This window comes from Papilio machaon, chromosome 5 (genome assembly GCF_912999745.1).
Source record: "Papilio machaon chromosome 5, ilPapMach1.1, whole genome shotgun sequence".
Lineage (NCBI taxonomy): Eukaryota > Metazoa > Arthropoda > Insecta > Lepidoptera > Papilionidae > Papilio > Papilio machaon.
Window position 1 is genome coordinate 2234047 of NC_059990.1, and position 236229 is coordinate 2470275.

A 236229-nucleotide genomic window follows, 5' to 3' on the forward strand; every position below is an offset into this window, starting at 1 on the left:
TATCGGCGCTGAACCTTTCCAAGTCACTCCAGCTCGTAACAGATGGTACAGTCGCAGTACGCACCATATGCATAAACACTGTAAAAGGGGAAGGGCATGGTATAGGTGAGAGAAGAATGACATATGATAATAAAAGGTTTAAGTAATTTTAGGGTATATCAGTAGGGACAGGCTTAAGTAAGATGGATAGCGCGAAGGGTGACAGAATCATAAAGGAAGTGACGTGAAGTGTCGCATAATTAATTTGGAAGATGAAAATCTTTTGTTACGTCATGGTCATTCACAATATATTAGCATATCACCATCTCAAAAGCCACCAACACATCTGCGGTTCCTCTGGTCGTCGATGAACACCTTAGTGTTCTCGCTGTTCATTTACCCCTTTATTTATATTTATTAAACAAAATTGAAAATGTAAATAATACTACTTACATTAAATAAAATTCGTGGTATTAAGAATGATATCTCAGCTTTACACATGGCGTCGAATTGCTGAAAAAAAAATATTATTGTATAAATAACAATGTATTGAATATAATTTATCGATTTTACATTCGGCGTCGTACTTTGTACTGATTTCACGGAACTTTATTATTCCTCAAGGATACACTTGTAAGGTTCAAGGTGGAACAATTATTTCTTGGTTCAATGAACAATATTTCAAGGTTATTATTTTACACCAGAATGTATTATTTTCAAATGTTACATTTATGAACCATAGTCAGTCTCCACGCTTACAGGTACCGTATTTAGCAAAAGTTAGTTTTTCACATTTTTTATGAATGTGAAGTAATATAATGATTTAGTTTTTAACTTTTTACATAATATATTACATATATGTTGAATAACCTTTCCTGTTTTCACTAATGCACGGCTGAAAAATGCTAAAACCGTTGAAAAGTGCTAATAAAAATTACGTTACCATAATTACTATTTTAATAAAACGTTTCGAGGACCCTCACAACTTTATTGATAGTAAATATCAGTTGTATTTTTCAATCAATCCACTTTAAAGATATTGAAAATGCTTTTATTTTTAAAAATCTATTTACTTTTTACAATACTCAAATAAACTTTATTTTACAGTAAAACATATTATCGCATGTGCATTTAAAGATTTGTGTCGATTATCATATGAAATCTGTACTAAGGATCTCCTCTCTCAGTACCAATTAACAGCTCTGAGTGTATAAGTGCTGTGGTCCGTGAATTGTAATTAATTTTAATCCTTTGTTAATTAAAGAAGCTTTGTCACATGAGTTTCGTGGCTGCGTAAAACAGATGTTGTATAGTTTCCGTTTGTTCGTGCAAACGTGTTGATTTAACAGGAACATGGCACACACGTATGTTGATATAGCTTTGGGCAATATTGTTAAGGTTGGTAAATATGTTCAATGTTTGACTACCGTTAGTTGAAAAGGCAAGTTGTTTATCGTATTAAATAGTTTCTAGAAGAAATAACTATAGTTGTAAATAAGCCTTTCATAGATTCGAAATTTAAACACACGAGCTCTCTTTAGTCTATCTTGTATTTCTGTATCAATTAGATAGTTGGCAATTAGGTAGTGTGTTAAAATAAAATTCATTACAATTTGGTGTTCAATAATCTCTTACCTCTCGGTCTTACCTTATTAACGTGATCTCTAAGAATATTAGAGTATACCATGGCCATCGACTCTAAAGCCATGAATGTCATGCAGCCTACAACCCATGGCACCAAGAATGCTACGTTTTCCTAAAAAAATATAATTTTTAAGTATTTATTCTCTTTCTCAAATTTAGAAATACATAATATTAAATAAATAACTAAAAGGTATATATTTCTTTTATTCGAAAAAATTATAATTTAATAATATTCTTGTAACATAAATCGTAGATTGTAAATTTACGATAAACCTTTGGACTGTAAGTTACGATAAGTAACGACAGTCGAGTGCCAATTACTGATAATAAGACATTTTATCTCAGCTACAAAAGGTATAACGTTGTATCATAAATCTTTATTGAAGATAGGCATAGAATTTTACGGCCTCTGGTATTAAAGTATTTTTATTTTTTAAATAATACCATCGATTAATTAAAATATGTTTCTTATGTTACTGTGGATTTCGACTTCCGTGACCTTGTATTGACACATATGTCTCTGTTTTGTACAATTAGAATGTGAGGGATGTAAATATGTGTTAATACAACTAGAGTACATCACAGTCGAACCTGGATAAGCGAGAATCCTCTATAAGCGAGATTCATTGTCCGGTCCTAACGGACGACCCCCGTGACCGAGATAGGGTTAGAGAGTAATCTTTATAAGCGAGAAAAATATCATGGTCTCTAGGAATTTTGTTAACCAGGTTGGATTGTAGTTATTATCATAATAAAACTTGTTAAGGTACTGTAACTAGATTGTGTAAAGGGAATCTTAAATATGAACTGTTTAAATGTCATCCGAGTTTAATCAGTTTTGTGGAGTCTCACGTAAGTTGATTGTAACTGAGGACAGAAACAATCGAATTAATATCAAGCAATGGGAAGGAATATCTATTCACCTGATAGAAATAATCATGTAAAAACACTTACTTTGTAGATTCCATAAAAGAGAAAGATGCTGAGTAGGATCATCAACATCTGTGTTCCTATTATTGCGAAATATGCTATCTGTACACCTGTAACAAAAATGACTGAATTATTAAGAATCATTGTTATTATAAAATAGTAAAATTATTTAAAAAAAAAATTAACTGCTCTCTTTATTTAACGAACAAGACTTCATTAAAATAAGACTGTGCTGTTGTTATGATCTCAAACAGTAAGTACTGCTTCAAAAATTTATTGAAGAGAGAGTATTTTATTTGTGTACTCTGGAGCAACTCAATTATTATATTTGACAGCGGACTGATAGAGGCGGCACAACACGAATCAATTAATTTCATCCCAACGGAATAATAAATACACCGCTGTCTTGTAAAATGGCTCAGAATCAATAAAAGGTTTCATTTAGTGGTTCTTTTAAATGAACATTAAATAAGACAAAAGCAAGTTGTGTATATTTTTTAAAGTCTTTACTTTAAAATTGCAACTGCTTTATTATAATTTACAAGCTATTGCTCGCCATACTCGTCGCGCCGAATTAAAAAAAAACTTAATAAATAGCGTATGTGTTCTTCCAGACTATTTTCTACATCTGTGCCAAATTACATCAAGATGCTTTGTGCCATTCCGGAGATACCATCTAAACTTTCCCATTTATAATATTAGTAAGATATCTACAAATGTAAACTTTAAAGAATAGAAAGAGTGAAAGAGGTTGCACGGAGAGTTTTAACTGTCGTAACACCTGTATAACAATAATATTAACATCTCTCTCTATTCCATTTGGACAAAAAAGATAACAATAATGTTTGTTACCGAAGTTGAAATTATCGTTAAATAAATATAAAGTGAATTCTAACCATAATAAACATCGTCTAGTTCCTTATATCTTTTCGCGTTGACGCCGATTCTCCAGCTGTACAATAACACCACCAGTATCGATATGTTCTGCGAAAATAAAACTTATTATTATTACGTCATAAGAACTATTATTCCATTCTCTAATTAGATATCGTAAACATCTGACAATTCGTTATCATTTATAGTGTTAAAAAGGAGAACTTTCCATATAAATTATAAATGCAAAGAAATAGCATACAACCATTGAAATAAAAAGAGAACTGGTAAAGATAATCCGGTAAAATGATCGTGGACGGATTTTAAGTGCACTATCGTGTGAGTGCCCTCACTTCAACGACATAAATTCAAGCGGCCTCAATCAAAATGAAAAGTAACATATAAAAGATAAAATTATAATTTCAAAGAATGAAACTCAATTCAGACATTTGTATATAGATAAAGTAATAAAAATGTGTTAATAAAACAGGTATAAACTTTCATGAGAAATTATTATGAAATAAATAAAACACACTCAGGTGTAGTTAATTTAATACAAAAAAATTAATGCTTATGTTTATAGTACGTACATATTATGTTTTATGTTTTACATAATGTTTGCAGTAGTCATTGCCTTGAATTAAATTATTTAAACTTTCTTGAGACATTATCATAAACTAATATATAAAGGGCTAAACACTCGTATTTTGTCGGGTCTCGGCATCGACTAGTTTCGAACCCATCGGAGGCCCTTCATCAGGGTGGTTCCCGGACGCGGCCAATGCTTAATGGTCACTCGATGCCGACACCGGACAAATACGTGAGTGTTTAGCCGTTAATTATTTTCAAGGTTTTATGGTAATTAATTAGTGACAAACAATCATTATTTTTATTAACAGTTAAATTATACTATGTGAAAGTGTTTGTTATTATTCGTTCATATAAATTATATCTTATATTTTTTAATATGTAATATGTAAAACATATAATATACATATATAAAGCAAATAATTACATTTCAAGCTTTATTAGATATTATTTGTAAAGTATCTTTTCAATAATAAGATTTGTTTTCGTTTAAACGATAAAGTTTTTGTTTTTCAAAAGAAACTTTGAATAACTCATTGAGAATTAATGTTTAAGTTTTAACTTATCAGAGAATTAAGTTATAGAGGCTAAGTTAACCTCTTATAGTTTCAACTTGGATTGCCATCACTACGTTCAGTTGCGGCTTCAAACTTTACTTTAAGTTTGAAATTTGTAATTTAAAGTAAGTGCATTCCCCTTGAATGCACTTTGCTGTAATTGCAGAAATCCCGCAGTTGTAATTATTCAAAGGGGAACAATTTCGGTGTGAAAAGTTAAGTCAGCAATTTATTTACTTAATCCCGTCTGGTTTCAGAAATTAAGCTGACTCTTTTTATTTTTTTAATGTTTACTTATGTACATGTCTTTAATAGTTTATATTATATGGATGTTAAAATAATATAATGTAACGTTATTTACTTAATTTCGAAAAGATCGGCCAACTTGCGACTTTATTATATTGAAGTTATAAATTTTAAATAAATGACGGCTCGGGTCAATTTTTAATCCGTTTCGATAAAAATACACTTTATTAGTAGGCTGGTAAGCAGTTTTGTTTACTAAAGCCGAGAAACCTTATTTAAGCATTACGTTTGACGTTAACTAAAATATAAGTTAAGAAGTTTTAAATCTTTTACATTTTATACAAATTGAATATATTAAAAGTAACAATTCTAAATAATATAACATTAAGTTACAGCACTATACGTTAATAGTATGTTGTATTTTTAAATATCGTATAGTGCAACACATGGTTCAGCCAATGGAAAATGAAATAAATACATAATACGCTTATGTACTTACCAAGGTGTAGAGGGCACTAGCATATGCAGCATGCTTCACGTGTAATGTTCGACAGCACGATAGAGACGTGTCTTGTTCGTGTGCGGTCCACGCTTTCATCTAACAAATATAAATCACATCACTTACATCATGTTTAATATTCTTATTACCTTGAAGTCGTATGGCATTAAGTCAAGATGAAAATTGCTTTATGTTGAGATTGTTATGAATCATTTTGTATTTAATCATTTCATATAAAAATTAACGAAACTCAAAAAAATTACTTGAGAATATATTTATTATCATCGGCAAATATTAAACAAAGTCAGAAATTTACATAAAATATATATATATAAAAAACCATACAGTTCATAAAAGATATTTTGTTTTTCTATAAAATACGACTCACGCTACGTTACGTTTTTAATAATGCTGAATGTTTTACAATATACCTTGTTAATACGGCTTTTCCTTCATAAATCAAATTAATTTCGAAGCGATCGCGTTACATTTGTTTACTTTCGTAGCCGCTGGCTACGACGTAGACGTGCCTCTCGTAGCGCGGTTGCGGACTTACTGGCTGATACTTCACAACAATACCGTGTAGAGCTGCCTTCAACCCAAATGCACTAATACAAGAAATATATCAAGCAAAGTTTAATTTAAGTATTAATATAATAATCTATTAAAATATCAAGGAGAGTCCAATACCACACCTAAATATGCTTCTCTAACATTTATAAATAATGCCAGAAATTCAAGGTGATATTTAAAGGATTTAAGTACAAAATATGAAGTATTTTTTAAATTTTAGTCCTCTTTCCCTTCCAACCTTTTCTTAAAAGAAAAGGATGAGAAGGGGAAGTGGATTTCATGGAGGAGGGAATGCATAGGAAGAGGAAATATTCTCTTTCTGCGCGTCCCCTACTCCGTCGATTAAGGGTGGGCAACGCATCTGAAATTACGGATGTCTATGGGCAGCGGTCGCTTTTCTATTTCGGCGAATTCAGATGGCCGCTCGCTTGTTTGCCAACATATGATATAATTTTTCAATTAGGTTATCAAAGTACTCTTTACAATAATTAAAGTATTAGTATAACATAGTACAAATCATGCCTACATCTTCTATATATATAAAAGAAAGTCGTGTTAGTTACACTACTTATAACTCAAGAACGGCTGAATCGATTTTACTGAAAATTGGTGGGCAGGTAGCTTAGAACCAGGAAACGGACATAGGATAATTTTTACCCCGTTTTCTATTTTTTATTCCGCGCGGACCGAGTCGCGGGTAAAAGCTAGTAGTTACTAAACAGAGTTGTACTAACTTATTAATTTAATTAATCTAACAATCCTCTGATATTCGAAATAAAATCCTGCTAAACTTTATTCAGATTATTTCGCTAAACAGTTATAAATAAGTAGGGAGGCAACGGGCGCGGTCGTCTAGGTGACTAATCTCCTTAGATTAATTAGCAGATGCGATGCGACACTCCTTAGAAATTTAATTGGAATTAACTGTGATGTTAATACATTTACTCTTCTGTTAAAGAATTTTACTAAAACAATGTAAAAAGATGAAGTCTACAACATAAAAAATGTACCTAGTTATTAGCATAAAACATAATTAATAATAAAATATATTAAAAGAACAAACGTATTAAACGCGAAAGGCAAAAACACAAACAATCCAAAAAAGACTTGGGTAACGATTTAACTTATTATATTTACGAATTTAAATCGTATTTAAAAAAAAGTTGTTAATTTGCGTATTTAACTATAGAAAGTACTGGAAGTAGGACAGATGTGTTGTGTCGAATATAGGGCACGAAATACGACTTTAAATTATACAGACAATTAAAATGTTTTATTATGTAAACGTTAAAGGACAAGGTTAAAAACTGTTATGTGCTTAATTTTATGGCTTACGTGTAGTTGTTAATGTTTTGTATAGGATTGAATTTTGTTTCTGAATTTAATATTAATATGTTACAAAAATAACAAAAGAAAATGTGACAAATTTGAGTAGAAATAATAATGGAGGTCGCTATGGCCTGTCAATTATCTATCAGTTTGGTAAAGCTCGTCTTGTCCGGGAAAATGTGTAAGGAAAATATTATCAAACATTTTCCTGCGAAATTACAAGTATATTCAAATATATGATTATAAAAAATATTAGCTTTACGTGCAAAATTCCGTTTAATTACTGTATGGTTTTACAACAGTTGTCAAAACTGCAATCTAAGCTTGTTACGCTACATTTTTCATTACTAATATTTTTTTATTTTTATTATTGAATAAGCTAGCGCTTAACCACGATCCCAACTGATGTTAAGTGATGATGCGGTCGAAAGATGGTACGCGCTAGCTTTATAAATGTCTATTCACTCTACTCTTGAAGGCCCCACATCATTACACATTCTATTGAAGTACATTATTAAAGAAAATATTTGCCGCTTTCACTTTGTAACGGTATAAATAAATATACGATTTTGTTAGTGAATCTGTGTTTTACTTGTTCCACAACTTTAAAATTACAACAACTATACTGTTCATGAACAGAAAGATTTTTTTTTATTATTTATACAAAGGCCTATGTGGCAACATTTTGTTTATGGTTTTTCTCTTTACCTATGACATTTTCGTGCAATGGCGCCACAAAGTTTGTAATATCGAAGTTTAAAATGTTTGTAACAAAAGTTTATAATATAAACAACAAACGAGTTTATGTTCTATAAACAATAAATAAAGTGTTTATGTACTATACATATATAATACAATATTCGTACAAGCTAACTGGCCTGTACAAGTATTTTCAAATTTCAATCCTGTATACGTAGATATAGGTACTCTAGCGAACAGTTCCAAAAGATTTAAGAGAGCGGACAGTAAAACTTTAGTAAAGGAAGACGGTACGGAAATAATAACATTTACAATTCAGATGGCGGTCTGGTTTGTCCGCCATTTCATTATGGACCCGAGTTTAGTCTGACAAAAAGAGGTCAAATGTAAATTCGACCTCTAACAGTTCGTAGTTTACCTTTAAGCCACCTTAGGATCAATGATAAAGGTAATAATTTGTCGTCTTTGACGACATATGAATATTTCAATAACGTTATTGGGAAGATATAGATAAAATGTAATACCTACAAAAACTGTTATTAGATATTATAATTCTAAATTACATAGCTTAATTTTTTTATGGTTAAATAAGTATAAAAGATAAGAAAATTGTTGATCCTCAACCATTCGTGTCCCAACTAGTTTTAGATAATATCGCTCTGTCAGGTTAGACGTGTTTTGTTGACACTTGTAACTTTCACAGTTAACAAGGACAAAGCGAACTCGAGCAATTGCTCACTGAACTGGAATCAAACGACTAATCTTGTTAGTGTCACAGTCACTATTTACAAGTTCTCTTCAATAAAACATTAATATGTACATATTTTTAGTACGATTAATTAAAGGAAAAGTTATATTACAGTATACCGCTTTAAGATGATAAGTACAATGGAAGAAGAAAAGATTTAAGACGAATATAATTTTTGACCCTTCACAGCCCTTAATAAGTTATGTAATTGAATCTATAGCCTATTTACATTTATTACTTAGAAATATCATGAATTCTAGGTATATATGTTTTCTACGATAGATATAATAGATACATTTGTTATGATGAAAAAATTTACCAGACAAATAAACATAACATACATTTCATAATCTAATAGAACAACATTTCCTATATTTTAACTTTATGTTTCTAACATTTATAAATTTTCGTATACTTTTTATCTCAATACGTTACAGGGATTCGTAAAATTTGACAGTAAAAGGATAAGAAGCTCAAAGTCATCGCTGTAACTTTCAGAACTGATAGGATCCTACCGTTAGCTAACAAGCAATTTATCAATGTCACAACTTTCTCACTAAACTTTATTACGCATATGTGACACTGACATAGACTTTTTTTTAATAATTTGTTTTTACATTCAAAATATATAAATGTATTTAAACGTAAATCGCACAATTATCTAACCTACTAATTACTAGCACTTTTTATACGTAAAATTTTTAAATCAGATTTTACTTTATTACTATGTTACGTTATTATTTTGAAATGTAATTGAATTGAATAATAATTTGGTTAAGATTTAAATTATTTATAAATGAAAAAATGTTTTCATATATTTAAAATGGTTTCATACATTGAAATATCCAATATCCGGGTCATTAAATATCACGAGTAAAGTAAATCTTACTTAAGTTAATTTTACACTCCATAAATTATTCAAAATTTACTCAATGACTATAGTATTCATGTATTATACAAATATAAAACAAAAGACACATGGATACATATGAAGGTAACAAAGCGCCGGAACATGGAATACGACGCAGACAAATTATACATTAGGTGGTGGAGCAGTCCATTTATATAATCAACATGAAATGTGGGCCTGATGCGCAGTTGTTGATTAAATTATTTCCCTTGTATATTTTAACTTACAGTTTTCACACCAAAAATTAAAATTAATTTTATTAAAATTAAAATAAATAATGTTTTATACTAAAAGTACAGAGCTAGTAGCTATGTACTAGACTCTGTACTACTATAGTCTTACTAATATTTTAAAAGCGAATGTTTGCATGGATGTAACTCAAGAATGTATCTTCAGAACATGAAATTGGATCTCGATGAAAATTGGTATAGATGTAGTACACAGTCTGGAAGAACACAGAGACTACCTTTGATCCCGGAAATGTTTACAGTACCCGTGGGATACCTTTGATTTACATATTTACTCGATAACTCTGTTACGGTACGACATATTATTTTACACAGGTATAGAAAATAGTTTAAATTCTGTTTTTTTTTTATAAATTATGCGCGGACAAATTCGCGGGCAAAAGCCAGTTGAAAATAAGTTACTTTTTTATCTAGATACTTGTAATCAATTTAATTTATTTATTAAACCATGTTCACTTTTAATATTTCGCTTTAGTTTTCTAACGTTTTCATATAAAACTACATGAATGTATTCGTTATTCGTCTGGTTTATTGCGCGATTCATAGAGTTCGGATTTCACTGATTCTTTGGTTTGTGTAATATTATTGATACTCCAAAATATGAATGTAAAATCATTTATTTTCTATTTTCTTTCGTTGAATTTAAGTATATTTAAATCTTTTATACATAAACGATGTCTATGAAAAAGTTAAGATCTCTTTACGTACTTCTTGCTGCCTTCAATATTTAGTACTATTTGAATTTGAATGAAAAATGATGTCATTGACTTATGGTCTTTATGATTATGTCAAATGATTAAATGTCAGGTACGCTTCTTCTTCTTGAGGTGCCTCTCCGACTAGCGAAGGTTGGCGGTCAGTTCTCCATATTTCTGTTTATTCCTTGCGAGGCGAAACAGTTGGGCGGCACTCGCAATTCCAGTCCACTCTCTGATGTTGCGCAACCACGATTTCTTCCGGTACGCTAACGACATTTAAATACCGTGGATTAGAGTCTTGAGCTTTTCTGATTGTTTTAAGTTTATTATTATTTCCAAAAATATGTAAATAATAAAATCTTGAGCGGTTGTTTCAAGATTAACCAAGGCGATGTATCAATTATTTTTTTAAATAAGAAAAAAAAAACAGCAACATTCAGAAAACCAAACAGTAGGGTAGACTTATATCAGAAGTCAATAACATCGAGACGTCTATCGCAACGCAGGAATGCAGACACTATGAAATGTTACAAATGAAATGTACAAAGCTAATGTAATAATAATGGAAATAACAAAAGCTGTTCGCCAGACACAATCTTGACATAAACTACTTTAAGATTTCACAGTCGTGTAAGCTATTTTAAACGTTTAATAACAAAATCTTTATTAAAATAATGTGCTGCAAAGTTAAGAGAAAATACTCATCGAATATACGAAATACATTGAATAGACAGACGTGATGTTTACCCTTCTCACCCTTTCCTTATAAGTGGTTTGACGAAGAAGGGGATGGATAGAAAGGGGAAATATTCTCTTTTATGCGTCTCCTACGTCGATTAAAGCTAAGCAACGCATCTGCAATTGCGGATTTCTATGGGCAGCGATCGCTTCGTTATTTCGGCGAATTCAGGTGGCTGCTTGCTCGTTCGCCACCTTATGATATACAAACTTATACATTACTAGCTGTCACCCGCGACTCCGTCCGCGCGGAATTAAAAAAAATCTTAATACGTAGCCTATGTGTTCTTCTAGATTATGTTCTATATTTGTGTCAAATTTCATCAAGATCCGTTGAGCCGTTCCGTAGATACCTTCAAACAAACATCCATTCATCCATCTAAACATTTGCATTTATAATATTGTAAGAAGTAACATAGGAAGTATTTCGTAGTAAGTAGTAGTCAGAACAGGTATCGTCAAACAATTCTCCTACTATGCTTCTATTAATTGTATTGTGAAACGTACGTTATGAATTATAAATCTAAAGAAAGATGTTTAATGTATTCTCTAACCAGGAATAGCAAAACTCGTATAAAGTTAATATCCAAACAAGCTCCTTTTTTTACTTATCATCGAAAGAGCAGACATATAACATAGTCGATAGGGCTATTTTATTTGTCATTAAGTCCGTACAAGGGCGCCCTTACAGCATTGATTAAAGCTATTCTGATCTATTATGGACAGTGGAGGGGGCTATTAAGGTCGAACCGTAATGTAGTTAGCAAGGGGTTGTTTATAATTAGTAACATTTTCACGGTCAGCGCAATAAAACAGTCTTAAGCGAATAAAATGTACTAGTTGTTAATCAAGCTTAGGTCTAAATTTTTTTTGTTGATTTTCGTCTATGTACGATACTTACTAGATAAACAATGATATTCAAGTTTTATGGCACAAAGTAAACTAAATATAAAATTGACAATTTTGTCGTAAATAAATAAAAATATTCTAATTGTTTTAAACGTTATATAAACCTCATTTATACATATGAATTTAATCTAACATATAATATATAAGCATAATGTGATAACATAAAACCAGAGTTAAAAGTTTGGTCAAAAAGTGTATTTGAAATAGAACTCATACGAAAATACTAAATAAAAGTTATTAACAAACTGCTAAATTTAACTAATTCAAACATTGATTTATGTTGTATTTTATAATTTACAACATTTTGTTATACGTTCAATTTCATGTCCAATAATCGGTGTAATAATGATTTTCAAAAATTTTTTTTATTCACATCTGACATCTGTCAAAATTTAACAGATGATATTGGTATCATGAGAATAAAGTGAGTTACGCAACGAACTCTAAACAAAAAGGACCGGGCAAGCATTCTTGTTCAAGATAAGCTCGTTTTTTGCTTTTTGTTCTTCGCTATCATTTTTGTTCAGACATCGCCTTCGAAGACTTATTTCTTTTAAAAAAAGAACAGATTTAGGGCTTTTTTATAATGCCAGTTTCATTATATTATTTTTTGTTCTTTATTTTATATTATTTTAAAGAACGTAAATATTAAATAGCACTGTGGACAAGGAGATGGTTCAAAAATTTAAGTAAAACTAAGTTGCAGCTGACGTCTCCACGTTCCACTGAGAAAAACAATTTGTTTCGGAACTGGTATGTACAGATGTGGTATAAAGTAGATAGATTACAAAAATATTTTACAAACAAAACACCTCAATAAAATCTTGTCACGATTTCAATCAAAGCGATATAACGAAATTTTCAAAAACGTGACTGAGATATGAAATTCACTAGTGTATTTCTATTGTAGCTTTATGTACATAAAATCAATTTATTTTTCATATATATTTCTATGTTTCTAAATATCTTCAAGAATTCAAATGTAACCGGGCGACTGTTGTAAAATTAGTAAATCGCGTTACCTTAGAGAAATAATAGAATTACGTGACGGAAGCTTAGTTGCCACGTCTGTTATCAGTTCCTGTCGTCGTTGGTTAAATTAATGTCTCCATTAATTCCAACAAACTACAACGCAAAGTAGGTCAGGATCTGCTCTAAGCTCAGCACTAATTGTGTCGCACTAGTTACTGCAATTGGATTTGAATCGTATTATACCTCCAAGTTTGACGTGACGGTCTTACGTACTCTCTTTAGAGTACAGTGAAATTACTAACTAATTAACGAAAAAAATTAACTAGCGCGTACATTCTTTACACCATATCACAACTATATCAGGTAGGATCGTGTTCAAGCACTGGTTTATTACTTATTAAAAGTTATTTGAAATTCATATCAATCTTTAGAGATATCTACAAAGAGTATTGATCTTTTAAATTTGTTTGATCAAAGAGTACCTACGCAAATATTATTTATGCATTTCAAATACAGATGATAGCTTGATTAATTTTACATTTAACTACTGTCTTCTGCCGCGTCTACCTCTGTTTGGATAAGAACGGCTCAACGAATCTCGTTGAAATTTAGCACAGATGTAGAAAATAGTCTGAAAGAAGAAGGCTAAGTGAAAAACTTACTTAGTTTTTTAATACAGCACGGGCGGAGTCACGGGTGACAGCTAGTTATTTTTATATTATTTATATATTTATCAGGATTTGGTAAATTGTTAGGATATTCCGATTGTGTACGATCCACATTGATTAATTGCAGACCCTTCTCGAAGTAAATCTCGTAGCTTGTTAGCGGTCGCATACCTGACCAGATCCGAGTTTCCCTCGTTACCAATATTTGTCAACCTATAAATTGTCCAATTTCGTTTACATTTTCGTAGGTGTCGCTTTCTAAATTTAACCCATATCCTAACTTTATCAGATACTCTTTTGTTAATATTTAATTTCATTGTTATACAGTGAAATAATAACTAAACCTTACAAGAATATAAGAAATCAATAAGTTTCGCCAGTAGGGAAACAAGGAATATTTTCAACACTTATAAAAATACCACTAAATCTATTGTACTATTTGCATGTAGAATTGTTTTTTTTCCATATTAAATTTTTTAATAATAATTTGGAAAGTCGTGATTAATATTTGGGACTCAGTTGGGTTTGATTTGAGCGGTATTGCATATTTATTAGGATTACAATACCTTACTCGGGGAATACCAACATCAGCATATTGAAATTACGCGTAGTATATCCACAAAGGTTAATTGTACCCAACCCTTTCGCGTGCCAAATATTCTGGTATAATCAAAGCCGCAAATGCAAACCGCTTATTTCGTATGTGACCGAATTTTGAATGTTTAATCATTTTAAATAGAAATTCGCTTAAATAAATCGTCAAATTATTTCAGTTGTTACTTGAAAATATTTATTTATTTAAATATATAATTCTATATATTTCATATCGATCGTTCCGCAACTACTAAAATGTTACACTACTAGTATAATAAAGTATGGGGATAATTCTGTCACTTTATTTACGTTCTCACAAAGAATCAAAGCTTATTCACATACAAAATGTATAATAACAAAAGATAAGTGATCTTGATATATAAAAGCGGTCACGTTCTCTGAAATTTCGCCAAAACATTCGAAACGTTGATACGAATAACAATGGCGTTGTTTGTTGTTTTTTATTTACAAATTGAATAGTTTATGCAAGGGCTTTTATATTTCAGTTTATTTTACTTATTGTAATGTTTACATTTAAATAAACTTTGAATCAGTTAAATAATAACTTAAATTTGATTATAAATTTAATTTAAATTCAAAATGTAATTTGAAATTTATTTAATCCAGCCTTTACGAGTTTATTACAGAATCCAGAATTTTCGATTTGAACTAATTTATGAGATGTCACTAATCAATCGGAGTTCTCGGATTTAAATTAATTTTTAGTATTATTATTGCATTAAACTCTCATTCCAAACAAATGGACACTCGCCAAAGATTTTCGAGGGTATTGAAATCTTAAGTAATTGTTATTTCAATAGAGACGATGACGCGGTTCTACCATCTGTCTTGAATTTTGATTAATAAAATTTAATCTTAAATCAGTCATTCAATTGTTATATTTGAAGTTATTGTAGTCACCTAAACTGACAGGTTTACCTCAGCAAAAGAATGAAATGTAAAATATTTAAAACTAACTTTTGCCCGAGACTCCGTCCGCCCGGAATTAAAAAAAAAACTTATAAGTAGTATATGTGTTCTTTCAGACTATGTTCTACATCTGTGCCAAATTTCATCAAGATCCGTTGAGCCGCTTCGGAGATACCTTCAAACTAACATCCATCCATACATCTATCCATTCCTATTTATAATATTAGTAAAATTACATAATTAAAGAAATAAATATGCGTAATGAAATAGGAGAATTTAAGTATAAAAATACCAATTATGTACAGTCTGCAAAATACAATCCGTGTATGGTCGCTATTCAGGTTAACAAGTTACTTTTCCAAATGTTAAAACTCAACAACTGTTATAAAAAGTTTAGTATTTAGTCAAGAATATGTTATAAAAGTTCGAAGCATTAAATGCTGCAGTTAAGTTGAGAAACAAGAAAAAAGTCATTAAGCGAGCGAGCTAACTACTGCAAGTCAGGCTACAAATTTCCTTTGCTAAAAATACAGTTGAGTTGCGAAAAAAATTAAACGCTACTAAAAATAACCTGAGACAATTTTTATACATATTATGGGTTTAGTTTCAGTGTACTATAATAAGGTATTCTTTTAAATATTTATATTTTACTCCAAATTATCAAATAAGTCGGTGACTTTCCATTTTAGAAAAAAATCTCACACCTTTTAATTTTGTCAACTTTACCAAATATGGGACAATTTATTATCTGTCGGATTGATATCTCCTTAACCTTTTCAAAACATACATAATAAAATAATTAACTAAAATACGTGTTACATTTCAAAGTCGTTCTTACTTTGTCATTACCGTCGATAAATTTAAACGGCAGCGGCGGCCCACAAAAAGCTTTAGAAATCGTTACGAATTAAGAACAAATGGCGCGCGTGAATTTATGTCCGAACCCAAAGTGAAAAGAAAATTACTCTGGGAACGACTACAATTAAGACTTAGCTCATTTAAAACTCTGCGCAATGTAAGCTTAATGAAGGAATTCATAGCCTTTGCTTATTAGACACAATTTTATTTACTTACTAAGTTATATAAATTACCAGCCTTAGTTTAATTAGGTGCCTAATACAAAAATATTCGGATTGACTCTTCATTATCTCGATAAGTAAAACTGCTGTTTTATTACATAGTTTTTTTTTTGACGGTTTGCCGTTCAGGGCACTTCTTGCGTGGCAAGAAACTTTATTTTTCGGGTTGCACTGATCTGTTTGTTGCAGTTTCCATTCTATTTGGTTCGGCAGAACCTGAGGTGATGATGTTTTGACTAGACATAGTTTGATTTGTCTAAATCGTCTTGATTGACTTTCTAATTACACTGACTAGATTCTGAACTACCAAAAGACAATTACCAACGTTAGCCAAAAACCAATCTCAGTCTAGATGTACCCTAATTGGATATGCCAGTCTGCAACATCAGTTTTGGATGTACCTATACGAACGAGAATTGTACGATGAGTCAATTATTACTGCTGTAGACGATTACGGGTGCAGATAAAGCGTGGTTACAATAAAATAAAAAAATCCAAACTTATTCATGAATATCCATCTTCCATTTCTGAATGTTGCAATATCATTAAAACTTTTATTTATTTTTAACAAAACTATAACCAAACGAAAATATTTATATCATCGGTACGAACGAAATTTTGTATTAGAAGCCACTTTAATTTAACACAGAGACAATTTTTTTTATCGTATTTTAATCGAAAAGTGTTAAAATACGCGTATTATTTTTGTCAGTATTTTATGAGGGATCCAATTTGGCACGCCTTTCATCCATTTTCATTTCATTAAGAAGACAAAAGAGGGATATTGATGTGAAATTTCAATTTAACTTGAACAAAATGTACAGACAACAAGTAACATAATTCAGGAAATGAGCCTGTATTACCAATTTAATCAGATTTAGTATAAAATATTGTACAATTATTATTTTTACAATCTTCATATTCGGTATCATATTTGGTAAAATGTCTTAATTTTTTTTTTTGTTAAAGATCCACTGTAGAAAGTTGAAAGTGTATAAATTTTCTATTGCATCTTTCCTAGTTTTGTGTCATATTATTTTATACTAGCTTATCCTTAAGACCTCGACCACATGTTTCTTCTGTATAAATCAATAAAATTGGATTTTAAAGTATTTGAAAATAATACCAATATAAGCAGCGATATTCTAAAAGTAGAAAAATAACAGATGTCTCAAAGCAATTTATATAACAGCAGAGCAAGAATATAATGCAAGGTACAAAGAGCTTAAGGAACTTGCAAAGTTGTTCTTACTGGAGAAAAACGTTACGTAGTATTTTATCTGTCTAACTTTGTGGAGAAATTAAAAATTATTGAAATGAATAAGTACTTTGTATGAGTTTGTTATGTACCATCAGAACAATTGTTTTTTTTTTTTCAGCTGCTTCTCCTACAATTATAAGCAGTCCAGGCATAAGCTCACTTACAGTTGTACTAACTCAGATAATGGTTATTAATATATACGTGTGAAAAGCCACATACTTTGTTAATAAAATAGCTGTTAAGACCTAAAAAAAGATAGTGTTCAATTACATTTTTAACTAAAACGTATGTCACACGCTGATATTAGATTTTACCAGAAGTAATGATAATTCAAATATAATTACGCGTTGGCTTCCAAAATGCGATCATGACAAATGAACAGAGCACTTGCATCGATAACATGTTTCCACTTGTTTATGGATAAATACACTTTTACAACCACGTCGACATTCATAATATCAATCACCGGTGGTCAAAGGGTTAAAACACTTGTTTAACTATATAATGTCTAAATTTTTTTTTGAAATTATACAATTAACATCTGAAGAAAAACTAGCTGTCACATTGAGTCCTTAACTGGTCAATAGGCTATCGTTAGTATTAGCTTTAGTATGAATTTACACCAACAGAAGCCATTAGTATGTTTAAAACGTTTGTGAGTGTGGCAATAAGAACTGAAAATTATGAAGAAAAGTACACAAAGATACAGGAAGAGATAGGATATAGAGATACTAGCCGTCGCCCGCGACTCCGTCCGCGCGCAATTAAAAAAAACTTAATAGCGGTATGAAAAATAGATGTTGCCCGATTCTCAGACCTACTGAATATGCTCACAAAATTTCATGAGAATCGGTCAAGCCGTTTCGGAGGAGTACGGGAACGAAAACTGTGACACGAGAATTTTATATATTAGATAGAGTATAGCGAATCATTGTACGCATAGAATAACACTGCAAGCAGAAAAGAAGCAAGAATTAGGATAGCTGAATGCATTAATCCCAAAGCCATGGCTTGAAGAGATGAAAGTTTATCAAAATCCACTACTGTTTCTGAAAAAAAAACATATCTTTTTTCTATATATTAAGTAATTGAAGTTATGTCGGAAAACAAATTAGCTAAAAGATAATTATCGATGTCTTGGAAAAAATTATCTCCTCCGAAAAAATGTTGCTGGTTCATCTTACATTGGATTCTATCTTAATTACTTACTCGTATATTAGCAACGCGAAGAACTGGTGTTATTATTACGTGTAAATCGTTCTAAGAATTTTCCGATAAGTGGTTGAAATATGTTCCGTAAATATAGGAATAGATTAATAATAGTTACAATATACAATTTATAAGATAGACTACATACCCGGAATCGTATTTTTTTCATCCTTTTGTTCTTATCATTGAATATTTGTAAAAAAAATTGGATTTATTAACAAATAAATAAAATTCATTTCGATAGCTCAATACTTTATGAATAGTGCAATGAAAGGTACCAATCTAGAGTTGTTTTGATTCTACAAAACTTGGGTATTCTACAAGGATCCGTGAACTGAATACTAAATTTATTCTGTTCAGAACATGCTATTGGAAATAATGCTTCGAAGTCTAAAGGCTAGCTTTTCTTTAGCTGTTTCGTATAAATCTTTTTATACCAATTGCGTGAAAAAAATAATCAAACATACACACCCTTCACACCCCTTGTGAATTCCCTTGGAAAAAGAAAAACACAATTTCTACTATTTTTCCACGTGTTTTTATCGTAAAAGAACATTTCCACATTTTCTTATTTTAAAGACATTTATACAAACTGCAACCGTTACGAAATAAACGTAGCGTCAAATTTATTTTCCGCCCACAAATGAGATTTTCAGGAAGATTTGGTTGGCCAAGAATAAAAAGAAGTGTGTTTTTCTGCTTTGTGTGTTAATTTAATATTTTATTAAGTTGTTAAATTATCTTATGTTTCTCAGCATATTCATAACATACCAAAACAAATTATTAAAGTAGACATATCTATATATATAAAAGAAAGTCGTGTTAGTTACACTATTTATAACTCAAGAACAGCTGAATCGATTTGACTGAAAATTGGTGGGCAGGTAGCTTAGAACCAGGAAACGGACATAGGATAATTTTTACCCCGTTTTCTATTTTTTATTCCGCGCGGACGGAGTCGCGGGTAAAAGCTAGTATTAAATAAAATAAATTTATTCAATGTCTATAATTTGCAACTACCATACAAAAATGTTTGTGCAATTATAATATTAAATTTTGTACGGAATAATTAGTTTACAAAGAAATATTAAATTTCTCTTTGTGTGTACAGCCCTAATTCAGGAAACATGAGAATAAAGGAAAGATAGATTGACAGCCTTATTGAATAAACGCCTCGCTGCGGCCTCTAAGGAAAATTGAAATCAGTATTTATTACGGCGTAAACTTTATCCAAAATAGACATTGACATTTATAAAAAGTATTAATTTTTTCGTTGTACGCATCAGCAATTAATGAATTCATTTATCAAATAAATTGATGTATTACTCGCTGTTTAATGGAATAAAAATATTTATTATTATGTCCTAACAAAGATAAATGAGGCTTAGCTACTTTATTGTAAAACAAACTTTGCACAATAATAACGAAAAAGCTCACTAATGAGGTTCTAAAAAACGAAATATATTTTTATCCAATTTACTGCCACAAATAAAGCCGCCAGTCTAAACAGATTATGTCTTCGGATATTAAAGACAACTTGAATATTAATCCAATCAGAATAACTATGAACTAAAAGACTGGTTGGAAGAGGAAAATATTGATAAACTAAGGACAAAAACGGCTACACTCACTAGGTAAAAACTATTTACTTCAATATTTGAGTAACCGCGTGCCAAAATTACGTACAAATTATTGCAGAGTGAAATTTATGTAAAATATTCGCTTTCTTGCTTTAACGAATCAAATAACATAAAACATTTTAAAGTATTTTCTAAATAAGAATATTTTCAATCGTTTTTCAATTTAAAATTGAATACCTATGAATATAATTTCTATTTTACAGCATTTGAATGTAGGACTTAAACCACGGTTACTCATAAAATTTAACCTAATCCTTGTTAATGGCCGTACTTGCTCGTATGTTAAAATTATTCGGCTTCGAATATTCCAAATGGCACACATGGCTATGTTTGCTATAAATCAAGGAGAAAGTTTTGTGTCTGACATAGTACACAAATTGAATCCTTAATCAACATAATAACTTAATATTAAATAATTAACCGTGGGTTTCTGAGACCAAAACCTCCGTTTAAAATGCATTGTTATCTCTATTTTGATTAAGATGACAGGGATGACTACATATTTTATACAGTGATTTAAGTCTCAGAAACCTACGGTAAGTCAATACATTAAGGTTTATATAACCTTGTGCCGACCTCACGTGGGATAAACCAGAGAGATGATGATAAACTCAAGTGATACATACTCGTATTTGTCATCTTTTTTCAAAAAATTATCCAATCGTTAATTTTACGTACTTGCTGATGAGACGTAAGCGTCTCGTTTATTATAAAATAAATGATTATAATTATAGTTACTTAGATGTATAACATGGTTCTCAAATCAAATGTTACATTTATCCGCTCAAGTATTAAAAGTAACGATATAAATTTTCTGTTTAACCGCTCAAGTGGACACAGTGTGCGTCGACTTTGGACGTTAATCGGCACATCAATCTTCCAACTTAAATCCAAACTTACAAGAACTTTGGACCAAGTATTGACATTTTGCCTGTTTTAAAATAACGTAATGATTAAACTTTTACCATAAAAAATAACCATAGAGTGCCATTTAATTTTAATAATAAAATTAAAATAAGAAAAAATCACGACTTTTTAAATTTAAGGCAATGTCACTTTTTTCTTCATTCATTTATTGAAAAGGCTTTGGGGAATAAACACAAATTGATCACCAGCTCCGTCGGTGATTTATCAAATAAAGTTCACTGTACACCACAAGAAATCGGTTCAGAATTTCAAAGGCTACCAAGATTTATTGTTTAATCACAGTTGGCGAGTTGAATCCACAAAACATTTTGCTAACAAATTTCATTTATGTGCAAAAACATTATAATAGACTTTTGTACCAAATTTTTAAATCTTTTTTTTAATTTTTTAAGCAATGTATGATTTATTTAAAAAAAAAAATATAATATGTGACCAAAACAGATTTCTAAGAGCCACGAAAACACGATAACCTGTCATGGGCACTTCAGCGACGTTACGCCGTAAAGAACAGTAGAATGACTATGAAAATATCGACAACGATAATGTGCTTGCAACGATTAATGCTTGTCTATTTTTTTGCACGGGAGCTGTTTTTTTTTTAAATTAACTGGATTGAGACCAGGTGTATTTAGGTAGGTTAAATTTAAATCTACAATTTGGAGTTGTGATAAGGAAAAATATTTTTCTATTTTTTTTTTCAGTCTTGTCACTTTCTTTTAACATTCTTCGCTATAGTTGAAAAATATTAAGTTATTTCATGATTTCTTTCTCCCTTATCTGCTGACCCTTAGTTTTATATTTGAATAAGAAATAAACAACTTTTAAACTCGACTTACATAACTTTAACAAAGGGCCTCGGTTGCGTGAAGATAAGTTTTTACTTTTCTTTTTGTTCTTATTCAACATCTTTCATAACATTACTGCAAATTTTGTTTACATTTTGGTTGTAAAGAAATTTAAACGACTTGGCATATAAACAAGTATCCTCTTATTTGGCCATTAAACCTTTGTAGTACACCTAGAGTCAAAAAAGGATATCAGAACCGGTGAGTAAGACATTTTTTGATATTGTCTGCGGGGCGCCAGTGAGCTGTCATAATTTAGTTTAACTTATTTCCACCACCGGTTCAGATAGCCTTATAACTAAGTAAGTAACATATTTTACTGAGCAATCACTGAACATGAAAAAAAATTATTGCTCTTCCTCGGTAAGTCATATTGCTAAATTCTATCTATTTAATGTCTATTTAAATATCTTCTATCTATTTAAATAAATAAATTTCAAATTATTTTTTTTTTCAAAAAATAAAATAAAATCAACTTACTTTAATAAATTACTGTAGTTGAGAGTTTAGTATACAAATTGAATTCAATTACAAAACTGTATTTATTCTTGTGAAATATAGCGCTTCGGATGAACGCAAACACTTCACTGGAAGCTATTTCGATACCTCTGAATGAGTTTCAGAAATGTAATCCATTAATTTCGTTATGTAACATTTAAGAAAAACTTGAATAACAATGATAATGGTTTTATAATAAAATGCCTTTCATACTTTAAACGTAATATACTGTCTACTAGATATAATATTGTGAATAAATCCGTTGGATAAAAATCTCTTCTTTAAAAACTTTACAAAAATAAATCTTACTTGAACGTTTTTAACGATATTTTGGTAAGGGTAAATTACAAACAATTACAAAATGGGTGATATTTCATTTAAGTGAATAGTCAAAGCGTTAATATTAATTATTAATTTATATTTTCTATATATTATTACTTGGTATGTTATTTGAGTCTTGTGATGTCTTTCATTTTCCAATTCCGAAATTAAATAAAAAGACCTTTAAAACTGATTGAAACTGAAAGGCGATATCGATTTCGAGTGCTTAGCTAGTTGATATGTGTTCTTGCCTAAATTGGAATTCCCGATCCTTATATTTCGAGCCTCTTTTGTCTTCATAATGAAATGGAAATAAGTTCGAGGCGTACGATAAATTGAAAAGATCTCAATTTTACCCCAAATAGGGTATTAGACTAAATAGCTTTATGATTTACTTTTTTTAAAGACCTTTGGGATATAAAAATGTTAGAATCGCTTGATTGTTTGCCTTTACAACAAATAAAAATGAATATTATAAGGCATAATGTAATATTAATAAAGTTTTAGCCTCAGTAATGAAACAGGCGTTAGGCTCGATCCGACATCATTACATATTTATGAGAGCCTATTACACGATATTGAACACATTTACGTTGTTTTTGTTCAGTCACTTGAATTAATAAATGAATATTAAACCCTTATCATAGTAAATGTCTTCAAATAGTTTAAGCCACAAATTGGAATTGCTTGTCAAAGACGACCGCGCGAAGAGTGTTGCAAATATTGACCAAATACTTCTACGTTGCTATATTTATAATACTGGCATCATTAAAACTAGAATAGGAAAAAAATGCTGGTAACAATTCAGTTAATTTACTTAGTACATAGACTAGTTAGCACATAGATTTAGTTACTACATAGACTCTCCAAATGCTCATAGAAATGTTTTGGCAATACGTAATCAGTTAAACCTGTATTCGCTACACTATATTATTAATTAGTCTATTTCAAAAATCAATAATACAAAGCACGGAATACGGGCTTCAGCACTTGTCAAAGCTATGTTTAGATTTATGGGTATCCACTGCTAAAACATAAGTTCATACATTTGTGAAACATTATAAGAAACATATATTCATCATTGTCTTATCAAAGTGAATTAGAGGGATGACTATACGTTTTGAACATATGTTCTAGCATTGAAAACGCACGGTTTAAATGCCGTATACATATTTAGAGCTTATACAATGTATTCAATAAGGTTAACTTCTTTGACTATTCTTCTTTGACTATCTTAAAAGTAGCTTCTATTTTACAAATTATATAAATGTTTTGAAATTGAGCAAATTGGCTGCATAATTTTACAACACGAAATCTTGAATAAGAAATGAAAACCACTTCCTTCCAGTACCGCAAATTCAATTACGAAACGATTACATAGGATCGCACGTCACAAACTTTTGCTTCAATTAATAAGTTAGAGTTTAACACGTGCGAGCTATTAACCAAAGTTATTGATCGATCCCAAATGTTCATTTACAAGTATTATTAATTTCAATATTAATATATAATAAGCTCCCTCAAAATAAAGGGGAAAATTTACAAAACCATCACAAGACCTGTCATGATGTATGGATCCGAATGTTGGGCTGTTAAAGGGATGGTTGAAAAGAAAGTACTTGTGTCGGAAATGCGAATGTTAAGATGGATGTATGGAGTAACAAGTGTGGATAGGATACGAAATGAGTATATTAGAGGAAGTCTGAAAGTAGCACCGGTAGTACAAAAATTTAGAAGTAAAAGATTAGCGTGTATGGGTATGTTATGTATAGGGAATAATCGCATGTGGCAAAGAGAACGTTAAGTATTAGTATTAGATGGATGGATTGCGTGAAAGGTGACATGATCAAGAAGGAGGTGACAATAGAGATGACGGCAGACAGATTGATTTGGAGGACGGAAACCTGGTGCACCGTCCTACCGACCCTACGTAAGTGGGACAAGATCAGGGCGACGATGATTTATAATAAGGTGTCTGCGCCAGTTGTTATAAAAAATAGTTCAATTCCATCTTTTACTATAACATGATAAATTTAAAATTTTGGATGGCCTAGCACGAATATCTCTGATAATCGCTATCGTATCGTTAACGTCAATTATGTCTCATTTAATATGAGATTTTTGATATACTTTACGTCCGATATTTTAAACACTGCACAAATATTAATACAAATTTTGTTGATAACGGTATGATGGTGATTGTCAAAAATATTCGTGCTAGGTCCACTGAACACTTGAATGGATCTTAAAAAAAATAGTATACAGAAAGTATTACAGTCTGGAATAGTATGTTGACTATTATATATAACATAGCAACTAACGCTTAATTAAGTAATTTATATAAGAGAAGGCGCTGCCTCCCGAAACACAGTTTTAACTAGTTCGGGAGACAGAGCCTTACTAATTTTGTGAAAAATGGTTTTTAGTTAAATAAAGAATTTTTTTTTACTATTAACTTAAAACTTACGCAGATGTAGTCGTACAGCCAGTAACTTATTTATACCTAAACTACCGAAATAATTAAAACTTCTAATGTATAGACATCATAACATTACGTGCTTTTAGCAGCTTAGCTTTTTTGAAAAGATTAAATAAAGTAATAAAGCTTAGCGTTATGGTGGCGGTAGAAAATATCTCGTATTATTTTTTACTAAAAGATTTCTGGCTGATTAAGCAACGGCTTCGAGCGGCTCGGCACAGATAATAAAGGGTTATTCGTTTTATGAACCGACAATAGATAAAGAATAGATACTTAACTGGTATATTATTTATATTTTTTATTAACTTAAAATCATATTTTTTTAAAGATTTTCTATTATTTTATTTTTTAAAGAATCATTACTTTTAGTTGAGATGTCAAAACACTAATTGCTTTAAATTTAATCTAATTAAATTAAGAAAAAAGTAAACGAAGGTAAGTGATGGTAAATTTAAAATTAGAATAAAAACCCGACTTACTGTAAACCCTGGTATATACCAGGAAAGAATAGGATTCGAATCTCACCTCAAACGTTTAAGTCGTTTAGCCTCTAGATCACAGTGGATCTTACGCACACACAAACGGACATACATAAAAAATACGCGCGAAAATCATTACCCTTCTGTATCAGTTGGTTAAAAAGAAAAAGCAAATATAAAACCGAGAAGTTTTAATTAACTTGTTTCAAAAACCTTTTAGCTTTTAACGTAAAAGGTTCTAATATAAAAATACTTAACGTTACATTATTTTTAGTGAAAAAAAATCTCAATATTTGAGAAAAATAATAATAACAAAACAAATATTCCTGGTGTAATTAAATCCGATGCTTTATTATACAAAATAAAAAGCACGTTTTTACATTTTGTAGAAGGCATTAAAGAAGATCAATTTTTACGTAATTTTTATTTTATTTGTGTTTTTTAACAAAATAGACTGTGTATCTATACTATTGCGTTAGCATCGCAAAAAAAATCGAAACATCTTGTATTTATAAACCTTTCTCTTTAAATCACAACCCCTTTGCATATCTCTCTGCAAACGAGACAATCCAGAAATTTACGGTCCACTATAAAAGAAATTTATAAAGTTAATTACATTCATTAGTACCTTTAGTTAAAGAAGGGGCAATAATTTAATACGAAATTCAATATTTTAAATTACAATTTGTTAACAATATTCTCTTATAGCATTCTTTCTTTTATTTGCAAATAATAATAAAAAGGACGGTTTAATACTTAAGCCGGCGTTCATTTATTACTTTTAACCGCACTAGCTATCGCCGAGCTGTAACTCTTCCTAACAAATGTTGTTTCCTTTGGCGTAATTTGTAAAGGATTAGAGCCAGACTAGAACAAAAGCAATTGGATAAAACCGTTTCATAAAACAATTGGTTTTTCAAAGTTTTTTTTAAATTATTTTATAAATTGTCACAAAACTTTTTAGGTCATTTAATATCTATTAGTTTTTTTTAGTTTGCTACTGCAGATTAATATTTTACGCTTCAGTAAGGAAAATATAGTCAAAAGTGACCCGCCATTACTCTTTGGTGATATCGTTCAATATGATAAACTGCTTCTGTCCGATATTGTGGCCGGACAACTAAATTGATGTTACTTATTTATACAGCAGTTGCTGTATAATATTAATATAACAACTTTACGTAAATTTTATGTATACTTAACAACCAAACATGTACAAAACAAGTAGCTTTTTTCACCCATAGCTATATGTTTCCATGTTATACAATGTTTCCAAAAATTAAAAAAACAATCAGTTAATCACTTGGCACTTCCAAACGTAATTAAATCAACATTACCACTTTTGACAGCCCTATCTAAGCTTCATTTACAGACTATTTCAGAAAATTTTGGTGAGTTATAAACACACAATTAGTTATTTTTGTAGTTCAATATCTGAAATTGATGGCTCTTTTGATAAAGTGAAACTCATATATTTTAGCTTAAAACGCTTAAATAAGGAAACACAATTATCTATTTACATCTTGTTTATTTATGACATTGTCATGGCAACCAGTATGGACACATCAGAAACAAATGACCTAAATAAGTAAAACATACCCCTTTGCAAATTTACAATTTTCTCCACATAACTTAGGCTATGTTAATCCCAATCTCGATTCGGTTTGAGATGAATAACAAACAGGACTTAACTAAAGTCTTATTGGAAACGTTCCAGTGTAGCGTTAATGCGCCTAATAAGTGGACCGGCTTAGACGCTCCCGGCATCAATCTCGTAAACAAAGCTAATCCCGGCTAATGCGCTTATCTATTTTACTTTGTAAATCAACTTACCATAAACTCTTAGCTCTGAGGGTCAAAATACTAAAGCTTATGGAAATTCGATGCTCTGATACTTTGCTATTAAAATCTTTCACTTTACATTTTACACTAAAGTTAAGTAAAAGAAACTTAATCGTAGGAACCTCTCGAGTACAATTGGAAAAAAAATCCAATGGATGTTTAATAATTAATTATTTTAATATTATTTTTTAGGTATAATTGTTTTTTAATTTATGTAAAAAATTGTATTTACATTTATTGCTTAGGTGGCTGACCTTAAAAATTAAACCAAATCATGAAGGTTTATAAAAACCTTGTTAACCCCACATGAATGGGATAAGTCATGGAGATGATGATGAATTGTATCTTTTTTTATATCATATGGTGGCAAACTAGCGAGCAGCCACCTGAATTCGCCGAAACAGCGAAGCGACCGCTGCCCATATATACCCGCAATCGCAGATGCGTTGCCTACCTCTAATCGACAGAGGAAGGGACGCACAAAATGAGAATATTTTCCATTCAAACATATTCAAATAAATCCACTTTCCCTTTTTTGTCACAATTTTGTAATGACTATGAGATCGAGTCGACTGTAACTTACGGCAAAAAGAGATTTACATTAATAACTGCAGGCCTTAATCATTGCCTTTTTAACAAAAATTCAATCTGATAATGGTTCATTCAATTCAATCTGTTGCGTTAAAGGAAAAATTCAATTACAGCTTTTTCATGTCTTCCATAATTAAATATTGCAGACGTAAAACATGCATTAATGCATGTCATTTGTAGGAAAAAATGCATTGTTTTGAAAACGACATGTTATATAACAGTATTTGAAATTATTTTCTAGACACTATTTTAATTAAAGTTTTAAGGTTACCAGTGTTGGAAATGGCTCAGTACAATTTATTTAACGCTGCCCGCAACAAAGCGCGGGGAACAAAGAGCTTATTGTATTTGTTAAAGGGGAAACTAGTTTTTACAGTCTGTAAGAAAATATATTTTTAAATGTAGAGAAATATTTGATTTTTATTATAGTATACTAATATTTTCTAAAAAGACAATTCAGTAATAAAATGGTTCCTAGCCGAGATATACGAATGATAACATTGCGATACGATTTATTTTGTTATAAACAAAAAAAGGTTCAATCATGAAATTAACGAATAACATTTCCTCATACCCATATATAAATCTAACTACAATTACGATATCACGTAAGAAATAGGGGAAAAGAAAATTGCTGAAAGATGATTAATGGTATTGAGGGAAATACTATGTTGAGCAAAAACATTGTCCGATCAGTTTTTTACATTACAATTAAAGAAATAATGTGTTTAATTTTTCAATTAATTGCAAACATAATAATTAATGTTATCTCACACTCTAGAAAAATATAAATAAATTTAAAGAATAAGTGGTAACTCTCACAAAATATTTATTAAGAAGCCAACACACGATCCGATGTTGAGTTATGTGGCAAGGTTTCAATAAACGTGACCGAAGTAACGCGTCTCGAAACGTAGAATAAAACATTTATATTCATGTGCACGTTTCATACGAGTGTTGTGTTATTATAGATAAACAAAAATAAATGAAAACACATATCTTTGTTTACTTATTATATGATAATTCTTACCATAGCATGTTTATATAATCTATCAGTCACGTTTTTTTATTTAAAATTTATGGTATTTCAAGTAGGAAATTCTATTTAGTCCACTATTCTTTTGCATTGAAATCATCACTTTTGTGATAATCTTACTAATATTATAAATGCGAATGTTTGAATGGATGGATGGACGGATGTCTGTTTGAACGTATCTCCAGAACGGATCTCTAAGAAATTTGGTATAGATTTAGATCACAGTCTGGAAGAACACATAGGCTACTTATTAAGTTTTTTTTTAATCGCGGCCGGACGTAGTCGCGGGCGACAGCTAGTAGTAGCATATAAATAAATGTGTCATGTTAATAAACACACAATTTATACCATAGGCGTACTTAATACTAGACGATGACAGCTCAAAGCCGATAAAACTGGTCGAAATACCCTTCGTATTGTTCTACGTGAGGCTCATCCATGCTTGCTGCTACACATAGATAAATGATGTACTATCAAAATTTAAAAAGTATTACCTTTCTCATTACTTTACATATTCTGCATCAGGCTTAAAGATTGGATGAGTTTTAAAAAATTATTTATGCATGCAGTAACCTATATTTTTACTCATCGGGCGACTGTTTTTATTTACTTAGAGTGTCAGCAAGTGGAATTTTTACTATTAATTGCACGTATTTTTTCGTAGCGCTATCGATTATATATTGGCTTTGATAATCTTTACCTACTTTATGAAAGATTAACTAAAAATAAAAATTAAAACTAAAAGTCTAGAAAAACAACCAATTGTTCTAGCCGATCATAGCAATCAATGTACATACGTAAAACATAACGCAGTGTTTGTTATATATAGATCGCAGAGGTTTTTGTCAATGTACATAGATCTCTCGTCTGAAGGTGGTGGTACCCTTGTACTATATGTACCTGAAATCTTTCTTTATTAGAATAAAAAAAAATCTCAAAAGTATGCAATGAAAATATTTGTTAATAAATAGATATATTGTTAAAGTCTTGACCTTTCGATATCGTAATCAAGTTGACCCATCGGACCTTGCCCGTAAGTCCCTTGAGAGCTTAGCACTTCAGATGAAAATTTGTTAAAGCCGGCCTTTATTTAAAACACTATCTATTTGTATATGACATTGTATAATTAATAATGACTTATATTATTACATTAAAGATTTTAGTTTTTAGCCTTAGTATTTATTAAAGGCACATGACAATTTATTTGCTCATGTTCAAAACCTAAATCAAGAAAGCGTCAGTTATTAAAATATTAAAATCATCTTATTTTAAAGTACATGTCTGTTTCAAAGTAAAATAATATGAATGAATATAAAGATGCACAGAAATGTACAAAATGTAAATGATCTCATACAAGTGAACGAGTATATTCATGAATCCGTGTAATGTTATTACCATCGCCCCATTTGACGATATATTGTCACGATCCTAACGGATTACCAGAAACTGCCCTCGCAATATTCTTTTCATGTAAATTCCAACAATTTTCTTAAAAGGTTTCTCTTGTTTCTGATTATTATAAAATGAAACTTTTATTCTTAACAATGAAAATCCAAAAAAAAATCTTAAGTAAAAATATGGCAATAAATTGACATTTTAAGCAAATGCCAAGTCTCAGATGAAGATGTCGAGGACAGGGCGAGGCGGAGGAAACTGATTGGAAATGCCGACCCCACCACCATGTTGGATACGAGCTAGGCAGAGAGAGAGAGAGAGAGAGAGAGAGAGAGAGAGAGGAGAGCATTATGCAAATATCGAGTCACTAAAACATTAGTTTTTTGTGTTAAACTTACTTCAAAATTTACTGGGACTATAGATAGTTACATATTTGATCGTCATATAGAATTTAAAATATACGTTTTAAATTCAGACATCTTTTTTTTTTGTCGTAGAGCTGTCATAAAAAGGATTATTTTACACTTTTAAGAGCTGAAAATTCTAACTTCATTTTTACCTTTACTTCAAACTATGCTTCTATGATATGAATACTACAATACTGAATTAAGACTCGTAGTAATCTTCTACTTACAAATTAATAAATTGAATGGAACACACATATGTACGTACATGTATGTAAGTCTTTTCGTAGCTCGTAGCAGCGTGCAGCGACTGCATCTAGCATTTCTTTGTACTTTTCTAGGGTTTTAAAAGCTAAACATTGTCCAGACCATGAGTTCGTGTAATAAAGCCTCCAGAATATAGATTCTGGAGGCTTTATTATTTATTGGCTTTATTCTGTGCGATGAAGGATACAGATCCTTCATCGCACAGAACGCTCTACGCATTCAGTGATTAATAATTTTCAAAGCTTTCTTTAACTTAAATTGAAGTTAATTCACCCTCGTAGAAACATCTACTGCAGTGAACAAATGTACGTGTTGAGAATTAAAACTGAACGGGAATCTCTAAAGAAATTTATTTTAATGTGGATTTTAGTCACGTCTTGAGCAGTCCGTAGCGGGTGATAGTGTTGGTGTTCTTAATGTAGCTTTTTATTACAGCAATTTGTTAATCTGTCCTAGCAATTACGTATACCTTATTATTTTTATTTCTATTGATAATAACTGTCTGGTTGACTGACTCGTGAGGAATATTTGAATTGGGGAAAATGGGGGAATAACGCTCATTTCATTATTACGTTCAAGAACCTAAACGACTAGACCGGTTTGGAGAACCAGGTGTAATTGTGATTCATATTCTCTAGTATACAATAGACACAGCTCTCTTATGTAATTTTAAAAAAAGTATTTAAGTTATTTAAATTTATCGGTAATTCGATGTTCCGTTAAATTAAATTTATCGCGGCATAAACTATACTAACCCTCCTCTTAATTTTTGATAGATTCAGTTCTAAGCCGGCTTATTGTAATGGGTTTTGTTCGCTGGATCAATATCTAAAATTCTATACCGTGTGCCAAACTTTTTGATAAGCCGTAACTACTGGATAACAATAACTATCTTACTAATACGAGTATTATAAATGCGAATGTTTGGATGGAAGGATTTGTTTTAAGGTATCTCTGGAATGTCTTAACGGATCTTGATGAAATTTGGCACAGATGTAGAAAATAGTTTGGAAGAACACATACTTATTACGTTTTTTTTTCCGCGCAGACGGAGTCGCGGGGGAAAGCTAGTTATTCAACAAAACCACTTACAGAACAATTAGTGCCAACTTAACTAATTTTTTAATTATTTATCCTATGCAAAACTAACACCTCTCTTGTTTATTAATATTCTAAGATATAAGAATAATAAATATAGCACAGTATAATCCCCATTGTGAAAATATTTGCAAGCTTTTCTACTCGATTTATGTAAGCACATAAAAGTAGAGAACCATTAGATTACTTGTGTAAGTTGCGTAATGGTTATACTAGTTTTATATAGGCTTTTAGTACACGACAGAATCCATTATGGAAAGCACCACATTAAGATCGTCATATGCTGACAAACTTTGCTGGCTCTTTATGAGAGTATAGTTGGTTGTTTTTTAGATGAAGTTAACTCTCGAACCCAGTAATATTAAAAAAATATATTTTTGTTTCGGTTAACGATTACCTCGAATCCTCGCCGCTATCAATAGCAACAAAATGGCCAAAATAAATTGACACAAAATACCATGGCTCGTATCCTGTCTGGTGGATAGATCTCGTAGAAGATTCTAGAATTTTTCTTAGTTTTATTTTTAGAAGTTTTATAAAAAAAAATTGCTGTAATATTTTTAAAAGATCTTTAATTTAAATTGGGATTTAATCTGCAATAGGATTTGTGATTTTAATCCACTTTTCCCAATTTATATTTGAGACTGACAACATTTACAATTCACAATCCCCTCAGGAATAGACCCAGATAGATAGAGCAGTACTCTAAAGAGAAAAGGTTATAACTGTTCAATGTATTAATTAAGAAGAAGATATGTATTTCTAAAAATATAGTTCCGGTTTATGTTAACAATATTTCAATAAAAAACTAAAAAAAAGTGGTTAAAGAAGATAGTATTGTTGTATTATTTTAATCAATAAAGGTAATAGTTACCTGCGTGAAAATCATACGTAGGCTTTGCAATAATTTTGGTTCACATTAAAGAAGATAAAAAATATAACCACAAAAACTACGGAGTACAAACATTTTGAAACAGTCGTAGCGTAACAAAATTTATGTTTCCCACGTGAATGAGAATTCAATGGAATAAGATTTCGAATCCAGTAACAATAAAATTGTATTCGATTCACGATAGATATTCAAGTTAAAATTTGAAATAGATGTATTTACCAAATGAAAATCAGCACAAACACATTTTTTTTAAAAAATGAAAAAAAAAAACTTTGCTACATTAAAAATAAAATAAAACAGCACGGAATATAATGCCGTAGAGTCTCATAGTATAACTTAAGGAAAACCAGTTGAATTTGTTTTATTTTTGGTATTTCGGCTTGAGCATACTAATAACACGCAATCAAGAAGTAAAGAACCAAAAACACGAAGTCCTAAATAAACAACCAGTCTTTTGTGAATTAACATGCAAATAAAATTTAAATCTTGCTCAAAAGTAAACATTCGACCTTGTTAGTGTACTTTGAAAAGTTTATTTCTTAAATAAACATTGTTTAAAAGTCACAGAAAAAGGTCACGACTTTTCCTATTTCACGCTGCATTATAATTTTGACATAGAAATAAAAACAGAGCACCTAGCACGAATATTAGCGAGAACGTTTTAGTAACCGAAGTTACTAAGGTCCGTATCACAAATATTCGTGCTAGGCCCTCTGTTTCAGAAGTGGAAAAACGAATGCTGCACAAAAAGAGGTTTAAAGATTGTTAGATATAATTTAAAGAGTGTCCTGAAAGTAAAACGAATCTATATATATAAAAGAAAGTCGTGTTAGTTACACTATTTATAACTCAAGAACGGCTGAATCGATTTGACTGAAAATTGGTGGGCAGATAGCTTAGAACCAGGAAACGGACATAGGATAATTTTTACCCCGTTTTCTATTTTTTATTCCGCGCGGACGGAGTCGCGGGTAAAAGCTAGTTTAGAATAAATTGTTACGTATTACTTCAAGTTTTAAGTAATTAGCCATTTTAATATACTGTTCGTAAGAAACGGGATTCTTACCACGATTAGGCTGTTTGAATTCCCGATATTTCATGCGCCATGTTCACGGGTTGAGTCAAACCGTGAACATGGCGCATGCAACTGTGCCGAAATATCGGGAGCTCAAACAGCCTAATCGTGGTAAGAATCCCGTTTCTTACGAACAGTACATTGGTAAAAACCACGAAAGTTTGAAGTTAATTAGCCATTCTCTCGCTTTTAGAAGTCTGTGCTATTCAAATCTCCAAAGAGAGCTCGACATAGAATTATTAACTGAAACTTCGGGCCAGTCTGCTGCACATTTAGAATAAATTAAACACATAATGGAGCTTTTGTGAGCAGTTGACACAGGCAGATGTGCGAGATACGCTACCATGAGTGCTCTTTGATTGCCAACGTATTTAAATTAGTATACTGCTATATACTGCTAGTATACTGCTGATTTCTATGACCATTTTTTTAGAAAGATAATTTTCCAAAAACTCTTAAACATAAAAACTTTTAGATGTCAACCCAATTTGCATTAAAAAAATACGAGTTGAAATATTAATGTTAACAATTTTATATTATGACATATTGAATTTTCCCCCGATGAAAAAGCAAAATCCTATTACGCGTGTGTTTTTCTAAAATTGTTCCCGGCAACAATATCCATCTTTTCTCTTAGTAATAAAATAAAAACAGATGAGAGTGGAAATATTGGTTCGATAAATTGAATTACGCTTAAAACGTTCAAGAGGATAAGATGGAATTACAAAGATTTGGAATGAAATAAATGTCTTTTTATTTCATACAACTCAAGATATATTACCTTAATGGATACCCCATGAAAGAGTTATTTCTGCTTAATTTAATATTCACTTTTTATTTAGTAATAGTGGATTAGGTTTTTATGTGAAATTTGAGATTGAAAATTAAGTGCCGTTGAGTGAACTAAGGGGATTTTTTTCTCTATATTAGTTTACTTTGGTTGGTAATTTTGCAGAAGTCCAAAAGGTTATATTTTACGAGTAAAAGATTCAAATTTATTTTCGTTAGTATAACTATACATCTCAATCATTATTTTTTAATAAATTAACTTCAATATTATCATATAAATTGTAGAGCAAAAGTTATTTCGCATAAAATTGAATACATGGAGTGAAATTCAATATATTCTATTATTTCCAGCCGTTTTCATCCTAACGATAAAAAGGAATATTGATGCCATTCAATTTGAACATGAACACGAGTATTCAGTTTTGTTTTATCTAGTTCAAAGCAAACATGAATCTTAATAAGAAAATAAATCTGGCTGGGGTTAAACAAAATAGAGCCGAAAAAAACGAAAGAAAAAATATTTTAAAGTAAATAATTGAAAATTACTGTATAGAAATTAGACTATGCATTCTTTTAATTTTTGTAAACCAACCGACTTGTTGAAACTTGGTAAAATTTTTATTCAAAACATTAATTGCTTTAGGTCAAAATCTAGATATCTATTTGTTTTAATTCAAATGTCTCCATTGTTTCGATTTTCGATTTATATATGTACATATCTGCGAAGAACTTCAAAGATATGTGTGAAGTCAATCAACCCGCACTGGGCCAGCGTGGTTGACTATGTTGTATGACTATATTGTATTCGAACACATGAAATAAATTTTTATATTGATTCAAAATAAGAGTGGGGAACCTGAGACTAATTTACGTATCGTTTCTGATCATATTTTTTCCGATCCTTGATTTATGTAGAAAAGTCATTCAATATTTCATACAATTATTACCAGAATTTAATATTTCTTGACCAAGATTACACACTTTCGATTATCATTTCAATTTTCGAATTGTATGTGATCTTACAATTGATTTAAGTTGTTCTAAATTTAATCCAATCTACAGTTTATTGTTTTTTATGTTTATTCTTTCCTTTTGCAATCTATATAAAATATAGTAGAGGATATTTGTTCGGTACAAAAGGGTTCGGTCTACAGTAACGTAATATGTTAAGGCTAATGGCCAAATATTCAATTACCATCCCCCATTTATATTGAAACCCAAAAATATTATTTTCACGTAAAGTATATGTACGTGAAAATATATCTTATATATATAAAAGAAAGTCGTATTAGTTACACTATTTATAACTCAAGACCGGCTGAATCGATTTGACTGAAAATTGGTGGGCAGGTAGCTTAGAACCAGGAAACCGACATAGGATAATTTTTACCCCGTTTTCTATTTTTTATTCCGTGCGGACGGAGTCGCGGGTAAAAGCTAGTTTGGAATAAATAACATAATTTTTAAATACCAGAATTTTAAAATAGTAACAGGTTATCGTCGTCAAAAGTTTAAAATCTTATGTAACATCTATCGTTGGTTTCTGAGACATAAATCTCTCCATAAAACATATCGTCATCCCTGTCATTATCTATGAAAAAAAAAACTGAGATAAAAATATGTTTCAAAAGGAGATTTTGTTGTCAAATATCCACGGTCAGTGGCATTACTTTAATAAACCTTATAAGGTAGACTAGAGGAATTTACTGTAATACATTCCATTTAAATAATCTAGTAATTCTAGACCATGTCACTTAGGCCAGTTTTCTTTACAATGTACAACCACTTAAATTAATTAACAATTAATGTTACCATCTAGAGTGTTTGAACCCTGAATGCTCTAAATACTATTTAATTACATTTAACACAATAAATCTATGACACTTACTAGTATTCTAGTGTAATGTAACTTGGAATAATATTGTTTAAACAATTCCATTTGCAATCATAAGCACATTAGTGGCAAGTGACAACAAATTTATATAGCTTAAAATGTTTTACTCTCTGGCATCATTGAATCAATTGATTAGTTCAGACATTGAACTTCTCACGTTCCTAACTCTCTTATTAATGTATAGCAGGACTGTATACTGTATACGTATACATACTTGTTATACATGGATTTATTATTTAGGGAATGTAAATTTATTTATTTATTTATTAATCATAAAGTTATAATCGAGTTATATTTGTCACATATTAATTAATTAGTAATAATCATAAAATTATAATTAAGTTATAAAAATATCAATAACTTACCGAAAATGAAACATCGATTTCGGTTTATATACGGATTAAAATCTATTTATCTTTGGACTATATCAAGGGACTAGCTGTCGCCCGCGACTCCGTCTGCGCGGAATTAAAAAAATACATAATAAGTGTCTATGTGTTCTTCCAAACTCAACACATCTATGCTAAATTTTATTGAGATTCGTTGAGCCGTTCTAGAGATACCTTCAAACAAACATCCATCCATCCATCAAAACATTCGCATTTATAATATTAGTAAGAAATAAGATTGGTTCACCCTAACATAATCCAGATATTTTGCGGCAATTAAAATGAGCAAATTCTTAATTGTAGTAATTTACAGTGTAATTATCTCCATTCCCCTTCCAAATTGGAGGTTAGGACATTAATTTACTTGCGCCATTTGTTCTTAATTTGCAACGATTCCGATAGCTTTTGTAGCTTTTTCGTGTCGATAAAATTTATAGCTTAAAGCGAAAACATAATAAAGTAATATATAGTAACTACAGATATATAAAGTGTGTTATTTATTAATGGCTTCTCTATTTTATAAATTAATTACTTGTTCTTACAAGTGCTACAAAACATTTTAAAAAACACTTTACTCGGCAAAAGTTAATTACGTAAAGGAATTTGTTCAACATTAATACGCGAACCACACGCGACGCACGTGCAAAATAACTGTTTCTATATAATTTACTTTAATTAAGACCACCCTAAGTCTGGATATAAATCAACAGGCAACGTATTTTGATTAATAAAGTGAATAAATAATTACTAGAAGTAAAATCTAAAACTCATTATTAAGATTGATGTTATATTTTCAAATTGAATCTTTTATTTAAAACTAGCTGTTTTGATTTAAAAATTTTAATTTTAAATAGCTTTTACTCGAACACGGAAACGCGCGGAAATAAAAAAAAATATTAGTAGTATAGTAAGTACATACTTAATCTATGACAAATTTCAGCGAGATCCGTTGTGCCGTTCTGAAGATACGTAAAAACAAACTTCTATCCGAACACTGCAGCCTGTGCCCAACAGTGGGCAGATAAAGACTGTTGATAACGATGATGATGATCCGAACACTCGCATTTATAATTTTACAAAGATAAAATATACATTTCAAGATCGAATGTTAACAAGCTTGCAAATTAATTACTAATAATCATAACAGTAAACTTGAACTCACACTTTATTCACGGAACTTTATTGATTCATAATTACTTCATTATCAATGTTTCTTATCGTACGTTGAACGTTAAGTATGAGTGTGGAGGGGTACACCGGTAGAGGTAGGCCTAGGAAGAGGTGGATGGATTGCGTGAAAGATGATATGATCAAGAAGGGGGTGACAATGGAGATGAGGGCAGATAGCTTCATTTATAGGACGGAAACCTCGCGCACGAGTTGATGATGGTCAATGTTTCTTCACAAAACTATTACTTTTAATCGTACTGTCATATATTTAGTGCAAGGCTTGTTGTCAAAACTGTCTTGTATAATACTGTAAGTTTCCCAACGGAAGTTTGACTACATTGTTTTGATTTAATTGTAAGTTTCCTGACTGTTCAAAGTATAAACTCTATTTTAACCGATTCTTGCCATCCTGCGACAAAATTACAAGTTTATTTTACAAATAGCTTTTTCAAGTGTGATGTAATTCTTACTAACCAAAGTGAGGAAACGAACAATATCTTAATCTAATATGTTTTGATTTTACGGATAACGCTTTAAAAAAAAAACTTATAAGTACTTACCATAAATAGATTATACATAATACTAAAAGGAAATCTGTAGTAGTAATTTATACCGAATATATTCAAATAATTTCTGGCTTACTTCTGTTTCCAGGTGACCTGTTTTAAATATTAAAAGAACGGAAAGTACACGATACCGCCATTTGAATATTGAATACTTTATTTCCAAAAGGCTCAGAGACTAGGCCACCGACTGAAATTCATAGAATAGTTCTAGAATATTCAGTATCAATTTCAAATAGATAACAGATTTTAATAAACATATTAAAATTTAAAGTTTCTGGATCCTTAGTTCATTTTAATCAGGTTAAGTATTTTTTTTTTCTTGAAATTAACCAACATCCACAATATCAGTATTAAATCAGTATCTTTTACAATATTTTAAAAATACGATTAAAAATTTGAACAGAAAATACAGTTAATAATTTTAAAATGAATACTTATGTTTTATTTGTCACTAACTGTCACCCGCGACTCCGTCCGCGCCGAATTAAAAAAAAGCCTAATTAGTATTACATTAAATGCTAATTAGTAGCATATGTGTTCTTCCAGACTAGGTGCTTAGTTTCATCGAGATCCGTTGAGCCGTTTTATAGATATCTTCTAAGAAACACCCATCCATACATTCACCTAAACTTTCGCATTTATAACATTAATAAGATTGACATTTACCAAGATTTATTTTGTTTATTTTTACATTTTACTAAGGTACATTTAAGACTAAGTGATCTTTTCGAAGGACCAAAAATCTTCAAAGTAAAGGCTTTTAGAAGTATTCTGTTAATACTCAACAAAAAAAAATAAACTTAAGCAAAAACAACTTACATTTTCTAAGACAAAAGATGCTTTGATGGAATAAATACTTTTGTTTACATAATGCATCCTTAAAATAGAGATTTTCTAACATTTATTTTATTTTCTTGTTAATTTTCTTGCCAATTGAAATTCTCTACGCACATAATGACAGTACTCTAGGACGTTTTCCTACCTCACTTAAAATTATTTTTAAAATTCTTCCAAAGCAAAGTGAAACCCACGAAGAATCTTACCAATAAACTTTTTCGTGTCTTTCATAGAGATGAAGCAGAGGCTATTTTTTTCCTTAATTACTAATTCAATAAATAACTTCTATAGTTGGCAAAGTGTTTTCTTGATATTATTTCCTTTTCGTACAAAATAATCTTAAGTTATAATTTGTAGAATTTCCCTTGTTTAAGATATATGTCCGTTACGATTTCTCCGACAAGCTATAAATTTAACCAAAGCCCGCATGAATAAATGTTTCCCATCTTATGTGCACATTACGCGATTTTCACCACTTATTTTGTACGCATTTTATTATTTGAAAAATTACCTTTTAAAGGTACAATGACTGGTATCTTCCCAGCTCTACTACGCAGTAAAGATTCACATTTCATGATAAAATAAATACGACTAATGGATAATTAAGAAGTAAGAAGATCTTAAACAATTCCTATTTAGGTGAAGAAAGAATAGTATTGTTTATTAACTTTTTTAGTAAATATATATATCTTAATATATATAAATTTCGTGTCATAATGTTTGTCCTCAATGGACTCCTAAACCACTTAACCGATTATAATAAAATTCGCACACCATGTGCAGTTCGATCCAACTTGAGAAATAGGATAGTTTAAATCTCAAATTATAGTCACAATTTTAATTTATTGCTAATTATTTTTCTGTTATTATTTGTCACAATTATCTGTTAACTCCAAATGATTCTAACAGATGTCGATACCTTTCGACTGGGTTGAGTAAGTAATCAATAGATGGCGCTGCTATGGTAAATTTTTTATTCCGCGCGGACAAAGTCGCGGGCGACAGCTTGTAATTAGTAAAAGACGTTGAAAAATCAATGCAAAAAGTATACATAATTTTGAAAGTATATTTCAATTGTTATTGTAACTTTATGCGTACAAAATATGCATGTGCATATCAATCTACATATTATAGAAATTACTGCACACGAAAATAACGAACTCGGTCATAAATTTGTTAAGACCATGCGAATAAATGTGCTTGCCCGTATATTCACATTTCCCAGTTTCCAATATCCAAAATTGCTCAAATAATTCTGCCCAGGCACTGGAGCGCAACTATGTCGTAAATCATTTTGAAAACGTATTTATGAATGTACCTACTTCATATCTGTATTTCATACCTACCTATTGCATATCACTTTGTTTAAACAAAAACCATTTTTAACTTAAAAAGCTACAAAATGTTTTGAAGAATACGGAGCAAATATAGTTTTTAATATACTCGTAACTTCTTCGAATTTAAACAGGATATGTATAAATTTAAAAAGCTAAAATAGTTTATTGGTTCATAATTTAAAAAATGGCATAAGTAATGCGACATGTGATAGTAGAACAGCTTAGAATTTTATATAGATATACAGAAATAATGAAGTTAGAAAAAATCTTACACAAACAATTTCACACTAGACGAACTATTTTGCATCTGGGCTTGTACTACAATAAACAAGAAAGACTTGGTGTAATAAAACAAAGAGAAAGTATGTAATTTTAGTTTTACAAAGAAACAAAAGAGCACTTCGATTTGTGGAAATAACGCCGGCAACACACAATCTAACCGTCACACGTGAACAAACGAATTTTCGTAGACTCCAACTATATTTTTGAAGCATCTACGTACGAGTAATTCCGCTTTACTATTTCACCTTTCATTTCAAAACTCTCTGAGATATGTTCAAACTGTTACAATATTTCACGACCAACGTGACTGAGTTTATGTTAGCCAAAAATATTGGTCCAATATTTGCATCCAAATGGAAACTTCGATTGTTGGACGCGAGCCAGATAGATTTTCGACGCAAAAATTCACGGACAAGATGAAATTTAAAGCACTTTGTACTTTTAAAGAACCAAACTTAAATTTTATTTAAGGTATTGAATTTATTTATTACATTTTTTGTCTTTTCAAATCTAACAGCTAAATGTAGAAGCTAATTATAACTCTAAGCTCGCCGTCAGGTTCAAAAGATAACTTTAGACTATAATATTCTTTTAGTGTTTATTACATCTTATTTTATTAGACATTATTAGAATAGTTAAGGGTAAACTAGGATCAGTTTCAATTAAGAAATATACCTGAAGGTACAATTCTATGCTTTATTAAATTTTTATAAAATAAATTCCTCATATGTGATATCAAAGTATTCCTAAATGTGAATTGAAATCGTATCACGAATTGTTAGTCTTTAGCTAATAGAAGCTGCCGCGCTCCAGTATTTTTTTTTTCAAAATACATTTTAAGTTACGTTTAAATGAAACACTGTTGATGTATCATATTTGTATATACAACAATTTCATAAATTACGTATGCTCGAAGACAAAAGAAAACGGTGACAAGATTTATTTTATCGCGGGATATCTACGGATATATCTGCAATTATATACGAAACCGCAGTCCAAAATGCAGTGCAAAGATCTAACTCATCCGGATCTTCCACATTCATGGTGTCTCCTTCTGTGTGGTGGAACCAGAAATATCTTTCATTAGCATTATGGAGACTGGCACCGGGGACACCGTTTTTAATTATAACGGCAATATCTGACCCAGGACTATCTTCCTCTACCAATGTGGACGCATTTATAGATTCAAACAACTTTAGAATTTCCGCAATAATGCATTTAGCTTCTTGGGTGCCTGCAACTGCCAAACCGAGAGGCGCAAAAGTCCCCTCGTCAGACTCCATTATAAAATTAATATTAGAAAGTTCATCTTTATGATTCTTTTCATACGCATATGCTCCAACCAATCCCAGTTCTTCAGCTGTCCAGAAAATAGATCTAATAGTTCTCCTTGGTCTTAAATTTAAGCGTTTAAGAATGACAGGAGCTGCCCAACTAACAAACAGACCACCTCCATCGTCCATGGCTCCCTGTCCCACATCCCAACTATCAATATGTCCAGACACAATAACAAGTTTCTCCGGCTTTTCAATACCCTTTAAATCGATTATTGTATTTCGTGACATTCCAATATCAAATGTTGAAAACATTTTAATATTTAACTCGATAGTTTCTCCTCTATCGTATAATCTTCTTATTAAGTCAGCATCTTCAAGAGTAATAGCAGCTGTTGGAATTTGTGTTACATTCTCACCATACGTCTGAGAGCCGGTGTGTGGTGAATTTATAGAAAACGGAGCTATCGATCTTACTAGAGCTGCTACTGCTCCTTTTTCTGCTGCTTTTGTAGCTCCTTGTGATCTGTAAACGACCGTTTCGCCGTAGGTTGTGAAAATTGGATCATATAGTACAATTTTTCCTTTGATATCTTCATATTTTGCTGCATCCAACTTTTCAAAACTGGACACAACTACAACTTCGGCAGTGATTCCTTCTTCTGGTGTTGTGGCACTTCTTCCAAGTCCTAATAAAGCAATATTTTTTTCTCTAGGTTTGAGCATAGTAGCAACTTCTTTTCCTCGAACCCAATGCGGAACCTGATGTCAGAAAAATACAATGAATTTGAACTTATAATATAAGCGTGTTATATATAGGTATTAAATGTCCATTTTGTTCATTACCTCTACTTTTTCTGTGGTTATGTCAGTAATATCCTCCTCTTGGGAAAGTTGAATCATGTAGTCAATAGAGTCTTCTAAAACTTCAGAACCTGATGGACGAGCTCCAAATTTATCTACGAATTTGGCTAATCTGTAAAAAATGTAATGGAACAGTAATATCTTGATACACGTACAAGTACAAGTACAATTTTGTCGTTCTAAACATTACATACATCAGCATTATATGACAAACTAATAAGTGGTACTTTTAATCACAGTAAAAAGTCGCCGTAACACAAATCTCAAAATTACACAATCTTTATCTATGTTCGCTATAATAACAAAATTCTGTACATTCATTGCTTTAATATAAAATTGACGTATATACTTGGGACCCTGAAAGACTATTCACGTACTTACTCGTCATAAGTTTTACGCTTAAATTCTCCCTTCATCACATATTTAAGAATCTCTTCTTTTACATTTTCATAAGATGCAATTTCATTAACTAATTCTTCACTTAATAACGTCTTACAAATGTCAGAAGTTTTGGAAACGTGCCTTGCATGGCTCACGACAAAAATAAAAAGATAAATTAAAATTTGAAAAACAAGCATCTTTCGGATGTTGTTTATGGAAGACTAATATTTTGTAACATACAAGTCCTATTTAAGCTGATTTTGAAGAGAGGTATCTGCACAAGAAGATATAGATTATCACGTTTTGCTTATCAATTCATTCTTGAATGCTACATTTCAATATTCAAGCATTATTATAGGGAGATAGTAAATTTAATCTCAAGTATGTGTATTTGTATAAAAAAGCGAACATTTAAGAACAAAGATATATAATTCTGCAGTAATATTATATTATTTAGACTTCTACAAAATCTTATAATTTGGTTAATGGATTTTTCTTTATATTTATTTTATCTATAACAACACTCAAAGGACTAAGACCAATAAGAAGTAAAAGACCTCAAATTTTATCACAAAACAAAACACAAAGATAAAATATCGCACGTCCTTTGACAATCGATCTTAAATAGCTAAGGGCACTTACTCATCATATGTTTTCCCTTTGAACGGTCCGGAGACGTATTCGATAATATCTTTGACGACGGTATCATAGGAAGCAATTTCATCTGCCAAGCCACCAATATCACAAGACCTCAACTCGGAATAAGTTTTCTTTTTAACCACAGCGCAATGTAAACTGGTCACGAAAATTAAAAATAAAAACGCTTTCAAAACAAAATACATTATTAATAACTTTTATTTATTGATTTTATAAGGTTATTTTTTTAGTTACGTCTGTACGCATTGTATGTTTATAAAAGAGTGATATGGCGCAGTGACCAGACCATATTCTCAATCAACCATTGTTGACCAATAAAGTTGTAAATAGGACATATATAACCAGTGTGAATGAAATATATATTATCTTTGGAGACGTAGGTAAACAAACAATACTCAATAAAATATATATTTATAGTCTAAGTACGTTTTAAGTAACAAATTTAAAAAAGGAATAATACATATCTTACTAATATTATATATGCGGATGTTTAGATGGCTGGATGTTTGTTTGAAGGTATCTCCAGAACGGCTCAGAACAAAGTCTGGAAGAACACATAGGCTACTTATAAAGTTTTTTTTTCTTACCGCGCGGACAGAGTCGCGGGCGACAATGTAAAATATCTTTGCTTTCTTTAATCAATATCATACAAAAAGGTTAATAATAACCTCCTTATTTTTTAAGTCGTCTAAAAATACTAATATTTTAAGAATCATTCGTAAGGGACGAGCCCTTAAATTTGGAATCTGATCATTGAAATGCTTTAAAGGTCAAAACTTCGGCTTTTACAAATTAAAAAAATTGCAACGCCTTCACACCACACATAAAGTTATTATAAATAAAATTGTTTTGTAAAGAAATAAACATAAAAGTATTTTTATGATATCAACGTTTAATAACAAAAGAATTACGATCGTAGAGTGTAAACAATAAAATAAATCATTAAATAAATAAATACAGAAAACATCAAACACTATTTATTTTGAAGGACCAAATACAGAATTGCTTCAGCCTCGTCAAATACAACTGTGAATCGTGTAATGATGATTACAAAGCAATCAACGCGGCAACACCAATAGCCCTCATCCGTTGTCGCACCTACATGCATTTCAATGCAATTCAATGTTTGTATTGTACATCTAACGAACCAACCAGCTTTGCTATTTCTGCTATTAAAATATTAAGTCGTCAAAACGTAACAGATTTCTCTTTTTATTAGTCCAAACACCTAATAGAAATGCGCAAAACTTGTTAGTATGTTAAAAACGTTGTGCTCCTTGAACTTATCCTTTAGTGTGAAACATGATAACTACACATACTCGTATATGAATACTGATAGTGTTCCTTCGCTTTTTGTTATTGATATTAGTACTGTATAGGGAAAAGATTGTCCAGGATAGAAGACGACATTGATGACAAGATGTAAAGGTCTAAAAAATCAAAGAAGGTTAACTAGAATATAGTTAACCTTCTTTGATTTTTGCTCTCTTTTCTCCGTGCCTTTTCTCATATTATGGACTGCTTAGAGTAGGACTAAATCTTCTGTTTTTTTGTCGGTTTCCACTACCGAAACACATATAGAAAAAAAAAAACATAAAATTGTCCCTCTCGATGTCTTTGTCAGAAAAAAAAAAAATTATGAATATGTTTTTTAATCGCATCGTCAAACTGGATGTGGTCACCATTAGTCTTGTAAAATTATCTTATTTTATGATTAAATTTCCTAATTCCTATTTTCCTATTTCCTAATAGTGTCAGTCATCTAGGAAGATGGCCCTCTGTTTAAATTGACACTATCACACGTATCATTTGCAACCTGCAAGTATTGCATAAATCCTTGTACCAGTTGAATAGTCGATAGTCATAAGAGACTTTGAGATATTACGTCGTAATGTCATCTCGAGTACATCTTATCACGATGTTAAAATTGATAAGAATATTTTGATGGAATGATAACATAATGTTTCGTCGCACAGTTAACATTAATTTTGTAGTTTTATCATGCAATAATATTTATTAAAAATCATTGAATCTCCCATATTATACCTTATATACTTTGGTCTTATAATTTAAAAAAATAATTTTGTATTGATTTTTTTTTTCAATAGCTAAAATAATTATTTTAAAACATCAAATCCATCTCCGTAATCTACATCTTGCTTTCTACTCTTTGACCTATGCTCCAGATCGGTTCAATACAAAGTCGATAAAACTCAGAGTTTAGTTGTGTTACAATAATCGTAAAGTAAATGCGTCGAAATGACGACGCTAATGTTTACAATTTTTCTATTTACACAGTATTATAACGTTTATTCTTATATGACAATAAATAAATATGATCTCAGTGATTGTGTTTTAAATCCAAAATTAGTACAAGAAATAGCTTCTTATAAGAACATTACGAAGACAATTATGAATGAAGTAGTAAATAATGGTGACACATTTTACAATGAGTAAGTGTATTATATTTGTATAGCCTTATTAATATTTACTTTAGATGTCTATAATAAGTACTAATAGGTAAATAAATCAAAGTGATCTGACTATTGCAATAAACAATAATACATTACATGGTGCTATCTTGCTTTGAGATACGAGTACATTGTCCCAATGTCTGAGAAAAATAGTTATTTGTAAAAAGAATTGAACATCTTAATCCTTTCAATTTTTATCCATTTGATCAAAATCTTTAAAACTCCTAATAATAATTAATGTAACCTTTTAGATACGCAAATTTCATTGATAAATTTGGAGCGCGACCCGCTGGTTCAGTCGTGTTAGAGGAAGCGATAGACCATATGATAAATCTGACGAGAAGCAACGGCCTAGAAACAGTTACCACTGAGGATGTTATGGTAATTATCAATTTGTTTTTTAATTTTGTCTCCTTGATCTACACATAAAAACAGTACGTAGAAAAAAATTAAAATTTTATGTTCATTTTGCGTATTGAAAACCACTGTAAAGTCGTACGACAGAAGCTAGACACACAGAGATCTCCAACTAATATAGTTACAAGTAAATGTGAGACTTGATGTCCTTTCTTTCGTATTTATTAAAATGGTTAATCATAACGTAAGTATCTGTTCCAAAACGCTTCAATTTTCTGTTCTAAGATTATGTTTGTTGGTTATATAACACCTCCTTTAATGTCTTTTTCAGTCTCCACACTGGGTTCGTGGATCAGAAACGGCCACGATGATCAAACCTAGAATCAAACCAATAGCTATTCTAGGTCTAGGTTCCAGTGTTAGTACACCATCTGGTGGTATTACAGCTGAAGTTATTGTTATGCGAAATTTTAATGAACTAAACGAAACCATAGAATCAAATGTTAAAGGTAAAATTGTTGTATTCGACGCTCATTATACTTCGTATGGAGAAACAGTTGCTTATAGAGTGGAAGGTGCTACAAAGGCTGCGGAAAAGGGAGCCGTTGCATCATTGATACGAAGTGTTACACCATTTTCATTATACACAACTCATACGGGTTCACAAGAATATGGCAGTAACGTGACAAAAATACCTACTGCAGCTATAACACACGAAGATGCTGATTTATTGAGAAGACTACAAGATAGAGGTGCTACTATAGTCATGAGTATAAATATGACCAGTACACTAGATTACAAAACTTCCAGAAATACTTTAATAGATTTAAAAGGTTGTGAAGATCGCGAAAAACTAGTCATAGTATCAGGTCATATTGATAGTTGGGATGTAGGTCAGGGTGCTATGGATGACGGTGGTGGCATGTTTATCAGTTGGTACGTACCTGTTATTATACATAAATTAAAATTGAAACCTCGAAGAACACTTCGTGCAATCTTGTGGACATCAGAGGAACCCGGCCTTGTTGGTGCTATCGAATATCTTAATAGACATATGAATGAATTGAACAATATTAATTTTATCATGGAATCAGACGAAGGAACATTTGAACCTTTGGGCTTAGATGTATCTGGATCACAAAATGCAGTTTGTATTGTTGCTGAAGTATTAAAATTATTTAAGCCAATAGATAAACTGAAAGTTAGCTCAACTGTTGGGTCTGATATAACAATTTTTAATAGTAAAGGTGTACCGGGAGCTTCATTGTTAAATAAAAATGAACGATATTTTTGGTATCATCACAGTAATGCGGACACAATGGACGTACAGAATAAAAACGACGTTGTTCAATGTGCTGCTTTTTTGGCGGCGTTTTCTTACGTTATATCTGACTTGACAGAAGATATTCCTCGCTATTAAATGTTGAAAATTAATTTCATCACAAAAATTTGAAATAACTTATGAGTTAAATAAGAATTATTTCCTATCCTATTACCAATAATATTTTCAGAAACATAAAAACATCCTTCACCGAATATTGATGTTAGTACTTTATTTTTATAATACCGTTATCGTTACTGAAAGTCTATTATTTTTATTATTATATTGTAAACAAAACAAAGAGGTTATTTCGTGCCTATATTATTTCTAATGTTGACTTTGGTAATAAGTGTTCAAAGCGCTTTATGTATTATAGCTTTGTTTACATTCATAGCGATTACCTTCGTCTTATAACATGCGTGTATTGTTTAGACATGATAATCGTTGTTGTGTTTACATCCTTCAAGTTTTCCCGCGCTTTAACATTTACGACGATTTCTTTTATGTTATAATGTTAGCAATGTGTATAGCTATTACAGCAGACAAAGATTTTCAACCACTTTATAAAATAAAAACATTTCTAACTTTAAGAATTTCTAGCTAGAAGAAAAGGGTTAAATTAAAAAGTTTTCAAAGGATGAGTGTTGTACAACGACCGAGAAACTACAACAAATTTTCCACAACAAGCGAGCATCAGATAATACTAAAAGAAAAAGTACGAAAATGTTCCGAACGTTGAAGAGCTCTCATACCTAACCCATGTCGGTAAAACATGTTTGCTTCGGTAACAGGATGCCGAAAACATTACCCACAAACACTACTCAAAGCCTGTGATACACGGTCACTGCGGTTACTGAACAAAGCAAAAACGCTCCGCAAGAGCAAGCACGCCCACACAATGTTAAGTTGTAAATATTTATTTACTTACAAGATACCTAAGATTAGGGATTTGGGAAAAGGAAAAGTGTAACGATCATCATTGACTCTCATGCTTTCATCAAAATGCTTTACTCATTAAACCTAAAAATAATCACACTTGTTTACCACCATCAAAAGTGTGAGAGCATTTCTGAACCTAAAGTATTTTTAAATGATTTCACGATTATGTAACTCACTCAATTTATATATTAAGTTTTTAAAAAGAGAATACATGCACGACAAAAGTGCGGGCCGTGTGTCACTGGTTCTTGTATCAATACACTTTGTTTGGTAATAGGAAACGAAAATGAGAAACGATGGATCCCACTTTTATTGCGTACCGACGTATTGCGACGTTTTCTTGCAAACAAAAATTTCCTATTTTACATATAAATATCTTTATATGAGAAATACAAAGGCAGGGAATCGAAATGTCGTATATGTATTATACTTTAAAAGCATGTTCCATTAGTGAACTTTTTTAAAATAAATGACAATAACACATTTTTCGATTTGCGAATACTTTTCCGTATTCGGAAATCTGAATAAATAAAATCTAATTAAAACGGAATCAATATAATAATGGAATAATTCTCGTATTTTGCGTTTCGAAAGCAAACCGAAACATCCGAATGCAGAAAACAAACGTGTTTGCCTAATCTCTTGGAATTCCGAATACAAAAACGTATTCGGAAATCATGTTAAAACAGCATTTTACAAGTCTTGATTGCAACTATTTACAACAACAAAACTCACGCTCATAAACAAAGAGGTGTACGCAGACACCACAGTCTTCCAATTGGCGTAAATTTTTTAAAACAACTTAATCCTTCGTTAGTTTTTAAAAAGATAGTATTTATTTTAGAAACTCTGGAATTATTCTTATATAAATAAAAAATATTACCAGTGGCATAATGAAAAAAAAAAAGAAAGACAAATTTTTGTAGAAAACAAATTTATTACGATATTTATTACTTAAAATATCTAGAAAAATATTTACATTAAACTCTTGGCTTATATCTTACAAACGTCTTGTAGAATTGTCTTTATTGCATAAGACGCGATGAACATAAATATTTAAAGGAATAATCAACCCTGTAAAGTACTGATTTGGCAACAATTAAGTAATATTGTAAACCCCGTTTTCACTGATTTTTTTACAAGAATCAAGTTCATAATACTGAGGTATTTATGTGATGACCACGGCTAGTGAAAACGGTCATTAATAATATATATCTTATAACGGAAATATTATAATTTAATATACTACATGAAATACGGCATCCACTCAACTCTTAAAAATAACATATTATGTTTCACAGGTAACATAGTCTCTTAAACTATAAATTGTCGGTAAGTAATTTGTACCACAACACATCATGTGTCTCATGTCGTTGTCGTTATGTCGTCTAAGATAAAATGACTCGTTTTTAGTAGCGAATTACACGTATTGTCAATTATTTTAATTACGTATTGAATTTAAGATTTTTTAAATTAATATTAGCACTGATTTGATCGTTATAATTCTGCTGTTTTACAAATTACAGCATGTTTTCTTGTAAGAACTTCTCCAAAGCGTGGTAAAGATGTGGTCTGACACCGACCAATCCGTGATCTTCGTCGGTATAGCTCTGAAATACAAGGAAACATTAATAAAGAAACGTTACGAAACAGTATACGTTCGTTTATGTTCTTTGCGACCTAAGATGATAAATCTAGTACTTTTTCTTCCTAAAAATGTTAGGTTTATCATTCAGATATTTAAACTGTTTTTTTTTTAACTGGAAAACTATGTTTTTATAGTCTTCGCAAATAGACAGTAAAAATAATAGTATCAAAATCGCGAAGAGAATAAGAACAATTGATAAAGAATAGGGAAATATAAAAATTTTCAAAAAAAGTTGAACAAATTAAAAGTAAACAGAAAAGGTAAAAAACATTATTATTATTCGACAAGCTTTTAAAGAATCTATCAAAGTAATAGTGAAATGACTAAGATTCAGATTTTCGACTACTAATTACTAAGAGAATTTTTTACTGTTACCCTTTAAATCTTAGAAACCATTAAGGTACTCTTGAAACGCCAATAATCTTATAGTTATCGGTACGGACTACCTATAACACGGTTATGGATTCAATTTCAAAACCAATGAATTTCAAATCATCTGTTAATTTTTTTCATAAAGACGTAAAAAAAATATCTGATTGTGCCAGTTACTAATGTAAATAATACCATTTGCGTGAAGTAGACGTCCTCGCGTTGCAGCAGACGGGAGATGAGCATGGCGTGCTGGTAGTGCACGTTGTCGTCCGCTGTACCGTGGATTAGGAAATAGCGCTTGCTGCGGTATGCTGACACCTGGAATGCAACATTCAATGCCTTTACAGTATCACCCCTCTAAGCTAAGCTTCTACCAATTAAATCTACGCTTACGAGGTTTTTATATGCTTCGAAAAAATTTATCCTAAGTGAAATTTAAAAACTACTAAACTTTAATGATTCTTTGAACGATAAACTTTTTTGTAAAAGCCCTGTCATAGTCCGAGCTAGTTGACTATAGTCAATATTATGTTTATAAATCTCTAACGTATATTTTACTTACCACTTCTGGGGTGAGAAGTGATGAATTAAGGTAAGCTTGAGGATTATTCTGTGGCGTGTCCATGTACCTTTCGGTATAAATTGTATCTGAAAAATAACAAAAATAAAATGTTCTTTTTTTCTTTTATTTGAATATCAAATATCTTCCATTTTCCATTGTGTCTACATCAAGAATTTACTACCATGTTTCACTTTAATATCTCTTAACAATATCTTAGTAATTATTTGCTCAAATGAGCTCACAGTTTGCTCAGATATTTTGATGTATCTAATTATATAACATTAAAGTGATGAGACACTTACCATAGAATCTCCAGTCGACCACGGGCGCAACGGCGGCGGCACAGCGGAAGACATCAGCGCCGCGCGCCAACGCTAGCGAGGCCGCGTAGCCGCCGTACGACCAGCCCCAGATACAGGTGCGATTGCTGTCCAGCCACGGCAGCTGCTGCTGGAGTGTCCTGGAAAAAACACCTTCTTCCTTCAATGCCTCTTCACTATCGGCGGTAGGGTGTTACCTAAGCGTATCCATCCCTATCATGCGCTAAACGAAACAGGTCTGTGATTTTGGACATATTGGTCCACTCTCTGATATTTCTTAGTCAATATAATTTACTATACATTCAATCCTCATACAAATCTTACGAAGCTTACTTACTTGAGAAGCATTTGATTGAACAATGAATAAATACTGTAAGTATCTTGGCGTCCTGTACCAGATCCCATATAGATGCAGAAAAAAAAGAAGCAAAACACTCCGACCTAAACCATAATTTTTCTAGGTAAATTTTACCTAACCTTCTATATTTCTGACGTACCTTGTAACGGTAACCTGATCATCAATCTCGTCGGTGCCAAGTCGTCGGTTGATAGCAAACATGTTGTCGATGCCGCGCAGGCCAGAGCCGCGGCCGTCGATGTGCGCCACCGCAATGCCCCACCGGTTGACAAGGGATGTGCCCCAGTCCAGCGTCCATTGCTTCGTCACTAGAGCAGTGTCGGGGCCACCGTACCTGTAAACGAACAAGCCGTTACTTATAACCAATTCAGCTATGGTAAATATTTTAGTACTTATGAAAGCTTTGTTGAAAACTAATCCACATTCTTGTTGAAAAAACTTACACGTAAATTAATAAAGGTACATTGGTGCGCGACAGGTAGTCGGTCGGCGCTTGTATTTGCACGTCGGCCTCGGGGAAGCCCGCCGCGACGGGCACACTCATTCTCAGCGTGACCGGCAACTGACGGTCCGTCAGTAGAGCAGATGTCTCCGCGTTGTCATCCCACGTTTTGAGCAATGTACCATTCTGAAATAATGGCATTACAAGATTTTTAGCGTTTCAATCGTTTGATAATTAGAACTAAAGAGTATCGCTGAGCATTATTCCACAACGCAGTTATTTGTGGTCTTAACAGGCATACCAAAAGATTGCTTGCCATCAAAATAGTAGTTAGTAGTCAATAACAACAAACGTTTCGGGATATAGAATGTAGGGTTAAAAGTTTTTACAGCTTAAGAATTTAAGATAGAAAAATAATAAGTATGAAATAATGCAGTAAGAACAATAATGCTGGTTATTCTCATGAGTTTCCTTCTTTGGCATCAGTTTCTTACCACGTCATAAATAAATATCTGGGGCAGGCTCGGTCCGGCGCAGTTGATGGCCACTCGCGACGTGTCCGCGCTGATGAAGGCGTCGTTGTAGAGACACTGTCCGCCGTCCGCGCGCGCTATACTGCACGTGAAGCACGTCACCTCACGAGCGGCATTCACTTTGTAGATGTGTTGCTCCGCTGAGTCGTTCACGTGGGTAGCTTTGTACCAACTGGAATGCCCAAGAGTCACACGGTGGAGTATTTCCGTAAGCAACGACGTAGCGATTACCCAATAAAGTGAGTGGTAAAAAGATCATCTACTTTGTTTTTGTTTTCTAATGCAATAGAACAGGTTGGCGGTGTAATAAGTGAATTACGTTTGAAAATCTATTTACTTACACAACATCATCATTGGTCCACAATAGAATCTCGATAACAGTGTGCGGTGTGTTTGTGCGACCGGCACCCGTCCACTGGTTGGCGTTTACATCTGATACTTGCACTATTTGCTTGTATAGAGTACCGTTAATAGACTGCAATTAGAAAAATTAATATCGTCATACAAGGAATAGTAAATCAAATAGAGAGAAATGGTGTAGATAAAAAGGAGGATAAAATTACAAACCTGAGGAAGGATCGTTATAAACGAGTTGCCAGCTTCGTTAAAGAATATGGGAATATTATCAATCCAGCCATTAGGTTCTGCATATTGGTAGATCTGGAAATTATATTAAACTTCATCAGAGACATTGATAGGTACCATGTTCTTATGGAACTTTTCTAAATAAGTAATAGTAAAGTTATGGTGAGATCTTCTGCTGTGATACATGTTAGTAAAGCTGTACATGTCAATTTTAAACAAATAAAATAATTTAATAGAAAAAATTCTACCCGAGAGCAAGAAGTCTCGTTTTGCATGCAAAGTTCAACTTGCAGTGAAGTCTGAGCACGGTTTGTCCACATTAAAGCAATCTTGGTGTTGTCAACGAAGTTAACGGTCTTCAAAATAGGCCTGAAGAAAGAAAATTATATTAAAGTTACTGATTTATCTGCATTGGTTGTGTTATTTATACTAATAGTGATCATATATCATCTATTCTGACTGGAATACGTCGTATGGCGTCACGGAGAATTAAAAACATTGTAAAACAAACAACTTTGTTTTGTTTGTTATATTGATAGTGTTTAAGACGAGAATTTTCTATTACTTTATATATGATTTAAAATGGGTATACTTACTCGTTCAAGTCAGTGGGTGGATTGTACACTGTCTCCGTGCCTGATGTAATGTCACGTAGCGTCACTTTCACGGTTGGGTTGGTGGTGCCCGGCTGAAAGTTAGAAAATTGATTGCTTCAATATCTTGATGAAATAATTGGTTGTAATAATTTTTAAATTATACATTTCCAAGATTTTAACATATATGCTGCTATAATGCTATAATACATTACATATTTTAAAAAGATAAACATTTTAACTGTACATATGACAAACGGTACACTACTTAACGAAAATTGTTGCAGCTGTTTCAACTCGTAAAAGTTAGTTTGCTCCACATATCATTACATTGTCCAACGAAATCGTGTATTTATTATTTCTGAGAGTACTAATCTAAAAGACATATGTATTATTATCTTTGTCTTTTATTATTGAACCCTCATTGTCTTAGTAACAGTTAAAGGAATAAAAATTGTTTTATTTCTTTCAATCTACACCTACAATCATATGTAGCGATTAAATCTGTAGTCACTATAAAAATAATAATCATTATATGTTTGCGTAAACAATCATCGCAACTTACATAATCCCCACAAACGTATACAAACAACTTGTACTCCTATAAACTTCTGACGAAACAGGATATGACGCAATCGTAATACCCGGCATTAACTCTCACTGGTTGCAGCAAAAACTTAATGCGAGTGAACTAAAAAAACTGGAATCCACGGAAAGGTAAAGTAAATCGAACATACTAGTAAACAAGATAACCTGCGTTCTTCGTTAACGTTATTAAGACTTGTATAGTCTGTAAAACAAGGAAACTAATTTCAAATTTTTCTTATTAAATTAGGTGAAAGAGGGAAGAGCAAAGAGACCAAAATCTGATTTTCATTACGCACATTTTCTTTCAAACGTACAGTGATACGTGCATGGGCAAAATTATAACATACTAGCTTTTACCCGCAACTCCATCCGGGCGGAATAAAAAAAATGCACACAAGATAAAAAAGTTCCTATGTCCGTCTCCTAGTTCTAAGCTACCTCCCCATAAATTTTCAGCTAAATCAGTTCGACCGATCTTGAGTTATAAATAGTGTAACTAACACTTTCTTTTATATATAAAGAAGAAGAAGATCATTTTAGATTGACTTGTGTCGTAAGATTTATATTAAGGATTTTTTTTAAAATTATGATTGTCATATCTATCGGTTAACAACGGGCTAATATTATTACCTTAGGATATCTGATCTCGTGGTGCTGCGTGTACTGATAGTCAACGGAGCCGGGAACTCCGAAGTGCGGCACCTTCATGACGCGCACGTTGGTGTCGTCAAAAGTCGCATACGCCAGCTTGCTACCGTCGCGAGCGAACCACAGCGCATTGTTAGACACGAACACCTCCTCTGGAAATAGTGCAGAAATCGTTTATTATTAGGAAATAAAGAATAAAACACATATTAGTACAATAGTCAGGTGAATTGCAGATTCATTGCAACTATTCATGTAGGACAAAGGATAATTAAATACAATGGGATAGACACAGAAATTTAGGTAAAACTGATTGAGATTTCATCAAGCAATATCAAACCTCTCCCACTACATGCTGGTAATAATATTTTGTAAACTAAATTAAGTAATTGTAAACAATACAAACCTTCATAAACCCAATCAGGTATTCCGTTATAAATAACATTGACTTCCCCATTATTCGTGACCTGTTGTGGTAGACTGTCCAATGAGGCTTGGTAATAGATATTATTGCGGTAAACGAACGCTAGAGATGTTCCTGAAGGGCCCCACACGAAGTTCTGTAGGAAAGCATCTTCCGGCCGTACGCCTGGTGGCACTATGTCAATAGCCTGGCCAGAAGAGATATTGACGGCAGCATAGCGTCCCAGGAAACTATATCTATACACCTGAAAATAAACAAGTAAAAATAAATTGAATGAACCAATAATTTTTAATAGAAGAAGGACATGTAGAGAAGCAATAAAATGTAGAGACAAGTAAAATGGTGATTATTGCAATATATTTTTAATAGGTTTAGGTTTAGGTTTAAAGAATTTATTCTCAAAAAGACAAACAAAAGTCACTTACATGAGAACAATATCGTACACTATACATAATTACAATATGGTCGCCGTTTTAGTTATCAATTTACCTTTTTACAACAATCCAAAATGTATTGAGTTAGCTTTGATTTAAATTGATTACATGAACTTAAATTTTTAATTGATGAAGGTAACGAGTTATAAAGTTGTACTCCTTCGTATGTTATATTTTTTACACCGTAGTTAGTTCGCACTTTCGGCAGAACAAGTAGACTTGCTCGTCGAGTGTTACGCTTATTAATCTGTGATAACTTTAGAAACGATATGTTAGTGTTGATTTGTTTGTTGATGATTTTTCTAATTATATTGCATGTACTGTAGGTATATAGTTGATTAATAGTCATTATTTTCGTTTCATTGTAGATCTTGTCAGTACTCGTTAAATATGGATAATTGAATAAAGCTTTTACTACTTTATTTTGCTTGATCTGTAGCTCATTAAGTTTAGTTTTCGAAGCACTGCCCCAGACCTCAATCAGATATAGTAGATGTGATTTGATTAAAGAATTATAAATCGTATACCGTATTTGTTGAGGTAAACATCTGTTTATGTTGTGCAGTGAACCAATTAGTGAAGTAAGCTTATTTTTTAAATAGTCTATTTGTTCAGTCCAAGTCAAATAATTGTTCATTCTCAGTCCAAGGTACTTTTCGTTGGTCTTGTGTTCTAAAGGTATGTTATTGATTGTTAGTAAATTGTGTATTGGTATAGCTTTATTTTTAGGTTTAAATATTATATAACATGTTTTAGTTGTATTTATTGTAAGTAAATTGTATTGGAACCATTCAAATAATTTATCTAGATCTTCCTGTGCCTGTATGATAATATCATGTATATTGGACCCAAAGTAGAATAAACATGTATCGTCTGCATATAATGTTAAATGACCATGCAGGCCTATCTCTGTAATGTTGTTAATATAAATAAGAAATAGTAGCGGACCCAACACAGACCCTTGTGGTACGCCGAAAGAGACTGATGCTGCCTTGCTTTCATAATTTTCTATTTTGACTACTTGTGATCTGTTATTTAGATATGATTTAAGTAAATTAAGTACGTTGCCTTTAATACCGATATTTTCTAGCTTGTGCAATAATATCTTATGACTTACTGTGTCGAATGCTTTTTTAAGGTCGATAAAAACCCCTAGAGCAATTTGCTTTTTATCAATGTTGATTTTTATTTTTGATGTAAGATCAATTACAGCAGCAGTTGTATTGCTCTTACTTCTAAAGCCATATTGCTTATCTGATATAAAGTTAAAAGAATTTAAATATTTAACCAATCGAGTGTAGATAATTTTTTCAAAAATTTTAGAGAGTACTGGCAGTACTGATACTGGGCGATAGTTACCGGGGTCTGTTTTGGATCCAGATTTATAAATTGGTGTCACCTTAGCAACTTTCAACGAGTCTGGGAATTCACCGTTAAGCATCAATATATTGAAACATTTAGCCAAAGGGTCACTTATAATGTGTTTTAAACATTTGATAGCTTTGGTGTTAATTTTATCTAAGCCAGTGCTTGAGTTTATGTCTAAATCTTCAATGATTTTACTTACCTCGTGTGAGTTGCATGGTTCTAGTTTTGATAGTTCAGGAATAAGTTTGTCTGTTTTAGTTATGAGATGTGTTGATATGTTATGGTAATGATCCGGTATTTGTTGTGCTAGTTTTGAGCCTATTGTAGAAAAGTATTGGTTAAAGATCTCACAGATTTCATTTGTATTGGTAATTAATTCAGAACCAAGAAGAAGTTTTGAAGGAGCACAACTTTGTTTAATTTTATTATTAGTTATATTATTTATAAGGGTCCACATTTTCTTTGGCTTCTTTAAGCAATTTTTGAAAAGGTTTAGATAGTAAGAATTTTTCGTATCTCTAATTTCTTTTGATAAAGTATATTTTTTCAGTTTGTACTTTTCTTCTAGAGATTTATTGTTAGGGTCTTTCTTATGCATTATCCATAAATTGTTCCTTTCTTTAATTCCATCCAAAATGTTTTTATTTATCCAATCTTTCTGGGGTGGATTAAGTACCTTAGTTTTAGTTTCTTTGTTATCCTTAATATATTGCTTTATTTTTTCTTCTAAAATGGTGTAATTATTAGTAGCATCTATGCATCTATCCGATTTTACCGATTCATATAATTTATCGTAGTTAATTACTTCGTAGCTTGTGCGTACTTTTCTGGGTGGTTTAAATTTATTTACTTGAAAGTATATTTGTTTATGATCAGACATTGGAGAATTAACAATAGCGAGATTAAAGTTGTTGCTATTGAGGTTGGTGGTGACGTGATCTAAGATTGATCTTTTTGTGGTCGAGTCTCTTGTACAGTATGTTCTGTTAATTTTGTTAAGTAATCTGTAACCGTTTTCTTGAATACTTTTTTTATACATTTTATGTTTTTTGTCCTTTGTTAATAAGTCAATATTGAAATCACCAAAAATTAACGCTCTCTTTCTCTGTTGTAATTGGGTTTCATATGTCTCTAAAAAGTCCTTGAAATTTGTATCGCCTGGATGGTACACTACACCTATATCGAGCGCATATCTTTGTATTTGTATCCATAGAAAATTATTTCCATCTTTGTAGGTTGATTCAATTAAGTCGTGTTTTAAGTTATTGTGTACATATGCAGATACTCCTCCACCTCTAATATCCGATCTATAATTGTAATAATGAGTGTAGGATGGGATCTGTAATTCAAGAGCTTGATTTTCTGTTGCTATCCACGTTTCTGTTAATAAGATGATATGGACAGTTGTAGGAATTGATTGAATGATGCATTTTAATTCGTCGAATTTACCTTTCTTTCGGATACTTCTTGCATTTAAATAGAGAAAAGTTAGCCACGATTTTTCTGTTTGTAAGTCTTGGTGATCATTTACTATTTGATAAGTTATTGTGTCGTCTATAATTTTATTTACTATTGATTGTTGGAGTTTTTTGAAGAAGTTTTGACTATATTTGGTATTCCATTAATGTATTTTATGGTTATATCTTTTTCTCCGCTACTTATACGATGGTTTAATTCAGTTTTTGTTTTTTGAAAGTAATCTCGTTGCGCTGGTGTTTGGTCGGAGAATATTTTTATGCTTGTAGATATTTTATTTTTGCTGCGTAGCACTTGCAAGGCTTCCTCAGGTTTATCAAAACAGACTTTAAGACCTCTCATTTTGCCCGGGACAAACTTGCCAATCCGAAAAATCTTGGTGGGCTTCGAAATATTTTTATTTATTTGAGATAGAATATTGAACACTTCGGACTCATCTTTGAGGGCTTTCTGTTCAGCACTTGAGGATGTTTGTTCTGGTACACCTGCAATAATGATGTTGTTTTCTCTTTTCTTCCTTTCTTGGATCTCATGTATTATCTGTTCATTAAGAGACAGTTGTTTGTTTTGAGATGACTGTGGCATTAATTTGAGTTCTTTAAAGTCTGACTCGAGTGTCATTATCTTATTCTCACCATGAGTTATTTTTGTTTCTAGTTGTGACAGTTTATTCTGCATTTGACTCTGTTCTGATGCTATTTTAGAAGTAGATAATTTAATCTCTTGGATACATGAAGTCATTTCCATTATATTAGTATTGATTAAATTTCTGGTTTGTTCATGGGCAGTTTTTAATTCACTTATTTCACCTTTGAATTCCACAATACTGTTTTTCATTTGATTCATTATTTGTGTGTTTGTCTCGACGTAGCTTTCTAGTAAGGAAGAAATACGTGTTAGTTCATTCCGAATTAAGTTAATATCACTTGAGCATTGACAGTCGCTGCGATCTGGGTGTTTTCGCTTGCGAAAAGTAATTTGCGAGTCAATCACCTCTCCAGATATTTTTGAAAGATCAGGCTGAGATTTACTACCGCTGTCAGTAGCAGTTTTTTGCGGTGACCGCATAATATTCATAGTTAGTCTTTATAATATTCGTATAGTGAGCACAGTAATAAATGGCACAGCAACAAAGGCCCACAATAGTGCAACAAGCGTCGATAAACTGCGATCGTTGAGAATAACGTCGTAAGCGCCGTGCAGATGGCGGCGCTTACGCGTTTCGAACTAAGCTACTTTCAATATTGAAGATGTCGGTACTTAATAGTTGCAACATTTATTTACGCAATATATTTGGTCACAATTTACGTATTATTAGTAATTAGCAGTTAATTTATCGCTTATAGCTTGACACAGTCTTAACACTTTCACTATATACACATTTAAGTTCACAAAACGCACTTTAGATTGGGTTATTGAGTATTTTTGCGGAGCGGTTACAATACGCGTGTTATTAACGGCGACCACTTGCACCAAAAAATATATTTTTAATTAAATTGTTTAAACTTTCGTGAGACATCATAATTAATTAATTAAGAAACGGCTATATTTTTAATTACTGTGATCTCTATTGAATTTAAGGTAACATGACACAATACTATAATAAAAAACGTCTATTCCCCTCTTGAGGGTTACGAATCTAAATCACATATGGAATTGGAACTGTCGTAGTTTACATGCGCCAACAACGAACAGTTCTACAGTTGGCATACAAATAAGCCATTGTATTGACTTCCGTGACTTAATTGAACTGTTTCGTTACTGCATAGCGTCGAAGGCTTAACCATACCTTGATGGTTTGAAAACTAAGTTACGTTCAATTTTGTTTTTTCAAAACTCAAAATCAACACCTAATATAACCTTACTGTTGTTATATTTTAATTGTTTGTTTCACGTTATAAGGTGGCAAACGATCAAGAGGTTACCTAAGTTCGCCAAATACAATTGCGGATGCGTTGCCTACCTTTACTCGACGGAGGGGACGCACAGATATTTCTCCTTCCTATGAGCGTCCTCCTCCTTATAAAAAAGGTTGTGAAGGGAACGTGGACTAAAATACCTAATTTTAGTCCACGTTCAATAAGTCCGTTACAGCACACGCACTCATCAAACGAATAGCGAAATTGCTTCCACATCACACCTGTCTTCTCTGAGGTCGTGGTACCCTCGTCGAGCCGGCCCTCTCGTGCAACTAACAGATATTATTACTGCTGGCTGTACTACTGCTAATAGTACACTGTAAATAAACGATAGACTCTTACTTGGCTGAGTAATAATCAAAGTTCATCCGATTCTCGATTCATAAAAACGCAATTTAAGGACAAGCACGGTATCCGTAACTATTACTCGTGCAGATGCTATGTAATTAACTTAATATCAGTTATGTAACTGTCTCTTTTGTCACTTTCTTACAGCTGTTTTATTTAAACAGTTAAATGAAAACAAATAAATACCTACAAACTTCCCTCTGGTAAAGGTTTCCTACCTTTAGTTATGAGCTACATTTATATGTAATCTGAACACAATAAGAACAAGGTAGGAGGTGGAATACCTTTTACAAAACGTACTCGTAAAGCGCTATCAACAATCGTGATTGCCGGAGGCTGCGTGAATATAAAGTGTATCATTAAATGTCTGCCGGAGAGTTATATTGAGACGCGGACTGAAACGTGTTATCTTAAATACTTCCGTCCTAAACAAATGTCGAGTTAAATTTCTTATACGATCACCTACTTGTAAATTAATTTTACATGTACGTATTTATGACAACAATTTTTTGTAAAATAAATATTAAAATATTACCATTTATTTTTATGCGATTAAAAACGAAAATGTTTTTCGATAAAATTTCCACCAAATACTAGAATTTAAAAATTCATAGCAGTTTTAAGGAATAAGAATCAAATGTTCTCAACTTTTTTGTGTTTATTAACTCAATTATTACGGTAAAGCTTTCGCTTTTACGGAGCTTTAGCGCTTCGAAATTTTCTTCGGTGACATTAAAAATTTATAATAACTTAAAAATATCTTAGGTAACGTTGAGTAAAAGCTTTTTTTCATCTTTCTTTTAATTCTTGCTTTTAATTTTTCTTTTTATTACTACTTTATTGTCCTTTGTGCGAATGAATATGTACTCACAATAGTAAACGCCTTCAAGTTAACTTAAAAAGTTTAAACTTTAAAGTCATAATTGGATAAGCTCTCGTACAACTAAGTTATTAACACTATAACATTGTCTTTTACGAATTTTTAATCGTTTGTTCATAATACAGGTAGAGCGTTGTAAAAAGGTTGACGACCTTGTAGCCCAGCGGTGAGCGTACCTGACAATGCTAGTTCCGGATATGAATCTCAATCGTGCATACTACTGTGTTATATATTGTACTATCTTGCACAATATAATATAGTGAAGGATTGCATGCTTCGGAGACGGATTCTTATCCGTCTACGCTTTACAGCTTAACATAACTGTCAAGGTTTTTCTAGATAATTTGAATAGATGACATACGTAATAATTAATGTTTCTAAAGAAAAAAATGGTTATTGTGAGAAAACTATAAAAGATAGATATATGCTAGCGCGGACTTTTATTTAGCACATTTAAAGAGCTACAATTCGCCATACATCATTTTATGTAGGTCCTATAGTTTAGCCTACGTAAGCGCTGAAAGCAAAAATGTCCCTAATTTCCGCAACAAATTTTGAAGCTATATTCAAAATCTACTAGTCTTCTAGTTATTTAAAAAAAAAAACAAAAAAATGGGACCCACCTGCAAGCACTTCCTTTCGATTAAAATAATTTTTATCAAAATCGGACCACCAGGGGCCGAGTTCCGCGGTAACACACATAAAAAAAAAATACAGTCGAATTGATAACCTCCTTCTTTTTGAAGTCGGCTAAAAAGAGGTGACCACATGAAGTAAAAACAGTTAATACAGCGATACGAATGTCTTAAATACTTCTCAAATTATAAAAAAAACGAAAAGTAAATGGCACAAAACGAATCAATAAATAGTGAACTTACAGGAACAACGTTGTAAGACAGCACCACATGCGAACTATCGGGCGACAGCGCGGTTACTCGCGATGATTGCTGAAGAATCTGGAATAAGTTACATAATACGATTAACTATAGTTAAATAATTATTTGAGGGCATATAATTCGACTTTACATAATTACTATTGTTATTTGTTCATAACGTTTATCTAACAGTGTATTTATATTTTCTAATTACTAAAACTTTATCCTATTATTAATTATTCTACTCCGCTTTACATCTCTAGACGCTTTTATTAATTTCAAAATTTTCTCAAGATGTAGTTAATAATATAAGTAAACGTATATCGTAAATTGATTAGCAATTCCTTAACTGCTAGCTTGTTTATAAGTTACCGACAGGTTTGTCCTAGTTTGTATTTGCAATTTCGTCAGCGGTGAGGTTTCACGACGAAGCTTATTGGTAAATAGATTTTCTCGACTCTCGACGTTAAAATCAGCTTAGATTAAATTTAATAGTAAAACTTTAATATATTTTGAGCACTGAATATTATGTATTTATAAATCAGTTAGATTAATTTTAATTGCAGGATTAAGTTTTTATCCTTTTATATTTCCAGATACTTCCAAATTTATTTTTCATGACTTGACATAGTCGAAGTATTTTTTTCATACAGCAACGTATAAAATATACTTATTCAAAATTCGAACACAAAAATTGACATACCTGTGACGAATTGGAAATAAGAACGGTCGTGTTGTCTGCATCCACATGGTACAAAACCAGGTCTCCGTTAACGTTTCGGAATAGCACGTCGTTAGCTGTAAGATCATAAACGTGTGATATGGTTTACAATATTTGCTCATTCACAAATAAACATATTACGTGTCTGTCGCCCCAATGTTCTCCTTATCCACTGTCTTCTTTTTTTCAATAAAGAACACTAAAAGAATTCTGAATTAAAAAAAACTTACCTGTTGTCCAAGTACCATTGAAAGATGGCGCTGCAAATACTCCGTTAATTATATCCTCTAGATCTATTGGTAAGGTATCTGGAGGTGCAGTTATTGGTCCTTCGGTTGTTGTCGTCGTGGTTGTTGTTGTAGATGGGTCTAACGTTGTTGTTGTTGGATCCACAGGCGATGTTGCTGTTGTCGTTGTCGTCGTCGTTGTGGATGGATCTAATGGTGATGTTGGACCTTCAGTTGTTGATACGATAGGTTCAGATGGACCCGCCTCATTTCCGGAGAGGACAACAACTAGAGTTATCACAACCGCTATCACAGCCACCATTGCGATGAAGCCAATTATATACGTTATTGTTTTCTTCTTCTTCGTAGCAACCAGTACCTGATCATGCAAAGGCAATTTTAATTTATAATATATTTAATGTTTTTGATATTCTTGTCTAAAACAAAATACTAAGGTAACATTTAGATGAATGGATGGATGTTTGTTATCAAGTAGGTATAAAGCAGATAAATGGTTCTGAATGAAATTTGACCCAGAGATATGTTACTGCGTGGAACAGCGTATGGGCTACTTACTAAGTTTTTTTAATACCCGAGGACGTAGTCTAAGTAGGCATAAGCTAGTTCTTAATACATTTAAAAATAAATCACGAAAAATAGTTTAAATTTTTTATCCAAAAAATTTCATTTCACACAAATAATAATCTAACATTATCTTTGAATGATATAAACAAGTGTACCTCTTATTTTACGTACTCTACACAGCATTCATTAACACAATTCACAGATAACAAACTTATAACAAAAACTCAAACACACACGAATATCGAGACATTATTCCGTAATCAATATCCGTCAGCTACTGAATAATCTTAAACAGACAAATGTACTTGAGATAATTTTCTGCCTACAATACGTTTCGCTTTGTTACTATCACATTCATCTCGACACAAAGCTACAAATACAATACATTTTAAACTTTAATCCCATTCAATAAGATTGACAACTGACAATCATTTCTCATTGCCTTTAAATATAAAAAACAAAAAGCGCGAGATTCAAGAAGTGATTTATTTTTCAGAATAAAATAATACTTCCTAATGGTATGCTCGCAAATATTACTAGTCATTTAAGGAACGATATAATTGTTAGCAACGACTTTTATATTTTTGAGTCCAGGAAATTAGTCAAGGCCGAATAAATCAAAACATTAACGCAATCACAAGCTTAGATTGATATCATTAGAATCTTTTAAATAAGACAAATAACTACGGTTTGTAATTAAATAATTTTTAACATTATTTTTAAAAATAAAAAAATAAATTATTGAATGCTTATAGTTCTTTTATTAGCAAGAAAACATTCAACGTATCAATCATCTTTATTATAACACATACTAGCTCGCCCGCGACTTCGTCGGCGCGGAATTAAAAAAAAAACTTAATTATTAGCCTATGTGTTCTTCCAGACTATATTCTACATCTGTGCCAAATTTCATGGAGATCCATTGAGCCGTTCCGAAAATACCTTCACCAAACAAACATCCATCCATCTAAACATTCGCATTTATAATATTAGTAAGATAGAACTTATAGAATATTTTCACCGATTTATATAATAATGTTTAATAGATTAAAAAACTGTACACCTTTTTTATATTTGCAATTAATTAAAGGTTACGGTCACCACTTAAATGTGAACCACTAACTGGTTTCCTTATCAATTATCACATTAAAGCATTCACACATTTAATATTAGTTATAAAAAAATTACCTGATCACTGGTCCCCATCTCCAATGTGGAGTTACTATTTTCTTGTGCCATTTTTCTTATTTATTTTACCTGAAAATAAAAAATTAGTTTACATTTACTGCAATATTATATTGTAGCCTTGTGTTTGATTTTCTTTTAAATTCGCAATCATCAGGATAACAATTTCAATCACGCAAAGATGGTTAAGGAACAAACAGCACAAGGACGGAGAAATTAACTGTTTAAATGATACAGTAGCGGAATCAGCTTGTTATATTGTAGCAAAACACACCTGAATATTTTTTTTATGTTATAATTTTCTTCTTTTATCTTACTTAAAAATATAGTCTTAAAAATTCGGAGTCAAATTACATCCATTCACTTCATAACTTTACTTTAGCATCCTAGTTGTACTTAGCATTCTAAACACGTAACTAATTTTGTACTTTGTTTAACAAGTGTCGTCAAAATAGTTGTAAACTTCGACCCAAATAAAGTCAAGTCTTTATAAATAAGATCGTAAAGCCGGTAAGTAGGCAGTAAATAAACATAGGCTAAAAGAACTAAATCTAACTCGCTTACCTCGACATCTTACCTATGTAGGTCGACGAACTAAGATGAAATTCGTTAAATTTTTAGGGATATTCCAAACATGTTAAACTTTACTATGAAAACAAAAGCCTAAAGGGACACCTTTTAATGATATATTTTAGTTTTTATATTTTATGTTATATTTAAATTAATTGTATTTAGGTTTTCCATCCAAATTGTTAATGCCATATAAAGTTATAAGTTGATACCCTTGTGGTCTGTGAACTGATCATAGCCTTCATAAACTTCATTAATTTTAATTGTTTTAAACTGATTGATTGTATTTAATTATTATGTCTCAACTTAATCGTAGTCTATTATTATTATTGTTTCTTTCCTTTCTTTTTAGTTACTGTAGTTGTGAACAACGATGTTGGGTACATAATTACATTGTATGTGTTATATTATAGACATATATCTATTATGTAGTCGATAGTTGTTCCAAATAAATTAAAAAAAAAAGTTGATATGAAAACAATATTTACTTGTATTAATTAAATATTGTTCCTGTATACTTTAAAACTATTAAATCCTATGCCAAGTTAGCTCTAGAAATGGTCCCTATTTTTTAATTCTTCTTTGTATTAAATCGCATTATTCCATTCTTTTAAATATGATATAGGTATGCATAATTTTTTTGACGTAAATAAATTAAAAAAATTAAATACCATTATGTTCAATTACTGACTTCAGATTATCACATTTTACACTATTTATTATAATCACAAAACTGTTTGATATCTCAATAATATTATAAGATGTAAAATAAAGAAATTATCATAATCTGTTGTGATAACGCCGACTATATCTTTAAACTGTAACATATAATCGTAAAACCAGGTACAAACTGTTATCAGTATATTCATATCACCGAAATTGTTGTCATAAATTTCTTTATAATAAGTTAGATAACCAATATTAAAACAGCCATAAACATAATCTTTAACATTTGAATAAACCGAACGGAGTGACATATTAATTGAAGTCTGTTTTTACATTCTTACAATGAAAGTAATATTTGAAATTTAGTGGAATTATAAATCAAAGAAAGATTTTATTAAAAACGAATTTTTGTACAGAGAAATAAAATTTACGGGACACAGTTTCACCATTCTTGCCTTTGTTTGGTGAAAGATACTGAAGACCATTTTCTATTATGTTCTTTTTACTAACATTAATTTTAGTAACTAAAAATCACGATTGATAATTATTAAAATCCAACAATAAATACTATTTAAAAGACGAATGAAAACAGACGAGGGAATATTTAAATCCGATTCGAATTTCGAAGGCACCAAAAGATCTAAAACTCAATAACGTTCTAAAAGCTTTTTTACTTTATACATATACGACTGTCAATATTGCGTATCCTTAAATAATAATCCAAGTCCTACAAAATTGATGCTTTTAGGATATGTTTTGAAGAATTATAAAAAGCCATGGAAATACAGTAAAGTTAAATTAGTAATTTCAATGTCCATAAACTCTTATGTTACTAACAATATTGATAAATTTGATCAATTTATGTGACGATGTAGCATTTTTCATGTAGAAGTTTTATTCAGTCTTAAACTGTATGTTACGCAGTTTTGTACAATACATCATTTGTAGGTATACTACAAAACAGTCGAAGTTATAAAAACGCAATGGATAACGACAGCGATGTAAGTATATTTCTAGAGACCCTTAAAACAGTGACCCTGATACGATGAAATTAAGATGTCTGTATCCAGGTCATGGTTGACAAAATGTCTTATTAGCTTTAGCTTAAGTAAACAACTAAGTTCTAAGTTAATCACATGTTAAGTTTACTCACCGCACGCTATTAAAATTATAGGAACACCGGCGCGCGGCGGAGTCTCCACCGCACTGAATATTTAATACAGTATCAAGATTAAGACAGTTGAATATCGTAGGAAACGATAACTATATTAAATAATCCTAATCGTTATTAATAAATGAAGGTAAATGATAAGAAAAAACTACGATTAAATGTGTCAATTATAATACATAGAATACATCTAACGTAGCAAATAATAAATTAAAATGTTTATTCGAATTCGTAAAAACTAAAATCATTAACGAAAAAATCTTACTCATATTATAAATGCGAATGTTTGGACGGATGGATGATTGTTAGAAGGTATCTTCAGAATGGCTCAATGGACCTCGATGAAATTTGGCTTAGGCTACTGATTATGTTTTTTTTAACTCAATGCGGACGGAGTCGCGGTGACAGCTAGTACGTAAATAAAACTAAAAAAGGGAGTCATCATCATCATCGTCATGGGCAGTCTTCTGCTGGAATTCCCTTCCCTAATGCCTACCAAAGCATGCGATTATCTACTTCTTATTAAGTATAAAAAACCTATAAATTAGTTGTTTTATTTAAAAAAAAAAACATATTATAGAAAAGAAAGAATAATTGTAGGGACTCGATTGATCCATTAGATACGCACTGGCAGATTTCCTATTTCCGTATCACAAATGAAGCTCATCTATACCAATGTGTCCCTCTCCGTGTCACAGCGCTTTCATTTCCGCTTTACAATGTATCTGTATACAATAACGTTAATAGAATACAGTTCCTACAATACTTTATCTCCGGACCAAGTGATTTCTATCAATTTACTATCGGGAATATGTTTTTCCACCATCCGTCTGAAAAATGGTAAGAGATGACAACAAATTATTATTTATTTGTAAGGAAAGGAAATATTTGTAGGCGTCACCATCCCCGGCTAACATACATAGGCTATATTTATTTCTTGTTTTTTTTTTTAATTCATGAAGTTACGGTTAAATGCTACTCGCCATATAAAACGCATGATATATTTATGTAAAATTCTATAAATCACCTTCAATTTTTTTTGAGTTCATCATTTTTTTTGAGTTTGTTACACTCTACTACAACTCAAGCATTTAGGTCGACCATCACAATCGTTGCGCAACATTACATAAGTTGAATTTACGTAGAAAGTGATCACGTACATTGCTCGTTTTGATACCTTACGTGTTGTAATTATTAATTCTGGTCAGCTCGCTTCGTAGCGTCGTGAAGAAAGCAACTTGGACGAATTCTCCATTGGGGGCCACGCACGTGACGTCATGCTTCTTTAAATAAGGTCGTCTGTTAAATTAGGGTAGGACAGGACTTACTTCCTCAGGATCACCGGTCTGGATGACACGGTGACCACTGAGGAAGTGGCGGCCCAACTGGCATCGGTCGGCGGGTGTCCCCCCAGCTCCATGAAAGTAGGGAACATCAGACCGAGCTTCTGGGGCGGCGGCTCCGCCCTGGTCAAGTGCCCAGCGACTGCCGCTAAGGCAGTCGTTAAGGCGGGACGAGTGGCCATCGGATGGACGATGGCCACCGTCAAAGCAGTGGAGGCCCAGCCATTGAGATGCTACAAATGCATGATGCTGGGCCACACTCGCGCGCTATGCCCAGCGGAGGCAGAGAACGGGCGTCTCTGCTTCCGCTGCGGCAGTGAAGGGCATAAGTCGGCAGAGTGCGAGGCCCCCTGCAAATGCACCGTGTGTGCAACGACGGGGCGCCCACACTCACATGTGATGGGGGGTGCCAAGTGCACACCCCCGTCGGTGAAGGGCAAAGCCCCGTCGTCGAGCAGAGTGCCTCGCACTCAGCCCCAACCGCACGGCAGCCGTATGGCTGAAGAGGAAGAAATGCAGATATTTTAATGCCAAGACACCTGCATTTCGACCTACTACAGACGAACACCAACCACTGTGCCCGGGCACAGGACCTGCTCATGCAGTGCCTGGCAGAGTGGAGAATTGCTGTTGCGGTCGTGGCTGAACCCTACTTTGTCCCCCCCCAACCCAGTTGGTTCGGGGACACAGAGGGATTAGTCGCCATAGTGGTGCCGCCTTCGAGCCCACAACCCCTCTCCCTCAGGGAGCGAGGAGCGGGCTACGTGGCGGTGAACTGGGGAGAAGTAGTACTCATAGGAGTCTACTTCTCCCCAAACAGGAACCTCCGGCAATTCGAGAGGTTCCTAGATGGCCTAGAGCCGGTTGTGCAGAGAGCATCACCGGCCCAGGTCATCGTGATGGGGGACCTCAACGCTAAGTGCGCAGCGTGGGGGTCCTCCATCACTGACCTGAAAGGGGCGCTTCTCCGGGACTGGGCCGCCATGATCGGCTTAGTTCCGGAGAACCAAGGCAACGCCAACACGTGCGTGCGCCGACAAGGGGGATCAGTCGTGGACGTCACGTTCGCGACCCCCGGCATCGGTGCACGCATATCGTGTTGGCGTGTCCTTGAGGAGGTGGAGACCCTGTCCGATCATCTGTACATCCGGTTCAGGGTCTCCACCGCGCCCCAGGAGTCACAAGCCCGGACGGCGGCGACAGGACAGCGAGGCGCCCAGGGCTTCCCAAAGTGGCAACTCTCGCGCCTCGACCCTGACCTGGCGGAAGAAGCCGCCATCGTCCGGGCATGGGCGGAGGAACCCCCCCAAACGGTGGGGGTCGACGAGAGGGCGGTGAGATTTCGCCGTGATCTGACCGCCGTCTGCAACGCCGGAATGCCCAGGGCGCGACGTGGTTTCGCGCCCCGGAAAGGTGTGTACTGGTGGTCGCAGGACCTAGCCGCCCTGCGCTCCGCCAGTAACGCCGCCCGACGGGCATTCACCCGGTGCCGCAGACGGCGGAACAGAACAGAGGAAGAGCTGGAGCGCCTTTACACCGAGCTGAGCTCGGCAAAGAAGGCGTTCTCCAGTGCGATCAAGGCCGCCAAGGACTCTGCCTATGCGGAGTTCTTGGCGACCCTAGACGCAGACCCGTGGGGGCGCCCATACCGCATGGTGCGGGCGAAGCTGAAGGTGGCGCCCCCCACGGAAACGATGGAGCCGGCGGTCCTTAGCGCGGTGGTCGAAGGGCTGTTCCCGGATAGCCCCCTTTTGTACCACCGCGCATGACAAGAGACATGCCGGCGGACATCGAGCCGTTGAACCGATCTGCCGCTCTCGCCCCACCCCCGATAACGAAGGAGGAAATGGCCAGGGCGGCGGGCCGGCTCAGAGGGACCCGCAAGGCCCCGGGGCCAGACGGAGTGCCTGGCAAGGTATTGCACATTGCGCTGGAACACCTCGGGGAGCGCCTACGCACACTGTTTAACGACTGTCTGGCGGAGGGGCGTTTCCCCGGGGTGTGGAAGGAGGGGCGACTGGTGTTGCTGAGGAAGGAGGGTCGCCCCGTCGACTCTCCTTCCGGCCACCGGCCGCTCGTGATGCTGGATGAGGCCGGGAAGCTGCTCGAAAGGGTATTGGCTTCCCGGATCATCCAGCATCTGGAGACGGAAGGGCCGCAGCTCTCCGAGAACCAGTTCGGGTTCCGGTCCGGGCGATCCACTCTGGACGCCCTGACCGCCCTGAAAAGGTTCTCGAAGGATGCGGCCGAGAGGGGACAGGGAGCGATGGCGGTGTCACTTGACATCGCCAACGCCTTCGGCTCCCTCCCCTTCGGAGTAATAGAGGAGGCACTTCGGTACCATGAACTGCCCCTCTATCTCCGGAGGATTGTGGGACACTACCTGCGAGAGCGGGTAGTGTCCTACATGGGGAGGGAGGGAAGAGAGGAGCGGCGGATGGCCTCCGGTGTTCCTCAGGGGTCCGTCCTAGGACCCCTGCTGTGGAACATCGGCTTTGACTGGGCCATCCGCGGGGAGGTGCTGCCCCGGATGGCTGTCATTTGCTACGCGGATGACACGATGATAGCCGTCCGGGACACCACCTGGAGGAAGGTCAAGAGGAGGGCGGAAGCCGGGGCCACCCTATTGGTCCGGAGGATCGAGGCGCTCGGACTCCGCGTGGCACTCCACAAAACCGAGGCCCTTTGCTTCAAAGGGCCGAGGTGGAGAGTGCCCGCAGGAGCGACCCTCCGGATCAACGGGGACGAGGTCGAGGTTAACGCCCGGATCAAATATCTTGGCCTTATCCTCGATGGGGGTTGGCGTTTCGGAGATCACTTCCGGACGCTAACCCCCCGACTCGTCGGCGCGGCTTCCGCCCTCGCCAGGCTCCTCCCGAACCTGAGAGGTCCGGGCGTGCAGGTCAGACGACTGTACGCCATGGTCGTTCGCAGTATGGCCCTGTACGGCGCACCGATATGGGCAGAAGCCCTTGACGCGCCAAACAGGGCCCTCCTCCGCAGGCCGCAGCGCATCGTTGCGGTGCGCGCATGCATGGCCTACCGCACGGTTGGCCATGCAGCGGCCTGCGCTTTGGCCGGCACTCCCCCGTGGGAGATAGAAGCGGGTGTGCTGGCCGAAGCGTACCGGGAGCGGGCCGAGCAGAGAGCTCGAGGCGAAGCCCCGGCTCCAGAGGAGCTCGCCCGGTCCCGGGCGGAGAGAAAGCGAATGACCATAGAGCTGTGGGCTGCTGGCCTAGCGGACGCCAAATACGGCGCCCGCACCATAGAGGCCATACGCCCACAGCTCTCGGACTGGTGCGGGAGGCGCCACGGCGCGATAAATTACAGACTTTCACAGATCCTTACAGGTCATGGCTGCTTCGGGCGGTACCTTTGCCGAATACAAAGAGAAGAGACGACGTCGTGCCACGAGTGCGGCGCTGATGAGGACACCGCGCAACACACCCTTCAGGTATGTACAGCGTGGTCCGAAGAGCGCCGCACTCTGGTAGCGGCGATTGGTGATGACCTCTCACTCCCAGGCGTAATTCGCGCCATGCTGGGCAGTGAGGGGTCATGGGAGGCGGTTTCCTCCTTCTGCGAAATTGTAATTTCGCAGAAGGAGGAAAGGGAGCGAGAGCGCGAGGATAATCCCCTCGCGCCCCCGCTCAGACGCAGGAGAGTGGGGAGAAGGAGGCGGGGTTTCGCCGCCGTACTTCTCCCCACAAACCATGCGTGAGAGGGAGGCCCCTTCAGGGCGATAACGCAGGCGGGGCCACGGAAGAAAGCTAAAGCGTTCCCGTGGCGCCCGCCATAATGCGTTAGAGGGCAGTCAGGTTTTAGTGGGTATTCCGGTCACCTTCTGTGGCCGGCGAGTCCCACACTCCCTACGCCATTGCACAGCCCGGCGTAGGCGTGCGTAAACGCATTTCCTGACTTTAAAAAAAAAAAAAAAAAAAAAAAAAAAAGGACAGGACTTACTTGCGTATTTATTTTCAAAATTTTTTATAGAAAGTGTGAAATGTTCAGAAATGGGTTCATCTTGATCTTGAACGGAATCGAAATATTTGAAAAAAAAAAATATTTGAGGAAAACCTTTTAAATGTACTTTCATTAAGTACTTTTGTTTAATAATTCCAGGCCAATTTTCAAGTGATTTTTCTTAAACACTGTCAATTAAATTTGTTGAGAGATGTTTTGAATTTTACAATTTTTTTTGTAAGATGGTATTACAGTCAAAATCACTGTCGTATTACACCATGTACTGATCGCATAAATAATAAAACTTAATGCTGAATAACAAAAGACATATTAAATATCTCGTTAAAAAGTGACATCATAGTAAGAAATTGATCCAGCACGCATGGCACATATCAATTCACGTATTTCACAACAAGTACCAGAGCTCTATCCTCATTGATGTGAAACAGTTGGCAGTTGGACGCTGTGACTTGATCGCACCATTACATGCTTAATTTTACGATGAAAATAAATTAGTTGATATTTTAACTAAAATACGATTACAGCAAATATAATGAAGATAGTCTTATACTGAGATGTAGGCGAGAAAGTTTTATGTATCCAAGATAAATTTAGGTTCCTCAGTCAGTCAGTCAATTGCTCCCTCTAGTACCGTAAGTACATATATCAATGTAACGGTGTCTTCGATCTACTTAATTTCCTTAAACATCGTGAATTTTCACAGAACAATAACCGATAAATAGAAAAAAAGTTGAATGCACACAAAGTCCGCACATATTAGTATTGTAACTAACGATCAATATTAAATCTCTAGATAATGTAAAGATAATCAAAATTAAACTTACACTATTTCAATACCAAATATAGTGCGCGTGAGCTTTTTATTAAAAAAAAAAAAAACAATTAGAATTCATAAACGCAATGTTTTTGAAATTTATATTCATCTGAATCGAAAACTGTAGCCCTTAAGAACACAATATAGTAGAAATTAAATAAATAAAGTATTTATGTATTGGATTTGCTCATCAGCGCACTCAAGCGCTAAAGTACTTCAAAGAATCGCCGTTCAAGTTGGATCCGAGAGTACTTTACGGAAGTAAATTATTGATATTTTTAAAATTGGCTGTTTTGATATAATTTTTATATTTCTCTGAACCTTTCTTTAACCTTATAGCTTTGTAATTATAATATTATAATTTTGAATTACCATTAGAAAACATTACATAATATGCAATGTGGAATCTTTGAGTGATAGAGTACATAGGTGATGAAAAAGGAAGATCCTTGATATTACCATGTAAAAATTAAACTTTCGTATATAAGCTAAATACAAAAACAACCCAAAACGAATAACAACTTTTCATAAATTATCATTTAGCAAACTACTTAAAAATCTTTAAAATTTAATAGCTTCGATAAACTAACTTTAAGATTTAGGTTAAGAACAAGAGCAAGTCAAAGTTCAAACTCCGAGACGCAGTGAATATTAAACTAAAGGTAAAGTTTTGAACCTCGGCGAACTCTCAAACTGGTATCTATTATCCAAACTTAGTACCCATTATCTAAACTAGTACCCATAAAATTTGCCATTCATCATGTACTGAGTGAAGCACAAAGGAAAAGGTGTGTAAAGACTCGAACACGCTATACATTTTACCGTTTCAGCAAGTGTAACCTTTAACTATTACCGCACAACAATTGTAACAAGATTTTATATTAGGCCGCTTCTAACACTTTGAATATTTAGCACCTAAAATAACGATGATAATTTTTCTTTTTAAAATCTGAATAGTAACCCATTTATGGATTGTTAAGTCATACGTATTACAACATCTTACTTCATACTAATATTATAAATGCGAATATTTAGATGGATTGATGTTTGTTTGAAGATATCTCCGAAACGGCTCAACGGATCTTGATGAAATTTAGCTATATATAGAACAGAGTCTGGAAGAACACATAGGCTACTTATTAAGATTTTTTAATGCCGTGCGAACGGAGTTGCGGGCGACAGCTAGTATTCTATATTTTTAAATGGTATATGATGCATGATGGATGTACAAACAAAATCCGACCGTTAAAAAACAACATATCTACACAAGTTAGTGTACTTAATCACAACATAAGCAGCCCTATACTGCTTATCTATTAACGTTATTGTAACAAAATGTAAATGTCTTTGGCTATTGTACTTATGAACTGGTTCACCTTGATCTCAAAACAAATGCAGCGTGCCAACGTGAAAATTGTATCAATCCATCTTAACTGTGACGTAAGAAAATTTAATCATGTCTCTCGGAACAGAACCTAAGATATTAAAAACAGCAAATGGCGATGAAAGCCAGATTACTTTTTTTTAGATTATTTGCGCAAATTAATTTAATTATCACTTATTGTAATTCAATATTAGACATGACGTAAACGACATCTCAAAATATTCGATTGACTCTTGTTAAAACCAAAAAAAAAAATTATAAATATCGTGCCGCCGTTATCATGTTCTCCGCTGTGTTCCAAAATATTTTTTATATAATTTCATTTGAAGGAGTACTTATTATAAATTGTCATAAATATTTATGTCTGAAAGTAAAGCTATAGACTTCATAAGTACACAACTATTCCTAGTAATTACAACACATACAGTACCGTACCAGTTCGAGACTGACCTAGTTCATTAAATATCGAAGATGTTTGACCACACGAACATTACGCTAATTTTACGAGTACTACGTTTTCAACTAAATTAATAATTGATGATGAATTTTAAAAACGTACCATGTACCTTTCAACTTGTCTTAAAAGTAATCTTTTTATTTATTTTTTTTCAATTCCCAGCAAATGCAAAAAAATATGTTTTACAAATCACATTTTTTCCGTGTAAAAGAAAACACGATTCCGTTAGCACAGTTTCAATCACAAATAAAAAAAACCAATTTAATGCTTGATTAAAAATAACTTGAAAATAACAATAACTGTCTTGGAGACAGTTTTCCAACACACTGGGTAAGCATAACAATTTATAAAAAATATTATTTTTAAAAAATTCAGAAAATAACAAAACACTAACGTTAATTATTTTTAATTGTGTTAATTGATTGCACACTTTTAGAATTATTATCACTTACACTTACAACTGAAAGTTAACACTTTACCAATTCAAGTATAAACTTCGGAGAACTGGTCGAAAACAATTTAAATAAAAACTTTTTTCACTATTTCATACGATTCCTCATATCGGTGCGTACGGTGTAAATCGGTTCGTTCATTTTTATAAACAAAAAACTACACTTTTCGTAAACAATATCGCGATAGTAGTGGCTCGAGTGGTGCGTTGTGGAGGAGTGTTGTTGGTATACTGGCGCGAACAGACAGCGAAAGTAGGAGAATTTATTACTAAGGCGGAAGTTACATTAGATATATAATTCTTTAGAACTAGACAAAAACAATAAGCTCGACTGATTCTTCAAAATAAATTTGACATCCACGCATCAAATCTCAAATTGAAATTGAGAAAAAGTCAAATTCGATTTCTTATTCGGACTGCAAAACAAAATTAGCGACTTAAATCTGATCCTATTCTGGTAAGTATTTAATAAGGCCTCAGAGTCGGCTAACCATAAATTTTCACTAAATAAACTCACTTAAACAATAGTATTGTTATCTCAGATTTACCAAAGATACTCATATCCCTTGACAACAACATGAAACATTTGGAAACATTTATATCCTTCACAAGGGATGAAATAATGTTTTCATACAAATGTTTCCGCAGTGGAAACTGGTGATGAGACATTATATTATCTGGTAAAGCTACGTTTTCCTCAGAATTGCAATACATCAAGTTTACGAGCACTCATCTTTCATAAACCACACCACCGTTAATCTGAGAATATAAAATTAATAGTGAAAATTTGACTTTGTTATAATCACAACACGAGATTATTTTTAAATACTTGTAATATGCAGATATAATATTGTTTTTGAATTTTACTAACATGATTTGCAGTATGATAGCAGTTGCCCGCGTAAATGTGTAGCTTCCTAATAGAGAAATAATTGTTTAAATCGGTTCAGTAGTTTCTGAGCATATACAATGCAAATAATTAAACAAACAAACAAATCATTCCTCTATAATATCCGTGTAATGGAAAACTTGACTGCAAATGCTGGTAATTTTACACTTCTTTCTTATTAAAGACGTAATAACTTTTACAAACGAATCAAAGAATCGCAGTACAAATATTGTTTTCATTATATTATAATAATCAAATAACTTCCTTATTTGTTAACTGGCTTGTTATAATAGGAAGAAAGAATGTGACTAATCCAGTAGGAATTAATTGTCATCATAGTAATTGTCTTTACGAAGTATTGTTCCTTTCTCATGATAATAATGCGTGAGACAAAAAAAAATTGATAAAGAATCTATTGAATGTTTTATAAGCTGCATGATTAGCACGTGACCAATCTGGTTACTTTTATATAAAACATTTAATCGAATGCGATGTTTAATTAACAATCTAGCTAGCTATCTAGCAGTTTACAATCTAAAAAATACAATCAGCATCATCATCAGCTCACTATACTCCCCACTGAGGGGCTCGGAGCCTACCCCAAGTTAGGGGTGACTAGGCCATAGTCAACCACACTGGCCAAGTGCGGGTTGACTTCACACATATCTTATCAGATATGTGCAGGTTGCATCATGATGTTTTCCTTCACCAGAACGTCGGATAAATGTACATATGTAAATCGAAAAACCCATTGGTACATGGGGGGATTCGAACCCAAGACCTGCAGATTGCAAGTCAAGTGTTTAACCCCTGAGCCACCGATGCTCTAAGAATATAATACTGCAATAGTTTTCGCATAGTTTTTCGCATTTGGCATGCTACAAAAAAGATAACTTCAAACCTAATGTTTAAAGCTTTATTTAGAATGATTTGCTTAAGTTTCAAAAGTAATACTTTTAAGGTCATAGTCCCTTTTAAAAAATGTAGCGCAAGTCAATCATTGTACGAAATGTGTTCGCTTTACACAACAATTAGACTTTATTGTCTTCTACGTTGGTATTTAAACTACAATTAGTTACACTAATTTTGCAAAACAATCATCAGATTAAATACTGAGTCATAGCAACATCACTTGTAGCATAAATTAACGTAACATCGTCTTGACTTGCGAGACATTTTAAAACACAAGCAATATTTTTTGCCTAGCTATTCAAGGAACTGTAGCATCAAATACCTTATGACACTCCTGGAAGGAACACAAATCAAATGACATCCCACTCTAAAAAAGTAGTTAAGCCGTAACAAGCTACAATGGAAAGTACTCATATACACACACCCGAAAACATCTCTCCCCCAGAGACTAAAATCTCTGTATAAAACATACCGTTATCCCTGTCATTATCTTTGACCAAACAGAGATAACATTATGTTTTAAATAAAGATTTTTGTCTCAGAAACCCACGGTCAATACATAACTATATACACTCACATAAATCGAAAAACACTCTGTAAAAATTAAACACTACGTAATTTTCCTGATAAATCCTCATTTACACAATTAATAAAATTGGAATGTCTTCATGTAATATATATTAAAATTAAATTAAATTTCGCAAAAACATAAAGTTTTGGGGTAACTTAATATACAATATTGATCCAATATTTTTATCCGCAAAGCTGCGTTTGTTCCGAAACAGCTACCTATTTTGTCAAGACTTGGACCTAAGGTAGCTTATGTAAGCGGAAGTAACTTAGGCTATTTTTGATTCCGCGCTGACGAAGTCACGAACGATCGCTAGTTTAACATAATAACAGTTGTATCAACTTGCCACTAACAATGTACGCGAGGTACAAATAGACAAAGATAAATTGTTTTTACTTCAACTTTACATAAGTTTGCATTATTCACTACATTTCTAGGTATTTAGAAAAACGATCGACATCAGAAAGCCATAACTATGATGGCGTTTTCTGTCACGTTTTGATATTTAAAGATTCTGTACGTTCAGAATTTAAGATAATATACACTTTTCTTATAGTTATACTTAATTCTGATCAACTTTATCTGAGAAGGCAGGTTAACTCCTTTTTACTTATGGACTACTTACTAAAGTACCTTCTTAAAAACCAAACATCATGCAAACAAAAATCAAAAAATAATGAACAAAATGTTCCTCGTTAATTGAGATTTCGTTAGACCTCCAAATAGGTTGTTTGCAGATAATTACAAGTTTAAATGAAAACATTGACGAGCGGGATCGACAACCTACATAATTACTTTTCAAGACTTTCGATAGCTGATATTTTGTATTGGATGAATAGCAAAGCTCGTAATTAAATAGAATCAATGATTGAAACCTTTATAAAAAAGAGAATAAAAATAAATAACCAACGTTAACTCTTACAAATCTTGTTATCATCAATTTGCAAAAACGATGTCTTGAAGATGATGATTTAAATAAGGAATACGGATTCCTGGTTTCTATTTTTTTTTAATTATCTAAGTCTAAACATAATTAAGCTAACATACTCACCTTACCAGGCTTGGAACATCTTTAAAAATGATCACCCTAGTTATCCAATATAAATTCCTACACAAAACAACAATAAAATAATAATAAACATTAAGAAAGACAAACAATCGATTCAAGTGACGACTGCATTGTTCGGGACAATACGATGATCTGTAACTACGAGGATTACCATTTGTACTGTTGCTGGAATGACAAAGGATTATTGTAAGGATACGAAGTTGGCTTAAGACCCCTTTTCCACTAGCGCAACTAGCACGACTCTGACCGACAGCAATTGCTATTATATCATTGACCGTAGATAGCGACCAAAGCCGCGTACCTAGTCGCGCCAATGGAGATAGTCTTAGCAGAACGTGTGTTATTGTCATTGTTTCCTTGATGTATTCGACTTAATTTCGTTGTCGTTATTCTTTACCTATGTTCTTCTTTTTAGCCGACTTCAAAAAGAAGGAGGTTATCAATTGGACTGATTTTTTTTTTTTTACAATAGTAGTGTGACGTAATATTTTTAACGTTGTTATAAAAATATGTAATTTTAATTGTATTTTTACCCAATAAATATGGTAGTGAGAGTAAAAATTGTCTTAGATGTTAGCAAAGACTTGATCTCACAATTGACTAAAACGGATATCCGTAATTACATTCTTCTTTCAAAGTGGGAAAAAATACAGATTGTATATGCATGTGTTTATTTCTAAGTTATTTATTTTAACTAAATACGTGCAGAAAAGTCAACATGTTTGTTGAATTTTAATTTAAGAATTAGTATAAATAAATCTTTCAAGTAATAAAATGATGTTTATTGATACAAATCGAGCACCGAACCCATGTCACCAGAAGTAAAGACCAACGTTTAACCACTGACTCATTATATTCAAAGTCATCCAAGGAATTACTTTAAAAAAATCATTCGTAGAACAAATAACAGGTGAATGACACTGGTTCCGTTCTATTTGAAACTGTCACACGTTACCCTTGGCCCAGAGACATACGTATCCGTGCTGACATGCTGACGTGCTCTTCAATTAAAAAAAAAAAACAAACTATGTAAAAAGATGCAAACCATATAAAAATATTAATTAAACATTTACCTGAACACTTAATTAAAAGACGTCGTTATCACTTCGTAAATAAAGTTTATCACACATAATATATTTATGATTGCGAACAATTAAAACTCATCAGTCACAATTTATTTACAAATAAAATTCACTTTTGTTACAAGCACAAAAAAATCTCGTAAATTATTCCACATTTGAAACAGTTATTCCCGCCAAAAATAACCTCTGGTACATTTCGTTGCATAAATATTACGTGTGTAAACAAAACTTTTTTTCGCTCTTGTCACAGCCCAAATGACCTAACCCGGGTCCGCAGAGGACGGCTGTCAGTTTGATACTGCCGCGACACGGTCGAGCATCACACTCCATTGTTGACAATGTGGGAGATTCACTTTGTGGTTATTACCAACCAGTACTTTTTATAATAAAAATAATCTTTTTGTAATACTTTGTACTTCTGGTGAACTTAGTGTAATTTTCTATTTAGGGTCTGGACCCTGGAAGTTCATGGAGTCTAGGGTTGCCAGGTTGCCTGGTCGCCAAACCTACTAGCCGGACAGACCAGCCAGTTTGGCCGGAAATTTGGGTAGAAAAGTCGGACACCCTATATAATTTAGGATTTTGTCTCAGTATTAATAGGTACACTCTCGTTTGGCAAATGTAAAAAGCCTAACAAAAGGCGGAAAACCGTTTATTTTGGCCGGACACGCAATCAAAAAGCCTACCTATATCCGGCTTTATCCGGACGCCTGGTAATGCTCATGGAGTCTGTAGTATAGTCTATAAGACTATAGGACCAGTCCTAGTCTTATAGACTCCATAAAATAATGGTCATCGTCTTACGCATTTAATTATCCTTGGATCCTATCGACTCTTGCTACAGAAATTGATACTAATTTTTATAACCCCAAGAAGAATGAGAATTATTACAACTATCAAAAACAACTGATGATAAAAACCTGAAATTAACTTGAACTAAAAAAAAATAACCTTTAGGTTAAATAATACTATTTTTGCATTTCAGTTTTCATCTGAGGAGCACGGTACCAAATGCTACGAATAACAAATAGAGAAATATTATGAATATATAGTATTGTGGAAAAAATAATAGTTATTAAGTATTTTGAGTTAGTATCATTGTTGTCGACCCGGGTAATGTCGTTAAACTGCGTCCAGACCACCGGAGGACGGGCAGCAGCGTCCCTTACAAAAACGGTGGAGAAGCACTGCGATCGCCAACCCGCCTGCCAAGCGTGGCGATTATGGCAAATTCCCCCCATATGATGGCCACAAATGAAGTACGGCCCCCAGTACCCGGCGGCGCCGCCGTTCCTGGTTACGGTAGCGGCCAGGGTGACGGCGGTGCAGGGGGTGCTAAGAATCCCCGGTTCGGATACGGCTACCACACACGACGACCTTTGGCCCTGGCAACACTGAACACGCGCACACTGCGGACGGACGAGAGGATCGCGGAGCTCGAAGAAGAATTAAGCAAGTTACGTTGGGACATTATAGGTTTATCCGAAGTCCGAAGAGAGGGGGAGGACACATTAATCCTCAAGTCCGGCAACTTGTTCTTCTTCCGGGAAGGCGACCAACAGTCCCAAGGTGGTGTCGGGTTTATCGTCCACAAGTCCCTCGTGAACAATGTGGTGAAGATCGTGAGTGTGTCGACCAGGGTGGCGTACCTTATACTCAGAATATCCAAACGGTATTCGCTGAAGGTCATACAGGTCTACGCGCCGACTTCGACACACTCCGACGAAGAGGTTGAAACTATGTATGAGGACATCTCACAAGCCATACATAGTTCCGAAACCTACTACACCGTTGACATGGGGGACTTCAACGCAAAATTGGGCAAACGGGACGGAGACGAGCTGCTGGTAGGCAAGTTTGGATATGGACAGCGGAACCACCGGGGCCACTTGCTGGCCGGCTTCATGGAGAAGGAGGGACTCTACATGATGAACTCCTTCTTCAGGAAGCAAGTGCAGAGGAAGTGGACCTGGATGAGTCCAGACGGTGTTACGAAGAATGAGATTGACTTCATCATGTCGACAAAGAAGCAAATATTCAATGATGTCTCAGTGATCAACGCGGTTAAACCTGGGAGCGATCACCGAATAGTCCGAGGCACATTGAATATCGATGTCAAGCTCGAACGAAGTCGACTGATGGGGTCTACGCTCCGACCAGCGCCCGTCCATATTCACAATGCCGAAAACTTTCAGCTCGAACTCCGAAACCAATTTGACTGCCTGGGGAGTAGCGTGGACGATCTGAATGACGGGTTCGTGCAGGCTCTGCACACGGTGGGTTCTAAGTACTTCAAGACCCACCGTAGAAGCGCGTCCAAGAAACTCTCAGACTATACTCTTGGGCTCATGAAGGAAAGGCGTGACATGACACTGCGCTCTTCAGACGATGCGGAACGGTATCGGCTGCTAAATAGACAGATCTCGACTAGCATAAAGCGCGACATACGCCGATTTAACACCAATCGTGTTAAATTGGCTATCGAGCGAAATCAGGGCTCCAAAGTGTTTTCCCGAGATCTGTCTATTGGGCAAAGTCAGCTGGCGACGCTGAAAACTGAGGAGGGCAGGGTTGTGTCCTCCAGACCTGAGCTCTTGAGTGAGGTTGAGAGGTTCTATGGGCAGCTATACGCTACGCAAAAACCCGTCACAAATCTGGCGGAAGATCCTAGAGCCAGATTGACCCGACACTTCACCGAAGACATCCCCGACGTCAGTCTCGACGAGATTAGTGTGGCCCTCCAACAACTTAAGAACAACAAGGCGCCGGGGGATGACGGAGTTACAACAGAGTTATTGAGGGCAGCTGGAGAACCGGCACTCAGGGTTCTTCAAAAGCTCTTTAATTCCGTCATTCTCGAGGGACATACGCCAAAGGCATGGAGCAGAAGTGTGGTGGTGCTGTTCTTCAAAAAGGGCGATAAAGCCCTTCTGAAGAACTACAGGCCCATCTCACTTCTGAGCCATGTCTATAAGTTGTTCTCGAGGGTCATCACGAACCGTCTCGCTCGCAGATTCGACGACTTCCAGCCTCCCGAACAAGCCGGTTTCCGTAAAGGCTTTAGTACCGTAGACCACATACATACGCTGCGGCAGGTGATACAGAAGACCGAAGAGTACAACCTGCCATTATGCTTAGCGTTTGTGGACTACGAGAAAGCCTTCGATTCGGTCGAGACCTGGGCGGTACTGCAGTCTCTCCAGAGGTGCCAAATCAACTACCGGTACATCGAAGCGCTACGGTGCTTGTACGAAAACGCCACTATGTCAGTCCGAGTACAGGGTCAGGACACGAAACCGATTCAACTGCAGCGCGGTGTAAGACAGGGTGACGTCATTTCCCCGAAACTCTTCACCGCGGCGTTGGAAGACGTTTTCAAGGTGCTCGACTGGAAAGGACTAGGCATCAACATCAACGGCGAGTACATCACGCACTTGCGCTTTGCTGATGACATTGTAGTCATGGCTGAGACCATGGAGGGACTCTGTATAATGCTCGATGACCTCAATACAGCCTCCGAACGAGTGGGTCTGAAAATGAACATGGATAAGACGAAGATCATGTCGAATATCCATGTTCCACCCACTCCAATAACCATCGGAGGCCATACCCTCGAAGTTGTCGACGAGTATGTTTACCTAGGACAAACTGTCCAGTTAGGTAGGTCCAACTTCGAGAAGGAGGTCAATCGCCGAATCCGACTTGGATGGGCAGCGTTCGGGAAGCTACGGGGTATCCTCTCGTCCCAAGACTTACCGCAGTGTCTCAAGACGAAAGTCTACGACCAGTGTGTGTTGCCAGTGTTGACCTATGGAACTGAGACGTGGCCCCTCACTGCGGGCAACATTAGGCGGCTCAAAGTCACAGAAAGGGCAAGGGAGAGGGCAATGCTCGGAATCTCTCTGCGTGATCGCATCAGAAATGATGTGATCCGCAGCAGAACCAAAGTAACCGACATTGCCCAAAGAATTGTAAACCTTAAGTGGCGATGGGCCGGCCATATTGCCCGCAGAACGGACGGCCGATGGGGCCGCAAAGTGCTGAAATGGCGGCCACGTACAGGTCGACGCAGCGTGGGCAGGCCTCCCGCAAGATGGACCGATGATCTGGTCAAGGTTGCGGGAGTATCCTGGATGCGGGTTGCACAGGACCGATCATCGTGGCGATCTTTGGGGGAGGCCTATGCCCAGCAGTGGGCGTTACGAGGCTGAATGGATGGAGATGGAGTTGGATCATTGTTGTGTATTCGACTACTACCTAAACATTGACTAGCGTCATACCGTAAGTATTTATATTGTCTCATATCAAGATGAGACTTGCACGACAAAGTGGCTGATATGATTGGCATGATATGGTGGCATTGTTTATGTGAGTAGCTATTGTAATGACAGGTATCCAAGTTGTGCAAAACATGTTTCTTATACAAATTTAATAATAAATCATCAAAAACTAAAAAAAAAATTTTCCTCAATATAAATTTAAGTTGGTTACGTGAATACAAAAACATTTTATCAACTCAACTAATTCGGAGAAAATAGGTGTGATGATAGTATATTTTCGTATATATATTCTGCCTGTGGAAACCGACAGTTGCAGTGCGTATAATTTCACATACTTTCTTGCTTGTGCTTTCAACAATATTAGGTATTGTTGTCGATATCACAAATTATAAATTTAACAATATTATAAATCCTGTAATAAATGGACTAGTACATCAAAAAACAATTACCCGTAGCCGGTAATTTTTATGAAAAGTATTTCCCCGTTGGTCAACCGTAACAATTAGTTGTCAAAACGACAACGATGCGTCAACGGTGATAACGGATTGAGCGGGAAGAAACCGTCTGATACAGTACCAATTGTGTGTGCATCAATAATATAAAAAATAGGGAATTCCCTTGAAGAACTTGAATCAACGAAATACTACTAACATTGTATTAAAATGGAGTAACGGAAGGTGTAAGAAGGATTGCGGCGAAGCAAAACGCGTGTCAAACGCAAGAACGCACAAAATGAAAATTTTTAATCTCTACCTACCTCTCCAGGTTATGGGAATGAGTTATGCTAGTTGCGATAATATAGTATGAGGAATAAAATTTACGATTTCAACATCATCGTATCGACGATAGCAGGTAACAATGGATATAGTATAGTAGTATTCCACTGCTGTTTCGTATTCCAAAGCTATACTCATCTCATATCCATGATTTGATGACACTACATCACGAATGAAGCATACCGCCTATTGTTTGTCAAGACGAGACTCATTCTCAACAAAATCATAAGTGTTCTTAGAAAATAGGTCAAGATTTGTGAAATGGAAATAAGACTGAAAATTTTACGTCCTGAAATTGTTCAAAAGTGATACCAATGAAAGCATTTAATATGGTATCATTTGTGATTGTAATAATAAGTGGGTCACAATCACTAACTTCAGTGATAACGTAATTAGGGTCGTTCGGTAAAACGTCGAAAAGCTCATGTATTTCCTATTTCATTCCATTTCCGACAAAAAATTAAATATCTTTTTAATAAGAATAAAAAGAACTTTCAATAGTTAATTTATTTAAAATTAAACTTTAATTTAAATGATGTTCAGTCGATTTGTTGGCTGTACGTTTATGGGACTTTTTTCTTTTCACACTTTGGAAAAGTAAATATAACATATGACTTTGACGTTTGTTGACAACGCAATGGAGGTTATTTTATTTGTATTTTAAAGAAACTTAATATTTCACAAGTAATAAATTAAAATCACGTTAACACAATAAGAGGCAAAGAAATTTAAGAAATAAGCTTAAGAAGTCAATCTTACTATGACGTCAACAGTCAGCAGTCGCCCTCGCGATTGTTTAGGATGCAGAATTGTCGGTGCAGCCGGCCTCATAGGAATCGGGGCTTATTTAGCAAATGTCGCCTGGAAGAACCAATCATTTATTGGGAAAGTAACTTTCTCTACAGTCTCACTAGGTAAGATTACTAGGTTCACTAGGTATATAATGGTGTATAACATTATTATATAGCCTAGACTAGAATTATGTGGAAATAAATTGTTTTAATCTGTTTAGATAAATAAAATATTGTGTAGTTATAATATATTTATAGATATGTATTATTTGACATAAACTGCATAAATATTTATGTATAAGTTCTAGAATAAACTTTGATATTGACTTTTGACCAACTATATTTTCAGACTTTAAAATTATATATTTTCCCATTATTCTTTTTATTATATTTATAACAAAAATATTGCTCTGTGATGTAGCTCTGATTTATATTTATAATTAGTTTAAAAAGTAACAAATGTTCAACAGTATGTTTTTTTCAGCATTTGTAACTCTCGGTGTGCAAAGATATAAACAAGAATTTCCATTTGAAAAGAAAACAGAAGACATCCAGAAATCTTAGTAATTTTGAATGTATAACAAAGGTAGAATTTACAAAATGTTTGTACTTTCTAACAATACTACACATTATTCGAGTTATTGCAAAAGAATTTAGACGGAACATTTTAGAGTGTGCCACTGTTATGAATACAATGTCAACTAGGTACAATATCGTGTGTATTGTTAGTTTATAATTTATATTTTATAATGTCTGATGTTAAGAGATTTGAAGCAGGAAAAAACTCCTTTTTTGATTTGATTGTAATTTAGCGCCATCTGTTAGCGTTTATCAAACTGTTATGCACAAACAATATTTTCAATATTTCACGTATAGCAGCATAGATGGCGCTATTTCTATTTACATGTTTTTTATCGTAGATATTTTTTTAGAAACTGTTTTCTGTATGCCTTACTTCCATTAGTAAAAAATAAACTAGAATAATGGAAAATTTTTAAAGGATGATCAATTATAATGAGTTAAAAATTGTTTGACTTCTAAAATTGTTACATCTTCAATTCCTAATCTATGAAAATATATAATGTTCATAATTAGTACTAAAAGGGGTGCAATTGAGTTCCAAAGGAAAAATACATCGTAAGTTTAAAATTACATATCTAGAAAAAGTTTGGATGCAAACTGAACAAGCGACGCGAGAAAAGAATTGACATAACAAGTAAAGGTACCAAGAAAAGTTTGAGAACCGCTAATCTACTCTGTCGTAGGAACTTTTATATACATAATTTGGTACATGGCGATGAGAAGATAAAAAAACAAATAATATTTTACTTCATAGTGTACATAAAAATATTGTAAATAATGTGTATGCAATAAATAGTTTAAAAAAATGTTATCAGAGTTTTTTTTTCCGTTTCTTGCCTTAAATGTTCTGCAGCGGTGATCATTATTTTACTTTTATACCTTACCTTTGGTCCTTGTAAATCAGGGATCCCAAAACTATTTTGGACAAGTTACCTCTTTTCCAAAATGAACTATTCAGACCCCCCATGGCCAAATTACCTACTTTTAAGATCGACCCACTTATTCATAATGGTCAGCTAACTTAAAACAGCTGCTACAGAGTGTTATTTTTCATTCTGACTTAGGTCAATAGAAGACAGAGTGAGAATTAGCAATGCTTTAAGTTAGCAGACATTAATGGGGGTCGATTTTTAGACCACATCGACCCCCAAAATCAGTTTTCCTTTATGTCGACCCCTGGGAAACCTTGGGATTCCCTGTTGTAAATTAACCTAAGAAATAACGGACAAGCTTGCTTGAACAATGTCAAATCGTTTAACACTTTACAAATTAAAAGATGTGTGAATAAGAAGAAGTGTAGGATGTTTTAACCATGTTCATTTCAATTATGGTAACTTTCAACATTACAATATTTGTTAATGAAATCAGCAGTTGGATGTGACACTACGTTTTATGAGATTCTGTGAAGTTAGTACAGATATAGTGCAAAATACCCATTTAACCAAATAACTCAGGATGCTAATGTTTATCCCGCGTATATATGTTTTTATGTATGCAGATTTGTGTGTACGTAAGCTCCATTGAGAAAGACAATAGCCTTTAGCCGACTGAACTGATTTTGCCTAATGAGTTGTTATTTGTATTCTTCTGAGGTCTTAGGGGTCAGTCAAATTTTCTGTATTTTTTTTAATTATTATCAATTATTATTGGTATTTTTACTAGTTAATTATCAGAGCTTTGAATTTTGGTACCCCCAGCACGTAATGGCTATGAAAAACAAGTACGCCTTCCAATAAACGAGTCTTGCGAACATATTAAAGAAAATTGAGAAACCGTTCAACGGTAACACATTTATCACTAAATTGATTTAGTGCAGCCTTCATGCTGCGCTTAATAAAGTATCTAATTATATTTCTTTTAAATAAAATAACTTTAAATAACGACCATGTAGTTAAACGATTTTTTGTGTACAAGAAAAGAACGAGCAAATGTTTCACTTAATAATCAGATTATACAATAAATGTACAAGTTTCAGGAAAGATATATTTATCATTTTGATACTAATATAGCCTTTATACCCAAGATCGCTGACCTACATTATTTGTTCGCTCAACCATGTAGAATTTCTAAAAATGAACAGGATCCATATTCGTATTGTGTCCCTGTCGTAAATAAAATAGATATTAGCTATATTTATTAAAAATAAATAGTATTTTGATGTTAAAAATGCTATGTAAATTAGTTTTTAGTCATATATTTGTATAATTTATAATAGCAATAAGAGTATAAATAAATAAATGTCATTAATTTTAAAAGTTATTAAACAGCACTTACTATGTTTACTCGTTCAAGAAATGCGTTTTCTAGAGATACCAAATAAAAGGTATACTTAAATCGAGAAAACTGACACCTCCTCATATTTTGTTTGCAGATAAACTAGAGCTGTTTTGATTAATTTATTTACTATTTCATTTATCTACTTTTAAATCCCTAAATTGATGTATAAGTGAAAATCTTCAATTGAATTTTGTATTCAGTGTGCAACTGTATAATTTGGCTACAGTTTAGATTCAATGTTGGAGTGACACGTAGCGATAGCGAGGCCGAGGTGGAGGCGGAGGCATCGCGGCGAATTAAGTCTTCGCAATAAAGTCAACATCGCTACACAGATCACGGACTCCTATCGGAGTAAACAAGTTGGCCTAATGATAAGAAGAGCGCCGCCCGCCCTGGCCGCCGTAGCCGCCCGGCGGACAGTCGCGCGCGCCACCCCGCACTACGCACGTCTCCTACACAACACATTAAAAAAAAACATTTTAAAAAGTTACAATAAAACCAAACTACACGAAAGTTATGGGTATGTATTTGTGTATATAAATATATAATGCTTGAATGTTGTGTGTATGAGATAGTTTGTAGTTTTTTTCTTGATAATTAAGTTTGAATTCAAATTAAATTTCTAAAATCCGTGTTGTTGTTTGTGGTTTAATTTTGCATAATAACGGCCACTGTGGCTATGAACTTTTACAGCTTTTACGGCTGAATAAATTTATGGATGACGTAGAAATGTGATTTGAGTCACTTCAATCTGCATAATGTTGTCTGATTGTCACGTGAAATTATAATTTCTTTAACGGACTGTGAAATATGATTTCATAGTTTATTTTTGAATTACTCTAAACTAACATTGGTGTTGTAGTTTTGTCCTTTTTAATCGTTCTTGTTTATTGTATGTAAAAGAAAAAAACATATATTGCACCTCATTGTTAAAGAAACATAGAATCATATTATGTTTGTTTGAAGCAACTTTAGCAATAAAAACATTTTGTACATTATATAATTTTTTGTTAGTAACAATTGTTGTAAATTTCCCTGGTTATTTATAGAACTAACGTAATGTAAAATCAAAAACTTTCCATAAAACAATAAGCAACTAACACAATTTACGTCGTTGTCTATGAGGCCGGATCGATGTTACATTACTTCTATGTAGCTAATTTTGTTATCGGACAGATAAGCCGTGGCGAGAACGAAGCGAACTCGGCGTGGCACCTTGGGATACTGAATACATTAAAGATCATCGGAGAAATTGGAACGTCGAATCCACTACCGCTTTAGTTGACAAGGAATTGGGTAGCCCACAAGCTCGAGTGGCAATGGATCGGTGGAGCGGTAATAGCAACGCTTGGAGTGCGGCGCTAGGAGCGATGGGCGGTGCGGGAACCGTGCTGCTGTTTGCAGCCATCCTCTTGATATGGAGGAGACCGCGCCGGACTGAGCCCCACACTTTGGCACCAATGGATGTGGGACAAAATGTAAGTACTACTACTAAATATGTATCTAAACCTCTAAAAAACCACGTTTTTACATGTTTAATTCAAAACTTTATTTTTATTTTAACAATTTTTGAACTTACGTTGAAAATGAAAATGTCAGTGCCAGTTTTTAGGCAATAATGATTGATGACTAATTATTATAACGTAAAAAATACCAAGTTTTGCGATATGTTGTATAAAATTTTATTTAACAATTGAAAATCATTCTATTTGAATCATAAGCTAGTAGATATTTTTTGTACAATAATTATTGTTCCCAATAAAGGAAATGTCTTAGCATTTATAGGTTTCGACAAAAACTGAACAACTGTTACTATTAAATGGCGTCACATTTTAGCACAGACAAATTCAAATCGAAAACCTTTCATCAAGTCGACGTAATTAATATGTTAATCCGTGACGTAAAGTTGTACTTGTTCAGGCGTTCAAAATACAGTCGTGACACTTGAACGAAGTAATGCTTAAGTCATAAAGATAAGCTTAATGACAGATCTTTCCTAAAATAAGACAACGACGTATAAAACCTAACTATAAATAACTGTTATAGTTTTTTGTTTTATTTACAACTAGCTCTGAGCTCAGAAACAGTCCTAACATAGCTGGACTATAAATATGATTAAAAAATAATATCAGTTCACATGTTTTTATTTCGTTTCCATTGCGTGAAAATTTGTAAAACAACACTTTGAAGTGACTGTGAAATGTACCTGCTAGTTTATCTGAAATATTTAATTAGGTCTTTTGTAGATATGTTGCTTTCTTACTTCAGCTTTCAATAATTTGTTATAAATATCAAATAAAGGCAAAAACTTGAGTTCCACATGTTTGAATGTTCAATGCGCTCTCCTGTAAAATTTGCCTTTTGCACATACTTAAGTTTACATAGGGACCGTCGAAATGATTAAGTGTTTCAGCAGTAGCAACTTACAGTGGCCAGTTATTAAACTTTTTTGCTTACACCACCTTTAAAGATTAAATAACGTATCGTAAAAATAATAATCTGTAAAGTTGAGTTTCGAAGTTCGTTCATTTCCAACGTCGTAAAATGGACGGGCAAGTTGTGCAGTAGAGCCATAAATAGTTAAACTTTATCTGTACCAATTCTTTATGAACAAAACGTGCGTAAAACTCTCTGTTATGATTAATAAAATGATGAAATTTTCGTTATAATAGAACTGCTTAAAAAACATAATTAAAACTACATAAATCTCTAACTTCGCAGGTAAAAAATCTATTGAATAATTAAGCGATGAAAAGTTTCTTAAGATTTATAAATGACTAAGTTTTTCGTCAATTATTATTTTACTAAAGGATTCGAGGAATCTTACAGAACTTAGTTACTACTTATCCTCAAATTCATTTTGATAACAAAAATGACTTTTTACGTAATAAAATATGTTTAACTTACAGACATATTGTAATCTCAGTTTTCTCAGAGGAAATAAGAGAGATAACACTATATTTGTGTTAGAATGTTTTCAGTGGAATCGGTTAATAGTTACGACAGAGAAATAAACTCTGTTTTCCATAATGGCCTTGGAATGTCATGTAGATGTACGTAAGAACAAGTAATGACGTCATTAGTAAAGGGCTTACATCTACATATTTGATAAATCACTCGTTACGAACACATGTGATATAAATCACAGGAAATCAAATAATTAGAAAGATTACGAATGAAAGGTACATAATTTAGGAAATATTTTAATTGTAATAGACGCAGGTATTTAATTATTAATAGTATCATTTGGATATACCAAAACTTGACTTCCTTTGCAATGGTTATTAATATTTAGTACTGGAATTTATTGATTACTAGCTTTTACCCGCGACTCCGTCCGGGTGGAATAAAAATAGAAAACGGGGTAAAAATTATCCTATGTCCGTTTCCTAGTTCTAAGCTACCTCCCCATTAATTTTTAGCTAAATCAGTTCGAACGATCTTGAGTTATAAATAGTGTAACTAACACGACTTTCTTTTATATATTGGAATTTCCTAAATCAAATTTAAGTCATTAGAATATAATCCAGTTTTTACTACCGTACACAATGAAACTAAAATATGCCTATCACATGCCAACTTTTAACGCCAGCAAATTGCTAACAGTGGTAGATAACAGCAACAATATCTGTTGCACGAATTGGCCGACTCGTCCAGTGGAATGCCATGATCACACAGAAGACAGGCTTGAAGTGAAAGTAATTTCGCGTTCCGTCTGATGAGTGTAGTGCCGGAGCCCTAATTTTAGTTCTCTTTCCCTTCTCACCATTTTCTTATAATGTAGGGATGCAAATGGGAAGTGGATTTGACGGGACGCGTAGGAAGAGGATATATCCTCTTTTTGTGTTTAGGCGTATTTATGTGGCCGCATGCTCGTTTGCCACCTTATATTATAAAAAATCCAAATATGTATAAAATTATGACGATTAAATTACAATTGTACCTAAATAATTTGACCTACTTCCCGTGTCATATGCCGCACTAAAGAATAAGAAAATAAGCAACGCTTTCAACGTAATAGTGCAAATAGACACAGGCTATGTGCATACAGGACGGGGCCTCAGCAAAACCAATCTCCCCGATGTTTACGCCGCAACGTTATGTTCCTTTCATACGAGGGCAGCACAGGAAGACAGAACTGTATTGTTATTGTTCGAAAGCCGAGACAGAACAGCCTCCTTAGACAATGTAGCATTCGATATTGAAAAGTTGAAAACTGTATAGGACTGACAAATTACGGGATTAGTACTGTATTTTCACTTCACTTTTGTCATATTAGATTAGTATAGGAATAAATACCTAACAAACACGTTACAGCCAAAATTGTTGTCAGATCTATTTTTTTCTACGTTTTTCAACTTTTCAATGTTGAAAATAATGCAGTACTGCATTGTCTACTGCTCTACCTCCCAGTTCTGCCTTCGTGGGAATATGACATTTTGTTGCAAACACGGCACAAGGGAGCGGCGAGACAACTCATTGATCGACAGTAGATCGTATTGAGTAAACATAGAAATGAAGCCCACATAAAAATATAAGTGTGTTTTAATTTTAAAATATGTATTACTAACCAGGGTCTTTAAAATATACCTCAATAGCTTTTGCCCGCGACTCCGTTCGCGCGTAATTAAAAGAAAAAATAAGTAGCCTATGTGTTTTCCAAACTATGGTCTACATCTGTGCTGAATTTCATCAAGATCTGTTTAGCCGTTCCGGAAATACCTTCAAACATCCATCCATCCATCCATCTAAACATTCGCATTTATAACGTTAGTAAGTTTATCTTCTACAAATCATGCGTGTACATTAAAACCAAAATATAAATATGATAAAGTAATCATATTTATATTTTATTTTATTTTACCTTTAAGAGTAAATCTAGTAAAAACAAGTAATTACTTTCTATATTACTTACTAATACTACCCAGCGTAGATTGCTTCGGGTAAATGCAATAAGAGATTCATCTACAAGACCTATTTCCCAGACGTCATTTTGAGACGCAAACGAATTTAAAGTTAATCCGTCTACCTTAGAGCAGTAAATATATTTCAGTTATTTTGAACGTAAGTTTAGAACTTGAGCTGGTTTAGTTTAAAACAACTTTATCAAATTGTCCATGTTTTTTCTACATTGACGATTGGCACGTCGAAAACATGACTTATTACGAGATGATTTTTTTTAAGTCGTTTCTGTTTTGTGAAGAAAATAAAATATTTTTTTTATCTCTGGCTTATACAATTAATGTAAAAAGAAAGCAATCGTTTCAAAAGTTTCTGTCACATATTTTCGTCTTTCTATCTCTCACCGCTATGATTCCCCTGAGCAAAGCTGTCAGTGAGCAAGTGAATTTTGATTAAAATTTCCTGTATACCCACAAGGATATCTGACCCGGTGGGCACAAGTCAAACTAAATTACGATAGCTCCCTAATGCCCTCTATTGTCCAATTTCAAAATTTACTACTTTCTTACATGGTTCTTTTACTACTGTAGATGTCAGTCATGTATATTTTCTGCCATTTTCTATGCCCATGTTGGTTTAACATATTTTTTGGGAGAACTTACGTTTTTAGTCCACGTTCCCTTCTCACCCTTTTCTTATAAGGAAATGATGGGCAAGGAAGTGGATTTGGCGGAGAAGGGGATGAAAAATTCACCACTAATGTTTGTAGCAATTATGTAACGTAAAATAAAAAAAAACTATATATATATATATATATATATATATATATTGTTCGATTGAATTTCATGTTTTCCTTCAATGTAATGAAATGATAAAATAAGTTACGTGTTTTTCATTGGCTTCATTGCATCTTCATTGAACACCAAACTTAATTAAGACATAAGAAGCCTCAAGTAATCATATTACTTGAGGTATCTGATATCTTAATTAACACTAAACCTATTTACGATACACATCATTAAATATGTTGTAATTGAGTAACACACTTATCTAACTATATCAACAAAAATATATTTTATATCACAAAAATAAATGTTTAATAATAACCAAGAATCCAAAAAATCTACTTAAACTATCTGTTTTTTCACAATTTTAATGTACAAAAGTTAAACTTCAAAATTTGATATAGCAAAAAGCACCCTCTAGAGGAAAACACCGTAAACTCAACCTCGAAATTCTAATGTTTCAGGCGGTGTTGTTTTTTGAAGTCTACCAGAACGTGCTGCCACTGTTTTAACTTTTCGTAGATAGATAGCATTAGTTGTTATTTATTTATTTATAATACAATTTTATATTGAAATTGTATAAAAATTTATCAATAACATGTTGAACTTTCCAGAATAAACTTTCCGCAAACAAATTAATAAGAATGCTTATCCATGCTTAATATAAAAAAAAGCAAACGAAGGAAACTATTATTTCTAAATTCCGTATCCGTAGTTTAGGTGATTATTTACACGTATACAATACGTTTGTTTGTGTCATAAAAAACGGTAGACGTGACTGTTTGTAGCACGTAGCCGTAACTCGTAGACGTAGCTCGTAGTGTGTAGTCGAATCGATAATGAGTGAATTTCGTAGAGCATCGGGTTTTTGTGTGCGTTTCGTTTGGGGGCGCCACGGGGAAGACAGGGCGGGGAGCACTGAAGGCCGTAGCGGTGCGGGGGGAGGGACCTGCGTCACTCTGATCGATGCAGCACTTGTTGCGGCGCTCAACAGGCACCTAATATCTAAACAATGTATCTCATCAGATCTAGAGACGATCTTGAATCTTATACTCTAATTATATAGAATGGTTTTTCCAAGAGTTTGACTCAAAGAAATTTCTATTTAATATCTTAATACAAGTCATAACTACGTAGAAGATATCTTCAGTTATCGTTGAACCTAATGCAGTGACAATCTTGTCGCTGAAAATACGTGACATTTGCGATTTTTTTTTTGTTTACAAAAGAAATAAAAAGTACTCATGTTACAAACACATTCAATTATTAAAGGATATTGTTTTGTAACATTAAGGCACTAGTAGTAGTAATTATTACTAAGTACGAATAACTGAACCGCATCCATCTAATCATGATTTTGTTAATTTTCATATTATCGAAATAAAAAATGTTACTAGCCTTTTACTTTTAATTTTTACATTAAGATAAATTGAATTTTGATAATTTAAAATGTTCACAGACCAAGCCCTTTATTGCTGTCCGGGGAATGTATCAGAACAGAATCCTCTCGGTTCATAACCCTCATATGGAATGCACAAAGTAATTAACAAAGGAATTCCATTAAAAGTTTCAAACAACTATAGTAGTAGTTCACGTTACAAATGGATAACTATAGGATACTTTTAGTTTTTATATTACACTAGCTCTCACCCACAAATTCGTCAATTCGTCAGCGTGGACTTAAAAAAAAGTGGCCTATATGATCTATCAGACTATATTCTACATCTATGCCAAATTTCAGCGAAATCCATGTAGCCGTTCTGGTAATACCTTCTAAAAAACATCCATCCATCCATCCAAACATTTGCATTTATATTATTAGTAAGATTATACCAAAATTTTGGAATTAAAATTACTATTATTCTAAGATAACATTAATTTCTGTTAACTTGTTTATCAGTAAAATTCTGTATTTTACATTGTAGTAATTCTTACAATGCCACAAACACGTAAAAATAAGCATTTGATATAATTAAGTATTCATGGATAATAACTCTACGGCTATTCTTAAAATGAATTTACATATCCCATTCAATAGAAGGAAATAAACGATTTAACTTAATAGAGCGCCTGCTGAATTGCGCTTAGCAATAAACATTGAGAAATGTTTCCCTCTATGCATTATTAACAACATTCCTTCAAACGGACCCGGACGGCGCGATACGAAGGATATTCAAGAGATAATAACGAATAGAATATTTAAAATAATGGTGAGAACTATCATTTGTACAAAGTTTCGCTTGCAAATTATCTTATTTTACGGACATAAATACTTATAAAATTATGTGCTACCATTTTTTTTGATAAATGTTTCTCCGACTATTTTGATGTGACCTAAAATTTATATTACCGTGACCTCGTTCGTTTATCCTTCCCTTTTATATTAATCTTCAAAATATCTTCAGTAAGTATTTTTGTGGGGGCAGAAATATAAAAATAATAAAATCTTTTTTATACGGTTTGTTTCACAATTTTATTTTATACTTTTGTATATATTGCAAATTGATACGGATTTTCTTTTAGAACTTATTTTATCTGAAAAATAACCATAATACAACTAAATTAAGATTTACTATAAAGATTGAATGAATGCACTGCTCCCCACGTGTAGCCCACAATACAGTGTTATACAAAGAATAACAAAATGACTGCGGCCTGCGAGCTGGAGATAAGCCGCGAGAGATGCGACATCATATTGTAGACTTCCATCACCTGCTTCTTTTACTTGTCCATACAAATATTATTTATCTTGCTCTATTTATATTAATTGCAACTACTGAAAACAGTTGCCGATATAAAACACATACATCAGTAGGTTTTTAGTAGATTTTAATTAAATTAATTATCAAATTTATAATTAATGACAAATGCAGCTGGAAAATAAATTATAACGTAATATGACTACTTCATATTTCCCTGTTGTTGCGTGTCATTGTCATGTTTCTTGTACATTTAGATAACAGCTTTTTCAACACTAAGTAATTTAAAAAAAATTATATTTGTTTATAATTATCAGCGCCATCTTTTGTAAATTAAGATAAACATTAAGCTACATTTTGCCAGTATTTTTCATATAGGAGAAATCAATACATTTGAAGAACGATGTGACGACACGGTTATCCATAATATATCAGCAAACTGACAAATTAATAATTACATAGTTCTAACATTGATTGGTTTACTTTTGGCCTCGTAACTCAAAGTTCGTGGTCAATACTAGTATTTTCTTCCTAAATTACGGACCAATTAAAACTAAAGTCCAAGAATAAGATATACAAATTCATTTCTGATGATATGTATTTTAAAATATAAATTAGATTTAATATAAAATTGCAATTAAGGCTGTTAATTCATAAAGTTTTACCAAATGAGTTCTGTAAAATCAAAATAAGAAACACATTTCTTCCAAATGAATATTTGGTTAGTAATACTAGAATTTTATATTTTTTTAAACACTCTACCATTAAGATAAAAATTGCGAGTTTTTCTTTTAAAATAAGACTTGAATGCTGTATTCAATATGAAAATTTTAAAGTAAGCGCAATGTCTGTTTTAAAATTCATTTGCAACTTAATTAAGAACTTAATGTTTAAAAAGTATTTATTTAATACAAGGTTGCCAGTCTTCTACATTGTTTTGAATATTTTAAAGATGTAATATAAAAACATTCACACTATTTCTTTAGACGTAAAAAGTTTAAAGAAACATCTTGAGAAGTTTAATTAAGATAAAGAAATAATATTCACATTTCTTTAGAGATTTATTATTTATTACGAATTAAATATTAAATAATTAGGAATTTTTAAATATATGCAAAGAATAAAAAAATCTAGTAGTAAATATAGGTTCAATAGTTAAGGAGTATTAAATGCAAAGAAATTAACAATCAAATTTTTCCGCTTTATAATATTAGAATAGATTTCAGTAAAACACTCTCTAAGCTTTTTGAAATTTTCCCCGGATATGTAAGATAAGAAACATTCTTATCGTGGGTTTCTAAAACTAAAATCTCTGTATAAAACATATCGTCATTTCAATCATTATTTTTGACAAAACAGATATAACAATATGTTTTAAAATTAACTAACTTGTTTATGCATAAGGTAAAGATATATAATATTAAAAAAAAATCAATAATTCAAATCACTTCGTAAGCTTCGCTACACGCACAAGGTCAATACATTTGAAGTACGATGCAATATCAAAGACACTGCTATGCGTTATGTATCAACGAAATGAAAATTAATAATTTAAGCTTTGGCCAAATATTGATTTTAGCCGGGCGACCGAAAGTACCTCCTTTGCGCATATATCATTTCTCCATGCCCGCAGTCCACACTGCGTATGTATGAACGATAAATGATAATTTATCTGCATACAAACAGCATATAATTTGAATGCTTTGTATGACATTTACATATAGTATGTTGCGTTTTGTTTCTGTTTTATAATACACTGTACAGTACCTATGATATTATAAAATAAACAAAAAACAACACTAAATGAAATAAACGAATAAAATTATAGTTAAAAATATCTAAAACTACAAACGTTATATTTATAATTCATTTGTTAAATTCGACACGATCCGAAACTGCAGTTTGAATTTTTTATTGAAAAATATTTCTACTATCACAAATATAATAACTGGCAATAACAAGTGCCGTTCACAAAAGGCTACTCGAAAAAATAAATTACCAGAGACCAACAAGCCGTAATTGTATCCGTTTTCACAAAGCGAAGTCGCACTGGCGATAGCGCTTTAATATACACCTTAATACTTTTCTATTTAGATACTGAAATTGGACTATAGTAAAATAATTACTAAGGCCAAATATGTCTATCTGCAAGTTCTTTAGCTGGTGATGAAGTAAAGTGATCTATCACTACTTTAAATTAAGAATGCGGCCAAATTTGGTAAGCGACTGAGAATAAGAAGACTGGAAAGAAATGGTAGTAACGTTTTGTTTGAATATTACATTTATAAAAAAATCATTAACCTACTATGACACGTGCTTTTAGAAGATTATCTATAAAACTCAAATATTAAAAATTTGCAGCACAACATTATACGTGAATTTCTAATTTACCTCTGCATAATACAATAAGTAGCCTGATGTCAATATTTCAGGATAAGGAAAACACTATTAACATGTTCGAGCACACAAAAGAGTCTACCAACAAGGGTTCGCATGATATTTTTCCGTCAGTTATATTTTCTTGTCTGTAAGCTGCCGATGTCTAATATCCCGGCACAACAGAAGCGTGACTTCAATGGAAAAAGCCAATACAACTCAACGGGATTTTATTTAAAAGAAACAGCTCAAGAAATCTTTTGCAAACGTTTATTGCACTTAAATCATGCATGTCTTCAAATTACCATGAGCTCCGAAACAATTGAAAGAAAGATTGTATTTTTCATCAATTATTATTTTTAGCAGTATAAATAATGTAATGTAATCGTTAAAAATAATTTAATTAAGAAATAATTAATTTCCTAATTACATTATTAATTAATTATATTATTATTAATCTAACTTTACGTTGTCAGAAGTCAATCTTACTTGTTTTTATCCTTTTACTGAAACGTAGTATTAAATAAGTATTCATATTGAATATTATGAATATAAATATAATATTTGATTTTATTGAATACTAGCTTTCGCCTGCGACTTTGGTCGAGCGTAACTAAAATAAAAAGTTGTTAAAAATCGATTCTTCCTCCAGGCAATGTTCTACATCTATACCAAATTTCATCCAGATCCATGCAGAATCTAACAAACATACATGCATCAAAACTTTCGCATTTATAATCTTAGTAACGATTGGTAAGATTATTAGCAATACTATTAGTAAGATAAGTAAGATTAGTTGCGAATGGTTGGTATATCCTTGGCGAAATTCTTTCTATACCTGTTGCTTATATCGTGAGAAAGCGAGGCGACCGAAATGCGCCACCGCCCAACGTGTTGTCAGCTTGCAAACAGTAACTCCATTGTAGGGAAAATAGTGTACTTACTAAAAAAATTCTAGTTTTTTTTTAAGTTTCATCAAAGTCAAATATAAAAGGATAATGTTAAGTAAAAACATTTAATTTGAAATTGCCTTTAATCTTTTAACAAAATTATGATCAAATTTTGTATATAACAAAATATATATTTACTACCTCCCGATATTATAACAAAATATACAACTTATTTTTATCAGTTAAGCATTTTTGAAATTCTTATGACATTATTTTGTTTTTGATTTTAAATAAGCCATCCAAAGTTACTATTTACAAGCCAAGCCATAAATATTATTATTTACAAGTCCCGATGTAAAATTTTATTAACACAATAACTAGCAATTAAGGGAATCACAGCCTCATTGACCCGTGTGTTCCGATTATACAGATGAGTACATTTTGTTACTCGTTATAAGATAGTTACTCGATTTGGGGTAAGGTCGCTCGTTTCGCTGGCAACACTGAGCCCCGGGCGGCGGCAGTGTGCGCGAGCCGGGCCTAGCGCTACCTCGCGCGCTGACACTGGCAATCCCAAATATAATATTTTATATACGATTATTTCATATGCTATATCGTGTTTTAAATTCGTGTTTTTTTTTCAGATATTTGTTTTTATGGTAATATTATAATTTCTGTGTTTAGTTGCAAATATAAAATCGTTTAAAAATTTATCGAAAATTAAATTAAATTGTGCTTCAAGCATTTTTGATATGGTTTGGTTTAATAAGGAAAATTGAAATAAATCATGGTGATACAGTCTTTAAGTTATAAAATTTAATATAGATATCATATTTTTCATTCGTTTCCACTCGGAAATATCAAGTGCTTGACTGCTATAAACTGGGCGTCTAGAAATATTCATACATCTTATATTTCGTATTGTGAAAGTGATGAAAATTAAATTCAGAAATTTCTCCCTATATTAACCAAATTGCGTGTTTTGTGCTTTGATTTTTCTTTTTTTTATATGAAAATACAATCCTTTAGTGAATTAAGTTATCGTGTGTTTTTCATACAAAAAAAAACATATTGAAATTTATTAAAATATCGTTCAATTGAAACAAAAATTTAACCCAAGTGAAAATTTAATTAAATGTAAAGTAGAATTTAGAGTAGATATCGTAGACGTTGTTATGTCTACGACGTAGACCGTAAACAAACGCCCACGTAGCGCCTCTACGCTCCCTTTACGATATGCACAGAGGGCGTCGCACTACCGGCGCCCACGCAACAGCTGGGATGCTCGATACTGTCTAGACGTGATCAAATAATATCCTCACTCTAATAATATCCACTCGCGTATCCATACAAAATATTTTTTTTTTACATCTAAATTAGTTTTTTTAATTTAAAAAATTTTAGCATGCGCAAACTTTACAAATCTAACAACATTTAAATCACATTTCCCGATAGGTACTAATTTTAAAATATAATTTTAATCCTATTCGTTTGTCTGCCTCATATATCCACATTAGCATTACATAAATTCTAGAGTTTCGTTTGAATTTTCTATTTTTAACGAGGAACGTAATAATTAAAGTAAAATGTATAAATATTTGAAGCTCTTTCTGTGTTTATGCAAATTGTAAGTGTTGTCTTTGTCAAAGGCTTCGTAACGACTGGACTTTTATAAATATTTTACTGTCAAAGTGTATAAATATTCCGTATATTTAACATTTGGAAGTTTACTTAAAATTAGCCAGAAAGGGAGTCAAATAATACAGATTACGTTTAGTAGCAGGGTTCATTAAAACTCTGATTTTTGCGTTTTCTGTTTAAATCATTAAATTTCGCAGTTGTTGGACAGTAAATCAAACGGAGTTAATCGCTCGTAATAACAAAACATACCATCCACTACGCAGGTACAACACATACAACGAAAGCAGACCTAAAACCAAAACAATAATTTAAAAAAACCCCAAAGAAAACAATATTTTCGGCCTCATTTACAATGCAATATAGACCTTCTAATTAGTGAGTTATGTTTGTGTAAGCGTGAACTATGAGTGGGCTAGGACCCTCTGGTGTGTGGGCGGCGCAGAAGAGACTAGAGTCGTGGGCAAGGGCGGCTAGAGAGAGGACATCCAGCGCCAGTAGTGGACAAAGCCATAACTCCACCGATAGTTTTGGCGATGACAAATCCCACAGCAGCCCCAGTGTACGTATAACCTTTGTGAGTAATAATGATTCCAAATCTAAATTAATCATATTGGCAGAATCATTGCAATTTAGTTTATGTTTCCATTGCTGAATTTACCTTGCTAAAAATTACGTTCAGGAGCGCTAACGCCAGAATTGAATGTGTTTAAATTTTAGATATGTAAAAGAACAAGAACAAAAGCACTTTCATAATTTATCTTCGTATCAAGTTGTGCACGTCAATATTTTTCCTAACGACACGCCGCGCCCTCGGCGTCATCGTGAGAAATACCAAAAGCGCATCTCTTGTGAAATTAGACCGAGCACGAACAAGGAATGTTCATTTTCTATTTTGTAAGACCGTTTTAAAAAACTTGTTCAAGCGTATTTCAAAATACATTTATAATATAAATACTACTACTAAGAGTATAGTACCTTGATTTTCGCTTAACTACGGAACACAAATATTTTTGAACTATACAAAATATATTGCACGTGTTTTCTATGATTTTATCATATTTAATTTTAGGTAGTATTAAGTTCAAATTGGAGGTCCATTTAAATAATTTTGTTAAGCGAATTATAAATTATATTTTCTACTCGTATCTGAATTCATTGTAAAACACAAAAAGGCTGTCATTTAACAAATGAAAGTTGTCCACCTGTAATTGAAATTCCATCAAATGGGTCTTCAAATTTTCATCAAGTTGCGGTTAACGTATCGATTCAACTGACAAACAAGCGACTAACACTGCCGACCACAAATAGTGTTGCAACCACAATGCTTTCAGCGAGTCATATTACATTATGTACACTTAATTTTGAATCATACCATTATAGGACGGGCAAGGCATATACATGCTTTATCGTAAAAATAGATCTATAATAAACTTCTGTTACCATGGATTTTTCGCTACTAATTCATTCTAGTTTTACAATAATTGTATCTAAAAATCTTAGTGTTCATATTGATACAATACAGTAATTACTTACTCAGGCAATACTACAGTAAATTGACCCACTATTTTATTTCTAACACAAAGTAGTTCAGAAAAGTGTTTGATTATGATTAATTAAATTATTCTATATTCATCATATCATTATAAATGAATATTTTAATGATAAACCTTTAATAAATAACAGTAAATTGTCTTTGTACAATAAACAAACGAAGGAAAATGAAAGTAGAAAATAATAATTTATAGAAGTACTGTAACTCCGGTCCCTTTCCTTTTTATTTAAATGAGGGTAGAATAAAACACAAAGCCCTGAAAACTCGTGGCGGCAAAAATACATTATTCAAAAGAGGAACGATGTAATACTAGCCGCCATAATTAACCACGAAGCGTTGAAAACTGAAATCTTATACGATCTTGAATAAACTAGCTAACGTTTTAATCAAAGTCACAAAAAGGCCGTGAAACCATAAATTGTTGTCGTAGTTCCCAGTTATTACTTCGTAGAAAAAAATATGATGTAGACAAAGCTTGCAGAAAACAGTGTGGACGATTTATGGTATGCCATTCACATAGAGGAGTGTCCTAAACATTGTGTTTTCCAGTTAACCTGAACAACCTTTCAGTCAAATCGCACTACCCATTTATACATTCATACGCATTAGATAATTCTTTTTTTAAACAGGAGGCTATTAAGCACTTAATTTTTCGTAACCTTTCAAATAAAGTAACTGTATCTTTTTTTATTAATTGTAACACAGGAGATGCTGATCCCGAAAGAGCAGTGTCGTGTGCAGCCGCTGAGCGAGGTGCGCACGGCCAGCTCGCTACCGCACGCGCGACTCGCTCGCACACCATCCATTTCCTCGCAGAGTAGTCTCGACAGCGGGACTTCGAGAGCCACTGTAAGTAGTCGTAAAAATAAATAGCTAGAAAGCAGATACCGAGAGCTAAGCATCATTTATTACATCTAAGGGTCTAGCACGAATATTTTTATCAATCGCCATCGCATCGTTATCGACAAAATTTGTATTAAAATATGTGCAGCTGGGCGCTCGTATGTAAAGTAGACCAAAAATCTCATATAATTTTTTACATAATTGAAGATGACGATAAGAAGGCGATTCTCACAAACACTTATGATAGGCTCGCTGCGCTGAGCAAAAAACTTAAAAACATCTTTGTTGCCAAAAGTTTAACATGACAAGAAAACAATAAGCAAACAGGTAACCAGATTTACGGACATTTTATTCGACTTTAATACTTAGATGAATTAGATATACCCTGCCTTTTTTAGAAGACTAGTAAGAATAGTAGATGCACTAATGCTAAGAATTGTTGTGACGTCAACTATATTATACCTTGTAATTTTTATTACTATATCGAGCTTTTGTACATAATATAATGAATTATCATGAATCCCATTGAAATTTATATTAATTTTACAGTACTTGTTTATTCATGCGTATGATAAATCAAAGAGAATTGATAATGAAAGCCATGACACAGACACCTTTAATTTATTATGCAGTTTACAAAGCATTCAGATTGTAATATAAATGTACAAACGGCCGTGGAAAGTTAGGTATATAAAAAAACTTGAGAGGTGTCAAGGGACACCCAGATGGAACGAAGTTCCTTTCGATTAATTAGTAAAGGAACCAATGTTTATTCTATGAATAAAAAACTTAAGTCTTCACAAGAAGTACATTTTATTTCTATGAATTTTCGTTATACATTGTCACGTCGTTGCCATGGTGAAGTAGTGCTCATTCGTCGTTAACATACTTACTATAGCAAAAAGTGTCGTGACAACTTTTCGTAACAATTTTTTCCGTCTAGCCCCCTTTCACGACGCGCGATAAGGAACTTCGTTCCAATAATAATAAATAAAAGCTTTATTGTGACACTAATTTATATACATTTTGGTTAACCTTGGCTCCTGAACTACATTGCGCTGTGTTACAGGAGCCATCCCTTCCTTTTTTATTAATTCAATACATATTATGTTTAGTGTCTAAATGAAGAAAAAAACCTTACATATAATTATACTTTTAGCATTAAATAAATTTCTTGGAATTTCTGACCTGCGTTTTGTTCTGACGTGATTTTGTTTTTCGTTGGATATTAACTTAGATCTGTTTTCTCCAGTTTGAATAAAGATTTATACTAAATTCCTAAACCTACTAAAATCTATCTGCAAGCTGTAAGTGCAGTATCATCTATTCGGATCTGACCTACTAACTTTTTCAATTAATAAAAACATCAACAAAGTTCGCGCCGTTCTTAACTAGTAGATACGTTGTTAATCTTATTAAGGTCATAGTCGCGATCCTAAGAGAAAGTTGTTTCATCTTACAGCAATGTAAGGTAACTGTTAATTTCAATCATACTATTGGCAATTTATCACACTATATCTGGGTATAAGTTAAGAAGCTAGAAATTCAATAAGGAAATATTTCGAGTTGATGTCAATATCAAAACCCGACCCATGTAAAGATTTCGACGTGATCGCAAAAAGGGCTGATCGTCAACTATTCATCTAACACAATATAATCGTAGGAAATAACTTTTAAAAGTACACCAAACCTTTTTTTGCCGATTTATTTATTATTTTATATGTAATCTTTAGTATGTTAATTTTGCCATCATAAATACATGTCACTTTTTCTTAATGATGTTACACATGTCCCTTAATACCTTCTGCACGTAAAATTAATGTTTTCTAACATTTTCCTCCACGCTTCGTATTTATTAATATTTTCGCACGTTATTAATATTTTCTACAGCTTCTAGATTAATCGTTTGTTGAGATAAAAAGTTTTTAATTTTATATCATACCTCAAATTAAACCTTAAAACCCGAAATTGATCTTTATTGTAATCTCGAACCGCCGAGGGCGTTATTTTTAGCTCACCGCCGATTTTATTAGGGAATTTCAAGTGTTTCTCTGCGAAGTTGGAATTATTTTATTTAAGTGATGATAATAAATTAATTCACATTTACTTAAGTATCTCGTCAGCAGTTAACCAGCTAAAGTAATAAGTTTTATTATTAATTAAATTTTAATTTAAATGTTTTTTTTACGTAAATAGTAAAATGCGCCTACATTTTTTTCATCTTACATATTTCTATTGTTAAAACTTACATTCTACATTGTGTATCCTATTGTTTTAACAGTACCTGCTGATTTTTTTTCTCTAGACACTCGGTTTACGGGAATAAATTAGTTACAATTTGAAGTAGGTATTATACTTCGCGTAACCTATTTCCGACTTAACAATTTTATCCCCAGTCTTATTTATATCTTAAATGTTTTACTTCTTTTTTTTTAAAGGCATTAACGACAAACATATTGTGACCTGCCGTACGCAGAATAATGTGTCTCTTTGTTTCACCGTTACGTTGGATTATTTTAGTATTATAGGTCCGAAGTCCATGACGTATTCCACTTCTGCTTTTACAACATCTTTATATTTGTACCTTATTATCCTCCACTGAAAGTTGGGTGCAATACATTTGTATTAATTGATTTAACTAAAAATAAAAGTTGAACTTTAATATTAGGCTGTGTATTGAGTTGAATTTAATTTTCCACCACTTAAATCGTAGTTACACTACGTTACCTAAGTCTACGGCAGTTTTTCTAATAATTATAAATCGTTATATAGATAACATTAAAACATTAGTTTACATTAGGTAACATTAATTACTATTCATTAGCAAATTTCTTTTAAGTTAACATTTGTTCACAGTATCCTAGGTAACTTAAAAAAAGTCACTTATCCGTGTTTTCCTATCGCTCTGAAGAAAACCAGTTTTCACTAATCGGAAGTGTAATTTATTAAATAATATGATTCCTAATATGGGATATTTAAATGCAGAGTTTTTACATTCAATAAGAAGTATTAGAGTTCAGCGTCTAAATATTAGTGCGCAATACATAATAGAATATTAATAATATGTACCACCAATACTATGTACTTAAGTTTACTTTATGGCGACTTGTAGAGTCACCGCGGCTCGTCGCCGGCTATCCGCACGTTCGCTCCGGACGGGCGCACATTGGAAGCCGGGAGCACGGGTATACCGCGCTCGCCGTCGCCTTTGCGCGCTGCCTCCCTGGACGTGCGTGCTGCTTCACATGCACACGGCTCACTTGCCTCGCTCGCAGATTCCCCCGTGCCCTCCAGCCCGAGACACGTGCCCCCGAGGTGCCTCTCCCCTTTGCTTATGCCGCCCAGGTAAACAAGTTTTATATAATATTTTACAACTAAAGATTCAACAGAAGAGTTGATTTCGATTCAAATTGACATTAAGTAGTAGAAATTTCTTCTTCTTGTTGTAGCCGTCAACATTTTTTACGTAAATTATCTCTAATGTAGCGTTTTTATCACAATTATTATTTGAATTGTTGTTCTGTGATAAGTTATCTAAAAGGAAATAATGAATAGAATATTTATGATAAGACATTTATCTACATATGAAAGGTAAAGTGAGATATTACAGATAACTAATAATTAAAATAGACAAATGAACAAAGGTGGAGGATGTTTGGTTTTTTATTTTTAAACTTTGCGGCAATAAAGTGACGAAAGGCAGACAAATGAACCTAACACTTACAATATATAAGTAGTTTTACTTAAATATACAGGTGCAATAAATAAGGAGTTGCGAAATAGCAAATCTAGTGCTAAGGTCCTTCGTCATGGTTAATGTTCTCACATGATATATTTCCGATTGAATTATTACTACTATAGTAGAATAGAACTCAAAGAAATCTTGATGTATCCAAAGTAGTATATGCAGTGTAAATGTCTTAGGTAAAGGCGCTGGGCTCGCGGCAGAATCAATCTGTGATGGGCCGCTCCGCGCAAATTGATATAAACTCAATTTTCGGCGCTGCCTCCATTTCCCCGTCCCCTTATTCTCTCGACACTTAGCTACTACATATAACTTATGTAGGAGACCGATGTAATTATGTTCCTCAAACGATTTTTATCGTAGTAGTGTTTTTTATAATAATTGTCAAATATAATGAATACTAAGGGTACAATGGGACCCATTTACAGTTCCTGTCGTGTTACGAATTTTGAGTTCCTGTTATGTTGTTAATGTTGATCTCGCCGCTCGTTTTTTCCCGTATCTTTTAAACAAATCTATAGACAACTTTAATTTCTACTTCAACAAAAATATTTTAGGCGGATAGATCGCAGCAATTCGTTGGTGGAGAGCAGCAGTGGAGCGGGCCCTTTAAGTCCCAGCGCGGGCGCTGCCATCAGCGCTCTAGGGGCCCTGCAGCCCGACCTCTACACCAAGCGGGAGGCGCCGCTAGTCATTGAACTGGAGGGCGCAGGGCCTTCGCTTGGCAGAATACACCTGCGATTGAAATATGACTTTGACAGATCTGATTTGGAGGTTCATCTAATTGAAGGTGATTTGATCAAATATGTTTCACTGTCGCAATCATAGTTATTTAGTCGCCACTAAAGTAATGCCGTAGTTAATTTTTACCATAAAATGACTCTTATTGCATCAATTAAAGCAAGCATGATAATCGGAGTAGACAGCGGATGATTAATTAAAAAAAATATTTCTAGCGCACGACCTAGCTGGGTATGAAGCAGGCGGCTTTAACGACCCCTACGTGCGCGTCAGTCTACTGCCCGAGGTGGACACGCGTGTGCGTCAGACGCCTGTCCACAGGAACGAGGCTAATCCCTTCTTCGATCAGCACTTCAAGTTCCCAGTCTCCCATGACGAGCTGGGTGACAAAACTCTACTACTTCAAGTTTTTGATTATGACAGGTAGGTATCCGATACTGCAATGGAACTTATTTCAAGTATATGCATGAAACATATATAAGAATAAAATAGAAACAATCAATAATCGGTTGAATTAAATATGCTAAATTCAGCAGAGTCGAGACGATGACTCTATAAAAAAATTAGTTTCAAATACAAAATTTTGTTCCTCGTTCCAGATTTTCGCGTAACGAAGTGATGGGCTCTGCGAAGGTGCCCCTGTGCCGCGTGGAAGTGGCGGGCGGCGCGGAGGTATGGGCCGAATTGTCACGTGAACGCCGCCCGCCCGAGGAGCTGCAGGAGTTGCTGCTATCGCTCTCCTACCTGCCTTCAGCAGAACGTCTCACTGTCGTCGTGCTCAAGGCCCGCAACCTGCTGCCTCCACAGGAAGGGAAGGACGCATTAGGTATGTTAGGCTTATAACATATTGACTTATAATCAAAAAAGTATAACGGTTAATCAGCCATCTTAGAATCAGTAATCCTATGTTGAAGGTTAGAACGGGCCGACAAGAATATATAGATTGTACGGTGGAAATAATCAAAACACTAATGGACCCTCCGCTCCGTTTACAGATGTGTACGTGAAAGTGTACCTTCTTGTAAATGGGAAGAGAGTGAAAAAGAAGAAGACGAATAGGAAGGAGATAAATAACCCCGTGTGGAACGAGGCACTCTCTTTCAGCCTGCCTTCTGCTAATCTTCAAGAAGCTTCTATTGAGGTACTACTTTATTTCTTTACTTGTTTTCCTCCATTTGTTATAAGAATTTATTTGCTTAGACAAAACACATATTATGTTTTTTGAATTCGTGATTTTTTACATTAAAAGACCGAATTACATTTTAAAAAGACTGAATATGATGTGTAAAATTCCGAATTAGAAGTTATAAACCTATTTGAGGTGTGCGTGGTGACGGGCGGCGGCAGCGGGCTGGTGGTGGGCTGGTGCTGCGTGGGCGCCGCGGAACCCGCCGCCGAGGGCCGCCACTGGGCGCAGATGGCGCACGAGACGCGCAAGGCAGTCGCCATGTGGCACACGCTCAGATAGACTGCCATCACACCACAACTCACACTTTACAACTATGATCTTTCTTATATAATTTTAGTATTAATGAATCGAATATTCTATATTTCACGAAGTTGAACCAATAAAATTATAAACATTATGAAATCTACAAAGTTAATCAATGGATGATGTGCTTAACTACGCAAGCAAGGAGGCAGCTGTCACCTCCCCAGTAGAAAAATCGAAATAATATGAAGTAGACGTATAGACTACTTCGAAATACTGAGATCCTAACAATGCCTATACATCCACATAGACAACTCAAAGTGCACTTGTTAGTTTTTTCCTTTCTGTAGCATTACCTTTTGACTGAATCTTACCTAGATCATCAGTTGGCAAAGCTCTTGATAGCTTAACTTTTAAATCACGACAGCTGTGTTCGTCTCGTTTAGTTTAAAAAAAACGCACAAAAATCATCTCATTACTTCGTAGTTAGAAAAGATCATAATTGTTAAGGTGTTTTATCAATCATTCACAAACATAACATTTTCGAGGCAACGAAAGCCTTTTAGGTAACTTAATTAACAATCAATCTCAAATGTACTTGTATAAAATCTTTATGTCCAGTGCAAACTGTGGGCTCGTTCCATTTCGTATCTTGTTAAAATATTTACATTAACTTTATCGTAATTGCCAGTAGACGTGATTACTTATATTTTATCACGTTATCAAATAACTCACTCACCTTAACTTTTTAATATTATATATCGACTGAGAACATATATCAAAATTGATTGAGCTTCGGAACACCAAACTAATCTTATGAATTTGAAGAATTTTATATTAAGCCTAAATATTAATTTTAAAAATTAAACTGTCATTTCACATAATTATAAGTTGATTTGTAGATCATTAATAAAATCTTCTACTTGCCCACAGTTATTTGTGTAATACATGTGTATGTTAGAAAGTATCGAATCGCTCTAATAGGTAAAGTCAACGTTGAAAATATACTTTTTGAGAGTATAAAATTATATCAAATAGATTCCAAAATATACGTATTTTTGTCAAAATAAGTGTACGTGTGTAAACAATATTTTACTTTACATTTTTCTTTTACATTGTCTAAATAAAATATCTCTTTGTTAAATATAATTGTGTTTCATTTTAGTTAGGGATGTAAAAATAAAAAACCAATTTACAACAATTCTTCTTTATTCATAAACCTTTTTACATAATATGCAATTTTTAATTTAAAATAGAAAATAACCGACTTAAACTATAGTAGGCTCGTACCTGGTCCAAGTACTAAGTGAAACACTAAATGGTATCCCATCACTATAAGTCACTATCTTACAAGTTACACTCAACTTACCACTGCCGGCGAAGCTGCGAACCCGCGCGAACTCCACCAACTAGAATTGCATATAAATATTAATATGTAGAGACTAATCACAAACTAAATAATTTACACAGATTAAAAAAGTCTTAAAGTAATTTTTTTTTTTGTATTAATTATACAAATATTCACGAACATTACAGGCATGTTAAATATTTGATTTGAAATTAAAAAAAAACAAAGAACAAAAACAAAAGACAAGCTTTCTGAGAAGAAGAGAGAAATTGTAACTAATAAATAAATTTTATTTAAGACAAATATGTAACATTCAAACAAACCTGCCTGGGATAATCTATGGAAGCATTAGGAAAAAATGTTAAATATCTTAATAATATACAATCATGCATTTAAAAAAAAAAAGAAGACACATTAAATACTTTACACGTTATTGAAGACTTCATTGTTGTTGCGACAGCTAGGTATAAGGGAATAAGGAATAAATTAAATTAATTTTGCATTTTAGGTGAGTATTGTAAAGGCGGTAAAATGGCAACATTGCTAATGTATGTCATTGTTTCGAAGGGATTTTTGGATGTAGGAATTTGCAATCGGGATCCCTGCAACTGCCGCCGACTTCGTAAGGGCAGAGGAACGCATTCGGATCTTCTTGCCAGCTGAAAAACATCCATTAGAAAATACATAACAGTTCGTGAGGTTGCCGTGGATGGTTCAGATGCATACTTACATCGCAAGGCGGCCGCGATGTGCGTACGCAGACCTAATCCACGTATTATACTTGTTAATGAAGATACTATCACCGTAATACATGTAGATATGGAAATTCTTGTTGAACAACATGCCTAATAGATTACTGGCAAGCAACTATATTTTTCCCACTAAAATAATTTCTAACACACATCTGTCACTGTAAATAGACAATTACAAAATATCACAGATAATAACATTTTTAGAAATATGCTAGTATTTCCGAACACATTTTTCAAATACACCCAAATACATCAAAAATGTTTCTCTAGCATGTTTCTAAAATTTAACTTCAATTTTTTTCATTCGCATTATTATACTTACTTTGCAGTTGTTTCAACATATCGGTTACTAGAATAAGTAAATTTGCTAACAAAACTATTTTCTCAATTATTTAAACGTAATATTTGTTAAAAAAATAAATCTAAACTTACATATTAGATCCCAATGCGTTCAATGGAGATTGATATTCATTTGTGTCTTTACTCTTTTCCTTATCGTCGTTTAAAGTTTCTCTAGGATTTTCTATACTTATATTTTCACAGTTTATTCCTAAAACTGGATGGATTACGTTGTCTTTTTTATCACAACTTGTATGAGATTGAACATTTTTTTTTTTATTTGCATCTAAATTGTCTTCAACTAAAACTTTTTTTTCTTTGTCCAAAATTTTAGGTATTCTATCAGTCTGATTATTAGCACTATTATCAACTTGTTTAGGAATTGGTCCAGTATTTTCTTTTTTTAAATTATTAGCAATATTAACAGTCTTTGTTATATTTTGTGTTGTACTTTTGTTTTCCTCTTTTGTTGGTTTATTTTCTTTTTGAAATTTATTAGCAACTACTTTGTTAGTTATTTGATTTGTAGGTGGAATTCTTTCAGTGGAATGTTTAAAATTTGAGCTGAAAAATTACAAAGTTACATTTTCTTTTAAAAAACTAATATTAATTATTTACTAATTTTAAGTCAAATACCTTTTTAATAACATTTGATGATTTATTCGTATCCTTGCTAATTTGCTTTGAACGGTTCTTTGTTCTTTTCTATTCATTGTGATTGCAGTTGAAATGTTGCGTAGTTCTGTTGCGACTATTTTATACTTCTGCAGTAACTTAGTAGCTTCTTCTTTAAGTTTAAGCATTTTAGCAGACTCTTCCGCTATATTTTTTCTGGGTAAAATTAGTTTTAAAATCTTGCATTACAATTGCATTGTGATTTTGATCAGAAAAAAATATTAAGAAATTACATCCATAATATTAAGACTATGGTAATATTAAAAAAAACAATAAGTACACATTAAGAGAAACAAATTCAAAACGAAATCAGTCACATTATAATGTATCAGTCAATGTCAGGAGTAGATTTTTTTTTCTGATCAATATAATATGACACGAAAATTAAAAAAAAAATAATAATAATAAATGACTTTTATACCTTGAAATAGCAATCTTTTGCTCTAGATTATCAGTGAATGTTTTTTGTGCTTCAACGGTTATATTTCTTGGGTTTACAGTTTCTTTTAATATGTTGTCATTCTTTTGGTTCATAGATGCTTGTCTGATTTGTTTCATTTTCTCCAACTCTGCCATTCTTTTGACTAAATTCTTGTACTCAATTTGTTCAGATTTGGGTAAATGATTCACAGCCTGGAAATTGTAACTAGTGTTAAAGCATTCATTGAAAAGAGTATTTAAATTAATTTGGTTGTTACTACCTTGGGTACATATTTAGCTTGTGGCTTTGAAACCGGTGGCTGCTGCACTACATCAGGCAATATATTATTTTCAACTTGCAATCGGGTTGACTTGAGAAATAGATCCAATTTTTCTTGAAAATCTAGACGCTCAGACAATTTCATATGCATTTTTGTTAAATTTTTTGTTGCTTCATGTTCACCTTCAGAATCTGTATCTTTCAAATTTATGATAAATTTCTTTTCTTCTGGAACATTCTTATTACTTTTAGATTTGGTTATAGTGGTTGATTCTTTTTCAGTACTCTCTAATGAATTTACGTCATCCATAGCAACGAGGTTTGGCAAGTTTTTAGTTAAGGATGTTAATAGTTGGGCTCTCAATAAATCTTCATCATCTTCTAATTCATCTGGTTTGTTTGTATTTGATTGTTTATTAACATCATTTGTTATTTGCCCTGAATTTAAATTACCATCCACATTTGATTCTTTTGCCTTATCATCACCATCAGAGCCAATATCCATATCCACAGACTCTATATCCGTGTTGTTCTCTATGTCTGTTACATTTACTATACCTTCTTCATGAGTCACAATATCATTTTGTAAGCTTTTAGATTTAGATTTCAATCTTTTTCTCATCTTTTGTTTCATCTTCATTTCAATTGCCTTCTTTAATAAAGCTGATTTAAGACAAATGAGTCTTAAATCAGCAGTATCACTCTCGTCATCTTCTGAGTGAGGCTTATTTTGAGCATGTTTTGATGTATCTGATTGTGATTTTGTTTTAGTACTTTTCGTTTTCAAAGCATGTTGTCTAAGTAGTTCTACATCATCATCTGAATCTTGTTTGTTACTTGAAATTTCTTTACCACTCGATTCCATATTGTCTGTGTGATTATTTTCCATGGTAACTTTTTCACTTTCTCCAGAATATAAACTATGTGTTTTACCATCACACTCGTCTTTGCCTTCCTTATTTAATTGAATACCATTCTTGTCCTGTTTTAGTTTTTGTGAATCACCAGAGGTTTCATTTATAATTTCAATATTATTCAACTGATTACAAAGCAAAATTTCCTTCTCTTCAGAATTGTTTGGACTGGTGTTTTCTTTAATATTATCTATTCTGCTATTATCTTGTTCTTTAATTAATTTTTTATTCACATTCAAATTTTCAATATTTAAACAATTTTCTTTAGACTTTTTCCCAAACAACATTTCCTCAAGCCTTGCCTTTAATGATGTATCAACTTTTGCCTTGTTAAGAGCCACAGCATTAGCTAATTTCCGTCTTTTATTTCTATATTCGTCATCTGAATCTTCACTAGACTCGCTGATTATTTTTGGTTCCAATTTTCTTTTACGATGATATCTTTTCTTATTTTTTTTATGGCCACTATGTAAATTTATTTTCTTTCGCCTGTAACTTGCTTTGGAGCAAATATAGTTTTTAGAATGTTTTAAATAATCTGTAGTATTATCTTCTAATTCAGTGGCTGATATCTCAGAGAGATCGGGCAAAAGTGTGTTTGTGCTCTTACCAATTTTACCTAAAAGTTATTTTTATTTTAACCTACATCAAATTAAGTAAAACCTATTTACACAATAAAATGTTCTGATACATTTATATTACTGATACACATAATACTGTTTAAAATTTACTTATTGAAGATCAATATCAAAAATATGATAATTTAAAAGGAAATAAAATATTAACCGAAACATTGTGTCCTCTGTTTATTTTCATTTAAATTTAAATATAAAAAAATAAACTAACCAAATTGCATATAAAAACCTATTAAGGTTAGGTTTAATTAAAATTATAGCAAGGGTTAAATTTTTTTTTAACCAAATTATCAATCACTTAACTTGGTTCTATTATATTGAACTTTGTGATTGAAATCAGATATTTTATTTAACAAATGGGACAGAGTACAATTGGCAAATTAATATAATGTTTAAGTACTAAGAAAAAAAAAATGATCTACAACCAGTTATCAACGTTAAATTGGTTGCACATGTTGTAATTGTTCTTTTTAGCACCTCAACTCTTACTCATGAATGCATATTTTATTGGTTACTTACCACAGTGATGAAAAAATAAACATAATCAAATAAATAAAACTTTATACAAAAACTGCAACTTGTTTTACTAATATGTTGCTAGAAATTAAATAATAATTAACTGCGACTTGACTAATATACTTGTCTTGCTAAAACTATGTGTTTGCTTTATTATCAGCAAAATGTTTATAGTTTACTTAAAATAGCTTGATCAATTTGACCTTTGATATCGAAGAGATCACATAACTGGAGAAAGTCCTGTCTAGGTACAAGGTGGTATAGGTACTTTCTCAGTAATGTTATTTATTATAACAACTGAAGAGTTTTAAAGCTGTCACACAATAATTTTAAAATACTTTTTACCTCATCAACTACACACAGCTAAAGATCTTTCACAATAAGTTTACTTTTGAACAAGCGGAAAATACAACTTCCCAATAATTAAAAGTCTTAAACTTATGCTTTTTAGCTTATAAAGGTTAAATTTTCAAAAAGAACTTCACAAAAGAAGCAATGAAACAAAAATGATTTTTACCCAACGACACCCTTTTCGCTTCCTTTCTCTCGAGGACATTGTTGTAATTTTCCAACACAAGCAATCTTTGTCTTAATAAGAACTCTTCTTCTGACGAAATATCGGATAGATCGTCCCATTCATCTACTATTTCTCCTTCTTCCATTTCTGAATCATTATTCACTTGAGGAACCCTTTCCACACTACTCATCTTGACGTACTTGATCTGAATCTGAATATAATTATGAACAAGTGTTAAAGTATGATCCAATAAAACTAACCATTACTTGTATCAGTCAACGAATAGGTTAAATAAACCTTTAGTCGATATTATAAAAACTATGCCATTAAAACCGAAAGTTTTTCTTTAAATCCTAAGTAGAAATTTGCACACAAGTATCAAAAGGACAGGAAAAATAACCATTACATTAACCATCGACAATTTTCAAGATAATAAATTAGAGACCAAAGTGCACGAGTCTTTCACAAAGTGAAAATCAAAAACGTAAAAAACTTAACAATGATAACTTTAAAGAGATTTTCTTACTACTAGTACTCAAATATTTTATCATAAAAGAAAGATAATAAGATACAACTTTTAATCGTGTCCTATTGAAAATCGCTGGTTTACGTTATTATTTTTTTTTTTTACGTTATTAAATATAAACACTATATTGTTTTCTGTACTATGAATTATGTCGTTTTAAGCAGTTGAATTTGAGACTACCATAACCACACATAAACCAAGGAGTGTATAAAACTACAAAAATACACTGAAGTATGAAACCTACCTATATATTAGGCTAACATTGTATTATAAATAAATAAATAAATAATAAATAAAGGTCTATGCAAAAAAAAACTTCAATTCAACTGACTTCAACATTGTCAAGTAAGTGATAAAGTGACATGCTGACAGTTGAAGTTTATCTGCTGTTTTGTTTTGTTTCATGACATTGAAATCAAATATTTTTCATTTCAATTAATTGAAAGTACTACGAAGTAGTTCCATACTCTTTGTTTATTGAGTTCTGAATTTAATAATGAGGGATAACAATGAAGAGAAATATATTTTCGCTGCCTGTACTTATTTTGCGAAAAACCATCCAGGGGAGACATGCGGTAGTAACGGATTACCATTAACACCGAGTTCTATATCAATCCTGGGACGAGCTCAACGATTACTTACAATACAACACCCTAATTTGTGTACATACCTTGATATTATACGCGGAAAACACGGTTAGTGCGTAGTTTTGAAATATTCGACTAAAAATATAAAGACATAATTCGTACCCCTTTTTAAATGAAGGCGTATTTACCTGAGTTTAATCAAATTTCTATTTAGATATATAAGTTTCTTAACTCTTACTATCAATGCTTACAGAGAGAATAATAGTAGTAACTGAAGTTTTTGGGAAATCGTTAGAAGAATTGAAGTCAAAGTTTTCATTTGACGAAGTTATTAATATAGGCCTGCAGATTTCTGAAGCCATGCTATTTTTGCATAAGCAAGATATTGTACACAGAACTTTAGCAGATGGCAATATATTAGTGGACAGCAGTGGTAGGGTCAAGTTATTCAACTATGGAATGTATTACATGACTGGTGGTGGGTCTGATGTCCCATTTCCTCTGGGGTCAGTATAATTATTAATATTCACTATTTATATTAATTTATTTGTTTTAAAAAAAATTAGGTTTAAATCAAAAGTAACAACACAATAACCTTTTACTATGTTTTTTTTAAGATAATGTGAAAGATCTTACTCATATCTTATGTATAAATAGTTATCAATGTTTTAATGTAAACCTACTATTATATCTGTATATACAATTATTTTAGCCTGCCAAGATATTTGAGCCCAGAAACAATACTGAATGGAGGCGGTCCTGCTGCAGATATATGGACATTTGGTATAATCTTACTAGAATTGTGTATCGGGAAACTGTGGCAGAACCTGAAACCCGGACCAATACTCCGTAGAATACTAACACTTGTACATGCTGCAAATCCAGCTGAGCGGATAGCTAGAGAACATGACTGTTTTGAAGCATATAAAGTAATGATTTTTCATATTAATAACTATTTAATCTTACTAACTTGCTCTTACTAATATTATAAATGTGAATGTTTCGATAGATAGATGGATGGATCTTTGTTTGTTAAAATGAATCTTCGAAATGACTCAGTGGATCTTGATGAATTTTTTCATATGTGTAGAGCAGTGATTCTCAACCACTGTGCCACGGCACATTTGTGTGCCGCCAAATCACAAAAGTGTGCCGCCAAATTTTGCAAATATATAATAATGTTAATATTATATATAATTTAAAAAGAAAAAGATTTTTAACATGAATATATATTTAAATCCACAAAAAAATAAAATATTTTATTATTTGCTTTGCAACGCGGTTTTTCTTAGTGCCAAATTATGATGAAGCGGCGTGCATAGCAATAGGAATATGTCTCAAGTCGGCGCACACTTGCCACTTCTGCGTACTAAACGTGTTGTTTTAGTGATAGTTGGTATTCACAAGGTGTTGCATAGTAGTTACTGCACCTTTTCTTTCGTTAAAATTGGCAAATGTACGTGATTCGGTTTAATATTAATTTAATTGCATGTAGTGTCAATTTATAAATTTGTTAACTTATTAACTTTGCAATACACATATCCAATGATTTACACGTTTTCGCTTTTACACGGTTTTCCAAATAAGTTTTTTTTGTTTTTATCGCACTCTACTAAATGCTACTGTGATTGAACATGTGCGCTGTGTACACATCTCATGGGGAATCCCGAGCTTATGTGCTGACTTGCTGCACACGCTCACTGTGTCTGTATTTCTTCGCATAAAAGAACAATGGCAGAAAAATAGTTGCAAAAAAAAATTGAGTCTAGAAATGTCACATAGATACAATTAATTTTATACAGTTGATTAACTATTTATGCAGTGTGTTTGTAGTAAGTAAATAATTTTTATCTTTTTCTTTGTGTGCCGCTAAATTTTGAAATCGTTAAATATGTGCCGCAACAAAAAAAGGTTGAGAATCACTGGTGTAGAGTGTAGTCTGGAAAAATATGCAGATGGAGTCGCGGGCGATAGCTTGTAGTAGCATATTTACAAAAATAAACGTTTTTTGTTAATGTTTATCGTAATAATCCTTATCCTAACTATATAACATATAACTGCAGAATTAAATATACTTAAATATGTAGAAAAATATAATTGCGAATTATGTACGTGTCTCGGGAATAAAATTAAATCTGTATAATGGGGTGATTCAGCCCAAGATCACTTAACATGTATCATTGAGTTTGTCAGAGGAAGTTAAAAGATATGAATATGATTTTGTAATATTTCGGCACTGTACTAATAGTTATTACGACAAATGTCACTGGAAAAAATTAAAAAACTTCTAAACTAATTTTTGCAGTTAGTACCTGATCATTTAAGGAACATAATCGAAAAATGTCTAAAGATTTATCCTAGAGAAAGAGCAACATTTGAAGAACTGGTAGATGAATTGTCTCAGGCTAATGTGAAGACATTGGTTGATGTGAAGAAACCCCGTGGCCTGATGGGATGTAAACTGCAGTATTTATACCACTGGTGGCAGTTAACTGGTGGGGATATACAGGCAGAGTTGAAAAAAAATGGTTTAATTAAAAATAGTCCACCAATTTTGTCTATGCCCATGTAAGTACATTACCATAATTTGTTAATCTTAAGATAAGGTTATTGAAAAAAAAACTTAGAGGTGGGTTAGTTAGTTGTAAGGGCTCGATTTTCTCAACTCCACGGCGCGTGGCGCGTATTTTGCGTGTTAGCAGGTTCTGGATTCACTCCAGCCAACCTAACTCTCCAAAGAATTCCAGCAACCCCATCAATTCCTCCAGATCAATTAGGAGTGGGTTTTTATATATATTTTTTATTATTTCAGAGCAATACTTTTAGATGGTTGCACAATTGGTGGTAAGCGTGGAGCGTTATTTGATCGTCGAATAGCGAAGTATAGTTTAGACTTATTGAGGGCGCGACTCAGTCACATACCTCCGCAGGACTTTTACCCACTAATGCATGAACGTAGACGAGACTATGACGCAGTGGCTCTGCCTAAGATAATAAGAGAAAGGGATACGGAATATCAATTCTACAGATTGCTGTGGTTTCAGCGGCTCCTGATTGTAAGTTACACCATACTCTAATTTTCTTATTGTGTTTATTTTACAAACAGCACCTTCTTAGAATATAAATTACTACTGTGATCTATGAATTTTTATAGCACTAGCCCGTAGAAGCCTAAAGTATAGAATGGCGAGAAGAAAAGCGCACTTTTTTTTACAACAAATTAGCGTTAGTTACAGTTGAACCTGGAGAAGCGAGAGTCCAAGGGAAGGCGATATTTTCAAGCTTATAGAGGTTTCTCTCTAACCCGAGTTTTTTGCTCTTAGATGTTTCTTGCTTATCCAAGTTTGACTGTACTTCCCTTTTATTAAACCCTGGTATTTTAAGTTTAGTTTATTGATTATGTTAGGGTTATCCATACACAGCTCAGTATATAAGAGCAGAAGCAGAGATAGACATTCCGCCATTAGTGAGGGGAGACGTGTGGGCAGCGTTACTGGGAGTTAAAGGAGATATTGAAGAGCAGTATGAGAGAATTGATAAGGAAACTCCTACACCAACGGACAGACAGGTAAGTTATTGATATATACATAGACATAACTACCATTAATTGTTTTACTACCATTACCATTTGTTTTGCTAGATCGATGTGGACATTCCCCGTTGTCATCAGTACTGCTGGTTGCTTTGTGGTTCTGCTGGGCATCGTACACTCAAGCGTCTGTTAAAAGCTTGGTTACTAACTAACCCTCAGTATGTCTATTGGCAAGGACTAGACTCCTTGACTGCGCCATTTTTGTATTTAAACTTTTGTAACGAAGGTAATTATTTCTCTAAGCTAATGTACTAAGAAAATGTTTTTTTTTTTTGTATTTCTGGCATTTCTTGCTGAACAAATGTCTTGCAATGGACATCTTTCTGTTGAATATGATTATATCTCGAATAACGATTTTCAGCTCGTGCGTTCGCCTGTTTGTCGGCGTTTGTACCGAAATTCCTTCACAAGTTCTTCCTCAAAGATAACAGTGCGGTGATAAAGGAGTACTTGGCCAAGTTCTGGCAGATGGCCGCCTTCCACGAGCCGGAGTTAGCCACACATCTGCATGAGATTAACTTTGTACCAGAACTGTTTGCTATACCCTGGTTCCTTACTATGTTTTCACGTAAGTTTTAAATGGAGTTACCTGCATTTGAATAAATTTACTTTTACACCTTAGTTCTAACATCAATTTTTTTCAAAAAGTATAACATTTTTTTGTACCAAATCTTATTAATATTATAAATGCGAAAGTTTAGTTGTATGGATAAATGAATTATGAATTATGGATGGATTAATGAATGGATGGATGTTTGTTAGTAAGTATCTCCACAATGGTTCAATTCATTGATCTCTCTGAAATTTGGCATAGATTTAGAACATAGTCTGGTAGAACACATAGGCTACATACTAAATTTGTTTTTGCACACAACCTCGCGGACGAAGTCGCGGACAAAAGATAGTTTAGAAATAAATACGATACAATCTTCATTCTTATAAAATGTCGACAGTGCTACATTTGCGTGTAGGAAATTGTTCATTAAAATGAATATTTAGCTTTCAAATACACTTGAACAATTTGTTTTTGTAGATGTGTTTCCATTGCACAAAATTGTACATCTATGGGACGCATTATTAGTGGAGGGTCCCGCCCTACCTCTGTTCATGGGGGTGGGTATTCTGCGTCAGCTCAGGGACACTCTGCTCGACTCCGGCTTCAATGAGTGCATTCTGCTCTTCTCTGATCTACCTGAGATTGATATCGGCGAATGTGTTAAGGTGAAAAAACACTATTACTTCAAAAATACCGTTAGTTAAACACATGTTTTAACCCTTTGACTGACGCTGATTTATTTATTGACGTCAACGTGGTTGTTTCACCACAAATATGTGTAACAATGCTTTTGGTATAAGTACTTTATTTATTAGTCAAGATCGCATTTCGCAAGCCTACTCATAATAATGTTTCAATAACCATGATTTGTCAAAAATCCCCGCCGCGCGATAGAGTAACGGTATAAAAGGTTTAACGTATATTTAAGCTAAAATTTATTTGAAATACTGTCGAAGTTTTTGAAAAATATAATTTCTATTACTTTAACTATATGGCTTGTTTTATCTATATTAATATTATAAAGGTTAAATATTTCACCGTTTGTTTGCATTGAATAAGCTCCGAAAATACTGAACCGATTTGGATTTTTTTTTAATTGAAATTACTCTATCTCCGGGTGACACTGGCCATGATTATTTTTTTTTAAATACGCGCGGATAAAGTCACGGGCAATGAAATATTGGTATTTTGCTTTTTCTAATTTTGACAATTTAAGTTTAGACTCAACAAAGATATGTTTTACAGGAATCAATAGAAATGTGCCGAAGTTCTCCGAAGAGTATAAGCTATAGGAGGTTCACAAATGAACCAGAAATAAAAGATCCAATGGTAAGTTATATTTATAAAATTATGTTACACAATCTGTCGCCTGCGACTCCGTCCGCGCGGATTTAAAAAAAAAAATTGTAGCGTATGTCTTCTTCCAGACTATTTTCTACATTCATGTCCAATTTCAGCGAGATTCATGCAGCCGTTCAGGAGATACTTTTTAACAAACATTCATCCATACATTTATAATATTAGTAAGATTGTTGCAGTGATCAAATCAGAAAGATGTGGTCTGCAACGATTATATTAAACGAATTGGAATTATCATATGTTTTGTATAAGTTTTTCAACAGTGGAAACGAACGTCTATACAACAACACTGGTGCTTTTGTACCGTAAATATTGTTCGCATTTAGAATGTATTACGTAGCTATATTAATGCTCGGCATGCAGACTTTATCTGTAAGTCGAATCAATTTAATACACTCTAAATTGATTTTGTACAAATCATTCCAAGCTGGCGTTGTGACTGAATTCCATTGATTGCGTCAAATTATTAAACTCTTAAAAAACATAGAAAATGCTTTTGTAAAAAATGTTGAAAGTTTCACAATTTATTACATGAAAAGTTGGACTTAATTTAACGGATCTATTATATTCACAGCTAGGGACAAAATGCATTATCAGCTCACTATACGCCATCAATGAGGGGCTCGGAGCCTACCCTAAGTTAGATGTGACTAGGTCATAGTCAACCACGCTGGTCCAGTGCGAGTTTATTTCACATATATCTTTGAATTTCTTCTCCGTAAGAAAGTTGTACAAATGTATATATGTAAATATAAAGTAGAAAAATAGATTGGTAAATGACGGTTTTCGAACCTAAGGACCAGCAGATTACAAGTCAAGAGCTTATCCCACCGACGCTCCACCCAAAATGCATATTAGCTCTAAAATTAGTTAATCTAAAAATGAGATTATTTTATAACTCATTACCTAATTTAAAAAGGTCTTAGATATTTAATTATTATTATTATAGAAAATCACTTAATAGCCTACATAAAGTCTGTTATAGTTAATCTAAGTGGTATTAAAATATGAAATAATGCAAATGACTGCATTAATCTTAATTAGGACGATTACCTACATTGTTGTTTTGCAAGCAATTCTGTTGACGATATGTTTTTTTTCACGTAAAATTACGTTATGTATTTCAATTGCGAAATATTGAAAGAGAATGTTCTAGAGCACAAGTGACACAGATATTTGCGATGCCTGCTTTATCGGCTCACGCGCGTGGCCTAGGCCAGCCTAGGTATTAATAAATCATTTCGCCATCCTAAGTGTTATCGGATTTTTATGCTAATACCTGAAATACTTTTCATATTAAAGCAATGACTGAAAAAGTGTGTCGAAGTGGTGTTTAGTCTATCTGATGACAAAATCATCATCGAACCAAATCAACCTCTAATATAGATTTATAGTAATTGATTGGTACATAGAAATTCATTAAGTATTCAAATTACTATAACAACTAATCTATACTCTATACTAGCTTTAACCCGCGACTCCGTCCGCGCGGAATAAAAAATAGAAAACGGGGTAAAAATTATCCTATGTCCGTTTCCTGGTTCTAAGCTACCTGCCCACCAATTTTCAGTCAAATCGATTCAGCCTTTCTTGAGTTATAAATAGTGTAACTAACACGACTTTCTTTTATATATGTAGATATTAATAAAATTGGGGTGTCTATATGTAATATCGAAAAAAAATTCTTTCATTTTCTTTCACACGATGTAGTTGCGAAGTTGAAAACGAAAGGCCAATTTTTAAAATTTTCGTTTCTCTGTCTCTGTTTTTTTTACTATTCTGTGCTGACGAAGTCACGGTTGATCGCTAGTACATTATATAAATTAAAGTATACTATTTTTAACCTAAAAACATTTTTAATTATTAAAACTCCCTCCCATGGTAGGATACTTTCTTTTGTTTTTCATGTTTTAAAAATGAACTCTTACTATTATAAATGTGGATGTTTGGACGGATGGATGGATAATGTTTGTTTGATGATATCTTCCGAACGGCTGAATGAAATTTGTCATAGATTTAGATCATAGTTTGGAAGAACACATAGGTTACTTATTATTTTTTATTTTTTTATTTTTATTATTGTTATTTTTTTTTAATTTCGCGCCAACGGAGTCGCGGACGACAACTAGTTAGGCCATAGAGATAAATAAGTCGATTTCAAACGTCCCCATAACCGCATGACGAAAAAATGAATATTATTACACACATCAATTTCGTTAAAAAACTTTTGTGAATTATTTTTTTTTAACAGGACATCGTAGAGATACCAATGGAAGTGCTCCTGTCTGAGATCAGTCCACGCATCAGCATGTCCGACTTCTTCTCGCTGACCTGTCAGGACAAGTGCTGCGTGGTCGACATCCGCTCCAATTTACTGTTTGTATTTTTTTATCCTATTTGATCTTATCTAGGAATATTTTATCTGTGGCAATTCAAGTTGACAGCTGTCAAGCTGACAGTTCGTTTAGGCATATGTGAGATCGATTTAAATCGATTCTATTTTTTTGTACACTTATGTAATTGATCTAACGGCGCCTTGCTAATAATAACTACTCCTTTTCACAATTCATAATGTTAAACTAGTTTTTGTAAAATGACTTGTCACTTTCCATAATAAAATGCCGCAATTAATATTTAGCTAAAGATCTCTTCGCGCCATTAATTACCAAACTATTTCAAACCCCGATTAGCGTATAATCTGACCTGCTAACAAAAACGCTGTATCGCAGTTAGTTCCTCAGGACAAGATTTTTTCAAGTTACTTTTTGTTAGGTGAAAAATATGTTGAAAGATAGCTTTAATTAATTTTTTTGGCTATCAAACGAGATGAAATTGTTGTTTGTGAATGTAGTTACGAGAAGAGCTGTATAGAGGGCAGTGTGAACGTGCCGTACAGCGGCGTGCAGTTGGGGCAGCGCGACCTGCGCGCGCTCGGCCTGCACGCGCACCGCGCGCTGCGAGACGCCGTCACACACAAGAAGACCATCGTCATCGCCTCCGCAGAGGACGAGACAGCGCAACTTGTGAGTCACCTCAACCTAATACTGTGTAATTGGAACAGATGTGTGTATTCGAATTCAATGGGGGAGATAAACTGCTTCTCACTTTAGTTGTCAGCATGATCTAAATTGGAAGTAGCATAAAATATGCCAAAGATGCTTTTTTATATGCACTATACAAAGTACTCTGTGGACTTTAGTCGCAATGATTTTCGTCGAAATTCAAAAATAACTACTGTTTTTTTAATAGTTCACAAATTATTTATAAATTTGACGTATGACAGATGACAGCCCACTCTTGACGATAGCACCACCTACTTAAAGCTTTCCGTTTTTCTCCCTATTGTAATAAGAAATTATAACAAACTTATCTACACAGTTTCACCTCGTAAAGGCTCTTATTACAAACTTATTTGAAACAGACAGATCTATCATCAATTTAAATACTAGAACGTTCCAAAATAAATCCATAGACGATAAATGATATTGTCAGCCAGTGAAATGTGTAAAATATATGTTGTCCATTGCATTCGACTATATAGTGTGTTTTAAATCATAATGTTGGCGTCAATTACATTGATCAATCAAAAATCGCTATAAAAAAAAATTGGAGGATTTAAAATAGCTAACAAGCATGTTTATATATTTAACGGTAAAATGTTCCGTAGTTTATATAATTTTAATTGTACATTTTAAAATTCCATCTATACGTTTCGCTTCAATATCAAACTACATACTAAAATAATGAAAACAACTAACCGTAATAAATCTGAACTGATTCTGTAAGCGGCAACTCTATTATACGGTGAAAGTGGCTTTTTTTAACGTTGCACTCGGAATTTTAATAACTGAAAGTCATGCAACTTGTTGTGCAAAACAACCGTGATCAAACCAAAACGCCCTTTACTTTAACTGTACTTTATCCAAAACATTTCATATAATGTACACTTTAAACTATAACATTAGTAAGTAGTCTCTGAAATGAAATAGACATTTTAATTTGTCAATCATATTAAAAATATTGAACTTATTGGTATAAATCTACTACTTATCGAACCTAGATAGTTTTCGAACCCAGGACCTGCAAATTGCAAGTCAAGAGCTTAATCCCTGAGCCACTGACGCTCTATTATTAATAATAATTCTTTTTTTTTTCAGTTTAGCGACTACTTAGTGAAATGCAACGTGCCTCGAGTGTGTATACTGTATGGAGGTATTTCCGCCTTACATTCCCATGTGCCGTCACTCTTCGTCGTACCCATTAAGAAGACTGGATCCAAATAATCCATTAAGTCATAAATCAATACATAAAATTCAATTGAATCGTTATCAATACTTTGGACATCCGGCTCGAAGGACCATTTAATACTCTTCAATTAACAGGTTTGTTTTTAATTTTATTTTTTATTATCGAATGACAAGCTTTAAAAATTCAATTTGGAAATTTCAGATTTTTAGTTTAATATTTAAAATAATTTATTTTATTTTAACTGAAATAACGCAAAAAGAAAACAGACCGAAATGTAAATAATTTTGTACGTTATAAAAAGTCCAAATATATGCAAATAAGTTAATGATATTTTAAGATGTAATGTGCAATGATAATTATGTAAGACAATGAGAAATTGAATAATTAAGATCTGTCAAATCATTAATCCAGAAATAAATGTTATTTATCGTTAATTATGTTATTTCTTATTTTTTCCTTATCTATTCACCGGTATAAAACTCGTTCATTATTATTTAACTTGAAGGTTAATTGATACAGTGATTTACTTAATAGTTATTTTTAAATAATATATTTGTATCAAAAAAATATAGACTTACAACGAAAATAGTGACATAATCGTTGTAAAAAACCTCATTTTAATTTACAGTGGATTTCTGAGAACGAAATCTCCGTTTAAAAATAATGTTATCTCTGTTTTTTCAAAGATGACGACAGGGTTGATGATATGTTTTAAACGGAGATTTCGGTCTCAGAAAATCACGGTAAATAATTCAAACATTATATTTGTCCTGAATCTCTTAGTGTAAACAATCTCGTTCCAAATGATAGGAGATAACAGGTGTTGAGAGACATGTGCCTGACATCTCGGGCAACCTCGTGCCGTGTCCTAACTCAGACTCTTGTTTTTACCCCCTGTATTGTTATGAATGAGCGTGGTGCGGGGGCGGGGCGGGGCGGGACGGGAGCGCGGGGTACGCTCGCGGCCACTCCGCGCGCCGCATTCACCGGCCGGACTCCGCCGTGAGCTCATGTCCGTTGGAACTCTCACCCGCAAACCAACATTCCTCGCGTGCAGTGAAATTTTATAAAGTATATACATTTCGACATAAAATCAAATGGGCTTGGAAAGTGAAACATAAAACTTCTTTGTGGTGATACGCAGTGTTTTGTATGAGATATATTATTTATTCGACTCGGTAAAGTTGTGAAGTTTACATTCTTGTCGAGTTTCGCACACAGTTCGGTGGAGGACCGTGGAAGCGTGACAGTTTGCTGGTGTGTTGTGCGTGATCATCGACGAGGGAGAGTTTGTCGGTGCGGTAGTCGGCGGCCGTCGTACCCCCGGCCCCGACATGGAGAGCTACTTCGACATCTCCAACGACCTGAAGGATGTCTGGGACGCGGACATCGACCCGGTGAGTCGACCTTGCTATACTTATCTAGTAAAGGTGAAATTGTTTTGTGTGTTTAGCATGAGGGCGGGAAACCGGTCAGTGTCAGATACGTTCCGCACGATATCACTGATAACAACAAATAATTACGACTCGATCTCGCCGGCCTTGTTTTGTACTTCGTGCTATCTATCTACCTGCAACTTAGACGTGCATGTTCACTCGTCTTGGAGTACCGCCCCGCACCGAGTGCATTACCTATCGTTTTAAACCTAATTTTCAAATGTAGCCGTTATCGCCGCCGTCTTTGATCAGTGCGCGAAAGAACTTTAGACATGTTCCACTCGATATCTATGATAAAGGTTATTAAAATTAAATATCATGTACACTTGATTAAATTATCAATGAGTTTACGTGTTTCTTACACTCGTACATCGTTTGATGTTGATAAATTGAAAACTATTTTAATCTCTAAAAAAGTAGGTATCTATACGCTCGGCTTTATTTGCAAAGAGGAAACAACTTTTTAGTTGTAAATGGGTTAACTTTATATTCACAGAACTGATTTTAAATCTTTCTCATTAACAAAACTGTAATTGTTTACAATAGTAACAATCGAAGAAAATCTAAAAATATTATGTTTGTAACAAAAATAAGCATTATTAAACAACTAGCTGAAAATGAAAATTAGTAGCCTATGTGTTCTTCCAGACTGTGTACCACATTCGTATTTATTATATTAGTAAGATATTAAAAAAGTTGCGAGCGACGGCAAACAGTTACTTAATTAAATATACATATATGCCATACACTAGCCCGCGAGCAATCGAGTTTCTATCCTGTTACGAACACTATAAAATATTCCAGTATTTACTTACCACATGCGCGATGAAGTGTGAAAGAAATCGTGGAGAAATCGCTTCTTTTAGATCTAACGTTAATATCCTTCAATTTTCGTTAACTATCAAATAATATTTTAAATGTGGACGTTAAATATTGTATTCGAGTAAATTTCAATTACAACTTTCTTATTGTTTAATGTCTTTATTATTAAGCATTACATCTTAATTACATTTAAAGACATTTACACAAGTAATCAATTATGTTGTTGTTTATCGCGAAAACAATTTGCTTTAAATTTTTCTTAGAAATTGAATCAAGGAAATTTATTTAAAAGGCCGAAGGTACAATACCAGTAAGCTTGTATTAATTTGATTTGTATTTTTGTACGTACGCTTTTTTTGTTTTTTACTGCACAAACAAAAAAAAACATTATTTTTGAGGAAACAGATGACAATAGTTTTTTAAGCTTTTTCGGCAATGGAAGAAGTCATTGATCATTTGTTAATCTAGTTGTACTATTAGGAAAAATCGCAGTTGTCTCTCTGTATCATTTCCCGAATTTAAAGGTAAAACCAATTATAGTTTAGATAATATGATGGACGAGCAAATGTAGAAATAATTTGGTCCTCTTAATAGATAAGTACCATGATTTTTTTTTTTTACAAAAACTGTTTTTTTTTCGAATATATAAGAGGGATGGCAATGTATTTTTTATACATGTATTTTGGCTATGAAAACTTCGTTCGTGTTTATAATAAGTGAGTGGAAATTTTAGGATTTTTGAGGCGACTTTTAAAAAGCACTTGTAACTTGTTTTCTCTGCTATGCGGTGACGTCACGGTTGAATGTTGTTAGCTAAAAGCCGACACAGGTGCGATGTTGACGCGCGTCAAGTTGTTGGTTGCGGGTGGCTGCCCACTACATTTGGTCGGGTTGGCGGAGCGTTTTTTCGTTATGGTAGCGTACGGTATACCATGGTGCGACGACCTGACGCCTTCAACTTGGAGGCCCGGGGTCCGTTTTTTATGAAGTATATTTATTACCATATTAAACCTTACTAGTGAGGCAGGATGTTTAACATATAGATTTTTTATAAAGGTCACGAATCATTTACTACCCACACAGAAACATACAACACATTTCTTAAAGTTACAATCCGTAAAAATTACTGATTTTATTTTAAGCTTTTTATCACATTTATTTCATTTGTTTCACAATGAATAACTATTAATTAATCTATTTATAATCTTTATTGTCCATTAACACAATATACCAAACTCGATCTTTTTATACTATTTACGTAAACATGAATAAACAACTTTTTAATCCTTAATTCAACTAAATCTTTCGTTATAGTTCGTAGCGTATTTTTTATTATGTTGCCCGCATTTGAAATAAGTATACATAAATACTTCCTGTTTCCAAAATGGACGTCCATCCGGCATCGGGTGCGTCATCAGATGTACACTTGCCGCGATGCAGGGATAAATACAACTTAAAAATACATTTGCGATAAACAAACCGACTGGAATATTTTCTTTGCAGTCATTCATAATAACACATTTATCATCATCAAAGTTAAGACCCTCAAAAATACAAATTGTGCCGTAAGATTCCACTGCTGAAACATCTTAAAAAAATTGTCCAACTCTTCATTAACATAAACTGCTGTAACAATGTTTATTCCATCTTAATAACATTTGTATGACAAACATTTGGATGGCTTAGAAATGTGAAGAACATATTTATGTATATACATAATAAGTTGTGCAACTTTTATGTATGTACCTAAATGTAAATGGTGTTATATGTTACATTGTAAAGATAATCAGTTTAATGAGTTTTTCGAACTTGCGCAATCAAGGAAACAGTTTCTGTTACTCTGTCCTATCCCATATAGATTGTGATTACACACGTTCAGATTAAAGGTCATGTCACACAAGTCTAATCACGACGCGTGTATTGATAATAAAGTATTCTATCCTGCTAACATCTTAGTACATATGTGTAGGAATTTAATGAAATTTAGATCTTTTAGGTTAATTATAAATCTAAAGTGCAAGCGAAAGGAATTGATAGCAAACATGTTTTACATAACGTCTTCAACATTGTTTCCTTTGCGTTATTTTTAAAGTATGTTATTTATTTTTCAAATATCTGGTGAAAGAAAAAGGTATACCAATGGCTAATTGACAACGATATAATAAAGCGTCTGGTAAACTATCAAATTCTTTTGTCGAAGTTATTTTGCTTTTTTTTTTAATTTTGCGGAAGTCGACGAAGTTTTAAGAGTTTAGTTATTGCTAGTTTTAAGAGATGATTATTAGATGGTTTGCAGAGCGCTTGTTGTTTATAACAAGGACCCTTTACATAAATACGACAGTCCCGACTTATGAGCGTATAGGCCCTACAGACGTTTGTAACTGTACTGAGTAACAGCGAGCGACTGCCGCATTGTAATGGTAATTGAATTTCCTTTGCCTTGTTGCCGCTACTGTAAGCGAAGACATTCATTTAAAACGTATATAAATAGCTAGCCAGCGTACATTATTGTTTGATTTACCTATTAATAAAATTGTTAATGAATTACACAAACGCTTTTGATTCAAATATTATCATTGCTTACATTCCCACTCATTATACCAAAGAATCTGAAGCATTTCATAGCGTAATATGTTCTTTACTTTATTAGTACATCTTTCGTCTTTTTAATCTTTAGGAGTATAATTTAGGGTTGGCGACAGACAGGCGGCCGACTGTGAAAAGTTAAGCCAAAACTTTAAGGTTTATAAAACCTTGTGTGCCAACCCCACGTGAGTGGGAAAAGGCCAGTGATGAGGAGTATAATTTAACAACAATAAATTGCAGAAAATTAAAAGTACACGGTCTCGACGACAGTTCTAGTTTAAAATTAAAACATAATTCTTACCTTATGGTAACTTAGTTATAAAATGAAGCATAGATAATAATTAAGAATCAGTTGTTATTACAGGCAATAGCTTATTATAATATCTATGATAAATAATTCCCAGATTAAATTCAGATCATTTACAGATACGAAGCGTGTGGTGAACAAGAGAGGTTGTTTGTGATGCTGAAACAATGGCGGTATTGCGTAAATACACGGGCGCTGTTGCGTCACGCCCGATACCTTCAGTGCTGTTTCAAAAACAAGATGTTGACACAAGTGCTCTCGATATGTCCCCGACGCGAATTTATTGACGTACTTATTGCTATCGATTTTAAACAGCAAGATTAGTAGTAGTAGAGTAGTATCACATCAATTTAAATTTCAATAGCGATCGAATGAAAATTTTGAAAACACACTAAAATAATCAGCTATGTGTAATTTTATATTTAAAACCGTTAAATCAGAACATGTTAATATACGTTTCGTACTATCTTTGGCCTAAAGAAATTTATCATAGTTTAGTGAACTTCAGCTACTCTTTTTACCTACCTACTAAACCATGTGTTCGTATTTGAAGTAATAAATTGAGCACACTACTAACCTAACAATAAAATTTAATTTTGTTTATATAATAAATGATAGAATACTTCTACAGAACAGCATAATGTGGTATCAAAATTCGTATAGAAAGTTTTATCAAAATATTCGATATTTCTGCTAAACACTATATTTAGTTACTACTTACCTACAAGGAGAGAGGAAGTTTAAAACTTAAAGGAACTAAACTACATCCTAGTCAATCATGAGATATAAAAACTAACCCGCTGAATGTTTTTAAATCAAAAATCTTAAACATGACATCTCCTTGCCACAGACTGATCACGATTGGAATCGACTGTTAGATTAGAAAGCCATTTTAAGCAATAACTTTCTTTTAATGCTACCAATGAAATTGAAATAATAGAGACAAAAATGCTTTTAATTTCCTAATAGAGAATTTACTTCTTAAACCTTGTTCTCTCTCATATTACAAAAGCAATAATTCTGTTAGACTAGAGCGCAAATGTACAACTATACGGTCATTTATTTTTTAAGTTTAGCATAATAAAATAGGTGCTGGCCAGTTTCAATTTAACATTAAAAAAGACAATTTTATGGCCAGTGTTAATATGCAAAAAAAGGAAAAACGTTAAAATAGATTATGTATTTGGAACATTCGAAGAGGCGATGCATCCGCGCGGTACGTTCGTGAAAGGCGCGGGAGCTCACTCGTTTGCATTCCTCTCACCGGTGTGCCTTCACGAATTTAGAGAGTCGCCTTTTGGACTGGAACAATTGTCATTCATCATTAGCACCGTCTAGCGGCACATTTTTCTTGTTAGCGAGCGCGGTTAATGACACACCGCCATTGCTTTATTCGGCGACTCCGGAACGCAATACGGTAGCCATAAAACTAAATATGCATGTAGGTGATTCTAATTACATTCAATGTGTTAGTTTGTAGAAATATATTAGAAACTGGCTGTATCTCGAATGGTTAGATTAGAAATATAAGAACAATTCTATGAAACTCATTCAAGGGACTATGAAATGCTAGGTAGGTACTATTTTATGTCCAGGTAGATAACAATGTTTGCTGTAAGTATTAAGCCAGTCACAATAAGTTACAGCGAAGTAATCAATCCCCTATGACTAAGCTTGAGCTAAACCATGCAGGTTTTATGCGGTTAATAGTCGGTTATGTAAAAGAATTCTTATAAACTTTGGCTACTTCGTCAAAAGTAACCAATCATAACGGCTTCTGTGAAATTAATTTGATTTCCTCAACTTCGATTATTACGGGTTTGAAATAATAATTTCTAGATTTTAGCGCGCTCCGTTACTTTGTAACGTCACTTGTTAGAAACTAGTCCTAAACAGGCATTACATGGATAAAAACAATCAAACCTTTTATTAAGCTCTTATCAGTTTCACTTCTGTTAATGAGAAGAATGGTCATCGGTTACACCGGATACATGCAATAAGTGACAATAGAACGCACTGAAGAGAGACGCACATCATCCGTAGTGTTTGGAGAGACGTCTCGAAAACGTGCGGTCACGTTTGAGAAAACATCTGATTATACGTTCCATAGCTTGCTGTATATAGCACAAGCTCAGAGTGTTATTAAAACGCACTTCAATGTACACGCAAACAACCATTCATTACGTTCTTGTGTACGACTAATTATAAGTATCTTATTCTAATCGATGTCAGGCCTCAAGTAACTAGAAATCCGCTTTGCTTTCTCAGTAATAAAAAAACGTTTTAACCTTTTAAAGGTTGGCTAAGAACTTCAAATTACAATATTATATGTTTTAAATAGCTGTGTATTATAGATTCTGCGCTTTTCGACTGCAGTGGCTTTTGTCATCTCTCATATTTTCAGGTGTTTGACTAACGATCAATCGGCCCAATGGGCTGATAGGATCCATATAATCAACCGGACCAATGGGATTTTTTTAACTCTATGGACTCACTCGATAGGCTCGGTACAAAGGGAAACACCCGTATCTTTGAAAAAACATGTAGACAGCAATATGTCACTAGAAGCATCGCTACAGTCAAAACTTGCGATTAGATAATTAAAGTATGAGAATTCCATATAATTTGTGCATAACTGTGAATATACTAATGTTACTACTGAAATAGGAAATGAACCTATAATCATGCATTCAGGAAATTACTAACTATTACTATTCATAAAATCTATCCTAGGAACAAAAACATACGGACGCAAAAAAAATGTAATTTCAAATTAGCATTTCAGTTAGCTAGCGGTAAGCGCATAAAACAGCGATATGCTGAATATGCGCACGTATGTTTAGTAATGACATTTCATTATTATATTTTAACTGTTTCTTTAATGAAAGTATTTAACAAATATAGGCCGGATAAGTAAGAGAACTATAATTAAAATTACAGTAACTGTTCTATACTGTTTCATATTACATACTATTTAAATATCCAGTCACAAAAATCTTCTACTAAATTGAAAATTAAGATTTTGTGACGACCATTTGATGCTAGAGTACTTCATTTTGTTGATCATATGCTTCCGTGATACGAATTCTTTAGGGTCAACTATTTAGATAAAATATTACGACATTATTGTCATAAATTTGTGAGACTTGTATATGTAAAGTAGGTAACACTCAATGTGAAATATTGTAAATTTGAAATTGTGAGTTATTCGATTTTTACACGGTAACATATCGAATCGATCCCACGGCTGTGTTGATAAGGCGCACGTGGTACGTCAACTAATTCCAAACCGATAACCGATGTTACGTAAACCTTTGGTAAAACTATGTTTTATGATTAGACACGAATGTGCATTACCAATACGTTTGTACTGTACTTGTAATACGTTATTGCAATATTGGCGTTTTTTCCTATTAATAAATTGTAGCTTGAATTTTTATGGCATATAAATGATAAGCACTTGTTACGTAGTTGTTTCTTTAACCTGTAATCTTTACAAAATATTGATCACGTCTTACTTAAGACGAATATTTTAAGATAGTAAAACAAGTAATCTATCTATATATATAAAAGAAAGTCGTGTTAGTTACACTATTTATAACTCAAGAACGGCTGAATCGATTTGACTGAAAATTGGTGGGCAGGTAGCTTAGAACCAGGAATCGGACATAGGATAATTTTTACCCCGTTTTCTGTTTTTTATTCCGCGCGGACGGAGTCGCGGGTAAAAGCTAGTTTCATATGAAATAATCTATTGTTAATAAAATTAAAACGCCATTAAAAATGTTAAAGTTACATTATTTATTTTCTGTTAATTTGCCGATTTTTTTTAAACAGACAGAAGTCGAAGTCGTTCAGTAAAAGGACTTGGAATGATTTTACTCTCAATACGTAGATCGTAACAACTTTATTGCAACAATATTGCCGTCCTTATCATTCTCTTTAAAAAATATAGGGACCAAAATAATTCGTATACGTCAATTAAAATTGACGAAAAATGACTAAAAATTAAAGTTGAAGTTTCATATCTGAGTATGTAATAAATGTCATATGAAATTTAATACGTACTTAAATAAAAATAATTAAATTTAATTACCGTGGATTTCTGAAACCAAAATCTCTGTATAAAACATGTCGTCATCCCTGTCATTGTCTTTGATAAAACAGAGATGACAATATGTTTTAAATGGAGATTTCAATCTCATAAACTCACGGTTAGAACTTAATTGTTATAGAATTTAAATGCATTATAAGCTATGTAAACCAACAAGACAGCTTCGATACAGGAAAATTATAATTTTCCTCTTTCGATGTTACAGCTTTATCGTTATTCGCCAATTACGAGAAACAATCGATGCATGTAATATTATAATTTATATTATACTAGCTTTAAACCGCGACTCCGACCGCGCGGAATAAAAAAATAGAAAACGGGGTAAAAATTATCCTATGTCCGTTTCCTGGTTCTAAGCTACCTGCCCACCAATTTTCAGTCAAATCGATTCAGCCGTTCTTGAGTTATAAATAGTGTAACTAACACGACTATTATAAATTATCTCATAAAAAACACAAAAGTTTATCGTGATCGTATCGTGATCAGTGATCCAAATCGTGTCTTCGGACTTGGACGCAAAAAGAAAAGATATAAGTTTTCCTTAAGTTTAATTTTTGTTATTTCTCTCACGCGAAGTTAAACAATTTTTTTAAATTGTTTAACTTCGCGTTACAAAGTTACCTACAAAGTTGTCTATCATAAGGTCAAAGTGAAACTAGTTTATGTATTAAGGATAAAATCGTCAGAATAGTTATTCGTAATAATTTCGCGATAGTTTATAATTTATAAAATGATATAATCTTGATTAGCGTTCATTGACCGTTGGTTTGTTTTAAAAACAAAGATTATATTGATGAAATTAAAATAAAATTATAATAATATGTCATAACTCCATTATATCCTCCTCCATTACCATTTGAAATCAACCAATCGTTTTGGTGACAGGTCACAAATAGACCTATGTAAATGCCGTAACATCTACCACTAGGGCATAATCCGATGAGCTCAAAACTAGTTGTAATGTTGGTAACATTGGATTAATGATACTAAAGTGTACACGCTTTACATCATGATAATTTAAAAGATAAAATAGTTTTTGAAAATGGCACAAGTAAAATAAATTTGCAAAGCTATCTTATATAATCAGGCGGAGATAAATGCACGGGTCAATATGACAGAGGTAATGTCGCGGTCACCTTAGTCACAATACACACCAGATAATCAATCTCCTGTTTGCTTATGTATATATAAAACAAAACCATTGTGTTGCCAACGTGAAACAAAAACAAACCTGTCATACGGTTCATTAAAAAAATATTGATAAAAATTGACTTATGAAATGGTATCGTAAACTATTTTACATTGTCGTTTTTTATCTGTAGATGAATATAATATTTTTAAACGTATATTTGACAATTTTTTTTTTGGACAATAATTTCTTGCATGATTATACTTTCATTTCTTTGTTTTTTAATTTCCACCGGATTCATAGTGGTCGGTTTCACTGGACAATTGCCCTAGCTTACGTAATTCCAATAAGACGAAGTTCAGTTAGTTTAACTTTATCAAACGATAAATTTTATTCGCCTACGCTCGAGTAATCCACTTATTCCCAGTTGATAACAGAATATTACATATTACGGCCGATATAGAAAATGGATTTGAAGCGGGGGTTGATTTGCGTAATACCATCAAGTCCTTTTGGATTACTTTGCATAGTATTTTATTATTCAAACAATATTAAAAGGGCAATTTCATATGAACAAAGTAAACTCAGCATTAGCAGATGTTCATGGTGCGTCGACTCATGAACCTAAATATATTTGTGCATGCATACTTCACGGTTTGTGAGATGTTTCGCGGATGCCATCCCTTTACTCAACCCGTCTTATTTAACAATCTTCTTTTACTTCAAAACAATGTTAATGCAGCATTCTCTTTATATCCCAAAAAAAAAAATACTTTCTACGATATTCTTTTGTTAACTGCCCAGAATAGACTCTGATCGTGAGAGAAACGAAATGTTTCTCTTATTCTATATAATCTATTGATACAGATTATAAAACGTGCTTCGTTCCAGCCATTCAGTCAAAATGTAAACTTTCACAAAGGAATCGACGACCGTTGTTCCGATGTTCTGACTGCTGTTTTCACTGGCGAAACATCAATACAAAGACAAATTGTCGTCTATGAATTTTCACGGACAATGAGAGAGATAAAGATACGTTACAAATTGTTACAAAATGGTTAGTCAGTTAGTTTGCCTTAGCACTACATTTTTTTGGTGAAAAAAATCTGAAATTCGGTTGAGTAGTTTATGATTTTTTTAACGGTGAATCTTAGTAAATCTAAATGCGAATGTTTGGATGGATGGATGCATGGATTGATGTTTGTTAGAAGGTTTCTCCAGAACGGCTGCATGGATATCGCTGAAATTTGGCATAGATGTAGAACATAGAACACAGGCTACTAATAAATTTTTTTGATAATTCCGCGCGACCAAAGTCTTCGGCGACAGCTATTTTAATGATATTTAATAATACGGGCTTGGTGTCTTTAATTTCTTTTTATTCAATATTTTTAATCGATGTTAGAGTGTACATTCTCTCAGGTTATCGGAAAGCACATTTCGGCGAGCGACTGTGTTTCTCTGCACAATCTCAATTACGTAATCGTACGTCGATAAAAATCCAATTAAAGTGCACAGCGTCGCCGAATGCACTTACAACTGACGCCATTTTATTACTACGCATTTTACCGAGATTTTTTCAGTAGCAGAGAAATATCACGACCGTAACTAAAAGAAATGAAAGGACTTAAAAGAATTTTTGACTGCGCTAGAAAATCTGTTTAACTTTCTAATTCTATACTTTCTTTAGGAGTTTGTGTTTCAATTGAGTCTTTTCGAATTGATTACGAATCTGTTTTATTAAATTAATTAAAATAATTTTATTATATGTAATCGTGTACATGAAATATAATTGTTTTTAATACAAATTGTAATTTAAAGAAATAGTTGATTTAAAAATTTGTTTTCTTGAACAAATGTAAATACGACATGTGAAAGCAGATGACATAAGATGTGTCTGTAATCAACTGCAGGATCATTTATCACGATGTGTAACAAATGATTCACGTAATTGTTACGTAATATATAATTTACATTGAATCTGGGCCGAGCGCATCATCTGTGTCATAAGTAAATTAGTATTAGGACGAATCCAATAAAAATCTACGGTGAGTTTTCATTGTATAACAACATTATTCCCATATATCACATTATAATTTTAAAAAGAGATAATTACAAAAAAAATTATGTAAATGTTAACGCGACGGTTGATATTATCGGTCACCTTTAACGATTGTTCTCAAATATAGTCCTTAAAACGTGTAATACAATATTAATAATCATAAGGAAATAGATGACTTTGCAAGATCTAGATCCTAGCTTTTGCCCGCGACTCCGTCCGCGCAGAATTAAAGTACCCTGTACCCTGGTACCGTGGGTAAGTTATAAAGGTGTTAAGCTTTATTTCTCGTACATTCGATCAATGTAAAAATTCTATTTGTTAACCAAGCGGCATTGATGTTACGCATGGTTGATGGCGATGCATTTCAAATTGTAATCTAATGCAGCGTTTCCCAAAGTAACGGATTCCGTAGAAGATTTACCTAGGTTCAAGAAGTTTACAATTGTCTTTAGAATTCTAGACTTTCCATACTAAGAACTAAGTCTTTCACACTAAATATACTACGGTCACAACTTTAAAGCAATAATGATCTGATATTGCAGATGTCTATGGGCGCCGTTGAATACCTCGGATATAAACTCGTTGGTCTAAAATATTTATGGGTCTCTCCATATTATCGCTTTGGTTCCGTTCCATGAAAGGTTTAGGTATCGCAAATCAATGAATCACAAATTCCTGGACGTGGGCTGACTCACGGGACGTCGACGATACGACAACGATTTTGGCTCTCTCCATTGTACACTTTAGCGCACCATTCACTTATGATCGAATGACTCAGAGACATTCCAATGGAGTCAATAGATTTAAAAAAATACTAGCAATTGTACCTTGTGTATGCAGACCTCTAAGTACGCTGTTACGATAGGGCATTGATAGCGGAAATATGATCATTAAAGGGCATATTAAAATAACCTTACTTTAGTCTACAATTTTAATCGATTTCGTCACCAAAGGTGTCATAAATCAAACAAACAAGGATTTCGGTGCTCTGTGTTTTAAATGGTATCGCTTAATTTTAATCAAAATACCGGATCCGGTCTTTGCCTTTTCCTTGAGCTAATAAATATGGCATAATCAAAGTCGCGTTCTGAATTTAAATTTTATCTTAAAGAAAAAGTTAAAAAAAAACAATGTTTTCGCCACACTTGTGATCAGATATTATTTTTTAAATGTCTTTAACATTTTTAATATTTGGGTTTTCCAGATAATTTCTTTACCTTTCTTACATTGTTAAGATATGATAGTAAGTACTAGTTGTTTTGTAAATAAAAATAGCGAACGTTGATGATAAAGCGAGTCAAACAAACAGTGCAGTGGCACAAGGTAAATGGGGCACGCGATCCGAACGTAATCCATTCCGAGGCGTCCTCAACTCCGCCCGACGACACAATTAGACATCAATTTATAAATGCCACAGGAATAAATTATTTTTGCATTAATAAATAGTAATTTGCAACAAATTACATTAACATTGTTTACGATTCCTTTAAGGGGCCAGAGAGTAATTTTAAAAAAGAATACCTAAAAAGTCGTTAGATTTCGCTGTTCTTAGTGTTAACATTGTAAGTACTAGTACATGCATGGACGTTGAACAGACGAACAGCGAAATTTAATGTACGTATTATTACTATTATATTGTGTGGGCAAAGCGTGGAACGCATCGCAAAAGCTTAAGACAACGGTTGTTATTTTGTTTTGGAATTTATTCTATTTTAATTGTACAATTATAAAACAATATGTTTTTTCAAATTTTATGCCTATGTGAAATGTAAATAATAACGCAAACAAAAACTGTAACATGACCTTTAAATTATTTATTAGTTTTCCACTTTGTTTTTCTTTCATTTAAAATGAACAATTTTATTTCACTTTTACTTGTTTACGTATGTTTATAGATGAATTAAGTTATTTGAAAGCGGAATGTGTTACGACTAGTGGTTGTAAAAGGAAGTGAGCGGGGCGCGGTTTCCGAGATCAACTTTTTAAATGATTACAGCACTACTAGATAAAAGTGATAGCTGCGCTGTTGACGAAAGATCTTGGACAAATCAATTAATCGTCGCGTTTTCAATTGTTCTCACCTTAGCAATATGTATAACAATACTAGCAAATCGCCCCGGCTCGCTTAGATTACATACCTTAATTTTCATATCGCTATATTAAAACAAGGTTCTGTTTTATGAAACGCAGGTTATATTTATTTTAATACGCTTATGTTATCTGATGATCTGCGTCCATTGTCTATAATGAATCAACTTATAGTTGCAGTGGTCTTTAATAGAAGAATATATCATTCAGGGCATAAAATCATTCGTATCATTTTCCTTAGAAAATAATATACATAAAAATGGCACCTAAGGTCTGTGTTATAATGAATGAAGTCGTATACATCGGCTGAGAAACACAGGCACAATATATGTTAGAATTTAGTGACACAAGCTCTGTAATTGGTTAAGTTTTGAATCACCTCCTATACACGGTAAGTACAAGTAAGCCATATAATATAATTACGCTTGTAATGGCTCCCACTAGAGCGGATCTTGTTGCGCTGGTTTATTTTTAAATCTAACTAGCTTTCGTCTTTGGCTTCGCTTCCGTAGCGCTTGTTAGAAATAAAAAATGTGACATGTCATTAGAAATTCAGAGCAGAACGAATGCAAGCAATAATAATAATGTCCTAAGATTTGATAAACTTAGTATCAATGGAGAATAAAATGTTCGTTGATTGCCTAAGAAAACAAAATATGACAAAGCAAATCAAGTAAAGATATAACTTGTATGAGAGAGATTCGAAATAGTGTAAGGAGGAGGAGGTTTATATCCTTGTTTGAAATGTACGATTATTTTACGCGTTACACAAATCTGCAGTTACTGCATCTTTGTACGATAAATTATCTAACCCGAGAATTAAACATTATACGAAGTACTTTTGTGTACAAGATGTTATAAAATTCTTGATCGTTTTGTCAGTGACATGGACAGCGACAGTGGAATTATGTGCTGTTATAATACGTCGGTAATTCATTGACCGGATTATTCGAGCGTCGGTCGGTCTGGCACGGATCTGGGCCGGGGCATCAGGCGGTATGCATTGCAGTTGCGACATACAGACACACTGATCACCGTACCACTCTCTATGACGTCATCTCTAAATGCCAAACAATACGACTGTGGCCCTATTCATAAGAACAAACTTTTACGAAATTAATTGATCGAGTTTTTGTCTGTCACGTTTGATATGAAACTTTCTTTATAGAGTTATTTTATGTAACATAGTTTGTTTATATATAAAGACAGAAAACGTTTTACTTTGATTAAAAATTTCTGTCTTAAGACATTGTTTAAAGTCGCTATTAACATCACTTTACAATAGAAACACTCTAGTATACTTTATCGTGTTGGATTAGAGAGAGGTCAACGTTTTATTAATCCCGGCGCGCGAAGTAATTAAAAACTAATGTATCATGCTCTTTCTTAACACAACTATTGTTCATATTTCCTACTTGCCATTAAAGGCTATTTAATATAATAACTTTTTTATTGAATACTACTGCATTTAACTGATATATTTGGACATGTCAACGCACTTTTAGTTCCTTTGTAATTGTGAGGTTGTGTAATTTTATAAGAATAAATTTAATGATGTTCATTTTAATGATATAAAAAAAATGCTTTACTCCATTTACAAGCTCACGTCTGTGAAAATCCGCATAGATTCGGGTCCGATGTGAATATCAGCGAATAGATTTCGTAGTTTTTTTTTATCTTAAGTTCTCAGCATTGAACGAGCCCAGAGATAACACTTCCCTAGCGTCGGCAATCCCACGCCGACCTGTCTTATGTAGCCCACTCTCACGAACAAATTGCCACGCTTTTTGACTGCGCCCCGCCAACCGGTATCAGCCTAAAACCCGTTACCTCGATAATTTCATAATTATAACTAGTTAGTGTGTTACCTCTTTGTCGATTGGATGAAAGTCAAGGGAATGTAAACTTTAGTCGATACCATCTTTAATTTCTATCGAAACGCCAATAGATTATGATACGTCGACTATTCCGATATGAATCTGATAAGTTTAAATATTTTTAAATGGAGATATTGTGTTATAAAGTAACATAATTTCTAAATAATTTCAAAGTAATTTGAATGACAGTTGTTTAACAGATAACAAAATTATCGTTACAACAATATTGGTGACGGATAACAAAGGTTTTTATAATTTTTCTTGGACTTTGTACGAACTAAAGTTCTTTTACCTTTCTTTTATTACAAGCATTAGTATGATTTATAAATGTTTATGGAAATTTTTCATTATTACATTAAGGAAACTTATTGTTATTTGTGTCGGGGAATAAATCATACATTTATACAAATTTTAAGTTAATTCAACAAATTAGAAATTAATGATTACCATATTTGCGTTTATGCCATGTTTCCTTTGATGGATGTTTTCGCTGTTTATCATTGCTTTTTTTCAGCGGAAACACCTTTCTTTTTTTTTATATCATAAGGTGGCAAACGAGCAAACGGCCACCTGGATTCGCCGAAATAGCGAGGGGACCGTTGCCCATAGACATCCGCAATTACAGATGCGTTACTTACCTTTAATCGACAGAGAGGAGGCACAGAAAGAGCATACATCCTCTCATGCGCCCCCTCCGATAAATCCACTTCCCATCCTTTCCTTATAAAAAACGTGTAGGGAAGGAAACGTGGACTAAAATCAGGCCCTTCATTTAATATTACTATTGTAATGTAGGTATCCAATGCAATATATGCTTCATACAATATTATTTCATGAAATCGTAACTTAATACACAGCGTAAAATTATACGCACCATTCTTATTTTCTAGTCACGCTCTGAATACATCAATTACTATCTACAATACAGATAATAAATTTTATTACGTTTCACAATACAGTGTACGGAGATTAAGAAAATTTGAAGAATGTATGTAAAGTCGTACGGATAGTCTTGTAGATGGGCAATGGAGCGTGGCCACAATTACATCGCCTGGTGAATTAAGTTATTAGTATTTTCTTCAGTCTATTAAATGTAACAAGCCAAACTGACCATAAAATCATAAATTCTATGTGTCAACCTAACATTATTGTCTTCAAAATTCGTATGGTAATCTGTGTTTTGTCAAAGATTATGACAGGGATGATATCTATGTATATCTATATATATAAAAGAAAGTCGTGTTAGTTACACTATTTATAACTCAAGATCGGTCGAACTGATTTAGCTGAAAATTGATGGTGAGGTAGCTTAGAACTAGGAGACGGACATAGGAACTTTTTTTATCTTGTGTGCATTTTTTTATTCCGCGCGGACGAAGTCGCGGGCAAAAGCTAGTATATATATAAAAGAAAGTTGTGTTAGTTACACTATTTTTAACTCAAAAACGGCTGAATCGATTTGACTGAAAATTGGTGGGCAGGTAGCTTAGAACCAGGAAACGGACATAGGATAATTTTTACCCCGTTTTCTATTTTTTATTCCGCGCGGACGTTGTCGCGGGTAAAAGCTAGTGTTTTATAAAAAGATTTTGGTGTCAGAAACCGACGGTTAGTCATCCTCAGTCAAGTTGCCTAAAGGAGGAAATTCACAAGAAATATTACATATTAATAAAATTTTCAACAAAACTATAACATGAATAACAAACTTTTTCTGTTAAAGTTAAGAAGTATGTGAAGGTCTTATATTAAAGAAATGTCAAAGTAATATTTATGTTTTATGCATATAACACTTTAAGTTTGTAATAAAACTTTACCAAGAATATCAATCTTCAACTAAGTGTAAGTTTAATTAAGTACTTTTTGCACTACTCTATAAAAGCAATAAAAAACACGATCTAATACATAGAGCGTAAAGTAACGGCATTCATGATAAAAAAGTTCGACACCTCTTTGGTAACGCCCATGTAGTTCAATGACATCTAACTTTTAGATATAAAAAAAATGTATGTATCTGTCCTTAAGCAATTAGACAAACGTTGTGTAAACTTAAGCAGATATTATGAGGTCGACAAAAAAGATTTGTGTCCTAAAAAAACTAAAAAATAATAATACTATTCAATGAAATGTTTTCACTTTGGTATTGAAATGCATGCCGGGTTCAACATGTCTATAAAATCAAGATGGCAGATGTTAAGTGACACATGATAGTGCCAATTTTAAATTGATGAATCGGGTTTTTATTTCGTCTCCATAGCAATCCAACCAAAATCTCGTATTTTTATGGATATACTTGTCAGTGATCATAAAATTAATTATCTTATCTTACTAATATTATAAATGCGAAAGTTTAGATGCATGGCTGGATGAAGCGATCTCCAGAACGGCTGAACGGATGTCACTGAAATATGGCATAGATGTAGAACATAGTCTGGAAAAACACAGGCTACTAATTACGTTTTTTATTCCGCGCGGACTGAATCGCGGGCGACAGCTAGTTCACGATAGTTTTCGGGATGATTTGAAACGCCCATTCAGTAAAAACTCTTGGCAATAACATGACACCTGATTTAGATGACGTCATCGTGAAAAAGTTTGTGTTTTCATTCCACGTGGGTCCTGTGTTCTCTTATCGGTATTGTACTTACTTGGTAATGTCTATAAATATTATTTTCTAAAATCGGTAGTATACGATTTTAGAAAATAAAGGACAGTACCAAGTGTTTTAACATTTTATATTTAATCTTCTGAGTGAGGTGACATTAAGATGACAGTAATTTACTGCGTGTTTTTATGCACCGATACCTTGCACTTTCTTTCACTTAAGAAGTGAAGACTTACGTAAGAAAATTCTAGATACAAAACAGATTAATTTAAAACACACTTTAGCTTAAACATATTTGTTGCAATCAAATCTGCAACTAATATCAATATAGACTGCATAATGAAAACATTTAATGGATTTAAAAAAAGTTTATTGGTTGCCGATTCAATTAGTAACATTCCAATATAGGATACAGCGTTTCTAAGCGCTCCGTAAGGCTCTATGGTTGATTATCATAACAGGATTTTTATTAGAAGCGCATTTCATTAGGAGAGACTATGTGACATTTACAAAGCTGTTGGTCTTACAATATTGCTTTTTAATGTTAGTCTATATCTAAATGTTGCCATACTATTCTATAATTTTAACAGGTTGTTTCGAAAAACTAACACGAGTAAGTTAAGATTGGAAAGCCGTCATCACTGGTCGTTTTAAATATTTTTTACTTATGCTAACGATAAAAGAAATTTTCTTAATTGTATCAAGCGAATGAATGAAAAGAAAATGCCACGAAAATAAGAGTGGGACTAAACTTATTTATATTATGAAAATGAAGCTTAGGTTATTAAGTCGATATAATTTAAATCAACACACGATTTCCTGACACGGCTTATCTAATAAAATATCCAGATTATATACATTAAATATTATTGTTAGTGCGGTCGGAACACGGATGTCCGTCTGTACGTACTTGGAAGTACCGTATCGTGACGCAAGTCACGAATAAATTTTGTTCTCTTAGAACTCGATGAACAGTTATGTTGAAACGCACCGACAACTTAATAAATACCACTTTAAGATGTTTTAAAAGAAGCATTCTGATTTTTAAAAACAAATGAAAGATCTCTTTCTGAAGCTATCTTTTTCTAAATTAATTTTATTTGAGTACCATCTTTTGCATCTTAAACCAGTATTACTTCTTGCGATAGTCCTAGATACTTTACCCCATATAGCCAAAAAGGCAACCTAAATCTTCGAAAGTAGTATTGTATAGGTAACTTGTGTCGCGAGTATTGTGTTGCACGCTCTTCGTAGCCCCTTCGTACACAAGGTTACATAAATCTTCAACCTAACATTGTATCCTTGCGTCGGACTAGCGCATTGCGAACGCTCCGAACACATAAAGTTGAATCGTCGACGCGAGTCGTCTGTTTGATCAGTCTATCGACTCCGCTATATTGAAAATTGCAGCGACTTTTTCTCGACAATCTTAACAAATAGGTTGCTAATATTAGGTCCTTACATATGAAATTGGCGTTTTGTATGGGAGGAACAAAAAGTCGAATATTTTTTAATATAATATATTGTTAGGACTGTTGAGGGTAGTCTCACAAAAGGTTTTATAAGGAAGCGTGCGCTGCTGCTCGAGGCAGTCTTTTTCCATCCGTCATTGCGGAACGTCTGACATTTTTGTTTATTTACGTTCGGTTTGAGTTTATACTACAGCGAGGGTTATTATGAAGTAGAGTTAAATTCATTATTTCGCTGTTAGTTTAATTCTTTTAAAATACTTTTGCATCAAATATCTAACATCAGAAGTGGGATAGGATCCACGTGATTCTATCCACTTTGCTCACTCTGTGTTTGTGTTTGCATTTTCGTGAAAATAAATGCAAAGAGAAAAATGTCAGATCGTTACCGTGATAATTGTTATAGTCGTAGTAAGTTGAGTCGATATCAAAGTCGTACCAGTGTTCGCAAAACAAGGGTAGCGTGGACCAAGACGTGTATTCTGTATGGGAATATGTGAGTAGTGAGGCTCACACGCTGTCTGTGTATTTCACAGCAGACAGGATTGTGGACGCAATCTATTCAATTTGTACTGCGGTAAGATCGAACCAATATTTTTATACTTCAAGTTTTGATACCAAATAAGTCAACATTAGACTTTTCAATTAATTTAAATATGTGTTCTTTACTAAAGACTGAAATTGAATACCTCGATCAGTTTATTAGTGAGGGTCAGGTAAAGCCGAGTCGTGGCAAGATTTAACACGTTACATGCCAACATGATTTTTTTCATTTTAAAGCGAACTTGTAAGGCTAGTCGGTTGCGCTGAGCGTGTTAAGCCATTACCTGAGTCAGACGTATGTCATTATGTCATAATAGTCATTGATGCCCTTTATTAGTTCAGTTTGCTTTGTCCATGTATTGTCGAGATGCTCTGCGTTGCGTAGACTGCGGGATACCCAACTGCAGAAGTGAGATTGTGAACGGAATGTGAGACGTTCTGTATCAGGAGATGCTTCTAGGGTATTTTCAGGACTGACAAACTGCGGGTTGCCATTAATATCATGTAGAGGACGGACTGCGGGACGCTTGCCCTACATGGTGCCACGGTGAGGGGAGTGGACTCCCGAGACATGCTCTGTTTTTTTTTTAACGGTGAGACATCTTATGTTCGTATGACACGCAAACGTCGTGCCTATGTTATACGAGTAGTTATGTATCTGACATGTGTGTAATAAGCGAACGTCGTGCCTATGTTATGCACATGTAGATGACACATGATATGCGAACGTCGTGCCTATGTCATGTGCTGAAGTCATTTGTGTAGATGAACTATGCAAACGTCGTGCCTATGGTTCACTATGTTGTTGTAAACGAACTATGCAAACGTCGTGCCTATGGTTCACTATGTTGTTGTAAACGAACTATGCAAACGTCGTGCCTATGGTTCACTATGTTGTTGTAAACGAACTATGCAAACGTCGTGCCTATGGTTCGCAAAGTTGCAAAGAAGTACAGGAGGACGAGGACGTCCTCCAGTCAGGAGAGGCCGTGTTAGGACTGTTGAGGGTAGTCTCACAAAAGGTTTTATAAGGAAGCGTGCGCTGCTGCTCGAGGCAGTCTTTTTCCATCCGTCATTGCGGAACGTCTGACATTTTTGTTTATTTACGTTCGGTTTGAGTTTATACTACAGCGAGGGTTATTATGAAGTAGAGTTAAATTCATTATTTCGCTGTTAGTTTAATTCTTTTAAAATACTTTTGCATCAAATATCTAACAATATTTAATTAATCAAAGTATGAACCATTATTTTCTATGCACTTTTGCCATCTCATAGGTAGTTCATTGATCCCTTTACTAAAAAAACCAGTCGGACGGGAATCAATAAAATCTTTGAAGGCGATTTGGACTGCCCCATCGGAGTTGAATTTTTTCCCTTGCAAGAAGTTATCCAAATTTCGAAAAAAATGGTAATCTGTTGGAGCAAGGTCCGGGGAGTACGGAGGATGTCTTAGACTTTCCAATTGAAGCTCTTCTAATTTAGTAGCCGTCTGTTGCGCAGTGTGTGGTCTAGCGTTGTCGTGAAGCAGCAGTGGCGTGGAGCGATTGACCAGCCTAGATTGTTTAGCCGCTAGCTTTTCCATCACGGTTTGCAATTGCTGACAATAGACATCAGCCGTAATAGTCTGGCCAGATTTGAGAAAACTGTAATGAACAATACCGGCACTAGTCCACCAAACGCTTACAAGTAACTTTTTTGGGGTTAATTTTCGCTTGGGGCAGGATTTGGCTAGCTGGCCAGGATCCAACCATTGCGCTGAGCGCTTCCGATTATCGTAAAGAACCCATTTTTCATCACAGGTAATGATTCGGTTTAAAATACCTTCATTATTGTGCCGGTTTAGTAATGTAACGCAACAGTCGACGCGCGTTTGCCGGTTTGCTTCAGTCAATTCGTGAGGTACCCACCTTTCAAGCTTTTTAATCTTCCCAATTTGCTTCAAGTGAATTAAAACAGTTTTATCACTAACATCGCAGTCTGCAGCTAACTCGGACGTGGTTTGCGATGGATCCGCTTCCACAATAGCCTTCAACTCTTCATTATCAACTTGAGTCTCAGGCCGTCCACGGGGCTTGTTCTGCAGATCGAAATTTCCAGAACGAAAACGTTGGAACCAAAAACGAACTGTGTTTTCTTTTGCAACACGACCGCCATACACATCATTCACCCTTCGAGTCGTTTCCGCAGCACTAGTGCCACGGCGGAACTCGTACTCGTAAATAATGCGATATTTTAAGTTTTCCATTTTGTAAAATGAGTGACGCAAACAGAAAAAAACAGAAGAAAAAAAAAATGAATGACGGTCATCGAACCACAAATACATGAGTCTATAGCTGTACAAATTTGAATTTGGAATTCCTTACCAAAGAGGAGAAATTCGTGATTAAAGTGGCCAGTACGAAAAACGCCAATTTCATATGTAAGGACCTAATAGATTATAATAAAAATAAGGCATTTGTTATTTTGTAAGGCTATGGAGTTACTTAATTAGTTTTAACCTACTTATATCAATATTGCACGTAAAGACCTATACTAGTCACCGGAATTCAAATATATTATAGAAAATAAAACACAGGTAACTACAATTGTTATGACATATTTAACTTAAAAGGTTTCTCAAAGACACGTTGAACATCTATATTTTTCAAGTTAGAAAACTTATCGATATTTATCCATACATTATGTATAGCTGTAATAGTTTGTAAATTGAAATTAAGTTGCAAAGTAAGTAAGTTCTCAAATTGTCCACGGCAAACGGATTTGAGATACAGTCAAAAAATTGAATTCGCTTCCCACTTAGAATAAAATATCGTCGAGCAAACTGCCAGCACAAGAGCTGTTATTTATCATGTACATATTGTATTTCTATGATAGTTTACGGCCTAATTGAAGAAGTGGGTAGGAAATAAACGACCTCGACTGTGCATCGTAAATATGACATATTATTGGTGCTTTGTAAATAAGCGCATCGTGTGTACTCGTATTGCATGGACCGAATGATGATTGATGATAACGGTTTGATGGATTGCAGGATAATTTATAGGCTGTGCCCCAGACTGAGAATGTTAATTCCGATCTTTGCATGATTTTCTAAAATTATCGTAAGATTAAAACACTTTTTTTATACTATTTTATATGTCGTGCACTTATTTTTAGTAATATTTATAGTTGCGTTAGTTAACAGAATTGTTTTAATTATGGAAACTGTCATAGGAAAACATCAGTATTTTATAAAATGTAGGCAATTCTCGGTATTGTTCTGAATATATTAACGCTCTTGATGAATATTTTCTTGTAAATATTAGAATAAATAAAAATAAACACCAAGTGTCACTTGTCTATTGTGTTACATTTGATTTACATTAAGCTAGGCATAATTTCACTACTTTACGCAAAATTAAATTTATCTATATAATCGTATATCAAGAAATTATCTTTTATCAATAATAGTGACAACAAAGAACATTCTTAGTAATTAGGAATTACATTTTTATAATCAATTTAATGGCGTACTCAGTATAGATTACAGCACTAAGGGTCTTTCTTAGCGCTCAATTAATACCCTTACAGCGACAGTTAGTCTCTTTCACTTATGCAAGCGTAACATATGAATTTTATAAAATCTTTGTGATTGACTGTCCACAGCAAAAGCAATATATAAATACAAGAGAAGCCATAAGTTTGTACCATTATAATCCGTTGTACACTTTTGTTCTTAAGTGTACAGTGCGGTACGGTACTTGTAATTACACAAGGGACGCTTAACTGCCACTATGAAACTGCTCGCATATGACTTACTGTGTGGAAAGACGTTAATTTGATTACTGTTTTACCACGGGTTTTCATTGCCGAAACATTCCTACCAAATAACATAGTCATTCCTATTTTTTCAATTTTTTTTGTTACGGATTTTTTCGTCCTTGTTGATTTTCCTTTCTCCTTGGTGATAAAGTGTTTTTTATTAAATAGAATCGGTAAATACACAGTGAGATAAATTTGATTTCTGTGATTAAATTATTATTAATGGCGATTAATTAATCCGAATTAAAATTAGCACAAGGTCTTGATCGATGCAAAGACACCGCTTCGAGTGTCGGAATTTTTATATCGACAAAACTTTATCACTAGAAAGTTGATATAAATCAACTTAATCTAAATGCTATTGAAAACAAGATATAGTTATAATAAAAGCAAATAAAGTCTTATCGATAGGAAAACACAATGGAAAGATTTCGTTTGGAATATTCATTTTACGTTAACCTTTTAAACATGTGCTAATTTTAATTCAAATAGGAACATTATTTTCTAAGAGGTCAAGAGACGTAAAAAAAAGACAAACTTAAATTTTATTTTTTTTACTATTTCAAGTATATTAATACTACGATTATCGCAATCGTTTATTGTTTTTTTTTTTCTTTTTGACTTAATTATACGATTGAGTCACATGATTCGAAGAAGATTTTTAATCGATTTTTAATTTTGCCTTTTTTTAAAAAAAAAATTGATTTAAAATATTAGCATGTATAAGAAAAGATTTTCTATATAAAAAAATACCTTGAAATATCGTCAGTTAACCAGAGACTCTTAGGTTCAATCCCTTTTACGTAAAATGGATTTAAAAAATGTTTTTAAATCCGTTTTACTCATTGTGCATCAAATATGCGAGCTCACCGTAATAGACAACTTTGTATCGAGTTATTCAATTAGAAATATTATTGCTTAAAAATATTTTATATCATATAACTGCACAGTAATGACAAACATTCGTGTCCTAATTTTTTGACATTGCATTCACATAATTATGATTTTAGTAATACAACTAATTTTTCACGTAATTAAATTTATTTTTTATCAATCAATCTACATAAATTAGTATTTGCGGCTTTTAATCTGTGACGTTTGGAACTTTCCCGCCAAAACGGCTGTCAAACAAGATGTCCGCGGTCCGAGCGGTTCACATAGCTGTATGTTTTACGTAGAGCGTCTCATGAATTGATGATAGACTCACCTGTTAGCTGCATTCCATTCTCTGTACCGTTACCATAGCTGGGCCAGCACGATCTTATACAATCGTGCGTTTTTGGTGCGCTTTTATTTATTTGTACTGCATCTCGGCCATCGCTAACTGTTTGTAGCGGGCGCTTAATGTTTTTGTAAATGTTGACGTTACGTTATAATTATGTTTACATTTTGAATGATCATTCACTTGTGTTTATCACACTTAAGTCACAATAAACGAGGGGTTGTTGCTTCAAAGACGATTTGATAATTTTATCGTTGAATTGATCATGCGTTTTGTAATTTATCTCACAGTTTGCAGTAGAATTTAACGTTTACAACGATAATTAAAACTAATTTCATGAATAGTTTACCGTTTCTTTTATTTTTATTTATGTCTGTTGAATGAATGCCAATCGATACTTTGTATTTTGCATTATTAAAACCGGTTACTATGCTTTTTCATTCTGTAAGACGGATATGGATACGACTTGTCCGATGACTCGATAATGGAATAAACATATTTATAACTATTTATATTTCGAATGAAGTACAGTATATCAAAATAATAAACAGAATAACAAATATTTTCTGCTGAAATTACAGCACTGCGTTTCATAATAATGTGCACTAACCCGTGACATATTTGACGTCATAGTTATGAAATCGCCATAAAATTAGGTCATTATCACGCACATGCTTATTTGAAAACCATGAACCATGAATGAGATTTATTTGTAGCCTCGATCTTAGTAAATTTATAAATGCGAATGTTTGGATGTACGGATAGATTTTTATTAGAAGGTATCTGCAGAACGGCTCAAATGATCTGGATGAAATTTGGCATACATGTAGAACATAGTCTGGAAGAACACACACTACTTATTAAGTTTTTTTTTTATTCCGCGCGGACGGAGTCGTGGGCGACTGCTAGTAAGTTATATATCCAACATCAAATATAGCACGTGTAGGTAAGTAAGGTTTTACTTGCTAAAATTCCCAAGTAACTTTGTAAATGTTGCCCATCTTGAGAAGTACTTGTACATATCGTCATCACAACGAGTGCAACAGTTTTTTCAACGTTGTTATTGAACGATTGCACATCCAATAATAATTATCCTTTGGCAGCGCTTCAATAACGAAATGTACTTGAAAATTTATTAATATCGACATTCTATTGATTTATCGATGCCGTTCCGAGAAGTACATTTTATGAAAAGAAAAAGAGTAAAAAATTTTTGTTTCAAAAACTTTCATGGAAATATCCAGATTATTTGAAAGCTGATCTGGCAGCTTTATTTGAGCATCTGAAAATGATCGTTATTTGTTTACATTACTAAATTATCGATTCTAAAATTTTGGTAATATTTATAATCTTTGAAAAAAACTTATCTATGTGTATTCCCGTTCTACGTCACGTACAAATAAAGCCTCGAGGTTATTTTCTATCAATGTGTATTTTCCAGTGTTATTTTTATACATCTGCCATAATGGAATGGGACCTCAAGTGTCAGGGAATCCCCGGAGAAATACACGGATTGATGTAATAAGAAATATATAAGATTTTTCCTGTTCGTTCAGAGTTTCCGGAAGCCGAATATCATATTTTTTGCGGACTACAAACTTAACTAAAATACACTTAAAATAACTTGCAGGAAAGGTATAAGCTCTACTCCGCCTGAATTAAAGTTTCACAAAATACGGTTTTACCTAAGTTCTGAACGTGGTGTAGTTATTTTTAGAGCAGAAATAAAAGTTTTCATGACGTTTCGAAACTTAGGACAAAGTTATAAATAGTACCCAAATAAAATGTAAGGTCGAGTAAGGTTAAAATTGCTTGTTCAACTAGCTGTCGCTCGCGACTTCGTCCGCGCGGATATAATAAAAAAATGTCAATTAGTAGCCTATGTGTTCTTCTAGATTCTAGACTATGTTCTACATTTATACAAAATTTCATCGAAATCCAGTTCTGAGAATAAATAGTATCGGAAGCAGTTCTGGAGATACCTTGTAACAAACATCCATCCATCCATCCAAACATTTGCATTTATAATATTGGTAAGATATTTTTCCTGCTTGAATTCGTCTTAGGGTTGCATTAAAATATTTTTTCTCTTTTCCCCTCTAACTTTACTTTGAATTTCGATTTGTGAATCGTGTTTATGAATCGATGAGGAAGATTTTAAATGCAAATTGCAGTGGTCTTTATGAACCCGTTTGAATTCAACATTTGATTGTATTTTTTGCATATTGGCACGATTGTCATCGTTAACACGTTTGACCTCACGTTAAATAACAGTTTATAAAAACATTTAATCAAAATGATACGTGACTTAAACTTCGTTTAACACTATATTAGAATACAAGTTAGTGGTAGTATGAAAGTAATTTTTTTTTCTAACTACTTCTAAAAAGTAAAACAAGATAAATTTCTATTTTATACCGCAATAAAAACTTTTTGTTACCTATTAAATAAGTATAATAATTATTCAATATATTTGTTTGTGATTACTGATATTAACGAACTGTTTTCATTTCTCAAGAATATAATATTCTTCATCTAAAAATGTTTGTAATAAGCAGTCGTCGTATTTGCTGTCCCCTGTCATTTTGGTATCAGTTTCCTGCGCTGTTATCTTTATAATTATTTGTAATCACCTTTTCAGCCGTCCGCCTACATCGCCGCTTGTTGAAATATCTACTATTAATTGCTGAGCAAACCATATTGTCTGGTTTCTATTCGAAGGATGATAATGCTCATTAATTTGCCTCAACATTTTTAATGGTTCTTTTTAAAGTTAGGTTTACATATTGTATTATAACATTATCTGATAGTGTTTTATTTAATGTAATAAATACCCTACACAAGATTATTTTTATCTTGCCGTCTATTACGTTCACTTGAACACATATAAATGATGCTTTTAGTAGAATGGTAATAAGCTGGTAAGTTATAAGTCAAATGGCCACAGAATTTGTTAAGTCAAGAATATTCGTAAACTTTTGATTGTCATAATTTCTATCATAGTGACCTTTCGAATCCTCGACTGTAACTGACATTTCGATGGCAACGTTTGCGGAACCTTACGCCATCTCATTATAATAAACATCTCATGCATATGTTACTATATAACCCGTCGCTGACATAAATGCGACCTGTTGCGAAGTGTCGCGTATCCAATCATCGCGGCTCATCTTTTCCTTAATTTTTTTTAATTTAATTAACCAATTCGAACGTTTAAATGGCCATTTAAGTATAATTACGTATAAGTCGCCCTTGGCTTTTTCATTCGCTACTTCATTAATTTCAAACAATTCCTGCTGATTGAAGAAAATATAGTAGATTACTCGATTTTGGCTCTGTTGTAGCAATTTCTACTTATGTTATTTATGAACGCCCAAGTCTCACATGAAAGACACACAAAAGTGGTAGAACCCCTCTTAAGAAAGGAACAGGCGGGATTCCGGCCCAACCGCTCCTGTACAGACCAAATTGCTACCTTAAGAATTATTCTCGAAGAAGCATCAGAATGGCAACGGGAAGTTTACCTTACCTTCGTTGACTTCGAAAAAGCCTTCGACACCATCAAATGGTCTAGTATTTGGTCTCGTCTCAGAGAATTAGGAGTCCCCTCCAAAATTGTAAACATCCTAAGAGCCGTCTACAAGAATTATTCTTGTAAAGTAACCCACGACGGACTTATTTCCGAAGACATAGAGGTACAAGCTGGAGTAAGACAGGGATGCCTCCTTTCCCCTCTTCTCTTTCTTGTCGTCCTGGACGGAGTAATGCGCAAGGTTAATGATGGCAAGCGACGAGGTATAGAATGGGGTTTGGATAGCAACCTGGACGACCTAGACTATGCTGACGACCTCTGTCTGCTGAGCCACAAACATGCCGACATGCAAGCAAAATTGGACGACTTGCAAGAAGAGGCAGCGCGAGTTGGCTTAAAAATCAACGCGCGGAAGACTCAAGAGATGCGTACTGAGGGAAGTAACACGCTACCACTGTCACTACGGGACGTCAACATCGAGCAAGTGCAGATGTTTACTTACCTCGGTAGTGTCGTATCCAACTCTGGAGGAACCGACGAAGATATCACCTCTAGAATAGCCAAGGCCAGGGCCACCTTCGCGCAACTGCGCCCCATATGGCAGTCTAAGAAGCTTACGCACCGAGTGAAGACTAAAATATTTCGATCTAACGTAAAATCCGTACTGCTATATGGATGCGAAACCTGGAAGGTGACAAAAGCTTCAACACAGCGGGTTCAAGTCTTCATCAATCGCTGCCTCCGACAGATCCTAGGAATCTTCTGGCCAGATACGATCCGCAACGAAGAACTCCTTGCACGTTGCAGAGAACAGCCGATTGGTCAACAAATAAGACGCCGCAAGTGGTTATGGATTGGCCACACGCTTCGTCGGGATCCCAGTCATATTCCCAGGGAGGCCCTGGAGTGGATCCCGCTAGGAACAAGAAGACGTGGTCGCCCTAAACAAACCTGGCGGCGCTCAGTGGCAGCCGACATGAAGACAGTCGGGCTGACATGGCTCGAGACCAAACGCAGAGCCCAAGATAGAGTGAGCTGGCGACGTACTGTGGACGCCCTCTGCCCCACTACGGGGACATAGGACTTTAAGTCAAGTAAGTCAAGTCTCACATAGTTTTCTATTTCTTAAGGGATTACTTTTCCAACTTTCTTCTGGAAATAATATTTTTTTTTTAATATATTTAACACGGTACAATATATACAATTATAATAAAAGTATTTCTAAACCCATTGCCGGTTTGTCCAAACACTAGGTTCTACGCTATGAAATGTAACATTTTGTTTGTTCTTTTTTTTTAATTTAATATCATATGTGAGTGAATTTATAATATATAGCGTTCTATTGAATTACCACCATTCAGTATACTTAGTAACAAGTGATAAAAAGGCAATAAAAACAACTTAGAAGGCTATTAAAAATCATTTACGGGTTACCTAGGACGATTCCGAAACGATATGCATGGCGCGTGTAAGTTCAACGCAGGTGAACGGTACGTTTATATGTGATGTGTAAGGTGATACCTGGTTTACGAAACCAGTTAATTTAACAACAAATTTCTCTTAATTTTGTTAATTAGATTGAGATGAATTAATTATAGATTTTCAGACTTGCGCCCTTGTAAAGAGAATGAAATCAAGTTCATACTAATATTAAAAATGCGAAAGTTTGGATGAATAGATGGTTGTTACTGCGTATTTTCAAAACGGCTTAACGTATTTAAATGAAATTTGATACAGATGTAGAACAAGTGGAAGATCACATAGACAACTTAATAAGTCTTTTTAAAATTCCGCGTGGACGAAGTCGCGAGCAAAACCTCGTCTTTTATAAAGCGTTAGTAACGCTTAGGCATTGTTTCGTCTAAGTTTTTTGGCAAGGTTCTTTCAAGGAGTGGAATACCATATTTGTTGAATTATTATTTACTTCACAGCTTTTCTGTGTTTGAAAACCAATAGCCAAGCGTTCGCTTAGCCCGGTCTTTTTATTTTTTAATACATTTGAATTTTAGCTTAGTTGTCACATTCGTAAGTACTTTAAACCCTATCGATTACTGGACATTAATTAGGCAAATATTTAACACATTAAAGGCTTATCGAGAAGCCAATATTTAAAGTTCTTGCTAAAAACCTTGATTCCGTTTAAGAAAACTGTAGAGTTCTTAATAAAGTTTGTTTAATCGTTGTCGTATAAACGTCAAATTTCCCGAGTAATGGAAAACTAATTAGAAATACGTGTCGTAGTCGTAGAACGTGCTTGGATGCAATCTTAGTTTCAAGGTTAAAATATTCATCTTTAATTGATTTAAAATGTTTTTTGTCGATTAATTTGTAAACATGACCTAGTAATAGATTAAACTTCGTGCCAAGATGCAATAGCGTATATTTAAGACAAACACAACTAGTGTTCGGAGCGTTGGTAGCTCAAGGGTTAACCACTTGACTTATAATCTGCAGGTCTTGGGTTCGAATCTTGCAATGTACTAATTTATTTTTCGATTTACATATGTACATTTATCCGACGATGATCAAAGATATTTGTGAAATCAACCAACAGTGAGTCCGAACGCCTCAGTGGGAACGTTCAGTGAGCACAACTAGTCGACTTCGAACGTATATTAATATGAGTTTAAAGTTTTTTTTTTTATTTAACTAAAGATCATTTTTGTTAATAGGCAAGCTCTAAATAGTATAAATAATGCTAAACTAAAAATCGCGTAACAATCCCTTTTGAAAGTGACTAACAAACTGATTCATCTCAAAAAAGAAGTCTATTATGACTGAATGTTCATAAATGTTGTACGATGAGCTCTTTCATATGTATATTTCATATATTCACACTGTTACTTTCTCTCATTATCAGAAAATAGCTACGCGACGTCGATTTGTGCTCACTTTATATGAAAACAATATTGATGGTAATTCATAAATAATGTATTTTTAATGACATGCCAGGGGTTAGGAAAGCACCGTGTTTTGTGTCAAGGTCAAAATAACAAATAATTTTCTTCAATAAAAACAATTTAGAGTTTACACGATATATGTGAAATTATGACCTATACAGTAGAATTCGTTTATTATGACATCGAAAGGAATTGACAAACACGTCATAATAAGCGGACGTCATACAAAGCATTTTATGGAAAAAAAACCGTTTTTATGTAACCCAGGGCAGCTGATAGGTATTCCTTTGTTTCTTATGATTTTAAACCACTGAATTAATGCTTGATCAACATTTTCTTGTCGCAATTTTCGAAGCCTCTTCGGTTTCAAAACATTTGAATTGAAGGATTGCTTAATGCGGTTCTTGTTTTTAAAAATCATTGAGATTGTCGAATGACCCACGCCAAATTTCTTTGCGAGAGACGAGTTTGATTCTCCATTTTCTAATCTGCATTGCACCTTTCTCCTCAATCGTAAATGCTTTACGCCGCGCCGTTTAGATGAATTTTTTTTCACTCTGCGTGACCTTCAAGTGTCAATTACTCACTGAGAAACTGAGATTCAAAACAAAAATGAGCCACGTGCCGAATATCATTGGGAATCAGTGAACATTACCGAAGGTGTAAAGAATTATGTCGGCCATTATAACCGGTCATAATAAGCGACATGTCACTGTAAGGAAAGTCATAATATCCGACTTGATTATAAGAATTTTATATGGAAAACAAACTTCCTAGTGCAATTACGTCATAATAATCGGTTGGTCAATATAGGCGGAGTCATAATAAACGGATTCTACTGTATTTAGTTATTAAAAATATAGGTATATTGAAAAAAAATAAGGGAAATTTGAATCTTAAAGACTTTTTAAATTACAGAAAACTGTTGGGTGGTATGAAATGATTTTCATGTTTGTTTAGTTTTTAATATGTTACGGCATCACCGGCCCCGGGGTTGAGTGGCCAGTGCGTACCGCTCAACCTTCTTTGTATATATATTTTTCTTTTTTTTCTTCTCATTATTAATTTTTTCATTAATAAAAAGTTTTGTCATCGTAAGTTTTTTTATCACTAAAAACGGTTCTTTCATTCTTTTGTTATCGAAGAAATCATCAACATTATGTTAGGGTTTTCTTTTTAATTTAAATATTTCTATTATACTCTATTGTATGCGAGAACATATGTTTAACTATGCAACAACTGAATAAATAAAAACTACAAAGGGTGAATAAGAATTTAATGATTGAATAAACAAAACGTTTGAAAGTTATAGCGATCATTTGAATAATTTTCCAAGGTTATTATTAGCGTGAATTTCCACTACAGAAAATCTTGTAAAACATATTACTTCTGTTTTCTTTTGCTAAGGGAGTTGACAGTTTCTTCAGCAGTGGTAATTCACAGTTATAATTTATCTGTAAATTATGCTGGAATTTATTTCACTCTGCTAGAAATCACCCGTAACGCTATTAAAGAGTTGTTATAAGCGTTATATGACGTTATTTACCAGTTACATTTTGAGATACTATATTTTATTACATCTTAACGCTAAGTATGTCCCGTTTACATTATTCCAGTCCAACGAATTCTAATGCCCTCAGTGCATTCTTGTGTGGGTTTATATTTTTCCAGTTGTAGTATTGATGTGTACTGGAATGTAAACTGGGCATTATTGAATGTAAAAGTTGGTGTCAAGCTTGATATTAATAGAATTATATAAATAACTGCGGTCATATGACCTTTAAATATAATTATTTAGTTTATAATTTGTTATTACTTTATTGACAGTCATGGGATTTACAGTATCGAGGAGAACTAATCAAAAACTCATTTAGTCATACTAGGTAATAAATGAAATTGACTTTTGACTTCATTCCGAATCAAATTTAGTAATAAGTAATTAACTTATTTTAATTTCCACAATTCAGATACCAATCAGTTCTAAGTAAATAAAAAAAGTTAGTATAACGGAAATAAAATTGATCCGAGGTCGGCTAATTGTTCTTAAGCTTAATTGTTTTGGTTTATTGCAAGATTTAATTTAGTTAAAATCTTCTTAACTGTTTAGTAAAAATTACCTGAAAATAATAATATTTTCTTTCCTTGTTTTAAATAAAATATATAAATATTTTAAACCTTATTAAGGTTAACGACAGGAAGAGTTAAATTTAACCACGCCATTTAGATACCCGCTGTTGGTGATAACTTACTTACAGTTATGTTAAACATAACGCCCACATTAATAGATATACCCAAATATAATATGTTTAGCTGACTTCGTTAAATCGAGTTAAGTTCAAGAGCGATACCAGCCGATGATCAGGGGCGGGGGGGAGGTCAAGTAGTAAATTATTATTTTATGTACTGTAAATTTACGCTTATTTACATGTTATCTACCGTTATCTATGTGGATATTACATGATTGTTGGAATCCTAGTGTTTCGTTGTAGTTTATATATTTATTTTACATGGCGACGATCTTGGTTACGTCATGAGTCATAACATAAAAGCTGGATATGCAATTCAGGAATTTTGAAGTTTAAAAGGCATTTTTTTTGTTAGAGTATGTGGTGCATGAAGATAGGTTCACATCCTATCACTTTTATGACAGAACAAAATTCTAAAAGTTATTTTTCAATACATTTTTTGAATAAAAAGTACTATAATAATTTTGTCTTCATAGGAAGCTTTTTATTCTTTGTATAATATAAAGTTGGTGATTAAAGACTAAAGAGTATAATTACAATAACACGTTAGAACAATTTAAAACATTGTAATGTTGCTATTACTATACTTTGATAAGATAATAATTGTTGTTGTTTTTCAATAAAGTATCTGTGTGCCATTAAGTCATTATTTATCAATCGGCCTAAGACCAAATCTTGAGATATAAGGTCGTAATGCCATATATCAATATCAAACGAATGTTAAATATGCGTAAAATATTTGAATTAGGCTAAAAGCACACTTGTACTTTAAAACAAATTACCATTAAACAGTTATCGGAATTTAAATGTCAAACTTATCGCCGTCAACTTTCACATGTGGTGTCAAAAGCCGAAAAAGGGTCTTTTTTGCATAGATAACGTATTAAAAACACAATGAATATTAGGTAGTCGATCTCGACGTACAAAGCAACCCAACGTGAACAGTCGATATGTTTTCCTTTGCTTAAACAAGCGCGCTTATCCGCTGTACTACCGAACTCGATAACACCGATAAGAAAATTATGCTAATTTTTCCTTTTACCCGCCATGTTACTTACATTCTGTTTTTCTTTTTCAGGTAAGTGGCGGTATGAATCAAGCTCTCTTTGATTTTTTTGAATACGCAATCCAGTGACTTACAACGGTATTAATTTATTATATTTACACGAATACAAAATTCTGTTTTGAATGGCGCTAATTAAGACGTATGTAGTAGTTACTTAACTGTTAGTTTATTCTGAGAGTTAATAAAAATATATGTATTGAGATTGTAACACTGCAAGTTGGTTAGTGCACTTCTCAACAAATAATTCTAAAGTATACTCGAATCAAAGTTATAACAACAAAAGTTAATGCTTCGCATTTAAAAAAACATACATGTGAATTCTTTCAAATATATTCAAAAAGAACGCATCATTTTTATATTTCCATCATACAGTCGACCTGTAAAAATAACTGTTGTTTGGAAAGTTTCGGTCATAGCAGAATAAGTTTACTTTTCTCTAATGCTAATTAAGCAGGTTCTGTCAAATCACATGTGTTCATAGCGGCCTGCTTATGAAAAAAGCGCTTGTTGTGCTGAGAATTTTAATGTTATACATATAATCTAAATATTAATGCATTTCAAACAATATACCCTTAATTCAAAGACTCACAAAGGGCTAGGTTTTTTGACACTATAATATGCAATCTGAATTTCATACTCTAAGTGCACATTTTTTCATAAGTACTATGAGATTGATTAATGCATCCTCTTTTGTTTACGCACGCATTTGTATGTACTAATTATACTCTAATCATGTTACTACTCTGTTAAAATGAATCTAGAAATATTAACGCCTATAAAAAACCTAAGCGAAGTTGGAAGCAAATTAAATTGTTCAAACAAGTTAGAAGTGCGTTTGTCACGTACGTTAATAAGTAATCATTGTGCTGTTAAGAATATCTGAGTTGGTTTTTTTTAATGTGATTTTATAAAAGCTTTCTTGTGGTAATAAGCCCGGCACCGCCGGGAGCCGGTCGTTGACCTCGCCTGAAGCCAAACGATCGATTTAATTTAAGTGGCTCCATAGGACTTCGCGAGAAATGTCGCTATTAAATGAATATGCGTTTTTAATCAGAATGAATAGTTCATAGTTATTCAAGGAATCTTAACACGTGCTTACTTCACTAAGAAGTATCCAAAAACTTTGAAAAACACACAACTTTTTTAGGTAGGCACAGTTCTTTGGAAAATATTTTTAACAAGTGTAGTAAAATTTACACAAAATTTTCTAAAACTAGAGAAGTACATGGCATTCTCATCGTTAATGCCTATCGTTCATGTTTGTAACGTATCACATATAAATTAAAAAAAAATCTATGGGAATGTTAAGGTAATGCGGTAACAACATTCAAGCAAACGCCGGTGTCCAATGCAATTGCTCTCTACGGAGATAAAAAGTTAGCGATCTTCGCGAAAGGCGTCGGCGGTGGTGTCGACGACCTCGCCGAAATTCCTACAAGTAGCTGTGTTGCCTCATCTATTGCTAATAACAACTATTTTTAGTGTTGCCAGTTGACGTAACGCACATACAAAATTATTATCGTAGTCACCGCTAACTTTGTGATAAATCTGTTATGTCGTAATATTTGTTTGTTGTTAATTTTAATGTAAATAAACGTTGTAAATATTTATTTTATCACTTACAAGTATATGACTTCTCATAATATATCTTAATTATAATATTGTTATTATTCACTGTGATGTCGATTTTTTAACACTTTGTTACATTAGTCAAGTGAAAAGTGGATCCAGGTAAATCTAATTAGGTACGTTTAACTACCTTTTGGCTCTATTTATATTTTTTGTGAGAACCGTACGAACTGTTTATTATTGAAATTTGTACCCGTAGGCGTATTTATGTCATCAGAGATGGCGCCTAAAGTCAAAGCACTGGCAAAATTATTCATAATTTAAGACAAAGTTACTAAACCCGCTTATATTGTAATTTCTATCTTTATCATTAATATAACATTTTGCTATTTACTTCAGAAGAGAAAAAAAAAAGAAATCTTGTTTATAATAAGTAAAGTTTATCTGTTTGTAAAATTGATGCGATTTTAGAATATTTTAAAAAGATTAATAAAATCGGCAAATATTTTATATACTACTTTAGTATTATTGTTTTTGTATGTTGAAAATTATCGTAGCCTTTTGCGTAACAGTATAGCAAATCGCAGGGGAAAACCTTAGTAAATATCTTATTGAAGTTATAGCGAAATGTTCCAAGGAAAATACAGGATGTCGATAAGATGTTTTGAGAGATGTATTACCTCATTTGTTTTCAACTCTTATTAAATCATATGACAGACAAAATAAATGTTTTTATCTGTGTTTGTGGAGCGTCGGTGGCAAAGGGGTTAAGAACTTTACTTGTAATCAGCAGGTCTTGGTTTCGAATCCCGCTTTGCATCAATGTGTTTTTCGAGTTACATATGTGCTTTTATCCGACGATCTTACGGTGGTCTTAATTCAAAGATATGTGTGAAGTCAACCAACCCGCACTGGGCCAGTGTAGTTGAAAGCCCTAGTCACCCATAACTTAGGGTAGGCTCTGAACCCTTTAGTGGGGATATATAGCTGTGATGATCTCTATTTCTAATTTTGAAAATTGGTTATAACACATATGTATTAAAAATAGAGAAATTGGAAGACTTTTTATGTCATCTCTTAGTTTTCTCTCCATTCCTTCACATTTAAATTTTACAATGCTTTGTTGACGTAGCAACAAAATGACAACAAAAAGAAAATGCAATGATTGATATCAAATTAAAATTATCATCATAGGGATTTGACTTATACTATTAATTGTACTTTCATTGTACATTAAAATATATTGTAGATTAGACAAAGTAAAACCATAGAGTATCTTTTATAATGTTTTTTATTTGATCTCAAATACAAAGATGACAAACTAGCAATTTCATTGATATTTTATGTAGGTAGACATATGGATAGGGTTTAGGGGATTGTAATCCCGTGTTACTATATCGCATATCACGTGCAAAACATATGGGTAATTTCATGAAAATTCGTTAACGTAGTGCATTTCGTATTTTGTATTTATCATTATGGCATAAAATATCGATCGGAGTTATGTAAATATGGCAACGAAAACATTTATCAAACAATTAGTTGGGCTAACAGCGAGCGGGTAAATCGGCACAAATAAAGCAATCAATGCGGGCGTGACTCGTGTCGTTAGCCCTCATTATCATAACTTTATCGCACGAACGATGTACACGCGCGCGATACTCCGCGCTCGTTCACGGAATCCGACCGACGACGCGGGACTTTACTGCCTTTGTTGATCTGTGCCACAGTTTCCCGCCTTTTTTTGAACTGTCAACACGAAGCGACATATATTGTAAATACTTACTTTTCTAATTCGTAGTTACAAGAAAAATTATTACTTTAAGCTCATGAGAACTTTAGGACTTACCACTGCTGTTTTAATAGATTTTGTATTATTGAGAAACATTATTATCTCTTACTTTCTTTGAAAAAAAAAATAAAGATGAGGATATGTTTTTGCACAAGTTTCTTGGAAGTGAAAACGCAAAATTACAAATACGTAACAAAAGATTAATCTTGGTTTTTAAAATAATAAATTATTAATGTAAATTTTCAACGTCTTGTTTGTGCCGAATTAATATCAGTTATCATAAATAATCATTTGAATTTGTATGGGCATATCTTTATGATCGGCGCAGGTGTTTTTCCATCAATTCACCACGTGTCATGCTTGAATTTCCAAGCGTCCTGATTTGTACATATACCTGTTTGTGACGTCACAAGACCAATAATGCGGGCAGCGTGCAACACTGGCCACATTAACTATTCAATTATTTCAACAACCAAGATTAAAATATATTCTAATTTGCAATCATGGAAAAAAGCCTGAGAATTAAAAAAAATTCATGCCTGTATTTGAATCTGAAATTAATATTTAATCAATTTAGTATTAAGTCTTATCACCTGCAAATGTGTCCTTGGAAAATTCCAAGAATTAGAAGTATGAGGCCCTTCACACAAGGCAATATAAATCGTCGAAACAAATATTGTTTGGTCGCGTCACGAAAATCGCGTTGCGCGCGCTCACAATGATGAATCGTCGACGCGCGTCGTCCATTCCGTCAGTAAGGGCGTAGCGACTTCATGTATCAGTATAGATTTTCTCCGCCATCTTCAAAATTGTAGTGACTTTTCTCATGACGATTTCGACACACAAGTTGTCAACGACTGTCTTCGGCGATGACAGATAGAAATGTCGATGACGCGAGCTGTGTACGAATTTATATAACATTCTATTGCAAAAGCAATTAAAATTGCTGGGATTTGTACAAAATAATCATTAAGTACACACAAAACGATTTCATTATGTGCTAGTTAATAAATAAGATGTTAGGAATGCCTACTGTAAACATGTTTGTATAGTGTTAGAACCTTGAAAAAATAACTCAAGCCCAAGTTCAAGAAACGCGAGGTAGACAACCTTTTCGTGCTAAACCTGTTTGAGAAATGACTTTGATAACGCGATTACCATATTGTGATGTATACGTTTCCTTTATCCTTAATTTATTGTTAATCAACGTTTTAAATGTAAATTTTTACTTCTACAACCAATTTTTTTTTATACGATTTACGATAATCCTTAAGTTTATTTTAAAGTTTTGTTATCTTATCAAACCTCTTTACAATAAATACGTTTTTAACTGTCAATTAAAGTTAGTGAAAGACACAAGCTGCCAGTATTACGTAATTTTATATTTGCCGTTAAAGAATTAAAAAAACTACACTTTTTTTATCTTGCCACATAAATATTTGTTTATCGAACATATTTAGTGTTTGTTTATTCCTAAATCGTAGTGAAATAGTAATGTTGGTATGTTGTGTAATAATAAACGATTTATAAATAGCTATGTATTTTTATATAGGACATTGCAATTACCGGAGCCATATTGTATGTACATAAATAATCACGCAATTTTCCAACAGTTCCGGTGAGCGCTGATTTTTCATTGCCCCTTGTATCCCACGCGTTTTGAATGAATGGAAAACTTTTATAGAAAATTGAAAATCTATTTATGGATTTCCTTTAAACTGCGTTATACGCATTAAACCAGTTTGTTATTACAATTTAAAGTTAAAAAGGGACGTAAGTTCGCAACAATGTTCGCAATATTTACTACTCGACTTACAAGCGCATATTTTTCGCCCGTATGTATGTTTGTTTTTATATATGTGAGTTTGTTTGTCGACATAGAGCCTAAACGATTGTACCGATTTCGACGAGTGTTGTGTCATTCGATTGGGCTTCTACCATTGATTGTTATAGGGTTATATCACATCAGCGTAAAAAACAAACATTAGACTTAGAAAAAAAATTCTAAATTAGTGTATAGTAGTAAATCAAATCTCAATCGCCATCATTGTTTTTACATCGCTGATTTTTTTTTCAAATTTTCAATTTTTTTTTGTGTTTTCAAAAATAAAGTATTTTATGTGAATATAGTTAAAACTAGAAATTTTTCAAATTCAGCCAATAGATAGCGCTATTTCATCCATTAGAGCTTCAGCCAGTCGTGTTCCTTGTTTTTTTTTAAATTAAATTTAGGTTACATTCATGCAGGTTATCATGTAGTAACATACAATAATGTTTGTTGCAACTCCGCAGTGCCAGTGTCTTACTATAGCTCTCTTATTTAAGCTTTGTTTATATAACATTTTCTAATATAAATATTATTCTTATAATTGAATTTTTCAAGCATTTTTGTTACCGGTTTGCGACACGATATGAGACGGTCTAACCACAGAGTAATAATATGAACAGTGTGGCATTTGATATGCTGCTAAAACCGTCCGCTCCACACCTGCGAATGTGAAAGCGATAATTGTAGTCGCGCGAATCAATCTTATTCCCAGAATTGGTCACAGCGATAACTCTGACATTTTAAATCAGTCAGTGTACAGTTATGTTTGTACAATGCTTGTTTAGAGATTCGCTTTGCTGGTTTTAGGATTTTTTTTGCGTATATTTATACGCTTTATTGCCTAAATAGTCTGTAGGCCACTATTTCATTTGGTTTTGTGCATCACATATGCAAATAATTGGCATGTGATTGTGTTAAAGACTTGTTTATGTTAGGTTTATGAACAAGCATTCCATAATGTTCGTCTATGTAAAAAAATAAACATCAATTAAAAAGATTTTCTATTTGTCTGAATGCTTTTTTCCTTTTAATTAAATTACAATCTACACCAGCAGCAACACTAACGGTCGTAAACATATAAAAAACCATTTGGTAAAAAAGGTACGCAAAAACGCAATGTCGAATGTACGGTAACTCGCCCCGTCTAGTTCGGGTTTGTATCGCGGGGTCGACGAACCCCGAATTGCCCGCACTCCGTCTACTTGCCAATTTCAAATAAACGCACCGAATTAACGACTATTATCACGTTCGCGTGAAAGGAATTCAAATGTTATTCGTATTTTGACAATCGATTATATCGCCGCTTCATATTTGTTTTCTTTTTTAACGTAAACACATTTATTGGCTGTCACTGGCCATCGAGAAATAACTTCCGAATGGTTTGGAAGTGAATTGTGAAAGGTGAATGAAAAAGAAAGAACGATTGACAGCTTTCCTAATCAAATATCTAAGAGTAAGTTATACTAGAACATATTGATTTTGGCTGATGGTCACTTTACAAATTCATGTTTCGGAAAACTTTCTTGAGCTGTAAATTTGTGTATGTGTGCAAATAATATTCTAGTAGAATCTTAATATATATAAATCTCGTGTTACAATGTTTGTCCTCAATTTACTCCTAAACCACTTAACCGATTATAATAAAATTCGCACACCATGTGCAGTTCGATCCAACTTGAGAGATAGGATAGTTTAAATCTCAAATTATAGTCGCAATTTTAATTTATTGCTAATTATTTGTCTGTTATTATTTGACAGTCACAATTATCTGTTAACTTCAAATGATTCTAACAGATGTCGATACCTTTCGACTGGGTTGAGTAAGTAATCAATAGATGGCGCTGCTATGGTAAATCTACGAACGTGTCATATAAGCTTATTAACTGCGCGCGGACGGAGTCGCGGGCGACAGCTAGTATATTTTATATAATAAAAAGCAACATTGAAATCAGTAGATAATCCGTAGCAAGTGAGGGCGTTTGCAGCCGGTACTGGAAAGCGTATATTCGAAGTATGTATTTGCAATTTTCTCGTGTTGCGTTCTCACGTTATTTCATCTGTAATCTCATATTATGTTTATTCATTGTACATATAGTTAGATATACGAGAGATAACTTCGATGTAGCATTTTCTATTTCATATTGCCGCACTCAGAGTTTTAAATGGCCGCTTAGAGGAAACTTTAATGTAGTTATAGTAAGGAAAATCTAAAAAAATTACTTAAGATACCATACTACTGTAAGTGCGGAAGTAAAACTTTTTTAGGATCGTTAAAAGCCGAGTAACAAGTAACTACCAATGGTTGTCTACTGCGTATTTTAATTCGCAATGATATCTTGTCCATAATACGATTGTTAATAAAAATTAAATAAACTTTTAATGTCATGTATCGAATTCAGGTTTTACAAATGTAATAATTGTTTACTGTTTTTCACTTTCTTATCAGGACTAAAACGTGACAAGACTATCGACACATTACCTTAAAGTAAATGTTTAATTATTTTTAAATTTTAATTATGGGATCAAGGATCAAAATCTATCAGTCAATCTAAAAAAATAAAGTTTGTGTTACCAACCAATTCGATATTCCTATAAAAAGAAACCTATAGAACTCATCGAATTCCGTTGGAGTCACTTCCGTTGGAGCCGCTTAACTTCATTTCAGTAGAATCGTTATATCCCTACGATATGGTTTGCGTTATTTCCTTCACCCACACCCATACGCTGTAATAAAAAAGCGACGACTTAATGTTATCATGAATAATGTACATTATGAGTAGGTAAAGTGAAAAATAATAGGAAAATAATTTATAATGCTTTGCTATTCTTTATGTCGTCCGCCCCAATGGCGACAAAAATTGCAATTACGCGCCAAACAATTCGCGACGCGCTCGCGATAACGGATTCCTTTGTAGCTGCAAACCTGTTACTTAGTTACTATTGTACCATACTACTCTATATATCTAAATATTTATACTTATACTAGCAATCCGCCCTGGCTTTGCATGATTAATAGAGCATTTAATTTTGGCTGTAATGTATTACTAACTTGATATGTCTTCTTTAACATTCTTCATCATTGCTATCTTTTATCTAATTTACAATAAACTACATTAATTAATGATGTAAAATTAATTTAATCAATTATATCAATTATTAATTAAAACACAAGAAAGTCGCGATTAAAAATTGTTTTACAAAATGTAACTCACGCTTGTAAACTAGTTAGTAATATTAATATGCCCCAATGAAGTAGAAATTATAAAAAAAATACTTTCGTATTTCCTAGTAATGTTTGAAATTAGCAAATTTATCACAGGTGCATATGATTTTCTTGTCAATCATGCAAATGGCACTACTATCAGAGATCAGAGAGAGGTTGAGTGCGGTGTTAGATGGCGCGAATGAGTCCGTTCCCACGATGGCCACTATCTTATCTGGCTGATCTACGCGCTCACGCGTGCTCTCAAACACGCCGCACTCTATCACTATATCTACGTTTTGTTTGTAATTAAAATTATTACTACATATTCTAACACATACCTGAAACTTAGAATAGTTGCTTTGGTAAAATTTTGATAGGTAATTTTTTTTTTTAAACAACAGTTTTGTATCATTTACGTTTTCAATAGCATTTCATTCACTTAACTATCGTAATTTATTTTAAAGTTAAATTGGCTGTATTTATCCTGGGCAAAAAATAAGTGAATACTATTTTCTCTAAGAAGTACCGTAGAGTTATTCCGAATACTTGAAAATGTCGTATCTTTTTAAAATTGAACTCTCAAATGTTTTCCGAGAATCGTAAACGAGAATTAGCAACGCTATCTGCTACTCAACAATAAAACTATTAAAGTGCTCAGTGAAAATGTCGGCGTTTTTCTTGCTTTTATTCGTGAACGTATTTGTTAACTTTCGTTAGCAGTTATAGCTTGGTATTTATAAAAAGTTTATTTAAAATCTTTTCATAGTACCCGTACCATTTCTTTTAGAACTGTAATTTGAAAAATAAAACTAACGGCTGATCAATTGGCCTACTTACATCTTAGATATTCTGTTCTTTGAATTCGTTATTAAACAATTTATACCGTTGGATATAGAAGATGTCCAACAACATTTTGCGACTGTCGGTTTACACTCTTCTATATTTCCACCACTTCAAGAATAATATCAAGTTATCATTCACAAACTTACTTGTGAGTATTAACTCTTGCCATAATATTATTTCCGTCGGCAAGGAGTTTGTTGCGATTTGCCGCGAGTACAATGCTTGTTTCCGTTCAGTTAACAATGAAGTGTAATTAAAAGTATGGGAAGCACTGCATGGTTAGTCGATCACGAAACGTTCTAACACGCGAGTCATTGTCACTCCAGTCTTTATTGACAATAATTATATTTATTTAACTATGCGATATTATACTATTAAACCTATTATTAGGTCGCGCTAGCCTATTAATAGTTTTATCTCTTACATAGTGTTTTATTACTTGTTGTGTATAACAAAAGATTGCATCAAAATTTTAACATTGTATTAATAAATTCTCTTGACGCTTAACGTTAAACGAATAAAGTAAAGTCATCCGGAATCGTCCCAACCACAGTAGATAGATGCTAGAGTTTTTACCACATATTTGGCAGTTAGTAATATCCCATGTTTAAATTTCTAACATCTACTATAGTTTTAACAGTGGTAGATCTCGCAACAACAATATTTGTTGAGTGCACGAATGGGCCGGTGCAATACCACGACCACACAGAAGACAGGCGTCAAGTGGAAGCAATTCCGCGTTTCATCTGCATTTACGGATATCGATGGGCAACGGTCGCCTCGCTATTTCGGTGTGTGTCGAATTTAGGTGGACGTTTGCTCGTTTGCCATCTTTAATTTAAAAAAAAAAGTTACCAAGATCAGTTAATATGCGGTGTCCGAATATTTATTAGTAGTAGGTTTAGTAAAATCGAAACTAATGTCGCAAAATTAAAAACTAATCGTTGGTTTCTGAGACTTAAATCCCCTATAAAAACACATTATCCCTCTCATTATCTTTAATAAAACAGAGATATGTTTTAAAAAGGGATTTCGGTATCAAAAACCAACGATAATCCAACTATACTTACTATACTTTGGTTCGTTACCATGAGCAAAACCAGGAACTCAATATTGTATACAGTTATAAACTTTCTCACGTTTCTTTTATTTTATTAAAAACGATAATTTAATTTTATTCTGTAATATTTCACCGAATAGCTTTGGAATACAAATAAGTTGCAACATTTAGAAATATCAAAAGTTGCAATTCACGTCAGCTCGCCAATGGCACATAAACTCGTCTCCCTTGGCGACAATCTTGACGTACGGCACGCGAGGAGATTTAAACGCTCATTTGTTATACATTTCTTAACGGTACACTTTCTAAATGATGAAACAGATATAGCTTTGTCAAAATGAAATCCACTATTACAAGTTGAGGTTGAAATTAAAACATCATCTGTATTTTGATTGCCAGTTAGCTGAATTCCGATGGCGATTTGTACCAACCACACTAAAGACTGGAGTGAGCTATACTTACTTATGTTTGGACTTATGTATGTAGTATTCATAGATCTGCAGATAACATCTATTGGACAACAATCGATTGTTTAGCAGCTTGAAATGCAGCTTTGAGAACAGCGGCGATGGCGGCGGTCGTTTGCGAAATGCCAATCAAGGTTTTATGTGACGTAAATGCACGCGGCGCACGTGTTCCGGATTTATGAAGTACATGCGATACTTATGCCAGATATTATAATTAAGAGAGAATAATATTGGTATGTAGTCTGTTTGTGTGTGTGTGTGTATTTACGATTTGATATTATTGGAGAACTTTATTGCAAGGATAAGTTCTTACTTAGTTTAAATTTTAAACTTTTACTAACTAAACTATACTTTTAATGACAAGCTCACATACTGCGAATTATACTAAAAAAGATATCCGACATAATTAGGAATGATCCGTTGAATTGAATGTAAATCTATTTACAAAATCAAATGTAATTTGATTTATTTTAAGTGTTGTTTTTTTACCAAAGAACCCGTCCTTTTCACACGGCAATGAGCTATACCTGTAGACCTTAAATGTCTGCTCTCTCATATTAGGTAAAGTTGATCTTATTACAGAACTGCGAGACGTCGGAAACCTGTACACGTTCACATTTACACCGATTTCGGGTAATCAATCTCCCTCTACGGTGCTTTTACCTTCACGTTAATAATATGTAGGTACTGCCATTGCTTTTGTTTGTTTTTAATATACAGTCGAACCTGGATATGTGAAAGTCCAACGACAAATTTTCAATATTCATCATTAAATAAAAGCTATGAGTGATTGTTCCTAGTAATTACAACATCGGGCTTTCGCCTGTCTCTTACAGTTGACTTTCACGTTCTCAAACCAAAATGATATTTATGTAGAATTATATGTATGGAAAAGAAAGGAAAGGGCCAATTAATTTAATGAAATATACTTATCATATTAACGTCCCTGAAGGTTGTTATCAAAGTCAATTACAGAACTTGTTTAATTATTTATTTTTTATTATAATTCAAAGTTAGCAGTGCATGTAAAAACCGTGCAGTACCAATTAAGATTGTTTATTTGTGCATTTAATCGCAAATGTATTACTGAACTCCATAAAATGGATTAAGGTAAAACCCACACGTCATACATTTGAACATAGTAAACAGTTTTTTCTTTATTCCAATTAGAAGTTAAAAAATTATCCGTCCCAAAGATGTAGAAATAAATTTAACTAATGCAGTTTTTATGTGACCGTTCGTGTGTATGTTTAGTGCATTACAACAATGAATTACGTTATATATAATCTGTGCCCGTCCCGTTAGACTTAAAGTTGTTAAAGTTTATTTTGATTACGAGACTTCAGATTTAGGTCACATGAAATAGCCCTTATTCGACAAGATCATAATCTTGCTACGTAAGAAACTCGGTCAGTTAAAAAATTAGGTCTCAGATTATTTCAAGTAACTTAAAAGTTATTTTAAGTAGCGAAAGCGAAAATCTTCAAGAATTTTGCATAAAGTTGTAAGAAATAAAAACGCACGCGCATCTTTTTTAATCAGATGCACCAGTTTGTCAACTATATTGTGCAACATTTTCCGTCTGATTTATCGGCGTGCGCTGACATAGTAACAGCTCAGTGTTGCAAGCCTCTAAACTGGGTTAAAAAAATGCAAGCACCCGTTTCCTGAATAATCATTTTTTGCCAATTTTCACGTTCCAACTGACTGATATATTATTAAATGTGTTTTGGATATTACATGTCAAATGTCGTATATCAAACTATCACCAGAGAGCTATAAATTAGCTCAGAATGACATTTCATTAAAATGGATAGGATACAAACAACTGTACTTTCTAATTGAACAAATGTGATCAAAATTTGAGTTTAATCTTACAAATATTATAAATGCTAATGTTTATATGGATGGGATGGATGTCTTTTACAAGGTTTCTTCATTTTAGGTATTTTTCATCCTTTTTTTTAAATACTGCGCAGACAATGTTGCTGGCTACAGCTAGTATAAGGATTATTTACATTAAATTCTACCTCTATTTCCAAAATTTTATACGATTATGTTCGTAATAGTACTACTCAGATTTTATAGATTACTAGCTTTTTCCCGCGACTCCGTCCGCGCAGAATAAAAAAAGAAAAAAAGAAAACGGGGTAAAAATTATCCTATGTCCTATTCCTGGTTCTAAGCTACCTGCCCACCAATTTTCAGTCAAATCGATTCAGCCGTTCTTGAGTTATAAATGGTGTAACTAACACAACTTTTTTACATATATAGATATGTTCGTCGATTACGAGTTGGAGAATAACATAAGATCTTAATTAAACCCATCCCATATTAATATCAAAGTTGAGCTCCCGACAAACTAGTTACGACTTTCGTAATAGTAATATTAAAATAAGACCATTTGAACCTGCGACTGACATTTCGCCATGTTATCGTAAAATTTTAAATATAGTTTATGACGTGATTAACTATTTTATAAATTGTCGTAAATTAAATCGAAGGAAATTAGGTTTATTGCTACGTAATGGCTTAAATAGAAAAATGATTTGTTCATTTTACATCATTAGTTAGATTATAAAATAACAATATTTAGTTTTGCGGTGTCATGTAACATATATTGCATTCCATTGCAACGTGGGGAGAGTATGGCAAAGAATGTTGCCTGTGGTGCGGGCTTGTACGAAGGCCGCTTGGCTGCGCCCAGTCGGGGTTGCCAGACTATACAACGGATTAGACATGTCACAAACAATCTGGATTTTTAATTGACAAATCTTAAGTACAATTTACTACTTGAACTGCATTTACTGAGGTTTCCACTGATGATACATTTGTAGATATTAAAGCGTGGTGTAATCTCTGTCTTCTTCTAAGACAATAATAGGGATGACTATATGTTATAATCAAGTGCTTCTTAAATATAAATTATCGTGTAAAAGTGATAAATTCATTCGACAATTTCTGTCGTTACTAAGTCGCTTCAGTAGGCTTTTTATCATTACAAATAAAGAAATTAATATTAAATTAATTTAAATGTCAATGATACCATATTTGTATTGACAGAAGGAAGGTTTTGTCACATTTGCGTCACTGGCTATATATATTATTAAGCAGATGTTAATATCTTACAATATTTTATAATCCTTGATAACATTTTTCACTGTTCACATTACGATATATCAGGAAAAACCACAACGTTACGTTTTAAAGGAAATATTGCGTCGAAACAAATTTATTACGAATTGTATTGAAGAAAAAACTTAAAAACAATATATTTATGTAATCACATTACATGTTATCTTCTGTAATGTTTATATTCTAATTGAATTGCTAAGAAAAATGCTAAAAATGTCAATCAACAATAGAAAACTACATAACATGTTAACAACGAACGATAGCAAATTCCTTGGAAAATATTACTATATTGTCATCGCAGCTAATAATATTAACTTAGTGTCAAGGGAAGATTAAGATGAAATCTAAAAAGCTGTAAGAGAATTGACGCATGATATAAAACGAAAGCGGAGCGTCGGTGGCTCAGGGGTTAAGCACTTGACTTGCAATCTGCAGGTCCTGGGTTCGAATCCCGCCATGTACCAATGTGTTTTTCGATTTACATATGTACATTTATCCGACGTTTTTACGGTGAAGGAAAACATCGTGATGCAACCTGCACATATCTGAGAAGAAATTCAATGATATGTGTGAAGTCAACCAACCCGCACTGGGCCAGCGTGGTTGACTATGGCCTAGTCACCCCTAAATTGGGGTAGGCTCCGAGCCCCTCGGTGGGGACGTATAGTCAGCTGATGATGATGATGATGATGATGATGATAAAACGAAAGATTTTAAAGGCGAAAATATAGCGTTCCGATTTGTTTTTGTGACTGCCTTGAAGAGGCATTTACTTTACAGATTCACCGGGCTTGAGTTGTTTGTTTTAGTGTAACCTCTAAAAAAAAGGAACATGTCAGGCTGATGATAATGAAAATATAGTGTAATAAAGCGTATATCCTGGTTTAAGACAGATGGTCTGCGTGTCTAACAGATGCACGGAACTTATCATACGGTTGATTACACTTTTTGTTTTTTTTTGTAAAAGGAGAGATCACGAAGTGACCGATTTGACCACCAGTATCAATTATTAACTATAATAATTTAAAGGTATCCATCGGTTATGGGTACTTTTTTCAATTATTGCACAGTAATTGGATGATGTTAAATGGCTATTGGGATAATTTAATAAAGTTAACCTGTTGGTAAAGCTTGACAGAATCTTGTAAGAACTTTATAAGTAAGGTCAACGACATTCTGATTCTTTAAATGTCAGATACAAGTGGTAGGAGCAATTTGTACGGACCTCCGCCCCATCTTGCGCAATGATAGTGTCCGCAACCGCAAACCAAGTCTATTTTTAGGTTAAGTAAAAATCTTGCGTCCTTTTATACGAGTGCTTAACCAGGAATCAAATCCTATGGCATTTAAAGAACAAGTTTTAACTATATTTTTGGATCTGATGTTAAAAGGTTTCAAACGTTCAAAGTGGGTCCAAATCACTAGTGGTTATAATCCAACGAAATATATTTAAGACACAAAGGATTCGAATCACAGTAATACTGTCTGTCGCGAGCGACACTGTCCGCGCGGCACTAAAAAAAAACACTTTACAAGCAGTCTATGTCTTCTTCCAGACGATGTTCTACATCTGTGCCAAATATCATCTAGATCCGTTGAGCCGTTCCGGAGATACCTTCAAATAAACATCCATCCATCCATTCATCCGTCCATCAAAACATTCACATTTGTAATATTAGTAAGATGAAATATTTTGTTATATTTTTAAAATTCACACGTGCGTTTAAAATGTAATAAACAAGATAGTAAATAATAGACATTTACAAAAGATTTGCATTGATTTGATTAAATAATTACAGACCTAATAATAGCATATCGATTTAATCCGCACACGTATCCGATTATAATTATATAACTACAGTATTACATACTTTTTTGATTGATTTTTATTCAAGAAAATATGTAATGAGAATAAAAAAGAAACGAAAAAGCAGTAATTAACAATGTCCCGCTGGAATATACCAACATACTGTTATTTATAACTGCGTATAAATCAATCAATCTAATACTAGACGATAAGAGGGCGTGTGAAAGTCAGAATCTATTGTCCTTCACAATGGCAAGGCGATACAAGATCAGTGAAAGTTGCCCCATAAAGAACTGATCAACAGTAACTGCTGGTATTTTGGTACAACATTCTTTGCATTCCTTTACCGCGTATACCACATTATCATAACCACCTCTACTAGGGATATCGTTTACCTACTATCTATAGGTTATAGGTATTGGGTATTGGGTTTTGATAAATGTCGACGGAAATTTTCCATCATTTATTGCTTTTTATCTTTGGATAAAACCAACTAATGATATATAACCTTCTAAATTTCATGACACTTCTTTCCTTAATTAGAATATTGTGAATAATTTTTAAGTCCACACGAAATTAGAAAAATGATTGATGAGATGAGGCATGTGTTCTTCCTGATTATGGTCTATATCTATGCCAAATCTCATCGAGATTTGTTAAGCCGTTTTGGAGATACCTTCCAACAAACATAAACTTTCATTCCGATATTTTTCCAGTGAATTAATCCCTGTCATTAAAAACCAAAAGTATACTTTTAAAGTTGAAATAAATGATAATAAATATGTCATCGAGTAATGAATCACTTTTGTTTTGCAGGTAAGTTCAATGAGTCATGAGAATCTTTTGGATCCTTATCATTATCGCTTTCAATCTCCGTGAGTAACACTTTGTTTATACCACCAATATTTTAATTTTGAACAGTGTGTAATCCAGGCAACTTTTTGCGGTAAGAATATTTACAAGGCAAGTATTGGAGCATCGGTGGCTCAGGGGTTAAACACTTGACTAGCAATCTGCGGGTCCTGGGATCGAATCCCACCATGGGTTTTTCGATTTACATGTGTATATCTATCCGATGTTCTTATGATGAAGGAAAATATCGCGATGCACATATCTGAGAAGAAATTCAAAGATATGTGAAGTCAACCAAGCCGCACTGGGTCAGCGTAGTTGACTATGGCCTAGTCACCCTTAATTTAGGGTAGGCTTCGAGCCTGATGAAGTATTCATGCAGCCAGTACTTAGTGTTACGAAACTAGCACCTCACGCCCCCGATGCGAATGGTACAACTTGTAATGTTACACGTCGTAACGTCAGTCAGTACTCAGCTTTAGGATTCAAACATCGCAAGGAGTACTTAATACACAATAGTCTATTTTCTCCCCACTTAAGGTTATAAATAATATTGGTAGCAATGATAGACAGTTAATTATGCCACTGGATTTCTTCACGCACCAATTGAGCTACGAAAGCTGTAAAATGAATGGCATTTAATGAATGTGAAGTCTGGTCCCGTTGTAAAATGATCCAAAACGATTCATTTATTTTAGAAATAAGGTTGCAACAAGATTCGCATCACATTAAAATATAAATTGTTAACAAAATAAAAAAACATATTAAGATATCGTACTAACATTTTCAATATTGACAGATACTTTGCAGTATTGCTTCATCTATCAAATTTTTCATTTCGTTTTTGTTAAAAAATATTGAAAGCAAGAAACAATAAAGAATTAGCTTTTTTTTGTAAACAACAAACTGTCTGTCATTGTTAAACGTCTTCAGTAACTTTTAATGATGGCCAATGAAATATGTTCCATTGTTAAAAAATAACTAGTTTTTTTGACACTGATGCCTTCTAAGTGAAGTCGGCTTGAGGTCAAACAATATAGCTGACAGTTAGTCTATGTTAAAACATCCACTGTACTCTTACTTATTCAAGCTAGGGCTGTCCAAACTTAGACATGTAATTGTTTTATATCAAACTATAGTGAAAAAATAATTAAGTCATTTTTTGTCCTCGTCTTTTTTTTAAGTTTAAAAATATTTGTTTTTATTTCTAATGTTATACAATTAAAACAATGTTCAAAAAGTTGTCATAACTGCTTTAGATAGTAATTTTGTACAACCATGTGAAATGAAAGGCGGTTAAGGGTCACGTGTGCGGTGCAGACGATGCGCGGGACACGAGATCTTGAACTAACGTCCCGTTGTGTCAGAGAGAGACGATATTATCGGAAGCTTCAATTTAAGCTACTAGATTGTCCGCGTATTCTTGACCTTACCAGAGTTTAATCTTATATGAGTAAACCAGCAGACTCATGTGACTATGTTTATGTAAAATTACTTCATGTAGTTCGTTTATTTGTTGGAAATGCAATTAAATATACAAATTGCAACTTTATTGCAACTTTTGTTTAATCTACCACTTAAACATCGAATCGATGACCACCAGTATAATAAGCTTGACCAAACCACTGAGCTACGTGACCTTTAATATTTAATGTAAAATTGGAGTCAATTATTCTTAGTCGTTTATAGAAACTTATTTCTTAAGTATACATATTAATCAATTACCTTATTTGACATATTAAAAATTATTCGATTTAATTTAATTACGAGTACACTATGGCGGTGGCCTTATAATATCCGATTTGTTAACATTAAAAAAAAACTTTAAAGTACAACAAGACTTCTCGTATTAACCTTACTTTACTTTCTACAGATTAAAAAATATCCGAATAGTGTTGCTCGCTTTTAATCGTTAATTATTCGCGCTGTTAATTGTGACAACAATAATGAGGTCCGATTGTAATCAGTACGAGCGGCCGGAATGCTAACGGCGATGTAATCGTTATGGAATCACTTTTTACTCGGGTAACCATGAGTGTTGTTGGTTAAAGATTTTTCTACGTTTTATATTATTATTTAGCTAGCTATTCCCGTGCGAATTCATCCGTAAGATATTTTATTAATTTTTGTTACACAGAAAAAGATTTTTTTATTTACACCAAACAAATAAACTTTCTTTTGTAAATGTTAAAATTCAAATACTCATATGATAACGCCTTTGGCTGACAATTACCGTTACCATGGCATTAAATTTTTGTCCCTTTTTCGCATTTTTTTTTAATTTACTCACCCTAGGTTTAATGGCGTGAAAATATATAGCCTCATGAGTGTTGTAAAGTTAGGGCTATTTATAAAAAACGATTTATTAAAAAAAACCGTGATTGTTAAGATTCTGCATTAAAAAAAATTGTGTTTACGCTCTATTATATAGTAAAGATCATAAAATTGAAAAAAGTGTGTAATAGGTATTTTATATGAGGAACAAAAGCAAGTGTCGATACGCTATGTTACCAAAATTAATCACAAAGTTAAATTTACTTGATGGCATGTCTATGACCTAATTAAATATTTCTTTAGAAAAATGACACGTAAAAGGTTTGCCATCCAATCCTTTACTAATTAAACTTGTGGTAACTCTAGTTTTATTATTGATTATTCCAATTAAAAAGCACTTAAAGAATAATAATAAGGCTTCTGTTATACGAATGCGTTTGGAAAATCTTACATTTTGAACATATTAGGCGTGCCGGTATGCACGCACGACTCGCTTCTCACGGCCCGAGCGCAGCACGTACAGCGACGGAGAATGTGAAAATATGCCGATACATGGCTAATATCAACACCAATCAAGCAAATCACACTCTAAAATTAATGAACATAAAGTTCTTTATTGGATAAATGTTGCAGTGTCTTGGCAACGCCTTACATGCATGCCACAATCGGATTACAAGTAAAGCAGGCTTTGTTTCCGTTGCATAAGACAGGCTTGTACAGCAACGGTCAAGCAATGCGGTTTTTTATATAAAATACCGGGAAAACTAGAGCACGGCTAACCTGTTGTGCCCGCGGCCAATGCAGACCCAAATTAAATAGACCCAAGAAAGTGGCTTGAATAATATTAACATATCAATAATATTTTAATAAGAAAACCGTAAAATCTTTAAAAGCCCTATTTTTATCTACAGCTCCATATTTATTGTTTAAGCATTTTATGATGTTGATAGAATAAGGTTTGTATGTAAAATTATATGGTGTTGATAATAATGATTAGGCTAACGCAATAACTGTGTTTATCGCAATAGTAAATATATATTATACCGTTAACAATTGGCGCAATGTCATCGCCGAACTGGGGCACTGAGTTCTATGTAACGGTGTTGCCACTTTCCATTTGAACATCTCCCTAAAAATATATTATATAAAAAAAATTACTATGCTCGCTCGCTAAAATTACTACATCACGTACTACCGACTACAGCAAAGAAAAATAATTTCAATATATTAATTTCCTACCAGTTAATCTAATTAAATTATGAATTATAATTTATAGCCTGTTTGACTTTCTCGTCAAATCTGCATCTCAAACCTACAAACATGAAAACCTATATTTATAGCTGGTAACACACGTGACGTTATCTACGCGGGTAACCGTGGCAACGGCAATTGAGCAATTACATTCCTTGCGACACACGAGTTCATTTCACTCAGAGATACTTTTATCTAGGCGCGGTATTGCCTCTGCCACACAGCTGAACCCCATATATAGCTTTGATCTATATTTTCTAACCTATAATGATAAAATTATCGATTGTATTATCTAAAATTATTGTCTGACAGGATAAATTATTTTTCCCCTATAGTAGAGTTATCTTTATTTAAAAACGCGTAGTCAGTATGTAACCATATTAGTTATTGACCATTAGAACGATAAGTGAAAACCACGGAAAGTACATATCTTTCGTCTTCGTACCTTGATAAAGGTGGTCTTAACTTTTTACTAGTGTTTTGGTCTACCAGTAAATACGCTTGCTCTTATCCCAATACTAGTATTACGGTTTAGTTAACATCTTCTGATACCAGTAATCCGCTATAAACTGTCGCCTGTCAACAACATTATCTGACAGTACCACGCCTACTGTACGACTTGTTCAGTTATGTAAACTGTTTGTCTGTTACATCATATTGCTTATTGATGTATATTGTAGGTAACAATATTATATGTATCTATGTCTAATATTAAAGATTATTTTAATATAAAAATAGGATCAACATGAACAAACTATATGTGATGTTCTTTAAAGATTTAGTTAAATTCATTAAATGTTTCCTTTTATTATATTGCTAAATGTTGCTCGCGACTTTTTCAAATAAACAAAAAAAAACTAAAATACACTATGTGTTCTTCCAGACTATGTTCTGCATCTATGTCAAATTTCAGCGAGATGTATTTAGCGGTTCTGGAGATACCTTCTAACAAACATCCATCCATCTAAACATTCGCATTTATAAATTAGTAAGAAGTAAGATGGTTGCGATAAAGTTAATAAAGTTTTCATGTTACTAAAGCTTACTTTTTTTTTAATTAATAGTACATTTACGAAACTTTATCATTATACTACTTTTTCACGAATAATTAAAAAAAATCGTAGTAATATTGTAATAAACAAAAGAGGCGCATGCACGCGTCGTAAAATTATTTATAAGCGGTTAATTGTAAGAAAAAGTAGTAAGCGATTCGAATTTAAATCGATTTAATGCGATAATTGCAATGAATCGAGGCGCGTCCCTACAATACGATTTATTTACGTATTCGCACGTGACTGGCCTGGAATGGCGAACGACGTTACGTACAATGTTGATTTGACGCGCGCTTTGAGGCATTCCGATTGTGTCAGTTGGAATCCCGTTAGCACTATCATAACGCTACTTGAAATCGATAAAATGTCTAATCGATGATTGCATTCAAAGCCCTTGAAGATTCAATTCTAAGAAGGCTGCAATTTATTCTTATGTAAAAGTATATATATTGTTTAGTTGAATATTTTCTAGATTTACACGGTATTCGACATCTGCTTGACATTTACAAACACGAAATTTGATCATCAAAAAATAACCTTTTAATATAATCTGTCACTATTACGCCGCCATATTTACGCAACGTTCAGAAATCGGTACACGCAACGCTGTCACGCTTTCATGTCGATCACGGTTTTAAAACGCATTCATGAACTCTAGTTTCTGAACAGGTTGGCGCTCGGTCCAACGAGCAGGCGATAATGTATAGTCTGACAAACTTATCTGACCCGGTAGACGTAAGTAAAATTAAATTATGATAGTCATTAACGCCCCTTGTCATTGTCAAAAAAATCCCAAGGTTCTTGCCGGACTGTACTTAAGTTTTCATGTTTAAACTAGTATGTCATCTTCTAAATAACATCGATAATAAAGCTTCACCGAGCCAAATCAATTTGTCTGACTAAAACCGGCTACTGACAACTCCAAACTACACCATTAACTTCGACGATAGCGACCTGTTGCGAATTTAATGCTCTTGTAATTTTATTATAACACTTCGATACTATGGAGACAGTTAAAGTGAAGGCAGAACGATTGCTTTCTTGAATAAATAAAATACAATAATACATTTATGTTTGAAGATAATTTTTTTCTACAATTTTTCGAAGAACTTTCTTTTTAAGAATGTACAATTTTATGTTTCTTGTGAAAGCTTGAAGTAATACATAAAATTGTTAGTGAAACAAAACACGAATCATATAATTCTAATACTAGTAGTGAGTACAAGTCCTAGTATTCTTAATTTGACTGATCTGCTTCCTACAACAATAGTCATTGCAACAAGCTTCAAGTGTACACAGTTAGAAGTAATTATAATTAAATTTTGAGACGAGTTTCCGTTGATAAATCTCGCTTCCTTCCTGCGCCTATCACAAACGGTATCATTCGCTGCTCTGACATAATTCTGTATGTTCAGTTGGTTGATATTAAAAATGTTACATACAATCATAAGCTAATCTATTAACTTTTAGCTCTACCATTTTTGAATTCGTTTTCGAGTATGTTCTCTATTATTTTAACATCAATGTCTAAAGCTATAGTTTACGTATATGTAAAATCAAGTGATATTACAGCTTTAATTAGTGTCTCTATGACGTCACAAGAAACAGTGCTAAGCGTAATTTCACAGAATAGCACTGCGTGGTTGTATTAATAACTATCAGAGCTCTAACGTACTACGTGCGTTCACTACTGCCCATTGTTAAAGGCGTGGGAAGTATCAACCCACGCCTCAAAATGTAGCAGGTGAATGTCGCATCTACTACTTTACTATAGTTTAAGCCATTCAGATAAAAAAGATTTCGTGAAATTAATTTTTATTTACTACTATACATCTGGTACATGATTATGTTATAGTAGATGTAGTAGTGGTATATGTTTTCTTGTATGTACGGTCTTCTTAATATTAAGTTCCGACAAAACATGAAACAATGAAATGTCTTAAAATATTATTGTCATTTAATTATATTGAACTATTTTATGCTAGTTTATGTAGGAATCTTAGGCAAATACTTTTCGCTTGCATCTGTCGATCCCCTAAGTAAAAGAATTAGGTTGAGTGAGGCAAATCAGGTCTATTGGTCGTAGTATGTGGGTTATCAGCGGGCGCAGACGGCGGCAGGGGCGCGGAAAATTGAGAAAATTGGAGTCCCGGAGCGCGTGGGTCGAGAGGGCGTCATGGTGACGACAGCGGCGCCCGTGACGTCACGTAGACCCGCCTCCGCCCGCCACCGACTGCACGGACAATCATACGGAAAACTGTCTTGTTACATTTAATTTTTAGCCTTAACTTTCTAGTTTTAAAAAGTAGGATGTTAACAACAGAATGACTACCCATAATATTGGACAGAAAAAAAAACATTCTGAATTGAATTGAATTCTGGCAATGACTATAAACGTTATATTCAATTGATTAAATCAACTTAACATAAATTCGCTTTCAGTGCTAAACTCCACATTTATGCATTTAAGAAAGATCTAGACAGCTTAGAGTCAAAATCGTACAGTTATTATCTTTAGCAATTTTCTGCACGATTGTACTTCCATAAGTGACATTTAAAAATAATTTGACGCTAGGAGTTTAGCGGGTGCCGGCAGAGGGCGCGCGTGGGCGACGGCGCCGAGACACTTGTCTGTATCCGAGCACAGCCTGCCGGAAAATTAAATGTGGCGGGAAAACTACACCGCCTACCCAGTTCTCATTCAGAACGCCTTAACCTTATTAAGAATATTGAACCTCTTCCCTTAAACAAACTAGCGGTAAAAGAAAAATTAAAACGCGGTTTTCGGTGTTAATATTTTTTCATACTTTTTATTGATATTTTAATTAAGTTGTTTGTAAAAATCAAGGTTGAAATTTATCTATAGGATTATTGATATTTTATTATCTTTTGTAGGTGATATAATTAAATATATGACACACATATGACGTACTTGTATTTACTGAACCTTCAAATAAAATATAATCTATATCGGCGATTTGTGGCAATGAAATCAATTAGCTCCTACAACAAAACTGAATTAAAAATTTATTGTATTTTAAATTACAAAACTTTTTGTTCGCGATAGCGACTGGATAATTGATAACCTCCTTCTTTTTGAAGTCGGCTAAAAAAGGTAAAATACAATTTTTTAAAGTGGTTATAATACCTGTTATTTTATATAAAATTCCACTCTCATCGTATCAGCTTTGATAGTTAATTTAAAAGGGATCTACACTTGTTTGTATGATATATAAAAATTTTATATATCTGACTAAATTGTAACATATAATAGTCCACTGTATTACGAAGTACATCCCAAACTGTTGTGTACGAACTAAACTGTAATCCACTTGTTACCACCAGGTAACAAATATAGTTTAACACTGCTGAAGTTTTCGTTACTGGTAATATTACGATCGTAAGGAAATGTTTCAACTGTCCGCTCTATGGATGATAAATTTTTAATCAATTGCCATGGTAACTAAAAATCGATAGTCCAGATACAGTCCTGTCTGATAAGATGTAAATAGGCGGGTGAGAGGAGTGGAACAATGACGTCATTGACACCATAAAATTCGTCTAGACGTCGATGACGTCACTCCGGTTGCCATTCAAAGGCTACAGATGTCACGGTAATGTGACACGTGCTACCACATCCGTGAATCATTCCTCAAATCTCTTATCGGAAACAACTTACAAGTATAAAGATTTTTTCCTCCGTATACTCTAAGTCAAAATAACTGCCTTTTTAATATTCAATGTTTAGTTGATTAGAAGTCTTAGCAATATAATTCTTAATAAAACTTTTATTTATTCTCTGTATCAAATATTAACCTACAGGTGTTAAATAAGTCAGATCTGATCTGTTGATACAGACGAAGAAACAGTTTAGAGACGACGAAAACCCTCATATCCTTAACAAAAAAAAATCTGAGAGTATCTAATATTCTTTAAACTGTTAACCTCAAATGCGCTAATGCAATAAATGCGCTATTTTATAGACATGTTATAATTTAATAATAATATATAATTAATATACAATCACTTGCGATAATAATTGATAAAATATATTAAAGAACATACGAGTTAAACATAACACAAAATTGTCATTTTCCGTTAAATACAAGGCGTCAGTGTGTCCGAACGATATGTTAATTTTCTAGCATGTATGTTGCCACCCAAGCTTAAAGGAAGAAGGCTTCGTATAAATAAGTAATTATCTGAGCATACTCCCATATTCCCATAATTCGTAGTGACGTGAGGAAAATGTGACGGAACTGAATTTTCCTCTTGATGGCCGTTTTTCCAACGAATAAAATCTACGTACATTATCAACAGGAAAATGCTTCATATATTTGGGACAAAATTAAGACACTATTTTTCTACTTATGATTTTTTTAAAATTCTAATACAAATTAATAATTTTTTTTATTGAGTAGTCTTTTGTTAACATTTTCACTTTGATTCACAACTTTGCTTATGCCATTCTGTTAACGTAGTGTTAGTTATACTTGGAGATTTAGTGCTAGAGTGCTAGTGGTAGTTAGAGCTTATTTTACGATCACCATTTAATTGTTTCATAAAACAAAGCTCTTTAATACTTTCATTACCTAAATAATCTTAATGCCATCCTTTTTATTATCTTTTGAAAATAGAAACATTACCTTTCTGTGTACATGATCGTCTTTTGAAATCAACAGTTTTATTGATGTAAGCAATGCAACATTTTGTACGCGACAGTACCGCAACATTTAGTTATATCTAGTTCTGCGAAGTCGTCAATTTTCATGTTTGATTTGTTAAGGTGCAACCTCGTTTTGCAAACGTCCATGTAACTCGGCCGGGGAACTGAATCACGAACTGCGCTTCTAAGAATTGTTCAAGCAACAGTTTGACTATTGTTAGAGCGACCAACATTTTTATTATTTGTGAGATTTTCCTTTTGAACTCGTTCATTGAAATATCGTTTCAAAAATTACTTCTAAAACTTTTATTTTAATTACATTGAGATCGTTCTTACATTGTCATTGTACCATTGGTAACTATCGAGTCTATTTAAATATTATCTTTAAGCTCTAGATTAATCCTGAACTTTATTTACCAATACTTATATAATTATAATACCAGGAAGAGTAATGCTAATTTACATATTTCCAGTTATAATGCTGGATTTATTCACTTGGCTGAAATAATGTAAACTGGGCATTAAAAACGTTGCCATGGGAACTTATCTTAGTTTTTTCAAGGAGATTCAAGGGGATGAATATAATATTTTGTACGACTGTTTTGGGAATGGAAATCCACAATTTGCCGATGTCGAGTAGCGTCTTATAGTCCGTATCATCTCGTCTCGTTCATGGATACCTCATCTATTATTCGCCGACCCATTTTTCAATGCGCCGTTCCACATTCATACTGATGCAACAGATGCTTGTCTCAGTAGGGATGCCTCTGTGCCATGCTTTAAAACATAATTCGCGTAACTAGCCGCTGACAAGTTTATGCCATCAACATGTTGCTTGATTTCATGCTCAAAATAGATTTATGGGATGATATTCAAGACTTGTTTCTTCGACATGCTTCTTGTTGCAAACAATTGAATTGTGTATCATGATTTTAAAGTAGTATCTACTTTTTTGAATTGGATAAAGAGGCAAAATAATTATGCTTAACATATAAATATTTGGAGGTTCGTTTTTTACACTATTTTGACTTTGCCATTGCAAAACATGTCTAATTTAGTTTGTTTGTTGAGAATCTCCACATTTTTTACATTTTATGTTATTTTATTATCATCCTACGTTAATTTAAACGAAGGTTAAAGTTAATTTGTAGAGTTAAATTTATCTCCCGTAGAGAGTTGTATGACTTGCAAATTGTGTTTTGAATTTTAAACAAATACCTTACCTTGATAATAGCATATTACAAAGTAATACATAGTTATGAGAATCGTTTTGATTTTATTAGTCTCGATACATATTTAATGTAAAATATGATGAATTGTGCAACGACCATTGTTAATCAAAGTACTTTTACACTTGTATCTTTTGTTATTTAAAATAATACAAGCATAAGGTTACTTAATTTATACTATTTAGCTTCTACTTATCTATTAAATAATAATGCATCTATATATGTTCTATTATACAAGACTCATTACAAAACTTCACTGACAACCTCCGAACAACTAACCAAAGTTTCAACTGTCCAGTTGTTTAGGAGCGTATAGATCATAGTCATTTGTTTTTATTTCTGAAACATAAAACTTTAAGTTTTCAAGTATCAAGAAGTGTGCTTCCATAACTGGTGCAAGTATAATTAATTTTCGAATGTGGTACGTATGTTTATTGCGAGCAAGACAAAACGCGCAGCGAGCGCCAATCGAGATAATGGTCAATACGAAAACGGTACCGAGTACGGAGCGAACCGGATGCGAATCAACTATCGGCCGGTGAAAGTAGACCTCACAAAAAATGCTCCCATTCCTTGCGCCCGTTGATATTTCATGAGACATTCTCTTCAAGCGCCCAGCAAATAGATATCTGAAGGATATTATTAACATATTTTTTTTATTTTTCTCAACAAACTGGTCATTCGAGTTGTGACAGTAACATGTTCATATAAATGTCGACCGACAATCGATAAACGTCGTTGTAGCACGTTATCCGCTCGCTTTAAGCTTCGCTGTTAACGCAAGATCAAACAAAAACTGTTTTATAGACATAAGCAGAGGCCCAACGCTTACACCAACTTCTTTCACTAGCAGTTGCCCGCAACTTCAACCACACGAAATAAAAAAAATCTAGTTATAAATATAGACTATGTCAGCCAGGGATAGTGTAGCTTCAAAACAGTGAAAGAATTTTTCAAATTGGATCAGTAGTTTAGGAGCCTATTCAATTCAAACAAACAAGCAACCAAATCTTTTCTCAAATTGTTTCCGTTAATGGTGATCGGTAGAAAAAGAAGAAGCAGGAGATGAACTTTACATTATCAAACAACCTTCATATTCATATTTTGAAATAGTATAAGCGCAGGTTTCCATTGTAACAACACATGTACGAAAACATATTGGCATCCCTCTCATTCACTATTTAAAAACAGAGACAATATAATGTCGTTGCACTATCAGGAATCTGGAGGTATTCCACCTTAACGACAGACGTTAGAACATTTTGTAAACGTTGAAACGACGATCCGGAAACAATAAAACGCATGATAAAAGTGGTATACGACTATTTGATTTTTACTAATATGACGTTATTTTGTAAGAAGAGGCTGAATTTGTTTCGTTGCATAAAACAAGGATTTTTTCTGTAAGTGGAACATCGCGAAGGGCCTTGATTGTACATGAGTTTCGGTAGTGTAAGCCCACAGTATGTAAGGCTTTAAAGTTTTATGATAAAAAAATAAGTAAACCGATATCTTAAATTATTTGTGTAAATTTTAGAACACCATAAATATTTGTCATTCCTTTTGGCCATCTCTTTATGCAAACCGTTTTATTATTCTGTATTTTAAATTTTATTCAACTTGTTTTAACTTAATTGGTTTTTGGATTAGAAAGTTTTTTTTATAAAGTGGAAGGAATGCAATCCAGTTTTAAAATTAGTAATTTAAAGACTTTTTCATAATGTTATTGCCATTTTATATTACCTACAGTATTAATTAAAGCATCATCTTGTGTAAATTTATGTGCAACAGTTTTAAATTTTCGGCCAACAAAGTAAAAAAAAATTTAGCGCTTATTTTAATAGACGTCACAGTATTAACATCAGTCAACCTCCAATTTTACCGTTCAAAAACAGGCATATCGACTACAAAAAATAAATAAAAAATCAATACCTTCGTCATTCCACTAGATAAAATTAAATTAAGCCGGTTGTTGAATATCGTATTATACTATATTTATTGAACTGGTTTTATTCCTGACATGTCGGTAAACCGGGCCATTGCAAAAAAGCACACCCTGTGTAATAACACGTTAAAAGTGCATTAAAACCTAGTTATCCTTGCATTTAGTCCGGATTCGAACTGAAAGGTAATGAATTCATACCTCGGGTAAATCTTACCGACCTCATACAACTTCCACTTGCCAAAAAAGAGTTGATGATAAAATGTTCGTACGTGATTATTGTCTTTGACTTTTACAGTTCGTAATTAATCTGTCAACTTGTGTTTACAGGTAATAAATTACAGTAATATTATTGCAATTTTAATTCTGTCTCTTTTGTAGAAAATCACTTAGACTTCCTACTTTTTTTTTCAACCGAGTTCTCAGTTTATGCAACAATATCAGCAATCTGCCGTAAGTGTCTCCTTGCACTAAAGATAGGCGTCATGTTAGACATAATGTCATTGTGGATAGAACATTAACGGACTTTCTATAAACAGTCAAAGATAAACAGCACAAAAATAATTTTTATATCTAAATAATAACGTGAGAAGTTGCAACGTTCCGAGATGCATTCAAACAATTACTGATCAATACTGAATTACCGGAACGAATCCCTCAGCACCATTACGAATACGCTTTTAAAAAAAAGCTACGCAATAAAATAAGCTTGTCGGTAATTGATTACGTACAACGTTTTATTTGTTGTCTCTTTCCCGCAAATGAATTTTGCTTAATAAAAGAAAAGTCTTTCAGTAGTTTAACAGTTTCGGCTCTCATATTCAATGAATCGTTGATAGATTATTTTGATTAATCGTGCATTGCTCATAGATATAACGGTACGCTATTTTATGTCTAAAAACATGACCATAAAGAGCGATTTTTTTTTCTTGACAAAATGTTTTAGTGAAGCCATTTAAAATTATCACCAATAGTAATACCATATAGTGATATACAGTAATACAAATTTACATGTTTCTTTTTATGTATTATACAACATATTTAAATACGTTTTTTGTATCTTACTAATATTATAAACTAGCTTTTACCCGCGACTCCGTCCGCGCGGAATAAAAAATAGAAAACGGGGTAAAAATTATCCTATGTCCTTTTCCTGGTTCTAAGCTACCTGCTCACCAATTTTCATTCAAATCGATTCAGCCGTTCTTGAGTTATAAATGGTGTAACTAACACAACTTTCTTTTATATATATAGATTTATATACGATATGGATTTAATTTTGAAACTTAATACAATGAATTATTAAAGAGATTGTAACATGTTATTTTACAATCTTGTTTAGTCATGGATATGATTCCTAAGTGATTATATTTTAATTAATGTAATACATGTGTCTTCGTCCAAATGTATTAGGCCCCGTTATGTTAAAGAAACGTGCTTTTTTATCATCAATCTAAAGGTCACAACAACATTGTGTTGCGATGATGCAAAATGACCTTTATGTCGACGTGTGGAGAGATAAATTTTAATTGGCATTATTGTTATGCTACCAAAACTCGTTAATCACAGCCCCCCAGCTATTGATCGTGTGATTAGGTCTGTGATTAGGTCGATATCACTATATCTGCGTGTTGCTTTAGGTGTTAACATGCGCAGTAATGAACGATCGAGAGAAATTGCTCTTACGACTCGAAGTTTGTGAAATATTTATTATTACAATTTGATATTGAAAGTTATAAATGTTTTTCAATAAGACATCAATGTTGAAGTTATTTAATTTATAAATTTGAAGTATTTTATCATTGAAAATGTCTTACGGTGAAAAAAAAACTTCGTGATGTAACTTACACATATCTGCGAAGAAATTCAATGATATGTGTGAAGTCAACCCGCACTAGGTCAGCGTGGTTGACTATGGCCTAGTCATCCCTAACTTAGGGTAGGCTCCGAGCCCCTCAGTAGGGAGGTATAGTGAGCTGATGATGATGATTGAAAATGTTCGCTCTGTGATATTTCCTTTGCAGCCATGATTCATAAATTAAATCATTATGTATTAAGTAAAGGTATGTTATATGTTTCATACAATTGTTGCTCTAGTTTCATGTAACCGGTACAAAAATCCATACATTGACATACATGTTCGAACACGCATTAATTTTCACTTCTCAATCATGCGGTACGGGAGTGGGGTCGATGCGGATAGTTGCCAATACTAGTTTCTAACTCACGAAGCGAGTTGCCTAATTGCACGCGCACACGATTCCAAAATGTGTAATTATGATTTTTTTATTTATTTATTTACATTTAACCTTTGCGGTTATGCGCATCACTAAACGTGACGGACGATCGTGTGAATGGTAAGAATAGATGACATACTTTGGAAACCTTTTTTACGTTTTTTTTTTTTTATTTAAACTTTTGTATTGATGAATAGCAAAACACATAATGATGTAAACATAACGTTGCTGAATAACATTTATACCTTCAAACCTTCTACAAAGATTAGTTGTGTGGTAGAGTTTTTTTTGTATTCGCTATTGACTATATAAAGTAATACACAACACAATCATGCCTATAACCCAGAGGGGTAGGCAGAGATTCCGGACCTCCATTTAGTGTAGCCAAATGCACCAGACGGAACGTGACAGGTTGCGAGCCGCGTCACCGTTTTTTCTCCCGGGAATTCATACATATGTGTATAAATCGAAAAATACATTAGTACATGGCGGGATCCGAACCCAGGACCTACAGATTACAAGTCAAGTGCTTAACCCCTGAGCCACCGACGCTCTCTATACTGGGCTCTATATTATGTAAAATAATACTGGGTTAGTAAGACACTAATTCAAGTAATCAATCTAAAACAAGATTATGTTATCTGCAGTTTTTTTCCTCTTTTAAAAAGTACAATTTATTCTTTCTTTTATATGTTTCAATGGAAAAAGGTTAAAGAAAAAGCGCATTGGAAAGCATGCCGTGTTGCGATTGTGTCGAACACGAACTGAAATAAATCCGGAACAGCACTACGTAACTGTTACTTATCAAAACACAAAGCTGAGTTGATCGTAGCGAATCACTTTCACGTTGACACTTGGCGAAAATACATTTTATCGTACTTCGTGCGAACTACTCGTAATACATTGGAAAATGGGTAATGAGAGTCCAAGGGACCGTGATATTTTTACTCGCTGATAGAAGTTTCTCGCTTATGCAAAAATTCGACTGTTCTGTTTTAATTTCTGAAGTCATTTCGGCGTTTTACTAACCGCGGGTACCGGAATATGTGCACAAAAACACACAATCTATTTGAAATATAATATGGGTACAATAAAATAATTCCATCTGGAACTTTGTACTGTATCTATGGCTGACGCCATAATAGCTTATGATCACTAAGCACCGAGATCGTATTTTGTTTCGTACAAGATCTACACAATAGCGTACTTAAAAGTAAAATAAAAAAAAAACTTTGATTTACCAACAAAATTGGGACGGTTAGGTAACAGAAGGTAACATCGGAAGGTACAATACAATGAAGCTATTAGGTACTTTATTTTAATTATTTTAAAACTCATTGAACACCAGTTGCAGTATATCGGAAGAGTTTAGACGTACAATTTCACACCTCACATCAAACTAATACCCCGGCACTGATTTCAAGTAGAAAGTGAACACTTAAATTCTCGCTGCAAAGTCGATCGGAGACGTTACGTCGTGTCTAATTGTAACAACTCATGCATGCAACGAAACAGGCACGAAAACATACTATAATAAGCGAGACAGTGGTAGGGGACTTCGAGTTACGAACGAGAACTCAATTAGTATGATATAACGCTGCTAACAATTTGATATCTTAAGGAGATAATATTATTGTTGATTTGTTAGAACAATACCGGTTCGTCTTGTTTAGACGGATGTACCATTAAAATAACTTTTTAATATTTATGACATTTAGTTTTAAATTACATAAGTACGTTGTTGAAATTTATTTTTAATGATTTTTATTCCTTAACATAAATACGTTATTGTTAATTAAAAAAAAATTGATGTGACAATAGGAATAAAAAATATGCCATTTTTTCCGTCCCTCTCTTTCCGTTTCTCTTTGGCTTAATATCAAAGACTTGTACTTTTTATTCTTTAATTACTTTTAAGTTTTTTTTTTTAACATTATATGGATGTTTCTGCAGTGGAAGCGCACGGTAATATGAAGTGTTAACCGGGCCTCAGAAGCCACTTACGATTGTAGTCACGTACGGAATAGTTTACGGTTCGGTATTTCCCACAAACGGCTGAACGTCGAGGCGGGACCCTAGGGGCAATAGCCTGCAAGTCGCGATGTATTTGGGTACTGCATAAGTATTAGGAATGTGCCTTGAATTTATAAAATTCGATCATAAACAATTTATAAGACATCGAATTATTCGACGTACAAAAAAACTGAAAAGTCATTAATTACTCATCATTTGTTATTCCGAAAGTGTTTAACTTGTTGTGACTTCATTGACATGACAGAAAGCTTGGTATTTGAAGCAGTGAAAACTCACACTTACGATGTAAAGTCATTTATGGTTCAACCTTGACCAGTTATAAGATGATTGATGATCATTGATTTAAAAATATGGACAAAAATTGCACAGATCAAGCACCTTACAGACAGGACTGTATTTAATAAGCAGTAACTAGTTATCTTGATAAATTACAAGACAATTATTCGCTCAATTCAATTATATCTCTAATCTTTAATTAGACCAATTAATCAGACACAACACTGAGACTTTAAAAAAGCTTTAAAAACATATTTTATCAATTAATTATGAATCCGATTGAATAATAAAGTTTGTAGGCATTTTAAACTAACTATGAAAAAAGACTGAACTAACATGTAATACAACTGGAAACGTACGTGTGTTAGATACGCCACTCTCCCATCAGTCGAGCAAATAACTACATCTGCAGCTAACATAAATGCTTAATTTAAATTCTACAAAAAACATAGAAAAATAGAGCCAGGCACATGTACGACGAGGTCAATATAACGTATCAATTCGCGTTTCTAACGCCACTCCATTATCGTTGTCCCTCACCTTGGCGGAGAGCAAGTGCGGTGAACGAACGGCCGCCGAACGCGGTCGCCGACCCCGCGCCCGCGCCCGCCCGCCCCCGCGCGCACACTGACTGCTTGATGAGCTTCCGACACTAACAATATAAGCCTCAGGATATTCAAAAACAAAATACCTTATTCAAAATTCATCCCGTTGTATTTAATAGGGGGTGAAGACTCAATAAGTGGGTCCCGAAAGGCAGAAATTGACTGATTTCCATTTGGCATAATATCGCCACAATTTTCACAGTCCTTTCTATTGCTACGGTGAATATGTGTAGTAGAATATAACTTCAATATGGACTTTATATACACATTTAGACTCTTTCACTAGATACTTTCAGCAACCGAAATCGTGACCCAGAGTTTATGCGTTCAAATCATTACATCAATAAATTACTTTAGCGTGAATAAACCGCGTGAATAATTAGGGTCGCTTCTGTTCATTGTTTATGACTTGTACCCGAGCTGTTAAATTAAATCATTTAAATTGTAGCTGTGGTAGCATTTTTATTTTGATTTATGTACTCGTATTAAAAATAATTCATATACGAACCGATAATAATTATGAATAACTATTCAGAAATTAATAAACTTTCTAAATTCGTTGTTATAAATTACGTTTAAAAAAACACAGCTGCCGTGTCGTGTCCGGAGTCATTTGAATTTTTAAAATTCCAAAATCTTATTCTAACGACCTAAATTAATTTTGTATAATGTTATTTTCTACATTTTGAAATCTCAAACCATAACTTAATCACATTTAAATACCATTTAGTTTAGAGAAATTTAAAATGAACTATCTCCAAACAGAACTCGTTTATAATTATTTTTTCTTAAATATATTACAAAAATTTTATGACATTTTGCTAGGCCTAATGTCTAACACTGCTATAACTACACATAATGCTTCTTTTTAGCCGACTTCAAAAAGAAGGAGGTTATCAATTCGACTGTATTTTTTTTTTTTTTTTTTTTTTTTTATGTGTGTTACCGCGAAACTCGGCCCCTGGTGGTCCGATTTTGATAAAAATTATTTCAATCGAAAGGAAGTGCTTGCAGGTGGGTCCCATTTTTTTGTTTTTTTTTTTAAATAACTAGAAGACTAGTAGATTTTGAATATAGCTTCAAAATTTGTTGCGGAAATTAGGGACATTTTTGCTTTCAGCGCTTACGTAGGCTAAACTATAGGACCTACATAAAAATGATGTATGGCGAATTGTAGCTCTTTAAATGTGGTAAATAAAAGTCCGCGATAGCATATATCTATCTTTTATAGTTTTCTCACAATAACCATTTTTTTGGCCAAGAAATAATCATAAATATGTTAACCATAATTAGATAAAATTAGAAAAAAATCGTTGTAAATTGATGTAATTAACACCTCTTTATTGACCGGTGACAGTTCACATTTGCTGCGGGTCCATTGCCTTTCGTCTCTATGTGATAATAGGCTTAGCAAATATCCGTATGAAGACTGAGGCCACTCTTCGCGGAAATGTATACGTTGGTAAGAAGTTCATTAACACTCAAGCCATCAAATACTTTGCATAGAATATTCATAACACGTAGTTTAAATTGTATTAATTAAGATAAGTTCAAATTCAACAAGAATAATCACCGAAGAAATATATTTCATACTATATATAAAAATAGCTTTATAATCCACATCATTACTTTCATCCATAATGCTAGTTTCACACAAAGGCAAAACAGTGCAATAGAACAGTGCAGTACTGCTATTGTTTTATTAGTAAGTCCCTTCGTATACAAGACTAAGTAAACCTTCGAAACCGGCGGTTTTAGTGTCTAAGCGACTTACGCAATATAATATAGAGGTTCGTACACAACCACGCGTTGCTGACACTTTGTAATTTCCTTGTTAACGCCGTCGTTAAGATTGTCGTGAGAAAAGTGTACAGTTGACATTTTTTTAAATTCGTTTTAGTCGTGTAGTAGGTATGCCTGACCGCATAGACAGCTCACGTAGACGATTCAACGTAGTGTGTACGAAGTGTGCGCTACGCGATACTCGCGACGCAATTATATCTACAGTATTAGTTGGTAAGATTTACGTTCCTTGTGTACGAAGGGCTTATGTGTGCTTTCAAACGATAGTGCCCTGTCATACCGGTCTATCTCACTTCTCTGCCCTCGTAGGAAAAATTACCAAGATGATTAGGCCTTGTACACACGCACATTATAGCAGATGAAGTCACAACACACGGCAGCAGTTTCTTCTGAATCTGAATCTAAGACGACAGCGACGTGTCGCCAGACGTGATTGAAATCGAATGAAGCACCGCTTTCATGCGGCATTGATCACAATACGCCGATAACATAGCTGCCTTTCTGAGAACCCCTCCTTTAACAAAGTTTAAATAATTTATTAATAGGGTTTTAGAATATTCTAAAACGATAGTACTAAATATATATTTTCTTAATATCACAAAGTAAGGGTCATTCAAAGATTATACCGCCGCTATTAATTTACTTCCGTTATTCTGTATGCAATTAATTTGTCATCTTAATTTTCAGTACGATAGCAAATTCTGTTGCATAATTTTATCCTTTTGGTCATTCCTATCCAATAATGTATACTCTCCTTTACTACCTACAACTAAAAGGCCGTAAGTAAGCCTTCTATTGCGGATGTTCATTACAAAAATTATCAATATCGACTTTATTGATTTTATATATAGTCCCAGTTTCTAATAAATCTATGTCCCGCTTTACAGGAGATGCAAGATGTGTTGGACGAGGACTCAGACATGAGCGACTGGCTGGTGGAGCGCGAGGCGAAGTCGGGCGTGGTGCTGCACGACCGGCTGATGACAGATGCGCTAGGCGCCGTGCCTATCAAGACAGAGCACTCCTACAGTCTGCACTCCGACGGAGAATCCGCCCCGCCTTCGCCACACCACACTAAAGTCGATGGTAAGCTGACTAACGCTTTAGATTTACCATAACATATCGTTGTCTTTGTTTTTTTCAAACAAAATTAGTGGGATGTCAGTATATGTTTTGAAAGATAACACATAAAAAGGCAAGACAAAGCATCTATGAATCAGCTAAATGTGTTCTCTGCTAGATTGGTAGATAGATAGTGGTAAATAGTACTAGTCTTGTAAATTTGCCATACTGGCAAATATTTCTGATTATATTCAATAATATTTTGTAATATTAGCATCAACAAATTTTTAAATTTTAATAAGTATTTAATTTTATTACAAAATGCTTTGTTATAGTCGCAGGAAGGAAGTTTCTAGTCACGTCTTGCATTGTATACTAAAATATCAATCAAGCGTAATTTTTGGAAGTTCCGCTTCTGTTTGTCGTGAAAGCTTTCTCTATGATGTATAAAATTAACATAGTAACCGTAGGCTTCCATTGTCGATACTTGCATACATAAATGTAACCGTTTATTTCTCGTTCTTTCTGAAAAAAAAAACATGAGAAAACCGACAAAGTCGACAGTCGATACTCATATCATTCTACACGTAAATATTAAAATATATAATAAATGTGCGAAAATATTATTAAAAAGTTGTTTACCTTTATATACCACTAGCTTTTACCCGCGACTCCGTACGCGCGGAATAAAAAAATAGCAAAACGGGGTAAAAATTATCCTATGACCGTTTCCTGGTTCTAAGCTACCTGCCCACCAATTTTCAGTCAAATCGATTCAGCCGTTCTTGAGTTATAAATAGTGTAACTAACACGACTTTCTTTTATATATATAGATATTTAATAAACATATTGATATTTTAAAATTAATCAATTATAAAGTAAACAGATTTATTTACACCATAAGGTATTTACCATTTTCCCACATGACATACTCTGATATTTACTTATGTACATGTATTTAAGAGTATATAGTACATCGATGCACATGTTAATTACGTGAAGCTGCAGAGATGTTGATTTTTTTGGTATTTATAAATTTCTCCAGACATTACAATTAAAAAAAAGAAGATAAACACACTGTAAAATATAATAAAAAGTCTTAAATTGCTAGATAAAATAACCTTGTTTCAATTTAAAAAGTGCTTATAAAACAAATTATGAAACAAAATGTCAAATAAGATAAATAAGTGCGTATTCATTATCGTTTATATATTTATGTATGTTATAATAATATGTTTCAAGTTACGTGCGCTGCGTGCATCTATGCGATATTTATTTTTTTGCAGTAAAAGCAATTATAGTCACGTTATACCAAATCCTGCTTAATCTGTAACATAGATAATAATGTTTTTCTCTTTAATTGATTCAATAAAATAATATGCTAGTTTTTCACGTGATTATTTCTTATTTGGTTTAAGACATGTTTGATAAAGTTAAAATCGTTAACCATCTACTCAACTACGAATACTTAAAGCATTTTTAACATAGCAAGATTCCTCAATCTTATGTCCAGAATATTCAATATTTATCGAGCGAAAGTGGATGACATCTTACTATCTTACTAATATTATAAATGCGAATGTTTAGATGGATGTATGTATGTTTGTTTGAAGGTATCTCCGGAACGGCTCAAAGAATCTTGATGAAATTTGACACAGATGTCTGGAACATAGTCTGGAATAACACATAGGCTACTTATTACGTTTTTTGTTCTTGCTACATTGAAATTGTTATTTATAAAAAGAATGTTCCATGGTAGTTGAGCTATTTAAAGAGTGTTGTCATTCTGGTTTGCATAAAAAATACCCGTGCAACTTGCACTTGCCCAGCGGGTTCTCAAAAATGTGGATGTGGTGGTATACGGTTTGTGCGTATTGATTACTATGAAATGAAAATTGCTGTTCATTAGCAGTTAATATCCATATTTTTAACAAAAAGCAACAGATGAGGAAGCGCCACGAAACTCAATTTTCATCATCAACCCAGTAAATAAAACCATATTTCGTGTATGAACTTCATTTGTTTAGGTTTAACAACCAATTTTACGAAAACGGGAGTATTATATATAGATATATAAGAAACTAGCTTTTACCCGCGACTCCGTCCGCGCGGAATAAAAAATAGAAAACGGGGTAAAAATTATCCTATGTCCGTTTCCTGGTTCTAAGCTACCTGCCCACCAATTTTCAGTCAAATCGATTCAGCCGTTCTTGAGTTATAAATAGTGTAACTAACACGACTTTCTTTTATATATAGAGATAGAGATATATACTCGTACACGAGAACATATTCCATTTTTGAATTTGATTGGAAATCAATATTATTATGTTATGTGAACTTAAGCGAAACGAGTCAAATATTTTTCCATTAGCGTCCATTTGGGTATTTTATCAGTTTTTTGGTTAAAAAAAAATTGTTATTCGCTGTAGGCCACAATAAACAAAATGATATCAAACCATTTAAATTACTTCGCCAAAAACACGAAAGCTTATCCTAAATGTTTGATGTAGGCATTGAATTTATGTGTTTATTTTATTTAAGTTTTTTGGAATATCCAGACTAAATAAGTTCATTCTGTCATTAATTTTCGTTTTGTTATTTTTTTTAATGATTCACTTTTCGGAATTCATTTGAGAACCCAAAACATTTTTTTTATTACATTGAACCCATAATAAATTATTCAAATAGACAGGTTTTCTATATGACTTTTCTAGAAATCAGTGAGCATAGCACGAATATTTGTGACAAACGCCTTCGTATCGTAATCGTCAAGTACGTTAAATTTTTTGATATAGGTACTCGATGCCTGATGGGGGCTTTACTACAAGTTTTGTCGATGAAGATACGATGTTGCTTGTCACAAATATTGGTGCTAGGCTCACTATATTGTGTTCAACATAGCGATAGGATTGAAATAACCAGGAAGTCAGATATGTTATCTGTCACATGTGTCTAAAATGCACACTCATCTGATTGTGTTCTTGATAACACAATACAATTTTAAGGTGGGCTAACACTGCTGAATTAAACTCCTAAAAAAACGTAGTGCAACAAGAATAATCATGTAACTTTAAGAAAAACTCGAATGAATAGAGAAATGAACTGGCTGTATTTAATTTCAAGAGATATAAAGAGAGTATAAATCGTAAAGATGTAAAAAAGCAATAAGGTCAGACGGGAAATTACCTTGCCCTTATAACGACCAAGGCGCCTTTATCAAGTAGTTACCTTTTACAGTCAATCAAAGTCACTTCCCTTGTAAATTTTTCTTTATTTGTGTACAAACAAAAAAACTTTTTCTTGACACAACTTAGATCAAGTTATGTTAGGTCAGGTTGAACAATGTCTTTAACGAATCATAAAATATCGAACGTAAATTAGTCACCTCTGGTTACCTTGAACTAAAACTCTGTTAAGAGGAATTCAACAATAACTTAAGCTTTGACTATTTATTTAGAAAATAGAAGGTTTGTCTTGACACAAACTGCATTCAATGCTTAAGAGAGTCTTAAATTTTATTGTAATTATCATTTGTATTTTTTTTTTAATTTTTTTTTTAATTTTTTTTTAAATCCATCGCTTGAAAAATCATCATCAGCTCACTATACCATCCCCACCGAGGGGCTCGGGAGCCTACCCTAACTTAGGCTTGAAAAATATTTGTCTTTATTTTAATTTGACTTCACGTTGTCTATAGAGTCTATCTTTATTCAAAGAAATAAGGCATTTAGGTTAAGAGAATTTCAGTTGCACATCAAAAATTGAATGTGGAAAATATTCCGATTAGATCATTAATAAACTGTTTGCATAATTTTGTTGTTAAAGTTAGTTAGGCTATTATCTTTGCATCGTGGATGTTTAAATGAAACGTTGCCGACAATTCGCTGACGGTTTCAGTGAAAGGAATTCTGGTGAGCTGATGTTGACTCATGTTAACATGTAAATGTCAGCCGTCTATAAAGTATCGACACAAAGTCACGAATACTCAGATATATCGATTAAGATATCAAATAATCAAAAATCTATTTGTTAAAAGATTTTAATAATACATGTAGCAGTCGGATTGTTATATTCGACATGCACAAAACGTCTAAAGTTTTCTTTGTTGGCGCTATCAAGATAGAGTTACAGATTTTTATGGATTGAATACTTTTTAGCTTATTTGATTTATATCATTTATAATGAAATTTGTTGCTTTTTTACTGTATAATCAGATAGCTTCTTTATCTATGCACTTTATTGATATATAAATCTATAGATTAATAAAGCTTTAGCAACTACAGAAGATTACAGCAACTATATTGAGAGTATATATTTTACGACAACGGGAAAGAGGTGTGTGACGCCCATATTTAAATATTAATAGCTTATATTGATGTGTTCGTTTTACAAAGGTTAGTTATGCTAATCTAAACTATGGGACTCTACTTGCATATAAATGCAGACGTCTTCTATTGTATAAATCAAAGACTAAAGCATTATTTATAGGAATATTTTCTATTGATAACATTTATTACAACACGCGTTTAGAAACTGTAATAGTAGGAATGAATTCTTTACAATTTTTACTTCTATGCTTTACAAATGTAAATTATTTTTATGTCTTCGTGCCTATGGTTATTGTTATTAGCCTTTATTGTTTAAACATTGAATTTTAATTATGTTCAAGGCAAATACATTTTTTTATAATTAGTAAAGCGCTAACTTAAATGGTATTTTCAGTTTCAAAACACATATTGATATCGGAATTAAATGTCTATTAAATATCAGCACAAATTAAATTAAAACATAGCATATTTTTTAAATATACCACAGTTAATATTCAATAATTTAATTGGAAAGCTTATTGAAATGCATCAGAAATAAATGAAACCAAAAAAATACCTTTTCTGTATCCCTCTGAGTCCAAATTTCTTTTTAATTATTCCGCCCGCGTTAACTAACGGTAATGCTCACAACTTAACTGTTAATTTTAATTTAAAGTTGCCATGCATGATAAGTTTATAAAACGTATGAAAATGCTTACAGAATATTCCAACCCCTTTCTTTATCTATTTTCCAAAACAGCAAAAGCATAAGCATAAGTAAGTCAATTTTTCTTTTTGCTTTTGTTGGTACAATCGCTTTACTATAAAAATCTTGATTGCTTTAAAATTGGATTAGTTAAAATGACTTTCGGTAGTCTGTTAACTATAACCATTTCAGAAAAGGTTTGACTTTAGTATTACACGAATAAAATATAAGAAAGACTATTGTAATTTTATGTACAAAACTTCATATCGTTTTTTAAGTTTGTCCAATTTGTGTAATTCTAGACAGTAAATATTATATACTGATGAGAAGTTTATTAACATCATAAAACTGTAAATACAACTATTTTAATGTTTTAATTATTCATTAATTAGCGAACTATATCGTTGTCAATCAATAATATGTGTATCTAAAGTGTGTCGGCTTTTAAAGGCGGTAACATCATATAAAAATAATAATTTAGGTATAAATTAACTACATTTCGTGCATATAAAGTACCTATTTTATAAAACAAGAAAAACAATTGACCTCTAAATTTATCTGAACTTTGATCTTTTACATGCAGTTATCTAAAAATATTTGATCCTTGTTTTCTTAAGTCATAAGTGATCGATGTTTGAAATGGTACATTGAAATACTATCAAGAAATTATATATTAAATGTGTATGTGAGCAGCTAAGTCATCGACAAAATCTATTTACATATCTTATATCTCCTAAGTTTAATAATTATGAAACTTCGTTAACCGTTAAAAGTGTATACTCGTAGTAATAAACTGGTTAAACTTTATAACTCATGTATTCTGCTAAACCAATATTGAAAGAGGATACATTATTTTACCTTATGGTTATATCATGTCTTAAAATAATTTGACCATTAAAGCTAAGTACAGATTAAGGTTGCGTCATTGAATGCTAAAACAGGAGTGTGCTCAATGCATTAGACTGGCTTATTGTTAACGATCAAACTGTGCATGTACGCGGATATTAGGAAATACTGTAACAAGAACTGTAGTACTCGTAGAGTAGAACTAAGATTAGTAAATAATGTGCCTATAAATATTAGCTCATTATTTAATATCATTAAATTTAAATACCCTATGTATTCTTCCTGCGAACACAGCCGTACATCCGCATACGAATTTTATAATTAGTAATAAATAAGATTTATTTATGGACTCATAGAAGAAATTGTTAATTGATTTTTTTTTTGTATAATTAGAAAGTTTTATTAGTAAAAGTTTTGCTAGCTTGTTCTGACAACATTTTGACATTTTAGATTTTTTTACTCTACGTTTCATTTCACCGTGCACAGCTTGACGTAGTATTTATTAAATGCTATTGCTTTTCAGACATGGAAGACGAGTGCTACCCCGCAATCCCGGCCAGTGCGTGGCGCAGTCGGCGGCGCTCCAGTTCTCCGCTGGTGAAGGCTGAACCCAAGTCGGAGCCAGAATCGCCCGCCTCCTCCTGCCCGCCATCGCCCTCGCCAACACCCACGCCGACTTCTGCGTCTCTCACACATCTCGACTATGTCATTGACCACACGGTAACATCCTTACACTTTGCTTATACTAAAAGCACCCTGTGAACGATCAAATTTGTTTAGTATTCAGTATATGTTTCTAAGTTAAGGGGGTAACTAGGCCATAGTCAACCACATTGGTCTGGTGCAGGCTGGTTGGCCCCTTGATGGGGACGTATAGTGAGCTGATGAGGATGCTACGGTTCTATGTGTTTTGTAATATTTCATGAAAAGCTTTGATACAACCAACTAAATCATACACAAAATCATAAAGAGCTGTCTTCAGAACTGTCACAGAAGAAACTCTTTCTCTGGACTTGCCAATTAAATTCCGAATAATTTGTTTAGTAATGACATAAATTTATCTAATGAATAAATCATTGTGTTTGGAGTCGTGTCTCATGTACTCGGAAAATACCTATTTATTAATTGTACTCTTTGTTAAATAACTGTATTGAAGACAAAGAGATATTTGTCTTGGTAAAGTCACGAACACGAATTCTATACTTCCAATGCTATGTCTTTCAATCCTATTTCATAAACAAGGAATTGTTAACTTGTTATTAAAGTAATAATATCTGTACTAACCTAATTTTTCTTAAATTATATTTTCCTTTTTAAACCAAGGTCCAATAGACATTTTTGATTCGTTCCGTGACTGATTTGCAAACTCTTCGCGAATTCTTTACAATCTTCGAACGGCCGTGCAAAAATACTTACGGCAATTCACATTTCTTTACCGTATATAGATTTTCTTCTTAGTTAATTAACATATCATAAATGATCACAGGTCCATTTTGATCATGATCACATTCCAATTTACTGGCTAGTTTGTTAGTAGTTTCTATTAGAAAACAGCTTTTTATCAACGAATCAATATATTGTAGCACACAAAAGTTATAAAGAATTTCTCATTACTTGCTCACCGTTACATTAATCATCCTCGCCACTTGTGAGAGTATTTCTAAAGACTTGCTTCTTCACTCCCATTGCTGGAGGCTGTACGCAATGACTAGACAGAAAATATAAGGTCACTCGAGTTCGTACGGCTCGACATGATAATCTTATCGAAACAATTTTTCACGAATTATTTCCTTAATTATGGTAATTTTGGGGAATAACATTTAAACCAATATAATTATGCGAAGTTTTAGAATATACATCTAATGTTTTCATTGCAAACCATTTCCCGTAACTTCCTTAAAGGTAGGATATGTTAATTTTATCTGATAATATTTATCAGAGTAAGAACAAAACTTACCCATTGAAATATAAGGCTTAATTCAATAAACTTGTCGTATTTTAACATTTTAACAGAAATAGACTGAATATTTATGTGTGTGTTGTTGCAGACGGGCACCATCCACATGCCGCAGGCGGTGCTGCAGCAGGTTGGTGCGGCGGGAGTGCCGCAGCTACTGTTGAGCGCCGCGCCGCGCATCGCCGGCTCACTCTCCGCCAACAAGCTCTCCATCAAGGTCACATCCAGCTCCGGCACTTCAGGTACGGCGCTCAGTCTAGCGGCCACCACGACAAACAGAAAATAATAGAAACTGTAAACACTAAAGACTATCGCTTAACATTCGTTCTTACCTCCGTTGTTTCCCGTTCTGTGTGGCTCCTTTGAGTTGTATAGCAATTGTAATACAACTATACCTTTCGAATCAATCTAATTAAGACAGATTTTTTTTTTAAATATCATTGGTCCTTCCCGAGATGTGTGTCCTCAAACTGTTTAATTACTAAGTCTCACAATTGATTAGTGAGATTAATTTAAGTAGTAGATTTCTAATATTCAATCTAATATGTGCTGTTAATATAGGTTTTAATCTGCCACCGACGCCGCCATCGTCGCTTTCGTCGTCGGACAGCGAGGGCGCACTGTCGCCGGCGCATGAGCCCGCACCACCAGCGCCCGCAGCGCCCGCGCGCCGCGCTCATCTCTACGTCTCCCAACATTCACAGCACTCGCGGCAGCCCATCAACACGCCGCTCATCAGCTCACAGCCGGTAATATACTGATTCAACCCAACGTTGCCTCAAAAATAACGTAAAAAGTTGCCATAAAAATTCTTACTACATACTTTGACCATAACGGAAACTTAAGAAAAAGCTTAAAATTATAAAGCTTAAAATGATGTGTTACAGAAAGGGTCAACAGGAACCTTAGTGCTGACAGAAGAAGAAAAGCGCACACTGCTGGCGGAGGGCTACCCGGTGCCCACGCGCCTACCCCTGACCAAGGCCGAGGAGAAGTCTCTCAAGAAGATCAGGAGGAAAATCAAAAACAAGGTCAATTATAGCTCTTCTCATTTCATTATTTTGCCGCTAAAATTCACCGCTCTGTGGAGTATTAATTATGAACGTAATTAAATAAAACGACTTAAAACTTTATATCTCTTTCGTCAAATGAGTCCATTAATTGTTTGTAATCTTTACAGATATCTGCACAAGAAAGTAGACGCAAGAAGAAAGAATACATGGACCAGCTGGAGAGGAAGGTCGAAATACTAGTGTCGGAGAACTCGGATTACAGAAAGAGGGTGGAGACGTTAGAGCAGAAGAACGCGAGTCTCCTGAGCCAGTTGGCGGCGCTGCAGGCGCTGGTGACGCGCACCGCCAGGAAGTGACGTCACTGCGCGCAGCACTAGCGCCACCGGCCGGGGACTTAGCGGGCAAACCTGACACTAAACAACATTAGACAAAATATTTTTACACGTATTTGTCTTGTAGTGTTACGATTTCATCAGATCGCAAGCTCGGATGTGCGACATGCGGATGCGATCATTTGTTTTTTTTTTTTAATTAGAAATGTGTCCATATTTTATTTATATTTTAACTGTTATAACTGATTCTATAGAGTCTATTTTATTGCATTCTGTTAAATTAGTTACGATTATATATTTTACCTTCTTTATTATGTTTGTGGCTGCACGTCCACTAATGCCTTTGCCTCAATTGTCTTTAGTACAAATGATACATTTATTTGACGTCAGTCAGCTTGCGGTCTGATAAAAATTTCTATATAAAATTGTGCGAATCAAATCACTTAACATTCCCACATTTCCAATAAATATATAGTATAAAATATAAACAACGACACTGTCCGTATATCGGAGTGTATATTTTAATGTATATTTTGGATGTAATTTACAATTATACGAAGTAACGTAATTAATATTCAAAGGGAAGGAACGTACGAATGGTTGCTCACTCGTTAAGTAGGTACTCCGTGTTTAAGGGTTTCCAAACTGTGAAGTGCCACCCTTAGGTTACGTCCACGAGGGCGCCCGCGCGGGTTTGAGGGGGGAGGGTCATAGGGAATTACAAAAGGGATGGCCGTTACTGGAACATCGAGGTTATCACATTGGTGATGTTTATCGGTTTAAAGTTATCGATATATTTTGATGAATACCTGTAATGGTAATGTATTTTTATAAATGATGTTGGAATTTAATTGGAGTTTTCATCGGTATCGCTATTGATATTGATCATGACGTCATTACTATCTCATTATATATACATATATAGATAGAATCGACTATAGCTTATGGAAGTATATAACATCGATGGTCTACGGCCCTCCCTATTTCGTATTGGGCTCTTATTATAGTTGTCTACGCGTGTTGTTTGAAATCTCGTAATATATATTGGACGCTGCATGGGCGTCACAACTTAGGCGTTAGTTTGTGCGTGTTTTTTTAAATTAAAATATGCAATTAATTTAAGGATTACAATCGTTACCCACGGCATACGACGGTATGCGCGGCGCCAGCGGGCGACCCGCTTTTACTTCATAATAAATGTACTGAGATGTTTTATCTATTGTTAACCATTTTATTATTACTGGCCTAATTATCCGATATCGATTTTTAATTGAAGGAAAAGGCATGTGACTAAACTACTTAATGAATTTTGGTTATCTCTCGAGCGGTCCGCGGGAGAAGCGGCCGCGGCGGGCGCTCGGGGACTTAGCATAATATGTAAGGCGCGCGTCTTACAGGTTAATTTTGAATTCCATGAATTTGCATTTATAGCGAAATGTGTATCGTCCTAGAGATTTTTATCATTTATTTAAGAGTAAAGTAAGATGTGTGCATCCAATAGCGGAATTATAAATGACCAATTGTCAATGGAAAACGATTCGTGTATCGTTGACGTCTAGTCTCTACGTAGCGAGGTGAGCGGCGAGGGCGCGGCGAGAACGCGGCGAGGGCGCGGCGGGCGGCCACTGCTCACACATTCGGTTCGTACTGCGCTGTTTACATCGACAAGTACAAATAACGGCATGCCTTTCACTAAAAAAACTCTATACTGACCATAACTTTACTAAAAAATATATATGTTATTTATTAAATTTTATAAGAAAATAAAATTATATTTGTATTGCAACGAGCAACTGTTTAGAGCCGATGTTCTTAGTACGGATACGGAACAATGACTGCATCTAGCTAAGACTCTGTTTGTGAGACTTGGTCTCAAGTGAACTGAATCTCACAGTTTCTTCTTCGCCCCGGTGTTATCATAATGCGCTACAGTGTGAAGCGCAGCCGCGGCACGTTGCTATGTCCACTAACATTCTTTCATACTGAACATTCCATTATGCGAGTGACTTAAAGTGAGCTCGAGTACTTATATATAAAGAAACTAACAAATACCATTTCTATGTAGGAAATTGTTTGCTTTGTTCTTGTTTACTGATACGTTAATATTATAGATTATATTTAATTTGTTTTGTTTGGGTAACAGACGTATGTAGAGTACGGGGACGTCGTACTGCGACATTCGCGGTACTTTTTCAATGTATGTGTGCAATTGAACCTTCTCTTATTTCAAATCATTTAAAGTTCTTCCTATTTAGTGATAAGTAAATGTTATATTTATATTATCGCTGGAATATATCGTATATTTCAAATATCGCTTCACGAAGCGTCTAAAAGAATTTATTGATATATTTTAAGAGATTTTTTCTATAAAAAAAAATTTTTAGAAATGTATAAATACTGTTTTATGTGTCTATCGCTATACAAGTTAGTTCTATGAATTAGTGTTTAATTATATCTATTTATATACAAAATATATGAAAAAATAAATTATGTCGAAAATTTTAAAGCGTGCCTGTCTTTCGTTATTGACTGTACTAATTATATAATAAAAATCGGGGATAGATTAGAGAAAAAAAGGGCAAATTATCATGTGCTATTTGTAAACTGTTATATATTTTAAAATATTTAACTCGTAGTTGATGTATTTAATTCCTAAAATGGCATTTACCGTCTATAAGAGTGATTTATATGAAAAACGATTTATATGAAGGAAGTAAAATAGTATATTAAATTATGGAATTGATATAAAAGTATGTTTCCGTCGCAACTTGTTCGACATAACTTATATTAAATGCCAAACTTACAAATATATACAGTATGAGGTGCGTATATTGGGTGACAATATGTATGCGGAGTTATTCTGTCATATTTCGGTTGTTGAATGAACCTTGTATGGAGCAATCGTTAACGTAAGGTGTAATGTGGACGCGCCGCGCCCACAATAGTTTTGTTATGTTGATATGAAGTGTAATTTTATTAATAGTTTTATTTGTTAAAACTATTCGCTGTTACCTTGAGTCATGATTTGTTAAATCGTTTGTTTTATTATTATTTTCCAATGACAATGCGGATATTACTGTCACCCTTGAGCTAATAAAACGAGATAATCGTATATTGGTTGTTTCATTATTTAAAAAAATGTATTTTTACCCATTTCCAATGTACGTCTAAAACATGGCAACATTATTCATTATAGTGTCGACTGCTTGGGCGAAACATTCAAACAACATTTTCTATATAAAAACTGATTTATTTTTAATGCAACGCAGCAATAATCTTAAATTCTAGACTTTTACACAATGTAAGAAGTAGAATTTGTTACTTATCTCTGAACGAGACTAGATTTGATTATGTTCTGAAGCTCACACGGACAAATACAAACTTTCAAAGGTATCGTAAACACTTTGTTTTTGAGCATTATTTAAATCTACATTACAAAAAACTCTTATCAGAAATTAGATTTTATCGTGACATACAGACGATTCTTAAAGATATGTCACTATACTTATAAATTCTAGATATAAAAAGTATTATAAAATATATTTAACGGCACTTCAAACACGTGGACACAATTCAAAAGAATCCACGAAAGCTAATCTTAAAATATACTCTAAAAGTCAATTTCTCGTAGTAAAAATTTGTGTATCGAAGGGTTCAAATCTGAGCCAAAAGTTATGTCCACACTTGTCAATCTACTTTATAACTTCAAAAAAACTCTATAGTGTCAGTTAACTAGAGAGACACGACATTGCGCTTGCGCCTGTGCGGCAGTAGGGGGGTGCAGAGGGGGGAGCGCGGCGGGATGTGGCGCGTGTCGGGCGTGCGCGCGCGCAGCCGCACTATGTCAGTCTCGCGCCGCACGTCGCGCACGCGCACGTTGGTGAACAGCTCGTACTCCGCTATGTTGACGGCCAACGCGGAGTCGAATGAGGCGTATTCTCAGAGGGTTATGAACACTTTCTTCTTGGCCATGACGTGGGCGATGAGGACCCACAGCGCGGTGCCCCACACCGCCTCGGCGAGGCGCACGGCGTGAGTCCGCATGAGGGGCACGCGCCAGTGAAAGGGGAACAGGTGGGCGCACAGCGAGTGCCCCACGTACAGCGCGATGGCGTTGAGGCCGGGAGCGCGGAAGGGCGCGCCGCCCCACAGCCGCCACGCGTCCGTGAACGTGTAGCAGATGCTCAGCAGCGTCAGCGAGCACGCAGACGTCACCAACACGAACGACATGGACCTGCAATGTTACAAGTAAAAGGCGTTATGGATTGAATAACAATATCTACTCTTACCTCCTACTGTTGCAGACACGAGTCACACCCACCAGAGGTTCTTGTTAATTGGCAAGACGCCGTGGTCGCGCGAGAAGCCAGCCAGCAGGGCTCCGGCGAGGGCGAGGGCGAGCGCGCAGGCCAGCCAGCGCGAGACGCGGGCGCGGTGCGCGCGCTGCAGCAGGACCGTGGCGCCCGCCTGCACGCCCAGCAGCGCCTGCACCGCCGACGTCAGGCAGCCTGACCGACAATATCAAAATAAAAACCTCACATTTTATAAAAAAGATCCAAATAATGCGAACACGGAACCTTTTTTTAAATACAACAAGAAAGAAACTTTGAATACGAAAATGTACCGAGTAATCCTTCAGGATCTGTAGGAGGTCCGCCGTAGACGCGGCGAGCGTCGCTGTTCTGGTAGAGGTGGGCGTCACCTAACAGCAGACGGTCGAGGTAGCCGGCAGCGCCGCCCCCGCACTCCGGCGCCGCCCACTCGTCATGTTTGCCGCCCGGTCCCAAATAGCCCCTGCAACAGACAAAATAAACCTTACAAGCCATCTTGTAACAAATGTGTAATACAATTTCTTCCAGGTAAACCGCCAACCGACTGTAAAAGAATAAATGACGTTGGTCTTGCTGTAATGAATACGCTATCCATAATCATCTTGCAAAAGGACTTGATTAAGCTTGATCTCCTACACAATTTACAAAAACTTGGAAATTAAGGGCAATGTCGACTTGGCTGAAATAATAATAAGAAGTAGAGATCACTATAAACTTACGCAGGACAGTCCGGGTGGTGGACGATGAAGGTGATGGCGGTATGCGCGGCCACCAGCGCAGCCGCCAGCACCCAGCACCAGATGCAGGACATTAGGTCTTTGAGCGCTTGCCCGCACGCGCCCTGACACACAACAATAGTATCTAATATAAGTACTACATAGGCCAATTACTGTCACATCTACCTCATAATTCTAATTACAAATCAATTGCGCATAATTATCACATGCAGAGATTTATTGCTTTAACAATAAATTCGTTCCTAATCATTCAATTAACAAATGTATGTGCAGTTACTTGATAGTTTTTTTTAATGAAATGTTTATGAAAATTACATATGTTAACCGCTATATAACTTTGTTATCGCTAAGACATTTCTTAACAAACAGGAAAACTACACTTAAATAATAGTTTCTAAATGAAATTATCCTGTCTTAATACAATACATCCGTGATCTGTATGCAACTGTACAAGGTCTATATTAAGAACATTATGATCGAGTGCATCTTGAACAAATTTATCCTTATCACACCTATTTATTGAAAAATTACAAATAGAGATCATCTCACATTAATTAACTTTAGTAAAAAATTTCTATATGTGGAAGAAATAAATCTAACTAGCTTTTACCCGCAACTCCGTCCGCGCGGAATAAAAAATAGAAAAAGGGGTAAAACTATCCTATGTCCGTTTCCTGGTTCTAAGCTATCTGCCCACCAATTTTCAGTCAAATCGATTCAGCCGTTCTTGAGTTATAAATAGTGTAACTAACACAACTTTCTTTTATATATATATAGATTACAAATTACGACACTATGTAAACAAAAACAAATTCTGACATCGGCATTTAACATATAAATAATTAAATTACTTTATGAAGTCTTCTCTTAGCGAAACTAGTGCTATTACTATGAACACGTGAACACTAATGAAATGGAAGCAATGAGACTAGTCGCTTAGTAGAAAAAAGACCTACTAGGGTGTGATCTTACCCGTGGTGGTGTATAGTACTTAGGTGCTGTGAGAGCGTAGAAGCCCGCGGCGACGAGATAAGCAACAGCCAGTCGTTGCAGTACGCCCATCACACGAAGCTCGCCCAACATGTTGGAGCCGTAGATTGTGTTCAGAGATACACCCAGCACGAACATCACTATCGAACGCTGTAAAATAGAAGTGTTATTCCAGACTATGTTCTACCATACCGTGTCAAATTTCATCGAGATCTGTTGAGCCGTTCCGGAGATACCTTTTATCAAACATCTATCCATCTCAACATTCGCATTTATAATATTAACTAGCTGTCGCCCGCGACTCCGTCCACGCGCAGTTAAAAAAAACTAAATAGGGGGGGGGGGTATGAAAAATAGATGTTGGCCGATTCTCAGACCTACTGAATATGCTCACAAAATTTCATGAGAATCGGTCAAGCCGTTTCGGAGGAGTTCAAGTTCGAACCCCGTGACACGAGAATTTTATATATAAGATAAGATGAAGATATTAAGATGTGTAAGTTTTGCATTATATATAAAGATAGATTATAGTGCACTTGTTTTAATATTCCGTAACAGTTTCTTCTCCAAACACTTTCACTAGTTACAGGCACTTCCTCGATGCACTCGGATCACATCTGTCACATTCACTTCGGACATAAACAATGTGTTGATAAATAATTCAAGTGAGCTTGTCTTTTGCGGAATAGTTCATTAGAAATTCCTCGCTCGCGTGCCATCGCACATCGGATAGCTCTCTCCAACGTTTCCCCGGTAATGACGGAACATCATTTCATTAGTTAACATATTACAAGATCGTTAGAAAATGAAGATTACGTAGAATCTATTTAGAATTATATTTTTAAGGAATATATAAGAGGAGAATAGGCAGGTACAGTAACTAATTATTTCTATCCATAACTTAGATAAGGCAGAATATAAGAGAACATTAATGATTGGCTTTTATGTACTTCGTCAGCTAGTGTCGCTCGCGAGACTCTCCGGGCGGGTTTTAAAGCGTATAAAACCTATGTGTTCATCCAGAGTATGTTCTACAACTGTGCCAAATTTCATAAAATTCCGTTGAGCCGTTCCGGAGATCCATCTATTAGTAAGACTAGCTGGTCTGTTGTAGCTATTAGCTAAGATTCTGTCAGCGCGGAATTAAAACACTTAGTTAATAGTAACTTGTGCGCTATTCCAGTCAGTAATCTATCCACATTCCAAATTTCATCCAAATCCGTTGAGCCGTTTTAGAGTTAAGAGATAACAATTATCCATTGGTCCAAATTTGCATTAATAACATTGTACATTCATATTTTACTAATAATATTTTTTATAACCACAAAGGATCGGCAATGCATTATAAAATATGATAAATTGTTGAAACGAATAAGCCTTGATCGTCGAATGAATCCCGATATTGAATACGTAACGACGGCAACAATACAGGTTTGGCAGCGGCCGAGCCGGAGCTGCGAGGACCAGTCGCCATCGCCAGGCTGTACCGGCTTTTACGTAAGCCATTTTGCAACTTTGCATCTAAATGTCAAAAACAATTTTTTAAAGCGCTCTTAATAACTTTCAGATTTTATTGCAGGTATTTTATGTAGCTTTTAAAGTGTTTTGAAGACAAAGATAAAATCTGTTATGATGAAAAAAATGTGGTCTAAATTCCTTAATCCTTAATGAATGCAGTTTAAAAACTTAATAATTGTGTAGAAGTAGCCGCCTAGAAACCAACATATCTACCGATATTTTTATTGATAAGAAATCGAATACCATTTGTGATAACTTGTCTCATGATATAATGATAACAAATATTTAAGAGCAACATACAACACACCTGTTATGTAAATATATTCTGTTTTAAGTAATTCTGTATACAGAAAAGGGGAACCAATAGAGGACTATAGTGTCTGACTGTAGTGATTTAATTTATTGGTACTGTATATACTGTCCAATAAGCATTCACCCTGAAGAACGACCCTGAAGGGTGTGAAACTGGTCGGTGCCGACACCGAACTAAATATACGCGATTGTAGACGTATTAAATTAGTTTTTGATTAAAATCGAACGCCCTCTTCTGTTAGGAAACGCCTCTGGAATAGAGTTCTTCAAAGAGCGAGCTTAAAATCTCCTTAAAGGCTGGCAACGCGCCTGCAATTCCTCTGGTGTTGCAGATATCGTAGACAACGTCAGTGTTCTCGCCGCTCGTCTCTTATAATAAAAAAAAAACTAAAAGAAGAAACTTATTACTTAACTTACCCTGAGTATATGCAGTACGATCTTCCATCTAGGTATGCCTTTAGCGAAGGCGCTCTTGACAGAGAGCGGAATGCAGACGCCCATGATCCAGAGGAAGGCGGGGAAGACCAGGTCACCAGCTGCCAGACCGTTCCATGTCGCGTGCTCCAGCCACCAGTATCCGCCGGCGCCGTCGTTCACGAAAATCATGAACACTATAGCAATCCTACGAAAAAAATAAGCTAGTAATAATATAGATAGTAATAATCTCTACAAAAATTCAATAAAATTTGTATAAAACACTATCAGGCTTTTCAATAACATATTTGAACTGCAAAATTAAGAATCATATCGCCATAAATCACGTACAATAACAACACTCATAGAATCGTACACACACAAAGTACCATTTTCAAAACGTTGTCGTGAATACCATTGTAATTGTGAATAATGTTACAGAATTTAGTTTCTTTAGATAATATTTTGGAACTTCTTTGTATGTGTATACATGCATGACCCATCATAATAAAAAGCACTGCCTGAACACAATTGAATACGACAAAACTGTACTAACCCTCTAAACGTGTCAAGTGCCCGAAGCCGCTGCTGCATGGCTAATTCTTTGTCTCCGTAACGCAGCTTGCCAGTCCGTCTGATCCTCGACATGATTAGTTTTCCCAGGCCATACAATATCCATACTCCCAGCAGCAAGCACACACAAAGCAGCAGAGCTGTAAGAAAAAGTTCATCCATCTTAGTTTTGACTATTTTATATAACAATATTATGTATTCCTTAAGGTAAGTCATAATACATATTGGATCATAAGTACTTGTCGCATTAATATTGACCATAACATTTCTTATCTAGCAAATATTGAATGTAATTCTTCACAATAGTGTTACGTCATAATAATGTTGTATCTGCATGCATTTGTCAAATGATATTTTTGATAACATCAAGCTTTTATCATATACTTCAGACTCCTGATAGATAAGGGCCATGGAACTCCATCTTATTGAGATAAAATATCCGGCACTTAAACCTGACACATAGCTCACTAACGTCAGTCGTTAAGCGTTACTGATACCTTGGAGATTCGACTCATTACATAATCTATGGAAATTTCAAAATGAAATTCCTTTGGCTCCTGTGTGCTCTCTGTGTGGCAAATTATGTTGACAGTGCGAATTTTCGTGTTGACCCTCTCGTTCTCATCGAGCAAGGTCTAGTGCGGGGACGGAAGTCGAAGGATAACGTTTATTCTGCGTTCCTTGGTATACCATATGCGCAAGTCGACTCCAGCAATCCTTTCGGGGTAAGTAAACTTTTCAATGATACGATTGGCAATGTACACACTAATCTGCTGCTAGTCTGTTTAAGACGTTATGAATCAAAAACATTTATTTATATTCATTTTGTTTACTATAATAAAAAAATACAAGTTGTCTCCACCCTTTAAAAGGATAACCAGACTCGCTATAATATACGGAATTCACATACAGAGCAGTTATGATTGCAATTAATTTGCTTATTTCAGCCGGCAGTGTCACCCGCGGCTTTCGAAGAAGAAATATTCGACGCCGACGACGGCACAGTCAAATGTCCTCAATCGCTGACGGCTTCTGCCAGAGGATCTAAACGAGAAATAGGTCAATTGGACTGTCTCTACCTAAACATCTACGTGCCTATAGCTGCAGGCATGTTTAACCCATTACCGGTGCTTGTATGGATACACGGGGGCCAGTACACATCCGGCAGTGGCGGAGAATACGACGCACATGACCTAGTTAAGCAAGGAATTATTGTAGTTACAATAAACTATCGTCTCGGACCTTATGGATTCATGTGTCTCGATGATCCATCTATTACTGGTAACCAAGGACTCAAAGACCAATACACGGCGTTACGCTGGATTAGACGTAACATCGGAGCGTTCGGAGGTAACCCTTACAACGTAACTATCGGAGGCCAAAATGCTGGAGCTACTTCAGTTTTACTACATTTATATTCAGACAACGAAAAACTCTTTAATAAAGCCATCGTTGAAAGTGGTACGCCACAAAGCGAAGGCATGTTTGTAAACGGTGATTTAGATGCAGCTATAAAACTGGCAGCACACCTCGGACTGAACACTACTAGTAATGCAGAAGCGCTGACGTTCCTCACGAGCTCATCGCCCCATATAGTAACAGCAGCTGCGACCGATATTAATCTAAAACTAGGTCCCTGCAAAGAAAAATCTTTTAGTAGCGTAGAGAATTTTGTCGAAACCGATCCTTTTACTCTTTCCAATGAAAGGAAAATAAGAAATACACCCGTACTAATTGGCCACACTAGCAAAGAGAAGAAAGGTTCAGTCGAAATGCACGGTAATGAATACTTCAAGACAGATCCTTTTTACGAAAAACTTCGTGATAATTTTAATCTCAACGAAGAACAACTCGCTCAAGCCGCAGGCATTGTAAGACGCTTTTACATTGGTGATAAACCGATATCATCAGATGTGACTGCCGAATTAGAAGACTTTGAATCAGATTTCATACATAATCACCCAACGCAACGTACGATTACGAACTTGTTGAATGAAAATGCTAAACCGGTGTATAATTATGAATTTAGCTACGGATTCAGCGGCGAAGATGCCCCACATTCAGCAGAAATTGCATATCTGTTTCCCGATTCAAACGCAAACGATGAAGCAGCGGAAGAAGATCGACTGATAAGTAACCGTATTACTACCCTCTGGGCAAACTTCGTCAAATACGGGTAAGTTTTAATTTGAATCAATAAATTTTACTAATATTATAAATGCGAACATTTGTATGGATGGATGTTTGTTAGAAGGTATATCCAGAACGGCTGCATGGATCTTGGCTTAGATGTAAAATATAGTCTGGAAAAACACATAGGCTACTAATTAAGTATTTTTAAATCCGCGCGGACGAAGTCGTGGGTTACAGCGAGCATTTATATTTTCAAAATATTTGTAATGTCCGTGAATGATCAATGTGTATAATTATATTCGTGTCTCCAGGAACCCCACACCACAGACGACGGATCTAATACCCGTCACGTGGGAGTCGGTGTCAGAGGAGACGAGGCCGTACCTGGTCATCGACACTGACCTCAGATTGGAGCACAGGATCTTCAACAGTCGGATGGCTTTCTGGGACTTGTTCTACTCCATCTACGGCAAACTCAATAAACTTGCCCGGGAATGTGATATATAATTCCCAAAGTTCGTGACATAAAGTTGTGCGATAGCATTGTGAATAAATGAAGAACTATTTTGGTTTCAGTTGAAAAAACATATAGATAAACTAATAAATTAATAATAAATTTTCATTCTTATATCTCGAGACAAAAATATATGTCCGTTTTTTTATGCCCACATTTATTTATCACAGTTTTTCACTGTAACATTTTGGACACCCTGTTAAAACAGTATGATATTTAAGGTAAACACTAAGCGCTTGTTAAAAATAACAAGGTGGCCTACATTCTCAAACGAGGTGGACAGTGAGCACTGATTGAAGAGCTAAATCTGTCGCGTGCGCGTGCACGAGCGGAAGATGCTAGTCAGCGTCTCGCAGCAACAAAGGATTTGGGCCAAGACAAGCACCGCCCACTCGACGCCTCTTGTCTTCATACCGCATTGTTATATGACCAGGATTAACAACAGGATGTGCGAATAACTGTAAATAACATAGGATATGTAAATTAACTCCCCTTTGGTCACAATTTTTAATAAACGTCATAAAAATCCGTCCGATGGCGCTATAACTGTTTCTACTTAAATTAGATAGAGTTAAAATATATACATATCTTGAAGAACCCCGTTAAGTATTGGACTTTTTGCTGCTATGTGAAGCTGTGCAGCACTAACAACTTTCGTGTTAATATTTAGATTAAGACCGGAAAGTACCGTTTCAATCTGACAGAGGGCCTCTATCTACGTACCTACGAGTAATATTGTTACCGAGGGAAAAATGCGTATAGCGTACAAAAGTATTTTCTTACTGCATTACGCTTCATTGTACACTAGCTGTCGCGGAATTAAAAAAAAACGTAATAAGTAGCCTATGTGTTCTTCCAGATTATGTTCTATATGTTGAGCCGTTCCGGAGATACCTTCAAACTAACATCCATCCATCTAAACATTCGCATATACTACATCCTTAGGATTAGGGTAACTTTACATAGTTGATATTCTTATTGTTTGCTATTAAATGCTGGCTACAATGTAATGGCTGTCATCGGCCGACGACTAAAGAAATGTTAGATTTATCGCACTTTGTCAGCTCGGTGTATGAATTTATTTATAGCTTTCACTATAGACGACAATTACGTCAATTTTCGTTAGGTCTCCCTCAGAGCGTGACTTGACTTTGTTTTCACTTCGTTATTTATTTTCTGAATTTATTGATATTTTTACCTTAGAAAGTAGGCAATAATTATTCTACAGGTAAACTAGTTGAAATCATGAACATCTAACAAAACTTAATGAAAAACATAATTGTAAACTCCTTTTAAAAAACTTAAAAAAATAAAACAAAGTGCAATTTCCCCTATCTGACATAATTTTAACATAATCTTGGCAGAAAATATCGTATAATATGTCCATATTAAGTATTGAGACTAAAACGTATGTTCTTGTCATCCTCGCGCACATCTGACCTCAACACATCTCGCGAAATTGCATGCAAAGAGGTCGCCAAGGCGGACCGCACAATTTAGTCGTAGACGTTTAACGTCACGTCAAAATTACAACAACGGGTAAATATGGACATATAAGTGTTTAATATTAAATTCGAAGTTATACAAGTCAATCAGGGCCTAGCAAGAATATTTGTGACAATCGCCATCGTATAGTCATCGATAAAATTTGTATTAAAAATTGTGCAGCGCCCCCTATAGGGCATAAAGAACAACAAAAATCTCATAATAAGTAGCTTTTTGACTTCAACTAAGCACATCCACAGGTCTCATGAAACAAGTTTGCGACTGGACCCCATAAAACGGGCTAAGCAAGGTATACGATATGTTTAGAATTATTAATGGACCGACTACTTTTTATTACTCTTTCTACTTTAGAGAGTGGTAGTGAATCAACATGTAAAACTACGTCAATTTTGTAGCTGAGAGTTCATAAAAAACAAAATATATTTTTACATTTTGTTGAGTTCGATTCGATGAAGAAATTTAGTTTTATTTTAAATTACAAACATAAACTAGCAAAATATTTTAATTATAAAGAAAAACAAATGTTATGATAATTAAGCAATAAAAATACCAAAAGATTCGACCTTGTCTAGACAAATGAAGCGCAAAAATATTATGTTCATATATGTACATATATAGTGATATACCAGGTCACTCAGAAAGTATTGCGAGAAAAAGTTTTTATGTATGTGAGACTGGTCTGTTATAATTTATTTAAAAATATGATTAGTTATTAGTAAAAATAGGTACTTTCCAAATTCAAAACTACCCTACACATTTTCTGCGAGCTTATTAAAATTACCGTGTCTCATTGAAAAATGAATTTGCGTCGAGAACATTTTCGCGCTATGATTTTTTACGATTTTAAATGTCGCCTGAAACCGGACGAATCGTACGATAGACTTCAAATGGTATTATTGGATGAAGGCCCTTCTGAGGCAACCGTGTATCGTTGGTATAATGAATTTAAGCGAGGTCGAGTAACTTTGGGGGATGAAGAAAGAAGTGGTCGCCTTTTGACGGCTGTTACGGAAGGAAACGTGCTAGCACTGAAAAATTTGGTCCAAGACAATAGACGAGTTACATACCAAGAGATTCAGCATATAATGTAGATTGGATCAGGAAGCCTTCACGAGTTTCTACACGTGCATCTACGGGTGCAGAGGATAGTTTCACGCTGGGTGCCGCACAACCTCACCGATGTTCAGAAGCAAACAAGGGTGGATTGGTGCCATGATATGATAGACAATTTGAAGCAGGCTAGTCTCGGCGTGTTTACGTCATCGTTAAAGGTGAGGAATCCTGGATTTATCAATTCGATCCAGAAACAAAGCGCCAGTCGACGGTTTGGGTGTTTCAAAACGAATCGACGCCTACCAAAGTAAAGCGACCTAGAAGCGGGGGGAAGATTTTGATCGTGATTTTTTTCAAATTGACTGGCTACTTGGTGTCAATTCCTTTACGAAACCAAAGAACCATTTACGCCGAATGGTATACTACCATATACTTGGCAGAAGTTTTCTCTGCTGTGAGCAACAAGCGACCAAACACAGGTCTCCGCGGGCTACTGCTCCACCGCGATAATGCGCCCGCCCACACCGCAATCAAAATGAGGGACTTCCTAGACAGCACACCAGTTAAACTTCTGGGTTACCCTCCTTACAGCCCTAAGCTACCACCGTGTGACTTCTTCTTATACCCAAAAATAAAAAATCAACTCAAAGGGATTCAATTTTCGTCGCCGGATGATGCGCTCTCAGCGTTGGAGCAGGCTGTAAAAGAGGTGTCTGCGGCGGACTGGAAAAAGTGTTTCGAAAACTGGTTCAGACGCATGAAACTTTGTATAGAGGCTAATGGAGAGTACTTTGAAAAGATGTAATAAAAATATATTTACCCATAGAACATTTTTTTTTAGTGTCGCAAAACTTTCTGAGTGTCCCACGTATAAATATATAATGTAAATGATGAATAATACAAGAATATCTAAAATCCAATCCTTTTCCTTTTCCAATTTTTTAATATAAAGATAGGACAGGAAGGGGGAGTGGATTTGAAGAAGGAGTAGACGCATAGAAAGGACAAGTATCCTCTTTCTGTGCGTCCCCCCTTATTTCGATTTAAGATAGCAAACACATCTGCAATTGCATTTATCCACGGTCATCGGTTGCTTCGCTATTTCGGCGAATTCAGGTGGCCGTTTGCTCGCTTATCCACTTATAATATATAAAAATAAATATTAATTTTTAATTGACGTCATATCCCAAGGTGATTTAGCCTCGGATTAAACAAGTACAAGATTGTTAAGAAACCTCGAAAGACATACACCCTCGACATGACAAAGACTGACCGATACGATACTATGTCAAGGGTTTGAAGATAAAATAAACGCTATTGAGCACAGATAATAAATGCAAAAGATGCAAATTATATTCATATTTTCCTTATCTGTATTTATTGTCCAATATTCCTTTAAAGGTGTCACGTCTAGGTTATACTGTGACCTTAAAATATCAAAACGAAGTATAAAAATGCATATCTTCCTTGAATTTGCATTTCATTAAAATGCTTCTTTTCACAATAATCCTTGCCCCGTGTTTATGAATAGTATTGATTACTATTTTGGTTTTTATTTATTGTAGATTATATTAATAGCTCAGTAGTTTAAAGTTGATTTAACTAACACAGTTTGTAATTACAAATACTGTTCCGACCTTAACACATAAAATAACAAATACCTACACGTGCGGGTAGTTGCATAAAATGTTAAAAGACTTACGCAAGTAGATGTTCACTGGTTCCTTATCAGTACGCACGTCGCAACCTTCGCCGGTCGCGTTCAATGTGTACACGCCGAACTCTCCTAGATCAGGACGTAGCTGGCAGATCAGACTTCTGCACAACACAAATACAGCAATCAAAACTAAAAAACAACAAACTCTACAAATTGTAGCCCTGTAACATTGCGAGAAAGGTCACGTATTGAAACAGATCACACTTTCAAATGAATCAAGCTGTTTAGACTACAGACTAAAAATCAAAGGACATTGTACCTACATATCACAAAAACATTACGCTTTCGAAAGTCGGATAAAAATGAGAATGTAGCATCTAATGTATTTGTTACGACAACTTTATTTATATTGTTTCTGTATTTATTTTTGTACTGTGCGTTTGACCGGTTGAGAATGTCTCATGTAATGGCATTTGCACTGTCTGTAATAAAGTTTTAAATAGATAAAAAAAGGTTACTGTGAACTGTGTCTGTAATTTGACTGGCTCTAATTTAAATTTTACAGAATTACCTTTTATAATCATTTAATTTTTGATACAATATTTGAGAACTTTTAAGTCCATTTTAAATTTACTAAAAATAATTCTTTAGAGCTTTACAATAAAAGAACCGATCACACTGTACTTGTCGTAATATAAATGTCGCAGAATAAAACAACGCACACTTTTACTTTCCTCGGACGTGTAATTGAGTGTAACTGGCTTGCGTAATTTGACAGTTTTTATTTTGTAAACTACCAATATAAAAAACAATACTTACAGTGAATATGTTGTGATTTATATAAAGGTTCACGTAATTTCAAAAATTTGTGATTGTTTATTTTTATTTTGGGTTCAAAAACAAGTCGACGTTACCTTGATCACTTTGACTAATAGACAGATTTGTTAGAACACTTACGTAGCATTAGCGGCGCTCATGTACTGTTCGCGGACGTCCTCGTAGACTCGCCAGGTGGCGCGGCGAGAAGTGCTCACCACGAACGTACTCGGCACGCCCGCTTCTAGTGTTTTTTGTAGCTCGAACGGGCACTGGAGGCAAATAAAATTTTCTTAAATATTTCAAAATATTACTACGGGAATTCAGACATGTTCAAAGGAGAGTTTAATCGAACTACTGAATTGCACTCATATGTTTGCTATTAACAGTTGTCTATAGATTAGGGGTGGTAGTAAAGGGTAATCGATCCCGTACTCTAAGGTTTCACAGAGGTAATCCATCAGACTAAGCTACGCTTTACGTTGTTTATATCGTTCTAAACACCTTAATTAAAACGAATGTTTGCTTATTACATAGAAGTGTAAAAGTTCACCCCTAACATAGTGTAGGTTCCGAATTCCTCGGTGGGGACAAAATATTACGATGACGAAATTACATTTATTCATTAAAATAACCTTTACTTTAAAAACGATAATTAGAATTATTTAAACACATGCCACATTTTTTAACATTGAATCGAACTCAAACCCCAACCTAAGAACCTAAACAACACACTGCGAGGTTTACGGTTAATATTTTTCTTGGTTAAAGAATATGCTAATCATATTTTGTATTTTGTTTGGATAATGTGATGTCAATAATGATATCATCAAAGATTCATAAAACTACGCAAAGATTCTCATTACGAAATTTTCCCATACTAAAAAATATCGACTTCAAGACAAAATATGTACTTTTGTTAGTAATATGGCTTCAAGTGTGCCGTGAAACTTGACATAGTTTTGTTGTCTTTATGGAATTAAGTCAAGGAATTAGTTCATAACACACTTTTTAAATTAACATACCATTTCTTAAAAGGTTTAAAATCTTATATATAAAATTTCCATGTCACAATGTTAGTTACCGTACTCCTCCGAAACGGCTTGACCGATTCTCATGAAATTTTGTGTGCATATTGAGTAGGTCTGAGAATCGGCCAACATCTATTTTTCATACCCCTATTAAGTTTTTCTAACTGTGCGCGGACGGAGTCTCGGGCGACAGCTAGTTACATCATAAAATAATCTTATTCGATAGAAAAATATGCATCTCTAAATATAAATAGACGTAATAGCATAAGTTATTTATTTATTTATGTATTTCTTGTAACCATTGGTAGCAATAACTACAGTTAAAAATGTTGTAACTATTAGATTTCATTTTTATAACCCTGTGTGAAGATAAAGCCTTACCTAATATTTATTTTGAAAAAGTTATTTTGCCACAAATCAATATAATACGTTCAATTATATAGCTGAGAGAGTGTTGTAGGATTTATTACATGCGGCCAGTGTGTCAGTTGATCTGACAATTTCACCGTCGATTGGGAACAATCACTCGCTCCGCAAACTCGATACAGCGACTAGCTTGCCTCACATCCACTGCACTTAACATTTTGTCTGTGGTAAGTTAGTGTAATACCGTATTATATTTCAACACAGTTTTTGAAAACTAAAATTATCACGTCAACAACATACATATTAAATAGTATCAATTTATAAATTCACTGACATATTTTGGATACCAAAATTATATCAGTGCAACAGCATGAACAAATTACATCAGACGTGTGTAATGACTATAGTATATTTTTACTTATTTATATAATTTATTTTTAAATGAGGACAAAACATCGTTGAATCCAGAGAAATGTCGACCGAATTGTTAATGAAGTAATCGTTATATATACGGACCAAGAGAAATTGCGATCGAGGTTCTAATGTGGAAAATACGACCAATCTATGTACCTATAGATTAATAATACTAATTGTACTAATATTGACTAATTAATTGTAAAAATTAAAAGGTTTTCTTGAAGGTTTTAGAAAATTACTCTCATAATATATTTTTAATGAGGTGATTAACTTGACAACATAAGTCGTTAAAACTAACTTTTCACTAAGAGCAAAACTTTCTCGGACCGGACAGATAATTTTAACATAATATAAATTAAATTAGCGTATTGATTTCTTGGCACCTTTATCTATTATCTACACAACCTGGAAAGTGTGATTGATTGGAAAATTAAAAACAATGCGCTTTCCTGTGTCGGGTTGATTGACCCGCGAGCTGCGAAGTTGTACATCGATTGACTCGTCACGGGCTTTCCCCGGGAAATCCGATTATGTCATTTAAGTATTATGTGTGTTATTTAATTACAGTTACTAAGTAACGAATGTGAAGTAATCATTACTTTGCCACAAGGGTGCCGCATGTTCACGGGTACTTACTTAGTAATGGCAATATCATACATTTGTTTTTGGAACGAAGTTCCTTATCGCGCGTTGTGAAAGGGGGCTAGACGGAAAAAATTCTTACGAAAAGTTGTCACGACACTTTTTGCTATAGTAAGTATGTTAACGACGACGAATGAGCGCTACTTCACCATGGCAACGACGTGACAATATATAACGAAAATTCATTGAAATAAAATGTACTTCTTGCGAAGACTTAAGTTTTTTATTCATAGAATAAACATTGGTTCCTTCACTAATTAATTGAAAGGAACTTCTTTCCATCCGGGTGTCCCTTGATACCTCTCAAGTTTTTATTTTAAATTATGGTTTAATTCTAAATTTAAAATTATATAATTTTCATGCATCTTTCTGCGTGCTCACATTAATTTTTTACTGTGTAATGTTAAACATCAAAGTCTACGTAGATTTAGAAGAATTACAATAAAGTAGTAGAAAGTAGATTAATTTAAAATGCTTTATACTATTCTAATCTCTCATATTCCACAAACGCATTGATTTCCCACGAACTTTTCGCCCTAAAAGTAAACCACACTCACACAGTGAAAGGTTACACAAGAGTTCTATGTACCGTGTGGTGTAAAAGTGGCCCGGTTCGTAGACGTTTCCCAACAACGTGTATTAATTAAAAAGAAGTATACACGTATGGGAAACTTAGGTGCATTCCGTACAGCTCACGAACAAGGCAAAAAACGTCGACGCGCTTGCGACAGCCGCTCGAGCACGTTCCTGCCACTTGCTGAGAAAACTTGCCCCCCGCTTTACTACATGCATCTTAGGGATGTAATAACGATACGGAGTTATAAATAAGTTTCAAAAAAAATTACTATCCTTGCAAAAATATAATTTGTTAATGAATTAAAAATTTATTTTCTTTTCCTTTTTACTATTATGTCTTGTAATTGATGTTGCGTTTTGCTTAGAAAGAATTTTATGAAGAACTTGAGAAGATGTTTAGGATTATCAGAGTTATGAAACGTCTCATGATTATTTTCATCTTTAACACAAAAATAATTCAGCTTCAATTAAGAAAAACACAAGATTTTATTAACTGTGACGTGAACAATGCGATAATTAACATTTAATGTAGATAATAAAATTTTCTCACATAAATATAATTAAGTTATGCTAGTTTCTGTTTTATTTACTTACTATTTCTGGTTTATTTACTTTCTCAAAACTGGAATATCTCATTTAATGTATGTCGATGAATATTAAAATCGTATACACGATGTTAATTATGAAACAAAGTATTGGGAACGTTACAGATTGACAATAATTAGAATAATAGAAATACAATACAGTAAAAAAATTAAGTTAACTAATATTTAAAAGATGTCCATTATTTCTGTCCTATCGATCATGGAAAAATATTTTTAAAATTTATCTCGACTCTGCCACTAACAGCTAATAAAACTAACGTAATGACCGCTCCAGGCGTTTAGCGTTTACTACAAACAGCCATAATCATCAAACACGTGTCAAACACCGATCACAAACAGGCATTCCCACGTTTTTTCGTACATCCTTTGATTTGTGTAGAAAAACCGCAGAGACGCGGATCACTAGCACAAACAGCGAATACCAAACAAAACGATCCACACGTTCATGTTTGCTGTTCGTTATTGTGTCAAGCTTGTGTAGCGGGCTTTAATTTTTTAAATATCTAATGCCTAAGTAGGAAAAATAAAACAATATTACTGTAAAAGCGGCCTAAATGTGTTTACAAATAGGACATTAAAACTTTTTATGTAGAGTTTTATCCAACCTACACTTCAATAACAATAGAACGCACTTTCAACATGAAACAATACATAATAATTATATTATAAACAAATTACTTACATACTATCATTTGCCCTTTCCTTGGATTTAAGTATTTGTCGATCATTAAGACAATTTATATTGTTAATAGAAAATAATAAATGGCATTTTAGAATATCATAACAACGAGTATGAATCTGTTTATATTCTGTTGAAGGCATTGTAGTGGATGTGCCCACATTATATAGGTAATGTTTCTAGGATGATATATGACTTATTAATTCCATAAACCAAAATAAGAAGACTATGTTATGAGTTGACAGTATTTTTCTTAAGAAGAATTCGAACTTAGGTACACCAAGTTTACTCTCGACTCTTTCATTCTAAGCTACTGACTGGAAGTATAAGAACGGTATCTATACAAAACATAGCGTGAGATTTGTATTACAATGTATTTTGAAAACTTCAAGGTACGTTTGATACAACGTGAGTCAGGCTTGAAATGTTTAAAATGACAAAGTGGCGTGTCCAGTGTCAATATTTTAATGCATAATTTACATATCATGTGCATATAAAAATATACATTCGCTTTTCTATTTATTAATATAAAGTTAACATCAAAATCGAATCATTTTTGAAGTGTTTAAATATTGTAAAGACAAGATAGTAAGTAAGTGTTTTTGTATCGTTACTTATAGATCTGTAAAATGGTCAGTGCACTAAATGACCTTGTATTCAGAGGATCTGAACCGCGGAAATTCATTTGATGTTTATGGAAAATCAAATATTGTTTATTCTCAATAGGCGATAGGCTGATCTCCTGTCATATTTGTAATGAAATGTCGATGCGTTTGTGACCTTGGTCAGTACTCGACGAAAGACGATCTTTTATTTATTTTATTTTTAACACGTATGAAATAAAATCAACACAAAGGATTGAATATCAAATTATAAAGTAACTGCAGACTTTCTTTCTACAAAATTTCATTATTTAAAAATATTCCAGCTTCAATAAACTTATAATTTATAACTATAGAATCCATGTGTCGATACTAGATATCTAAAGATTTAATTTGTTTAATAACTAATAGAAATTTGCATACTCACTCGAAAACAATCATCTGAGACGCTGTAGATGGAAACATTTCTGTCAGACACCCCAGTCATGTATGCCTGGTCCATGTTCAGTGACGTCATATTGAGACCCCCAAACTCCTCCACGAGGGGGTCCTCCAACCACGATCGCACCACCTCCTTATACCACTCCCAGTTACTCTGAGTCGTCGAGACGTTCATTGTTACAGCTGTTGATAATAAACACTCGGTATTAACAACACATTTTAAATCGGCGATAGTTTTGCGCGAGCGGCGGCGTGCACACGTTACTCTGTCCGAAGTTGCACTGACGGCAGGTTTGGTTGCCGGTGGAACCGGTATAGCTCGCGACTCCGTCTCAAGACTACATTAGTGAATAATTGGCTTTCTACACCCGTATGAACGAAATATTGCAACGTCGAGACGAAAGTGCGTCGGCGAGCACGCATCTAGTGCGAATTGTACGTAAGCCGGTTGTTTTTGTGACTACCGCATAGCTCAGCGGTTAGCGCACCTACTTGTGCTCTTCAGTCTTGAATTTGATTTTGTTTTAAGAAGTCGGCTAGTTGTTCTTCAGGCGCAAGTATTATTTATCTGGACTTTTTTAACTATAGGTTTGGTTTACAGTGCTATATAAAAGACGTAGGAAATGTCACGGTACTACAATAACATGGATGAATAACACAATGCGAAACAGAAATCGGAAACATAGACGAAAATATTTTTCTATAAATAAAAAACCATACCGACACACTTTAGTGACAATGATAATAAACAAAAATATTTGAAGAGAACAGGGTAAATGGAGGGAATTGCTTTTTGTGGTATTTGTTAAATGAAGCCGAATGTTATCCTTCGAAAAGTAATGAAAATTAAATCTATGAAGGATGAAATTCATCATGATTAGACTATAATAATGTAGAAATATCCTGTTGTAGCGTATAACCTTGTTTGTCATTAAAGCAGAAAATAATTATCTTGCAGGAAACTCTTAATTATTTCCCAGTTTCCTGCGTTCAGGGCCTATTATTGCAATATTCACCTAGCACTAAAGAAGTACAAAACGTTATATGTCGACGTCTTACCCTAGACTCAGGCTAGGTACAGAAGGCGGCTAAAAAAACACAATTCATAGAATCAGATCAGTAAATTTTGCCTTTGTAGTGTCTTCCCTGTCTGGTCGACATAAAAGTCCCACTGTTGGGCTTTTGTCCAATGTTAAATGACGAACAACACAATATTTCCCCCAATTTTATGCATTTTCAACATTGGAGAAAAGCCAATATCATTAAACTGAAGACGGCGACAAGCGACACAAGTCAGCTGGAAAACAATATGTAGAATATATAATATATAAATATATATCTTATAAGACGCAGACGACATCAATTGCAAAGTTAATATAGCGCAAAATTTTTGCGAATTTGTACAATATGTTTGCTTTTGCATCTATATTATTTTATGTGCAATAACACAATTATTAACAGTCTAACTTTTATATTAAACTAGCTTTTACCCGCGACTCCGTCCGCGCGGAATAAAAAATAGAAAACGGGGTAAAAATTATCCTATGTCCTATTCCTGGTTCTAAACTACCTGCCCACCAATTTTCAGTCAAATCGATTCAGCCGTTCTTGAGTTATAAATAGTGTAACTAACACGACTTTCTTTTATATATATAGATAGATATATAGATTCTTAGTTACGTACTTAGCGTGGGTTTCTGAGACCAAAATTTCCGTTAACATATTGTTATTTCTGTTTTGTCAGACATGTGGATATATTTTATACAAATATTTTGATTTCAGAAACCTACAGTTAGTAATGGAAAAGTGATAATGATAACGACAATAATTTTTAACCTCATTATAGTAAAACAAATGCGGGATAAAATTAACCACTAGAGAAATAACGCGCGAATTATCCGAGCAAAAAAGAGTTCCATGACAGTATTTAGTTCGGGGGCTTATTTTCACAGCGTTCGATAAGCAATGAGCTCGATCGTTCGTTCAGATAAGCAATGAGCTTGGACAGCCTATCGCGTTAGCGTCTAGCGTTTGTAATAGTGGCTAGGACAATTCTATTTTAACTGTTTCATTTCTCGCTCAATATTAAAATATCCTCTCATCCTATAGATTCTTTAAATTAACTATATTTTTGACCAT

At 33.7% G+C, this 236229-nt stretch overlaps 12 protein-coding genes across 21 annotated transcripts in view; 7 read left to right on the forward strand and 5 right to left on the reverse strand.

Moving 5' to 3' along the window:
- Window positions 1–5854, reverse strand: part of LOC106715692 — a 6029-nt gene extending 175 nt beyond the window's left edge. The window contains exons 1-7 of the mRNA XM_014509027.2: window positions 5748–5854; window positions 5317–5415; window positions 3450–3537; window positions 2578–2663; window positions 1628–1735; window positions 433–492; window positions 1–78 (exon numbers count right to left, since the gene is read on the reverse strand). The exon at window positions 1–78 is cut by the window's left edge and continues 175 nt beyond it. Of these exons, the coding sequence (XP_014364513.2) occupies window positions 1–78; window positions 433–492; window positions 1628–1735; window positions 2578–2663; window positions 3450–3537; window positions 5317–5415 (519 nt within the window). The 5' untranslated portion in view covers window positions 5748–5854. The remainder of the gene's footprint in view (window positions 79–432; window positions 493–1627; window positions 1736–2577; window positions 2664–3449; window positions 3538–5316; window positions 5416–5747) is intronic.
- Window positions 5855–42688: 36834 nt separating this feature from the next.
- Window positions 42689–45317, reverse strand: LOC106715704 (carboxypeptidase Q). Of its 2 annotated transcripts, none has more exons than XM_014509048.2 (3): window positions 45096–45317; window positions 44055–44184; window positions 42689–43970 (listed from the first exon to the last, which is right to left on the reverse strand). In XM_014509048.2, the coding sequence occupies exons 1-3, from the start codon at window positions 45293–45295 to the stop codon at window positions 42879–42881; spliced, it is 1422 nt and encodes a 473-aa protein (XP_014364534.2). In that variant the 5' UTR covers window positions 45296–45317; the 3' UTR covers window positions 42689–42878. The 2 variants fall into 2 exon arrangements, with proteins under 2 accessions (XP_014364534.2, XP_014364535.2); XM_014509049.2 differs by lacking the exon at window positions 45096–45317 and adding an exon at window positions 44454–44680 and having other exon boundaries at window positions 42691–43970.
- Window positions 45318–47324: 2007 nt separating this feature from the next.
- Window positions 47325–49395, forward strand: LOC106715705 (carboxypeptidase Q). The gene is made up of 3 exons (XM_014509050.2): window positions 47325–47563; window positions 47836–47965; window positions 48273–49395. The coding sequence occupies exons 1-3, from the start codon at window positions 47370–47372 to the stop codon at window positions 49359–49361; spliced, it is 1413 nt and encodes a 470-aa protein (XP_014364536.2). The 5' UTR covers window positions 47325–47369; the 3' UTR covers window positions 49362–49395.
- A 1769-nt stretch (window positions 49396–51164) lies between these two features.
- On the reverse strand, window positions 51165–82775 carry LOC106715700 (venom dipeptidyl peptidase 4). 5 transcript variants are annotated; one of them, XM_045678147.1, is made up of 18 exons: window positions 82641–82775; window positions 67293–67361; window positions 65523–65898; window positions 65275–65369; window positions 64575–64652; window positions 57254–57515; window positions 56833–57002; window positions 55618–55709; window positions 55270–55390; window positions 55004–55096; window positions 54778–54911; window positions 54398–54608; window positions 53905–54089; window positions 53601–53795; window positions 53086–53243; window positions 52784–52869; window positions 52414–52539; window positions 51165–51811 (listed from the first exon to the last, which is right to left on the reverse strand). In XM_045678147.1, the coding sequence occupies exons 2-18, from the start codon at window positions 67341–67343 to the stop codon at window positions 51722–51724; spliced, it is 2523 nt and encodes an 840-aa protein (XP_045534103.1). In that variant the 5' UTR covers window positions 67344–67361; window positions 82641–82775; the 3' UTR covers window positions 51165–51721. The 5 variants fall into 5 exon arrangements, with proteins under 5 accessions (XP_045534103.1, XP_045534105.1, XP_045534104.1 ...); XM_045678149.1 differs by lacking the exon at window positions 82641–82775 and adding an exon at window positions 78155–78336; XM_045678148.1 differs by lacking the exon at window positions 82641–82775 and adding an exon at window positions 77785–77804.
- LOC123721014 lies at window positions 71549–72805 on the forward strand. The gene has a single exon (XM_045678007.1). The coding sequence runs from the start codon at window positions 71564–71566 to the stop codon at window positions 72803–72805; it is 1242 nt and encodes a 413-aa protein (XP_045533963.1). The 5' UTR covers window positions 71549–71563.
- An 8693-nt stretch (window positions 82776–91468) lies between the features above and the next one.
- On the forward strand, window positions 91469–93296 carry LOC123721015. The gene is made up of 3 exons (XM_045678008.1): window positions 91469–91875; window positions 92532–92833; window positions 93276–93296. The coding sequence occupies exons 1-3, from the start codon at window positions 91872–91874 to the stop codon at window positions 93294–93296; spliced, it is 327 nt and encodes a 108-aa protein (XP_045533964.1). The 5' UTR covers window positions 91469–91871.
- An 11643-nt stretch (window positions 93297–104939) lies between these two features.
- On the forward strand, window positions 104940–113762 carry LOC106715681 (synaptotagmin-5). Its single transcript, XM_014509017.2, has 8 exons — window positions 104940–105207; window positions 106906–107049; window positions 110156–110388; window positions 111346–111578; window positions 111745–111952; window positions 112129–112355; window positions 112525–112670; window positions 112851–113762. The coding sequence occupies exons 1-8, from the start codon at window positions 105052–105054 to the stop codon at window positions 112995–112997; spliced, it is 1494 nt and encodes a 497-aa protein (XP_014364503.2). The 5' UTR covers window positions 104940–105051; the 3' UTR covers window positions 112998–113762.
- A 408-nt stretch (window positions 113763–114170) lies between these two features.
- On the reverse strand, window positions 114171–119727 carry LOC106715703 (putative leucine-rich repeat-containing protein DDB_G0290503). 4 transcript variants are annotated; one of them, XR_006756121.1, is made up of 7 exons: window positions 119358–119727; window positions 116777–118308; window positions 116497–116708; window positions 116037–116231; window positions 115494–115964; window positions 114737–114968; window positions 114171–114370 (listed from the first exon to the last, which is right to left on the reverse strand). XR_006756121.1 is itself a non-coding variant. In XM_045677859.1 (6 exons), exons 1-6 carry the CDS (start codon window positions 119545–119547, stop codon window positions 114863–114865), a joined length of 2706 nt encoding a protein of 901 aa, XP_045533815.1. In that variant the 5' UTR covers window positions 119548–119727; the 3' UTR covers window positions 114640–114862. The 4 variants fall into 4 exon arrangements, 2 of the variants coding, with proteins under 2 accessions (XP_045533815.1, XP_014364531.2); XR_006756122.1 differs by lacking the exon at window positions 114171–114370 and adding an exon at window positions 115040–115219 and having other exon boundaries at window positions 114895–114968; XM_045677859.1 differs by lacking the exon at window positions 114171–114370 and having other exon boundaries at window positions 114640–114968.
- Window positions 119728–120268: 541 nt separating this feature from the next.
- On the forward strand, window positions 120269–130386 carry LOC106715666 (TBC domain-containing protein kinase-like protein). Its single transcript, XM_045677910.1, has 13 exons — window positions 120269–120578; window positions 120724–120976; window positions 121183–121399; window positions 122776–123038; window positions 123283–123526; window positions 123877–124038; window positions 124111–124288; window positions 124424–124630; window positions 125096–125283; window positions 125864–125947; window positions 128229–128353; window positions 128829–129000; window positions 130135–130386. Exons 1-13 carry the CDS (start codon window positions 120380–120382, stop codon window positions 130258–130260), a joined length of 2418 nt encoding a protein of 805 aa, XP_045533866.1. The 5' UTR covers window positions 120269–120379; the 3' UTR covers window positions 130261–130386.
- An 837-nt stretch (window positions 130387–131223) lies between these two features.
- Window positions 131224–212875, forward strand: LOC106715702 (cyclic AMP response element-binding protein A). 2 transcript variants are annotated; one of them, XM_045677958.1, is made up of 8 exons: window positions 131575–131622; window positions 166040–166049; window positions 202842–203040; window positions 209399–209595; window positions 210924–211074; window positions 211394–211581; window positions 211720–211863; window positions 212013–212875. In XM_045677958.1, exons 3-8 carry the CDS (start codon window positions 202845–202847, stop codon window positions 212199–212201), a joined length of 1065 nt encoding a protein of 354 aa, XP_045533914.1. In that variant the 5' UTR covers window positions 131575–131622; window positions 166040–166049; window positions 202842–202844; the 3' UTR covers window positions 212202–212875. The 2 variants fall into 2 exon arrangements, with proteins under 2 accessions (XP_045533913.1, XP_045533914.1); XM_045677957.1 differs by lacking the exon at window positions 166040–166049 and having other exon boundaries at window positions 131224–131622.
- A 2574-nt stretch (window positions 212876–215449) lies between these two features.
- LOC106715697 (heparan-alpha-glucosaminide N-acetyltransferase) lies at window positions 215450–234339 on the reverse strand. The gene is made up of 10 exons (XM_014509032.2): window positions 234077–234339; window positions 228873–229003; window positions 227961–228076; window positions 221036–221192; window positions 220483–220687; window positions 218218–218385; window positions 217228–217349; window positions 216802–216971; window positions 216499–216685; window positions 215450–216411 (listed from the first exon to the last, which is right to left on the reverse strand). The coding sequence occupies exons 1-10, from the start codon at window positions 234263–234265 to the stop codon at window positions 216117–216119; spliced, it is 1740 nt and encodes a 579-aa protein (XP_014364518.2). The 5' UTR covers window positions 234266–234339; the 3' UTR covers window positions 215450–216116.
- LOC106715698 (esterase E4) lies at window positions 221474–223811 on the forward strand. The gene is made up of 3 exons (XM_014509033.2): window positions 221474–221777; window positions 222000–223228; window positions 223497–223811. Exons 1-3 carry the CDS (start codon window positions 221592–221594, stop codon window positions 223690–223692), a joined length of 1611 nt encoding a protein of 536 aa, XP_014364519.2. The 5' UTR covers window positions 221474–221591; the 3' UTR covers window positions 223693–223811.
- Window positions 234340–236229: the final 1890 nt, after the last annotated feature.

Excerpts from the sequence above, each read along its gene's own strand:
- LOC123721014 (XM_045678007.1), top strand. The coding sequence starts at position 71,564 with ATGCCAAGACACCTGCATTTCGACCTACTACAGACGAACACCAACCAC.
- LOC106715698 (XM_014509033.2), top strand. The coding sequence starts at position 221,592 with ATGAAATTCCTTTGGCTCCTGTGTGCTCTCTGTGTGGCAAATTATGTT. Across the intron at positions 221,778-221,999 it reads ACTCCAGCAATCCTTTCGGG|CCGGCAGTGTCACCCGCGGC; the intron begins GTAAGTAAACTT and ends TGCTTATTTCAG. Across the intron at positions 223,229-223,496 it reads GCAAACTTCGTCAAATACGG|GAACCCCACACCACAGACGA; the intron begins GTAAGTTTTAAT and ends TCGTGTCTCCAG.
- LOC106715705 (XM_014509050.2), top strand. The coding sequence starts at position 47,370 with ATGACGACGCTAATGTTTACAATTTTTCTATTTACACAGTATTATAAC. Across the intron at positions 47,564-47,835 it reads GGTGACACATTTTACAATGA|ATACGCAAATTTCATTGATA; the intron begins GTAAGTGTATTA and ends GTAACCTTTTAG. Across the intron at positions 47,966-48,272 it reads TTACCACTGAGGATGTTATG|TCTCCACACTGGGTTCGTGG; the intron begins GTAATTATCAAT and ends TGTCTTTTTCAG.
- LOC106715666 (XM_045677910.1), top strand. The coding sequence starts at position 120,380 with ATGAGGGATAACAATGAAGAGAAATATATTTTCGCTGCCTGTACTTAT. Across the intron at positions 121,400-122,775 it reads ACTGTTTTGAAGCATATAAA|TTAGTACCTGATCATTTAAG; the intron begins GTAATGATTTTT and ends TAATTTTTGCAG. Across the intron at positions 128,354-128,828 it reads GACATCCGCTCCAATTTACT|TTACGAGAAGAGCTGTATAG; the intron begins GTTTGTATTTTT and ends TTGTGAATGTAG.
- LOC106715703 (XM_045677859.1), bottom strand. The coding sequence starts at position 119,547 with ATGAGTAGTGTGGAAAGGGTTCCTCAAGTGAATAATGATTCAGAAATG. Across the intron at positions 118,309-119,357 it reads AGCGAAAAGGGTGTCGTTGG|GTAAAATTGGTAAGAGCACA; the intron begins GTAAAAATCATT and ends AATAACTTTTAG. Across the intron at positions 116,709-116,776 it reads AAGCTAAATATGTACCCAAG|GCTGTGAATCATTTACCCAA; the intron begins GTAGTAACAACC and ends TACAATTTCCAG.
- LOC106715700 (XM_045678147.1), bottom strand. The coding sequence starts at position 67,343 with ATGGCACAAGAAAATAGTAACTCCACATTGGAGATGGGGACCAGTGAT. Across the intron at positions 57,516-64,574 it reads TGTCTTACAACGTTGTTCCT|GTGTATAGATATAGTTTCCT; the intron begins GTAAGTTCACTA and ends GTTTATTTTCAG. Across the intron at positions 57,003-57,253 it reads ACCTGATTGGGTTTATGAAG|AGGAGGTGTTCGTGTCTAAC; the intron begins GTTTGTATTGTT and ends CACTATTTCCAG.
- LOC106715704 (XM_014509048.2), bottom strand. The coding sequence starts at position 45,295 with ATGTATTTTGTTTTGAAAGCGTTTTTATTTTTAATTTTCGTGACCAGT. Across the intron at positions 44,185-45,095 it reads AAAGGGAAAACATATGATGA|ATTAGCCAAATTCGTAGATA; the intron begins GTAAGTGCCCTT and ends CATTTTTTACAG. Across the intron at positions 43,971-44,054 it reads TAACCACAGAAAAAGTAGAG|GTTCCGCATTGGGTTCGAGG; the intron begins GTAATGAACAAA and ends TTCTGACATCAG.
- LOC123721015 (XM_045678008.1), top strand. Across the intron at positions 92,834-93,275 it reads CAATGGATGTGGGACAAAAT|GCGTTCAAAATACAGTCGTG; the intron begins GTAAGTACTACT and ends GTACTTGTTCAG.
- LOC106715702 (XM_045677957.1), top strand. The coding sequence starts at position 131,560 with ATGGAGAGCTACTTCGACATCTCCAACGACCTGAAGGATGTCTGGGAC. Across the intron at positions 203,041-209,398 it reads ACACCACACTAAAGTCGATG|ACATGGAAGACGAGTGCTAC; the intron begins GTAAGCTGACTA and ends ATTGCTTTTCAG. Across the intron at positions 211,075-211,393 it reads ATCCAGCTCCGGCACTTCAG|GTTTTAATCTGCCACCGACG; the intron begins GTACGGCGCTCA and ends CTGTTAATATAG.
- LOC106715697 (XM_014509032.2), bottom strand. The coding sequence starts at position 234,265 with ATGAACGTCTCGACGACTCAGAGTAACTGGGAGTGGTATAAGGAGGTG. Across the intron at positions 229,004-234,076 it reads TCTCAGATGATTGTTTTCGA|TGCCCGTTCGAGCTACAAAA; the intron begins GTGAGTATGCAA and ends ATTTGCCTCCAG. Across the intron at positions 216,972-217,227 it reads CACCACCCGGACTGTCCTGC|GGGCTATTTGGGACCGGGCG; the intron begins GTAAGTTTATAG and ends TGTCTGTTGCAG.
- LOC106715681 (XM_014509017.2), top strand. The coding sequence starts at position 105,052 with ATGAGTGGGCTAGGACCCTCTGGTGTGTGGGCGGCGCAGAAGAGACTA. Across the intron at positions 111,579-111,744 it reads GGAGGTTCATCTAATTGAAG|CGCACGACCTAGCTGGGTAT; the intron begins GTGATTTGATCA and ends AAATATTTCTAG. Across the intron at positions 112,671-112,850 it reads TTCAAGAAGCTTCTATTGAG|GTGTGCGTGGTGACGGGCGG; the intron begins GTACTACTTTAT and ends AACCTATTTGAG.